This window comes from Lissotriton helveticus, assembly GCF_964261635.1.
Source record: "Lissotriton helveticus chromosome 1_1 unlocalized genomic scaffold, aLisHel1.1 SUPER_1_unloc_3, whole genome shotgun sequence".
Classification (NCBI taxonomy): Eukaryota; Metazoa; Chordata; class Amphibia; order Caudata; family Salamandridae; genus Lissotriton; species Lissotriton helveticus.
The window spans coordinates 4427045-4715402 of record NW_027611670.1 but is presented as its reverse complement, the minus strand read 5'-3'; the positions used below and the strand labels follow the sequence as shown (position 1 = coordinate 4715402).

General features: G+C 44.8%; 2 protein-coding genes across 3 annotated transcripts; one reads left to right on the top strand and one right to left on the bottom strand.

Moving 5' to 3' along the window:
- Positions 1 to 105557: 105557 nt before the first annotated feature.
- Positions 105558 to 158159, bottom strand: LOC144805849 (lymphocyte antigen 6E-like). Its single transcript, XM_078672328.1, has 4 exons — positions 158006 to 158159; positions 127725 to 127841; positions 112290 to 112481; positions 105558 to 106240 (listed from the first exon to the last, which is right to left on the bottom strand). Exons 1-3 carry the CDS (start codon positions 158055 to 158057, stop codon positions 112291 to 112293), a joined length of 360 nt encoding a protein of 119 aa, XP_078528454.1. The 5' UTR covers positions 158058 to 158159; the 3' UTR covers positions 105558 to 106240; position 112290.
- A 1049-nt stretch (positions 158160 to 159208) lies between these two features.
- On the top strand, positions 159209 to 257745 carry LOC144805851 (uncharacterized). Of its 2 annotated transcripts, none has more exons than XR_013605613.1 (5): positions 159209 to 159335; positions 178238 to 178354; positions 239143 to 239241; positions 255448 to 255813; positions 257317 to 257745. XR_013605613.1 is itself a non-coding variant. In XM_078672330.1 (5 exons), exons 1-4 carry the CDS (start codon positions 159284 to 159286, stop codon positions 255633 to 255635), a joined length of 456 nt encoding a protein of 151 aa, XP_078528456.1. In that variant the 5' UTR covers positions 159209 to 159283; the 3' UTR covers position 255636; positions 257317 to 257742. The 2 variants fall into 2 exon arrangements, 1 of the variants encoding a protein (XP_078528456.1); XM_078672330.1 differs by having other exon boundaries at positions 255448 to 255636; positions 257317 to 257742.
- Positions 257746 to 288358: the final 30613 nt, after the last annotated feature.

Here is a 288358-nt window from a genome sequence, read left to right as displayed (position 1 = left end):
CCAATTCCTTATAGTGCAGCAAGGTGCAGTGCAGTGTGCACAGATTTAAAACAGTGCAGTTAGATACAATGCAGTGCACTGACATAGACTTGTCATAGTGCAATAAGATACATTGCACTGCACAGACTCCTCATAATGCAGTCAGATGTAGTGCAGTGTGCACAGATTTCTCATAGTGCAGTAAATAGCATTGCAGTACTCTGAATTCCTCATAGTGCTGTAAGGTGCACTGTGGTGTGCACAGATTCCTCATAGTGCAGTAAGAGGCGGTGAAGCGTTCACACATTTCTCAGAGTGTACTACGTTACAGTGCAGTGTGAACAGATTTCTCAGAGTGGAATAAGACGCAGCACAGTGTGCACAGATTTCTCATAGAACACTAAACTGCAGTGCAGTGTGCATAGATTACTCATTGCAGTACAATGCAGTGCAGTGTGCACAGATTTCTCATAGAACACTAAACTGCAGTGTAGTGTGCATAGATTACTCATTGCAGTACAATGCAGTGCAGTGTGCACAGATTTCTCACAGTGCAGTGGCACAGACTTCGCATAGTGCTGTAAGATGCAGTACAGTGTGCACAGTTTCCTCATAGTGCTGTAAGATGCAGTGACGTGTGCACAGATTTCTTATAGTAGTAAGATGTAGTGTGCACATATTTCTCACAGTACAGTAAGATGAAGTGCAGTGTGCATATAATCCTCACAGTACAGTAAGAAACAATGCAGTGTGCATAGATAATTCATAGTGCAGTAAGATGCAGTGCAGGATGCATAGGCTGCTCATAGTGCAGTATATACAGTGCAGCGTGCACATATTTCACACAGTGCAGTGCACAGACATAGACTTGTCATAGAGCAGTAAGATGCAGTGCAGCATATACAGACTGCTCATACTGCAGTATATACAGTGCAGCATGCAGAGATTTCTTACAGTGTTGTATGATGCAGGGCTACGTGGACAGATTTCTCACATTGCAGTAAGATGCAGTGTAGAGTGCAAAGATTCTTCACAGTGTTGTAAAGATGCAGTGCAGCAGCACATATTCCTCATGCAGTAAAATGCAGTGCAGCATGCAGTGATTTCCATTGTGCAGAGGGATGTTGTGCAGAGATTACTCATAGTGCAGTCAGTTGCAGTGCAGTGCGTACAGATTCCTCACAGTGCAGTAAGATGCAGTGCACAGACCTCTCATAGTGCAGTAGTATGCAGTGCAGCATGCACAGATTATTCATAGTATAGTAAGATGCAGCGCAGTTCACAGACCCCTCACAGTGCAGTAAGATTAAACGCCCAGACCTCTAATAGTGCCGTCAGATGCAGTGCAGCATGCACAGATTATTCATAGTGCAGTAGGATGCAGTGCAGTGCACAGATCCCCTCTTCAACACAAATGATGCCCACAAACACCCCCAGGTCAGGAAGGAAAGCCCCCCAGGGGCCCCAGATAGAAGAGCCTAGCTCAGCCCCAGGTGCCCCGGATAGAAGGGCCTGGCTCAGCCCCAGGGGCCCTGGATAGAAGAGCAGGTTCAGCCCCAGGGGCCCCCGATAGAACAGCCCAGCTCAGCCCCAGAGGCCCCAGATAGAAGAGCCCAGCTCAGCCCCCAGGGGCCCCCGGATAGAAGAGCCCAGCTCAGCCCCAGGGGCCCCATATAGAAGAGCCCGGCTCTGCCCCATGGGCCCCCAGATAGAAGACCCCAGCTCAGCCACAGGACCCCCTGATAGAAGAGCCCAGCTTACCCCAGGGGCCCCCAGATAAAAGAGCCACGCTCAGCCCCAGGGGCCCCAGATTGAAAAACCCAGCTCAGCCCCTGAGGCCCCCGGATAGAAGAGCCCAGCTCACCCAAGGGGCCCCCGGATAGAAGAGCCCAGCTCAGCACCAGGGCCCCGAGATAGAAGAGCCCAGCTCAGCCCCAGGGGTCCCCGGATAGAAGAGCTCAGCTCAGCCCCAGAGGCCGCCGGATAAAAGAGCCCAGCTCAGTACCAGGGCCCCCAGATAGAAGAGCCCAGCTCAACCCCAAGGGCCCGCGGATAGAAGAGCCCAGCTCAGCCCCAGACCCCAGTTCAGCCCGGCTCCTGCAGAGATTCCCTCCAGGATTATTCAGTCTATTTCTACAAACACAGCAGAAGGTGCTGACAATCTCCTACCTGAGCAGAGACTTGTGTAGACATGTCCAGGCTCTCTCCTCCCCCTGGGGTCTGGGGGTGGGAGGTGCAGATCTGGGGTCTGAGGGGGGTCTGCAGATGGAGGTAACTGCACAGAGAGACAATGGTTCCTTCCCCACGGATAGAAGAGCCCAGCTCAGCCCCCCCTGGAGCCCGTGGATAGAAGAGCCCAGGGGTCCTGGATAGAAGAGCCCAGCTCAGCACCGGATTGAAGAGTCCAGCCCTCCCCAGGGGCCCCCGGAGAAAATAGACCAGCTCAGCCCCAGGGGCCCTGGATAGAAGAGCCCAGCTCAGCCCCTGAGGGGCCCCCGGATAGAAGAGCCCAGCTTAGCCCCCCTGGAGCCCGTGGATAGAAGAGCCCAGCTCAGCCCCAGGGGCCCCTGGATAGGAGAGCCCAGCTCAGCCCCAGGATAGAAGAGCCCAGCTCAGCCCCAGGATAGAAGAGCCCAGCTCAGCCCCCAAGGGGCCCCCGGATAGAAGAGCCCAGTTGAGCCACAGGGCCCCTGAATAGAAGTGCCCAGCTCAGCCTCAGGGCCCCCGGATAGAAGAGCCCAGCACAGTCCCCAGAGCCCCCGTATGGAAGAGCCCAGCTCAGCCCCAGGGCCCCCGGATAGAAGAGCCCAGCTCAGCCCAAGGGGCCCCGGATAGAAGCGCCCAGCTCAGCCTCAGGGCCCCCGGATAGAAGCGCCCAGCTCAGCCTCAGGGCCCCCGGATAGAAGAGCCCAGCACAGCCCCCAGGGCCCCCGGATAGAAGAGCCCAGCTCAGCCCAAGAGGCCCCGGATAGAAGAGCCCAGCTCAGCCCCAGGGCCCCCCGGATAGAAGAGTCCAGCTCAGCCCCAGGGCCCCTGGATAGAAGAGCCCAGCTCAGCCCCAGGAGCCCCGGATGGAAGAGCCCTGCTCAGCCACAGGGGCCCCAGATAGAAGAGCCGAGCTCAGCCCCAGGGGCCCCTGGATAGGAGAGCCCAGCTCAGCCCCCGGATAGAAGAGCCCAGCTCAGCCCCAGGATAGAAGAGCCCAGCTCAGCCCCCAAGGGGCCCCCGGATAGAAGAGCCCAGTTCAGCCACAGGGCCCCTGGATAGAAGTGCCCAGCTCAGCCTCAGGGCCCCCGGATAGAAGAGCCCAGCACAGCCCCCAGAGCCCCTGTATGGAAGAGCCCAGCTCAGCCCCGGGCCCCCGGATAGAAGAGCCCAGCTCAGCCCAAGGGGCCCCGGATAGAAGCGCCCAGCTCAGCCTCAGGGCCCCCGGATAGAAGCGCCCAGCTCAGCCTCAGGGCCCCCGGATAGAAGAGCCCAGCACAGCCCCAGGGCCCCCGGATAGAAGAGCCCAGCTCAGCCCAAGAGGCCCCGGATAGAAGAGCCCAGCTCAGCCCCAGGGCCCCCCGGATAGAAGAGTCCAGCTCAGCCCCAGGGCCCCTGGATAGAAGAGCCCAGCTCAGCCCCAGGAGCCCCGGATAGAAGAGCCCTGCTCAGCCACAGGGGCCCCAGATAGAAGAGCCCAGCTCAGCCCCAGGGGCCCCAGATAGAAGGGCCCAGCTCAGCCCGGCTCCTGCAGAGATTCCATCCAGGATTATTCAGTCTATTTCTACAAACACAGCAGAAAGTGCTGACAATCTCCTACCTGAGCAGAGACCTGTGCAGACATGTCCAGGCTCTCTCCTCCTCCTAGGGCTGGGGCGAGGGGGGGCAGGTGTGGGGTCTGAGGGGGTCTGCAGATGAAGGTAACTGCACAGACAGACAGGGCTCCTTCCTCCTTTGCTGCAGGCTGCAAACACCAGGAGAGGCCGGAAGTGATGTCACCCCCGCTGCTGGTGCTGTCTCTGCCACCGCTGACCCGGAAGAGAAAACCCTTCTCCCTTTCAGCCAAAGTGCAGCTCAGTGGGTTTCATCAGCAGGCGAGGAGTGCCCTCAGGTGGCCGCTGACGGAACCGCCGCCTCCAGTCTTTAAGAGTGAATTGGAAATAGCCTGAATTACATTCATTATCTGCAAATGTAAGAAACTGCTAGAATTAAACTGGACAATGTTTTCTATTTTTCCTGTTTCGGTGGGTAATTTTTTATATTTGGTAGGACTGTCTATATTCAAACAACTTTCTGACTCTGCACTGAAATTAAGTTTTAAGCTCAGCCCCTAGGGCCCCCGGACAGAAGAGCCCAGCTTAGCCCCAGGATCCCATGGATAGAGGAGCCCATCTCCACCCCAGGGCCCCTAGATAGAAGAGCCCAGCTCAGCCACAGAGGCCACCGGATAGAAGAGCCCAGCTCAGCTCCTAGGGCCCCCGGATAGAAGAGCCCAGCTCAGCCCCAAAGGGCCCCCAGATAGAAGAGCCCAGTTCATCCCCAGGGGCTCCTGGATAGAGGAGCCCAGCTCAGCCCCCCGGAGGCCCCGGATAGAAGAGCACAGCTCAGCCCCAGGACCACCGGATAGAAGAGCCCAGCTCAGCCCCAGGGGCCCCCGGATCGATAAGCCCACCTCAGCCCCAGGGGCTCCAGATAGAAGAGCCCAGCTCAGCCCCAGGGGCCCCCGGATAGAAGAGCCCAGCTCAGCCCCAGAGGCCCCCGGATAGAAGAGCCCAGCTCATCCCCAGGGGCCCCAGATAGAAGAGCCCAGCTCACCCCCAGGGCCCCCGGATAGAAGAGCCCAGCTCAGCCCCCAGGGACCCCGGATAGAAGAGCCCAGCTCACCCCCAGGGGCCCCCGGATCGATAACCCCACCTCAGCCCCAGGGGCTCCAGATAGAAGAGCCCAGCTCAGCCCCAGGGGCCCCCGGATAGAAGAGCCCAGCTCAGCCCCAGAGGCCCCCGGATAGAAGAGCCCAGCTCATCCCCAGGGGCCCCAGATAGAAGAGCCCAGCTCACCCCCAGGGCCCCCGGATAGAAGAGCCCAGCTCAGCCCCCAGGGACCCCGGATAGAAGAGCCCAGCTCAGTCCCAGGACCCCCGGATAGAAGAGCCCAGCTCAGCCCCAGGGGCCCCAGATAGAAGGGCCCAGCTCAGCCCGGCTCCTGCAGAGATTCCATCCAGGATTATTCAGTCTATTTCTACAAACACAGCAGAAGGTCCTACCTGAGCAGAGACCTGTGCAGACAAGTCCAGGCTCTCTCCTCCTCCTGGGGCTGTGGGGAGGGGGGCGGCAGGTCTGGGGTCTGGGTGTGGTAAATCTGGGGTTTGAGGGGGGTCTGCAGATGAAGGTAACTGCATAAACAGACAGTGTTCCTTCCTCCTCTGCTGCAGGTTGCAAACACCAGGAGAGGCCGGAATTGATGTCACCGCAGCTGCTGGTGCTGTCTCTGCCGCCGCTGACCCGGAAGAGGAACCCTTCTCCCTTTCACCCAATGTGCAGCTCAGTGGGTTTCATCAGCAGGCGATGAGCGCCCTCTGGTGGCCGCAGACGGAACCGCCGCCTCCAGTCTTCAAAAGTGAATTGGAAATGACAGCCTGACTTTCATTAAATACATAAAAATGTAAGAAACTGCTAGAATTAAACTAGTCAACGTTTTTCTGTTTTTCTATTTTTCCTGTTTCTGTGGGTAATTCTTTATATTTGATAGGGCTGTGTGTATTCAAACAACTTTCCAACGATTTGCCCCAAATTAAGTTTTGCATTTCTCTGCATTTTTTACCCACTCACTCCCCCCAAAGTTTCACTTATAAAACAAAATAAAGTAAATTGCAGTCTCAATACATTCATGAGACAGAACAATTGGGTTTGACTCTCACAGATTTCTCCCTCAGTGGATGGTCCCATGGCAGTGAGTGACCGGTGCCGGGTCTGAGGATAAGAGGGTATTCCATCACTAACTAATGTCAGACTCCTTCATACAGGCTCTTATTAGAGGTACCGCCTGCCTTTTGGTCATGTTTTAAGAATTTGCAAAGGCCCGGATATTATTCTTCAATAAGACTTTGAATAAAAGTGTTTGTATTCATTTTTAACATGGCTTTGCTGTCTTTATTTACTTTAACTCTCAGTCAGGATTCTTTAAGGCTGCTCTAGAACACATTTTAAAGTGATTTCTGCTTTTATTTGATATTATAAGTTTGCACTGATTAGAGGAAAAATGCCAGCTTTAAGTAATCTTCCTACTTTTGTACTGGCCGGGACAAGAAAATACTGACCATGCCATTCCTATAAAAGACCGGTCATGTGGTAACTCTCTCTCATAGCTTGAGTCACTCGTCGTCCACACACCATCAATGTGCGGTTGAATGAGGACTTCGTAGCACCGTCAGGCAAGTTGCATTTGTTGCCTGGGCAGTGACATCAGATGCGACATGCACACATCAGAGCCTTCAAGTCTCACTCATCATGAGTGACACTCACACATTTAGAGGTTGTGCTGAAGTCTCCCTCACACCTTGCTGAATCTTATCACTGGGAGACGGGAGAGGGTCCTAGTACTCCATATGTGACTTTGCTCGCACTTCTACTGTGTGCAGAGTAGCCGCTTACAACTAAAGAGGGAGACACTATTCACTTCATAGAGTTCAGCAAACCCACTTACAGACATTTTGATATCACAACATTTTCAATATTTCACCTTGAGGGCTGCACAGATTATACTTTTGGTGTAATGTTAATTTAGATGTCTGCATTAATGATTTGGATGTTACCTGTGTACTCATCATTCCTATAATGTCACTAATGTCTCTTCCTCTGACATTATCATAGTCAAATGTTATGTGACATCACTTCCTGTGAGGCCATCAATAGGATAGTTTGTTTTGGCTCCTATAGAATCTCAAAACCTTGAGCTATGTGAAGCCCATACATGTGCGCTCATCTGGAGTAAGGGAGAGGAGCATGCTCTTAGCTCAGAGATGAAAGCGTCTGGAAGCGGTGCAGGCGCTACCCTGACACGTTCCTGCCAAGGTATACTATCAGCATTCAGGCCAGAAGAGTGCTGATCTCTGCAAAAAGAAATGAAATGCTTGTTTCAGTTTAATTGCACTTCATGTCAGTGTTGTTCAACTTTACAATGGTCACAAAGTGGTTCCTCGCTTGAGTTCCTATGAGTACCTTCAGTGTCCTGATTTTCACACTGTGATGTTTCTCCAACTAAATTGCCCTCGAAAGAGCATACAGTCTTTTCTGAGAGAGAAGTCAAACTTATGTTTCCTGGAGAAAGTGGTTAAAGCCTTTGTCTGTTTCTGCTGATTCTTGGATTTGACTAAAGCGAGTCAAATTCTGTGCCGAGGTGGGTTCACTACGAGAAGCCCTTCAAAATGTACATTGACGCTGTATGAATCTGGCTTTGTATATGGTTTGCCCACTAGGTGGTCATTCCATGCACAGAGACCAGAGGTTCCCCAAAAGTGTACAGGGCTCAATGTAAAACCCAAAGTCCTCTATTAGTGGGAGTGCGGGCGAGCAGCCTTAGGCCTCACACAGAGGAGTGGAAGACATTTATTGCACAACATTGATCAATAATGGACACACGGCTCAATAAGGAGATCCACACCACTTTTGGAAAAATATACTTTGTTTGTATTTTATTTTAAGACCAAGATCTTCGCAAAAAGGTAAGTACGTTTTTAAATAAAAATACTTTTCACTTTTAAAAGTTGGCATTTAGAATATGTTTGAAGCAGTTCAATGTTCCTTATGGTGAAAACAATAATGCAGTTTAACAGGTAAGTTCCACACTTACAAATCCAGTATTCGGGCCCAGAGGTCAGCAAGGAGCACGGGTTAGGTGAGTACCAAAACTGCACCACTAGCAGCACAGGGGCGGCTGAGTGCAGAGGTCAGAGTCAGAGTTCGGCCTAATGCTTTTCAATAGAGACTGGGGGTGCCTGGAGCCACGCTGCTTGCAGGTAAGTGGATCAGCTGCAGAGGCTAAGCTTTGGGGGTTAGCACAAGCACAGGGGGGGGCAAGCAGCACCAAGCATACACCACCAGGGGCAGAGGGGCAGCTGGATGCTACATCAGCGTTGGGTGCCCAATGCTTTTGAATGGAGTTTGGAGCTTTTGACAAACAGGCTGCAGGCATCCCACCGTAGGTTGCAAGAGGGAGACCAACTACAGAGAGGTAAGTAGAGAGGCAGGGTGTGGTAGGGCCACAATTGTTTCAGCTCACCAAGGCCTAGGGGCTCCGGGTGCAGGGGTGCCTTTCAACTTCCTGGTCTTCTTACCTGAGCCAGTCACGGTCAGGCCTCTGGATTCAGTCTAGAGGCATCGTCATGGAGGTCAGGAGGGAGCGGTCAGCGAACACTGGATTCGAGGTCTGAATCTCTGGGGAGACTTCACTGGGCAGGTGGGCCACTCAGACTCGGGCCGTGGACGTCGGGTGCAGGGATCGTGGTTCCAGCTGGATCCGGAGCCCTTGGAGTTGTTTTCTTCTGGACAGGTCCACTCTTCATGGGAGATTGGAGTCTTTTTCAAAGGCCCCCCAGGGTATTCAGAGGTCACTGGCTGCAAGACAGGTTCACAGAAGCTTTGATACAGGCTAGTAGGAATAGGCCCAAGACAGTCATCATATTCAGTCTTCTCTGCAGGGATGTCTTCTTTCTTCTTCAGTCATCGCAGATCCAATTTTCAGGACTGGGGAGCCACCTAAATACTAAATTTAGGGGCATTTTAGGGGAATAGCAGGTAGGGCCAATTGGCACCTTGTCTGGGGTGACTACACCCTCAATTATGCCCGATTGGTGGGTCTACCCATCTTCAAGATGGTGAGGACTGAAAGATTTGCCAAACCTCAACTTCCCCACCTGAGGGGTGGATTGGCAGAGGTGGGCACATCTCTTATTCTCCTAAGTTTTCCCACCGGTTTTCCCACATGAAGTGAAGGTGTAAACCGGAGGCTGCCATCTTCTGTTAGCAGCAGAGGCACAGGATTGCATATTACAAAGGCGGCAGGCCTTTGAATGGTCCCCTTTGAGCATTGGCCCATCCTGGGGGAGGAGGTGTGACGCCTTCACCCAGGATGTGCATTGTTTCTGGTCCAAGAGAGAAGGGGCTCTCCACCCAGGGGTCCAGAAACATGTCTGGTGGTGGCTAAATGCCTACAGCCGGTCAGAAACCACACCAGGATTGGTAGGTTTTCAGCGGGCACCTCTGAGGTGCCCTCTGAGTACATGGTTTAATACATCTCACAGTGGCATTAGTGTGGATATATTGAAAGGAGTAATTTGGCACCAAACACCCCTGTGTTCAGGGAAGCAATCATGGTGCTGTGGAAATCGAGCTTTCAGGTTTCCAGCCCATGTAGTCTGTTTGGCTTCACTGGCACTTACAATATTAAAGAATGGACCCTAATATTGTAGGGGCGTATCTGCTCATGCAGATATGCCCTCACCTGTGGTATAGCATACCCAGCATTAGGGCTGTGAGATCGGCTAGAGCGGTGACTGACCTATACCTTCAGGCAGTGTTGTCTGGCACAGCACCCCATGCCCTGGTTACCTCAAATTTGGACTATGTGAATATTCTATATCTGAGCTCACCAACCTACTTACTGCAAACGCTGCAGATCACCCAAAATGCAACAGCGCCTTATTCTTTTTTTTGTTTAAATCATTTTTATTGTATTTCAAACAGATAGGGCATATCACCGGTATTACAATGTGCATTTTGGGGGCATGCCCCCTTTCAATCTCATCTCCCCCCTCCCCCATAGGGAGCCATGATAGCCGGGTAAGGCAATGTGTCCATGTGGGAGGGTGTGAATGAAACGTGGACCGTATCCCAAACAACCCCAACCGCTGAACCCCCCCCTCCCTCCTGAACCTGACCCTCCCCCCCACTTTCCCCATCCCCAGCCCCCCTAGCCCTCCCCCTCCAGTGTGCAGAAGAACTGTGGACAAGCATATCAGGCTGAGGTTTCTGAGGTGGGGTCCCCAGATGTGTTCCGGAACTCGTTAGCCAGTCGTAGGACTCTAAGGTATTTCGGACAGGTAAGCTCATTGAATTCCTCGGCTAGTAAATCTACTAGGGGTTGCCAGGTTTCGAGAAAGGTGTCTTACGTCTGAGTCTGGGAGGCCTATATCCTTTCCATCCCCATCGTGTACCATAATTTGTGAAGCCAACCCGTGTGTGTGGGTTTCCGTGTGGTGCCCCATAGAGACAATATGTGCTGTGTTGCTGCCCCCATCGCTAAGCCCATTTGTTTGCCTCTGGGCGATTTAAGCGGGAAGGTGAGTTTGTTGGGTAGGCCAAGCAATGTGTATACCGGGAATCGAGGGATTTCAGTGTCGAAGTTCTGGTTGTTGTCCTTGAGCACTTGGTCCCAGTAGTCTCGTACCTCTGCGCAGTCCCACAGTATGTGGGTCAGAGTGCCTGGTTGGCCACAACCTCTCCAACACAGGGGGTCACGGTGGGGGTTACCCCGATGTAATCTTGTTGGCGTCAGGTGCCAATAGTAAGCGATCTTGACTGCCGCTTCCTTGCTAGCGACATTCCTGGCAGTGTGGTGTACCCTGTAATATATGTCCTGCCACTCTTTGTCAGTGAGGGATCGACCGAGCTCCCTTTCCCACCTCTTCGGACCCGCTGATCGCGCGGAAGGAGATCGCGTGGGGCTGAGCATTGCATATATTGCCGTAATTGCTCGTTTATCCGATTTCTTGGTGTGGATCCATTTCTCAAATGGAGTGAGGAGCCTGCTGACCTGTGGTAACATATCTCTGCCCGTGAGCCAGTGACAAATTTGAAAGTACTCTAGGCGCGGGATCCGGGGGAGCACGTATGTGTCCTGTAGAGTTTGCATCGTCATGAAGCCGGAAAGGTCAAAGAAGTGGCCAGCAGATCTGCAGTCGGACTGCCGCAATTTGGGGAAGGATCCCCGAGCCATACCCGGTGCAAAGGCGGGGTTATCGAACAGGGGCATCAGAGGTGAGGGGTAAGTGGTGAGTCCCCGAGACACCGCTACCTTATCCCACACCTGCAAAACAGTGCGGGTGATGGGTGATTTTTTCATGTATGGGGGCCGGTCTCGCCGCTTAAGGAAGGGAATCCTCCATAATGGCATCTGGGCCAATGCGCGATCTTGAAAGAGCCATCTCTTTTCAGATTTGGGGCGGTTCCATTCCAGGAGGTACCCGAGTTGTGTCAGCGCCTTATTCTTAAGGTGCCCATGCATCAGTCCGTTTCTGGTCATCTTTGTTGCTGCACTGGTTACCGGTCATTAGCCATATCAAATTCAATTATATCACAAGTAAATAACACCTTGCACTACGAACGTCTGAACAGCAACCCAGTGAAAAAGATCACTGAAGACATTCTCCGGATCACCCAAGAGGGTCTGAAAAATGGATTCATTGGTAAAACTGAATTCCTGTTCCTCAATAACAAGCAGCCACGCACCCCGGTGTTGTATACTCTACCCAAAGTGCATAAAGATGCAGAGGAACCCCCAGGCTCCTGTCAGGCTGTGGCTCCATTCTGGAACCCCTATGGAAATATGTTGATTTTTTCGTAAATGACCTTTTTGGTGACACTATGACCTACGTCAAAGACACCACCCACCTTATCAATCTGATTGAATCACAAGCATTCAATCCAAACACAGAACTCCTTGTCACTCTTGACATAGAGTTCCGGTGTCCAAACAGTCTCCAACAAAAGGGTATAGACGTAATCAAGAAACATCTAAATAACCGTCCAGTGCCCCATCAAGTACCCACTGAATTTATAACTAGTCTGCTTGAGATTGCACTCAGTAGGAACTACTTCCTGTTTAAAGACACATACTTCCGACAGTGCAAAGGCACTTCAATGGGGGCAATTTTTGCTCCGAACTTTGCTATTCTGTTCGTGGATGACTTGGAATCCAGCATCATTCTCAATGACACGAATCCACACTTTGACAAGATCCGTCTTTGGCGCAGGTACATAGACGATGTCCTCGTGATTTGGGGCGGTGACCAGAATGCATTAAAAGAGTTGTGTGCTTGGCTCAACATAGGCCAGCCGGACCTAAAATTCACATTTAGCTATGATGGATGCGCACCAGGTAGACTACCTGGATGTAACTATCAAGTGCTTGGATGGCCAGTTATACACTTCTGTATTCAGAAAGCCCACCGAACGGAACACCCTGCTTGAATACCACAGTGTGCATCCCAGAGAAGCCAGAGATGGCCTTCCATGTGGACAATTTCTGAGGATCAGGCACAACTGCAAATTCAAGGAAGACTTTTTTCATGAGGCAGAGATCCTATTTAAGAAATTAACATCCGGGGGCTACCCCAGGAAACTGTTGAAGCGTTATATGAAAAGAGTGTGGTATGCCCACCGGGAACACCTACTCCAACCACGTGATAAGAAATCACTAACTAGGATCACCTGTGTCATCACTTTCAGCACAGTGAGCAATAAACTGACGAAACTAGTGAGAAAACATTAGTCTGTACTGGACCCACTCGAACTAAGTATAGCAACCTCCTTTTTCTCTTTTAAAAGAGGGCACAACCTTAAAGATCACTTGGTTAGGGCGTCCACCCCAGTCAGAAAAAATAACACTATTGAGGCTTGTTTCAATCTGCCACCATTGTTGGACACTACAAATGTAATCTCTGCATGGCTTGCGACTCCACAAACAACACAAACGTTTTTGAATATGATAACTGTAAGCATGCTCTTAAGTCATTTACCAATTACAATTCCAAAAATGTAATCTACTGCATCAAGTGTCCGAGCCAACTATACTACATCGGTCGGACAAAGCAGCGGATCAAGACCCGGATCACACAACACAGAAGCCGGACCCGTTGTAAAGTACTCACGGCGCCAATGGTGGAACATTTTTTGTCCCTGGGACATTCAGAAACAGATTTCACCTGGCAGGTGATAGACAGCTGATACCCGGCACAAGGGGCGGTAACAAAGAATCCATACTCAATCGTCTAGAATGCAAATGGATCTATAACTGCAAGACAATTGAAAAAGGACTGAACACTCTTGATGAGTGGAATACTTGTGTTTGATACCATGCCACCAAGGTCCCTTGAACCAGTTGTCCTCCTCATAGGTCTAACCTGATGAGCCTTTTGCCACCCACTATGCTAACCTTGTACAGAAATGACAAATGTTACTTTTTGTGTTAACCATGTCTACATATCAAGATATCTCATAACCTACAAAGCGGTGCTGGAATTCGCGACGCATCCCTTATGTGTTTGTACTTTTCCTAGAATGAATGTGCACTGTAACCAATGAATCCTTACAGCTAGGGGGCTAATTCTGTATATCTACACTTGCATTACCTATGGAACCCTTAGGCTCATCATGCGCACTGTAAATATCAGCACATACATTGGATACCTGACTAAGCACAACTGAGCGTTAAAGGGCTACTCTCAAGCTGTCGTTGAAAATATGCACATTATAATTAATAGCACGAATACCCTGTTGTAACTTGTAATTTTTAATAACCAACAAGGGGTTGCAGGTAAAACTAGCTAGCTATTACCTACTGATCCCAGAAGATGTATTGCCAGATTAAATACCTTATTGAATAGGGGCTCATTTTAAGTCCGCAATTGAATTTAAACTAAAGTAGAATTACGGCACGTAATAAGGGCTATTCCCAAGCCCGAAATGTAAGTAAGTATACTGAACTCATAGCATTAATGATTAGACATGTCATCCTGGAAACGAGGGAACCATTAGCCATGAGCAAATGGGTAGTGTCTCTCCTGCATCTTACGCATGCACCTCCAACACGCAGGCGCGTTTTAGCAGTCGCTACAGCGACGTGATCATAACTTCTTGTGCAGGCGCGTAGGATCAAACGCGCCCGGAAGCCATTATTACCTTGGCCCCCTTTCCCCCTGATGCAGCAACAGCATTCAGCGCGACCGCCGCGTGGAGCAGGAAAGCTATCCTGGCCCAGAACACGGTGATTTAGTAAGTCTCCCTGCCTGCCCCGCAGACCCTGCTGCTTGTACATGACCTCCCGTTTCAACCTTGTAATTCCCGCCACTTTAATTACAGATCCAGATCTCAGGCGTGAATCAGAGACTGTATTGGTAATTACGCGTATGCCCTATTTGAGCCCACGCTTTCACTAATGGTCAGCCCCCCAAAGCGGATAGTGTATTATGTAACCCCAAAAATTTTAGTGGACCAAAATAAGGGTGTACCAATGAGGATATCTTAATTGAAAATATCTATAACTTGTTTTTTGGACTCGACTTGAACAATTCTCCAAAACCTCTTTAACTATGTATATCCTCGGCAAAGTATACTCAAGTAAGCATGGCTCAAGATTTTAACTATAATTTACATCCTTTCATAAAGTAGTACCGTGTTCCATATTGTGTGATTAATCTCTTGTAGACTATGACCTCTAAATACTCACCTGGAAACATTAATTGATGTAGAGGACCCTCTACTCTAACTGAGTTGTAAGTAAGAAGCCACTATGTACTGCTAAGACCCAGACTAGAATCCCTATTTATGGACAATTGGGTTTGATTTTTGATGTTTTGCCTTACTCGCCCCAGATCCGTCTATACTCGAGTGCTACATTAACCAGGCTTCGAAGAGACTGAACCTACATAGAGTGCCCCAGACACTCCTCCTCTTCATTTACCTGCTCCCTTAATTAGTAAGTGTAGGTATGCGACACAGCGCGTAATGTAAAAGTCACCCTGGTATCATTACCCCAATTACTTAAGCACGCATTAGCTCTAATCCCTTCCCGCACTTGGGATGTTTTATGCAAAAAACTGTGAACTAAACTAAAAGCATGCCAAATGTGGAAAAGTAAATTTTGCCATGTTCTGTGTCCCTACGTGTTCCCCATCTTATGTTATATGTGCATGATTAATATGCATATGTATTCCCTTATGGTCGATTAAAGACGCAATTACAGTTGTGTCCATCTCTAACATGCCAGTTTCCAGTTCTCGTGAAAACTACGAGTATTAGGCCTATGTAAAGTTATGTTGCCACGTTTCACAGTGTGCACGTTAATTCAGTAAAAGTCCCCGTTTCTAGGCCTCAAAAGGGCCCGGACACCAGATTCAGCTTCTGTCTCCTGAACCCTCGCTGAGGAGCGATACAGCCCCCACCTGTATCCCTGACCCTTCACTTACTTCCTGCCTCACAGTGCCGGCACGGCCTGGCTCTGCCTGCCAGTCTGCCAAGAGTATGTTATGATTCTAGTTATCAGTCCAGCTCTCCTTCTCTGCATTCCTAAGCTACTGAATCGGATCAATAGGTTCAGTCATCGTCTAGCCTTTACGTCTCCATGTAAGAGAAATACTGTATTAATGGTCATTTAATATTCCTTAACACGCACTACATGTAGAATAATGCATGCACCAGTCTTAGTGTCTGTTAGCCTTTGCCCTGATAACTTTTGGATTCTATCAACATGTTCTCTAAACATCAGATACTAGATAGTGGTTAGGTACATGTCGCCCTGACTCTCCAGACTTTCGTCTCCTCCTCTAGCGCAGAAGTCATAGCCCCCAGTTTCTCCTAGTAATACGTCATTGCCAGCTTGCGCGCACCACTAGGTCAGAGGTCCCGGCTCCTTAGGTAGCCCCCTCCATGTTTCCGCCCCATTCATGACATATTCTGTTACGTTTGCATCACATGTCTATGTATACGCCCTGTTACACCTACTTTTAGCCTTATCTTTCGCGACTACTACAACGACACACCTTCTGCTCCGCCCACTGCTACGCCTACTGTATTCACAGTAATGCTATTGTTTTACTATATATATGTTGTACATTGTTATTAAAGTCAGCCGCCCTGCTCATTCCAGATCCTGCCCCCGGCAGCGCTGCCATCCTGTTCCCGTGCAGGTTGTCCTGTTCCTGTCCTTTATGCTGTATTAAACCTGCAAAACTCCTACTACCTCGAATCTTGACTCTTATTTATTGAGCTATCTGTTATTATTATATCCATTCAAAAATAGAGGTATTATTTATTTATTTACCACATAATGGCGCCCGAACAGGGACTTGCCCTTTCCCCACGCGCCGGTGAAGCCACGTATGCCCCCTGACCCTCTGCAGCCGTGACGGAACCATACCGTGCACGTGTATATATTTCTGCTTCAAGTATCCCTCAGGCCCACGGAGGAGACGGAGGTTGCGGTCCAGCATCCAGACGAGGCGGTGGAGGAACGCGGCGAGTCCCGACCAGAGCCCAAGCCGAGAGTCCAAGGTCCGAGGTATCCGGAGGCCCACCCGTAACTGAAGTCCGAAGTTCGCCAGTCCGTCGTCGTAGCAGTCCAGTCCAGTCCGAGGCCTTCCGTTCTTGCTGCCCGGTGAGTACCGTTGCTGGGGTAGTATCTAGACAGGGTCAATCTAATTGTCTCTGGTCCGTGGGTTTGGGGTACACAGATCCAACACGAAGTGTCCACTTAGGTGGGTGCGGGTCCTGACGTGTCTCTTTATGAGACCGGTAAGTTTCGTACTGTTTCAGCAGTGCATCTAGTAATTCTAGTCAGTTCTGTTCTCGAGAAAATTCATGTGTTCTGTTCTCAGTATTTCAGGTAGTATCTTGTCCGAACTGTTATTTTAAATGTCATTCATGTATTTCAGTGTCGTGGTACGAATGTGTTGTAATTATTGTGTTCATTGTGTATTGTATTGTGTCTAGACCCCAGTCCAGTCATGCCATTGTTTTCCAAGTTACGTCAGTTAAAAACTAGGAAAGGTCTGTTAGAAGAAGCAGTTCCTGTCCCGCCTAGGGACAGTCCAGGTCATTTTATGTATCAAAAGCATGGCATAAGTGGCATAATATATCTAGATTTATGGGTCGAGTACACCAAGGAATTAGAGGAAAAGTATAGATGGCCTGTATCAGGCACATGGGATGCCGAGTGCATCATGCGAGTAGAAGAAGTATTATGGAAAAAGAAAGCCAGACAGTCACAGAAAGATGCCATCGAGTTATGGCGTAAAGAATCTCATAAAAGAACCGAAAAAGAAATCAGAAAGTCAGAATTAAGTAGAGAATCCGCAGAAAGAGCCCAAGAAAAGGAATTAATCGAAATAGGTGAACGAGTCAAGACTGAACAGTCAGACAGACAGAGGAATGCCCTTATTAAGGGTATGTACCCTCTTCATGCCGAGGGCTTGCCAAAAGCAACCCCGGAGGCATCCAGCAATTTTCCGCCACCACTAGTTCCGAGCAAGCTACGTCACAAACCGACCGCAGCTGATATTTTTCTCTCGTCCTATTTGGACGACACAGTCCCAGAATATGCAAATCCTGTTCTGCCAGCTCCAGTAAATAATGCAATCCCTGCTCCTCCAGTCACCGGGCCACCTGTTACAGCACCTGTTACGGTACCCCCGGTTCAGCCTACATTACCAGCACCCGCTACATCAGCCACTATGCCAGCACGAAGAGTATCAGTCGACGATTCCAGTTTAGGGGCCGCGGGAGGAGGTCCTCCTCATACCCCGCCGCCAAATAGACGTCTAGGAGCAGTCGAGTTACATGAACGTGCGTTACAGCGTACGCCCAAGTATAAGTCCATTGCAGAAATCAGGCGAGCTCTTACTGAATGCTGTTATGATCCAGTTCCAGGCGAGGATAGTATGGTTATATTTTCCGTACGTATAAGGCAGGTGTCCGAGTATTTGGTCACCTTACCGAATATGAAAGAAGATCTAGACAGAATGTATCGTTTTATTCGTACAGGAGACGATCCAGAAAGTATTGGCGAAGCCATATCTCAAAGAAAAGCCGAGATTCAGCTCATGCTATTAAAGTTTCTGATTAAATGTTTAATAAGAGAACAAGATTCCCCGACTAAAGATCCGGCCGAAATGAAAGTCCTGACAAAGTGGAGTGATAATATAGCCGAGGGTAAGCACAGAACCATCAGTAGTATAGAGAGTATGTACAAGAAAATTCGTAAGGAAATAATAAGGTTACACGAACAACGCAAAGAAGCACTAGTCAGTGAGAAAGAAAATGACTCTTCTACTGAAGAGGTAGACGACGAGAATCCCACCAGAATAGCGTATGTAGGTAGAACTAGACTTTCCGACCGACATTCACGTCTAGACTACAAGAAAACTGTTCCTCATCCAGCACCAGAGCAAGGTTCTCTGGAACAAGTATTTCAAGCTACCGATCACATTCTGAAATCACGAATCGGTTATAGTGAACTTAGTACTATGCATGAACAAGAACTAGCCCGATCAGCAGTCCGATGGATTACTGATTCTACCACTTTTCCAGACGAAATAGTGGCACGAATGTTTCTGAAACTGCCCCCAGCCGAGCAGCGACTGGTGGGTATGTATATGATCCAACACCTCATTACTCTGTATGAGGGTCAGCATTCTGATCCAGGTCCGTTACACGATGTCTTGAACGAGCTACTCCAGTATAGATGGAAAGGTCTAGGTACTGATTTAATTAGTGTTATTCTAGAACAGCGCCACAAATACCGAACGTTTCTGAACCCGCATTTTGTTCACGTCCCACCTCCAGAAAGTAAACCCTTTTACATAGACAGACAGAATCCGTTACGAGAAGTGCACCCAGTTAGAGGAACGGGTGGCGAACTAGAACGAGTGTTTGTTTACACCCCGATTACAAAAATGGAACTCTTAGAGATGAAGAAATTAATACCCTGTCATGATAAAGATCCAGCGGGGTTCCATAGAGAATTAAAAGACATGCTCCGTATGGGAGAAAACACGTATCCAGATATAATTAAAATGTTAAAGGTCCTGTTGCCCGCAGGGGTATATGAAAAACTCAAGGAAAAAGAATGGGAGGTGGGAGAGAAAAAGATAGATTGGGCAGCTCTAGAAACTGAAGAAAATTCACGTGTACCAGGTACCGGTCTAGGAGAGAAATGTAAGGATTTACCTGAGCTGTTAATCCAAGTTTTGCCAAGATTACTAGCCACGAAAAAGGAAGACTGGGATGCAATCTCAGCCTGTAAACAGAAACCAGACGAAGATACCAGTGATTTCTATTCGAGATTTGAGAAATGCTTTAGTATTAACAGTGGCCTCAAGACAAGTAGTGAGTCGTACCCTCATCTTTTTGTTACTAAACTAGTCGAGAATTCAAGTCCACAAGTTAAAAACCGAGTTTTGAAAGTCGAAAGTACCTGGCAAGCTAATACTCCGTCCCAAATGCTTCAGATGCTCCAGTATCAACAAAGAAAATGGAGCAACCCTGTGTGTTACTTGGTCAATTTCACTAGACCAATGAGTTGTGTGGGCAGTGTGTTGTGGGATTAGGTGCTATATGGCTACTGAGGTTACTATGCAGTATCTGTTTGGTAAACTAGTACAGGAAGAAACTAAAAAACTTAATATATAAAAAGAGTGCAATTTATTAGGTACCTCCCTTACCAGGGTTACATTCTAAATTATAAAAACATTTAAAAACCATAAAACCATTATTTATGTAATTTTCAAAATAACATCAAAGGCAAAAGAGTCACACAATGTACAAAATCATTAAAAAGTCAAAAAACAAAGGTCGACGCGGCGTTTCGGTGGTTACAGGGATAATTCCACCTTCTTCAGGACGTGTTTTGACTGAATTAATAACAAAGATCTGTAAACAGAATGACATGTTTTAGATACCTTTTCTTGTGTAACAACGTACAAATTCTCTTTTACTTTCTGTATCCTTTCTCTACACTGCATAGCCCTATCCCCACCCTTATTATACAAAAACAAGGTTCATGTAGATTTCATTAACCCTTTAACACTAACATTTAACAATAGTTGACTTCAATTCTTAGTGCAGTCATGTACCTTAAAATTGGAGACTTTGTAGTTGGCAAGATCACTCTTATACAGTAGTGAGTCAGATCAAATGGAGCGAAACCTTCTGTTTAAATTGAAGGAAAGAAATAGCAATTGTTTACAATCTATTTATTGCTAAAAAGGTGCACTGATGCTGATAAAAACTCAATATTTACTTCTGCCGTTACCTTGTTATGGTTGTATTGCTCATTATAACGGTACAGAGGAGCCACCGATATTTGCTAAGTGGTTTATTCACTTTTGAAGCTTTCTTTGATTCCTTTTTTAAAATTAGGATCACTGAAAAAAATAATAATAATGCAGATAGTCTGGTACTTTTTGTATTAAATTTTACTTCGTTTACTGTTTGTTTGGGAGTTAATTTATACTCACCAGGAAAGAAACGACTTGTTCTTTTTTGCTTCCACTTCGGTACAGAACTCGAAGGGTGGCTGGATGGGCGATGTTTATTCTGTTGAGCCAATGTGTTACAAAGGAAGCATTAGTCCTATGTCTCGATCATATTTAACTAATTTTTCATAACTGGCTCTTTGTTGTTATTCAGTGAGTTTGGGCACGTGGGCGACAGTAGTTTTCTATAGAAATCCTCTGCGTCCCGTTTTTCTTAATTTATGCTGGCTACTCGCTGGTTTAGGCAAATTTGTGTCTCCAGCTGCTTGCATATATACTTAGCAGCAGGGGCTATAGAAAACCCCCCGGGTTCTTCTTTTATTATGTTCCTGTCTAGGTATTTAAACATAAAGCTTTCTACATGGGACTTTTGGCTATTTCCGATGTTTACTCCTTGTCAGAAACCGGGTTCTAATATATCACTCGATATCACTTTTTGCGTGCTGCTTCCTATGGGGCTTTCAGGGCTACCGCGTGTTAAGCGGTTTGTTAGAGCCTTGGTTTGTGAAAAAAGCGGGAGCGGAATCTCTGTCGGAGTCGCTTACCTTATCTGACTTATTCGGCCTCCCTGCTCCTCTGCATCCGGGTTTCCATCGATAATGATGGAAGGACATTCCTCTTCCGGTTTTTATGCTAGCTCTGCTTGGTTTTACCCGGAAGTGCTTTTCGCGCAAAATGTCCTTTTTTATATTATTATAAAACGATCCCGATTTTAGCATACAGGACCTGTTAATTATTGGCGCAATTTATACTAAAGTTAGATATCAGTATAAAATGATGGTAACTCCCTAAGAGGTAGAAAAAAAGAAAAAAAATTTTGTTCGAAAATTATTTTTTCATCATTGTAGTCGATGTTTTTATCAGTCATTTAGATCGAGTACTTCTGCTGAGCAAATTACTTTATCTAATGGGTGGATTTAGAACTCGGATGATAGGAGTTTGTGCCGGTTATTGTAAATACTCGTCCGCCATATTGGATTGGGATGCGAACGTTATGTACTAGGGCTCTATTTACCATAGGTGTTACACAGGCAATGTGCTAATCATTCGGGATTGATTTTTTTCGGGATTCATAGATGGGATATTGTTCATTAATAAAAGGGGATAGTCGTTATGTTATGTATCAGTGCAGGTTATCGGTCCATTCGTCTGACAATGGATAACTCAGAACGAAATCTTTGTGATTATGCATTGGGTATGTTAGGGCTATATGTATAGAATCATTACCAACCGGATATTAATTGGGTTGTATTCAAATGGAGCTTGTTGCATAACATATCTTTCTTACACATGCTACTTATATGATCACATTATATTACAAACCAGTGGGACGCTAAACATTTTGTGTAATTGAGGACACAATTGGCAACTTTTGATTCACAGATTTGTATATCACATTTCACTGATTGTGCTCCTTGAAACCTTATACTAAGTATACAATGCAGTCCCTGCAATTCATACATTACACATTATTTTAAGTGCCAAATTCATTATCAGACAGGGCTGACCATTAGTGGGATTACTTAATGTAACTCAAAAACTCTATATAATCATTCACTTATATGTAATACATTACAAACATATTATTCTACGGCTCAATCATAATAAATGTGAGACAACATCCGGTTTCTACATTTAAGACAATACAAGTCATTTCTATTGTGTGTAGTCCTGTGTATGTTCCCTTATAATAATCTTTCCCAGTCCTCCTTATTATTTAGGCCTGTTCTAAAGCTGTTAAACAGGGACATAAAAAACTGTTCTCTTTTCTTTCTCTTTGTTTGCATGTTGCCACCTCTTAGGCTTTGTTGTACTACTTCAATCCCACACCACTTTAGATCTTCTAAACTGTGGTTGTGGGTAAGCCAGTGTTCGACAAGAGGGGCCGTTTTTTTCTTTGTCCTAATTGCAGATCTATGTTCTGTGATCCGAGTTTTTAATTCTCTGGATGTTTCACCTATATATACCTTTTGACAGGGGCACAGAATAAGATAAATTAGGTTTTTGGTTTTACAGTTGATAAATCTCTTTATATTATGGGTTACGTTGTTATTGGTTATTTTGTTGACTTTCATGAGTGTATCACAATTTATGCACATATTACAAGGGAAATTTCCGGTAGGTAATGGTTTTCTATCGATGGTGGTCTGGGTTTTGCTCTTATCTTCCTTGTATGTGTGCACTAAACAGTTCCTTACTGTTTTGTTTCTTCTGAAACTAAACATTGGTTTCTCTAGTTTTGTGCCGTCTTTCTCATCTAAAAGTGACCAATTTCTGTTGATTATGTTCTTCACTTTATTGCTTACAACTGTATGGTTGGTAACAAATATCAATTTCTCATTTGTTTTTATAGGGACCTCATTGTTTTTGTTGAAGAGAGAGTCTCTGTTGTAATACCTAGCTCTCTTATATGCTTTTTTTATAAGACGATTTGGATATCCTCTGTCTCTCAGTTTATTTGATAATTCATCAGCATGCTTATTGAAATCATGCAAGTTAGTACAGTTTCGCCTGATCCGTAAATATTGCCCGAAGGGAATATTATCTTTTTGACTTTTAGGGTGGTTGCTACTGTAATGCAAGAGAGTATTGCGATCTGTGGGCTTCGTAAATAGAGTGACTTCCAACGTGCCATTATTATTTGTAATGTTAATGTCTAAAAACTCAATTTTTTCTTTACTGTACTTACTGGTAAACCGTAGGTTTGAGTCGCCCAGATTCAACCATGAGATAAAATCAATAAGGGTTTCTTCCGTTCCGGTCCAAATGAAAAAAATATCGTCAATGAACCGTGACCAAGAAATTAAATTTTCGAAAAAGGGCGCTGCACTATTGTAGATATGTTTATTTTCAAAATTGGCCACATATAAGCATGCCAAACTGGGAGCACAGGTGGCTCCCATGCTGGTGCCTTTGGTCTGCTTATAAAAGTCTTTTTTAAACAAAAAAATATTGTTTTTGAGGATGATATTGGTACATTCTATTATAAAGCTTGCATGGGGGTCAAGATCACCGTCTCCTGTATTTAAGAGGCCCTCTAACATTTTGATGGTGTCATCTTGAGGGATGTTAGTGTAGAGGGCCTCTATGTCTAATGTCACTAACCATTGGCAATGTGGATTGAAAGGGTGACCTTCAACCTTTTATATCATACTTGTTGTGTCTTTTATATATGATTTCTGTGAGGTGACTAGGGGCTGTAAGAATCTATCCACATATTTGCTCAATGGTTCTGTTGTGGAATTAATGCAAGATACGATGGGTCGCATTGGGGGATCATTTAGGTCTTTATGGACCTTGGGGAGTCCATACAATGCGGGGATGATTGGATTTTCATTTTTTTTAAAATTATATTCTTCTTGACAAATAATTTCGTCCTCTTTGGCTTGATCCAATAGTGTTCCCACCTTTAAGATCAAAGAGTTCCATTCTTCCTTGCTAGATTTACAGTAGTGTGCTTGATTGTCTAATAAAAGCATCATTCTGTCTTCATAATCCTTTGTGTCCATTAGGACTATACTGCCCCCTTTGTCTCCTGGCTTTACTGTCAATTCATGGTTGTTTTCTAAGCTTTTCAGTGCCACACTTTCTGCTCTACTGAGGTTATGAGTAACCCTATGGGGATGTTTAAGCAGGTCTGCTATGTTTTTTTCAACGACCTGTTCAAACAGGTCTACTTTCTTATGGACCATGTTGATGGATGGTGTCCAGTCGGATTTAGGTCTAAGGCCAGATTTGTTAGAGGACCTGTCTTTAGGTTCTTTATCCTTAAAGAAGTCATTCAATCTGACTTTACGAAAGAAACTTTGGAGATCTCTCTCCAAGTTAAATTTATCAATTTTGGTCGTAACAGCATATCCTAGTCCCTTTTCTAATACTGATGTTTCATCTTTGGTTAGAGTGATGCTAGAAAGGTTGATAATGGCTGCCTTCCGGACTAGTCCCATTTGGACTGACTCCATGTCCTCATGTACGGTCTTTTCTGTTGTGGAGGTTGAGGGTAATGATTCCCCCTCCCTCTCCCCCTTCCTCTGTGTTGATTGCCTCTCTGAGGCCGGTGGTCTAAAAAAGGCAATGAACTGGCGTTTGAAGTTGTCTCACCTCCATTGTTTTCTGCATTTGTTTCATTTTCCGACTCGGTGCTGGTGTAGGATGAGTCTAAAAAAGTGACTCTTTTTTTGGGGTATGTTCTTTTTGGATGTTGCCAATGATTACGATTATGGTACTCCTCCCTGGGTCTATCGAAGAAGTCCTTTTGTATGTATGGATATACTGCCTCGAGATTATAGTTGGCTACATCCTTTCTGAATTTGTTGGATTTTTTGTTTAATAAATAATCCCTGTAGCCTGAGACATCTTTTTGAATATCCTCTAATTTTTTCTTGGCATCTTCTAATGCGTTACTGTCTTGCAGTGTCTTTTCTAAATCCTCTATTTCTTTTTTTTCAATTATGAGAATTGCACTGGCGGTCTCTATGATTAACAACATCCAGTCTCTACTGCATCGATTTGCAATTAGAGTCCAGCTGTCAATAAATTTTGCATCGCGTATGAATATGCCTGGCTCGTTTTTGACCTGTAAGCCTTTAGGGATTAAACCCTTCTTGCAATATTCAATTAAAAATTCCGCATGCAATTCGGTTCTTATTGCCTTTTTCTTACTATTCCAGAGCTCACGCCATTTCTCTTCATCGCTATTAGAAGAAGCTATGGTTGTAAAATTTTTGGAGGTTCCATTGACAATTTTATTAAAGTCTTCCTCCGTGAATCCTTTAGTTTTAAAAGTATCCATTTTTAATTTGGAGTTCCTTCAATTGTTGCCCCTGATAATGGGGTGCATTAGAATTCCTTCCCAGCTAACAAGCTGTACAATGAATACAGAAAAGTAGGTTGGAAGGTTCCCCTGATTCAGTCACAGGGAGGGGAGCAGATACAAAGAAAATGGAGCAACCCTGTGTGTTACTTGGTCAATTTCACTAGACCAATGAGTTGTGTGGGCAGTGTGTTGTGGGATTAGGTGCTATATGGCTACTGAGGTTACTATGCAGTATCTGTTTGGTAAACTAGTACAGGAAGAAACTAAAAAACTTAATATATAAAAAGAGTGCAATTTATTAGGTACCTCCCTTACCAGGGTTACATTCTAAATTATAAAAACATTTAAAAACCATAAAACCATTATTTATGTAATTTTCAAAATAACATCAAAGGCAAAAGAGTCACACAATGTACAAAATCATTAAAAAGTCAAAAAACAAAGGTCGACGCGGCGTTTCGGTGGTTACAGGGATAATTCCACCTTCTTCAGGACGTGTTTTGACTGAATTAATAACAAAGATCTGTAAACAGAATGACATGTTTTAGATACCTTTTCTTGTGTAACAACGTACAAATTCTCTTTTACTTTCTGTATCCTTTCTCTACACTGCATAGCCCTATCCCCACCCTTATTATACAAAAACAAGGTTCATGTAGATTTCATTAACCCTTTAACACTAACATTTAACAATAGTTGACTTCAATTCTTAGTGCAGTCATGTACCTTAAAATTGGAGACTTTGTAGTTGGCAAGATCACTCTTATACAGTAGTGAGTCAGATCAAATGGAGCGAAACCTTCTGTTTAAATTGAAGGAAAGAAATAGCAATTGTTTACAATCTATTTATTGCTAAAAAGGTGCACTGATGCTGATAAAAACTCAATATTTACTTCTGCCGTTACCTTGTTATGGTTGTATTGCTCATTATAACGGTACAGAGGAGCCACCGATATTTGCTAAGTGGTTTATTCACTTTTGAAGCTTTCTTTGATTCCTTTTTTAAAATTAGGATCACTGAAAAAAATAATAATAATGCAGATAGTCTGGTACTTTTTGTATTAAATTTTACTTCGTTTACTGTTTGTTTGGGAGTTAATTTATACTCACCAGGAAAGAAACAACTTGTTCTTTTTTGCTTCCACTTCGGTACAGAACTCGAAGGGTGGCTGGATGGGCGATGTTTATTCTGTTGAGCCAATGTGTTACAAAGGAAGCATTAGTCCTATGTCTCGATCATATTTAACTAATTTTTCATAACTGGCTCTTTGTTGTTATTCAGTGAGTTTGGGCACGTGGGCGACAGTAGTTTTCTATAGAAATCCTCTGCGTCCCGTTTTTCTTAATTTATGCTGGCTACTCGCTGGTTTAGGCAAATTTGTGTCTCCAGCTGCTTGCATATATACTTAGCAGCAGGGGCTATAGAAAACCCCCCGGGTTCTTCTTTTATTATGTTCCTGTCTAGGTATTTAAACATAAAGCTTTCTACATGGGACTTTTGGCTATTTCCGATGTTTACTCCTTGTCAGAAACCGGGTTCTAATATATCACTCGATATCACTTTTTGCGTGCTGCTTCCTATGGGGCTTTCAGGGCTACCGCGTGTTAAGCGGTTTGTTAGAGCCTTGGTTTGTGAAAAAAGCGGGAGCGGAATCTCTGTCGGAGTCGCTTACCTTATCTGACTTATTCGGCCTCCCTGCTCCTCTGCATCCGGGTTTCCATCGATAATGATGGAAGGACATTCCTCTTCCGGTTTTTATGCTAGCTCTGCTTGGTTTTACCCGGAAGTGCTTTTCGCGCAAAATGTCCTTTTTTATATTATTATAAAACGATCCCGATTTTAGCATACAGGACCTGTTAATTATTGGCGCAATTTATACTAAAGTTAGATATCAGTATAAAATGATGGTAACTTCCTAAGAGGTAGAAAAAAAGAAAAAAATTTTTGTTCGAAAATTATTTTTTCATCATTGTAGTCGATGTTTTTATCAGTCATTTAGATCGAGTACTTCTGCTGAGCAAATTACTTTATCTAATGGGTGGATTTAGAACTCGGATGATAGGAGTTTGTGCCGGTTATTGTAAATACTCGTCCGCCATATTGGATTGGGATGCGAACGTTATGTACTAGGGCTCTATTTACCATAGGTGTTACACAGGCAATGTGCTAATCATTCGGGATTGATTTTTTTCGGGATTCATAGATGGGATATTGTTCATTAATAAAAGGGGATAGTCGTTATGTTATGTATCAGTGCAGGTTATCGGTCCATTCGTCTGACAATGGATAACTCAGAACGAAATCTTTGTGATTATGCATTGGGTATGTTAGGGCTATATGTATAGAATCATTACCAACCGGATATTAATTGGGTTGTATTCAAATGGAGCTTGTTGCATAACATATCTTTCTTACACATGCTACTTATATGATCACATTATATTACAAACCAGTGGGACGCTAAACATTTTGTGTAATTGAGGACACAATTGGCAACTTTTGATTCACAGATTTGTATATCCCATTTCACTGATTGTGCTCCTTGAAACCTTATACTAAGTATACAATGCAGTCCCTGCAATTCATACATTACACATTATTTTAAGTGCCAAATTCATTATCAGACAGGGCTGACCATTAGTGGGATTACTTAATGTAACTCAAAAACTCTATATAATCATTCACTTATATGTAATACATTACAAACATATTATTCTACGGCTCAATCATAATAAATGTGAGACAACATCCGGTTTCTACATTTAAGACAATACAAGTCATTTCTATTGTGTGTAGTCCTGTGTATGTTCCCTTATAATAATCTTTCCCAGTCCTCCTTATTATTTAGGCCTGTTCTAAAGCTGTTAAACAGGGACATAAAAAACTGTTCTCTTTTCTTTCTCTTTGTTTGCATGTTGCCACCTCTTAGGCTTTGTTGTACTACTTCAATCCCACACCACTTTAGATCTTCTAAACTGTGGTTGTGGGTAAGCCAGTGTTCGACAAGAGGGGCCGTTTTTTTCTTTGTCCTAATTGCAGATCTATGTTCTGTGATCCGAGTTTTTAATTCTCTGGATGTTTCACCTATATATACCTTTTGACAGGGGCACAGAATAAGATAAATTAGGTTTTTGGTTTTACAGTTGATAAAGCTCTTTATATTATGGGTTACGTTGTTATTGGTTATTTTGTTGACTTTCATGAGTGTATCACAATTTATGCACATATTACAAGGGAAATTTCCGGTAGGTAATGGTTTTCTATCGATGGTGGTCTGGGTTTTGCTCTTATCTTCCTTGTATGTGTGCACTAAACAGTTCCTTACTGTTTTGTTTCTTCTGAAACTAAACATTGGTTTCTCTAGTTTTGTGCCGTCTTTCTCATCTAAAAGTGACCAATTTCTGTTGATTATGTTCTTCACTTTATTGCTTACAACTGTATGGTTGGTAACAAATATCAATTTCTCATTTGTTTTTATAGGGACCTCATTGTTTTTGTTGAAGAGAGAGTCTCTGTTGTAATACCTAGCTCTCTTATATGCTTTTTTTATAAGACGATTTGGATATCCTCTGTCTCTCAGTTTATTTGATAATTCATCAGCATGCTTATTGAAATCATGCAAGTTAGTACAGTTTCGCCTGATCCGTAAATATTGCCCGAAGGGAATATTATCTTTTTGACTTTTAGGGTGGTTGCTACTGTAATGCAAGAGAGTATTGCGATCTGTGGGCTTCGTAAATAGAGTGACTTCCAACGTGCCATTATTATTTGTAATGTTAATGTCTAAAAACTCAATTTTTTCTTTACTGTACTTACTGGTAAACCGTAGGTTTGAGTCGCCCAGATTCAACCATGAGATAAAATCAATAAGGGTTTCTTCCGTTCCGGTCCAAATGAAAAAAATATCGTCAATGAACCGTGACCAAGAAATTAAATTTTCGAAAAAGGGCGCTGCACTATTGTAGATATGTTTATTTTCAAAATTGGCCACATATAAGCATGCCAAACTGGGAGCACAGGTGGCTCCCATGCTGGTGCCTTTGGTCTGCTTATAAAAGTCTTTTTTAAACAAAAAAATATTGTTTTTGAGGATGATATTGGTACATTCTATTATAAAGCTTGCATGGGGGTCAAGATCACCGTCTCCTGTATTTAAGAGGCCCTCTAACATTTTGATGGTGTCATCTTGAGGGATGTTAGTGTAGAGGGCCTCTATGTCTAATGTCACTAACCATTGGCAATGTGGATTGAAAGGGTGACCTTCAACCTTTTCTATCATACTTGTTGTGTCTTTTATATATGATTTCTGTGAGGTGACTAGGGGCTGTAAGAATCTATCCACATATTTGCTCAATGGTTCTGTTGTGGAATTAATGCAAGATACGATGGGTCGCATTGGGGGATCATTTAGGTCTTTATGGACCTTGGGGAGTCCATACAATGCGGGGATGATTGGATTTTCATTTTTTAAAAAATTATATTCTTCTTGACAAATAATTTCGTCCTCTTTGGCTTGATCCAATAGTGTTCCCACCTTTAAGATCAAAGAGTTCCATTCTTCCTTGCTAGATTTACAGTAGTGTGCTTGATTGTCTAATAAAAGCATCATTCTGTCTTCATAATCCTTTGTGTCCATTAGGACTATACTGCCCCCTTTGTCTCCTGGCTTTACTGTCAATTCATGGTTGTTTTCTAAGCTTTTCAGTGCCACACTTTCTGCTCTACTGAGGTTATGAGTAACCCTATGGGGATGTTTAAGCAGGTCTGCTATGTTTTTTTCAACGACCTGTTCAAACAGGTCTACTTTCTTATGGACCATGTTGATGGATGGTGTCCAGTCGGATTTAGGTCTAAGGCCAGATTTGTTAGAGGACCTGTCTTTAGGTTCTTTATCCTTAAAGAAGTCATTCAATCTGACTTTACGAAAGAAACTTTGGAGATCTCTCTCCAAGTTAAATTTATCAATTTTGGTCGTAACAGCATATCCTAGTCCCTTTTCTAATACTGATGTTTCATCTTTGGTTAGAGTGATGCTAGAAAGGTTGATAATGGCTGCCTTCCGGACTAGTCCCATTTGGACTGACTCCGTGTCCTCATGTACGGTCTTTTCTGTTGTGGAGGTTGAGGGTAATGATTCCCCCTCCCTCTCCCCCTTCCTCTGTGTTGATTGCCTCTCTGAGGCCGGTGGTCTAAAAAAGGCAATGAACTGGCGTTTGAAGTTGTCTCACCTCCATTGTTTTCTGCATTTGTTTCATTTTCCGACTCGGTGCTGGTGTAGGATGAGTCTAAAAAAGTGACTCTTTTTTTGGGGTATGTTCTTTTTGGATGTTGCCAATGATTACGATTATGGTACTCCTCCCTGGGTCTATCGAAGAAGTCCTTTTGTATGTATGGATATACTGCCTCGAGATTATAGTTGGCTACATCCTTTCTGAATTTGTTGGATTTTTTGTTTAATAAATAATCCCTGTAGCCTGAGACATCTTTTTGAATATCCTCTAATTTTTTCTTGGCATCTTCTAATGCGTTACTGTCTTGCAGTGTCTTTTCTAAATCCTCTATTTCTTTTTTTTCAATTATGAGAATTGCACTGGCGGTCTCTATGATTAACAACATCCAGTCTCTACTGCATCGATTTGCAATTAGAGTCCAGCTGTCAATAAATTTTGCATCGTGTATGAATATGCCTGGCTCGTTTTTGACCTGTAAGCCTTTAGGGATTAAACCCTTCTTGCAATATTCAATTAAAAATTCCGCATGCAATTCGGTTCTTATTGCCTTTTTCTTACTATTCCAGAGCTCACGCCATTTCTCTTCATCGCTATTAGAAGAAGCTATGGTTGTAAAATTTTTGGAGGTTCCATTGACAATTTTATTAAAGTCTTCCTCCGTGAATCCTTTAGTTTTAAAAGTATCCATTTTTAATTTGGAGTTCCTTCAATTGTTGCCCCTGATAATGGGGTGCATTAGAATTCCTTCCCAGCTAACAAGCTGTACAATGAATACAGAAAAGTAGGTTGGAAGGTTCCCCTGATTCAGTCACAGGGAGGGGAGCAGATACAAAGAAAATGGAGCAACCCTGTGTGTTACTTGGTCAATTTCACTAGACCAATGAGTTGTGTGGGCAGTGTGTTGTGGGATTAGGTGCTATATGGCTACTGAGGTTACTATGCAGTATCTGTTTGGTAAACTAGTACAGGAAGAAACTAAAAAACTTAATATATAAAAAGAGTGCAATTTATTAGGTACCTCCCTTACCAGGGTTACATTCTAAATTATAAAAACATTTAAAAACCATAAAACCATTATTTATGTAATTTTCAAAATAACATCAAAGGCAAAAGAGTCACACAATGTACAAAATCATTAAAAAGTCAAAAAACAAAGGTCGACGCGGCGTTTCGGTGGTTACAGGGATAATTCCACCTTCTTCAGGACGTGTTTTGACTGAATTAATAACAAAGATCTGTAAACAGAATGACATGTTTTAGATACCTTTTCTTGTGTAACAACGTACAAATTCTCTTTTACTTTCTGTATCCTTTCTCTACACTGCATAGCCCTATCCCCACCCTTATTATACAAAAACAAGGTTCATGTAGATTTCATTAACCCTTTAACACTAACATTTAACAATAGTTGACTTCAATTCTTAGTGCAGTCATGTACCTTAAAATTGGAGACTTTGTAGTTGGCAAGATCACTCTTATACAGTAGTGAGTCAGATCAAATGGAGCGAAACCTTCTGTTTAAATTGAAGGAAAGAAATAGCAATTGTTTACAATCTATTTATTGCTAAAAAGGTGCACTGATGCTGATAAAAACTCAATATTTACTTCTGCCGTTACCTTGTTATGGTTGTATTGCTCATTATAACGGTACAGAGGAGCCACCGATATTTGCTAAGTGGTTTATTCACTTTTGAAGCTTTCTTTGATTCCTTTTTTAAAATTAGGATCACTGAAAAAAATAATAATAATGCAGATAGTCTGGTACTTTTTGTATTAAATTTTACTTCGTTTACTGTTTGTTTGGGAGTTAATTTATACTCACCAGGAAAGAAACGACTTGTTCTTTTTTGCTTCCACTTCGGTACAGAACTCGAAGGGTGGCTGGATGGGCGATGTTTATTCTGTTGAGCCAATGTGTTACAAAGGAAGCATTAGTCCTATGTCTCGATCATATTTAACTAATTTTTCATAACTGGCTCTTTGTTGTTATTCAGTGAGTTTGGGCACGTGGGCGACAGTAGTTTTCTATAGAAATCCTCTGCGTCCCGTTTTTCTTAATTTATGCTGGCTACTCGCTGGTTTAGGCAAATTTGTGTCTCCAGCTGCTTGCATATATACTTAGCAGCAGGGGCTATAGAAAACCCCCCGGGTTCTTCTTTTATTATGTTCCTGTCTAGGTATTTAAACATAAAGCTTTCTACATGGGACTTTTGGCTATTTCCGATGTTTACTCCTTGTCAGAAACCGGGTTCTAATATATCACTCGATATCACTTTTTGCGTGCTGCTTCCTATGGGGCTTTCAGGGCTACCGCGTGTTAAGCGGTTTGTTAGAGCCTTGGTTTGTGAAAAAAGCGGGAGCGGAATCTCTGTCGGAGTCGCTTACCTTATCTGACTTATTCGGCCTCCCTGCTCCTCTGCATCCGGGTTTCCATCGATAATGATGGAAGGACATTCCTCTTCCGGTTTTTATGCTAGCTCTGCTTGGTTTTACCCGGAAGTGCTTTTCGCGCAAAATGTCCTTTTTTATATTATTATAAAACGATCCCGATTTTAGCATACAGGACCTGTTAATTATTGGCGCAATTTATACTAAAGTTAGATATCAGTATAAAATGATGGTAACTCCCTAAGAGGTAGAAAAAAAGAAAAAAAATTTTGTTCGAAAATTATTTTTTCATCATTGTAGTCGATGTTTTTATCAGTCATTTAGATCGAGTACTTCTGCTGAGCAAATTACTTTATCTAATGGGTGGATTTAGAACTCGGATGATAGGAGTTTGTGCCGGTTATTGTAAATACTCGTCCGCCATATTGGATTGGGATGCGAACGTTATGTACTAGGGCTCTATTTACCATAGGTGTTACACAGGCAATGTGCTAATCATTCGGGATTGATTTTTTTCGGGATTCATAGATGGGATATTGTTCATTAATAAAAGGGGATAGTCGTTATGTTATGTATCAGTGCAGGTTATCGGTCCATTCGTCTGACAATGGATAACTCAGAACGAAATCTTTGTGATTATGCATTGGGTATGTTAGGGCTATATGTATAGAATCATTACCAACCGGATATTAATTGGGTTGTATTCAAATGGAGCTTGTTGCATAACATATCTTTCTTACACATGCTACTTATATGATCACATTATATTACAAACCAGTGGGACGCTAAACATTTTGTGTAATTGAGGACACAATTGGCAACTTTTGATTCACAGATTTGTATATCACATTTCACTGATTGTGCTCCTTGAAACCTTATACTAAGTATACAATGCAGTCCCTGCAATTCATACATTACACATTATTTTAAGTGCCAAATTCATTATCAGACAGGGCTGACCATTAGTGGGATTACTTAATGTAACTCAAAAACTCTATATAATCATTCACTTATATGTAATACATTACAAACATATTATTCTACGGCTCAATCATAATAAATGTGAGACAACATCCGGTTTCTACATTTAAGACAATACAAGTCATTTCTATTGTGTGTAGTCCTGTGTATGTTCCCTTATAATAATCTTTCCCAGTCCTCCTTATTATGTAGGCCTGTTCTAAAGCTGTTAAACAGGGACATAAAAAACTGTTCTCTTTTCTTTCTCTTTGTTTGCATGTTGCCACCTCTTAGGCTTTGTTGTACTACTTCAATCCCACACCACTTTAGATCTTCTAAACTGTGGTTGTGGGTAAGCCAGTGTTCGACAAGAGGGGCCGTTTTTTTCTTTGTCCTAATTGCAGATCTATGTTCTGTGATCCGAGTTTTTAATTCTCTGGATGTTTCACCTATATATACCTTTTGACAGGGGCACAGAATAAGATAAATTAGGTTTTTGGTTTTACAGTTGATAAAGCTCTTTATATTATGGGTTACGTTGTTATTGGTTATTTTGTTGACTTTCATGAGTGTATCACAATTTATGCACATATTACAAGGGAAATTTCCGGTAGGTAATGGTTTTCTATCGATGGTGGTCTGGGTTTTGCTCTTATCTTCCTTGTATGTGTGCACTAAACAGTTCCTTACTGTTTTGTTTCTTCTGAAACTAAACATTGGTTTCTCTAGTTTTGTGCCGTCTTTCTCATCTAAAAGTGACCAATTTCTGTTGATTATGTTCTTCACTTTATTGCTTACAACTGTATGGTTGGTAACAAATATCAATTTCTCATTTGTTTTTATAGGGACCTCATTGTTTTTGTTGAAGAGAGAGTCTCTGTTGTAATACCTAGCTCTCTTATATGCTTTTTTTATAAGACGATTTGGATATCCTCTGTCTCTCAGTTTATTTGATAATTCATCAGCATGCTTATTGAAATCATGCAAGTTAGTACAGTTTCGCCTGATCCGTAAATATTGCCCGAAGGGAATATTATCTTTTTGACTTTTAGGGTGGTTGCTACTGTAATGCAAGAGAGTATTGCGATCTGTGGGCTTCGTAAATAGAGTGACTTCCAACGTGCCATTATTATTTGTAATGTTAATGTCTAAAAACTCAATTTTTTCTTTACTGTACTTACTGGTAAACCGTAGGTTTGAGTCGCCCAGATTCAACCATGAGATAAAATCAATAAGGGTTTCTTCCGTTCCGGTCCAAATGAAAAAAATATCGTCAATGAACCGTGACCAAGAAATTAAATTTTCGAAAAAGGGCGCTGCACTATTGTAGATATGTTTATTTTCAAAATTGGCCACATATAAGCATGCCAAACTGGGAGCACAGGTGGCTCCCATGCTGGTGCCTTTGGTCTGCTTATAAAAGTCTTTTTTAAACAAAAAAATATTGTTTTTGAGGATGATATTGGTACATTCTATTATAAAGCTTGCATGGGGGTCAAGATCACCGTCTCCTGTATTTAAGAGGCCCTCTAACATTTTGATGGTGTCATCTTGAGGGATGTTAGTGTAGAGGGCCTCTATGTCTAATGTCACTAACCATTGGCAATGTGGATTGAAAGGGTGACCTTCAACCTTTTCTATCATACTTGTTGTGTCTTTTATATATGATTTCTGTGAGGTGACTAGGGGCTGTAAGAATCTATCCACATATTTGCTCAATGGTTCTGTTGTGGAATTAATGCAAGATACGATGGGTCGCATTGGGGGATCATTTAGGTCTTTATGGACCTTGGGGAGTCCATACAATGCGGGGATGATTGGATTTTCATTTTTAAAAAAATTATATTCTTCTTGACAAATAATTTCGTCCTCTTTGGCTTGATCCAATAGTGTTCCCACCTTTAAGATCAAAGAGTTCCATTCTTCCTTGCTAGATTTACAGTAGTGTGCTTGATTGTCTAATAAAAGCATCATTCTGTCTTCATAATCCTTTGTGTCCATTAGGACTATACTGCCCCCTTTGTCTCCTGGCTTTACTGTCAATTCATGGTTGTTTTCTAAGCTTTTCAGTGCCACACTTTCTGCTCTACTGAGGTTATGAGTAACCCTATGGGGATGTTTAAGCAGGTCTGCTATGTTTTTTTCAACGACCTGTTCAAACAGGTCTACTTTCTTATGGACCATGTTGATGGATGGTGTCCAGTCGGATTTAGGTCTAAGGCCAGATTTGTTAGAGGACCTGTCTTTAGGTTCTTTATCCTTAAAGAAGTCATTCAATCTGACTTTACGAAAGAAACTTTGGAGATCTCTCTCCAAGTTAAATTTATCAATTTTGGTCGTAACAGCATATCCTAGTCCCTTTTCTAATACTGATGTTTCATCTTTGGTTAGAGTGATGCTAGAAAGGTTGATAATGGCTGCCTTCCGGACTAGTCCCATTTGGACTGACTCCGTGTCCTCATGTACGGTCTTTTCTGTTGTGGAGGTTGAGGGTAATGATTCCCCCTCCCTCTCCCCCTTCCTCTGTGTTGATTGCCTCTCTGAGGCCGGTGGTCTAAAAAAGGCAATGAACTGGCGTTTGAAGTTGTCTCACCTCCATTGTTTTCTGCATTTGTTTCATTTTCCGACTCGGTGCTGGTGTAGGATGAGTCTAAAAAAGTGACTCTTTTTTTGGGGTATGTTCTTTTTGGATGTTGCCAATGATTACGATTATGGTACTCCTCCCTGGGTCTATCGAAGAAGTCCTTTTGTATGTATGGATATACTGCCTCGAGATTATAGTTGGCTACATCCTTTCTGAATTTGTTGGATTTTTTGTTTAATAAATAATCCCTGTAGCCTGAGACATCTTTTTGAATATCCTCTAATTTTTTCTTGGCATCTTCTAATGCGTTACTGTCTTGCAGTGTCTTTTCTAAATCCTCTATTTCTTTTTTTTCAATTATGAGAATTGCACTGGCGGTCTCTATGATTAACAACATCCAGTCTCTACTGCATCGATTTGCAATTAGAGTCCAGCTGTCAATAAATTTTGCATCGCGTATGAATATGCCTGGCTCGTTTTTGACCTGTAAGCCTTTAGGGATTAAACCCTTCTTGCAATATTCAATTAAAAATTCCGCATGCAATTCGGTTCTTATTGCCTTTTTCTTACTATTCCAGAGCTCACGCCATTTCTCTTCATCGCTATTAGAAGAAGCTATGGTTGTAAAATTTTTGGAGGTTCCATTGACAATTTTATTAAAGTCTTCCTCCGTGAATCCTTTAGTTTTAAAAGTATCCATTTTTAATTTGGAGTTCCTTCAATTGTTGCCCCTGATAATGGGGTGCATTAGAATTCCTTCCCAGCTAACAAGCTGTACAATGAATACAGAAAAGTAGGTTGGAAGGTTCCCCTGATTCAGTCACAGGGAGGGGAGCAGATACAAAGAAAATGGAGCAACCCTGTGTGTTACTTGGTCAATTTCACTAGACCAATGAGTTGTGTGGGCAGTGTGTTGTGGGATTAGGTGCTATATGGCTACTGAGGTTACTATGCAGTATCTGTTTGGTAAACTAGTACAGGAAGAAACTAAAAAACTTAATATATAAAAAGAGTGCAATTTATTAGGTACCTCCCTTACCAGGGTTACATTCTAAATTATAAAAACATTTAAAAACCATAAAACCATTATTTATGTAATTTTCAAAATAACATCAAAGGCAAAAGAGTCACACAATGTACAAAATCATTAAAAAGTCAAAAAACAAAGGTCGACGCGGCGTTTCGGTGGTTACAGGGATAATTCCACCTTCTTCAGGACGTGTTTTGACTGAATTAATAACAAAGATCTGTAAACAGAATGACATGTTTTAGATACCTTTTCTTGTGTAACAACGTACAAATTCTCTTTTACTTTCTGTATCCTTTCTCTACACTGCATAGCCCTATCCCCACCCTTATTATACAAAAACAAGGTTCATGTAGATTTCATTAACCCTTTAACACTAACATTTAACAATAGTTGACTTCAATTCTTAGTGCAGTCATGTACCTTAAAATTGGAGACTTTGTAGTTGGCAAGATCACTCTTATACAGTAGTGAGTCAGATCAAATGGAGCGAAACCTTCTGTTTAAATTGAAGGAAAGAAATAGCAATTGTTTACAATCTATTTATTGCTAAAAAGGTGCACTGATGCTGATAAAAACTCAATATTTACTTCTGCCGTTACCTTGTTATGGTTGTATTGCTCATTATAACGGTACAGAGGAGCCACCGATATTTGCTAAGTGGTTTATTCACTTTTGAAGCTTTCTTTGATTCCTTTTTTAAAATTAGGATCACTGAAAAAAATAATAATAATGCAGATAGTCTGGTACTTTTTGTATTAAATTTTACTTCGTTTACTGTTTGTTTGGGAGTTAATTTATACTCACCAGGAAAGAAACGACTTGTTCTTTTTTGCTTCCACTTCGGTACAGAACTCGAAGGGTGGCTGGATGGGCGATGTTTATTCTGTTGAGCCAATGTGTTACAAAGGAAGCATTAGTCCTATGTCTCGATCATATTTAACTAATTTTTCATAACTGGCTCTTTGTTGTTATTCAGTGAGTTTGGGCACGTGGGCGACAGTAGTTTTCTATAGAAATCCTCTGCGTCCCGTTTTTCTTAATTTATGCTGGCTACTCGCTGGTTTAGGCAAATTTGTGTCTCCAGCTGCTTGCATATATACTTAGCAGCAGGGGCTATAGAAAACCCCCCGGGTTCTTCTTTTATTATGTTCCTGTCTAGGTATTTAAACATAAAGCTTTCTACATGGGACTTTTGGCTATTTCCGATGTTTACTCCTTGTCAGAAACCGGGTTCTAATATATCACTCGATATCACTTTTTGCGTGCTGCTTCCTATGGGGCTTTCAGGGCTACCGCGTGTTAAGCGGTTTGTTAGAGCCTTGGTTTGTGAAAAAAGCGGGAGCGGAATCTCTGTCGGAGTCGCTTACCTTATCTGACTTATTCGGCCTCCCTGCTCCTCTGCATCCGGGTTTCCATCGATAATGATGGAAGGACATTCCTCTTCCGGTTTTTATGCTAGCTCTGCTTGGTTTTACCCGGAAGTGCTTTTCGCGCAAAATGTCCTTTTTTATATTATTATAAAACGATCCCGATTTTAGCATACAGGACCTGTTAATTATTGGCGCAATTTATACTAAAGTTAGATATCAGTATAAAATGATGGTAACTCCCTAAGAGGTAGAAAAAAAGAAAAAAAATTTTGTTCGAAAATTATTTTTTCATCATTGTAGTCGATGTTTTTATCAGTCATTTAGATCGAGTACTTCTGCTGAGCAAATTACTTTATCTAATGGGTGGATTTAGAACTCGGATGATAGGAGTTTGTGCCGGTTATTGTAAATACTCGTCCGCCATATTGGATTGGGATGCGAACGTTATGTACTAGGGCTCTATTTACCATAGGTGTTACACAGGCAATGTGCTAATCATTCGGGATTGATTTTTTTCGGGATTCATAGATGGGATATTGTTCATTAATAAAAGGGGATAGTCGTTATGTTATGTATCAGTGCAGGTTATCGGTCCATTCGTCTGACAATGGATAACTCAGAACGAAATCTTTGTGATTATGCATTGGGTATGTTAGGGCTATATGTATAGAATCATTACCAACCGGATATTAATTGGGTTGTATTCAAATGGAGCTTGTTGCATAACATATCTTTCTTACACATGCTACTTATATGATCACATTATATTACAAACCAGTGGGACGCTAAACATTTTGTGTAATTGAGGACACAATTGGCAACTTTTGATTCACAGATTTGTATATCACATTTCACTGATTGTGCTCCTTGAAACCTTATACTAAGTATACAATGCAGTCCCTGCAATTCATACATTACACATTATTTTAAGTGCCAAATTCATTATCAGACAGGGCTGACCATTAGTGGGATTACTTAATGTAACTCAAAAACTCTATATAATCATTCACTTATATGTAATACATTACAAACATATTATTCTACGGCTCAATCATAATAAATGTGAGACAACATCCGGTTTCTACATTTAAGACAATACAAGTCATTTCTATTGTGTGTAGTCCTGTGTATGTTCCCTTATAATAATCTTTCCCAGTCCTCCTTATTATTTAGGCCTGTTCTAAAGCTGTTAAACAGGGACATAAAAAACTGTTCTCTTTTCTTTCTCTTTGTTTGCATGTTGCCACCTCTTAGGCTTTGTTGTACTACTTCAATCCCACACCACTTTAGATCTTCTAAACTGTGGTTGTGGGTAAGCCAGTGTTCGACAAGAGGGGCCGTTTTTTTCTTTGTCCTAATTGCAGATCTATGTTCTGTGATCCGAGTTTTTAATTCTCTGGATGTTTCACCTATATATACCTTTTGACAGGGGCACAGAATAAGATAAATTAGGTTTTTGGTTTTACAGTTGATAAAGCTCTTTATATTATGGGTTACGTTGTTATTGGTTATTTTGTTGACTTTCATGAGTGTATCACAATTTATGCACATATTACAAGGGAAATTTCCGGTAGGTAATGGTTTTCTATCGATGGTGGTCTGGGTTTTGCTCTTATCTTCCTTGTATGTGTGCACTAAACAGTTCCTTACTGTTTTGTTTCTTCTGAAACTAAACATTGGTTTCTCTAGTTTTGTGCCGTCTTTCTCATCTAAAAGTGACCAATTTCTGTTGATTATGTTCTTCACTTTATTGCTTACAACTGTATGGTTGGTAACAAATATCAATTTCTCATTTGTTTTTATAGGGACCTCATTGTTTTTGTTGAAGAGAGAGTCTCTGTTGTAATACATAGCTCTCTTATATGCTTTTTTTATAAGACGATTTGGATATCCTCTGTCTCTCAGTTTATTTGATAATTCATCAGCATGCTTATTGAAATCATGCAAGTTAGTACAGTTTCGCCTGATCCGTAAATATTGCCCGAAGGGAATATTATCTTTTTGACTTTTAGGGTGGTTGCTACTGTAATGCAAGAGAGTATTGCGATCTGTGGGCTTCGTAAATAGAGTGACTTCCAACGTGCCATTATTATTTGTAATGTTAATGTCTAAAAACTCAATTTTTTCTTTACTGTACTTACTGGTAAACCGTAGGTTTGAGTCGCCCAGATTCAACCATGAGATAAAATCAATAAGGGTTTCTTCCGTTCCGGTCCAAATGAAAAAAATATCGTCAATGAACCGTGACCAAGAAATTAAATTTTCGAAAAAGGGCGCTGCACTATTGTAGATATGTTTATTTTCAAAATTGGCCACATATTAGCATGCCAAACTGGGAGCACAGGTGGCTCCCATGCTGGTGCCTTTGGTCTGCTTATAAAAGTCTTTTTTAAACAAAAAAATATTGTTTTTGAGGATGATATTGGTACATTCTATTATAAAGCTTGCATGGGGGTCAAGATCACCGTCTTCTGTATTTAAGAGGCCCTCTAACATTTTGATGGTGTCATCTTGAGGGATGTTAGCGTAGAGGGCCTCTATGTCTAATGTCACTAACCATTGGCAATGTGGATTGAAAGGGTGACCTTCAACCTTTTCTATCATACTTGTTGTGTCTTTTATATATGATTTCTGTGAGGTGACTAGGGGCTGTAAGAATCTATCCACATATTTGCTCAATGGTTCTGTTGTGGAATTAATGCAAGATACGATGGGTCGCATTGGGGGATCATTTAGGTCTTTATGGACCTTGGGGAGTCCATACAATGCGGGGATGATTGGATTTTCATTTTTTTAAAAATTATATTCTTCTTGACAAATAATTTCGTCCTCTTTGGCTTGATCCAATAGTGTTCCCACCTTTAAGATCAAAGAGTTCCATTCTTCCTTGCTAGATTTACAGTAGTGTGCTTGATTGTCTAATAAAAGCATCATTCTGTCTTCATAATCCTTTGTGTCCATTAGGACTATACTGCCCCCTTTGTCTCCTGGCTTTACTGTCAATTCATGGTTGTTTTCTAAGCTTTTCAGTGCCACACTTTCTGCTCTACTGAGGTTATGAGTAACCCTATGGGGATGTTTAAGCAGGTCTGCTATGTTTTTTTCAACGACCTGTTCAAACAGGTCTACTTTCTTATGGACCATGTTGATGGATGGTGTCCAGTCGGATTTAGGTCTAAGGCCAGATTTGTTAGAGGACCTGTCTTTAGGTTCTTTATCCTTAAAGAAGTCATTCAATCTGACTTTACGAAAGAAACTTTGGAGATCTCTCTCCAAGTTAAATTTATCAATTTTGGTCGTAACAGCATATCCTAGTCCCTTTTCTAATACTGATGTTTCATCTTTGGTTAGAGTGATGCTAGAAAGGTTGATAATGGCTGCCTTCCGGACTAGTCCCATTTGGACTGACTCCATGTCCTCATGTACGGTCTTTTCTGTTGTGGAGGTTGAGGGTAATGATTCCCCCTCCCTCTCCCCCTTCCTCTGTGTTGATTGCCTCTCTGAGGCCGGTGGTCTAAAAAAGGCAATGAACTGGCGTTTGAAGTTGTCTCACCTCCATTGTTTTCTGCATTTGTTTCATTTTCCGACTCGGTGCTGGTGTAGGATGAGTCTAAAAAAGTGACTCTTTTTTTGGGGTATGTTCTTTTTGGATGTTGCCAATGATTACGATTATGGTACTCCTCCCTGGGTCTATCGAAGAAGTCCTTTTGTATGTATGGATATACTGCCTCGAGATTATAGTTGGCTACATCCTTTCTGAATTTGTTGGATTTTTTGTTTAATAAATAATCCCTGTAGCCTGAGACATCTTTTTGAATATCCTCTAATTTTTTCTTGGCATCTTCTAATGCGTTACTGTCTTGCAGTGTCTTTTCTAAATCCTCTATTTCTTTTTTTTCAATTATGAGAATTGCACTGGCGGTCTCTATGATTAACAACATCCAGTCTCTACTGCATCGATTTGCAATTAGAGTCCAGCTGTCAATAAATTTTGCATCGCGTATGAATATGCCTGGCTCGTTTTTGACCTGTAAGCCTTTAGGGATTAAACCCTTCTTGCAATATTCAATTAAAAATTCCGCATGCAATTCGGTTCTTATTGCCTTTTTCTTACTATTCCAGAGCTCACGCCATTTCTCTTCATCGCTATTAGAAGAAGCTATGGTTGTAAAATTTTTGGAGGTTCCATTGACAATTTTATTAAAGTCTTCCTCCGTGAATCCTTTAGTTTTAAAAGTATCCATTTTTAATTTGGAGTTCCTTCAATTGTTGCCCCTGATAATGGGGTGCATTAGAATTCCTTCCCAGCTAACAAGCTGTACAATGAATACAGAAAAGTAGGTTGGAAGGTTCCCCTGATTCAGTCACAGGGAGGGGAGCAGATACAAAGAAAATGGAGCAACCCTGTGTGTTACTTGGTCAATTTCACTAGACCAATGAGTTGTGTGGGCAGTGTGTTGTGGGATTAGGTGCTATATGGCTACTGAGGTTACTATGCAGTATCTGTTTGGTAAACTAGTACAGGAAGAAACTAAAAAACTTAATATATAAAAAGAGTGCAATTTATTAGGTACCTCCCTTACCAGGGTTACATTCTAAATTATAAAAACATTTAAAAACCATAAAACCATTTTTTATGTAATTTTCAAAATAACATCAAAGGCAAAAGAGTCACACAATGTACAAAATCATTAAAAAGTCAAAAAACAAAGGTCGACGCGGCGTTTCGGTGGTTACAGGGATAATTCCACCTTCTTCAGGACGTGTTTTGACTGAATTAATAACAAAGATCTGTAAACAGAATGACATGTTTTAGATACATTTTCTTGTGTAACAACGTACAAATTCTCTTTTACTTTCTGTATCCTTTCTCTACACTGCATAGCCCTATCCCCACCCTTATTATACAAAAACAAGGTTCATGTAGATTTCATTAACCCTTTAACACTAACATTTAACAATAGTTGACTTCAATTCTTAGTGCAGTCATGTACCTTAAAATTGGAGACTTTGTAGTTGGCAAGATCACTCTTATACAGTAGTGAGTCAGATCAAATGGAGCGAAACCTTCTGTTTAAATTGAAGGAAAGAAATAGCAATTGTTTACAATCTATTTATTGCTAAAAAGGTGCACTGATGCTGATAAAAACTCAATATTTACTTCTGCCGTTACCTTGTTATGGTTGTATTGCTCATTATAACGGTACAGAGGAGCCACCGATATTTGCTAAGTGGTTTATTCACTTTTGAAGCTTTCTTTGATTCCTTTTTTAAAATTAGGATCACTGAAAAAAATAATAATAATGCAGATAGTCTGGTACTTTTTGTATTAAATTTTACTTCGTTTACTGTTTGTTTGGGAGTTAATTTATACTCACCAGGAAAGAAACGACTTGTTCTTTTTTGCTTCCACTTCGGTACAGAACTCGAAGGGTGGCTGGATGGGCGATGTTTATTCTGTTGAGCCAATGTGTTACAAAGGAAGCATTAGTCCTATGTCTCGATCATATTTAACTAATTTTTCATAACTGGCTCTTTGTTGTTATTCAGTGAGTTTGGGCACGTGGGCGACAGTAGTTTTCTATAGAAATCCTCTGCGTCCCGTTTTTCTTAATTTATGCTGGCTACTCGCTGGTTTAGGCAAATTTGTGTCTCCAGCTGCTTGCATATATACTTAGCAGCAGGGGCTATAGAAAACCCCCCGGGTTCTTCTTTTATTATGTTCCTGTCTAGGTATTTAAACATAAAGCTTTCTACATGGGACTTTTGGCTATTTCCGATGTTTACTCCTTGTCAGAAACCGGGTTCTAATATATCACTCGATATCACTTTTTGCGTGCTGCTTCCTATGGGGCTTTCAGGGCTACCGCGTGTTAAGCGGTTTGTTAGAGCCTTGGTTTGTGAAAAAAGCGGGAGCGGAATCTCTGTCGGAGTCGCTTACCTTATCTGACTTATTCGGCCTCCCTGCTCCTCTGCATCCGGGTTTCCATCGATAATGATGGAAGGACATTCCTCTTCCGGTTTTTATGCTAGCTCTGCTTGGTTTTACCCGGAAGTGCTTTTCGCGCAAAATGTCCTTTTTTATATTATTATAAAACGATCCCGATTTTAGCATACAGGACCTGTTAATTATTGGCGCAATTTATACTAAAGTTAGATATCAGTATAAAATGATGGTAACTCCCTAAGAGGTAGAAAAAAAGAAAAAAAATTTTGTTCGAAAATTATTTTTTCATCATTGTAGTCGATGTTTTTATCAGTCATTTAGATCGAGTACTTCTGCTGAGCAAATTACTTTATCTAATGGGTGGATTTAGAACTCGGATGATAGGAGTTTGTGCCGGTTATTGTAAATACTCGTCCGCCATATTGGATTGGGATGCGAACGTTATGTACTAGGGCTCTATTTACCATAGGTGTTACACAGGCAATGTGCTAATCATTCGGGATTGATTTTTTTCGGGATTCATAGATGGGATATTGTTCATTAATAAAAGGGGATAGTCGTTATGTTATGTATCAGTGCAGGTTATCGGTCCATTCGTCTGACAATGGATAACTCAGAACGAAATCTTTGTGATTATGCATTGGGTATGTTAGGGCTATATGTATAGAATCATTACCAACCGGATATTAATTGGGTTGTATTCAAATGGAGCTTGTTGCATAACATATCTTTCTTACACATGCTACTTATATGATCACATTATATTACAAACCAGTGGGACGCTAAACATTTTGTGTAATTGAGGACACAATTGGCAACTTTTGATTCACAGATTTGTATATCACATTTCACTGATTGTGCTCCTTGAAACCTTATACTAAGTATACAATGCAGTCCCTGCAATTCATACATTACACATTATTTTAAGTGCCAAATTCATTATCAGACAGGGCTGACCATTAGTGGGATTACTTAATGTAACTCAAAAACTCTATATAATCATTCACTTATATGTAATACATTACAAACATATCATTCTACGGCTCAATCATAATAAATGTGAGACAACATCCGGTTTCTACATTTAAGACAATACAAGTCATTTCTATTGTGTGTAGTCCTGTGTATGTTCCCTTATAATAATCTTTCCCAGTCCTCCTTATTATTTAGGCCTGTTCTAAAGCTGTTAAACAGGGACATAAAAAACTGTTCTCTTTTCTTTCTCTTTGTTTGCATGTTGCCACCTCTTAGGCTTTGTTGTACTACTTCAATCCCACACCACTTTAGATCTTCTAAACTGTGGTTGTGGGTAAGCCAGTGTTCGACAAGAGGGGCCGTTTTTTTCTTCGTCCTAATTGCAGATCTATGTTCTGTGATCCGAGTTTTTAATTCTCTGGATGTTTCACCTATATATACCTTTTGACAGGGGCACAGAATAAGATAAATTAGGTTTTTGGTTTTACAGTTGATAAAGCTCTTTATATTATGGGTTACGTTGTTATTGGTTATTTTGTTGACTTTCATGAGTGTATCACAATTTATGCACATATTACAAGGGAAATTTCCGGTAGGTAATGGTTTTCTATCGATGGTGGTCTGGGTTTTGCTCTTATCTTCCTTGTATGTGTGCACTAAACAGTTCCTTACTGTTTTGTTTCTTCTGAAACTAAACATTGGTTTCTCTAGTTTTGTGCCGTAATGTATGAATTGCAGGGACTGCATTGTATACTTAGTATAAGGTTTCAAGGAGCACAATCAGTGAAATGTGATATACAAATCTGTGAATCAAAAGTTGCCAATTGTGTCCTCAATTAAACAAAATGTTTAGCGTCCCACTGGTTTGTAATATAATGTGATCATATAAGTAGCATGTGTAAGAAAGATATGTTATGCAACAAGCTCCATTTGAATACAACCCAATTAATATCCGGTTGGTAATGATTCTATACATATAGCCCTAACATACCCAATGCATAATCACAAAGATTTCGTTCTGAGTTATCCATTGTCAGACGAATGGACCGATAACCTGCACTGATACATAACATAACGACTATCCCCTTTTATTAATGAACAATATCCCATCTATGAATCCCGAAAAAAATCAATCCCGAATGATTAGCACATTGCCTGTGTAACACCTATGGTAAATAGAGCCCTAGTACATAACGTTCGCATCCCAATCCAATATGGCGGACGAGTATTTACAATAACCGGCACAAACTCCTATCATCCGAGTTCTAAATCCACCCATTAGATAAAGTAATTTGCTCAGCAGAAGTACTCGATCTAAATGACTGATAAAAACATCGACTACAATGATGAAAAAATAATTTTCGAACAAAAATTTTTTTCTTTTTTTCTACCTCTTAGGGAGTTACCATCATTTTATACTGATATCTAACTTTAGTATAAATTGCGCCAATAATTAACAGGTCCTGTATGCTAAAATCGGGATCGTTTTATAATAATATAAAAAAGGACATTTTGCGCGAAAAGCACTTCCGGGTAAAACCAAGCAGAGCTAGCATAAAAACCGGAAGAGGAATGTCCTTCCATCATTATCGATGGAAACCCGGATGCAGAGGAGCAGGGAGGCCGAATAAGTCAGATAAGGTAAGCGACTCCGACAGAGATTCCGCTCCCGCTTTTTTCACAAACCAAGGCTCTAACAAACCGCTTAACACGCGGTAGCCCTGAAAGCCCCATAGGAAGCAGCACGCAAAAAGTGATATCAAGTGATATATTAGAACCCGGTTTCTGACAAGGAGTAAACATCGGAAATAGCCAAAAGTCCCATGTAGAAAGCTTTATGTTTAAATACCTAGACAGGAACATAATAAAAGAAGAACCCGGGGGGTTTTCTATAGCCCCTGCTGCTAAGTATATATGCAAGCAGCTGGAGACACAAATTTGCCTAAACCAGCGAGTAGCAAGCATAAATTAAGAAAAACGAGACGCAGAGGATTTCTATAGAAAACTACTGTCGCCCACGTGCCCAAACTCACTGAATAACAACAAAGAGCGAGTTATGAAAAATTAGTTAAATATGATCGAGACATAGGACTAATGCTTCCTTTGTAACACATTGGCTCAACAGAATAAACATCGCCCATCCAGCCACCCTTCGAGTTCTGTACCGAAGTGGAAGCAAAAAAGAACAAGTCGTTTCTTTCCTGGTGAGTATAAATTAACTCCCAAACAAACAGTAAACGAAGTAAAATTTAATACAAAAAGTACCAGACTATCTGCATTATTATTATTTTTTTCAGTGATCCTAATTTTAAAAAAGGAATCAAAGAAAGCTTCAAAAGTGAATAAACCACTTAGCAAATATCGGTGGCTCCTCTGTACCGTTATAATGAGCAATACAACCATAACAAGGTAACGGCAGAAGTAAATATTGAGTTTTTATCAGCATCAGTGCACCTTTTTAGCAATAAATAGATTGTAAACAATTGCTATTTCTTTCCTTCAATTTAAACAGAAGGTTTCGCTCCATTTGATCTGACTCACTACTGTATAAGAGTGATCTTGCCAACTACAAAGTCTCCAATTTTAAGGTACATGACTGCACTAAGAATTGAAGTCAACTATTGTTAAATGTTAGTGTTAAAGGGTTAATGAAATCTACATGAACCTTGTTTTTGTATAATAAGGGTGGGGATAGGGCTATGCAGTGTAGAGAAAGGATACAGAAAGTAAAAGAGAATTTGTACGTTGTTACACAAGAAAAGGTATCTAAAACATGTCATTCTGTTTACAGATCTTTGTTATTAATTCAGTCAAAACACGTCCTGAAGAAGGTGGAATTATCCCTGTAACCACCGAAACGCCGCGTCGACCTTTGTTTTTTGACTTTTTAATGATTTTGTACATTGTGTGACTCTTTTGCCTTTGATGTTATTTTGAAAATTACATAAATAATGGTTTTATGGGTTTTAAATGTTTTTATAATTTAGAATGTAACCCTGGTAAGGGAGGTACCTAATAAATTGCACTCTTTTTATATATTAAGTTTTTTAGTTTCTTCCTGTACTAGTTTACCAAACAGATACTGCATAGTAACCTCAGTAGCCATATAGCACCTAATCCCACAACACACTGCCCACACAACTCATTGGTCTAGTGAAATTGACCAAGTAACACACAGGGTTGCTCCATTTTCTTTGTATCTGCTCCCCTCCCTGTGACTGAATCAGGGGAACCTTCCAACCTACTTTTCTGTATTCATTGTACAGCTTGTTAGCTGGGAAGGAATTCTAATGCACCCCATTATCAGGGGCAACAATTGAAGGAACTCCAAATTAAAAATGGATACTTTTAAAACTAAAGGATTCACGGAGGAAGACTTTAATAAAATTGTCAATGGAACCTCCAAAAATTTTACAACCATAGCTTCTTCTAATAGCGATGAAGAGAAATGGCGTGAGCTCTGGAATAGTAAGAAAAAGGCAATAAGAACCGAATTGCATGCGGAATTTTTAATTGAATATTGCAAGAAGGGTTTAATCCCTAAAGGCTTACAGGTCAAAAACGAGCCAGGCATATTCATACGCGATGCAAAATTTATTGACAGCTGGACTCTAATTGCAAATCGATGCAGTAGAGACTGGATGTTGTTAATCATAGAGACCGCCAGTGCAATTCTCATAATTGAAAAAAAAGAAATTGAGGATTTAGAAAAGACACTGCAAGACAGTAACGCATTAGAAGATGCCAAGAAAAAATTAGAGGATATTCAAAAAGATGTCTCAGGCTACAGGGATTATTTATTAAACAAAAAATCCAACAAATTCAGAAAGGATGTAGCCAACTATAATCTCGAGGCAGTATATCCATACATACAAAAGGACTTCTTCGATAGACCCAGGGAGGAGTACCATAATCGTAATCATTGGCAACATCCAAAAAGAACATACCCCAAAAAAAGAGTCACTTTTTTAGACTCATCCTACACCAGCACCGAGTCGGAAAATGAAACAAATGCAGAAAACAATGGAGGTGAGACAACTTCAAACGCCAGTTCATTGCCTTTTTTAGACCACCGGCCTCAGAGAGGCAATCAACACAGAGGAAGGGGGAGAGGGAGGGGGAATCATTACCCTCAACCTCCACAACAGAAAAGACCGTACATGAGGACACGGAGTCAGTCCAAATGGGACTAGTCCGGAAGGCAGCCATTATCAACCTTTCTAGCATCACTCTAACCAAAGATGAAACATCAGTATTAGAAAAGGGACTAGGATATGCTGTTACGACCAAAATTGATAAATTTAACTTGGAGAGAGATCTCCAAAGTTTCTTTCGTAAAGTCAGATTGAATGACTTCTTTAAGGATAAAGAACCTAAAGACAGGTCCTCTAACAAATCTGGCCTTAGACCTAAATCCGACTGGACACCATCCATCAACATAGTCCATAAGAAAGTAGACCTGTTTGAACAGGTCGTTGAAAAAAACATAGCAGACCTGCTTAAACATCCCCATAGGGTTACTCATAACCTCAGTAGAGCAGAAAGTGTGGCACTGAAAAGCTTAGAAAACAACCATGAATTGACAGTAAAGCCAGGAGACAAAGGGGGCAGTATAGTCCTAATGGACACAAAGGATTATGAAGACAGAATGATGCTTTTATTAGACAATCAAGCACACTACTGTAAATCTAGCAAGGAAGAATGGAACTCTTTGATCTTAAAGGTGGGAACACTATTGGATCAAGCCAAAGAGGACGAAATTATTTGTCAAGAAGAATATAATTTTTTTTAAAATGAAAATCCAATCATCCCCGCATTGTATGGACTCCCCAAGGTCCATAAAGACCTAAATGATCCCCCAATGCGACCCATCGTATCTTGCATTAATTCCACAACAGAACCATTGAGCAAATATGTGGATAGATTCTTACAGCCCCTAGTCACCTCACAGAAATCATATATAAAAGACACAACAAGTATGATAGAAAAGGTTGAAGGTCACCCTTTCAATCCACATTGCCAATGGTTAGTGACATTAGACATAGAGGCCCTCTACACTAACATCCCTCAAGATGACACCATCAAAATGTTAGAGGGCCTCTTAAATACAGGAGACGGTGATCTTGACCCCCATGCAAGCTTTATAATAGAATGTACCAATATCATCCTCAAAAACAATATTTTTTTGTTTAAAAAAGACTTTTATAAGCAGACCAAAGGCACCAGCATGGGAGCCACCTGTGCTCCCAGTTTGGCATGCTTATATGTGGCCAATTTTGAAAATAAACATATCTACAATAGTGCAGCGCCCTTTTTCGAAAATTTAATTTCTTGGTCACGGTTCATTGACGATATTTTTTTCATTTGGACCGGAACGGAAGAAACCCTTATTGATTTTATCTCATGGTTGAATCTGGGCGACTCAAACCTACGGTTTACCAGTAAGTACAGTAAAGAAAAAATTGAGTTTTTAGACATTAACATTACAAATAATAATGGCACGTTGGAAGTCACTCTATTTACGAAGCCCACAGATCGCAATACTCTCTTGCATTACAGTAGCAACCACCCTAAAAGTCAAAAAGATAATATTCCCTTCGGGCAATATTTACGGATCAGGCGAAACTGTACTAACTTGCATGATTTCAATAAGCATGCTGATGAATTATCAAATAAACTGAGAGACAGAGGATATCCAAATCGTCTTATAAAAAAAGCATATAAGAGAGCTAGGTATTACAACAGAGACTCTCTCTTCAACAAAAACAATGAGGTCCCTATAAAAACAAATGAGAAATTGATATTTGTTACCAACCATACAGTTGTAAGCAATAAAGTGAAGAACATAATCAACAGAAATTGGTCACTTTTAGATGAGAAAGACGGCACAAAACTAGAGAAACCAATGTTTAGTTTCAGAAGAAACAAAACAGTAAGGAACTGTTTAGTGCACACATACAAGGAAGATAAGAGCAAAACCCAGACCACCATCGATAGAAAACCATTACCTACCGGAAATTTCCCTTGTAATATGTGCATAAATTGTGATACACTCATGAAAGTCAACAAAATAACCAATAACAACGTAACCCATAATATAAAGAGCTTTATCAACTGTAAAACCAAAAACCTAATTTATCTTATTCTGTGCCCCTGTCAAAAGGTATATATAGGTGAAACATCCAGAGAATTAAAAACTCGGATCACAGAACATAGATCTGCAATTAGGACAAAGAAAAAAACGGCCCCTCTTGTCGAACACTGGCTTACCCACAACCACAGTTTAGAAGATCTAAAGTGGTGTGGGATTGAAGTAGTACAACAAAGCCTAAGAGGTGGCAACATGCAAACAAAGAGAAAGAAAAGAGAACAGTTTTTTATGTCCCTGTTTAACAGCTTTAGAACAGGCCTAAATAATAAGGAGGACTGGGAAAGATTATTATAAGGGAACATACACAGGACTACACACAATAGAAATGACTTGTATTGTCTTAAATGTAGAAACCGGATGTTGTCTCACATTTATTATGATTGAGCCGTAGAATAATATGTTTGTAATGTATTACATATAAGTGAATGATTATATAGAGTTTTTGAGTTACATTAAGTAATCCCACTAATGGTCAGCCCTGTCTGATAATGAATTTGGCACTTAAAATAATGTGTAATGTATGAATTGCAGGGACTGCATTGTATACTTAGTATAAGGTTTCAAGGAGCACAATCAGTGAAATGTGATATACAAATCTGTGAATCAAAAGTTGCCAATTGTGTCCTCAATTACACAAAATGTTTAGCGTCCCACTGGTTTGTAATATAATGTGATCATATAAGTAGCATGTGTAAGAAAGATATGTTATGCAACAAGCTCCATTTGAATACAACCCAATTAATATCCGGTTGGTAATGATTCTATACATATAGCCCTAACATACCCAATGCATAATCACAAAGATTTCGTTCTGAGTTATCCATTGTCAGACGAATGGACCGATAACCTGCACTGATACATAACATAACGACTATCCCCTTTTATTAATGAACAATATCCCATCTATGAATCCCGAAAAAAATCAATCCCGAATGATTAGCACATTGCCTGTGTAACACCTATGGTAAATAGAGCCCTAGTACATAACGTTCGCATCCCAATCCAATATGGCGGACGAGTATTTACAATAACCGGCACAAACTCCTATCATCCGAGTTCTAAATCCACCCATTAGATAAAGTAATTTGCTCAGCAGAAGTACTCGATCTAAATGACTGATAAAAACATCGACTACAATGATGAAAAAATAATTTTCGAACAAAATTTTTTTTCTTTTTTTCTACCTCTTAGGGAGTTACCATCATTTTATACTGATATCTAACTTTAGTATAAATTGCGCCAATAATTAACAGGTCCTGTATGCTAAAATCGGGATCGTTTTATAATAATATAAAAAAGGACATTTTGCGCGAAAAGCACTTCCGGGTAAAACCAAGCAGAGCTAGCATAAAAACCGGAAGAGGAATGTCCTTCCATCATTATCGATGGAAACCCGGATGCAGAGGAGCAGGGAGGCCGAATAAGTCAGATAAGGTAAGCGACTCCGACAGAGATTCCGCTCCCGCTTTTTTCACAAACCAAGGCTCTAACAAACCGCTTAACACGCGGTAGCCCTGAAAGCCCCATAGGAAGCAGCACGCAAAAAGTGATATCGAGTGATATATTAGAACCCGGTTTCTGACAAGGAGTAAACATCGGAAATAGCCAAAAGTCCCATGTAGAAAGCTTTATGTTTAAATACCTAGACAGGAACATAATAAAAGAAGAACCCGGGGGGTTTTCTATAGCCCCTGCTGCTAAGTATATATGCAAGCAGCTGGAGACACAAATTTGCCTAAACCAGCGAGTAGCCAGCATAAATTAAGAAAAACGGGACGCAGAGGATTTCTATAGAAAACTACTGTCGCCCACGTGCCCAAACTCACTGAATAACAACAAAGAGCCAGTTATGAAAAATTAGTTAAATATGATCGAGACATAGGACTAATGCTTCCTTTGTAACACATTAGCTCAACAGAATAAACATCGCCCATCCAGCCACCCTTCGAGTTCTGTACCGAAGTGGAAGCAAAAAAGAACAAGTCGTTTCTTTCCTGGTGAGTATAAATTAACTCCCAAACAAACAGTAAACGAAGTAAAATTTAATACAAAAAGTACCAGACTATCTGCATTATTATTATTTTTTTCAGTGATCCTAATTTTAAAAAAGGAATCAAAGAAAGCTTCAAAAGTGAATAAACCACTTAGCAAATATCGGTGGCTCCTCTGTACCGTTATAATGAGCAATACAACCATAACAAGGTAACGGCAGAAGTAAATATTGAGTTTTTATCAGCATCAGTGCACCTTTTTAGCAATAAATAGATTGTAAACAATTGCTATTTCTTTCCTTCAATTTAAACAGAAGGTTTCGCTCCATTTGATCTGACTCACTACTGTATAAGAGGGATCTTGCCAACTACAAAGTCTCCAATTTTAAGGTACATGACTGCACTAAGAATTGAAGTCAACTATTGTTAAATGTTAGTGTTAAAGGGTTAATGAAATCTACATGAACCTTGTTTTTGTATAATAAGGGTGGGGATAGGGCTATGCAGTGTAGAGAAAGGATACAGAAAGTAAAAGAGAATTTGTACGTTGTTACACAAGAAAAGGTATCTAAAACATGTCATTCTGTTTACAGATCTTTGTTATTAATTCAGTCAAAACACGTCCTGAAGAAGGTGGAATTATCCCTGTAACCACCGAAACGCCGCGTCGACCTTTGTTTTTTGACTTTTTAATGATTTTGTACATTGTGTGACTCTTTTGCCTTTGATGTTATTTTGAAAATTACATAAATAATGGTTTTATGGTTTTTAAATGTTTTTATAATTTAGAATGTAACCCTGGTAAGGGAGGTACCTAATAAATTGCACTCTTTTTATATATTAAGTTTTTTAGTTTCTTCCTGTACTAGTTTACCAAACAGATACTGCATAGTAACCTCAGTAGCCATATAGCACCTAATCCCACAACACACTGCCCACACAACTCATTGGTCTAGTGAAATTGACCAAGTAACACACAGGGTTGCTCCATTTTCTTTGTATCTGCTCCCCTCCCTGTGACTGAATCAGGGGAACCTTCCAACCTACTTTTCTGTATTCATTGTACAGCTTGTTAGCTGGGAAGGAATTCTAATGCACCCCATTATCAGGGGCAACAATTGAAGGAACTCCAAATTAAAAATGGATACTTTTAAAACTAAAGGATTCACGGAGGAAGACTTTAATAAAATTGTCAATGGAACCTCCAAAAATTTTACAACCATAGCTTCTTCTAATAGCGATGAAGAGAAATGGCGTGAGCTCTGGAATAGTAAGAAAAAGGCAATAAGAACCGAATTGCATGCGGAATTTTTAATTGAATATTGCAAGAAGGGTTTAATCCCTAAAGGCTTACAGGTCAAAAACGAGCCAGGCATATTCATACGCGATGCAAAATTTATTGACAGCTGGACTCTAATTGCAAATCGATGCAGTAGAGACTGGATGTTGTTAATCATAGAGACCGCCAGTGCAATTCTCATAATTGAAAAAAAGAAATAGAGGATTTAGAAAAGACACTGCAAGACAGTAACGCATTAGAAGATGCCAAGAAAAAATTAGAGGATATTCAAAAAGATGTCTCAGGCTACAGGGATTATTTATTAAACAAAAAATCCAACAAATTCAGAAAGGATGTAGCTAACTATATTCTCGAGGCAGTATATCCATACATACAAAAGGACTTCTTCGATAGACCCAGGGAGGAGTACCATAATCGTAATCATTGGCAACATCCAAAAAGAACATACCCCAAAAAAAGAGTCACTTTTTTAGACTCATCCTACACCAGCACCGAGTCGGAAAATGAAACAAATGCAGAAAACAATGGAGGTGAGACAACTTCAAACGCCAGTTCATTGCCTTTTTTAGACCACCGGCCTCAGAGAGGCAATCAACACAGAGGAAGGGGGAGAGGGAGGGGGAATCATTACCCTCAACCTCCACAACAGAAAAGACCGTACATGAGGACACGGAGTCAGTCCAAATGGGACTAGTCCGGAAGGCAGCCATTATCAACCTTTCTAGCATCACTCTAACCAAAGATGAAACATCAGTATTAGAAAAGGGACTAGGATATGCTGTTACGACCAAAATTGATAAATTTAACTTGGAGAGAGATCTCCAAAGTTTCTTTCGTAAAGTCAGATTGAATGACTTCTTTAAGGATAAAGAACCTAAAGACAGGTCCTCTAACAAATCTGGCCTTAGACCTAAATCCGACTGGACACCATCCATCAACATGGTACATAAGAAAGTAGACCTGTTTGAACAGGTCGTTGAAAAAAACATAGCAGACCTGCTTAAACATCCCCATAGGGTTACTCATAACCTCAGTAGAGCAGAAAGTGTGGCACTGAAAAGCTTAGAAAACAACCATGAATTGACAGTAAAGCCAGGAGACAAAGGGGGCAGTATAGTCCTAATGGACACAAAGGATTATGAAGACAGAATGATGCTTTTATTAGACAATCAAGCACACTACTGTAAATCTAGCAAGGAAGAATGGAACTCTTTGATCTTAAAGGTGGGAACACTATTGGATCAAGCCAAAGAGGACGAAATTATTTGTCAAGAAGAATATAATTTTTTTAAAAATGAAAATCCAATCATCCCCGCATTGTATGGACTCCCCAAGGTCCATAAAGACCTAAATGATCCCCCAATGCGACCCATCGTATCTTGCATTAATTCCACAACAGAACCATTGAGCAAATATGTGGATAGATTCTTACAGCCCCTAGTCACCTCACAGAAATCATATATAAAAGACACAACAAGTATGATAGAAAAGGTTGAAGGTCACCCTTTCAATCCACATTGCCAATGGTTAGTGACATTAGACATAGAGGCCCTCTACACTAACATCCCTCAAGATGACACCATCAAAATGTTAGAGGGCCTCTTAAATACAGGAGACGGTGATCTTGACCCCCATGCAAGCTTTATAATAGAATGTACCAATATCATCCTCAAAAACAATATTTTTTTGTTTAAAAAAGACTTTTATAAGCAGACCAAAGGCACCAGCATGGGAGCCACCTGTGCTCCCAGTTTGGCATGCTTATATGTGGCCAATTTTGAAAATAAACATATCTACAATAGTGCAGCGCCCTTTTTCGAAAATTTAATTTCTTGGTCACGGTTCATTGACGATATTTTTTTCATTTGGACCGGAACGGAAGAAACCCTTATTGATTTTATCTCATGGTTGAATCTGGGCGACTCAAACCTACGGTTTACCAGTAAGTACAGTAAAGAAAAAATTGAGTTTTTAGACATTAACATTACAAATAATAATGGCACGTTGGAAGTCACTCTATTTACGAAGCCCACAGATCGCAATACTCTCTTGCATTACAGTAGCAACCACCCTAAAAGTCAAAAAGATAATATTCCCTTCGGGCAATATTTACGGATCAGGCGAAACTGTACTAACTTGCATGATTTCAATAAGCATGCTGATGAATTATCAAATAAACTGAGAGACAGAGGATATCCAAATCGTCTTATAAAAAAAGCATATAAGAGAGCTAGGTATTACAACAGAGACTCTCTCTTCAACAAAAACAATGAGGTCCCTATAAAAACAAATGAGAAATTGATATTTGTTACCAACCATACAGTTGTAAGCAATAAAGTGAAGAACATAATCAACAGAAATTGGTCACTTTTAGATGAGAAAGACGGCACAAAACTAGAGAAACCAATGTTTAGTTTCAGAAGAAACAAAACAGTAAGGAACTGTTTAGTGCACACATACAAGGAAGATAAGAGCAAAACCCAGACCACCATCGATAGAAAACCATTACCTACCGGAAATTTCCCTTGTAATATGTGCATAAATTGTGATACACTCATGAAAGTCAACAAAATAACCAATAACAACGTAACCCATAATATAAAGAGCTTTATCAACTGTAAAACCAAAAACCTAATTTATCTTATTCTGTGCCCCTGTCAAAAGGTATATATAGGTGAAACATCCAGAGAATTAAAAACTCGGATCACAGAACATAGATCTGCAATTAGGACAAAGAAAAAAACGGCCCCTCTTGTCGAACACTGGCTTACCCACAACCACAGTTTAGAAGATCTAAAGTGGTGTGGGATTGAAGTAGTACAACAAAGCCTAAGAGGTGGCAACATGCAAACAAAGAGAAAGAAAAGAGAACAGTTTTTTATGTCCCTGTTTAACAGCTTTAGAACAGGCCTAAATAATAAGGAGGACTGGGAAAGATTATTATAAGGGAACATACACAGGACTACACACAATAGAAATGACTTGTATTGTCTTAAATGTAGAAACCGGATGTTGTCTCACATTTATTATGATTGAGCCGTAGAATAATATGTTTGTAATGTATTACATATAAGTGAATGATTATATAGAGTTTTTGAGTTACATTAAGTAATCCCACTAATGGTCAGCCCTGTCTGATAATGAATTTGGCACTTAAAATAATGTGTAATGTATGAATTGCAGGGACTGCATTGTATACTTAGTATAAGGTTTCAAGGAGCACAATCAGTGAAATGTGATATACAAATCTGTGAATCAAAAGTTGCCAATTGTGTCCTCAATTACACAAAATGTTTAGCGTCCCACTGGTTTGTAATATAATGTGATCATATAAGTAGCATGTGTAAGAAAGATATGTTATGCAACAAGCTCCATTTGAATACAACCCAATTAATATCCGGTTGGTAATGATTCTATACATATAGCCCTAACATACCCAATGCATAATCACAAAGATTTCGTTCTGAGTTATCCATTGTCAGACGAATGGACCGATAACCTGCACTGATACATAACATAACGACTATCCCCTTTTATTAATGAACAATATCCCATCTATGAATCCCGAAAAAAATCAATCCCGAATGATTAGCACATTGCCTGTGTAACACCTATGGTAAATAGAGCCCTAGTACATAACGTTCGCATCCCAATCCAATATGGCGGACGAGTATTTACAATAACCGGCACAAACTCCTATCATCCGAGTTCTAAATCCACCCATTAGATAAAGTAATTTGCTCAGCAGAAGTACTCGATCTAAATGACTGATAAAAACATCGACTACAATGATGAAAAAATAATTTTCGAACAAAAATGTTTTTCTTTTTTTCTACCTCTTAGGGAGTTACCATCATTTTATACTGATATCTAACTTTAGTATAAATTGCGCCAATAATTAACAGGTCCTGTATGCTAAAATCGGGATCGTTTTATAATAATATAAAAAAGGACATTTTGCGCGAAAAGCACTTCCGGGTAAAACCAAGCAGAGCTAGCATAAAAACCGGAAGAGGAATGTCCTTCCATCATTATCGATGGAAACCCGGATGCAGAGGAGCAGGGAGGCCGAATAAGTCAGATAAGGTAAGCGACTCCGACAGAGATTCCGCTCCCGCTTTTTTCACAAACCAAGGCTCTAACAAACCGCTTAACACGCGGTAGCCCTGAAAGCCCCATAGGAAGCAGCACGCAAAAAGTGATATCGAGTGATATATTAGAACCCGGTTTCTGACAAGGAGTAAACATCGGAAATAGCCAAAAGTCCCATGTAGAAAGCTTTATGTTTAAATACCTAGACAGGAACATAATAAAAGAAGAACCCGGGGGTTTTCTATAGCCCCTGCTGCTAAGTATATATGCAAGCAGCTGGAGACACAAATTTGCCTAAACCAGCGAGTAGCCAGCATAAATTAAGAAAAACGGGACGCAGAGGATTTCTATAGAAAACTACTGTCGCCCACGTGCCCAAACTCACTGAATAACAACAAAGAGCCAGTTATGAAAAATTAGTTAAATATGATCGAGACATAGGACTAATGCTTCCTTTATAACACATTGGCTCAACAGAATAAACATCGCCCATCCAGCCACCCTTCGAGTTCTGTACCGAAGTGGAAGCAAAAAAGAACAAGTCGTTTCTTTCCTGGTGAGTATAAATTAACTCCCAAACAAACAGTAAACGAAGTAAAATTTAATACAAAAAGTACCAGACTATCTGCATTATTATTATTTTTTTCAGTGATCCTAATTTTAAAAAAGGAATCAAAGAAAGCTTCAAAAGTGAATAAACCACTTAGCAAATATCGGTGGCTCCTCTGTACCGTTATAATGAGCAATACAACCATAACAAGGTAACGGCAGAAGTAAATATTGAGTTCTTATCAGCATCAGTGCACCTTTTTAGCAATAAATAGATTGTAAACAATTGCTATTTCTTTCCTTCAATTTAAACAGAAGGTTTCGCTCCATTTGATCTGACTCACTACTGTATAAGAGTGATCTTGCCAACTACAAAGTCTCCAATTTTAAGGTACATGACTGCACTAAGAATTGAAGTCAACTATTGTTAAATGTTAGTGTTAAAGGGTTAATGAAATCTACATGAACCTTGTTTTTGTATAATAAGGGTGGGGATAGGGCTATGCAGTGTAGAGAAAGGATACAGAAAGTAAAAGAGAATTTGTACGTTGTTACACAAGAAAAGGTATCTAAAACATGTCATTCTGTTTACAGATCTTTGTTATTAATTCAGTCAAAACACGTCCTGAAGAAGGTGGAATTATCCCTGTAACCACCGAAACGCCGCGTCGACCTTTGTTTTTTGACTTTTTAATGATTTTGTACATTGTGTGACTCTTTTGCCTTTGATGTTATTTTGAAAATTACATAAATAATGGTTTTATGGTTTTTAAATGTTTTTATAATTTAGAATGTAACCCTGGTAAGGGAGGTACCTAATAAATTGCACTCTTTTTATATATTAAGTTTTTTAGTTTCTTCCTGTACTAGTTTACCAAACAGATACTGCATAGTAACCTCAGTAGCCATATAGCACCTAATCCCACAACACACTGCCCACACAACTCATTGGTCTAGTGAAATTGACCAAGTAACACACAGGGTTGCTCCATTTTCTTTGTATCTGCTCCCCTCCCTGTGACTGAATCAGGGGAACCTTCCAACCTACTTTTCTGTATTCATTGTACAGCTTGTTAGCTGGGAAGGAATTCTAATGCACCCCATTATCAGGGGCAACAATTGAAGGAACTCCAAATTAAAAATGGATACTTTTAAAACTAAAGGATTCACGGAGGAAGACTTTAATAAAATTGTCAATGGAACCTCCAAAAATTTTACAACCATAGCTTCTTCTAATAGCGATGAAGAGAAATGGCGTGAGCTCTGGAATAGTAAGAAAAAGGCAATAAGAACCGAATTGCATGCGGAATTTTTAATTGAATATTGCAAGAAGGGTTTAATCCCTAAAGGCTTACAGGTCAAAAACGAGCCAGGCATATTCATACGCGATGCAAAATTTATTGACAGCTGGACTCTAATTGCAAATCGATGCAGTAGAGACTGGATGTTGTTAATCATAGAGACCGCCAGTGCAATTCTCATAATTGAAAAAAAAGAAATAGAGGATTTAGAAAAGACACTGCAAGACAGTAACGCATTAGAAGATGCCAAGAAAAAATTAGAGGATATTCAAAAAGATGTCTCAGGCTACAGGGATTATTTATTAAACAAAAAATCCAACAAATTCAGAAAGGATGTAGCCAACTATAATCTCGAGGCAGTATATCCATACATACAAAAGGACTTCTTCGATAGACCCAGGGAGGAGTACCATAATCGTAATCATTGGCAACATCCAAAAAGAACATACCCCAAAAAAAGAGTCACTTTTTTAGACTCATCCTACACCAGCACCGAGTCGGAAAATGAAACAAATGCAGAAAACAATGGAGGTGAGACAACTTCAAACGCCAGTTCATTGCCTTTTTTAGACCACCGGCCTCAGAGAGGCAATCAACACAGAGGAAGGGGGAGAGGGAGGGGGAATCATTACCCTCAACCTCCACAACAGAAAAGACCGTACATGAGGACACGGAGTCAGTCCAAATGGGACTAGTCCGGAAGGCAGCCATTATCAACCTTTCTAGCATCACTCTAACCAAAGATGAAACATCAGTATTAGAAAAGGGACTAGGATATGCTGTTACGACCAAAATTGATAAATTTAACTTGGAGAGAGATCTCCAAAGTTTCTTTCGTAAAGTCAGATTGAATGACTTCTTTAAGGATAAAGAACCTAAAGACAGGTCCTCTAACAAATCTGGCCTTAGACCTAAATCCGACTGGACACCATCCATCAACATGGTACATAAGAAAGTAGACCTGTTTGAACAGGTCGTTGAAAAAAACATAGCAGACCTGCTTAAACATCCCCATAGGGTTACTCATAACCTCAGTAGAGCAGAAAGTGTGGCACTGAAAAGCTTAGAAAACAACCATGAATTGACAGTAAAGCCAGGAGACAAAGGGGGCAGTATAGTCCTAATGGACACAAAGGATTATGAAGACAGAATGATGCTTTTATTAGACAATCAAGCACACTACTGTAAATCTAGCAAGGAAGAATGGAACTCTTTGATCTTAAAGGTGGGAACACTATTGGATCAAGCCAAAGAGGACGAAATTATTTGTCAAGAAGAATATAATTTTTTAAAAAATGAAAATCCAATCATCCCCGCATTGTATGGACTCCCCAAGGTCCATAAAGACCTAAATGATCCCCCAATGCGACCCATCGTATCTTGCATTAATTCCACAACAGAACCATTGAGCAAATATGTGGATAGATTCTTACAGCCCCTAGTCACCTCACAGAAATCATATATAAAAGACACAACAAGTATGATAGAAAAGGTTGAAGGTCACCCTTTCAATCCACATTGCCAATGGTTAGTGACATTAGACATAGAGGCCCTCTACACTAACATCCCTCAAGATGACACCATCAAAATGTTAGAGGGCCTCTTAAATACAGGAGACGGTGATCTTGACCCCCATGCAAGCTTTATAATAGAATGTACCAATATCATCCTCAAAAACAATATTTTTTTGTTTAAAAAAGACTTTTATAAGCAGACCAAAGGCACCAGCATGGGAGCCACCTGTGCTCCCAGTTTGGCATGCTTATGAGAATATCGCTCTAAACGAATTGAAGAACAATCATGACATAGTCATTAAGCCTGCGGACAAAGGCGGTGGCATAGTCCTACTATCAGCTGAAGGGTATGACGATCAATGCCTGACCCTACTGGCAGACCAGAAATTCTATCAAATCATCACGACTGACCCAACACCACGTCTTCAAAGGACAATAGCCCTAATGGTTGAAGAAGCAGAATGCAACAACTGGATATCCAAAAAAGAAGCGGACTATCTGATAACAAAAGAGCCAGTAACGCCATATTTTTACTCTCTACCCAAGACACACAAGAACAAAGTGCCTCCCCCGGGAAGACCTATTGTCTCGGGGATCAAGTCCATCTTAGAACCACTGTCTCAATTTGCAGACCAGTATCTAAGACCACTGGTCCAAACCACACCTACCTACTTGAAAGATACACGAGACCTCATTAACAAGTTAGAGAACTTTGAGTACTCAACGACCAACATGCTCCTAGTAGGTTTAGACGTGGAGAGCCTCTACACCAGCTTACCACAACAGAAGACCTTGGAGACTCTAGAAACAATTTTGTTCAACAGTGATTGGCACCATCGTACTCCAAGACATTTTGTACTGGAGTGCTGCAGAATGGCCCTGATGGAAAACTTTTTTCAATACAAGGACACCCTCTATCTCCAGCAACATGGGACATCTATGGGGAGTGTCTTTGCCCCGAGTGTGGCAGGGCTCTACGTGAGTACTTTCGAACAGACTTACGTCCATAATGCACATAACCCTTACTTTCGTCATATACTCTTTTGGAAAAGGTATATCGACGACATTCTGCTAATTTGGGAAGGAGACAATGAATCCCTTTTGGACTTTCACAGGTGGTTGAACGCCCAAGATGAATGTCTCAACTTCACCTATACATCCCATGGTCATAGTCTTGATTTCCTAGACATAACCATATTTGCTGAAGATAATACCCTCAAAACAAGAACCTACTTCAAACCTACCGCTAAAAACAGCCTACTTTCTTTCAAAAGCTTCCACCCTCGCCCCTTGAGAGAAAATCTCCCATACAGTCAATTTTTACGACTGAGGAGAAATTGCAGTTCAATAAAAGACTACAAAGTACAAGCAGATGACCTCTGTGCCAAGCTAACAGTGAGAGATTATCCAAAAAGAATCATCAACTCCTGTGCCAAAAGAGCTAGAAACCAACCCAGAGAATCTCTCCTCGAAAGTCACCCAAAACAGGCTGACGATAGGACCACTTGTGTCACTACATACAGTCCGATCACTAACCAGGTGAAAAAGATTATCAATCGAAATTGGAGAATAATAACATCCAACACTCTGACCTGGTCAAAACCCAGATTCGCAAATAAGAGGAGCAGCAACATAAAAGACCTCCTGGTCCACACACGACCACCTCCTAAAAAGAAGAAACAACAACCTGGGCTCTGGAATAATCCCCCAATCATTGGACACTACCCGTGTGGGACCTGTGTCATGTGTGCAACTACAGAACCTACAAAAGAACTACAACTACTTCCAAATTTTTTGTGGAAATTAAGAAAACACACAAATTGCAATACCAGTCACATCATATACATGATCACATGTCCCTGTGACATGCGATACATTGGGATGACCTGTCGAAAAGCGAAACAGAGACTCTGCGAGCACAGGAGCAACGTGAACTGTAAAAGAACTACGACAAAGATGTCGTCCCATTACAAAGAGAAACAACACACAGCCAGTGACCTGCACTGGGTGATCCTAGAAAGCTTGGACACAGTGGACAGAAATGCTACACGAACACTATTTGAAAAGGAGCAGCGCTGGGTCCACATGCTCAAAACAGATACCCAGGGCCTTAACGATTCTGTCCCGTGGTTATCCCTAAACAGATGAACCTAAGCCCCATTGCATTACAGTACTCATAGTGAAGACATCAGTGGCTCTACCAAACGCAGCCGTCCACTGACTCATGTCACATTGTCATAAGAGTAACCATCTGAATGCCTCCCAATACACTGGCCTACCCTTGCCCTGTATGAGATCTGCACATTAGCAGTGCCTTACATGGGCACTTTTCCCATGGGTAAAAACATAATACGTCACTGAATAGGACCCCTGGGCCGTCCAAAAGGTTCATAATTCCTCGAAGAACCAGTCGGGCATAATAGGTCAACATTCGACCTGTTCCACCATTGAGCGTGCAATATCACACTTCTTCAGTATCTGATCAGAACTAATTCTTCATTTATTTTTATTTTTATTTTTATTTTTAAATTAGATTTAATTTAGTTTTATTTTTATATTAGCTTCATTTGCCTGTTATCTGATCAGAACAACAATTTACTGAAAAAGCGGGAAGTATCTCTTCCATCTCCATTATTGGTGTGTTAAATCCCACCCGGAACCGCACCTCCTGGTAGTTCCGGGTGAATGAGAGGCAGCGCCAGCACATGCGGCAGAGTCCGAGTTAGAAGGAATACAGGTAACGCGATGCGCATTCCGTCAACAAAACGGGAACCAAACCGCAAGTATACACCGCGGCTTGTAACTATTTGTCTTTTGATACTTTCCTAGTAATCCTCTCTCGCTAAGCCTTCATCCCCGATGAAGTATTTCTTCACCCTAAACAAGGTATGCATTAGTGCGCGCTACGCATTGGGCACAATGATAGCCTTTCACCACGCACTTTGCAACAACGACTGCTAGACGTATTCTGACAATGAAACGAGCATGCATATATTCATTCATTTATAACCACACGTGTGATATGCGATAGTGAGCATGGTATGTATGAGGTATGCAAGCCACCATAGACCGGCCACACCTTCTAGTTTTCACCATAAACCACGCACTGAGAAAGTACTATTTTAATATTATGGGCACTACAATACAGTATTAGCCCTACCTGTCGGAGTATGAAAAAGGAAGAGTTGACGCCTGAAATGAGTATGAGGTTCAATATTGCCATTTATGAGTTCCTAAAAAACTGCGAGGAACTAATGTATATAATACGTGTTTTTCCCGCACCCTGTCTCCCTATTTGTTGTTGTTTGTGTGTGTTTTTTCATTATTCAGGTACAATGAAACCTTGAATTCCGAAGGATCAGGTCAATTTACCTTTTCTTTCTCACTAAGTTTGTTTTTCACTATTTATTCACCCCCATTGGTCCTGACGAAAGCCTAAGATCCTCTGACTACCAAAGGCTGAAACATGTTGACCTCTTTTTAGACATGATATGCACTTGAACCCCTTACCAATTCAAAAAGTGCACCATTAAATTTTTAACCAAATCCGAATCCAGACCTATTAAAATTGTCTAAGTCTGGCTGTCCGGATTTTTTAAGTCTTATCATCACCACAACCCCTCCCCTACTATTCACGATCACTACTGCCTTAAACCAAAGGCAAAACCTCCTGGTGGAGGGTGCACAATACTATGAAATAACTCGATGATTACGCACGCACGTGTAAAATAGCGGGTACCCACTATATACCGCTGAGAGAGAACCATCCAAACTACACGTGTATGAGAGTTATATTTGGGAGATATCATTTCCTTGACTTGTGATACCCAAGGTTTAAGCAGGACAAGTGATCCTTTCCCCTTTGTGATTAGAAGAGTTAACTACGGAGACTGAAAGGATCTTCTCTCTACCTCCCTATCTCCTTGATGATACATGCTTATATGTGGCCAATTTTGAAAATAAACATATCTACAATAGTGCAGCGCCCTTTTTCGAAAATTTAATTTCTTGGTCACGGTTCATTGACGATATTTTTATTATTATTATTATTATTATTATGAAACTTATAATGCGCTCGGCTTACCCAGGGGCATCCCGGCGCAACAGACCACAGAAACGGAGAAGACTCAGCTAACACTACCGAGGAAACAGATGAGTCTTAAGCAGCTTCCTAAATGATAGGATCTGGGGTTCTGAGCGGATCTTAAGGGGCAGAGAGTTCCAAAGGGAGGCTACCTGCACAGAAAAACGCCTGCCCCCCGACCGGGCTCTTCTTACTCTCGCTGACTGCAGAAGATGTTTTTGCTCAGAGCGCAACAGACGCGAGGGTTTGTAGGGACGGGCCATATTTGCAAGAATGGAAGGGCCTTTGCCGTGTAAAATTTTATGAGCTGTACAAAGCGCTTTAAATTTCACCCGCTCCTTCACGGGGAGCCAGTGGAGCGCTTTAAGGGCCGGAGCAGCAGACTGCCTTCTAGGGACATCCATAAGGACTCTGGCAGCTGCATTTTGCACCTGTTGGAGGATTTTAAGGGTAGCTTCCGGAGCACCGATAAACAACGCATTCCCATAATCGAGCCTGGATAGAATTAGGCCACGAATCAACAACTTCCTTGATGGAGCAGGAAGCAGAGGTAACACCTTACGGGCTGATCTCAACAAGCCAAAACAGACCCCTGCGGTCTTCTTGGCATGAGTCCGAAAGGACAGATCGTCATCCAACCATATTCCCAAGGATTTGATCTCCTTCTTGGGGGATGGTGGCTCGCCAAGAGACCGGGGCCAGCAACTCGCAATGATGGAAGGATTGGAGTTGCCCAGGAGCATCAGCTCGGTCTTACCTCCATTGAGCTTTAAATCAGAGATGGACATCCATCGATAAACATTGGCGAGGCAGTCATGTAATACCTCCGGGTGTGACGCCAATTGCGTGAGGCCCACCACCAGCTGAGTATCATCAGCATAGCTGATGATCTTCACCCCCGAAGGGGCGACCACTCTTTCAAGTGGAGTCATATAAATATTAAATAAGGTAGGGCTCAGCGATGAGCCCTGCGGGACTCCACATTGAAGAGGGATTGGGGCAGATTGCTCTGACCCTTCCCAGACCTGGTAGAAACGATCCGCAAGAAAGGAACCCAGCCATTTCAAAGCTGTCCCCGAGACACCTGCCTCTGACAGCCGTTGGAGGAGCACCTGATGGTTCACGGTGTCAAAAGCAGCACTCAAGTCCAGGAGGATCACTGCCACTGACCCCCCTGTGTCGAGAGTGCTTCTTGCCTCCTCCACTACTGCCAACAAGGCAGTGTCTGTTCCATGGCCGGGGCGGAAACCAGTCTGGGAGTCTCCTAGCAGGTGGTTAGCTTCAAGATGGTGCGAGAGCTGATGATTGACGAGCTTCTCAGCAATTTTTGAAAAACCAGGAAGGAGAGAAATTGGCCTAAAGTTGGCCAAATCAGATGGATCCAATCCTGGTTTTTTCAGTATGGCTTTCACCACAGCCTTTTTCCATCTCTGTGGCACTATGCCCTGAGCAAGTGAGAGGTTTATGAGATCAGTCAAAGGAGTTGACAGGATGTTAACCACGGGCTTAAGGTGTTTCATCGGGACTGGATCGCTCGGAGAGCCACTCTTCAACTCCAGCAGGACCTTTGTAACCTCCTCTTCCGAGAAGGGGCCAAAGGATATAAACTCAGTCGGGCAGTTTGTAGAACCAATGACTGATTCCTGAATGAGAGGGATAGAGGGTAAGGAGGATAATATTTTCTCTATTTTAGAGTAAAAGAATTTCGCCAAATCCTCACATTGTCCTTTAGGGTCATCGTGTAGCACTGGGGGGGTGGGTGCTTTCAGAAGTTCTTTAAAGATTTTAAACGACTCGCCGGAGGAGTTACTTGCCCTCGCGATCCTCTCGCTAAAGAAAGCCCTTTTAGCGTCCTTCAGTGCCCTTTTATATTTCCTCAGCTCCTTCTTATAAAAGGCCCGACTTTCCTCGGTCTGCTCTCTCCTCCAAGCACGTTCAAACCTTTTACAGGAAGTTCTGATACACCTGAGTTCGAGGGTGTACCAGGGAGCAGAACCAATTCTTCTCTCCCTGACAAGCCTCCTTTTATTCGGGATCAGCAAATCCAAGGAGTTGGTTAGCCAGTTGACTACAAGCTGATCTGCGATGCTGGGGGCTTCTACATGATGGGGACAAGTTCTGGCTAGCTCTTCCGCCCACCTGTCTACCGGAAGCTTCGACCAGAGACGGTCCACAGTATGTTGCCTAAGTGGAGGATCTCTCCGGTTCCCAGGCAACCAGCTAAACGGAATGAAATGGTGGTCAGTCCAAGGGAGAGCCAACGTCTGGAGGGCCTGTAAGTTCGCCGAATTAGCGAAGACCGCATCCAGCTGATGACCTCTATTATGAGTCACTCCCACATTGGCAAGATGTAGGTCAAGTGCACCAAGCGAACTTATAAGATCCCTTGACACCACATCATAGGGGTCGTCAAAATGAAAATTGAAGTCCCCAAGAGTGAGAAAGTTGGACGAAGCCGCAGCAAGTGGAATAACAGTTTCCATAAAGGAATCCACGAAGTTCCCTAGCGTAGCGGGAGGCCGGTACACCAAAATACCAGAGATAGAGACAGTCGAAGAGATGCCAAGAGTGAAATGACAGCTCTCAGCGTTATTAATGCCGCAATCAGCGGCTTTGCATACCAATGTGTCTCTGTAGATAATGGCCACTCCGCCCCCTCTTCCATCCGGCCTATCAAGGTGGAACATGAGGTATCCCGGGGGAAGAGCATTAACAATGTCGGGGTCGGAACCAGTGGACAGCCACGTCTCCGTAAGAAATAAAACATCCAAACTATAATCCAAAAGGAGGCAATGGATTTCCGTGGAGTGACAGGGAAGTGATCTGCAATTAAGCAGAGCCATCGTAAAAGAGTCGGGATCCTTAACCGTGTTATGTGGGCGACAGCCAGAACAGGGTTTGAATACAACACCCTCCGCCCAATAATAGTAGCAACTAGGATGTCTTGGCACGCGTAATGCGAGAAGCGAGTCCCGTGAGTACCTGTAAGAAGGGATCCGTGTGTTCGGAGAGTTGAGCAGAGTGGTATGCCCAAGGCATCCTCATTTTCATTTGGACCGGAACGGAAGAAACCCTTATTGATTTTATCTCATGGTTGAATCTGGGCGACTCAAACCTACGGTTTACCAGTAAGTACAGTAAAGAAAAAATTGAGTTTTTAGACATTAACATTACAAATAATAATGGCACGTTGGAAGTCACTCTATTTACGAAGCCCACAGATCGCAATACTCTCTTGCATTACAGTAGCAACCACCCTAAAAGTCAAAAAGATAATATTCCCTTCGGGCAATATTTACGGATCAGGCGAAACTGTACTAACTTGCATGATTTCAATAAGCATGCTGATGAATTATCAAATAAACTGAGAGACAGAGGATATCCAAATCGTCTTATAAAAAAAGCATATAAGAGAGCTAGGTATTACAACAGAGACTCTCTCTTCAACAAAAACAATGAGGTCCCTATAAAAACAAATGAGAAATTGATATTTGTTACCAACCATACAGTTGTAAGCAATAAAGTGAAGAACATAATCAACAGAAATTGGTCACTTTTAGATGAGAAAGACGGCACAAAACTAGAGAAACCAATGTTTAGTTTCAGAAGAAACAAAACAGTAAGGAACTGTTTAGTGCACACATACAAGGAAGATAAGAGCAAAACCCAGACCACCATCGATAGAAAACCATTACCTACCGGAAATTTCCCTTGTAATATGTGCATAAATTGTGATACACTCATGAAAGTCAACAAAATAACCAATAACAACGTAACCCATAATATAAAGAGCTTTATCAACTGTAAAACCAAAAACCTAATTTATCTTATTCTGTGCCCCTGTCAAAAGGTATATATAGGTGAAACATCCAGAGAATTAAAAACTCGGATCACAGAACATAGATCTGCAATTAGGACAAAGAAAAAAACGGCCCCTCTTGTCGAACACTGGCTTACCCACAACCACAGTTTAGAAGATCTAAAGTGGTGTGGGATTGAAGTAGTACAACAAAGCCTAAGAGGTGGCAACATGCAAACAAAGAGAAAGAAAAGAGAACAGTTTTTTATGTCCCTGTTTAACAGCTTTAGAACAGGCCTAAATAATAAGGAGGACTGGGAAAGATTATTATAAGGGAACATACACAGGACTACACACAATAGAAATGACTTGTATTGTCTTAAATGTAGAAACCGGATGTTGTCTCACATTTATTATGATTGAGCCGTAGAATAATATGTTTGTAATGTATTACATATAAGTGAATGATTATATAGAGTTTTTGAGTTACATTAAGTAATCCCACTAATGGTCAGCCCTGTCTGATAATGAATTTGGCACTTAAAATAATGTGTAATGTATGAATTGCAGGGACTGCATTGTATACTTAGTATAAGGTTTCAAGGAGCACAATCAGTGAAATGTGATATACAAATCTGTGAATCAAAAGTTGCCAATTGTGTCCTCAATTACACAAAATGTTTAGCGTCCCACTGGTTTGTAATATAATGTGATCATATAAGTAGCATGTGTAAGAAAGATATGTTATGCAACAAGCTCCATTTGAATACAACCCAATTAATATCCGGTTGGTAATGATTCTATACATATAGCCCTAACATACCCAATGCATAATCACAAAGATTTCGTTCTGAGTTATCCATTGTCAGACGAATGGACCGATAACCTGCACTGATACATAACATAACGACTATCCCCTTTTATTAATGAACAATATCCCATCTATGAATCCCGAAAAAAATCAATCCCGAATGATTAGCACATTGCCTGTGTAACACCTATGGTAAATAGAGCCCTAGTACATAACGTTCGCATCCCAATCCAATATGGCGGACGAGTATTTACAATAACCGGCACAAACTCCTATCATCCGAGTTCTAAATCCACCCATTAGATAAAGTAATTTGCTCAGCAGAAGTACTCGATCTAAATGACTGATAAAAACATCGACTACAATGATGAAAAAATAATTTTCGAACAAAATTTTTTTTCTTTTTTTCTACCTCTTAGGGAGTTACCATCATTTTATACTGATATCTAACTTTAGTATAAATTGCGCCAATAATTAACAGGTCCTGTATGCTAAAATCGGGATCGTTTTATAATAATATAAAAAAGGACATTTTGCGCGAAAAGCACTTCCGGGTAAAACCAAGCAGAGCTAGCATAAAAACCGGAAGAGGAATGTCCTTCCATCATTATCGATGGAAACCCGGATGCAGAGGAGCAGGGAGGCCGAATAAGTCAGATAAGGTAAGCGACTCCGACAGAGATTCCGCTCCCGCTTTTTTCACAAACCAAGGCTCTAACAAACCGCTTAACACGCGGTAGCCCTGAAAGCCCCATAGGAAGCAGCACGCAAAAAGTGATATCGAGTGATATATTAGAACCCGGTTTCTGACAAGGAGTAAACATCGGAAATAGCCAAAAGTCCCATGTAGAAAGCTTTATGTTTAAATACCTAGACAGGAACATAATAAAAGAAGAACCCGGGGGTTTTCTATAGCCCCTGCTGCTAAGTATATATGCAAGCAGCTGGAGACACAAATTTGCCTAAACCAGCGAGTAGCCAGCATAAATTAAGAAAAACGGGACGCAGAGGATTTCTATAGAAAACTACTGTCGCCCACGTGCCCAAACTCACTGAATAACAACAAAGAGCCAGTTATGAAAAATTAGTTAAATATGATCGAGACATAGGACTAATGCTTCCTTTGTAACACATTGGCTCAACAGAATAAACATCGCCCATCCAGCCACCCTTCGAGTTCTGTACCGAAGTGGAAGCAAAAAAGAACAAGTCGTTTCTTTCCTGGTGAGTATAAATTAACTCCCAAACAAACAGTAAACGAAGTAAAATTTAATACAAAAAGTACCAGACTATCTGCATTATTATTATTTTTTTCAGTGATCCTAATTTTAAAAAAGGAATCAAAGAAAGCTTCAAAAGTGAATAAACCACTTAGCAAATATCGGTGGCTCCTCTGTACCGTTATAATGAGCAATACAACCATAACAAGGTAACGGCAGAAGTAAATATTGAGTTTTTATCAGCATCAGTGCACCTTTTTAGCAATAAATAGATTGTAAACAATTGCTATTTCTTTCCTTCAATTTAAACAGAAGGTTTCGCTCCATTTGATCTGACTCACTACTGTATAAGAGTGATCTTGCCAACTACAAAGTCTCCAATTTTAAGGTACATGACTGCACTAAGAATTGAAGTCAACTATTGTTAAATGTTAGTGTTAAAGGGTTAATGAAATCTACATGAACCTTGTTTTTGTATAATAAGGGTGGGGATAGGGCTATGCAGTGTAGAGAAAGGATACAGAAAGTAAAAGAGAATTTGTACGTTGTTAGACAAGAAAAGGTATCTAAAACATGTCATTCTGTTTACAGATCTTTGTTATTAATTCAGTCAAAACACGTCCTGAAGAAGGTGGAATTATCCCTGTAACCACCGAAACGCCGCGTCGACCTTTGTTTTTTGACTTTTTAATGATTTTGTACATTGTGTGACTCTTTTGCCTTTGATGTTATTTTGAAAATTACATAAATAATGGTTTTATGGTTTTTAAATGTTTTTATAATTTAGAATGTAACCCTGGTAAGGGAGGTACCTAATAAATTGCACTCTTTTTATATATTAAGTTTTTTAGTTTCTTCCTGTACTAGTTTACCAAACAGATACTGCATAGTAACCTCAGTAGCCATATAGCACCTAATCCCACAACACACTGCCCACACAACTCATTGGTCTAGTGAAATTGACCAAGTAACACACAGGGTTGCTCCATTTTCTTTGTATCTGCTCCCCTCCCTGTGACTGAATCAGGGGAACCTTCCAACCTACTTTTCTGGATGCTCCAGTATCACCAGAATAGAATCAGAGAAGAACAAGATCATGAAAGGAAACGTATGAAAGACACGAAAATGAAAGTATTAGTTGCACAATCTGTTCCTCAAGACAGTCAAAAGAGGGGTAAGAATCAAGCCAGTCATCCTGCAGTTCCTGTTAAAGGGACCTGCAATTATTGTAAACAGCCAGGTCATTTTATAAACGAGTGTGCAGTTCTGAAACACAACATAGCTACCGGTAAGACTAAAGAAAGACCACGTCCGCCTAGACAAGAACAAGTTTCACAGACTTCTCAGCCACCACGGAATGCACCACAGACAGTTACAGTACCGCAGCCTATAGCTGCAACACAGCATGTTACACAGCAGATGTACCAGTATGCACAGTCCGAGTATCCAGAGTACCAGCAATACTCATGAAACAGCCTAGAGAGGGAGGTAGGCTTGCCTCTCATCGAGATACCTGTAGATCAAGAGGGTCCCTATGTTCACAGTCAAGTATTAGGGAAAGACAGAAAGTTTTTGATTGATACAGGGGCAAGTAGGACGACCATTAGTCACGACGAGGTTCCAGGGGCTCCGCTCTCAGGCTCAAGAAATGTTTCCCTTGGATTTTCAGGAAAGCCAATAGTAAACGAGATATCAAAGCCAGTTGCTCTAGAAGTAGGTCCATTGTCCCGTACTACTGATCTGTTACTTACAAAGTCATGTCCAGAAAATCTGTTAGGCATCAAGACACTGAAAGAATTAGGTGCAGTTATTTGCTGCTCCCCAGAAGGAATACGTCTGTTCTTACGTGACTTCAAAGGTCACTATGTATTACGTGATTTTGATCCAAGATTGTTAAATGTCCCCCAGCATCTATGGGCACAAGGTCCAACTGATGTTGGTTATATGCAAATCACACCCCATCGTGTGACTCTCAAGTCAGGTGTAGTGTTACCACGAATCAGACAGTACAGATTGCCACCTGAGGCTGTAGCAGCCTTATCCAAAATTATTGACGAGCTCATTGCTCAAGGAGTGGTTGTAGAAACTGACTCCAATGTATGTAATTCTCCTATCCTAGGCAGTTGACACCTGACCGTATCCAGTTAATAGCGAGTCTTCCTCAGCCCAAGACCCAGAAGGAGGTTCGTGCCTTTATCGGCCTCACTTCTTATTGCAGACAATGGATTCCCCAGTATGCATTTCTAGCCAAGCCACTGATACAGTTAACGACACAGGAGGCAGCCGTATCGACTGTCCTCCCTTGGACATCTGAACATACACTAGTTTTAATGAATTAAAGAAAGCCTTATGTCAAGCTCCAGTTCTAGCAACACTGAACTACAGTAAGCCTTTTACACTTTTCGTCACTGAACGCGAAGGTACAGCATTATCTGTTCTCACACAAGATCAAGCAGGACAATACAAGCCTTGTGCTTATTTTTCGAGCACATTAGATCCAGTAGCCCAGGCTCTGCCTGCGTGCCTCAAGTCAGTTGCAGCCACAGCACTAGCTATCAGACAAAGTGATTCCATAGTGTTAGGACATTCCCTGACAGTACAAGTTCCACACTCCGTGGAAGTTCTTTTAAACCGAACACAGACTCAGCACTTGACAATTGCACGTTTAACAGGTTATGAATTGACACTGTTCCAGCCACACATAGAAATCAGACGCTGCAACGTTCTAAATCCTGCTACACTGTTACCGTCAGTTACTTCAAATCCCGCTACACATGATTGTGTGGAAGTAGTTAACACCATGACAAAGCCAAGACAAGACTTGACAGATATTCCATTACCAGATCCCGACCTGACACTTTATGTGGATGGTTCATGTATGAGAACAAGTACAGGAGATCTAGTAGCCGCGTATGCAGTGACTACTGACACTGAAGTTATAGAGACACACCGTATTGACACTCTGTCCGCCCAAGCAGCAGAGCTAGTCGCTCTGACCCAAGCCTGCATACGTGCCAAGAACCTGAAAGTTAACATTTACACAGATTCACGTTACGCATTTGGAGTCGTACACGACTTTGGAGTGCTCTGGCAGGAGAGAGGTTTCATGACTTCTCATGGAACCAAGATTCAGCATGGTTTCCTTATTCAAGCTCTGTTAGAAGCAATACATTTACCGACAGCTATCGCTATTATGAAGTGCAAAGCACATACGAAAGTTACAGACGTTATTTCCCAGGGTAATGATCTAGCAGATCGAACAGCCAAGCTTACAGCTCAGACTCCAGACATTCCAGTTAACAAGACACATACATCCACTCCAGATCAGACTACATGTATGACAGTTAAGGACCCCACTCAAGATGTCATAGATATCCAGTCACATGCTAATCCCGATGAAATCAAGAAATGGTCCGAACAAGGAGGGGTCCAGACAGATCAAGGATGGTTGACGAAGGGAAAAGCCACATGGTTTCTCCCCGACTCAATGGTTCAAGTCATTATTAATACCGCACATAGTCCTGCACATTTAGGAGAAAAAGCCATGTTAGACAGTATCCAGAACCTTTGGTTCAACAAACACTTACGAGCTGCAGCCAAGCAGAAAGTCCGCACCTGTATGATATGTTGTCAGTTCAATCCAGGTAAAAGTGTCCCGGTGGAACAAGGGGGATTCCAGCCTCCTGACCACCCTTTTGAAGTCCTCCAGATGGATTATATTCAGATGGAGCGATGTCGAGGTTTCAAGTATGTCCTTGTAGTTGTATGCGCTTTGTCCAGGTGGACAGAGGCATATCCAGTTCCAGACTACACAGCCGCGACCACTGCCAAGCAGCTGGTTCGTGAATTCTTCCCCCGTTACGGACTCCCTAGGGTCGTGTATTCAGACAACGGCCAGCCATTCTCATCTGAACTTATGAAGAACGTTTCCCTTCTGTTAGGGTACCAGTGGAAGTTTCATTGTGTACGCCATCCTGAAGCAGCAGGTCTCGTAGAGAGACATAATCAGACCCTGAAAATCCGAATTGCAAAAGTCTGTAAAGAGAAAGGTGTAGATTGGCTAGTAGCTCTGCCAGTCGCCCTATTCTATATGCGCATGGTCGCACATTCCAGATCAGGTCTGTCCCCGTATGAGGTCGTATTCGGCCGCCCCCCTAACATGTGGGGTACACCTAGACCCCGAAGTATTACAGATGTTTCCAGTAATATGCTGACAGATTACCTAGCTTCCTTGATGTCTGCCCTACACTCTTGTCGTTCACAGGTTGCCGCTGCATTTCCCGACAATACTGAAGTCAAGCCACACGAGGTCCTTCCTGGCTCCTTGGTCCTCGTCAGGAATTTTGATCGTTCAAGTCCGCTGGAACCTAGATGGAAGGAGCCGAAGTTAGTCCTTCTTACCACCCGTACTGCCGTCAAGCTGGAAGGGAGAAAAGGCTGGGTGCATCTGTCGCACGTCAAGAAATTTCACGGACTCAGATCTAAAGTTCTTCCTAAAAACATTTCCGAGGATTCCCAGGATTTTAAGGACTGCCAAAACACTGTTCTCAAGGACTGTCCCGCAAATGACTCTGATCTGAAACCCTCCCTGTTAGAGAAAACTCCGCAGCAGGAGTATAAACAGAAACTCCGGTCTAGTAAAATAAGTCAGCCAGTTTTATTGTCTAAGTCCTCCCCTAGGTGAAACGGTTAGACAGGTTTCTGACATGTATAAGATAGACCCCCATAGTGAGAGAGTTAGTCAAAACTCTATCAGATGTATCATTATTTTATGTTTTCTGCTATTTTTGAGTTTGATGGTTACCTGCACGAGCTATGCATTACATCTATGCTTTCCAATTTCTCATGTAAACAAGTCTTCTAATGTTACAGTAGAGCACACATTTAGTGATCTGCCCCCTCACGAACTATCCTATCGTCTTGCTATGCGCAATAACACCTTCATCAGAATGTTACACTATTCACACCAGACCAGCAATGCCACTAATTGTTGGGTGTGTGGTCGACTCCCCCCTTTCCAGACACCGAAGGGAGTTCTGCCACTCTTTCCTTATCCATTTTCACATGATGGTTCATGTGGAGCATGGTCCACGTTAACGTCATCCTCAACTGATATGTCCCTTCTAAACAGTACATGTTTCCCAGACAAGCAAGGTCTTCCCCATAAAACCGGGTTAGATCTAGAAAATGAAGTTATTATTTAGGTAATTATTCGTCGAATTTTATGGTCCTAAATGTTCAGTCTGATACTACTCCAGACTTACCTGCAATTTCAGTACTACCAGTCAAAGGCGAATTATGTGTCAGAAAGAATGGTTCTACACATGTAGGACATAGTGATTGTACTACTATTGTCAAGTATAGTGACAGTAGGGAATCTATTTTCAAAGCCTCACGTCATTCATATTTTGTTTGTGGTCAGACCGCATATGTTCGTCTGCCCCTCAATTGGGATGGAACATGTTACATTGCCTTCCTACTGCCACCAGTTTTCCTAGCCCCATCCGATTATCATAGAAACACACATCTAGTACACATTAGACATAGAAGAGAGATCGAGTCCCCGATTGTCGATCAAACTGAAACCACTCTAGAACAGTATCAAGATTTTAATAAAGGATTCTTCTTCTTTATAGGTCCTGTCCAGAATAGTAAGCTAATCCGTAGGTTAACCAGAACCCTTGAAGCAGTAGTGAACGAGACTACTTCTGCTCTAGGTAACTTAACCGAAGAGCAATCTGCTATGAGATTTGTAGTTTTGCAAAATCGTCTCGTCCTTGACGTCATACTGGCCGATAGGGGCGGGGCATGTAGAGTCATCGGATCTAGTTGCTGCATTTTCATTCCTAATAACGCGCCGTCTGTTTATTCAGCTATAACCAGACTTCATAAAATTGCCCATCAGTTACACCAGAATCCAGGCACCTGGACATGGTCCGGTTGGCTCTGGAGTATAATTTCTGCCTGGGGATGGAAAGTTCTATCATTCCTAGGTATAGCAGTAATGATTATTTTCAGTTGCTGCCTCTGTTTACAATGTGGCCCTGCGATTTGCGGCATTTGTGCTACATCCTGTATTCCTAGTCCTAAACCCCGCTCTAGATCCCGTTCCAAGACAATTCGAGACGAGCAAATGATACTGTATGAAATGATAGATGGTATCATGAATATTGATGTTTCCTGATGGAAACGTAGTGACAAGGAGGGAATGTGGAAAAGTAAATTTTGCCATGTTCTGTGTCCCTACGTGTTCCCCATCTTATGTTATATGTGCATGATTAATATGCATATGTATTCCCTTATGGTCGATTAAAGATGCAATTACAGTTGTGTCCATCTCTAACATGCCAGTTTCCAGTTCTCGTGAAAACTGCGAGTATTAGGCCTATGTAAAGTTATGTTGCCACGTTTCACAGTGTGCACGTTAATTCAGTAAAAGTCCCCGTTTCTAGGCCTCAAAAGGGCCCGGACACCAGATTCAGCTTCTGTCTCCTGAACCCTCGCTGAAGAGCGATACAGCCCCCACCTGTATCCCTGACCCTTCACTTACTTCCTGCCTCACAGTGCCGGCACGGCCTGGCTCTGCCTGCCAGTCTGCCAAGAGTATGTTATGATTCTAGTTATCAGTCCAGCTCTCCTTCTCTGCATTCCTAAGCTACTGAATCGCATCAATAGGTTCAGTCATCGTCTAGCCTTTACGTCTCCATGTAAGAGAAATACTGTATTAATGGTCATTTAATATTCCTTAACACGCACTACATGTAGAATAATGCATGCACCAGTCTTAGTGTCTGTTAGCCTTTGCCCTGATAACTTTTGGATTCTATCAACATGTTCTCTAAACATCAGATACTAGATAGTGGTTAGGTACATGTCGCCCTGACTCTCCAGACTTTCGTCTCCTCCTCTAGCGCAGAAGTCATAGCCCCCAGTTTCTCCTAGTAATACGTCATTGCCAGCTTGCGCGCACCACTAGGTCAGAGGTCCCGGCTCCTTAGGTAGCCCCCTCCATGTTTCCGCCCCATTCATGACATATTCTGTTACGTTTGCATCACATGTCTATGTATACGCCCTGTTACACCTACTTTTAGCCTTATCTTTCGCGACTACTACAACGACACACCTTCTGCTCCGCCCACTGCTACGCCTACTGTATTCACAGTAATGCTATTGTTTTACTATATATATGTTGTACATTGTTATTAAAGTCAGCCGCCCTGCTCATTCCAGATCCTGCCCCCGGCAGCGCTGCCATCCTGTTCCCGTGCAGGTTGTCCTGTTCCTGTCCTTTATGCTGTATTAAACCTGCAAAACTCCTACTACCTCGAATCTTGACTCTTATTTATTGAGCTATCTGTTATTATTATATCCATTCAAAAATAGAGGTATTATTTATTTATTTACCACACAACTGTTATTACTCTGGCACTGGGAGCACAAAGGTACTGTATTAATTAAGTGTCCAGTAGGGCACAGTGCTAACATAAACAATTTTTTTCTCCAGTTTCGGACTGCTCAACCTGTCCTGATGATGATCTTGACTAAGTAAAGATTGAAACGCCGTCAAGCCCCCAATGAAAATCCCCCCCTTGTATATATCGTTGTGGATTTCTTGTTGTTGTCTTTGTGATATTTCGTGTATCTTCACTCTCACTTAGTCACGTTACGCATTTCGGGCTGCTAACACTAGGACGCTTCCTTGTCAGCCGCCACACACTTTATAAATGCCTATGTATTGTATTGTATCTACTGTCTACAAGGAGTTTCGATTCTAATATTGCTCTATAAAAGTCTCACCCGAGATATTTCTTCGAACAAAGTTTTATAAATGGGAAATGGTCCTTCGGCAGCAAGTCCGTCGAGGGACTCCAGCATCAGAGCGAGTGGCTGCCTTTTACCACCAGCCAAGAGTGAGTGGCTACCTCTCCACACAGCCCACAGTGAGTGACTGCCTCTCTACACAACCCACAGTGAGTGGCGACCTCTCCATACAGCCCACAGTGAGTGGCTGCCTCTCCACACAGCCTACAGTGAGTGACTGCCTCTCCACACAGCCCACAGTGAGTGGTGGCTTCTACACAAAGCCCTAAGTGAGTGATTGCCTCTCCACACAGCTCACAGTGAGTGACTGCTTCTCCACACAGCTCACAGTGAGTGACTGCTTCTACATACAACCCACAGTGAATGGCTGCCTCTCCAAAAAGCTCACAGTGAGTGACTGCCTCTCCACACAGCCCACAGTGAGTGACTGCCTCTCCACACAGCTAACAGTGAGTGTCTGACTCTCCACACAACCCACAGTGAGTGGCTACCTCTCCATATAACCCACAGTGAGTGGCTACCTCTCCACACTACCCACAGTGAGTGGCTGCCTCTCTACACAGCCCACAGTGAGTGACTGCCTCTCCACGCAGTCCACAGTGAGTGGCTGCCTCTCCATATAACCCACAGTGAGTGGCTACCTCTCCACACTACCCACAGTGAGTGGCTGCCTCTCCATACAGCCCACAGTGAGTGGCTGCCTCTCCACACAACCCACAGAGAGTGGCTGCCTCTCCACACAACCCACAGTGAGTGGCGGCCTCTTCATACAACCCAGAGTGAGTGACTAACTCTCCACACAGCCCACAGTGAGTGGTTGCCTCTCCACAAAGCCCACAGTGAGTGGCTACCTCTCCACACAGCCCACAGTGAGTGGCTGCCTCTCCACACAGCCCACAGTGAGTGGCTACCTCTCCATACAGCCCACAGTGAGTAGCTGCCTCTCCATACAGCCCACAGCAAGTGGCTGCCTCTCCACACAACCCACAGTGAGTGGCTGCCTCTCCGTACAGCCCACAGTGAGTGGCTGCCTCTCCACACAGCCCACAGTGAGTGGCTACCTCTCCACACAGCCCACGGTGAGTGGCAGCCTCCATACAACCCACAGTGAATGGCTGCCTCTCCGTACAGCCCACAGTGAGTGGCTACCTCTCCACACAGCCCACAGTGAGTGGCTGCCTCCATACAACCCACAGTGAGTGGCGGCCTCTCCACACAGCCCACAGTGAGTGGCTGCCTCTCCGTACAGCCGACAGTGAGTGGCTGCCTCTCCACACAACCCACAGTGAGTGGCTGTCTCTCCATACTATGCTTTGGGGTAGCTGAGGTCCAGAAAGCAGTCATGGACACATCAGGACGAAAAGCCCCTGGGCCTGATGGGGTCCCTGCAGATCTTTATAAAGCTGACCCAGGGATGTGGGCATAGATCCTAGCTAGGGTCTTTAATGGCGCAACGGTAGGCGGTTCACCCCACTCTTGGTCTACAGCGGTTATTTTACCCAATTTTAAAAAGGGCGCTCGGGATGACCCTGCTTGTTATCGCCCGATCTCAATATTAGTCTGTGCTGCAAAAATTATGGGGAAAGTGATTTTACAACGCTTAACAATATGGTTAGATGCAAGTAATATAATATCTGACCTGCAATACGGTTTCAGGAAGGAAATGGAGACAGTGGATCAATGCATAAATCTACTTATGATTATCGGCAAAAACTCACTCACTATAAAGGGACATATGCACATGGCTTTCATGGACTTAATGTCTGCTTTCGACCGAGTGAATAGGTCAAAATGATGGCCTTTATTAAAGAGTGAGGCGAGTGACAATCTAGTGGCTTTTCTGCATTGGTCCCACTAAAATTTAACAGCCTATTTCAAATACAATGAAAATGGTTCCCTTACAGAATCCTGGGACGTTAAGCGAGGGGTGAGACAGGGATGTATTTTGGTCCCTGTTTTGTTTACCCTATATATTAACAATCTGGGTGCTGCCCTATCATAGCCTAGCAAAGACACTCCTAGAGCAGGTGCTAAACCCATCCCTGCTCTTTTATATGCAGATATTGCAGTTCTACTTGCAAGGACACCAATGGCGCTGCAAAAACTTGTAAATACTTTTACAGATGTTATGGTCTCAATCAACCTCTCTATCAATTTCTCGAAGTACCACATAATGTCATCTGGTAAAATAAAGCGCGACAAGCGTACGCGTTTATGCACAGGTGGAGAACTGACAAATGTTGCTACCTTTCCCTATTTGGGTATCCTGGGGCAGATTTGCAAGCCCCCTGCGTCATTTTTGTGCAGCTGTTGTGTCACTTTTTGTGACGCAGCAGCAGTGTAACAATGCGGCCATTTACAATGTGACGCATCTAGGGAGATGCGTCTCATTGTAAAGCCCTGCATCACATTATACCTGCATCAGGTCTTGAGGAGTTCTCTGAAGGCAAGTGGGTCTTGGGTCTGCCGTATGTGGGTAGGGAGGGTGTTCCAGGTCTTGGCGGCGAGGTAGGAGAAGTATCTGCCACCGGAGGTCGTTCGTTGGATGCGGGAGACAGAGGCGAGGGCTCCTCTCCCTTCCTTGTTGCCAGGGGGGCGTAGACAGGGGTGTCGCTAAACTCGCAAACTCACTTTTATTAACGGTACTAAATAGTGGAGGCATTTAATTTACAACACGGGGTGGTGATGGACAGAGTCTCTGAATTAAGCAGAGTACTCTCACCCAGTCAAGAGATCAGGGCTAGATCCAACACCGTTTTTTAGCTCATTGCACCATCCCAGTTTCAGAACCTGGCTGTATGCAAATTAGTCTGTCCCTGGCCCAGTGCATCATGGGAACAGGGCAGACCAGACTACAAAAGCCAATTCTTACACTGGGAAGGAAACAAGCTTCCGGGGACCGGTTTCTGCCATTTCAGGCGTCTTCGGCCCGGCTTGCTTGAATCCTGATGGTGCAATGAGCAAGGGACTCACATCTGAGTATACCCTTCCACGCTTAGGGTGGACAAAATAATTTACAACACGGGGTGGTGATGGACAGAGTCTCTGAATTAAGCAGAGTACTCTCACCCAGTCAAGAGATCAGGGCTAGATCCAACACCGTTTTTTAGCTCATTGCACCATCCCAGTTTCAGAACCTGGCTGTATGCAAATTAGTCTGTCCCTGGCCCAGTGCATCATGGGAACAGGGCAGACCAGACTACAAAAGCCAATTCTTACACTGGGAAGGAAACAAGCTTCCGGGGACCGGTTTCTGCCATTTCAGGCGTCTTCGGCCCGGCTTGCTTGAATCCTGATGGTGCAATGAGCAAGGGACTCACATCTGAGTATACCCTTCCACGCTTAGGGTGGACAAAATAATTTACAACACGGGGTGGTGATGGACAGAGTCTCTGAATTAAGCAGAGTACTCTCACCCAGTCAAGAGATCAGGGCTAGATCCAACACCGTTTTTTAGCTCATTGCACCATCCCAGTTTCAGAACCTGGCTGTATGCAAATTAGTCTGTCCCTGGCCCAGTGCATCATGGGAACAGGGCAGACCAGACTACAAAAGCCAATTCTTACACTGGGAAGGAAACAAGCTTCCGGGGACCGGTTTCTGCCATTTCAGGCGTCTTCGGCCCGGCTTGCTTGAATCCTGATGGTGCAATGAGCAAGGGACTCACATCTGAGTATACCCTTCCACGCTTAGGGTGGACAAAATAATTTACAACACGGGGTGGTGATGGACAGAGTCTCTGAATTAAGCAGAGTACTCTCACCCAGTCAAGAGATCAGGGCTAGATCCAACACCGTTTTTTAGCTCATTGCACCATCCCAGTTTCAGAACCTGGCTGTATGCAAATTAGTCTGTCCCTGGCCCAGTGCATCATGGGAACAGGGCAGACCAGACTACAAAAGCCAATTCTTACACTGGGAAGGAAACAAGCTTCCGGGGACCGGTTTCTGCCATTTCAGGCGTCTTCGGCCCGGCTTGCTTGAATCCTGATGGTGCAATGAGCAAGGGACTCACATCTGAGTATACCCTTCCACGCTTAGGGTGGACAAAATAATTTACAACACGGGGTGGTGATGGACAGAGTCTCTGAATTAAGCAGAGTACTCTCACCCAGTCAAGAGATCAGGGCTAGATCCAACACCGTTTTTTAGCTCATTGCACCATCCCAGTTTCAGAACCTGGCTGTATGCAAATTAGTCTGTCCCTGGCCCAGTGCATCATGGGAACAGGGCAGACCAGACTACAAAAGCCAATTCTTACACTGGGAAGGAAACAAGCTTCCGGGGACCGGTTTCTGCCATTTCAGGCGTCTTCGGCCCGGCTTGCTTGAATCCTGATGGTGCAATGAGCAAGGGACTCACATCTGAGTATACCCTTCCACGCTTAGGGTGGACAAAATAATTTACAACACGGGGTGGTGATGGACAGAGTCTCTGAATTAAGCAGAGTACTCTCACCCAGTCAAGAGATCAGGGCTAGATCCAACACCGTTTTTTAGCTCATTGCACCATCCCAGTTTCAGAACCTGGCTGTATGCAAATTAGTCTGTCCCTGGCCCAGTGCATCATGGGAACAGGGCAGACCAGACTACAAAAGCCAATTCTTACACTGGGAAGGAAACAAGCTTCCGGCAGACAGCTTATTGGATACCCTTGTATTCGTGCAGAGACGTTTTTTTACATCGCTGAGTCTCCCAGCTAGTAGTTGCATAGACTTGAAGAGCACAGTGAGTCAGCTTGCATTTCCAAACTTAATTTAGGAATAAGGAGGGAGAGATGGGTTGAACACGCTTCATGGTGATAATTATTGAAAAGATTGGGTATGCACCATAAGTCGATTTCTGATATTAGTGGATTTACGTTAACACTAACACACTTGGTGACAGCTTTTCTTTTGCACACAAGTTCGTTTTGACCTCTAGTAGACCCATGAGGCACCTTACATTCTGGTTAAAATGTACACTTGGCCATTGTTGAAAGAAGCATCTTAATCAAATTGAGTATAGAGTCAACAGTATATGATGGATTAGTATTAAAACTTTGAATATGTTTTTCTTTTTCTTACCAGCGCCCCTGAAGAAGGGAGAACTTCCCGAAATGCATTGGGCTTTATTATTATGTGTTGTTTATCAAGTTTTCAAAATAATCAATTGTACTGTCAATATACAGTATTGAATCTTTCGTTTGTAATACACTGAAATTGATTGAATGTTGTTTATGATACCCAAATTCAGTATTTTGTTCATGAAAATTACAATGAATACATCGCACAACTTTTTGGTTTCAAGAATGTTTCTTTGATGATAAATGTGATTAGCATTTTTGAATTCTAGTGATTTCGTGTGTAATACGTTTAAATATTGCTGTGCGTTTGGTATACCAGTGGTTCTCCACTAGCTGTTGCTCATATTGCCGGGCTGGCTGCCCATTCACCAAACCGCACGCTGCTCAAGTAAAAACTGTGTCAAGAGAGTCGTGGAACAAATTAAATAGGGTGTGTATAGGCTTAACTAATCATATCAGTACAGCCATGTGTGTCATGCAGGCGATTTTCAGACGGATTCTGGCTTCAAAAGGCAGCCAGTTCAGGGATTTTAAGTCAGGGGAAATATGTGAGCGTTTTTTTTGATCCAGTGATAAGTCTCACAGCAGCGTTCAAAGAGGCTCTTAGGGGTGCCGTTATTGATAGGGGGAGTCCGCAGAGGGCGACGCTTCCGTAGTCTAACCGAGGAATGACTAGGGCTTGTACTGCAGTTTGGAAGTCTTTAGCTGGGAGGAAGGGTTTAAGTTTCCTCAAAGTATTGATTTGGAAATTAGCTCCCTTAGTTGCCTTGCTGATATGATGTTGCATATTGAGATTGGCGTCAAGGGTTATGCCTAAGGATATCGCGGAGTCCACGATGGTAGGTTGGACATTGAGTGCAGTTAGGTGCTTAAGCCATGTTTGAGTGGTGGAGATTTTCGCGGGAGGTGAGATCAGATGCAACTCAGTTTTCAGAGCATTGAGTTTGAGGTGATTTTCAGCTAGCCATGATTGGGTGTTTCTGAGCGTTGAGTTCAGAAGTTTGATGTCTTCGGGGATTGTAATTTGAGATAGAGTTGGGTGCCGTCAGCGTACATGTGAAAGTGTACATTAGATGCTTGTAACAAAGTGGTGAGTGGCTCCAAGACTAGGTTGAACAATGTTGGGGATAGGGAAGATCCTTTTGGGTCGCCTAATGTTACAGGCACAGGTGGGGACATCAAGTTGTTGCTCTTGAATTTCTGAGACCGGTTATGCAGAAAGGAAGTAAACCACTTGAGTACAGTCCCTGATAGACCCATTCTGATATTTAACAGCTCGAGTAAGTTCTCGTGTTTGACAGTGTCAAATGCTGAAGAGAGATCAAGTAGGATGAGGAGGCAGGTATCGTTCTGATCTAGGATTTGGAGGGCGTCATCAATTATGTGTGTCATAGCTGTTTCCGTACTGTGTCCTGCTCGGAAGCCTGATTGATGAGGGTTGAGGAGGTCAAACTGATCAATGTGTTTTGTCAATTGGAGTTCTACGCATTTTTCCAACAGTTTGGCCAGGGTGGGGATATAGTAGGGTCAGCTGTTGGTTTCTTGAGTATAGGCGTGACTTGTCCCACTTTGAGGGAGTCGGGAATGACTCCTTGTTGAAGGGAACTGTTAATAATTTTGGTCCAAAGTGGGAGGAGCAATTTATTTATTTATTTATTTATTTTTGAGGCTTGTAAAGCGCACGGCTACCCCCAATGGGGGTGTCCCGGCGCTGTAGACTGCATGCTAGAAAGGAAAGGAATACTTATGCAGAGGAGAATTACCAGGTCTTCAGTCGACTGCGAAAAAGTGATTCAGACGGAGTGAACCTCAGGTCTAGAGGAAGGTTGTTCCAAAGTTTGGCCGTCATAACTGTAAAACCTCTTCCGCCCATTCTGGAGCGACGGAACCGAGGCACTGTGATACGACGTAGGTTGTTAGACCGTAGGGATCTAACAGATTGGGAGAGAACCAGTCTCTTTCGTAAGTAACTCGGTCCTGACCCATTAAGGGCCCGGAAGGCCAGAGTCAGCATCTTAAACTGGATGCGACTGGAGATAGGGAGCCAGTGTAGCTCTTTGCGGTAGGATGCAACCGACTGACGGTGGGGGATATTGCCAATCAGCCTCGCCGCCGCATTCTGAACGATCTGTAGTCGTTCAAGTTGATACAGGGGGGCCCCAGCGTAGAGACTGTTGCCATAATCAAGGTGAGATGTTATTAGGGCGTGAGTAACCGTTCTGCGGGCATCCACGGGCAGAAATGGAAAGATCTTTCTCATCATGCGTAGTTTCCAAAAACAGGCTGCCGTAACCTTGTTTATTTGGGTTTTACACGAGAGGGCATCGTTAAACTGAAAGCCCAAATTGCGAACAATTTGAACAGGAATAGGAGGGAGATTGAGCACAGTCGGCCACCACAACATAGGAGGTATTGAGATTTTTTGATTAAAAAACAAGACCTCTGTCTTATCGGTGTTGAGCCTCAGATAGTTAGCAGTCATCCAGGAGCATATTTCGCCAAGACAGTGTCGAAAGCAGGCGAAGCTGGAGTCAGAGTGATCTCTGAAAGAAAACATTAGCTGTGTATCATCAGCATACGAGATCACTCTGACCCCCCACGACTCAACCACCTTAGCCAAAGGGGCCAAATAGACATTGAAAAACAATGGGCTCAACGCAGAGCCCTGCGGAACTCCACAGACAAGGGGCTTACTCTCAGATTGAAATGGTCTAAGGAGTACCCTCTGCGTTCGTCCTTTAAGAAAGGAGCTGATCCATGACAAAGCGGGACCACCCAATCCAATCTGCTGTAAGCGATCCAATAATATCTTATGGGACACCGTATCAAAAGCGGCGGATAGGTCGAGGAGGACCAACATGGCCTCCTCGCCCCTATCCACACACTCTCGAATGGTCTCAGAGACCTCCAGGAGCGCCGTCTCAGTACTGAAACCAGTTCTGAAACCCGACTGGGAATCGTGTAGTAAAGAATTAGTCTGCAAGTTGTAATTGTACGGCCTTTTCCAGGACCTTCGCTGGTTTTGGAAGGAGGGAGATAGGGCGGTAGTTACAAAATTGTGCCGGGTCCGCATCCATCTTCTTCAAGATGGGGACTAGCATGGCCTCCTTCCAAGCCGTTGGAAATTGGCCCAAATGTAGTGAGGACTTCCAGATAGAAATCAGAGGCTCGATCAGAAGGGGAGCTAGGCTACCCATAACCTTGGGCGGGACCATATCTAAAGGGGAACCAGATTTGCACTGAGTGAGTAATTTAAGTGCAGCCTCAGTGGTGAGATCCTTAAAAGCTACCAGTGATGGTGAGGTATAATCCTTGTTCTCAACAGTAAGAGGGGATAATACAGATGATAGAGCAGGTGGGAAGGAGGAAGTAATTTTCTCAATTTTTTCTTGAAAGTAGTCAGACAAACCATTACATAAAGTCTGGCTACAAAGATTCTGGGGTGTCATAGCGGGAGGTTTGACAAAGTCTTTTACAATGTTAAAAAGAGTTTTAGCAGAATTCTCTGCATTTTTAATTTGTAAGGCAAAAAATTCTCTCATTGTAGACTTTTTTAGTTGAATAAAATTCTTTAAAGCAGCTTTGTAAATACTTTTTGCTTCTGGATCATAGCAGAGTCGCCAGCTGCGTTCTAATTTTTTACAGCGGCTTTTTTCCTCACGCAAAACTGGAGAAAACCATGGGGCAGAAGGGTGAGATCTAGCAGAGGAGATTGGCAGTAAAGGGGCAGTGGCCTCAATGGCAGATAATAAGGCTGAGTTGAACTGAGTAACACTTGCATCAATGTCATCGGTAAGTGGATCCAAGGGGCACGAAAAAACAGGCTTTAGAGCCATGCAATTAACTTTATGCCATTTTCTCCTATAATCCCTACCATGTTCCACCGGACTCGGTGCAGGCGGGAACGTGAGATCAAACGGGAGAAGGTAATGGTCGGACCAGGTAAGGGGGAGAGAAGTATAAACTATGGTGCCAGGGAGGTTTGAAAAAATTAAATCTAGAGTGTGGCCCGCAATATGCGTCGGGCCGTGGGTCAATTGAGACAGCCCCAGGCTCTGCATGGTGTCTAATAGTTGAGTAGCCTGGGAGCACGAGGGATCCTCAGCGTGCAGGTTGAAATCGCCTAGTACTATGAAGTGCGGGTCCGCTATAAGATGTACAAGCTGCGTTAATGAGGGGGCTGAAGCACTGGGGGGGTTATACACTAGGATGCCAGTCAAAAAGACAGCAGCTGAGTCTGAAATGGTGAAATACATGGCTTCAATCAGCCCAATATTCGAAAGTTTTTCTATAGTCAATCGCAAATGAGATTTCAAGATGATACCAAGGCCACCCCCCGTTTTTCCTTCCCGGTTAATACCCATGAAAAGATAGTCAGGGGGGGTGGCTAAATGGATATCCGGATTGGAGGTGTCTTTTATCCAGGATTCTGTAAGGAACAGTATATCCCATCCATGAGAGACCAGTAAAGTCCAGATTTCGCTCGCATGGTGGGGGAGCGAGCGGCAGTTGGCCAATCCTGCCCTCAGTATTAATGGAGAGCGTATGCGATTGATTGAGGTGGCAGATGAAAGAACACGTTCACCCCAAGGAGGGATAGTCAGACCACAGTGAGGACAATTAAAAATGTGACCCTCCAGAAAACTCGGAGGGCAACGAGCAAGCGGTGAGCAGGTGCCAGAACTAAGTTGTACAAGCTGCTCTCTGGTCCAGCGAATCGAGCCCGTGTTGGAAAAATGGGCAGGGAGACTGGCCCTGGGCCCGGGACAGGCGCGGACGGGCGCAGACGGGATGAAGTCCTTTACAGCGTTAGCAGGAAGGGGGTCTGTGAGGTGATTAGAAGGTTTCAATGTACTGAGCAGTTTGCCAATTGTTTCTTCTGACTGGTGTCAAAAGATGACCATGTGGCATTGTTTTTTGGTTCAGTGGGTGTTATGCTATGGGGGCTAGAGTAAAGGCTTACGTCATTGAGGAGATCGCTCCTGATGTTATCAGTCTTTAGATTAAAGAAAGCAGAGAAGTCTTCACAGGATGGTATATCGCCCATTGTGCAATGTGATTGTTGGGGTTGTTCCTTGGATTGTGTTTTGATTAGCTCAAACAGTTTTCTTGGCCATTTTTTTGCTTGGTCGAGCTGGAGGCTAAAGAAATCTGATTTTGAGCGTTTGATTTTCCTAAAGTAGGCGTTTCTCTTTTTCTTAAGGGCTTTAAGGTGCAATGCCGAAGGGGCTGATCTCCAGGTGCACTCTGCCAGTCGCATGGCACGTCTATCTTCGTTGAGTCTACCATCGTACCATGGGTTAGGGTTCTTAGTGGAGACTCTCTTCAGTTGCAAGGGGGCGGCCTCATTGATTATTGAGGTCATAGAGTTGAGGTAGTGGTCGGTCAGAGCTTGAACGTCTGAGGCGCCGGGAGGGGGAAGGAGGAGATTGCAGCTGGGGGAAGGTAAAGAGTTGGGGTTGAGTTTCTTCAGGTCCCTTTTCCAGACCTTGGATTTGGTGGATTGAACCGGGTTAAATTTAACTTTTTCATTGATGAAGAATGTGATAATGTGGTGGTCTGACCAGTCACAGGGTTGGATTGATCCAAGTTGGGTAGAGTCCTCTTTGGAGATGATAAGGTCGAGGATAGAGCCTTTGTCATGGGTGGGGCTATTGCAGATTTGGGTGATGTCAAGAGCTTGAGGACGTTTTTGAGACTATTTACCAGCGCGTCATTGTGATCGTTCCAATGGAAATTGAAATCACCAAGGAAAATTTTAGTGTTTTGCCATCCAGAATTGGTTGCGATCGTGTCCATGAATTGTTGGGTGAAGATGAGGTTGTCCCCAGGTGGATGGTAAATGATGTGTAGAGAGCATACAGGTTTGCCCTCGCTGATGACATTGAGGCAGATGTATTCACAGGAGTAAGAGAAGAGGAAGTGACTCTAGTAACTGAGAGGTTGCTCCTATAAATGCATGCGATTCCACCGCCTGTCTTGCCGGTCCTGTCAAGTCTAATGATGTGATAGTTGGGGGGAACTAGAATGTCAATGATTGATGTGGAAGATTCTGTTAACGAGGTTTCAGTGAGAATGGTCAGATCAAGGTCCAGTGTTTTGATGAGATCAGCGATGTCGGAGTAGTGTCTAGGGTCCGATCTGCAGTTGAGTAGTGTGCACTTGAGCCAAGGGGTGATAAGGGAGGTAGAGGGTTCTAGAGTGAGGGGAACTTTTTTAAGGTTATTAGGGAGGGTACCTCTGTTGTTGTGTGTGGAGGGCCTAAGGGGGTTTGAGTGAATCGTGGGAATGGAAAGGTGTGTGGTGGCTGTGGTTTTGGGGAACTGGGTCATATGAGCGGAGGAGGGTGCATATGTTGTATTCCGAAAGTGTATTGATGGTACGTCGAGAGCGGTTGGTGGGATTGCGAGCGGGGATTGAGGTCCAGTGTGGGGAGTTTTGTGTGAGAGGGTGAGTAGGATGGGTGGGGGACTTGTTAGGAGAGGAAGTAGTGGTGGGTAGGGGGTGTCTGGGGTGTATAAAGAGTAACTCTTTGAAGGTGTGAAGATCCTCTTTGACATAATCTTGTCTAGCGTGGGATTAGGAAAGGTGTTGGGGATGGGCACTGAGGGTGAGTAAGTGTCAAGGGTACTTGTGGGAGGGGAGTTCTGGATGGGAATGAGTGGGGGAGGGACAGTTGCAGAACGACAGGTGGAAATAGTACACTGTCTTGCTTGCTCCAATATGGGAACTCATACTTACCTTAATACTCATCTGCGGTGCATCATTCTACACATCCAAACAAACCCCTTGAAGCAACATTAGGATAATGAAAGACTGGGTGGGGGAAACACCTTGGAAGCTATACCACACAGTTGGAATGCAGCTCCTTGAGGACGGTATACAACCTTTACAACGCAACTTTTACCACGACATACCATTACCACGCATGTATTTACAACGCAGGTACTTTTACAACGCATACCATTACAACGTAAGTATTGGTAAGTATATTATTTTATTAAAAATATTATTTGTTTTTTTTTGTAAAGGGGTATTTTTTGGGTTCAGGGTCAGTTTTGGGTTTTTGGGTAAAGGGGTATTTTTAGGGTTCAGGGTCAGTTTTCAGTTTTTGGGTAAAGGGGTATTTTTAGGGTTTAGGGTCAGTTTTCAGTTTTTGGGTAAAGGGGTATTTTTAGGGTTCAGGGTCAGTTTTCAGTTTTTGGGTAAAAGGGTATTTTTAGGGTTCAGGGTCAGTTTTCAGTTTTTGGGTAAAAGGGTATTTTTAGGGTTCAGGGTCAGTTTTCAGTTTTTGGGTAAAGGGGTATTTGTAGGGTTCAGGGTCAGTTTTTAGTTTTTGGGTAAAGGGGTATTTGTAGGGTTCAGGGTCAGTTTTGGGTTTTTGGGTAAATGGGTATTTTTAGGGTTCAGGGTCAGTTTTGGGTTTTTGGGTAAAGGGGTATTTTTAGGGTTCAGGGTCAGTTTTGGGTTTTTGGGTAAAAGGGTATTTTTAGGGTTCAGGGTCAGTTTTGGGTTTTTGGGTAAAAGGGGTATTTTTTGGGTTCAGGGTCAGTTTTGGGTTTTTGGGTAAAGGGGTATTTTTAGGGTTCAGGGTCAGTTTTGAGTTTTTGGGTAAAAGGGGTATTTTTTTGGGTTCAAGGTCAGTTTTGGGTTTAAATTTAAATTACATTAAATTAAATTGATTAAATTAAATTAATTAAATTAAATTAAATTAAATTAAATTAAATTATATTAATTTTAATTAAATTAAATATTAAAAAATATTATATACTTACCAATACTTACGTTGTAATTGTATGCGTTGTAAAGGTATATGCGTTGTAAATACATGCGTGGTAATGGTATGCGTTGTCATGGATCCTGCGTTGTAAAAAATGCGTGGTAATGGTAGGCGTGGTAAAAGTATGCGTTGTAACGTCATACATCCCTTGAGGACAGGTCTTAGCTCAATGTGCTATATTAGGATTGTAACTAATGAACTACAAGTAACAAAAGGATCAAAACAGTCACCCACTGAGCTAGCCACATAAAAGGGAGTTCAGTGGTCTGCATGCTACCCATTCTTTGCAGCTGGCACAGGACCCTCCACCCACCTGGCTCAGCTCTCAGTGTTGTGATCTGAGCCAGGCAGTGGGTAAGACACTCCTTCGCCATTGCAGAGAAGCGGCCACTAGTTATGATGTGCCACAAGTTCCACAAGAAACAAAAGGAAGCCTATGACAAAAGCAGCGCCTCACTGCCCTCATCCTCATAAAATGCAGCCAGCATGTGATGAAAGCTCGGTAGGCCTTCTTTGCAGCAGGACGTGAGTTTCAGAACTCGTGGCTGCCACTGAAGTGTCCCCCTCACAGCAGTGAGGGGTGCATGGCGAGCTGCCACCAATGTCTTGACTTTAGAGCCATGCCGTGTGCATGCTACAGACACTCAGGGGCCCTGCTCCGCTGTGACCGGGCACAGAGTTACCCCTGCACCCCCAAACACACATGACAGGGTGGCAGCACGTGTGTCCAGGTCAGAGGGCTGCAGCACGCATGTCGAGGTCAGGGAGGACAACTTAATATATATGAACTGAAATTAAACTCCTGCGGGGGCAGCAACTCCACCCTAAAAATTGAAGTACTGGGTTCTTCGGAACCCAGCGGTGCCAGGGGTACACCCTAAGCCTTCGAGTCCTTCCTGTTTCAGACTACAGAAACACAGGGTCTTCTAGGTGAAGTCAAAGATCGAATTTAATGGCTGCAGCCAGTAACAGGTATCCTAGAAGTACAACACGGTGTATATTCTCTGGAGACTGCTCAATCTTACAAAGCCAGCCTTCTCTTTTTATACAAAATATTATGCTTTAGGCAAACATTCCTTATTTTACAGTTGACCATTCACATATTTTCGCTACAAAGAAAAAGCAGAATCATGATGACAAGCTTATTTTCAGTTTGTCCTGCCCACAACAAATTACCCGGCAAGGCCCCACATTTTCCATCAGATATCGGCGGACCCCTAATAAAAACGGGCACCTCCTCCTCGTAAACCAGGTCATAAAGTAGGAAACAGGGACAGGTGTGTGTAAGATTAGGTGTGGTTTGTGTGCGATGAAAGGTTTATGGCATGCTGTCCCTTGATACTATCTCGTTCGGCCACTGGGAAAGGAACTGGCCGGACAGGTTTGGCTTCAGGCAGTAGACTCAGCTTGCCCAGGTCACACAGAAGTCAGCAAAGGTGTACGTGTCCTTCAGACTCGTTTTTGGCCTTAGTCATCGGCCTATGTGAGGGCAATAACAAAATGGCTGCCGTTCACAAAATGGAACCCGAGGGTTCAGGACGAAAACTCTGATTTCAGGGTGATTTCGTCACTCGAATATGACGAAAATGCTTGTGCATAGTATACTAGTCATTCTCGGTCTGCTGATATCAAAATCGTCATGATACGACGATGTTTATGACACGGGTCCAGAATTTTCAGTACCACAAAATGCTAACACTTCTCCATACAGACACCTGTGTACAGGTGAAACTAGGAACAGGGACCCACATTTGGAGAAAAGTAACAATAACCAAAGGCCTGAAACAGGGCTGTGTCCTGGCACCTACCTTATTCAATGGCAGATCTACCACATACACTGAACTGCTGCAATTTCCATGCGCCCTGTCCGGGGGGGGGGGGGGGGGAACAACACAGCACTAGGCAAGCAACACCTTAACGAAATTCAGGACTACCCCAGAGAATACAAATGGACAATCAATCTGAAAAAAAGGACAATGACCATTAATAATAAGAGGAAAGGAGCAAGGTGCGGGCACTTGGGTGGCACACAAATAGAACCAGAGGCGACTTACAAGTATCTGGGTGTCTACATAGATGAAAAAGGATCCTTCGTACGACATCAAGAAGAGACTAAAAGAAAAGGGCTATTGCTAGCATTAACTTTGAAAAATCTAACATCAATACTAACGGGTTGAACACTAAGCCACCTATTGAAAGTAGCACAGGCAACAAATCTAAGTACTATAACCTATGGTAGCGAATTAATGAGAGGCAGAGAAGTCAAGGTATTGGACAAAACTCTACTCAAAGCATAGAGAACTATGTTCAATCTCCGAAACTACACCTCTCCGGCACACTTAATATTAGAGTTTGGCCTATTGAAGCCATCATAGGCCAGGTACGGTGCATACATCAAGTGCTGGGATATGATCAGCTTATCGGCCCCAAACACTAAAGCAGCTCTTCTGGCAAGACCTCCAACAGAGGGAGAATTCCCTGCAAGAAGTTAACGTCAGGAGGATCTGGAAAGCACTGGGCTCTCTGTCCTTTGGAATACACAGATCCATCACCTAGCCGTTAAGAAGCTGGTCTGGAAATCTCTTAAACAACTGTCATTGGTGGAGGATAAAGCTGCCTTTTCATCCAGATCTAAAGCATGGATGACTTTGAAAAACGACATCATCTACAAGGGGTGGGGCATACAGACATAAGAAAGGAGGCAGGGGGAGGGTGAAAGTGTATGGGGGAAGGGAACAGTAACATAATTGTAATTTGTAGCAGAAGTATGAATCATGCATGTGAAGTAGGACTGCCTGGCATACCGTGACTATCTACAGCCTCCTCAGTGGCTTCTAATCTATACTGTTCTAACAGTTGAGCCCAGTCTAAGGAGATCGGCTTGTTCCTCAGTCCTCTATACCCCTCACCCTATAGCATCTCTCGTTCAGCTGCGGCCCATTTAAGTACTTCATCCCTCCATCTACCCACGAGTGGGGCTGTGCGGAATTTCCAACTCTGCGTGACTAGTCATTTAGCGCGCATCAAGGACAGCCCCGCAAATCGACTTGGCAGGGTTGCCTTCTTCGGAAGGGAAAGGATGCCCAAAATACAGGCTAATGTAGTGGCCCATGGAGAACTAGCGGTTAGCCGGGTGGGACCCCGGGTGACCGTAGACCAAAACACCCTCAAGGAGAGGCAAGCCCACATCATATGAATAAAATCAGCATCCAACAGAGAACATCTCGGACCACCCGCGGAGGTGTTAGGGTACCTTTTGTGTAGTGTTAGCGCTGTGAAATAGGCCCTATGTAATATCATTAACTGTATCGTTTTTAATCAAAAATTACGGGAAACCCATCCAGGGTGCTCTAACGCCATTGCCCATTCTCTATCAGTCAACTCCCGGGCGAGCATTGCTTCCAACTTGAGACGAAGGCCCTGGAGGGAGTAGACAGATGATCCCTCAAATCGCAGTATAACCACCTAACCAAACAGCTTCCATGACCCATGAGATCAATAGCTCGTAATAATTGAAAGGTAGGGGGTTCTTTTTGGGTTTCTTTTTGGTCCACCAACAAATGTCTCCGGACAAAGTGTATAATAGCCACATGTGTTAAGAATAAGGTATCCAGGACCGCATTATTACATACAAAGTCGACATGGGGCATCAAGTTGCCCTCCAAGAATAATGCTCCCACAGTCATAGTACCTGCCAGTGTCTAGCTCCGCAGTCTGGCATTTTACAACACTCTGCGCCTAGTAGCAGGCCACAGAGTGGAATATTTGGGGCTAAGTAGTAGGTATTTGGCATAGTTTATCGCCAAGGTCCAATAGCGTAATGCTTTTTGTAGCGGGAAAGGTGAATCCCTCTCTCCGGTGTCTCCATGGCATAACGCGGCCTAGCTGTAATCGCTGAGGACAGTAACCTATTTCAAATAGATTAAGGCCAGCCAACTAATATGCCAATCATGGTAGCTGCCGACAACGCAATATGCCTTAGAATCAGGGGCCCCCTATACCTCCTGCAGAACTCGGCAGCTGCATTTTGGCCAGAGCAAATCTGTTCCCACCCGTCCCCCAAAGTAAAGACGCCAAAAAAGTGTCTAGTGTTTTAAAGATCCAAGTCAGGAGGGCAACTGCAAGATTTACAAAATATAGGAGTCTGGGCAGCATAACCATTTTTGACACTGCTAGCCGGCTTGCCGTCGTCAACGGCAATGCAGTCCAGAAAACCACCTAAGAGTGGAGATAGTTTATGGTCCTAATCAGATTCCCCTCTACATTGTCAGTGTAAATGTATATACCCAGGTACTTTAAGGTAGTGGGTTCCAATCTGAACTGCAATGTAGCAAAGTGAAGACTAGGACTGTTGAAACTATCATAAAAGGAATATGCTACAGACTTGGAGGCTTTTAGCTGCAAGCCAGATATTCCAACAAACTATGTGAATAAGGTGGCTATGGGTTGCATGTCCACTCTTAGATCTCTAAAGTATAATAACATGTCATCTCCATAAAGTCTTACAGAGTTAATTGCCTCGCCTATCTGGATGCCATATGGGGCCATATTATGAACTAATTGTTGTGCTAGAGGTTCTAACACTAGTACATATATAAAATAATTGATATGCCTGAGAGATGGTGGCGCCTATTTTATCCTGAGCCATAGAATGTGAATAAAGCAATTGTCACCCATTAGAAATTATCCAGGGGCAGTCCAAACCTGCCCAATACTACCAGCGTGTATGACCAACTCAGGGTATCGAACGCTTGGGACACATCCAACGATAAACAACCTGCCTGCGCTGCTAGTGTGGATGCTGTGTGCATCAGTGCATGGAGACAGCGTATATTGAGGGAGGTACTGCCTTTGGGTATGAACCCACATTAGTCTAGATGTATCAGTTTGGGGAGGAGGGGAAGCAATCTAGACGCTAAGACGTTGCTGAGTATTTTATATTCAGTATTAAGAATTGAGAAGGGTCTATAAGACGTAAGGTCAGTCGGGCCTTATCGGGCTTCAATAAGGAGGTCATTATTGCTTCCCTAGTCATGGGTGGTAGAGTGCCCTCTGTAAGTGAGGTGGCATAAAATGGCAGTCATTTCAGGACTAGTTCTGCTGTGTAAGTGGAATAGAATTAAATGGGGAGCCCATCGGATCCCAGGGTCCTATAACGGGCCAAAGCATTTATAGCACTACAGATCTGTTAAAGTGAGTGGGCATCAGTAACTCCTCAGCCTGTGAATCAGTAATAGTTGGGAGGTCTATGGCTCTAAGAAAGAGAGCGGTCACACCTGCAGTATAAAGCCAGGGAGCCATATATAGATTAGTGTAAAATTCCTGAAACGTCCTATTTATATCAACTTGGGTAGTGACCAGGGTGCGGTGGATATCATAAATCGCCAGGATTGGCATGGGAGACGTTTGTGGTTTAATCAGTAGCGCCAACGTGCTGGCCCTATCGGCCTCTGTGTACGTAATACATAAGATGTCTGGGCTTTGTCAGCATACCCCATACATTAGTGCCTAGATGGTATTTTTACATCATGGGAAAAGCATAGCTCTTCTCCCTGGAAAGGTCCCTGTCCAATTGTGTTGTAACCAAACATGCATCCCCATAATATCAAAGCACAGGTTTTCAGCAGCCGCAGCTATGCTAGCATGTTATGTCTAGGTTCTAGGGACTGAATAGAACAGAATAACAAGGGGCAGTGTTTATCATCCTTGCTCACAGTGTTCAGACTAAACTCCAGGAACAAGCAGAGAACGCAGACAGTTCTCACATGAAAGGCACAAACAGTCTTGCAAACTAAAGTAATGCAGTAACGTGCGCAAAAGCAGCATCATGGCAGCAGAGCTCATGCTAACTTAGCAATGTCGACAATGACCCCAAAGGCTATATGACACCTTCCCCTTGGTATCAGCTCCCCAAAATACAGTGGGAGGTTAGTGTTCAGCAGTGACTGAATCTCACTAGATGTTCTAGCCATCTGAAATTGGAAGGTTTCTCTAGCCGCAGTGAGAGCCAATTATTGCTGAAATAATATCACTTTGAGCCTGCTTAGTTTTTTTAATTCTGATTTCAAAATTAGAATGGAAGGCCAAATGGAACTATCTACAATGCATTGCAGGGGTGGAAAAAGCACATTGCTACAACAAGTAACACATTGTGAAACTGTTGCTATCAACGGGATCCCTGCCCATAAGCCACAGCAGACTTGTTTGTTCAAAATTAGATAACTGCCATTAGAAAGCAACGTGAGAGCGGGAATAATTGCTGGGACAGGCGTACCTTTTAAGAAACAAGCTATATTAGGTGCGGACACATTACAAGCACCTTGTAACTTAACGTGTTTACAAACTAAAGAATGTCCTACAGTGGAAACGCACTCCTGCCCTCTAAGGAAAACTTCAGTATCCTCCTGGGTACATCTATAGGTGAAAGGCAAGGACCACACTTCGTGAATAAACGCACTACCATGAGGTTCAAAGCAGCCTATCTGCAAATGTTTTATGCAAGATTTAAACTAAATTAGGGAGAAAGGTACATAAATAACGTCATGAATTAACCAATCAGTTTCTGCCACTGAAAATTGCAAGTGATCCAATTGTTAATTGTGTAATAGCGTGTAGGTTGCATCTTTCATGGACATGAATTTCTGCTCATCAGTTAAATTAAATGGTAAAAACTAAGCAGTAGCGTTAAAATAATCCCACATTACTTTTCCCATTTTGAGAGTCTGTCATGTCCATGCACATTTCATCACAGATTGTAATAGATTTTGACCATATTATAACACAGATACATAACTTTGAAATATCAATAACAGATGAAATAATGTTATCTAATGAATAGATTCAGGAAGACAATTCATGCTATTTTCGACAACTGCAAGAACCTTCTCCAAACTTTTTCGGTCAATTTGGTGCAGTAGTAACACTGCCTCCATCTGCAAATGTTTCCATAATTAATTATAAGCCGTACAGATAAATATTTTTGATCGTGGAGATTCAGGACCCGAGATAAAAATCAGCCAATTTGATTTTATTCAACAAGAGGGACAGGTGTTTCACCGACGACAGAGTAGAGTGTTCTAACCATTGTTGGCACAATTTCACCACTGTATATGTGGTGACAGAGTGTGAATGTGGGTAATGAGAATCAGGTCTAGTTTATGTGAAATCAGTCGTTGCATTATAAAAAATGCAGTTGACATGCATTTGAACTGGTTTGCCACAATAACCATCCTGAGGGGTCAATATAGCGGACAATGAAACTGGTATTTCGTAAAAGAGCTTGTAGTACATCAATGGTATCATTTGTGTGTTTGCACCAATTATCATACTCAACCAATGACGGAATGGACGGAAAATTCAGATTCTTGGCAGTGGTCAAGCCAAAACAAGTGGTTTGGTGGACTGTAATTTCAAAATAATATTGGAGTTGGAATTAGGCATGCACGATGTAAAGCTTTGGTTCCCTGGACATGCCAAGCCTTAGTACCCGTAAGTGATTTCAAATCAACGTTATCTTTCCAGTGATCATAACCCAGTAACGCTAATTCATTTCTAAAAGAATTGGAATATATACATTTCGTGTGTCAGAATACATTTTGATTGAGATGGCAATTTTAATTGCAAGAAATAGGATTCTGGATTGGAAGTGTTGTAACTAGTGAAATAGGTGAACTTATTTTTAAGCGTCTTCAAACTTCCCTGTAAGGGAGTTGGACAATGTTCCCACTGAGTGTACTTAAATGCAGGGCTCAGCATGGTAGTTTTGTACAAAAAATGGTGGCCATAATGTTGATAACAGAATACATTAGCATAACTGGCAGAATTTAAATACAAATCTTCAGCATCAAAAACAGCATATCAGCAAACAATGAATGTACTGCTTGTACATCCCAATCATCAGAATGTATGTCCTGTGTCAGCACATCTACTAATGAAATGCGAAACACGTATGTTATCTTGAGGACTTCCGTAAGACCATGGATTTCGAATGATACTTTATCCCAAACTATGCGATCTACAGCAGGGAAAGGCAACATATTCACAAGGGCTTTATAATGTTTCATGATGTGGGATGATGTATGTGGAGCCAGAATTCCAGCGACCAAATTTACAGCACAGCGTTCTGGCATAAAATGACCATTGATGAGCAAGAAAAATACGGTCACAAATCTAATTGACATGAAAAGGAAAACATGGATAAGTACAAAACAGAAGTAGGTCCAGGGTGGGACCAGGTAAGTTTTTTGAACCGAGATGAAAACCCTCATCGTTGATGGTAGAGATGTCACAGAAGAAGACGAGGAGGAAGAGTCATACGAGAAGCTTGTATGGTCCCCATACTAACTGCTTGCCTTCACGTTCATTAAAGGTGGTAATGCAGTATCAGCGTTTTGATGTAAAGGACTGTTCGGCAATTCAATATGGCAGTTATCTGCAGGATATGTGCTTGACATCAGCGTTCGAGGCGGATGATGGCACAACAGGCAGAAAGGCAATAGAAGTTTCACCATCTACAACACAGGAATTATTTAAAGAGGGTGAAGCCAATGGATTCAGGGAAATAGCTTTACTTGAAACTCTAGGAGTCACACTATATAGAATCCGCTTTATGGTGTAGCTTGACATTGTCAATTGAAAAATATCTGTTTTCCTTTCGACCAGAAAAAGGCGGCAGTATCACCGTACGAGTACCCTTCAATCCAAGAACTGGGACCAGTGCACAATATGAGGGACCAAATTCTATTTTATTCTCCAGCTTTCCTAATACCAGATCTCCAATCGTAGGAAGCCAGCGGCGACCGGCGACAGAATTGCCGTTACATGGGATGAGGGTAAATGTTCTGTAGAGTTGCTGTCACTGGTCATTTGAAGGTCCTGTAACATAGCAGAATGGTCATCTATGTCAAATGTTGCAGTTGCCAGAACGACTTGACCATCGAGGTCTGGCACAAACATTATAATGCCAATGAGAATTTCGTATGGGGTTCACCCACCCAGATATCTTCTTGGGAGAGTATTAAGGGCACGTTGAACTCCATACAAATGGACAAGCCAGTTCCTGCCATTACCCCAGATTCTAGCGGTCAGATTGCTTAAGTCATGGTTCATTCGCTCCACTATTGAAGTGCCCTCAGGCCTGTATGGAGACGAAAACTGCACCAGCACCCCCAAAGACTTCATTGCGTCCTTGTACACCCAAGAGCTGAATGCTGGACCTTGGTCAGAGTGAACAGTGCCACAGGAAAAAGTCTAATGACATTTCGAGTGTCAGCACTGCGTTGTGGCCAATCTAGTGCACAAATCTCCTTCAACAAAAATATATTTATACACTGTATCAGAATTCAATGGACCGTGGTGATCAAGATACATACAGCCAAATTGCTAATTTGATATATATGTAGCTGTGTTTGTGGTGGGCACGAAACTGTAGATGGTTTGATCTGCTGACAAATGTCACAAGAAAACACATGATTTCGGGTTTGTTTATATAAACCACGCCCCCAATAACGTTGCTGTAATATAGAGACTGTCACAGACACCCCTGCATGTGCTGAAGCCATGCCTTTGTGTGCGGCAATGATCAAAGGAAGCCTTTGGCTCAGACCTCCAACTGATTGAATGGTTGCATAAGGAACTAGTTAGGGAGATAAATGATAAGAATACTTTGAAGGGAAGCCCTATGGGAAAGCAGTTCTATCCTTCTTAGCAGCTATAGCTGCCAAAATGTCATAAGCTATTTTAGTCATGGACCTTGTAACTGGTTCAATGGAATACATGGCTACTTCAGATCTGGCTGCTTTGTCAGCCAAAGAATTACCAACCGCATGTGTTCCCACACACTCATGGCCAAGAGTATGTATAACCTGTGTGAGTGGCAGACGTTCTTAAAGCTCAGCCACTCAAACCCTAAGCGTTTTATGCTTTATCTCGCTGCCTTAAGAGTCCCGGTAATCATTCTGAGACCAAAAGAATAAGTGGTCATTATAAGACTGGACACAGTATTAAGAATCACATACAATGAGATTATTCACAATATGAGCAGCAAACTAGAGCATGGAGCTCCATTAATTGTGCTGTACAGTCTCCCAGTACCTGCGTATGTACAATGGAAGACTTGAATTCACCATTCACGAATGAACCAGCCACAACAGCGCAAGCCGCCGAATAAGCATGTTTAGACCTGATGGCCGGATGAGCCAAGCTGTTGGTGTAAATGATACATTTTTAGTCATACAAAGGAAGCAACGACAACAGAGAAGGATGAACATGTTCATACTGCAAAAACTCTTGCATCTGAAGAGCAGGACCAAAGATAAATGTAACATCAACTGATGTCAAAGATGTAGCCCATTGTATCCAACAGAGATGTAGAGATTAGAGATTGGTACACTTGCCTTAGTCACTGCTGCTAAAGCAGGGATAGGTCAAACCAGAGGAATGCATTTCTCCTGATCCAGCGAGCATTCTTTCAGAATCATAATTTTGACAGCAGTCAAATTCTTTTAAACATTCCAAAAATGCATTTCCGCTGCTTTGTACAAATGTGTCTTGTTTGCATTAGGTACAGTGTCGCTTTCATTGAACGTCAAGTATGTGAAACCCACTGTGCCCACTACAATATGTATGACCAGGTTTGGGGAATTATTTGCAAAGATTGTAGAATAGAGGTATGTTCTGGAAGCCAGCAGGGAGGTGAAGATGTAGGTTGTATCAACACTTAGAGCGTTTTGATATGCTGGGCATAATCAGGGATGAATGTCCTGCCGAAATTTAAAAAAAACGGGGGTTGCAATTGTGCACATTTCTCCAGAAAGTTGGGGGGTAACTCCCTACATTCATTGAGCTTGTAGCCCAAAAAGAGCACCGCCAAACAAACGATGTGTGATTTAACAAAGTTACATTTGTATCCGTATTTGGCAAACTATAGAATAATTCTATTGATTCGGACAAGTTGCGGTATCAGTTCATCGTCTATCAGATAAATATCATCTACGTACGAGTACGCATATGGATCTATGCTGTGCAATAAAGACGCAACACGTGCAGCAAAGTCCCTGGGCTGTTCTTATACCCCATAGTCAAGCGCGTACATCTTTTCTGATTTCTGACGGCGCTAAATGCTGTCAAATCATGGCTCTCAGGAGCAAGGTTATGACTGTAGAAACCATTGGCAATATCCAACGTCGTTTTGTATTTTTTACAAACAATGCTGTTCATAAGCACAGAGCTGTCTGTTCTGTACCGTAAACATACGACAATGACGATTCAAATTTTGATAATCTAATACAATGAGATATGAACCGTCCGGCTTCAATACTGTAAAAAGAGGATTATTCATCAGTGATAAACGGGAGCCTTAGCTTCTCGTTTGATTGGATATTGTGGTTGTGGCATAGACCGTAATGTTATCTCATCTTCTGATGAATCTCTATCCCAGCCCACCTCATTATGGATCACCGCTGGGGCAAGGGCCAGTGCGTACTCAGATGTGTAAGCCTGTTAAACTTCCTCAGGGACATAATTTGAAAAACTCAGAAGTATCACGAACTCAGCTCGGGAAGTGGCCAGCACAAATAGTGAAGGCCAATCTGCCTCTGCCAACAAAATGTCGTAAGGAAGTGAGATTTTCCCAGAAAACCACTGTAATTGTATGCTGTATATCACCCTCAATTTGGAAGACAATTTCATAGAGTCTATCCAGGGCGCAACTTGTGTACCTGCCATTTCTACTGTAATAAAGGTATCAGTTGCTCTTGCCTCCAGACAGGGACACAGTGCCTTCTGCACTATGATAACCTCTGCTACCGATCGTACCAACTGCATGCAAACAGTTCAGATCGGGAGCGGTGTAAAAGCTTTTGTGCTCCACGATTTCACCCATCTCTATTTCTGATTATCTCAAATCAATTATTGCAGTGGTGTCACTCAGTAAGGATGACTGACACGGGTCAACATTTAAAAGAGTTTATATAAAGAGTTAAGCTAAATACATGAATGATATAACCACAGGTTAGCAATGAATATTACAGGTCATAGATAAAAAGAACTCAGTAAAGTTGAATGCAAAATCTGCCATAGATCTGACTTACAAAGTGGAGAATGGTGTTCCTGGTTACAGAGGAAAAGTACACCCTTTTATAGGACTTTTTTTTATAGGTATAAATGATGAAGCAACACAGTGCAAGGGAGTGTGTGTGATGTCTAGCATTGTTCTGCAGTGTGAAGCTTCCCTTCCAGTACTAAATACTATGCTAGTGTAATATATGTTGCACTGTGTGTGTGCTGTACATTAAATTACATAGTTTGAGTGAAGAAAATGGTTCTGAAACATTTCATCTGCCTCAAAGAAGCATACGTGTATCAAGTGAAATCCTGTCTACCTTATTTAAAAGATAGATTTGTGTGTAAACATCCATAGGTGGTTGAATGGGAACACCCATTTGTAACCCATTGGATGCCCAAAAAAAGCGTGGACATTGGTTCAAGGTCACTTTCCAATGCAAGATATTTCCAACAGCCACAGGCCTTGATAGATCTGGTCCAGGGTTTGCTTTCCCAGGTAATCATTCTAGAAAAGGAAAAAAAAGACTGCCTGCGAAGAGAGAATTCCATCTTTAAAATATTTATTAAACCAAGTAGTCTTAATAGAAACATTATTCACATGTATTTATCAATTTCATCTTTAGGGAGGTCTATCTTATTTGGAAACTGGAGGGTTAGAGCCGTCTATATATTACACAGTGTGGTGTCAAATATAATATTGCTATTATATCTCTTACAGAGGTTGAGGAAATCTGGACTTTTCTTTCAAAGGTCATCTGTGCTGTTACATTCCTCAGCGAGGTCTGGGGTGGTGTGCAAGACCCATGCAGGAGTCCTGCAGAGCCAACTTAGCATTTCATCATTCTGTAGTCGATGGACTACCTTCTCTTGAAGTGAGATATTAGTGACAGGTGTGATTTACAATGTATATAGAAAGTTTAGGATTGGAGCAGCAAGAGCCTTAGCTACATAGACAGGTTTATGCTACATTGCCAAAAGGGAGAAGACAGGCCATAGTAGTGCTTTTTTATAAACAGTTTGTGTGTTACAAGTGGTGTTGATTCATCCTGGGACTGAGTGGGAGTTGCATTCTCTGGAACCGTTCTTGCAAAATATATCCAGGATAGAGAACATTTCAGGGTGAAGTCCACCTAGAGGGAAAAAAGGCAGGAAATATTGACTTTCGAGAGAACCAAAAGACATCAACTTCTAAAGTTACTTTTTTTTAATAATTAGAAGAAAATAGTCCTTTCCACAAGTCCTACCAACAGCCTCTTCTGGGCCCTTGTCCCACTCTGATTCTTTTTCATTGCTGCTTTCTCCAAAGCTTTTCTTTGTACTTGCTCCCTTGGTCACAGTTTTCCTCTTTCCCTCCACCCTCCTGTCTCTCTCTTCTGTCTTTATCTCTTAATCCAGAAAAAGTACAAAAGTAAGCCAGAGTAAGCTATTTGTGAAGTGGGCTCACAATATTTGTTGAATATTGGTGACAAAATAACTCCAAGGCCACTATAACTATGTCCCTGATCTATATCTTTACCTGGTTCCATTCATACAGTCCCTACAGGAGGAAGGGGAAAAAGTGAAATAGACAAAAAGAAATGACGTGAGTACGTATGAAAGAGGTAGAAAGAAGAGTGGGAAGGAAGAAAAGGTGATGCAAAGAGAGTGCGAAAGAAATGAGAGGAAGAACAGAGAAGGAAAACTAAGAAAGGAAAGAACACAATATATAGCATTACAAGTACTAACAAGAGAAAGCTAATGTAAGAAATTGAGGTATTAGTTGAGGGATGGAAGACCCACTCAAATAACAGTCCTTATCACGGTGAACCATCAAAATGCACTAAATAACCTGAGCTCCACCCAGGCCCGGACTGGCCGTTGCGGGCACCGGGCAATCCCCAGATGCGTGGAAAGGGTGGGGCTGGTTTTGGGCCTCTGGGGGCCGTTTTTTAGAGGGCCATCGGCCCTGTAACAAAATCAGCCGTAAACCGGCCCTGGCAAAGAGCGCGGTCGCACTCCCCCTTCCCCCCCTGGGGTGGTGGGGCCAGCCAAGCACTTTGCCAGGGCCGGTTTTGGTTCCCAGACCGGCCCTGGCTCCACCCTCTGGAAGCTTGGCACAAAAGCAGACAGGCTTAACTTTGAGTCACAGTGCTCAACCTGTGATAAACACTGCAAGTACATTTTAATAAATGTCAGAAAAATAAATCAGTCCAATCTGTAAAACCGGAGTTGTCCCTGCAGCTCACACCAGAGGCTAACCGAAGGAAGCTGTCTCAGTGTATATTATACCAAAGTAACGTACAGAGTGCACAGATTCCAGTGGATCCCAGAGGCTTTACAGAGGCTCAAGTAGCTATTACTTATGCTTTCTTTTGTGGTAGTGTGGGCGGGCAGTTCGGCTTACCAGAGGGCAGGTCTAAACATTTGTTATACACACACAGGCAAGACTTCACTACACACCCTGAATGACTAAATCCCAGACCAAATGTTAGTAACAATATCACTCTTGGTATGTTTATTACTTAGAATACAAGATACTTGCTTTGTTCCAGTAAAAAACTTTGTAATATCACATATTTTCAATATAAAACGTGGAGACTGCATTTTTCAAACGGTTCAATGTTAACCTATGGGAGGAAACAAACTACACAATTCAACAGATAAATACACGACTTCCAAAACCCATCTTTGGGGTCTTCGACCAACACTGGGTAAGGGTCAGGTAAATGCAGAGACTATTGGGGCGGCCAGGTGCAGAGGTGGAGTTCGGTCACTGGGCCGAATGTTAGTCAATGGAGACTGGGGCACAGAAGGAGGTGCAGGTTGCAGGTACCCAAGGTTGCAGGGAACAGACCATGGGGGAGTTTAAGAAAGCACAGGGTGGGCCACATAGCAGCACCAGTCATACACAAACAGCAGCACAGGGGCAGGGACAGTGTTGGTTGCCCAATGCAAGCAGATTGAGGTACTCAGTTTCACAAAGAGGCTGCAGGTTCGGATCAGGAGTCTGGACAAATGTGAGCAACAACTGTGCAGATAAGTTTGTAGTTCAGTGGATGCCCAGATACCATCGCCAGGGATCCCCAAGGTCGGGGGCTGAGGATGCAGGGGTACCTTAAGATGTTGGAAAATCTTCACCGGAGCCGGTCTCAGTCATGAAGACGCTTTGTGTTGAGGCTGCAGGCCACTCAGACACCGGCAATGGGTGTCAGGTGCAGTGTGGGCAGGACTCACAGATAAAGAAGGCAAGGGAGTCCTTAGTGTTGGTTTCTTTGTGGACAGCGCCACTGTCCCTGGGAGTGCCTGGTCTTTAGAGAAGGCAGGAAGGAAGTCCGCCAAGGGTTAGTGATGTCGCTAGGCCTGCAATGAGTCACTTCAAGCAGGTTTCTTTGAGGGCTGCAGACAGGCCGGTAGGGAATGGCCAAGTCAGTTGTCTGCAGTCTTTAGTGCTGCACAGCTCTTCAGTCCTTCTTTAGGTTGCCAAGCATCAAGTTTCAGGGGTGTCCCTAAACACTCAATTTAGGAGCGATACAGGCACTGGCAGGTAGTAGCCAATGGGCTACTTTCCTTTAGGGTGAGTGCATCCTTTGTATATCCCCTCCCTTTGAGGAGAGGACATTCCCTAATCCTTTTGCCTAAATCCTTCCATCCAACATGGAGGATTTTATAAGGAGGGGGGGTCACTTCACCTCGGGACACCTTAGGGGTGGTCTTGGCTGAAAGAGGACACCTCTCCTGCTTACTAATTTTCCTGCTGACCTGGCTATTAAAAGTGGGGCTTGGTCAGGGAGACTGGCATCTCGACTAGCTGGAGATGCCCTGGGTAGTATAACAAAGGGAAGGAAGCCTTGGAGGCCCACTGCCCTTGAATGCTGTTGGTGCTTGGGGAAAGGTTTGAAGCACCTCAACCTAGTGCAGGCTTGTTTCTGTCCCACAAGAGCACAAGGCTCCTTCCTCAGGGGTCTGAGCCATGACTGGAAGTGGCAGGCTGGTGCAGACCAGTCAGGTACACAGAGAGGTGGTCATTTTCAGGAGGCATCTCAAAGGTACCCTCCGAATGCATTGTACAATAAATCCAACACCAGCATCAGTGTGGGTTTATTATGCTGAGAATATTGATACCAAACTTTCCAGCATTCAGTAAAGCCGTCATGGAGCTGTGGAGTTGGAGCATATTCTCAGATATTGCAATTGCAGTGAAGCCATATTGATAACATGGGCTGGGAGTTTATCATTACAGACACTGTAGAGGCATATTGCTCATGCATCTATACCTTCTCCTGTGGTATAGTGCACCCTGCCTTAAGGCTGTCAGGCCTGCTAGGTTGGTGACTTACTTAAGCCTCAGGCAGGGCTTTGGGATGTGTTCCATGGCGACTCTTCAGTTTTAGATGCACCAAAATACACAGTCTGCAATGGCATTATGTAAATGTTTGGGGGGGGGATCTCGGAGGGTGGCACAATACATGCTGCAGCCCTTAGAGACCCTTCCTAGTCACAAGGCCCCTGCTACCATTAGAGACCCTTTTTAGTCACAAGGCCCTTACTACCATTGGTATATTTTACAAGTGGCTGAAGTACCAGAGGTGTGCCAATTGTGGAAACAAAGGTACAGTTTTAGGAACGAAGAATGGGAACCGGATTAGCAAGGACCCAGGGCACATTCAGTCAGAGTGCATCAGAAATCAGGCAAAAAGCCTGTAGTAACCATGCAAAATTGGAACTTTCCGGCACTAACCAGCTAGCCCTTGGAGTTACTTTGGTGGTCCTGTGTTCAAGGTAGCAAGTTCAATATTACTTCTTATGGCAGCAGACTAGCCCCTCTAGCAGCAGGGCAGAAGAGCAGCAGATCAGTCTTCCACCCATATGGTGAAGCAGGTGAGTGCAGTCCTGTACGTGACTGAGCCACTGAAACAGTGAGAGCCCAGTAAAAAACAAACTGCTTTGAGATGAAATTGTAATCTGACCGGCTGAATTTAGAAAGGACCATAGCTTTGAACAGTCAAAGGGCGAGCTGTAACACGATCCCTGGGAGAACTCCCTTATGAGTACCAAGAGAAGGAGAAAATGACCCAATCAATTTTTCAAGATTAGTTCACACTATCCCCATCTGGAAATCTGGGGTATCCCAATAGGGAATGTTCAGACCTTATTGTGAGCAGTATCTTGAGATCTTACTTTAAACTGTTCCCAAGACCTTTCACTGAACTGCCCCCAATACCCTATACTGTGCTGTCTCCAGAATCTACAATGCACAGTCCCCCAGACCTTAGTCTGATCTGTCTGAGGTCTTACTCAGAGCTTCTCCCAAGAACTTACACTCATCTGCCCCAAAGAACATGCACTCCACTGTTCCTAGGACCTTACACCGTGTGGTCCCAAGACCTTACGCTGCATTGTTAACAATACCTTAATATGAGTCGTCTCTGAAACCTTACTGTGAACTGCCCCCAAGGCCTTACTATGAGCTACTCCTAAAACCATACTCTGAGCTATCCATAAAACCTTACACTTGCCAGTCCCCAAGACGTTACACTGGGTTGTACACAGTGCTGAACTCAATACCTTACATTGTGCTCCCCCTCAAACTTACACTCAGCTGTCCCTTCCTGCACAAATAATGTTCAGGGGAACCTTACACCGTATAAGGCTGATCGAGCATTCCTTGAGGCGACTCGGTCGCTGTATTTCAATAAGGTGAAGAAACAAATACATTTTTTCTCCAAGTTGATGGCAACTTTAATTCGGTCGGTAACTAAATCATATTACGTCATATGATAAAACATCCATTAGTAAAGCAATCGATTATAGGACATCAATGGAAATAGTGGTCAATTATCCATCATTTTTACACATAAAAAAAGGCACCCCCCAATGCATTTCGAGTTGCAGCTCTTCTTCGGGGGGAATATTCTACAAGAAACAAAAGAAAATACATGTATCGCTTCCTGCACAAACACATTCCTGCCTACAACAAAGGCAATCTTGACCCATGGTGCAAGCGAGCCTGCATTGGTGCAAGGCTGCCCATTGTCAGCCAGCACAAGGAAAGAACAGGAAAAAGCCATATAATGTTAAAGGAGCGCAAGGCGAGGACAGGGATGTGCCATATAATGTTAAATATGGCGCATTCCTGCCCTCTCCCTTTCATGTAGTGGTGAATTGCGTAAACGTTTGATCAACCTGGGCCACTGCGTTCAGTAATCCAAAACTACCAGGCAGCAACAGCAAAGGATTGAGGGCTTTAATTCGACTTTAGTGCACTAGTCGCTACATCCCAAATGTGGTGGATACCTTTTCTTTTGAATTACATCTGCACTACAGCCTACTGCGTGATGGGAATCCTAGCGTTTGTTAAATAAGTATAAATATGACCCATAGACTCTGTAGAGAGGAGCTTGAGATTTTCAGTACTTGATAGCGATGAGATGTAGCGGGGCAGATAGGTTGCAGTGGGGTTGTTTACAGTGGTCGTGGCTGCTATAGATAGGTCTTTATCTGACCTTCCATTTCACATTCAAGATGGCGTCCAGCAGGATCACAGTGCCCTGTTCTCTGCTGCCCTCAAACCTCTGTCAGGCCAGTACACTGGGAGCTTGCCAGGGAGGAGGTGTGGCTGGTTAGTGGCTTCGGATACAGTAGAGGTGAGAGGAGCACACACTAAGGGCCAGATTTACTAAAAAGTCATGCAGCAAGACAACCGGATGTGGCTCATTCCTGCTCTCCCTCTGCGATGATGCACTCAATGCAGCGGAGTGCCAATGCAGGCACCCTTGTACCATCGTGCAAAGATACCCGTCTTACAGGCAGGATTCTTTCGGGCACCTTCCTGTGCAAAAACAATCACCTGATACATTTTTCTAATTCTGTGTATGCTGTAGAATGTAGCACGCATAGAAAGAGGAAGTAAGAAGGAGAAATAGCTACTACCTTCAATCAGTCTTTGCCCCACTCTGTTCTCTATGGAGATCTTGACTGAGTACCCTTTTTAATGAAAAACAGAGCTGTTCTACAAATGTGTGCAGTTTGTTAGAGCAAAGCAAGTACAAGTGGAATCCATAGGTGAGCACAGAGCCCATGAAGACCAGCTTTCCTACTGCTCATACACCGACACTCTTCAGTGTCTTGAGGGTCTAAACCCCACTCCATAAGGAGCAGAACACAAAGCGAAGGTGGCATGTCTTACTGATGCTTTCTTACCTTATAGCCGGACTCTGAGCAGTAGCCATCCGACACCTGCTGCTAGGGAGACCACTGTGCTGGTGAACCCCACACTGCTTTCTCCATTGCACAGGTCAGAAGTGCAGCAGTAAGAAGAACTGTCAACCCCTCCAGTAGTTCCAGAGACATCCCTGCACAGTGCTTCACAGCTCTTGCTTACAGTTGTGGTGTCTGTACAGAAACAAAGAAAGGTTATTCAGAAAGGACAATCAAGTCAAAGAGCTCTGGTGCAATTCATATACTTTCTGAACACCACTCCTCGTCCTTCCAATAAACACTAGGGCCCACATTTACTAAGATTTTACATGGGTGTTGTATCACTTTTGTGGCTTTCCTTTGACAAATTATGTTTCTGGGCATATGCCAAGCCATGCAATGTTGCTTTGCATGGTTCAGTAAATACAAAGTGACGCAACCCACAGCATAGCGCTGCCTTGCATTACTCCGCGTCGGGTAGGTATTGCATGGGTGGTGCATGGGTGTTCCATTCATGTAATTCACACAAACCAAGCTTTTCAAAAACATTATGTGCCCTTGTTACTTCCATATTCCTTTGTGCTGCATTCAGCACCAAAATATCCTTCAGGTAACGCATGTACCGTTGCACCATGGTGCAAGGGTGACTACATTGGCACTAGAGAGCACACAATCCACCAGCGCTGTTGGAGAGCAAAAGTTGGCAATAACATAGTAGATATGACACATTTATGTTCTCTCGCTTTCAAGCAATGTAGCAAGGTAAGTTGCCACATACACCCAATTACACATTGATTGCCATTCACATATACACGTATGCACATATAGAAACTAAAATACTCACACGTCATCACACCTACACATACGTTCACATGGATGGTCATCACATTTAGATGTATGCACAGACATTATAATAATCGCACACAATTTCCATCACACACACCCATGTTCACGATTGCCATTCAAACTTACACATAGACAAATTGACACTAAAATACTAGCACACATATGACATCCCAAACATATGCACACACCATACACTAGCCTACATTGACTATGGATTTCCTCCCTATTATACGTTCCCACATATTCCAAACAGCCACCAAATTTGTCAAAACAAAATGAAAACCTCTCAGCTTTGAAAATGCTCTAGTCTACTGTCGGCCATCCATTCATAAATGCAGACTCTCCAAAGTCACACTGTACAATAAATATGTTTGGTTGTACATCTAGTATAGATGAGATGGGGCTTTGAGAAGCAGATTGCTGCTGTCCATCTAGCATAGAGAAGAGATGGGGGCTTCGAGGAGCCCATTGCTGCTGTACATCTAGCACAGAGAAGAGATGGAGGCTTTGAGGAGCCCATTGCTGCTGTCCGTCTAGCATAGAGAAGAGATGGAGGCTTCGAGGAGCCCATTGCTGCTGTACATCTAGCACAGAGAAGAGATGGAGGCTTTGAGGAGCCCATTGCTGCTGTCCGTCTAGCATAGAGAAGAGATGGAGGCTTCGAGGAGCCCATTGCTGCTGTCCGTCTAGCACAGAGAAGAGATGGAGGCTTCGAGGAGCCCATCGCTGCTGTACATCTTGCACAGAGAAGAGATGGAGGCTTCGAGGAGACCATCGCTGCTGTACATCAAGCCGAGAGAAGAGATGGAGGCTTCGCGGAGCCCATTGCTGATGTCCATCTAGCACAGAGAAGAGATGGAGGCTTCGAGGAGCCCATTGCTGCTGTACATCTAGCTGAGAGAAGAGATGGAGGCTTCGAGGAGCCCATTGCTGCTGTACATCTAGCAGAGAGAAGAGATGGAAGCTTCGCGGAGCCCATTGCTGCTGTTCATCTAGCACAGAGAAGAGATGGAGGCTTCAGAGAAGCACGGTGCTGCTGTACATCTAGCACAGAGAAGAGATGGAGGCTTCGAGGAGCCCATTGCTGCTGTCCGTCTAGCACAGAGAAGAGATGGAGGCTTCGAGGAGCCCATTGCTGCTGTCCGTCTAGCACAGAGAAGAGATGGAGGCTTCGAGGAGCCCATTGCTGCTGTACATCTAGCACAGAGAAGAGATGGAGGCTTCGAGGAGCCCATTGCTGCTGTACATCTAGCAGACAGAAGAGATGGAATCTTCGAGGAGCCCACACATCGAGCACAGAGAAGAGATGGAGGCTTCAAGAAGCCCATTGCTGCTGTACATCTAGCAGAGAGAGGAGATGGAGGCTTCAAGGAGCCCATTGCTGCTGTCCATCTAGCACAGAGAAGAGATGGAGGCTTCGAGGAGCCCACACAGAGCACAGAGAAGAGATGGAGGCTTCGAGAAGCCCATTCTGCTGTACATCTAGCACAGAGAAGAGATGGAGGCTTCGAGGAGCCCACACAGAGCACAGAGAAGAGATGGAGGCTTCGAGAAGCCCATTGCTGCTGTCCATCTAGCGAAGAGATGGAGGCTTCGAGGAGCCCATTGCTGCTGTACATCTAGCAGAGAGAGGAGATGGAGGCTTCAAGGAGCCCATTGCTGCTGTCCATCTAGCACAGAGAAGAGATGGAGGCTTCGAGGAGCCCACACAGAGCACAGAGAAGAGATGGAGGCTTCGAGAAGCCCATTCTGCTGTACATCTAGCACAGAGAAGAGATGGAGGCTTCGAGGAGCCCACACAGAGCACAGAGAAGAGATGGAGGCTTCGAGAAGCCCATTGCTGCTGTCCATCTAGCGAAGAGATGGAGGCTTCGAGGAGCCCATTGCTGCTGTACATCTAGCACAGAGAAGAGATGGGGGCTTCGAGGATCCCATTGCTGCTTTACATCGAGCACAGAGAAAAGATGGAGGCTTCGAGGAGCCCCTTGCTGCTGTACATCTATCACAGAGAAGAGATGGAGGCTTCAAGGAGCCCATTGCTGCTGTACATCGAGCACAGAGAAGAGATGGAGGCTTTGTGGAGTCCATTGCTATTGTACATCTAGCACAGAGAAGAGATGGAGGCTACGAGGAGCCCATTGCTGCTGTACATCGAGCACAGAGAATAGACGGAGGCATCGAGGGGCCCATTGCTGCTGTACATCTAGCACAGAGAAGAGATGGAGGCTTCAAGGAGCCAATTGCTGCTGTACATCTAGCACAGAGAAGAAATGGAGGCTTCAAGGAGCCAATTGCTGCTGTACATCTAGCAGAGAGAAGAGATGGAGGCTTCGAGTAGCCCATTGCTGCTGTACATCTAGCACAGTGAAGAGATGGAGGCTTTGAGGAGCCCATTGCTGCTGTACATCTAGCACAGTGAAGAGATGGAGGCTTTGAGGAGCCCATTGCTGCTGTACATCTAGCACAGTGAAGAGATGGAGGCTTTGAGGAGCCCATTGCTGCTGTCAGTCTAGTACACAGAAGAGATGGAGGCTTCAAGGAGCCCATTGCTGCTGTACATCTAGCACAGAGAAGAGATGGAGGCTTCAAGGAGCCCATTGCTGCTGTACATCTAGCACAGTGAAGAGATGGAGGCTTTGAGGAGCCCATTGCTGCTGTCAGTCTAGTACACAGAAGAGATGGAGGCTTCAAGGAGCCCATTGCTGCTGTACATCTAGCACAGAGAAGAGATGGAGGCTTCAAGGAGCCCATTGCTGCTGTACATCTAGCACAGTGAAGAGATGGAGGCTTCGAGGAGCCCAATGCTGCTGTTCATCTAGCACAGAGAAGAGATGGAGGCTTCGAGGAGCCCATTGCTGCTGTACATCTAGCAAAGAGAAGAGATGGAGGCTTCAGGGGAGACCATTGCTGCTGTACATCTAGCACAGAGAAGAGATGGAGGCTTTGGAGGAGCCCATTGCTGCTGTACATCTAGCACAGAGAAGAGATGGAGGCTTCGAGGAGCCCATTGCTGCTGTCCGTCTAGCACAGAGAAGAGATGGAGGCTTCGAGGAGCCCATTCCTGCTGTCCATCTAGCACAGAGAAGAGATGGAAGCTTCGAGGATCCCACACATCAAGCACAGAGAAGAGATAGAGGCTTCAAGGAGCCCATTGCTGCTGTACATCGAGCACAGAGAAGAGATGGAGGCTTTGAGGAGCCCATTGCTGCTGTCCGTCTAGCACAGAGAAGAGATGGAGGCTTTGAGGAGCCCATTGCTGCTGTTCATCTAGCACAGAGAAGAGATGGAGGGTTCGAGGAGCCCATTGCTGCTGTACATCTAGCACAGAGAAGAGATGGAGGCTTCGAGGAGCCCATTGCTGCTGTACATCTAGCACAGAGAAGAGATGGAGGCTTCGAGGAGTCCATTGCTGCTGTACATCTAGCACAGAGAAGAGATGGAGGCTTCGAGAAGTCCATTGCTGCTGTACATCTAGCACAGAGAAGAGATGGAGGCTTCGAGAAGACCATCGCTGCTGTACATCAAGCCGAGAGAAGAGATGGAAGCTTCCAGGAGCCCATTGCTGCTGTACATCTAGCACAGAGAAGAGATGGAGGCTTCGAGGAGCCCATTGCTGCTGTACATCTAGCACAGAGAAGAGATGGAGGCTTCGAGGAGCCCATGGCTACTGTACATCTAGCAGAGAGAGGAGATGGAGGCTTCAAGGAGCCCATTGCTGCTGTACATCCAGCACAGAGAAGAGATGGAGGCTTCAAGGAGCCCATTACTGCTGTACATCTAGCACAGTGAAGAGATGGAGGCTTCAAGGAGCCCATTGCTGCTGTACATCTAGCACAGTGAAGAGATGGAGGCTTTGAGGAGCCCATTGCTGCTGTACATCTAGGACAGAATAGATGGAGGCTTCGAGGAGCCCATTGCTGCTGTACGTCTAGCAGAGAGAAGAGATGGAGGCTTCGTGGAGCCCATTGCTGCTGTACATCTAGCACAGAGAAGACATGGAGGCTTCAAGGAGCCCATTGCTGCTGTACATCTAGCACACAGACGAGATGGAGGCTTTGAGGAGCCCATTGCTGCTGTCCATCTGGCACAGAGTAGAGATGGAGGCTTCGAGGAGACCATTGCTGCTGTACATCTAGCACAGAGAAGAGATGGAGACTTCGAGGAGACCATTGCTGCTGTACATCTAGCACAGAGAAGAGATGGAGACTTCGAGGAGACCATTGCTCCTGTCCATCTAGCACAGAGAAGAGATGCAGGCTTCGAAGAGCCCATTGCTGCTGTACATCTAGCACAGAGAAGAGATGGAGGCTTCGAGGAGCCCATTGCTGCTGTACATCTAGCACAGAGAAGAGATGGAGGCTTTGAGGAGTCCATTGCTGCTGTACATCTAGCGGAGAGAAGAGATGGAGGCATCGAAGAGCCCATTGCTGCTGTACATCTAGCACAGAGAAGAGATGGAGGCTTCGAGGAGCCCATTGCTGCTGTACATCTAGCACAGAGAAGAGATGGAGGCTTCGAGGAGCCCATTGCTGCTGTACATCTAGCACAGAGAATAGATGGAGGCTTCGAGGAGCCCATTGCTGCTTTACATCTAGCACAGAGAAGAGATGGAGGCTTCGAGGAGCCCATTGCTGCTGTACATCTAGCACAGAGAAGAGATGGAGGCATCGAGGGGCCCATTGCTGCTGTACATCTAGCACAGAGAAGAGATAGAGGCTTCGAGGAGCCCATTGCTGCTGTACATCTAGCACAGAGAAGAGATGGAAGCTTCAAGGAGCCCATTGCTGCTGTACATCCAGCACAGAGAAGAGATGGAGGCTTCGTGGAGCCCATTGCTACTGTACATCTAGCAGAGAGAGGAGATGGAGGCTTCAAGGAGCCCATTGCTGCTGTACATCCAGCACAGAGAAGAGATGGAGGCTTCAAGGAGCCCATTGCTGCTGTACATCCAGCACAGAGAAGAGATGGAGGCTTTGAGGAGCCCATTGCTGCTGTACATCTAGCACAGAGAAGAGATGGAGGCTTCGAGGAGCCCATTGCTGCTGTACATCTAGCACAGAGAAGAGATGGAGGCATCGAGGAGACCATCGCTGCTGTACATCAAGCCGAGAGAAGAGATTAAGGCTTCGAGGTGCCCATTGCTGCTGTACATCTAGCACAGAGAAGAGATGGAGGCTTCGAGGAGCCCACACAGAGCACAGAGAAGAGATGGAGGCTTCGAGAAGCCCATTGCTGCTGTCCATCTAGCGAAGAGATGGAGGCTTCGAGGAGCCCATTGCTGCTGTACATCTAGCAGAGAGAGGAGATGGAGGCTTCAAGGAGCCCATTGCTGCTGTCCATCTAGCACAGAGAAGAGATGGAGGCTTCGAGGAGCCCACACAGAGCACAGAGAAGAGATGGAGGCTTCGAGAAGCCCATTCTGCTGTACATCTAGCACAGAGAAGAGATGGAGGCTTCGAGGAGCCCACACAGAGCACAGAGAAGAGATGGAGGCTTCGAGAAGCCCATTGCTGCTGTCCATCTAGCGAAGAGATGGAGGCTTCGAGGAGCCCATTGCTGCTGTACATCTAGCACAGAGAAGAGATGGGGGCTTCGAGGATCCCATTGCTGCTTTACATCGAGCACAGAGAAAAGATGGAGGCTTCGAGGAGCCCCTTGCTGCTGTACATCTATCACAGAGAAGAGATGGAGGCTTCAAGGAGCCCATTGCTGCTGTACATCGAGCACAGAGAAGAGATGGAGGCTTTGTGGAGTCCATTGCTATTGTACATCTAGCACAGAGAAGAGATGGAGGCTACGAGGAGCCCATTGCTGCTGTACATCGAGCACAGAGAATAGACGGAGGCATCGAGGGGCCCATTGCTGCTGTACATCTAGCACAGAGAAGAGATGGAGGCTTCAAGGAGCCAATTGCTGCTGTACATCTAGCACAGAGAAGAAATGGAGGCTTCAAGGAGCCAATTGCTGCTGTACATCTAGCAGAGAGAAGAGATGGAGGCTTCGAGTAGCCCATTGCTGCTGTACATCTAGCACAGTGAAGAGATGGAGGCTTTGAGGAGCCCATTGCTGCTGTACATCTAGCACAGTGAAGAGATGGAGGCTTTGAGGAGCCCATTGCTGCTGTACATCTAGCACAGTGAAGAGATGGAGGCTTTGAGGAGCCCATTGCTGCTGTCAGTCTAGTACACAGAAGAGATGGAGGCTTCAAGGAGCCCATTGCTGCTGTACATCTAGCACAGAGAAGAGATGGAGGCTTCAAGGAGCCCATTGCTGCTGTACATCTAGCACAGTGAAGAGATGGAGGCTTTGAGGAGCCCATTGCTGCTGTCAGTCTAGTACACAGAAGAGATGGAGGCTTCAAGGAGCCCATTGCTGCTGTACATCTAGCACAGAGAAGAGATGGAGGCTTCAAGGAGCCCATTGCTGCTGTACATCTAGCACAGTGAAGAGATGGAGGCTTCGAGGAGCCCAATGCTGCTGTTCATCTAGCACAGAGAAGAGATGGAGGCTTCGAGGAGCCCATTGCTGCTGTACATCTAGCAAAGAGAAGAGATGGAGGCTTCAGGGGAGACCATTGCTGCTGTACATCTAGCACAGAGAAGAGATGGAGGCTTTGGAGGAGCCCATTGCTGCTGTACATCTAGCACAGAGAAGAGATGGAGGCTTCGAGGAGCCCATTGCTGCTGTCCGTCTAGCACAGAGAAGAGATGGAGGCTTCGAGGAGCCCATTCCTGCTGTCCATCTAGCACAGAGAAGAGATGGAAGCTTCGAGGATCCCACACATCAAGCACAGAGAAGAGATAGAGGCTTCAAGGAGCCCATTGCTGCTGTACATCGAGCACAGAGAAGAGATGGAGGCTTCGAGGAGCCCATTGCTGCTGTCCGTCTAGCACAGAGAAGAGATGGAGGCTTTGAGGAGCCCATTGCTGCTGTTCATCTAGCACAGAGAAGAGATGGAGGGTTCGAGGAGCCCATTGCTGCTGTACATCTAGCACAGAGAAGAGATGGAGGCTTCGAGGAGCCCATTGCTGCTGTACATCTAGCACAGAGAAGAGATGGAGGCTTCGAGGAGTCCATTGCTGCTGTACATCTAGCACAGAGAAGAGATGGAGGCTTCGAGAAGTCCATTGCTGCTGTACATCTAGCACAGAGAAGAGATGGAGGCTTCGAGAAGACCATCGCTGCTGTACATCAAGCCGAGAGAAGAGATGGAAGCTTCCAGGAGCCCATTGCTGCTGTACATCTAGCACAGAGAAGAGATGGAGGCTTCGAGGAGCCCATTGCTGCTGTACATCTAGCACAGAGAAGAGATGGAGGCTTCGAGGAGCCCATGGCTACTGTACATCTAGCAGAGAGAGGAGATGGAGGCTTCAAGGAGCCCATTGCTGCTGTACATCCAGCACAGAGAAGAGATGGAGGCTTCAAGGAGCCCATTACTGCTGTACATCTAGCACAGTGAAGAGATGGAGGCTTCAAGGAGCCCATTGCTGCTGTACATCTAGCACAGTGAAGAGATGGAGGCTTTGAGGAGCCCATTGCTGCTGTACATCTAGGACAGAATAGATGGAGGCTTCGAGGAGCCCATTGCTGCTGTACGTCTAGCAGAGAGAAGAGATGGAGGCTTCGTGGAGCCCATTGCTGCTGTACATCTAGCACAGAGAAGACATGGAGGCTTCAAGGAGCCCATTGCTGCTGTACATCTAGCACACAGACGAGATGGAGGCTTTGAGGAGCCCATTGCTGCTGTCCATCTGGCACAGAGTAGAGATGGAGGCTTCGAGGAGACCATTGCTGCTGTACATCTAGCACAGAGAAGAGATGGAGACTTCGAGGAGACCATTGCTGCTGTACATCTAGCACAGAGAAGAGATGGAGACTTCGAGGAGACCATTGCTCCTGTCCATCTAGCACAGAGAAGAGATGCAGGCTTCGAAGAGCCCATTGCTGCTGTACATCTAGCACAGAGAAGAGATGGAGGCTTCGAGGAGCCCATTGCTGCTGTACATCTAGCACAGAGAAGAGATGGAGGCTTTGAGGAGTCCATTGCTGCTGTACATCTAGCGGAGAGAAGAGATGGAGGCATCGAAGAGCCCATTGCTGCTGTACATCTAGCACAGAGAAGAGATGGAGGCTTCGAGGAGCCCATTGCTGCTGTACATCTAGCACAGAGAAGAGATGGAGGCTTCGAGGAGCCCATTGCTGCTGTACATCTAGCACAGAGAATAGATGGAGGCTTCGAGGAGCCCATTGCTGCTGTACATCTAGCACAGAGAAGAGATGGAGGCTTCGAGGAGCCCATTGCTGCTGTACATCTAGCACAGAGAAGAGATGGAGGCATCGAGGGGCCCATTGCTGCTGTACATCTAGCACAGAGAAGAGATAGAGGCTTCGAGGAGCCCATTGCTGCTGTACATCTAGCACAGAGAAGAGATGGAAGCTTCAAGGAGCCCATTGCTGCTGTACATCCAGCACAGAGAAGAGATGGAGGCTTCGTGGAGCCCATTGCTACTGTACATCTAGCAGAGAGAGGAGATGGAGGCTTCAAGGAGCCCATTGCTGCTGTACATCCAGCACAGAGAAGAGATGGAGGCTTCAAGGAGCCCATTGCTGCTGTACATCCAGCACAGAGAAGAGATGGAGGCTTTGAGGAGCCCATTGCTGCTGTACATCTAGCACAGAGAAGAGATGGAGGCTTCGAGGAGCCCATTGCTGCTGTACATCTAGCACAGAGAAGAGATGGAGGCATCGAGGAGACCATCGCTGCTGTACATCAAGCCGAGAGAAGAGATTAAGGCTTCGAGGTGCCCATTGCTGCTGTACATCTAGCACAGAGAAGAGATGGAGGCTTCGAGGAGCCCATTGCTGCTGTACATCTAGCACAGAGAAGAGATGGAGGCTTCGAGGAGTCCATTGCTGCTGTATATCGGGCACTGAGAAGAGATGGAGGCTTCGAGGAGCCCATTGCTGCTGTACATCTAGGACAGAGAAGAGATGGAGGCTTCGAGGAGCCTATTGCTGCTGTACCTCTAGCACAGAGACAAGATGGAGGCTTCGAGGAGCCCATTGCTGCTGTACATCTAGCAGAGAGAAGAGATGGAGGCTTCGAGGAGCCCATTGCTGCTGTACCTCTAGCACAGAGACAAGATGGAGTCTTCGAGGAGCCCATTGCTGCTGTACATCTAGCACAGAGAAGAGATGGAGGCTTCAAGGAGCCCATTGCTGCTGTACATCCAGCACAGAGAAGAGATGGAGGCTTCGAGGAGCCCATGGCTACTGTACATCTAGCAGAGAGAGGAGATGGAGGCTTCAAGGAGCCCATTGCTGCTGTACATCCAGCACAGAGAAGAGATGGAGGCTTCAAGGAGCCCATTACTGCTGTACATCTAGCACAGTGAAGAGATGGAGGCTTCAAGGAGCCCATTGCTGCTGTACATCTAGCACAGTGAAGAGATGGAGGCTTTGAGGAGCCCATTGCTGCTGTACATCTAGGACAGAATAGATGGAGGCTTCGAGGAGCCCATTGCTGCTGTACGTCTAGCAGAGAGAAGAGATGGAGGCTTCGTGGAGCCCATTGCTGCTGTCAGTCTAGTACACAGAAGAGATGGTGGCTTCAAGGAGCCCATTGCTGCTGTACATCGAGCACAGAGAAGAGATGGAGGCTTCGAGGAGCCCATTGTTGCTGCACATCTAGCACAGTGAAGAGATGGAGGCTTCGAGGAGCCCAATGCTGCTGTACATCTAGCACAGAGAAGAGATGGAGGCTTCGAGAAGCCCATTGTTGCTGCACATCTAGCACAGTGAAGAGATGGAGGCTTCGAGGAGCCCAATGCTGCTGTACATCTAGCACAGTGAAGAGATGGAGGCTTCGAGGAGCCCATTGCTGCTGTTCATCTAGCACAGAGAAGCGATGGAGGCTTCGAGGAGCCCATTGCTGCTGTACATCTAGCATAGAGAAGAGATGGAGGCTTCAGGGGAGACCATTGCTGCTGTCCATCTAGCACAGAGAAGAGATGGTGGCTTCAAGGAGCCCATTGCTGCTGTACATCTAGCACAGAGAAGAAATGGAGGCTTCAAGGAGCCCATTGCTGCTGTACATCTAGCAGAGAGAAGAGATGGAGGCTTCGAGGAGCCCATTGCTGCTGTACATCTAGCACAGAGAAGAGATGGAGGCTTCGCGGAGCCTATTGCTGCTGTCCATCTAGCACAGAGAAGAGATGGTGGCTTTGAGGAGCCCATTGCTGCTGCACATCCAGCACAGAGAAGAGATGGAGGCTTCGAGGAGCCCATTGCTGCTTTACATCTAGCACAGAGAAGAGATGGAGGCTTCAATGAGCCCGGTGCTGCTGTCCATCTAGCACAGAGAAGAGATGGAGGCTTCAATGAGCCCGGTGCTGCTGTACATCTAGCACAGAGAAGAGATGGAGGCATCAAGGCACCCACTGTGCTGTGCATCTAGCACAGAGAAGAGATGGAGGCTTTGAGGAGCCCATTGCTGCTGTACATCTAGCACAGAGACGAGATGGAGGCTTTGAGGAGCCCATTGCTGCTGTACATCGAGCACAGAGAAGAGATGGAGGCTTCAAGGAGCCCATTGCTGCTGTACATCGAGCACAGAGAAGAGATGGAGGCTTCGAGTAGCCCATTGCTACTCAACCTCTAGGAAAGTGACATGCAAGCATAATGTTTTCACGTATGCTAGTACATACAAATATATCAATTTGCAGCACACACAAACAAACATGCAAATACATACAGAAATTCTGGCACATAGAAACAGATGTGCATTGATATTTTCAGGAACACACAGGCACTCATATGCACACATATGTACTTATGCAAAAACAGGCTGTTAGACCTGGCACCTTGGCGTGAGTTTCCCTTCCACTTTTTGCTGATGTGCCTCAGATGTTTTTGCTGGTGTCCACTGCTCAGGGCACTGCGCCACGGCCAATCTGTGCCGCAGTGCAAGTGCTCCCAATGTAAAGTATAAATGTGATTGATGTTCATGCTTAGTACTTTGAATTCACTGTCAGTCCCCAGTAGAATGCACCAGGAGTTCCAGTGCTGGTGAATGCCAATACTGCTAGTGGGCCTGCAGCGCTGGTTGCGCCACCCACAGAAGCAGCCTTTTAAAATGTGTCTAGGGTCTGCCATTGCAGAACCTGCGTGCAGTCTGGTACTGTCATGCTGACTGGGCAAGTACACACACTTGCCAGCCTCTAAGCCTTCCCTTTGCTTCATATTAGTCACCCCTATGGTAGGCCCAAGGGCAGGGTGCATTGTAAGTGTAAGGTAGGACATACTCTGATGTATGTGGCATGTACTAATAGTGAATCCAGGAGAAGACACTGGAGTGGATCACCTCCTTCCTCGCCGGAAGGACACAGAGAGTCCGCCTCCCCCCGTTCAGATCGGAGGCCACCGAAGTAATCTGCGGCGTTCCTCAAGGCTCCTCGCTCAGCCCAACCCTCTTCAACGTCTACATGAGCCCCCTCGCAGCCATCGCACGCCAGCACAACCTGAACATCATCTCCTACGCCGACGACACCCAGCTGATCCTCTCCCTCACTAACGACCCCGCCACCGCCAGAGCCAACCTGCGTGAAGGGATGACAGACGTAGCCAAATATATGTCGAACAGCCGCCTGAAACTGAACTCGGACAAGACGGAAGTCCTCATCCTGGGATCCTCACCCTCCAGCTGGGACGACTCCTGGTGGCCCCCCGCCCTGGGCAGCGCACACAAACCAACAGACCACGCACGCAACCTGGGCTTCATCCTGGACTCCTCCCTCTCCATGACCAGACAAGTCAACGCCGTCTCCTCGTCGTGCTTCAACATCCTGCGCATGCTACGTAAGATCTTCCGATGGATCCCCACCGAGACCAGGAAGACGGTCACCCAGGCCCTCGTCACCAGCCGTCTGGACTACGGCAACTCCCTCTACGCCGGAACCACCGCCAAACTCCAGAAGAGACTCCAGCGGATCCAGAACACCTCAGCACGACTCATCCTGGACATCCCCCGCCGCAGCCACATCTCCGGACACCTGAGAGACCTGCACTGGCTCCCGGTCAACAAGAGAATCACCTTCCGGCTCCTCACCCACGCACACAAAGCCCTACACAACCAAGGACCAGGATACCTCAACAGCCGCCTCAACTTCTACGCTCCCAAACGCCAGCTTCGATCGACCAGCCACGCCCTCGCCGCCGTCCCCCGCATCCGAAGAGCCAACACAGGAGGAAGGTCCTTCTCCTACCTGGCCGCCAAGACTTGGAACTCCCTTCCGACCCACCTCCGCCTGACCCAGGACCACCTCGCCTTCAGGAAGCAGCTCAAGACCTGGCTGTTTGAGCAGTAGCGGACCCCCTCCCCCCAGCGCCTTGAGACCCTCCGGGTGAGTAGTGCGCTATATAAATGCTCTGATTGATTGATTGAATTACAGCCAAATTCGTTTTTCACTATTGTAAGGCTACCTGTTCTCTTAGGCCAAGATGGGCTGCTGGTATTATTACACTCTATAATCCCAGCAGGCTCAGGGAACATGGTAGAAAGTCAAGGTTAGTATGCCTGAACTCAAAATAAACTTTACTAAAATAAGTATTTTATTATTCTAATATCCTGTGTTTGCAAATGCTACTTTTAGAAAGCTAGCATTTGCTTGCCTAACCATTTCAGCCCGCCTCTGCTAGCATGTGTATCTGCTGTCTGGCTTGATTGAGCTTGCCCCCTGATATGAACCCCAGGACCAGTGGGTTCTCCTGTGCTTTGGCTCGTCTGACATCTGAGGCCGAGTATTTCCTCCCGCCAGAGGTGAAGTCTGTGCCCTCTCGCCCCCTCCTAGGGCCGTGGTACCCGGGAGCCTGCCTGCCCTCTTGCCCGTGAGAGCCTCGCTCTGTTTAGACTCGCTCTCTGCCCCCGGACTAAGGCCGGCCGCTCCTCTGCCCCCGCCTGCTACTGGAGTGCCAGAGTGCCTCTTTGCCCCTCCCGCCGGAATCCAGGACTCGAGAGCAGCCTACAGCCTGGATGGCCGCCCGTGCGTGACAGTGCACCCGGCCGCCCCGCTTTGCCCTTTCGTCCCAGGAGAGGCCGCGCCGCATCTTGAAGGGACCCCCCTCGGTACAGTCTGTGCTGAGGGCTCCTGTGCTGCGCCCCGCCTGACGGAGATCGTCCGCCTTTGACCAGACCCCCGAGCACCCTCCGTGACTGCCGCACACTCGTGGAGTGCGCCACGGGACCGGAACACACTGCAAGTCATACTGACCAATTCCACGCACAGGGCTTGTCTCGGGGCCCGCAACGTTCTTCTTTCCCCATAGCCCTGTGCGTCGCTTCGGTGGTTTAGGTACGTCCTCCCCTCGTCACGGCTGGGCGCTTCATTGATCACCACCCGAAGCCCTGTTCAGTCTTGACGTGCCTCGTAGCGCCTCTCCCAAGCGCACTCGAGCCTCGGAGCCTCTGGGCAGCAGCGTGCATAACCTTGGTGACAGCCCCGTACGCTTCATTGTCGGGAGCGGTACGTCGCGTACCCCCGGCTCACGCGAGAAGCGTGAGTATTGGAAGGGGTGCTGGGATTTCACCCGTCCGAAACGCTACCAAGTGCAGGACCGAGTCCCTGAGGTCCCAGAGGGGTAGAAATTTACCTAATCCGTTTAAAAACCAACAAAGAACTAAGAGAACCGTTTTTGAAGCAAAATAGACTAAAAAGGAAACATTAGAACTGTATCCAAGAACACTGCCTATTTACAATCTGGTGGCCTAAATTAAAATCGTTATATTGGTCTTGTGATAAGCCTTACCTGCACAGATATATTTTTATATAAAGAAACCGTATTTTGATAACCACAGCCTGGTGTCCATTTGTGGGGGGATTGGTACATTTACTGTGTGTGTGATTACAAATGCTTAACTCAGAAACGCCTGAAGAATAGCCTTGGCTGCTCACGCCACGCACCTAGAGGGTGAGCAAGGGTAATTCTAAGAGGTCATCCTTCGCCCTGACTTGGAGGAGAGGGTCCCTGCTTGTCACAAGTGAATACTTGTGCCAACCAGAGACCCCCAATTCTAACACATGCCTACACCAAGGTAGGTAAAAATCACATCAGATTTCTTCCTGGTGAAGTTTAATGTAAAGTTTATCAAATTACACTTTTGTAGTGAAATGTGATTTGCTAGTATCCTGCAGCACATTTTTTTCTCACACAAGCGGTCATGTTAAACATTTTTGTGAAATACCCACTATGAACTGGTTTCAGTAAACCAGTTGGTGGGCCTCTTGCAAGATGCACACTCAGGTAAAAAAAATATGCAAAGTGGTCTAATGCAGAATTTTTAGCAATTTGATTAATATTGTGTTCTGCAAATTTCAGAAATTGTGACTTTTGCCTCCTTATTTAAAATGTGTGCAGGCATTGTCTAACAGCTCCTAAAAAGAACATATTTCAAGTGCAATGAAACTTATGAGATCTTTCAGATACATCTCACATCTGACTGTGTCACTTATAATGTGTCTTGCACCATTTTGATTTTGCAAACTTTGAGGTTGAACATTTTACAGTATTTGCATTTCTGCATCTTGCTGTGCTTACTTCCTCTGTCCACCACTTCCATGCAGAACCCGCTTGCAGGTGTAGAGCAGTTTGTGACGGTGTTGCAGGCTGTACTGTGCGGTGCATTCCTACACGTGTAGCACTGCAGAGAATGGGCTGAAAAAAGAAAAGAAAAAACTATTAACAAATGTAAAGTCATGCTCATGACCCCCAGTGTCAGGTTCCATGCAATGTGCCCTCTGGGAGCCTTTACAATATTAACCTATAATTCACCTGTGTAGATGGGGTCAGCGTTTGCTCTATCCTAGGGCAGGCTGCAGCTTGTCCCTGTGTCCAAGGCCAAGGCCAGAGCCTGCCACCCACTCCCTCTACACATCAGAGAAAGAGCACCAGAGCTGCCAAGGTTTCAGGCTGCTATGTGTGACCTTCCATAATGTCAGTGAAATTATGAGTGACATTTCAATGACAATGAGTGACACCTTCATGAGAGTAACATGAAGCAACGAAGACGAGGGAAACATGCTGGGGTTGAATAAAAACATGCAACATAAATGTCCATGGCACGGATAACATCATGACCCCCACATGCTGTCAGAGCTACACTAGACCTGATTGACTTAAGTGACGCAGTGAGGCTCAGAAGCCTCGAGCGGTCTAACAAGATTTTAGTGCAGCTTTAGCTGGAGTGGCGAATCTCGTGAAAACGAGTGATTCAACCGACCAGTGGCAGCTCCCCCATTGGGGTGTGGCGGCGTCGCCCGACTGCTTTCTCGCAGTGCGAGAAGGCAGAATAAATATGGTAAAAAAAAAAACAGCCATTTTATGGTGCTTCTTCTCACAGGGCAAGAAAGCAGAAGTGCCTGGTTGGGGGTGGGCGGTCCTGCTCGAGGGCAAGGAGGAGGGGAGGGGAGTGGCTTGCCGACTGTTAGTGCTGACTATTTGGTCAGCCCGAGAACTGACCCATTAGTCAGTATGCACAACAGTGGGCAAGCCCCTCCCCCCCAGCCCTCGCGCAGGACCGCCCACTCTCCCTATTTCTCTCTGTATGCTTCTGCCTGCAGCATACATAGAGAAAATGGCCCGGGTGGGGCTCACTCCAATGCACACCACCCGTTGTGATTGGAGGAGGGGAGGGAGGCTGCCTGTCCTGATGACGAGAGCAGAGCTGCTGGATTTCGAAAATGCAGGACGGTTTGATCGGAGGTGGCGCCGGACGGAAAGTTTTTTTGTTTTTTTAAGTAAACCCCTCCTGCTCCCCCCAAACTCCCCCCTTCCCCCACCGATCCGTCATATGCCGGCCGAGACTGCCCTGATGTCTCTTTTCTGTGTTAGTTTGTTTTCCGCTTCAAATAGCTAAATGGTGTGTGACCGGCTATTAATTATCTTTAAGGACAGAGGTCTCTCACTAGAGCAAATATTCCACTAGACCGACTGAATTTTGCATATGCAAAAGTGTACTGCTGGTGCAGTAACCTCTTGAGTGTTTTTGGAATGCTTTACTGATCTGATTCTGGCTGGAAGGGCCTTCTATGTCTCTATGGGATAATACTGATGCCTTTAAATCGAATCCTTCAGCTCATTAACTGGGCTGGCAAAAATGTAAGAGCATTAATCAAAAGCGGATAGTTTATCTTCTTGGCGACGGACTGAAAACGGTGTGGTCTTAAACAAACAAATTTTAAAAAGGTCTAAAATGTGCAATTATTAATTAATATTCAAGATGCACGCGGAGTCAGCAAGGCAAAGGGATTGAAATTATGCTGCACTAAAAAAAAATGTGCCTTTGCTAAATAAATGTATTAGCCATCCCCAAAGTCAAATCATTGGCATTGTCAAAACTAATAAAACTTTCATGCAGTACCCCCCCTCCGACTGAAGGGAGACTGTGTTTATCAAAGATTTACCCACAGTACTATAGTCAGACCAATTTGGTACACATTGTATTAACACCTTGAACTTTACAGGTTGATCCGACCCTCTTGGCTTCAAACTTGTGACCTAGAGTTTAAAAAAAACGCGGCAGTAGGTACATTAACCCACTTGGGTACGTTAATCAGTGCTTCTTTAAGTCACCATTAGGTGATTTGAACTTCAAATCATCTGGGTTTTGAAGAGACTACTATAGAATGCATAAACACATCACTGTGCCCAGCAAGGGCGGCTGGCTTGCCAGCTCACAGTGCCCAGCAAGGGCAGCTGGCTCGCCAGCGCCAGTTCACTGTGCCCAGCAAGAGTGGCTGGCCCGCCATCGCCAACTCACTGGTGTTAAAACATAATCGACAAACGTGAACATCACCGGCGCCATCTTGCTTAACAAGAGCCATCGACCGCATGTAAACGGCATCCATTTTAGGTGCCGCGGCCATCTCACGCTTTGCGAGTCACCCACGACTCACCCTGACCTCGCAACCATCCCCGGCGCTCTGCTCCAGCATGACCAAATGCTTGGAGGTCATAAACCCTTGACCACGTGACAAAACCCGGAGCCACTTTCCGCCCTAAACACATTTGTCCTTTCATCCTCCCCGCTTGAGCAGGCCCTTCTGATAACCCCCAACTGCACCTGGCCACTCGATCTGGTCCCAGGCTGTAAACCAAGCCTTGCGGATGTACTTTATTGCCCCCAGACAGCAGGACTTGTTGCACACACAGAGATGCATAATCTTATCATCTACATAACTCTTAGATCTGACCGATCCCATGCATTTACAGTCCCCATTGGAATATCCGGCTGTGTGATATCAATCACCAATCAAGATCCGGGTGGGGGACAACCAACTGTTGGGACTCTGTGAGAACCTGCTGGGGGGCGGGAATTCCTAGGATGTTTGGCCACCAATAAACTTACTGTAAAACTGTATATAATTTGGGGCAGCGGAGAAGTTGTTAGAACACCTCCTGAAGACATTGAGTGTGTCAGGCCTGTTGTGTTCTCTACTAAAGCAATAAACTCGTTCTTGCTTTCCAATTTCCAGCGCCAGTCTCTTTATTTGGTAAATATCGATATTGGGATTAAAGGCGCAATGCGCCGAACAGCCTTGTTATTCGTTAAAGATTGGCTGTTTTCCCACAAATTGGCGTCCCAACTCGGGGCCCATCAGCGACACGTGGGTCCAGGTAGAGAGGTCCTAACGACGGAGTGAACAACTGCAACGATAGGGAAGTGCACCTGCCCAAGAGAGACCCTCGTCTGGCGGCCGATCATCCGAACTTCACCGGTTCCGAACGGACCTCTCGAGTGACCTACGGTCCTGACTGGGATCCCACAGGAGTGCCGCAGCTAATACGGAGAAAAGAGGACGGTCGGGCACTGGAAGTGGAAGACGAAGAACTGTCCATACGGTCCGGGTAAGGTTGTGAAAACGACTAGAAATGGAAATGATTGATTGTTATTGAAATACTAGTATTGTGCTTTATTGGTTTGTTTAGCTCATTAGCTAATTGATACATTGGTTCTCTTTGAGATATTCTCTGTTTGCAAACAACTAAGAGTAGGAATATTCTCTCTTTGCTTGCAGTGAAGGATATGTAGTGTGGACCTTTGTCCACAATGGTTTGAGATCTTCATTTGTCCGATTATACGTCATGCCTATCTTCTCCCCACTGATTGGTAATTAGTTCAATGTTGGAAAAGGGGGGTGGTGGCACAGAGTTTCAGAATGATGCAGAATACTCTTACCAAGTCAAGAGATCATGGTTTTAATCCATCACCGTTTTTTAGCTCACTGCACCATCCCAGCTCAGAACCTGGCTATATGCAAATTAGTCTGTTCCTGTCCCAGTGCATGATGGGAACAGGGCAAACCAAACTACCAAGTCAATTCTTGTACTGGGAAGGAAACAAGCTTCCGGGGACCGGTTTCTGGCATCACAGCCTTCTTTGGCCCGGCTTGCTTGAATCCTGATGGTGCAATGAGCAAGGGACTCACGTCTGAGTATACCCTCCTGGTTCAACCCAGACCATTTATTAGAGGTCGATCATCCGGCTCCACCGGAAGGCACCCCTAATAAGGACATGTTTATAAAATACAGACTAGTCGCTGTAGCTTACAGTAAGCTACGGCATAATAATACAAAGAAAGATAGGGAAAATCAGTGGCCACTGACGGGATCTTTTGATCCTGCTAAAATAGATATGCTAGAGATAGCTTTACGTATAAAGAAAACTACGCCAACTATGCTTGACAGCTTCGGCTTATGGCGAAAAGAAACACCGCAACGAAAGACAAGGGAAGCAAGAGTAGAAAAGGAACTGCGAAAATCAGCTCACCTAGCTGGCAAAAAGTTAGAAGAGGAAATTCTGGAAAGAGAAAGAGTTAGGAAAGAACGAGAGGCAGAGATCTCGGGTCAATTCCCGGTTAGAGTTCCCTGAACCCTTTACCCTGAGTTCCCATCAAAACAAAGGATCGATGACGATCTACTTCTAGGTCCACCAATTATCTGTATACCCCCTCCTTATGCCCCTACCCATGCCCTAGGGCAACAGCAAGGACCTCCGAATACCACTGAAGGTAACGCCAGGGCCTCGGTACCTACGGCCTCTGCGCCGACCGAGCCTCTCAAGACAAATGCCTTATCAGATAACATGCTAGACAGTACGGAAATAAAGGAGTCGGTAAGAATCCCCCAATTCAGTAACAATGAGCAAGCTGGCATCGATAGAATAGTTAAGACTAATCGATAGAAAGGAAACTGAGGAACACTTAACGGACATATGTAACTCGTACACGGACAATCGCAAACGACACTTTGTCGTGCGCTTTTGCTACCATATGCTCACAGCGTATGAAGAAAAATATAGCACCAAACGGCCCGACCGGCTCATAACTCTGTACAGGAAGGTAGATATAGGAGACTAGAGTGAATGCGATGTAGCTGAACTATTCTCTCAAACATTGGAAATCTTTTGTCACCTTATGGAGCAAGGGCAGACAGGCAAAGAAGCAACATCAACAATAATGGAACCCCGATAGACAGTAGATAATATGATGTCCATCAAGGAAGCTGCCCCCTATTGGGTCCCCCCTAGAGGACAAGGACCGCATGACGATATAAATCACCAAGACGCTAAGGGAAGGGTGATCTATAATTGGGTATATCAGCCCTGGGATAGACAGAACATTCTGACGTTTCGAAAATCCCTGCCAGACTTACGAAAGAATCCTAAAGGTCTATTACCAGAAGTTACAGACCAGTTAGAGCAGTTGGGAAGCTTCTAAGCCAGCGGCCATCCTCCATATGGCCCAGTATTACGAGCAACAGAAGAACGAGAACGAAAGGGCCAACGAAAAGAAAAAGAAGGACTTAAAAGAAAGAGTTATGATAGCGCAGCTACAAGGTGTAAATTCAGGAAGGGAACAGTACAAGGGAGGATATCAACAAAATACCCCGAGAGCGCCACCACCTAGGAATAACGAGACTACTCCATACAATGGACAACGAGACTTAGGGGAAGATCAGTGTGCATTTTGTAAAGGGTTTGGACACTGGAAGTCCCAATGCCCGATTCTAGCAGAAATAAATAAAGACAAAGGCACGAAGTAGCAGATGGGCCCAGAGGTAGAGGACGGGGAAGAGGGCACGCAAATGACATTAGCAAAGAGAGGCCAGGTAGGACAAATGCTTTTGACTGCCCCCGACAGAACCAGTATCAGCAATCGGACTACAAATTCTGCCAACCCCAAGTGACGTATTTAGGACACCTTTTGTCAAAATAAGGAAGAACGCTCTCACCAGACAGAATCCAGACCATTCTCGACACTCCTGTTCCCAAGACCCAGAAACTAGTCCGCTTACTGATTGGCCTCACCTCTTTCTGCCGACAATTGTTGCTGAATTTTAGTCTCATTGTCAAACCCCTTCTCTCCCTCCTAGCCAAAGACAGACCCTTTCCACTCCCTTGGACACCCGAATGCCAGTTTGCGTTCAAAGAATTGCAAGATGCCCTTTGTTCAGCACCCGTTGTAGGAACACCGGACTATTCCAAACCTTTTTCCCTCTACACGCACGAAAGGAAGGGATGAGCATTATCTGTCCTGACACAAGCAATTGGCCACAAGCAACACCCCTGTGCGTATTTCTCTGCCACCCTCGACCCAGTAGCTAGAGCGCTGCCCTTGCTTGCGTGCTGTAGCCGCTGCAGCAGTTTCCATTCAACAGAGCGAGATAATAGTGCTCTCCAACCCCATCACAGTGCTAGTACCACATGTCAAGTCAAGTCAAGTCGAAATTTATATAGCGCACTACATACCCAGAGGGTCTTAAGGCGCTTGAGGAAGGGGGCGGGAGGTTTACTTATCGAATATCCAGGTTTTAAGCTGTTTTCTGAAGGCTAGGTGGTTTTGAGTAAGGCGGAGGTGGATGGGAAGGGTATTCCAGGTGTTAGCAGCTAAGTAGGAGAAGGATCTCCCCCCCCCATGGTGGCTTTGTGGATGCGCGGAACAGCGGCGAGGGCTTGGTTGGACGAACGTAGCTGGCGGGTGGGGGTGTAAAAGGAAAGGCGCGTGTTGAGACAATCAGGTCCAAGTTCGTATAGGGCTTTGTGTGCGTGGGTGAGGAGACGGAACGTTATCCTCTTGTTGACTGGGAGCCAGTGAAGGTCTTTCAGGTGAACGGAAATGTGGTCTGTGCGGGGGATGTCTAGTATGAGTCTGGCTGAAGCATTTTGGATGCGTTGGAGTTTATTCTGCAGTTTTGCGGTGGTACCGGCATAAAGGGTGTTTCCGTAGTCCAGACGGCTTGTAACCAGTGCGTGGGTGACCGTTTTTCTAGTTTCGGTGGGGATCCAGCGAAATGTTTTTTTGAGCATGCGAAGGATGTTGAAGCATGATGATGAGACGGCGTTGACTTGCCTAGTCATCGAGAGTGAGGAATCCAGGATGATGCCCAGGTTCCGTGCGTGGTCCGTCGGTATGGGGGCTTTTCCTAGGGCCGTTGGCCACCAAGAGTCGTCCCAGGCGGAAGGGGATGCACCTAAGATGAGGACTTCCGTTTTGTCCGAGTTCAGTTTCAGACGGCTGTGCTTCATCCACTCGGCTACTTCTTTCATCCCTTCATGTAGGTTGGTTTTGGCGGTGATTGGGTCTTTGGTGAGTGAGAGGATCAGATGAGTGTCATCAGCGTAGGAGATGATGTTGAGGTTGTGTTGACGTGCGATGGTTGTGAGGGGGCTCATGTAGACGTTGAAGAGGGTGGGGCTGAGTGATGATCCTTGCGGGACGCCGCAGATGACTTCGGTGGCCTCTGACTTAAAAGGGGAGAGGCGAACTCTCTGAGTTCTTCCGGTGAGGAACGAGACGATCCAGTCCAATGCTTTTCCTTGAATTCCGATGTTTCTGAGGCGTTGTAACAGGGTGCTATGGCAGACTGTGTCGAAGGCTGCAGAGAGGTCAAGGAGGATGAGGGCGACTGTGTCTCCGTTGTCCAGTAGTGTTCGAATGTCGTCTGTTGCTGCGATGAGGGCGGTCTCGGTGCTGTGTTTGGCTCGGAAGCCAGACTGTGAGGAGTCCAGAGATTTGTTGGTTTCGAGGAAGGCGGCGAGCTGATTGTTGATGGCTTTCTCAATGACTTTGGCAGGGAATGGGAGGAGCGAGATGGGGCGGTAGTTATTGAGTTCGGTGGGGTCAGCTGTGGGTTTCTTCAGAAGGGCGCTGAGTTCGGCGTGTTTCCAGCTTTCTGGGAATGTGGCGGAGTTGAGGGAGCACAACAACAAACAAAATGGAAGCGATGTAAAGCCGAGTGACGCTGGGGACACAGGGAGAGACATCTAAAGCGCTTTTCTGTTATGCGGCGCTAGTGGGCAAATAGAGCGCTATGAGCGCTGAGGGCTATTTGCACTGCACAGATTGAGTTAATTAAAAATTAAATCTCGATATCACCAGGAGTGCTATGAGCGCTGAGAGCTATTTGCAAAGCACAGAGTTTAAAGGGGGTGCAGAGAAAGAATGCAGATAACGATACCACCAGGAGGCCAGGGAGCGTGGGAGCGACCGCTTCTGAAGTAGTCAGGAATCAGACTAAGACAAAACATTTGACGAGTGCCCGACTGACTGGATACAAAATGACTCTGTTAGCACCACACATTACGCTGAAACGATGTTCCACCCTCAATCCGGCCACATTGCTGCCTCTTCCTGAAAACGACCCCAATACGATCTCACTACACGACTGCGTAACCCTCACTGATGAACAGATTAAGAGTAGAGTTGATCTTGGAGACACTGCATTTCCAGAATCAGATGGGGAACTATGGGTAGACGGCTCATGCCTCAAACTTCCTGACGGTACTACCTCAGCAGCATATGCCGTAACCACAGCTCAAACTGTCATAGAAACTGCTCGAATTACCCAACGATCTGCCCAAGTGGCTAAGCTCATTGCCCTTACACGAGCTTGCATCCTAGCGGCTGTCATGACAGTCAACATATATACCGATAGCCAGTACGCTTTTGGGGTGGGTCATCACTTCGGGCTCCTTTGGAGGGAAAGAGGGTTCCTGATGTCACATGGCACCCCCATCCTACATGGAGATCTAGTCTCCGCATTGACAGAAGCAGTCCTCCTCCCAAAGCAGCTAGCAGTAATCAAGTGTCAGGCTTATAAGAAGGTGACCGATCTTGTTGGACAGGGAAACGCACTAGCAGACATTACTGCCCGAACCACAGCACAAGACAGAACAACGACACGCATGTATGTGACCAGGTCGCAAGCTGAACACTGGACTGACACTAGGGCGACCATAAGGGACATACAAACGACAGGCACACAGAGTGAACTGACAGAATGGGCACGAGTGGGACTGAAAGATGAGGAAGGCTGCTGGAGGACAAAAGACGGTGACAAATGGCTGTTACCGAACGCATATCTGATTCCCATACGGACCATGGCACACCTACCAGCACACATAGGATCTGCACCCATGACCGAGCTAATCACGAGAGTATTGCATAACAGCAAGATTGCAGACTCAGCAAAACGTTTGGTACAGCAATGCATGGTGTGCCCACATCACAACCCAGGGAAGGGGACAGCAGTACCACGGGAGGGTTTGGAGTCCCCGATCACCCCTTAGAAGTCCTCCAAATGGACTACATACAGTTAGAAATGTGCCATGGTCTCAAGTACGTCCTAGTCATTGTGTGTGCATTTAGCAAATGGGTGGAAGCATTCCCCACTCGAGACAATACCGCCACAGCTAAGGTGTTGAAAGAATTCTTCCTTAGGTCTGGCCTTTGTCGAATTTTGTGGAGCGACAATGGCCCCCCATTTTGTAGCGGAAGTAATCCAAAACATCCTGAAGGGCTTAGGGGTGAAGCAAAAATTCCACGCTGTCTTTCACCCCAAATCAGCAGGCCTAGTAGAACGGCACAATGCCACACTGAAACTGAAACTTGCAAAAATAGTCACCACCACTGGGTTGAAATGGCCCAACGCACTCCCACTGGCATTGCCATTGATGCGTTCCACCCTAACCAAGCATAGACTGACACCCTACGAAGTAATTTTTGGTAGGCCGATGAATGTCTTGGAGGCACTGAAACCATCCACCATTAATGAGGTCCCGGACATATTAAGGTCTGATTACCTGCATAAGCTCACAACCGAATTAACAATTATCCACCAACAGGTGCTGCATGCCATTCCGGATGTGTCCAGGGGTCCAGGACATGATATCAAACCTGGCGACTTTGTCCTTGTGAAGAATTTCCAGAGGTCGGAGAGTCTGCAACCCAGGTGGATGGGCCCCTGGCAGGTCCTCATCGCCACCCTAACTTCCCTTCGAGTGGAAGGAAAGAAGAACTGGCTGCACGCTCACCACTGTCGACGGATCTCACCAACCCTGATGACCAGCAAGGAAGTGGACGTCCAAGAAGAGCTCCTGACCAAAGACCGACCAGCCTTAAGCTACTACCCACAAACTGAGACACTTGAACTGGCAGAGTATCCCGACCCTACTGTACCAGGGTACAACCTGAGGTCGACAAAAGGAGGGCGTCTCGACATGCAGACCACTAACTAAGTCAAAAGTCTCAGATTGGTAGCCAAAACTACAAAGGCTACCAGGAGATACGCTAGATGAAGTATGTGGTTCTGTGAGTCATCTAGCCCCTTGAAGGTGATGGAAGTTGCCGGACGACGGAAGAACCGCCGCGACGATGCCAAGACAGCAAAAGTTCACAGTATAACGACAATTGCACTCATAGCAGTATCACTCACAAGCCTCTTGCGAATGGTAGCAGTCTGGATCATCGAAGAGAGTGCTCCAGCTTATCAAACATTTATGCCCACTGTGCAACCCACCACTGAAAAAGAACACTGTCTGGTGTCACTGTCACCACACCTCCGAGAACGACGCAGAGAGTTCTGGAATAACTTTCGTCCAACTGCTGCACCAGCACAATCTTGTTGCAAATGCTACGAACTGTTGGGTCTGTGGGCTGCTACCACATGCCACTGAACATTCTATTCCTTTCATCCCTTCACCTTTCTCTGTACATGGGTCCTGCCTTGCCTGGTTAATGCTTCTACAGGAAAGCTACAACGACAATGCCACATCTGATGGAACAATAAAACAATTCTACAACGAGTTCTGGCTGAACAAAACTGGAAGAACAGCTGTTCCCTTTTGTCCTCCCACTTCAAATGCGACCTTCCCAATGGACATTCCTGCAAATGAACAAGTGGAAATGCAAGTGTTCAATAATTCAGCCAGACCCACCTTCTCCTTTCTAAAGAAAAGAACAGCTGCAACCACAACTGTAGCCCTATCTGTCGTAAGCGTCTCAGGTCTTGTTTGCATTGAAGGCCATGGGACGAAAAACTGGGCCACAGTACTTGTCGCATCACCAGGACTCTACATACCACCGACCCCCCTTCATTTGTTGCATCGCCAAACATGTACTTCATCTGTGGAACTAAAGCCTACACCTGGCTCACAAAAGGCTGGGGGGGGGCCACTTGCTACATAGCCTTTGTTCTGTCTCCGACCTACACTGCACCTGTTGGGCATCATAGAGAAAAACGGTCCGGAGACACTGACCAAGCAGACTCGGCGGCATCCCAGTTTCTTGATGCAGTTGAAGGCCTTGTTCTACTTTGGGGTCTGATGGCAAACAGCCGGACCATTTGACACCTGTCTCAGGCAGTTGAGATAGCTTTGAACGTGACAGCTGGCATCCTCACCAACAACACTGCCGAGCTTCAGGCGGTCCGCCTCATGACTTTGCGGAATCGTCTTGTACTAGACGTGGTACTGGCAGACCGCGGAGGAGCATGCCGCATCATCGGTGCCAGCTGTTGCACATTTGTCCCCGATAATTCACCTTCTGTTTATAAGGCCATTGAACATTTGCACAGACTTTCATCAGAGACCCATCAAGGACAAGAGACTTGGACAGTTGGAAGCTGGTTTTGGGGGATATTAATAGAGTGGGGATGGAAAGTATTGATGATCCGCTTGATTCCAATATTTATAATATGTGGCTGCGGTCTGGGGATACACTGCATACCTCCTCTGTGTTCTCTATGTATGAACTCCTTGTGCCCCAAAAATCTAGACTCCTACACAGCTCGAATAAACGTAATACATGATACAGGACATTATGGGGATTGAAATAGAGTAGCAAGATGTCTTGAGAATGTTCAAAGGGAGGACTGTTAAAACATAAATCGACAAACGTGAACATCACCGGCGCCATCAACCAGCGCGTAAACGGCAGACAGCGCTTAACAAGAGCCATCGACCACACGTAAACAGCATCCATTTTAGGTGCCGCAGCCACCTCGCGCTTTGCGAGTCACCCACGACTCACCCTGACCTCGCAACCATCCCAGGCGCTCTGCTCCAGCATGACCAAATGCTTGGAGGTCATAAACCCTTGACCACGTGACAAAACCCGGAGCCACTTTCCACCCTAAACACGTTTGTCCTTTCATCCTCCCCGCTTGAGCAGGCCCTTCTGATAACCCCCAACTGCACCTGGCCACTCGATCTGGTCCCAGGCTGTAAACCAAGCCTTGCGGACGTACTTTATTGCCCCCAGACAGCAGGACTTGTTGCACACACAGAGATGCATAATCTTATCATCTACATAACTCTTAGATCTGACCGATCCCATGCATTTACAGTCCCCATTGGAATTTCTGGCTGTGTGATATCAATCACCAATCAAGAGCCGGGTGGGGGACAACCAACTGTTGGGACTCTGTGAGAACCTGCTGGGGGGTGGTAATTCCTAGGATGTTTGGCCACCAATAAACTTACTTTAAAACTGTATATAATGTGGGGCAGCGGAGAAGTTGTTAGAACACCTCCTGAAGACATTGATTGTGTCAGGCCTGTTGTATTCTCTACTAAAGCAATAAACTCGTTCTTGCTTTCCAGTTTCCAGCGCCAGTCTCTTTATTTGGTAAATATCGATATTGGGATTAAAGGCGCCCTGCGCCGAACAGCCTTGTTATTCGTTAAAGATTGGCTGTTTTCCCACAAATTGGCGTCCCAACTCGGGGCCCATCGGCGACACGTGGGTCCAGGTAGAGAGGTCCTAACGACGGAGTGAACAACTGCAACGATCGGGAAGTGCACCTGCCCAAGAGAGACCCTCGTCTGGCGGCCGATCATCCGAACTTCACCGGTTCCGAACGGACCTCTCGAGTGACCTACGGTCCTGACTGGGATGCCACAGGAGTGCCGCAGCTAATACGGAGAAAAGAGGACGGTCGGGCACTGGAAGTGGAAGACGAAGAACTGTCCATACGGTCCGGGTAAGGTTGTGAAAACGACTAGAAATGGAAATGATTGATTGTTATTGAAATACTAGTATTGTGCTTTATTGGTTTGTTTAGCTCGTTAGCTAATTGATACATTGGTTCTCTTTGAGATATTCTCTGTTTGCAAACAACTAAGAGTAGGAATATTCTCTCTTTGCTTGCAGTGAAGGATATGTAGTGTGGACCTTTGTCCACAATGGTTTGAGATCTTCATTTGTCCGATTATACGTCATGCCTATCTTCTCCCCACTGATTGGTAATTGGTTCAATGTTGGAAAAGGGGGGTGGTGATGGACAGAGTTTCTGAATGATGCAGAATACTCTTACCAAGTCAAGAGATCATGGTTTTAATCCATCACCGTTTTTTAGCTCACTGCACCATCCCAGCTCAGAACCTGGCTATATGCAAATTAGTCTGTTCCTGTCCCAGTGCATGATGGGAACAGGGCAAACCAAACTACCAAGTCAATTCTTGTACTGGGAAGGAAACAAGCTTCCGGGGACCGGTTTCTGGCATCACAGCCTTCTTCGGCCCGGCTTGCTTGAATCCTGAAGGTGCAATGAGCAAGGGACTCACGTCTGAGTATACCCTCCCACACATAGTGTGGATAAAACCGATTTTGGAAAAGGGGGTTGGTGATGGACAGAGTTTCTGAATGATGCAGAATACTCTTACCAAGTCAAGAGATCATGGTTTTAATCCATCACCGTTTTTTAGCTCACTGCACCATCCCAGCTCAGAACCTGGCTATATGCAAATTAGTCTGTTCCTGTCCCAGTGCATGATGGGAACAGGGCAAACCAAACTACCAAGCCAATTCTTGTACTGGGAAGGAAACAAGCTTCCGGGGACTGGTTTCTGGCATCACAGCCTTCTTCGGCCCGGCTTGCTTGAATCCTGATGGTGCAATGAGCAAGGGACTCAAGTCTGAGTATACCCTCCTGGTTCAACCCAGATCATTTATTAGAGGTCGATCATCCGGCTCCACCGGAAGGCACCCCTAATAAGGACATGTTTATAAAATACAGACTAGTCGCTGTAGCTTACAGTAAGCTACGGCATAATAATACAAAGAAAGATAGGGAAAATCAGTGGCCACTGACGGGATCTTTTGATCCTGCTAAAATAGATATGCTAGAGATAGCTTTACGTATAAAGAAAACTACGCCAACTATGCTTGACAGCTTCGGCTTATGGCGAAAAGAAACACCGCAACGAAAGACAAGGGAAGCAAGAGTAGAAAAGGAACTGCGAAAATCAGCTCACCTAGCTGGAAAAAAGTTAGAAGAGGAAATTCTGGAAAGAGAAAGAGTTAGGAAAGAACGAGAGGCAGAGATCTCGGGTCAATTCCCGGTTAGAGTTCCCTCAACCCTTTACCCTGAGTTCCCATCAAAACAAAGGATTGATGACGATCTACTTCTAGGTCCACCAATTATCTGTATACCCCCTCCTTATGCCCCTACCCATGCCCTAGGGCAACAGCAAGAACCTCCGAATACCACTGAAGGTAACGCCAGGTCCTCGGTACCTACGGCCTCTGCGCCGACCGAGCCTCTCGCGACAAATGCCTTATCAGATAACATGCTAGACAGAACGGAAATAAAGGAGTCGGTAAGAATCCCCCGATTCAGTAAAAATGAGCAAGCTGGCATCGATAGAATAGTTAAGACTAATCGATAGAAAGGAAACTGAGGAACACTTAACGGACATATGTAACTCGTACACGGACAATCGCAAACGACACTTTGTCGTGCGCTTTTGCTACCATATGCTCACAGCGTATGAAGAAAAATATAGCACCAAACGGCACGACCGGCTCATAACTCTGTACAGGAAGGTAGATATAGGAGACTAGAGTGAATGCGATGTAGCTGAACTATTCTCTCAAACATTGGAAATCTTTTGTCACCTTATGGAGCAAGGGCAGACAGGCAAAGAAGCAACATCAACAATAATGGAACCCCGATAGACAGAGTAGATAATATGATGTCCATCAAGGAAGCTGCCCCCTATTGGGTCCCCCCTAGAGGACAAGGAATGCATGACGATATAAATCACCAAGACGCTAAGGGAAGGGTGATCTATAATTGGGTATATCAGCCCTGGGATAGACAGAACATTCTGACGTTTCGAAAATCCCTGCCAGACTTACGAAAGAATCCTAAAGGTCTATTACCAGAAGTTTCACAGAAGTTACAGACCAGTTAGAGCAGTTGGGAAGCTTCTAAGCCAGCGGCCATCCTCCATATGGCCCAGTATTACGAGCAACAGAAGAACGAGAACGAAAGGGCCAACGAAAAGAAAAAGAAGGACTTAAAAGAAAGAGTTATGATAGCGCAGCTACAAGGTGTAAATTCAGGAAGGGAACAGTACAAGGGAGGATATCAACAAAATACCCCGAGAGCGCCACCACCTAGGAATAACGAGACTACTCCGTACAATGGACAACGAGACTTAGGGGAAGATCAGTGTGCATTTTGTAAAGGGTTTGGACACTGGAAATCCCAATGCCCGATTCTAGCAGAAATAAATAAAGACAAAGGCACGAAGTAGCAAATGGGCCCAGAGGTAGAGGACGGGGAAGAGGGCACGCAAATGACATTAGCAAAGAGAGGCCAGGTAGGACAAATGCTTTTGACTGCCCCCGACAGAACCAGTATCAGCAATCGGACTACAAATTCTGCCAACCCCAAGTGACGTATTTAGGACACCTTTTGTCAAAATAAGGAAGAACGCTCTCACCAGACAGAATCCAGACCATTCTCGACACTCCTGTCCCCAAGACCCAGAAACAAGTCCGCTTACTGATTGGCCTCACCTCTTTCTGCCGACAATTGTTGCTGGATTTTAGTCTCATTGTCAAACTCCTTCTCTCCCTCCTAGCCAAAGACAGACCCTTTCCACTCCCTTGGACACCCGAATGCCAGTTTGCGTTCAAAGAATTGCAAGATGCCCTTTGTTCAGCACCCGTTGTAGGAACACCGGACTATTCCAAACCTTTTTCCCTCTACACGCACGAAAGGAAGGGATGAGCATTATCTGTCCTGACACAAGCAATTGGCCACAAGCAACACCCCTGTGCGTATTTCTCTGCCACCCTCGACCCAGTAGCTAGAGCGCTGCCCTTGCTTGCGCGCTGTAGCCGCTGCAGCAGTTTCCATTCAACAGAGCGAGATAATAGTGCTCTCCAACCCCATCACAGTGCTAGTACCACATGTCAAGTCAAGTCAAGTCGAAATTTATATAGCGCACTACATACCCAGAGGGTCTCAAGGCGCTTGAGGAAGGGATGGGAGGTTTACTTATCGAATATCCAGGTTTTAAGCTGTTTTCTGAAGGCTAGGTGGTTTTGAGTAAGGCGGAGGTGGATGGGAAGGGTATTCCAGGTGTTAGCAGCTAAGTAGGAGAAGGATCTTCCCCCCCCATGGTGGCTTTGTGGATGCGCGGAACAGCGGCGAGGGCTTGGTTGGACGAACGTAGCTGGCGGGTGGGGGTGTAAAAGGAAAGGCGCGTGTTGAGACAATCAGGTCCAAGTTCGTATAGGGTTTTGTGTGCGTGGGTGAGGAGACGGAACGTTATCCTCTTGTTGACTGGGAGCCAGTGAAGGTATTTCAGGTGAACAGAAATGTGGTCTGTGCGGGGGATGTCTAGTATGAGTCTGGCTGAAGCATTTTGGATGCGTTGGAGTTTATTCTGCAGTTTTGCGGTGGTACCGGCGTAAAGGGTGTTTCCGTAGTCCAGACGGCTTGTAACCAGTGCGTGGGTGACCGTTTTTCTAGTTTCGGTGGGGATCCAGCGAAATGTTTTTTTGAGCATGCGAAGGATGTTGAAGCATGATGATGGGACGGCGTTGACTTGCCTAGTCATCGAGAGTGAGGAATCCAGGATGATGCCCAGGTTCCGTGCGTGGTCCGTCGGTATGGGGGCTTTTCCTAGGGCCGTTGGCCACCAAGAGTCGTCCCAGGCGGAAGGGGATGCACCTAAGATGAGGACTTCCGTTTTGTCCGAGTTCAGTTTCAGACGGCTGTGCTTCATCCACTCGGCTACTTCTTTCATCCCTTCATGTAGGTTGGTTTTGGCGGTGATTGGGTCTTTGGTGAGTGAGAGGATCAGCTGAGTGTCATCAGCGTAGGAGATGATGTTGAGGTTGTGTTGACGTGCGATGGTTGCGAGGGGGCTCATGTAGACGTTGAAGAGGGTGGGGCTGAGTGATGATCCTTGCGGGACGCCGCAGATGACTTCGGTGGCCTCTGACTTAAAAGGGGGGAGGCGAACTCTCTGAGTTCTTCCGGTGAGGAACGAGACGATCCAGTCCAATGCTTTTCCTTGAATTCCGATGTTTCTGAGGCGTTGTAACAGGGTGCTATGGCAGACTGTGTCGAAGGCTGCAGAGGGGTCAAGGAGGATGAGGGCGACTGTGTCTCCGTTGTCCAGTAGTGTTCGAATGTCGTCTGTTGCTGCGATGAGGGCGGTCTCGGTGCTGTGTTTGGCTCGGAAGCCAGACTGTGAGGAGTCCAGAGATTTGTTGGTTTCGAGGAAGGCGGCGAGCTGATTGTTGATGGCTTTCTCAATGACTTTGGCAGGGAATGGGAGGAGCGAGATGGGGCGGTAGTTTTTGAGTTCGGTGGGGTCAGCTGTGGGTTTCTTCAGAAGGGCGCTGAGTTCGGCGTGTTTCCAGCTTTCTGGGAATGTGGCGGAGTTGAGGGAGCAGTTGATGACGTCTCGGAGATGGGGTGCGATGATGGAGTTTGCTTTGTTGAAGATGTGATGGGGGCATGGGTCTGTAGGGGATCCTTAGTGGATGGAGTTCATCAGGCGAATGGTGTCTTCTGTGGTGATTGGGTTCCAGTTGAAAAGGTTATTCGGAGGAGGTACAGGTTCGGAGGTGAGTGGGGTGGACTGGTTTGCGGGTTGGTTGTCAAAGCTGTTATGAATGTCGGCGATTTTGTCACGGAAAAATGAGGCGAGGGAGTCGCAGAGGGCTTGAGAGGGGGTGATGTCGTTTGAGCTGGCGGTGGGGTTGGTGAATTCTTTGATGATGTTGAAAAGTTCCTTGCTGTTGTGGGCGTTGTTGTCTAGTCTTTGAGTGCTGATTTCTTGGCTGTTCGGATTAGTTGGTGGTGTTTGCGGGTGGCGTTTTTTAAGGCGGCTTGGGTGATAGTGTTTGGGTCTTTTTTCCAAGTTTTCTCAAGGGAACGACGGAGCTTCTTGGATTTCTTAAGGTCCTCATTGAACCAGGGGGCGTTCTTGCTTCCTTGCTTGATTTGATGTGTTTTCAAGGGTGCTAGTTTGTCGGCGGTTTGGGTTAACCATTGTGCGAGGTTGATGGCTGCTTGGTTAGGGTTCGTTGAATAGGCAGGGGGTTTTTGAAGAAGCGATGTGGAGATCTGGTCGATGGTGATCTTGTTCCAATTTCTTCGCAGAGTTGGTTGAGGGTGGTTGTGGATCGTGGTCTTATTGTAAATGAAGTGGATGCAACTGTGGTCCGTCCAGTGGAGGGGTGTGGTGTGAGTGAAGGAGATATGCTTGCTGGAAGTGAAGATAGGGTTGAGTGTGTGTCCTGCATAGTGTGTGGGGGTGTTGACAAGTTGTTTGAGTCCGATATTGGCGAGATTGTCCAGAAGGGTGGTTGTGTTACTGTCGTTGCTCTTTTCCAGGTGGAAATTGAGGTCTCGCAGTAGAATGTATTCTTCCAAGGGGAGGGCGTGTGGGGTGATTAAGTCAGTGATGTCTTCGCTGAATTTTGTACGGGGTCCTGGTGGCCTGTAGAGGAGGGTGCCTCGGAGTGTGGTCTTGGGGTCGGTGTGGATCTGGAAGTGAAGGTGTTCGGCGGTGGCGAAGTTGTCTTCTGAGCTGGTTGAGACGCGGATGGTGTTCTTGTGGACGATGGCGATGCCTCCACCTGTTTGGATGGTGCGGTCCTTACGGATGATCTTGTAACCGTCCGGGATGGCTATGGTGATGTCTGGAGCTGAAGAGGCATTCATCCAGGTTTCTGTTAGGAAGGCGATGTCCGGGGAAATGGTGTCGAGTAGATTCCAGAGGTCGATGGCGTGTTTGTGAACCGAGCGGGTGTTGAGAAGGATGCATTTAAGGTGGTTGGTGTTGGATCTCTGTTTGGTGTTTATGGGTTTGCTGTGGGTCTTGATGCAGTTGAATTTGCAGGAGTGGCAGGTGAAGGGTCCATGGATGTGTCCTGGTGCTGCTTGGGCGCAGTTAGGGAGTCGGCCGGGGTTAAGTGCTAAGAGGGTGGAGGCGTCGTATATAATGCGGGAGGGGTGGGTGATGCGGGGACCAGGGGGTCTGGTGCTGGGCGCGGTCCAGGCGCGGACGGGCGTAGACGGGCGTACCTTTGGCACACCTTCGGCGGCATGGGGCGCTTCTGTTGCGCGTGAACGCTGCGCGTAAAGGCATCTGACATATGTGGATGGTGGGAGGGGAGGGGCATCGGAGGGGCAGCTGGGAGGCGGTAGCGGGGCGGAGAGGAAGGGCTCTAAGGCACAACAACAAACAAAATGGAAGCGATGTAAAGCCGAGTGAGGCTGGGGACACAGGGAGAGATATCTAAAGCGCTTTTCTGTTATGCGGCGCTAGTGGGCAAATAGAGCGCTATGAGCGCTGAGGGCTATTTGCACTGCACAGATTGAGTTAATTAAAAATTAAATCTCGATATCACCAGGAGTGCTATGAGCGCTGAGAGCTATTTGCAAAGCACAGAGTTTAAAGGGGGTGCAGAGAAAGAATGCAGATAACGATACCACCAGGAGGCCAGGGAGCGTGGGAGCGACCGCTTCTGAAGTAGTCAGGAATCAGACTAAGACAAAACATTTGACGAGTGCCCGACTGACTGGATACAAACTGACTCTGTTAGCACCACACATTACGCTGAAACGATGTTCCACCCTCAATCCGGCCACATTGCTGCCTCTTCCTGAAAACGACCCCAATACGATCTCACTACACGACTGCGTAACCCTCACTGATGAACAGATTAAGAGTAGAGTTGATCTTGGAGACACTGCATTTCCAGAATCAGATGGGGAACTATGGGTAGACGGCTCATGCCTCAAACTTCCTGACGGTACTACCTCAGCAGCATATGCCGTAACCACAGCTCAAACTGTCATAGAAACTGCTCGCATTACCCAACGATCTGCCCAAGTGGCTAAGCTCATTGCCCTTACACGAGCTTGCATCCTAGCGGCTGACATGACAGTCAACATATATACCGATAGCCAGTACGCTTTTGGGGCGGGTCATCACTTCGGGCTCCTTTGGAGGGAAAGAGGGTTCCTGATGTCACATGGCACCCCCATCCTACATGGAGATCTAGTCTCCGCATTGACAGAAGCAGTCCTCCTCCCAAAGCAGCTAGCAGTAATCAAGTGTCAGGCTTATAAGAAGGTGACCGATCTTGTTGGACAGGGACCACAGCACAAGACAGAACAACGACACGCATGTATGTGACCAGGTCGCAAGCTGAACACTGGACTGACACTAGGGCGACCATAAGGGACATACAAACGACAGGCACACAGAGTGAACTGACAGAATGGGCACGAGTGGGACTGAAAGATGAGGAAGGCTGCTGGAGGACAAAAGACGGTGACAAATGGCTGTTACCGAACGCATATCTGATTCCCATACGGACCATGGCACACCTACCAGCACACATAGGATCTGCACCCATGACCGAGCTAATCACGAGAGTATTGCATAACAGCAAGATTGCAGACTCAGCAAAACGTTTGGTACAGCAATGCATGGTGTGCCCACATCACAACCCAGGGAAGGGGACAGCAGTACCACGGGAGGGTTTGGAGTCCCCGATCACCCCTTAGAAGTCCTCCAAATGGACTACATAGTTAGAAATGTGCCATGGTCTCAAGTACGTCCTAGTCATTGTGTGTGCATTTAGCAAATGGGTGGAAGCATACCCCACTCGTTACAATACCGCCACAGCTAAGGTGTTGAAAGAATTCTTCCCTAGGTACGGCCTTTGTCGAATTTTATGGAGCGACAATGGCCCCCCATTTTGTAGCGGAAGTAATCCAAAACATCCTGAAGGGCTTAGGGGTGAAGCAAAAATTCCACGCTGTCTTTCACCCCGAATCAGCAGGCCTAGTAGAACGGCACAATGCCACACTGAAACTGAAACTTGCAAAAATAGCCACCACCACTGGGTTGAAATGGCCCAACGCACTCCCACTGGCATTGCTATCGATGCGTTCCACCCTAACCAAGCATAGACTGACACCCTACGAAGTAATTTTTGGTAGGCCGATGAATGTCTTGGAGGCACTGAAACCATCCACCATTAATGAGGTCCCGGACATATTAAGGTCTGATTACCTGCATAAGCTCACAACCGAATTAACAATTATCCACCAACAGGTGCTGCATGCCATTCCGGATGTGTCCAGGGGTCCAGGACATGATATCAAACCTGGCGACTTTGTCCTTGTGAAGAATTTCCAGAGGTCGGAGAGTCTGCAACCCAGGTGGATGGGCCCCTGGCAGGTCCTCATCGCCACCCTAACTTCCCTTCGAGTGGAAGGAAAGAAGAACTGGCTGCACGCTCACCACTGTCGACGGATCTCACCAACCCTGATGACCAGCAAGGAAGTGGACGTCCAAGAAGAGCTCCTGACCAAAGACCGACCAGCCTTAAGCTGCTACCCACAAACTGAGACACTTGAACTGGCAGAGTATCCGACCCTACTGTACCAGGGTACAACCTGAGGTCGACAAAAGGAGGGCGTCTCGACATGCAGACCACTAACTAAGTCAAAAGTCTCAGATTGGTAGCCAAAACTACAAAGGCTACCAGGAGATACGCTAGATGAAGTATGTGGTTCTGTGAGTCATCTAGCCCCTTGAAGGTGATGGAAGATGCCAGATGACGGAAGAACAGCCGCGACGATGCCAAGACAGCAAAAGTTCACAGTATAACGACAATTGCACTCATAGCAGTATCACTCACAAGCCTCTTGCGAATGGTAGCAGTCTGGATCATCGAAGAGAGTGCTCCTGCTTATCAAACATTTATGCCCACTGTGCAACCCACCACTGAAAAAGAACACTGTCTGGTGTCACTGTCACCACACCTCCGAGAACGACGCAGAGAGTTCTGGAATAACTTTCGTCCAACTGCTGCACCAGCACAATCTTGTTGCAAATGCTACGAACTTTTGGGTCTGTGGGCTGCTACCACATGCCACTGAACATTCTATTCCTTTCATCCCTTCACCTTTCTCTGTACATGGGTCCTGCCTTGCCTGGTTAATGCTTCTACAGGAAAGCTACAACGACAATGCCACATCTGATGGAACAATAAAACAATTCTACAACGAGTTCTGGCTGAACAAAACTGGAAGAACAGCTGTTCCCTTTTGTCCTCCCACTTCAAATGCGACCTTCCCAATGGACATTCCTGCAAATGAACAAGTGGAAATGCAAGTGTTCAATAATCCAGCCAGACCCACCTTCTCCTTTCTAAAGAAAAGAACAGCTGCAACCACAACTGTAGCCCTATCTGTCGTAAGCGTCTCAGGTCTTGTTTGCATTGAAGGCCATGGGACGAAAAACGTGGGCCACAGTACTTGTCGCATCACCAGGACTCTACATACCACCGACCCCCCTTCATTTGTTGCATCGCCAAACATGTACTTCATCTGTGGAACTAAAGCCTACACCTGGCTCACAAAAGGCTGGGGGGGGGGGGGCACTTGCTACATAGTCTTTGTTCTGTCTCCGACCTACACTGCAACTGTTGGGCATCATAGAGAAAAACGGTCCGGAGACACTGACTGAGCAGACTCGGCGGCATCCCAGTTTCTTGATGCAGTTGAAGGCCTTGTTCTACTTTGGGGTCTGATGGCAAACAGCCGGACCATTTGACACCTGTCTCAGGCAGTTGAGATAGCTTTGAACGTGACAGCTGGCATCCTCACCAACAACACTGCCGAGCTTCAGGCGGTCCGCCTCATGACTTTGCGGAATCGTCTTGTACTAGACGTGGTACTGGCAGACCGCGGAGGAGCATGCCGCATCATCGGTGCCAGCTGTTGCACATTTGTTCCCGATAATTCACCTTCTGTTTATAAGGCCATTGAACATTTGCACAGACTTTCATCAGAGACCCATCAAGGACAAGAGACTTGGACAGTTGGAAGCTGGTTTTGGGGGATATTAATAGAGTGGGGATGGAAAGTATTGATGATCCGCTTGATTCCAATATTTATAATATGTGGCTGCTGTCTGGGGATACACTGCATACCTCCTCTGTGTTCTCTATGTATGAACTCCTTGTGCCCCAAAAATCTAGACTCCTACACAGCTCGAATAAACGTAATACATGATACCGAGATACAGGACATTATGGGGATTGAAATAGAGTAGCAAGATGTCTTGGGAATGTTCAAAGGGAGGACTGTTAAAACATAAATCGACAAACGTGAACATCACCGGCGCCATCAACCAGCGCGTAAACGGCAGACAGCGCTTAACAAGAGCCATCGACCACACGTAAACAGCATCCATTTTAGGTGCCGCAGCCACCTCGCGCTTTGCGAGTCACCCACGACTCACCCTGCCCTCGCAACCATCCCCGGCGCTCTGCTCCAGCATGACCAAATGCTTGGAGGTCACAAACCCTTGTCCTCGTGACAAAACCCCAGAGCCACTTTCCGCCCTAAACAAGTTTGTCCTTTCATCCTCCCCGCTCGAGCAGGCCCTTCTGATAACCCCCAACTGCACCTGGCAACTCGATCCGGTCCCAGGCTGTAAACCAAGCCTTGCGGACGTACTTTATTGCCCCCACACAGCAGGACTTGTCAAGTCAAGTCAAGTCAATAAATTTATATAGCGCGCTACATACCCAGAGGGTCTCAAGGCGCTTGAAGAAGGGTGGGGATTTACTTGTCAAATATCCACGTTTTAAGTTGCTTTCTGAATGCTAGGTGGTTTTGAGTAAGGCGAAGGTGAGTGGGAAGTGAGTTCCAGGTTTTAGCTGCCAGGTAGGAGAAGGATCTACCTCCCATGGTGGTTTTGTTGATGCGAGGTACAGTGGCAAGGGCTTGGTTGGAGGATCGTAGCTGGCGGGAGGGGGTGTAGAAGGACAGTCGTGTGTTGAGGCATTCGGGTCCGATTTCGTAGAGTGCTTTGTGTGCGTGGGTCAGGAGCCGGAAAGTAATCCTCTTATTGACGGGGAGCCAGTGGAGGTTTTTCAGGTGACCAGAGATGTGTTCTTTACGCGGGATGTCTAATATGAGCCTGGCTGAGGCGTTCTGGATGCGTTGGAGTTTTTTCTGGAGTTTTGCGGTGGTACCGGCGTAGAGGGTGTTTCCGTAGTCCAGTCGGCTCGTGACCAGAGCGTGGGTGACCGTTTTTCTAGTTTCGGTGGGGATCCATCGAAATGTTTTTTTGAGCATGCGAAGAATGTTGAAGCAAGATGAAGAAACGGCGTTGACTTGTCTGTTCATCGAGAGTGAGGAATCCAGGATGATGCCCAGGTTCCGTGCGTGGTCCGTCGGGATTGGTGCTTTTCCAAGGGCCTCTGGCCACCAAGAGTCATCCCAGGCGGAGGGGGAGGTGCCTAGGATGAGGACTTCTGTTTTGTCTGAGTTCAGTTTCAGACGGCTGTGCTTCATCCAGTCGGCTACTTCTTTCATTCCTTCATGCAGGTTGGTTTTGGCAGTGTTAGGGTCTCTGGTGAGAGATAGGATCAGTTGAGTGTCATCGGCGTAGGAGATGATGTTGAGGTTGTGTTGGCGTGCGATGACCGCGAGGGGGCTCATGTATACGTTGAAGAGGGTGGGGCTGAGTGAAGATCCTTGTGGTACGCCGCAGATGACTTCAGTGGCCTCTGACTTGAATGGTGGAAGGCGGACTCTCTGGGTTCTTCCGGTGAGGAACGAGGTGATCCATTCCAGTGCTTTTCCTTGGATTCCGACGTTTTTGAGGCGTTGTAAAAGGGTGCTATGACAGACCGTGTCGAAGGCTGCGGAGAGGTCGAGGAGGATGAGGGCGACTGTTTCTCCATTGTCCAGTAGAGTTCGAATGTCGTCTGTTGCTGCGATGAGGGCGGTTTCAGTGCTGTGCTTGGCTCGGAAGCCGGATTGTGAGGAGTCGAGGGATTTGTTGGTTTCGAGGAATGTTGCGAGCTGGTTGTTGACCGCTTTCTCGATGACTTTGGCCGGGAATGGAAGGAGCGATATGGGGCGGTAATTTTTGAGTTCGGTGGGGTCTGCTGTGGGTTTCTTCAGGAGGGCGCTGAGTTCGGCATGTTTCCAGCTTTCCGGGAAGGTTGCGGAGTTGAGGGAGCAGTTGATGACGTCTCGGAGGTGTGGTGCTATAATGGAGTCTGCTTTGTTGAAGATGTGGTGAGGGCATGGGTCTGTGGGGGATCCTGAGTGGATAGAGTTCATCAGACGGATGGTGTCCTCAGTGGAGATTGGCTTCCAGTCATTGAGGATGTTCAAGGGGGCTGGGGGTCCTGCAGGGGGTTGGGTGGGTTGGTCTTCGGGTCGGTTGTCGAAGCTGTTGTGGATGTCTGCAATTTTGTTGTGGAAGAATGAGGCTAGGGAGTCGCAGAGGGCTTGAGAGGGGGTGATGTCGTTGGAGTTGGCTGAGGGGTTGGTAAATTCCTTGACGATGTTGAATAATTCCTTGCTGTTGTGGGCGTTGTTATCTAGTCGGTCCTTGAAAGCGGCTTTCTTGGCATTCCGGATCAGTTGATGGTGTATGCGGGTGGCGTTTTTGAAGGCGTCCTTGGTGCTGGTGGTTGGGTCTTTTTTCCAGGCCTTCTCAAGGGAGCGACAGAGTTTCTTGGATTTCTTGAGATCGTTGAACCAGGAGGCCTTCTTACTGCCTAGTTTGATTTGTCGTTTTTTGAGTGGTGCAAGGATGTTGGCGCTGTTGGATAACCATTGGGTGAGGTTGGTGGCTGCTAGGTCGGGGTTTGAGGAGTGGGCTGGGGGATTTAGAAGAAGCGATGAGGAGATCTGGTTGATGGTGATTTTGTTCCAGTTTCTTTGCAGAGTGGGTTGGGGGTGGTTGTTGGATGTGGGCTTGTTGTAGGTAAAGTGAACGCAGCTGTGGTCAGTCCAAAGGAGATCTGTGGTGTGGTTGAAGGAGACATGTTTGCTGGAGGTGAAGATAGGGTAGAGTGTGTGACCTGCGATGTGGGTGGGGGTGGTAACAAGTTGTTTGAGTCCGAGGTTGGCGAGGTTGTCCAGAAGGGTGGTGGTGTTGCGGTCGTTGTTCTTTTCAAGGTGAAAGTTGAGGTCTCCCAGAAGGATGTAATCCTCGGAGGGGAGCGCGTGTGGAGTGATGAAGTCCGTGATGTCTTCACTAAATTGTGCGCGGGGTCCTGGTGGCCTGTAAAGGAGGGTGCCTCTGAGTGTGGTCTTGGGGTCAATGTGGATCTGGAAGTGAAGGTGTTCAGAGTTGGCGAGATTTACGTCTGAGCTGGTTGAGATGCGGATGGATTTCTTATGGACGATAGCGATGCCTCCTCCTGTGTGGCCGGTACGGTCCTTACGAATGATCTTATAGTCTTCCGGGATGGCAGTGGTGATGTCTGGGGCAGAAGAGGCGTTCATCCATGTTTCTGTTAGGAAGGCGACGTCCGGAGAGATGGTGTCTAGTAGATTCCAGAGGTCGATGGCGTGCCTGTGGACTGAGCGGGTGTTGAGCAGGATGCATTGTAGGTGGTTGGGGTCGGATATCTGTTGTGTATTCGTAGATGATGAGTTGTTCTTGGTGCCGTCGAACTTGCAGGAGTTGCAGGAGAAGGGACCATGGGTGTGTCCAGGAGCGGCTTGGGCGCAGTTGGGGGAACGGCCGGGGTTAAGGGCTAGGAGGGTGGTGGCATCGTAAGTAATGCGGGAGGGCTGGGCATTACGAGGACCAGGGGGTCTGGCGCTGGGCGCGGTCCAGGCGCGGACGGGCGTAGACGGGCTTACCTTTGGCGCACCTTCGACGAGGCCGTAGCGCGTGGACGCTGCGCGTTGGGACATCTGCCATAAATGGAGAGTGAAGGGGGCGGAGCGTGGGAGGGGCAGCAGCTGGGAGGCGGTAGCGGGGAGGAGGGGCGTGCCAGGGAACAGCAACACAAACAAAATGGAGGGTCAAAGGGAAAGTGAGGTAGGGCAGCAAATGGACCGAGCGCCTAGAAAACAGTCAAAGTGCTAGCAAGCAGGGAGCCGCAGCAAATGTCGCGTTACAAAGCAGAGCGGAGCGAGCGGCGCTAGAGGTAAATGCAGGTCAGCTGAGAGCTCTTTACAATCGAGCTGCGAGGCCAGGCAGTTAATGTGCAAACACACAAGATACACAGCGCTGAAAACGATGATCAAAGCGAACTGCAGCACTAACAGGGTGTGGGGTCAATGCAGAGCGGAGCGAGCGGCGCTAGAGGTAAATGCAGGTCAGCTGAGAGCTCTTTACAATCGAGCTGCGAAGCCAGTTAAATAATGTACAGACACACACAGATTAACAGCGCTGATAACGATACCCAAAGCGAACTGCAGCATCAACAGGATGTGGGATCAGGGAGTGAGGGAGGGAGCGACCGTTCTGGAGCAAGTCCGGGCGGTCACCTTGTTGCACACAGAGATGCATGACCTTATCTTATACATAACTGTCAGATCTGACCGATCCCACGCATTTACAGTCCCCATTGGAATGTCCGGCTGTGTGATATCAATCACCAATCAAGATCCGGGTGGGGGACTACCAACTGTTGGGACTCTGTGAGAATCTGCTGGGGGCAGGAATTCCTAGGATGTTTGACCACCAATAAACTTACTGTAAAACTGTATATAATGTGGAGCAGCGGAGAAGTTGTTAGAACACCTCCTGAAGACATTGATTGTGTCAGGCCTGTTGTCTTCTCTACTAAAGCAATAAATCCGTTCTTGCTTTCTAGTTTCCAGCGCCTGTCTCTTTATTTGGTAAATATCAATATTGAGATTAAAGGTGCCCTGCACCGAACAGCCTTGTTATTGGTTAAAGATTGGCTGTTTTCCCACACTGGGCCCAGCAAGGGCGGCTGGCTCGCTCGCCAGCACCAGCTCACTGGGCCCAGCAAGGGCAGCTGGCCTGCCAGCTCCTAGAAGTGGCAGAGGAATGTGCAGCAGGCCTCGCCTACAGCTGTAAGCTTGCCAATGCCTGTTTACGAGCACCCTTGCGAATGGGAATGCAGCCTTTATTTATTACTTAGGTCATAACAAACATGTTATCATAATAGCTGAATGATTGCTAGCTAGTCTTGTTAAACAAATATGGTTCATGGCTGGATGCAAATATATGGTTTCCGAGATGTTCCACTAAGCGCGTGCACGCTTATCAATAGTTAAATAATATAATACTCTCCCAGTGGCGGCTCCTTCTTGGGAGCGTCAGAAATGTCTGGGGGACAACCCCCCCTCCCCAAGCCCCTTGTAGGTGGTTGAGGCTCGCTCGCCGCAGTATAGTCCAACAGTTGCTTTAGGCCCCACCAACAGACACAGGCTGTGAGTGACTGCACCACCACATCTTGGAACAGAGCAGGCGGCTGCAGATAATCGTGACTGCGCACGAGGCGCTGCTGGTTTAAAAGGCAAGCACATCTCTCATGGGAAGAGAAGCTAGCAGAGTGAGAGATAGCACTGCCGCACTCTGTGCATTGACTGCAGACGGGCGGCAAGGTGAAGGGCTCTCAAGGGACCCGGCCTGAAAAGGTGCAGCACTTGCTGCCCCAGGTCTGACGCGGGTCACAGCACTTCATGGCTGGAAGAACTCAGACAGGCAGCACTGGAGGAAGTGAGACTATATGTCCCACAAGCCTCTGGATGCGAGGTTCACTCCGGACAGATCCACCCTGGACACTCTGTTGAATGAAACAGCGATGTCCGTGGACACTTACCTCACAAGACTACAAGCCCATGCGAAAGAGAACGGAATAAATGCATTGCATTGAATATGGAGCAGGCAGGACTTCATATCCCAGAATGCACCATGCGTATGACACTTACCTCACAAGACTACAAGCCCATGCCAAAGAGAACGGAATAGAATGCATTGCATTGCATATGGAGCAGGCAGGACTTCACATCCCAGAATGCACCCTCCCTTGGACACTTACCTCACAAGACTACAAGCCCATGTCAAAGAGGACGGAAAAGAATGCATTGCATATGGAGCAGGCAGGACTTCATATCCCAGAATGCACCATGCGTATGACACTTACCTCACAAGACTACAAGCCTATGCCAAAGAGAACGGAATAGAATGCATTGCATTGAATATGGAGCAGGCAGGACTTCATATCCCAGAATGCACCATGCCTATGACACTTACCTCACAAGACTACAAGCCCATGCCCAGAATCTGGAACTCCCTTCCACCTCAGCGCCGGACCCCCTCCTCCTCCCAGGCCTTCAAAACTGACCTCAAAGCTCTCCTCCTACAAATACACTTCTGAAGTTAATTCACGCCCTCTCTATTATTTGAAGGAAGACCTCCCATTATAGAAAACCCTGCTCTCCATGACCTTGGAAGTGCCTTCCCAGTGTGTTCTGCCATTTATTGCAGTATTCTCCTTCTACCTGTGTCTGGTTCTCTTTTGTAACATGCACACGTCACTTGTCTCTTGTAACACACTGTTTGCTACCTCTTACATTTTGTTTGTTTTCGATACTTGCACAAGTGCCACCATTGCCTACGTAACGTTTGTTCTTGTGTTTGAGTGTCCTTCGTTTATTGCAGTATTATATCTCTATTTGTACTTTGTTTTCTCTTGTAACCTGCACACGTCACTTTTCCCTCCAGTAATGCACCGTTTGCTCCTCTTGTTTGCTCACAATTGTCACTTTTGATTCATGTAACTTAATGTTTGCTGTTGTAATTTATTCACTTGTAATGTTTCTCCTCATGTATCAGTTCTGTTCCTATTGTGAAGCGCTCTGACGCCTACGGGTAAAGTCGGCGCTATATATAAAAACGCATAAAATAAAAATATAAAATAAATAAATGAATGTCAAAGAGAACGTAATAGAATGCATTGCATTGAATATGGAGCAGGCAGGACTTCATATCCCAGAATGCCTATGCCTCAGAGCGTAAATATGTTCAGAAGCCTGGGTTAGGATCAGACACAAGACGGGAAGTGACACCAACTATTACATGAGGCCTGAACGCTCCTTTTCTTCGAGACACATTTATTAATTATTACAGCTCCTCTGGCTGTTGGGGACCGCCCTCTATGCACCCCAAACACAGCACCACCTCAGGCAGGGACCGCCCTCTATGCACCCCAAACAGAGCAGGATTTTACGCTCACGGCAGAGAGGCCACAGATAGAAGGGTTGTAATCTTTCCGCCTGGAAATGGTGCAGAAAGGCTGAGCCGGAGGTGCTGTCCAGAGCCCTGCACACCCCGTTCATTCATGTATTTATCCGTCCACCCCCCTCGGAGCGCCTGGAGGGGATGGTGGCAGCACCGGGCGCTGCAGACCCCATGGAGCGCCTCGAGGGGATGCGGCAGCAGTGGGCGCTGGACCCTTCCTTACCTTCCTGGCAGAGACACAGCGCGAGCAGGGCCAGCAGACGGCGAGGCTCCATCACAGGAGCGCCTAAGGACCCCCCACACACCGGCACCGTTTAAGGAGGAGCCTCCGTGAGGGGCAGACGGCGGAGCCAATGGGAGAAGAGGCGGGGATTTCAATCTGAGGCTCGGAGGCCTTTCCAATGTATTCGGGGCCCCTGTGCCAGCGATGGGCCCCTGATCTATGGTGACATGTTTGATGGTCTCATCTGTTAGGGGCCCCTGATGCATGATGACGTGTTTGACGGTCTCATCTGTTAGGGGCCCCTGATGCATGATGACGTGTTTGATGGTCTCATGTGTTAGGGGCCCTTGATGTGCCTCATGGGTTCTTATCTCGGCGGCCCTCGGCCTCATCATGATGGCAGGAAGGGCGCATTAACCCCTTCAGCAGACCCCCCCCATTAACCAGGGGTCTTTGGCAGCAGCTCGTGCGAGGAGCGCTGCCCTGAGGTGCCAGGGGGCAGGAGAGGCCTCCACCCCTTCCAAGAGGCACCTTGTGAATGGACCCCTCCCCCCCCCCCCCCCCCGCAGTGCCCCATTCCCCCATCGGTGCAGTCCTGCAAGGGTTCACGCCTCCTGCAATCCCACTCCAGTTTTGATGATTATTATTCACATCCAGGCCTTGCTTGGGGAAGTTTCAGCTACTTTAGCAAACCCTGGCCTGCCACTGACCTCAACTTTTCCAACCGAAGCACCGTGACTTCTTGAGCCCTCTTGCATTGCCAAAGCTTGTTGTTCATGTGTCCTTCCAGACCGATACAAACCCGGCAGCTTCAAAGGATGGCGACTCCTTGTCCAGAGCGGTAATGGAAGGAAGAAACATCGAACCACAGAAAACAAACCATTCTTCCGACAGGAACCTGCAGGAGAGGGGAGTGAACTCAACAAGCATTGATAATGCAAAGGGTCTCGCATTTACAAGAGTTTGAGCTCTTGGCATTGAAAATGACCAAGCCTTTTATTTACGTTTTGGTTTGTGGAACATAAATAAAAGTCCTTGTCGTATACAATGTGAAGAGCTCAAACTCACATAAATGAGAGAGCTCTTGCATTGCCAATGCTTGTTTAACCCAGTGGGGCGCGGCCGCAGAGCCTGGCGTGGCCCTCCCCTACCCCCTCGCTCAGCTGAGCCTCATATTGAAATCCCCCCCTCTTCTCCCATTGGCTCCGCCGTCTGCCCGCCACGGAGGCTCCTCCTTAAAAGGTGCCGGTGTGTGGGGGGTCCCTGAGCGCTCCTGTGATGGAGCCCCGCTGTCTGCTGGCCTTGCTCGCGCTGTGGCTCTGCCAGGGAGGTAAGTGTGCGGGGGCGTCGTGCAGCGCCCACTGCTGCTTATACCATTCCCTCGAGGCGCTAGACGGGGAATGAATGGGGTGTGCAGCGCCCACTGCTGCTTATACCATCTCCTCTAGGCGCTGGGCGGGGAATGAAGGGTGTGCAGGGCTCTGGAGAGCGCCGGAGGCTGAGCCTTTCTGCAACATTGCAAAGCGGGAGGACAACCCTTCTATCTATGGCCTCTCTGCTGGGAGAGCAAAATCCTGCTCTGTTTGGGGTGCATAGAGGGCGGTCCCTGCCTGAGGTGGTGCTGTGTTTGGGGTGCATAGAGGGCGGTCCCCAACAGCCAGAGGAGCTGTAATAATTAATAAATGTGGCTCGAAGGAAAGGAATGTTCAGGCCTCATGTAATTGGTGTCATTTCTCGTCTTGAGTCTGATTCTAACCCAGGCTTCTGAACATATTTACGCTCTATGAGGGATGGTGCATTCTGGGATATGAAGTCCTGCCTGCTCCATATGCAATGTATTATATTCCGTTCTCTTAAACATTTTAATATTTTATGCGTTTTTATACAGACTTTACTGGAAGGAATAGAAACTGAGACATGAGGAGACACATTACAAGTCAACATATTACAACAGCAAACGTTGAGTTACATGAATCAAAAGTGACAATTGTGAGCAAACAAGATACAAGAGGAGCAAACGGTGCAACACAGGAGGAAAACGGGACGTGTGCAGGTTACAAAAGCATACAAAGTACAAGTAGAGGTATAATACTGCAATAAATGGCAGACGCTCGAGCACAAGAACAAACGTTACGTAGGCAATGCTGGCACTTGTGCAAGTATCGAAAACAAACAAAATGTAAGAGGAGCAAACAGTGTGTTACAAGAGACAAGTGACGTGTGCATGTTACAAAAGAGAACCAGACACAGGTAGAAGGAGAATACTGCAATAAATGGCAGAACACACTGGGAAGGCACTTCCAAGGTCATGGAGAGCATAATGGGAGGTCTTCCTTCAGATAATAGAGAGGGCGTGAATTAACTTCAGAGGTGTCTTTGAAGGAGGAGAGCTTTGAGGTCAGTTTTGAAGGCCTGGGAGGAGGAGGGGGTCCGGCGCTGAGGTGGAAGGGAGTTCCAGATTCTGGGCATGGGCTTGTGGTCTTATGAGGTAAGTGTTTAAGGGATGGTGCATTCTGGGATATGAAGTCCTGCCTGTTCCATATTCAATGCAATGCATTATTTCAATTTCAAATCTTTATTTCGATCATGAGATCATAAAAGATATACACAAGATAAAATGGTCGTTAAAATACATATAAAACACAATAAGAATAGTATACAAGATATGCTATATAAAATACAGTTCTAAAAGTGGGTATGCCGAGAGGTGGACTACGAGCAGGCAAGATGGCCGCTTGAGCATCGGCTCCGCCGGCCGCCACATCCTGACTGCCCTTTTTGGCATAATATCCTGTACCCCGTCTCCGCAGTCTGGTGGGGGACCGTCACCTGAGTCACTAGGTGAAATTTGGGATCCATTGCCGGCTTCGGCGCCCGATTATCGTCGTCGAAAGTATTGGGGCCTTTGAAGTTGGAAACCGGGACCCTGAGTGTGCCACTGCCCGGGGCACAGTGTGACAACATCGGACGCCGAGACCGGAAGTGGCCGGTAGGACCATCTTTTGTTGTACCCGGGCGAGGATTGAGGTGCCCCCGTCCTCTCTGAGACACTCTGCACCATTCTATCGCAAAACCCTTTTCCGCACGATTGAGGAGTGGTGGATTTCGCCTTCTTTCGCGATGGCATCTCGCGACCCTGACAAGCCGAAGACTCAGCGACCGAATCGTTTGGTCCAGTCGAACCGGATTGATAAATATGCCGTCTCCAAGGACACCTCGTTGGAGGTGAAGAGTTCCCCGATCCGGGGCCCTGAGAGGGGACCGACTGGTGAGGAACCGACGATGAAGGAGATGATGGCAGCCATTAAGGGGATTCAATCCTCCTTGGGGACAATAGATTCAAAACTGGACGCTGTTACTGTTGAGGTGGGACTTGTCAGGGCTGACCTCAACAAAACTTCTGAGAAGGTGAAGGATTTGGAGATAAAAACGGGGATCCTTATTGAAGATGTGTCTGAACTGCAGAGAGTGGTGTCGGACCTTAAGATCGCCCGTAATCAGTTCGATCGCAAGCTCGATGAGTACGAAGGTCGGGCACGACGGAATAACGTCTGCATCCTTGGGGTCCCGGAGCGAGCGGAGGGGGCTTCCCCGGACCTCTTTGTAGAGACACTCATCCTTCAACACCTGAAACCCAAGGGGTTGAGTAACTTTTTTACGGTGGAGAGGGCCCACCGAGTGCCCGGTGGTCGCCCGAAAACTGGGACACTTCCCCGACCCATCATCGCCCGTGTCCTGAATTTTCGGGACAGGGATGCCATTTTGCAATCGGCGAGATCATCGGGCCCGCTGGCCTACGAAAATGCTTCCCTGCTGTTCTTTCCAGACTTTACCCGGATGGTGCAGAGGCAACGGCAGGGTTTCGGGCCAATCAAACGGAGGCTTCGGGATCGGGACATGAAGTACTCGATGATGTACCCAGCCCGCCTACGGATCGAACATGCTGGCGAGTCTTGGTTTTTTGACTCTCCAGAGATGGCGGCGGACTGGCTTGACCACCTTGGGGACCCGGGTCCCGAGGACAATTTCCAAGTTGGTGACGAGGAATGATACCCCGCTTGACAATGACTTCACACTTGTGCCTTATTCGATTTGCAGGACTAAACGGGGATTTATCAAACCTTAACTCCTTCCCTCTGCAATTATTAATGGTATCATCATTGTTACTTTAGGGTATTAAGGGGGGGATCTGGGCGGTCTGGGGTGGTGGGGGCTGGTGACCTGTTGTAAGGTCCTCCTCCATTCTACGTTTAGATCTTAGTTTTTGGGGGCGACAGGCACACTGCGAGTTGGGGATGTGTACACGTTACATGCAGGGGTGCAGGGTGGGGGGAGTTCGTATTATGGGTTGGGGGGATGGGGGGTTGTTGTGTTTGCAGTTCGTGACCGATGTATGCTGGGGAATCCTTTGAAATGTGCTCGATTATTTTGTACCAATGACCACATCTAGACAGGTCCTGGGATTCTCGGTCCTCAGTTGGAACGTCAATGGCTTGGGTGATAAGATTAAGCGTACTGCTGTTAGTCAATTCATTAGACAGCGGTCTCCGGACGTTGTCCTGTTACAGGAGACCCATTTGTTGGGGAAGCATTGTATGGCTCTGCACAGGGGTGGTTACAAGCTAGTGGCGCATGCTGGTTTCACTTCGGGATCCAGGGGTGTGGGTATTCTCGTCAAGAACTCGTTTCCGTTCACCATTCATTCCACCTGGTCCGACAATCGTGGACGGTATGTTGCCATCTCTGGTGCCTGGGAGGGTAGAACTGTGTCGTTTGTCTGTGTATGTGCCCCCCTCGCTGCAGAATGATACCTTTTGTGACCTGGGTCGGGTGTTTCTAGCTTTGCCTATGGGACTCATGGTGATTGGGGGTGATTTTAACACAGTGGCAGATGGTGGACTTGATAGGCTCCCTGCTCGTGCATTGTTGCCCTCTCAGAAGTGGTTGCCCGACTTCCTCTCGGTTTCGGGCTTGATAGATGGCTGGCGTACGCGCCACCCGGGGGCGACGGAATATACGCATGCATCCGCGGCGCACCATTCCCTCTCTAGAATAGACTATATCCTGTTGCCCGCGGCCCATGCGGCCGCGGTTGGTGAAGTGGAGCACTTGGTGAGGAGAGTTTCCGATCACTCGCCAGTGTGGTTGCGTGTGTGTGTGTGTGGGTCGGGGTGATGTGGGTAGGATTGCTCCCATCCCCGCCTGGCGCTTGCGCGACCCGGTGGTGAGGAGGGAAGTGGGACGAGTGACTGAGAGTTATTTAGGTGAGAACGTGGGTTCGGTCGCCTCGAGCTGCTCTCTTTGGGAGGCCTACAAGGCGGTTGTCCGGGGGGAGGTCTTATCACTTGTTGCTGACCAGAAACGGAAGAGAAGGGCTGAGCTGGATAGGGTGGAGGCGGAGCTATTGACTCCTGAGACTGCTGTTTCCTCTGGGGGCGACCCGTGGGCGGATCATCGCCTGGGGCTGCTCAGGGACGAATACAAGTCTCTGACGCGTGACACAGCTGGGGGGCAACTTGACACCACTCAGGACAGAATCTACGAACATGGAGACAAGGCCGGCAAACTGATCGCATGGTTGGAAAAAGGTGACTGGGGGTCTAGACTGGTCCCGGAGCTGCTAACTGCGGACTCTGGGGTAACGTCGGACCCCCAATTAATTGCAGAGGAGTTTGCTCGCTATTTTCCGAGATTTATACCTCCGCTGGCGTGTTCACGGGGGCGGATAACTCGGACATGATACGAGACATCGCATTGCCAGTTTTATCAGACGACGATAGGAAATACATGGACTCTGCTCTCACCAATGACTAAGTGGCAATGGCGATTAGGGGGGTACGCTCTGGTAAGGCCTCCGGTCCCAACGGCCTTCCAATTGAATTGTTCAAGCCTAACGCTGATCGGTTGGCCCCCTATATGAGGGGCATGTTTCTTGAGAGCCTGGAGTATGGTCAACTGCCATATGACCAGCGTGTGGCCAACATCGTTGTCATTCACAAGGAAAGCAAACCGCGTCTGGAATGCTCGTCGTATCGCCCTATTTCGCTCTTAAACGTGGAACCTAAGGTCTTGGCGAAACTACTCACCACGCGTCTTGTTAAAGTTATATCTACCCTGGTACACCCCGATCAGTCTGGCTTTATGCCTCGGAGGAACACTGCTCTAAACCTCAGGCGCCTCCACGGTGGTCTGGCTAATGCTGCCTATATCTATGAGCCCGCCATTTTACTGTCTCTGGATGCCACCATGGCGTTCGACCGGGTGGAATGGCCCTATCTTTTTGCTGTGCTCACCAAACTCGGCTTCGGCCCCGGCTTCATCGGCTGGGTCCGTCTCCTATACTCTGCTCCTTTGTCCCGAGTCGTTGTAAATAACCAAAGGTCGAGCGACTTTTCCCTCGGCCGTGGCACTCGTCATGGCTGCCCCCTTTCACCGTTGCTGTTCGCTCTTGCTCTGGAGCCCCTGGCGGCCTGGGTGCGCTGGGACCGCTCCATCAAGGGGTTGCGCTGGACCCCGGAATGGGAAGATAAGATTTCGCTTTATGCGGATGACATTCTTTTGTGCGGATGACATTCTTTTGTATCTGTCCTCCCCCCGGTCCTCCTTGATTGTTTTTATGGACGTCCTCGCCATTTTCAGTAGGTATTCGGGATTCTTGATAAACTGGACTAAGTCGGTGTTGTTTGTATTGAGTGGGGATCCTCCCAGAATTCCTGCAAATTGTCCCGTGAGGGTGGAGCCGATTAGTTTCCGTTATCTAGGGATCCATGTCTCCCTGGACCCCGCGGTGCGCCACAGATTGAACTTGTTGCCCCCTTTGGTTAGATTACGTGCGGACACGGTGCGGTGGAAGGCACTGCCTCTCTCCTTGCTGGGTCGCGCCACCCTATTCAAGATGATGGCGCTCCCGCGCTTTTCATATGCTCTCCAGAACTCCTTTGATCCGATTCCCCCTTCGTATTTCCGCGAGATAGAGTCCCTTCAGCGCGGCCTGCTGTGGGAGGGACGTCCGCGCATCGCTCTTTCCAAGCTGATGTTACCCTGGTATGATGGTGGGATTGGATTGCCGAATGTCCGTAAATACTACTGGGCTTCGCAGTTGGCCCCTGTCAATCAGGCGATCTATGGCACTCCGAATGATCCTGGTTACGAGATGGATCGTAGCCAGTTGCCGGGGGGTGATTTCACCCGTGTCCTGTATGCTCGCCGTGGGCGGTTTCCGTTGACGGGGCCTACCCTGTGCTCCACGAGGGTTTGGCACGAGGCCAATAGCGCCCTTCACTGGGCAGGACGGCTGACTTTGTCTACTCCACTCTGGAGCTCTGAGAGATTGGGGATGCTCTGGAGATCGAAGGGGTTTGATCGGTGGGACCTAATTGGCATTTCGCGGATTCTGGATATTTGGGGCAAGGGTAGAATCTTGACATTTGAGGAGTTGCAGGCCCAGTACCAGCTGAACGACACCGAGCGGTTTCGTTATCTACAGATTAGTCATGCACTGCACGCGGCGGTGTCTGGCGATGAGGAGTTACCGGAGTCCTCCCCCTTGGAGGATCGCCTGCTCGATGGCCTTTTACCTACAAAAGCGATTTCCCTCACATATCGTAAACTGGTCAACCACTCGGAGGACCCGCTGGCGCGCATTCGCGATCAGTGGGTCGCTGATGGTCTAGTTTTAGATGACAAAGATTGGAGGGAGGCGGTGGCGTCGCCTAGGGAGGTGGCGGTCCCAATGAGACTGCGCTTGATTCAACTCCGGATCCTTCACCGCTCCTATGTGACAGGCCTGGGCTTGCAGAGAATGGGATTGGCTGATTCGCCTGACTGTCGCAGGGGATGTGGGTTGCCGGGATCGTTTATGCATATTCTTTGGGAGTGCCCTGAGGTTCGCAAGTTCTGGGACAGAATACATACGAAGATGAGTGACGTGTGGGAGATGCGAGTTGATCCTGAGGCACGGCGATGTTTGTTAAATGTGTGGGATCCCACGGACCTGCCGGTTCATGGCAGGGTGTGGGTGACCCTGGCGTGTGCGATTGCCAAGCGTAACATCGCGCAGCTTTGGGGGGCGGCCCGGGCTCCCAGGGTTGGAAAATGGATGGAAGATCTTGACTGGTGTATGTTTCGCAAGAAGTTTGTCTATGTGTCCAGAGGGCGACCCCGTAAATGGGTCAAGATATGGAGTGCCTGGAATGCCTATCGTGGAGACATCTGTGAACCACCTACCTTGGAGCCGATACCTGCGGATCTTGAGAGTTCTTCGGCCCTTTTTTCTACAATCTGCAATGTATTGCTGCACGTCTAAAGTCATTGTTGTACTTGCTAATCTATTTCTGCATTTTGGTCACTGTTTGATTTTGTTTGTTTTCAATAAAAAGATTTAAAAAAAAAAAAAGTGGGTATGCCAAATACAAGAGAAGTGGAGTAGGTGTTCAGGATGTTGTAGTGTCCTTGATTATTCGTGCACGTGCCCGCCACATTGCAGTCAAGAATTTTGCCATAGCGAACACTGTTGGCGGAGATAGATCCGACTTTAGGACTCTATAGGCCGAAGCATATGTTCTAAAGCCCAAATTCTTTAAATGAGGAACCAGCCAATGTCTCCTAATTCTAGTATAGGCTCCGCAGAACAGAACCACATGCAAGTCGCTCTCCGATTTGTATGCACAGGCCGGGCATGCCCCTGTCTCTGATCCACCTGTCCAAGCCTTTGTAAAGGACCTTAAGGGGAGAGACCCATACCTCCACTGCAGGAAGATCTTCCTTGTAAACACTGGTGACATGCCATCCAAAACACATTCATGACTATATAAGTATTTAATTTTATTAAAGAGATCAGTTAAGGACCCTTCCCGGGTGGTATCCAGTGTTTTTTAGAGCATGTATTTGTAGAACAGAGTGGACAATGCTTTTCTGGAAATCCTTGTGCACGCACTTTCCGGATCCGCCCATAAGTCAGGCACTCCGAGAGTCACACACAATTTCCTTATGTACTTTAGCCAAGGAATTTTGGTGGCATTAGGTAACATGAGAAATTCCTGGAGCTCCGCTCTGTAGTTGGCAAGGTACTGACTACTCCACAGACGACGCCAGTAAGTCAGAGGTTTGAGGCCCAGTTCTTCCGTGATAGGTCTCAGGGCCAGGTCTAGTCTTAATGGGAGAAGTGGAGTACTTGGGGGGAGGGCAACCAGCTGTCTGATAAATTTGTTTTCTATGCTTTGAATAGTGTGTGTCAAGGTGTGACCCCACAGCTCGCTTCCATAGATGATTCCCCCCCGGGCCTGAGCTTTGTAAATATGGATGGCAGGTGCCAACGGGCGGAGTGGGGATTTCCTAGCGATTCTCGTGATGCCCTCTGCGCTAGTTTCATGCTAGCTTTTGTTATATGGGCCGACCATGTTAAGTTCTGATTTAGGGTTATCCCAAGATATTCTATTGTGTGCACCCTTTCTAGATACGTTGTGCCCAGGCGGGGATTTGGGCGATTGTTGGCCTTGGGGTTGAGAATCATATATTTTGTCTTTGTAGGGTTGATTTCAGGGCCCCTTTCATTACAAAAGCCCAGGAAGCCGTCTAGGACCCTCTGTAGCCCCATAGGTGACTTGGACAGCAGCAGGGTGTCATCCGCAAACATAATTGCGGGCACCCTGCTGCCGTTCAATTTTGGTGCGTCAATGTTGGTAATCCTCCTCAGATGTTCTATCACCCCGTTCACAAAGAGGCAAAACAGGGTCAGGGCTAGCACACAGCCCTGCCTCACCCCTCTGCGAACGGGGAACCTATCGGTCAACTTGCCACCTTTCCCGCATCTAACTCATGCGTAATTGTCTTTGTGGAGTCTAATTAGGATTTCAAGGATATCTCCTGGGACGCCCAGCTCGGCCATTACCTCCCACAGTTTTGCCCTGGGTACCAAATCGAATGCGGCACATAGGTCCACGAAGACCACGTACAGAGTGCCACCTTCGATCAGTGCTGTCTTCCAATAGATGATGTTCAGTCGAAATATTTGATCTACTGTGGAGACTCCTCTTCTGAATCCTGCTTGAAGTGGACTAAGGGTGTCTGTCTCATCCAGCCAGGTCTGTAGCCTGTTGAGTACTAGCCTGCCAAATAACTTCTGCGACACATCGATGAGACTTATTGGGCGATAGTTGGCTGGAAGCAGAGGAGATCCCTTTTTAAATATCGGGACCACCTCCGCCCCCAGCCAAGTATCCGGTAGTTCCATCCCCCCATTCTGGGTTTGACAATCTTGACTCTAGCCCTGCCACATTCCAGCTAAGAATGGATAGATCACAATGATTACTGTGTCTAGTTGGTTTACTTTTGACACTCTTAACTGTACTCTGCACAGGGTTAATTGATGTAGGAGGTACAACCTCTTGTGTAATGGCACGTGTAATAACATTACTTTGTACCGATGTTTCCCGAGTTGAAATAGTTGACACCGAGAGTAGATGTTCCTCAATATCATCGCTTTCATCTCTGCATTCACCACTATATCCCTTTGTCCCCAGTCAGTCCTGCTCTTCTAAATTCGAGAAGGCATATTCGAACCGATTATAGGTTGGAATGTTGTATATAAGCCTCAGCTCATTATAACCAAAATTTGAGTTTACATTGGGGCTGAAGTGTGGCCTCTCACTGTAATTGTGCAGGGGCATGGTGGGGAAGTGTGGGTATGACGTGGAATGTCCCATGAATTTAGCCTGATAACGCTGGGCTGGGCCCTTCATGAGACTGAAATCTTGGTTCAGTTGGTGAGATGGGTATAAATCCCTGATTCCAAGGTTTCGCTCCTGAAGTCGCACAGCCGGATTAGACATGGGATTAGGAGTTGGGGCTAGATGTCTGTAAAAGTAACCCAAGGGAAGTAAGGTTGTGTTAAATTCCCAGGGTGAGGGTAGTGGCGCATTAACCAGAGTTTTTTGAGCCAATTGAGGGGACCTGAAGTTTATGACTACACAGTCTCCCTCAAACTTTTTTCTCAATGGGCCAACCCACCCGACTCTTTGAGTTTGAATGATCTCCCTTGCACCTTCCATTGGGAAATTACAATTAGTCGATAGCCAATGGAGGATCCTGTTATTAAGAGTTGTGTGATTTTCCTCTTGGTTGTTCTTTAATTTAGGCACATTGACCAAAATCAACACATATGCCCCGCATTCAGGTGGGAGATTGATGCGGGTAGGGATTTTCTTCATATTGGTTACCGTACTAAAATCAGATTGTACTACAGAGCGATTTTCGAGGGACATTCTTGGATTGATGGGTTGGGGCCCTTTTACTTTTATCCTCGTTGGGATCCATCCTTGCCCCACTAGCTGCCTTACTAGTGTTTAAAATGGCAACATGTTGAGCTGGGGGTTGGGTTTTGCTTGTGCTAGGTGCGGACATAGTTGGGATTGGTTTATTATGGCCAACTATTTTTGCTTTTGTGTTAGGATCACTATTTTTAGCGTTAATACAGCCTAATGTCCCAACATTAGGTTTATTAATTAAAATCTGCCCTATGCCCATTTTTAAAACATGATCATCCAACGCTCTCAGCCTCTTATCTAGGTTTACAATTTGTTGATTAATTGGTCCTAAGAGGGTGGACAATAATGTCTCCATCCTCCCCCAGAATACATCATTCCCTAATACTGCACTAGCTTCTATGGAGGGGGTTTTAGTTATTATTACTTCGTCTTCTCCCTTGTCCCTTTCCCGCTCTACGGGGGCAGGAGCCCTCCGATTTCGCTTGCGCCCTCCCTTAGTTCTATGTGTTTTTGCTGGTGAATCAATATCTAGGTGCTTCAGTTTTCTTTTAGCTTTTTGGCCCCGTGTTCTCACAGGAATGCTATAACTTTTGTCCCTCTCTGTATTTGATATGTTGGAATCCACATATGAATCATTACCATCTAAATGTAGATGGTTATTTTCCAATAATGCACAGGAATCTTGGCTGATATTCGTGTCCGGCCTAAGCAGGGTGGGTGTTGATGATAACCTGCTGCCTGGAGTGAATTGTGCCGATGGGGCCGTATCCACAATTATACAGTTCTCAGTAGAGTCTATGCCTGGAAGTCCTGCGTAGGAAGCAGCAAGTAAAGAGTCCACTGAATTGTCTTGGTTCAAAAGAAGAGGGGGCAGGCTGGATGGGAGTGAAAAGCGCCTCTCAGTATTCTGAATGGCAGTGGCAACAACATCAATTGTCTCCTGCAGCATTTTATCAATAGCGGTCAGTGTTGGCCGTGGGGTGATAATAGTAGTAGGGTGAGCCAGTTTATGCGCATCTTTTGGCCTGGGTACTGCTGGTGTCCTTTCCCCCATAATTCTGAGCTGTTATTTAGTTGTTATAATGTACTTTGTCACTGACCTGATGTGGGTCACAGGGATGATGCGAAGGGGCAGCCAGGGGGGATGGCCCCGCCCAGCCTCTTCAGACCTCAGAGGGCCACAGAGTGCCCGCCCTTTACCCGGGCTTAGCCCGGCTTCGCCCGCGCGCGTCCCGCGATGCGAGGACCCCTGCTGCTTAAGAGTGCCTCTGGGCGCGGGCAGGGCGTCGGCGGCTTCCTGCTGCAAGCACTGCTGGGACCTGTAGTCCCCCCCCACTTGGCGGCCGTGCCAGATGTCAGGAGGCTAGCGGCGGCGGAGAGGGACAGGTCGCAATGCAGGGAGCCGGGTGTGGAATGGAGCAGCCCCCGTAGTCAGTCTGCAGGGCAAGGCAAAGTTCTGGTGAGCGGCGTTCCACCGCAGGTGAGTTGCGGCGTCTGTAAGTTACCCCCGCTTTGTCGGGTAGAACCAGACTACGCAGTGGACACTCCTTGGATTTGCGGCTCTCAGCCGGCATACATACGCTCTACTTTCCCGGCCGTCTTCAACCGGACGCCGAGAACGAAACTAGAGACTCTTCATTGGGTGAGGAAGAGGCCGCGGATCCATCCATGCACCCTTTGGCAGCTGAGATCCTCGCGATGGAACAGGAAGCAACGGAGGAGGCTGCAGTGTCGCAGGGAGAACCGACGGATTCCCACTCATGAAGGGCAGTCTGCAGAGTTAGCCGTCGACAAGATTGAGATTTCGGAGACGATAAGCTGGATATTCAGCTCCCCTTTTTTTCTCTTTCTCTTTCTCTTTCTTTTCCTTTTCTCTTTCTTTCTTTGTTATTTCAGTCAACGCTTTCAGAGACATATAGGACACCGGCAGAGCCATAGGTGACAGCCCTGGTGTGGCTGCAGACTTGGACCCATGGTGGCTAGCCTGTTCTGGCAGGAGTGTTCTTTCCTGGTTCTATCTCTGTTCCTGTTTTCTCTCCTCTCTTCTGCTCCTCTGGCATGATTTTGGGTTTGTTGAGGGAGTTAGCCCTTGTGGCGTAAGTGGGGATTGGGAGGGCGATAGACCTCTACCAACCTAGTGGTCACTCCCCGGTGACTGACAGGGGATGCGACCTCGGGAGGGGGGTGGTGGGGAGGGGCTGGGGGGGATACAACAGTTCTACAGTTGGGGGGTTTTGTTTTTGCATTTGTTGTGTACAGACAGTCACATGGTGTGAGAAGTTGGCCTGATAGGGGATGTTTCCAATTCTGGAACCACCTGCTATCTGACCAAACAATCCCTTATGGTGTCTGGTTGTAAGTCAACCTTATTAGACAAGCTATCCTAGGGGTAGCATGGACTAAGCAGCCTAAAGGCTTAACTTAAGAGGTCGTGTTAAGCGAGCTGTTTTACCACATACAATCCTGTAATATCAAATGAAAGGACACCACACAAGTATATATTATAAAAATATATGTGTTTATTACTAAAAACAATCCCCAGTATTCTTTATGAATAAAGGGGCACAAGCGTTAAATCAAAAGCACTGTTTAAACATACAAAGTTGCACAATTATGGATGAGGGCGGGGGCCACTCAAACCATATACTAAACAAGTGGTATAAGAGAGGCCACTCGAGTAGTGGTTAGGCCTAGGGCCTAGGGAATCGCTGGGAGCAGTCAGGACAAGCAATGCTGAAGTCGGGAATGGCCCTCGGGATTCGGGAGATGTGCGGAAAGCGCACGCATGCACCAATGTTAACCAATGGTGCGTAAAAGTTGTGAAGTTAGAGTTTAAGGACACTTCCGCTGAACCTAGAGGAACAAAACTTAACACACAGACCTTAGAGATGTGTACCAGTGTGGGAACACCGGCGGAGCAGAGTTACCTCACCCACAGGAAGTGGGTGCACAGGGTCGAAGTGGCGTCGGGTTTTGACACGCATGCTCTTGGTGCTTGAAGCTGAAAGGGCTGCAGGCGGGTTAAAGATGAAGTGTCCGGTGGAGTCCAAGGGTGGACTCAAGTCGAAGGGTACCTGAAAGCAGAGGGGACAGAGTCTGGGTCACTCAGCAGTGACCAGGGTGGAACCAGGACGGAACCAGGCAATGTCGGGCGCAATCAGGTGGTCGTCGAGGAGCTTCTCTCCGCTGTCACGTGGGCTCTGGGGCATCTGCGACGTCCAGGAGCAGGTCACGATCTGTCCCACGCAGGCTCTCACCGTCGGCGCAGTCGGCTTCAAGTTTGGAGCAAACAACACTTGGCAAGAGCAATCCACGCGGGATCGGAAGATTGCTTCTCACTCGGACCAGGAAGGTCAGAGTCGGGGCTCCTTTTCAGGGGAGCTGGTGTGGATCTGGAGCAACCAGATTCACAAGTCTTCTTTGTAGTTTCGTCGGCACAGGGACCACTAGCCGGCTGGCAAGTGACCGGGCCAACGCGTTGAGCCAAATGGAGCAGAAGGGCCCCACGCAGCACTCGTCGAGTGTGGAGGGCTGAACTTCGTTTCAGGAGTGGCTCAGGGTGGGGGCTTCTCAAACCCCGGTGCACAGCTTCGAGGGTCACTCGTGGGCTGCACGGTCAGCGTCTCGTGGTCAATTCAAGATGGCGTGCCCCACGCTTCCGGTCGCCTCCACGGGTCTCAGCTTTGCAGGGACTGTGGATCGGGCTGTTGGAAGGCAGGCAAGCTTGATCTCGTTGATCTCAGTCGCTCGAGTTCCGGCGGGAACTGCAACTAAGTAGACGTTGAGGGCTGGATGGTGCCTGCTGCTGCAGGGTGGTCACTCCTTGACCACAAGGGAGATTCTTCGGGCTTCCACGTTGAGATGGGAGTCCAAGGGTCCAGAGTTTCGTTTCTAATGTTTCTTCCAGGAAATCTGATGTGCATTGGCACTGCTCCCACTCTTATTCGAATCTGGGGGGCGTGATTACCTGCTAGGTCCCCTCCTATGGGTGGGACCCAGGAAGTGGGTGGGTACACCCCCTTCCTTTGATCCAGGCCGCCCTGGCACGAGGGCTGGAGTGCCCCAGAACCGGTTTGGCCGGATTATGCAAGGGGCAGCCTTGTGCGCCCCAGGCAGTGTCTGGTTTCTTTCAGACCTCCCTGCTACAATCCACTATCTCCTGTCTGGAGGGCGGTGACACCCTCCTGTGACAGGAAACCCTTTGTCCAGGCCCCATTTGGTCGAGTTTCGGTCAACTGCAGGGGTCCAGACATTTGTCTGTGGCAGAGGCATCCATTTTGTGGATCTTAAGGTCTTTGGAGAAATTAACCGCATTTAGGTAAAGTAACATGTCTTACCCCTCTAGAGGGGTGGAATGCTATCCCCGTCGCCAGAACTGGCGAGGGGATAGTATTCCAAATCGTATGACCCCTTACACGACATGTTTTGATAAAGCCAAACCAAAGTTGCTATTTAACCGCGAGGATTATAAGGCACTTAATAGTATATGGTATGGCATTATCCTGAAACAGCTTAGGGAGTTGTTCCCGACAGCTGCAGACAGGCTCAGCTCATGCTAGAGCTCCATCTCACATAAAACCACGCACTCTGCCTCCAGGATTGATGAGGCCTTCTATAGGAGTGGCTCACAGATTTACATGTGTCCAGATATAGGTTTAGATATAGGTATACTATATCTAAGCAAGGGGTGATTACCCCACCTTACCCCAGCTGAGTGATCAGCCAGTTGTGTCAATTTAAGAACCAGCCAGGGGTGGCAAAAGATATGCTGCAGCCCCTGGTAGGCCTTGGTGGCCCCTATGCCCTGGGCACCTATAGTGCATTATACAGGGGCTGACAAGGAGTCCATTTCCAATTGGTATGTGCCTATAGCACATGTCATTAATTTAGTGAGAGAACAGCAGGCTGGGGGTCTGATCAGCAGGCCCACAGCCTCAGTAGTCGAAAACCAGTGAAGCAAAAAGCAAAAATTTGGGGTGACCATAGGATAGCAGACCCTACTCTCCTACACATGGTCACTCAGACGGGCGCTCACCTGCTTTTCTCACCCGGATTGTACTTTGACCACCCACTACTATGGCCCCCGTCACTGACTGCAGCCCCCCTGCTGATGGAATGGAGTCTGATAGCTACAGGATACACACATGGAATGTGAATGACCTAGGGGATAAAATCATGAGAGGGCTGGTATGCACATATATAAAGCGGGCTCACCCGGATGTGGTCCTATTGCAGGAGACCCACCTTAAGGGCACGAAGTGTGGGCTCCTGGCGAGGGGAGCACATGCGGATTTCATGGCTGGTTCCCGGGCGGTGTCAATCCTACTTAGAAAATCCCCTCCTTTCAAGATAGTACGGACATGGGTGGACCCCAGGTCACATACGTGGGAGTGACAGGGACATGGGGTAGACGGAAAGTTACCATAGTCTCGGTTTATGCCCCTTCGAAGTTACAGGACAGGACCCTACGTGGGTTTACTGGCATACTGCTGGATACCCCGGATACATTTAATATAATAGGGGGTGACTTTAAAGACGTCATGTCCATCCCTATGGACGGCTCCGGGAACCGCAACGACCACCCCCGACAACGCATCTGGCCGAGGTGATAAACACGCTGGGGTTGACAGACACATGGCGGTACCTCCACCCGGACAATCAAAGTTACTCATACTACTCTGGCGCACACAAGACACACTCCCAGCTGGACTATGTTTTTGTCCCATGGTGGGCAAAGGGCAATGACTATGAGGCGGAATATATGGCGCGCTGTATCTCTGACCACTCCCCATTGACAGTTAGGACGGGAGGGAGGACCTGGGCAAACAGTGTTAACCGGAGACTGACGGCTTGGGACCTTCAGAATGCCAAGATATTAAAGGGCCTGGGGGCTGACACGAAAGTGAATTTTGCCTAAAATGTGGGCTCTGTGTAATCGGGCGTGATAGTGTGAGAGGCATATAAGACGGTGCTCCGCCATAGGGCACAACATCGAATAGCCTGGGCGAAGTGGACAGCGCGGGAGGAACTAGCTTCCATGGAAGCCCAAATACTGACGTTGGAACGACGGTATTTGACTGGGCGAGACTCGCAAGTACTTATGCTCCTGACTGATACCCAACAACGCTTTAGAGCTCATGTAACAGAAGAGGCTAAAACACAGTCCCAGGCGAGCCTCCATAGGCTGTATGATGGAGGGGATACATCTGGCAAACTACTTGTGTGGCTTAGCCGCAAGGAACATGAAGCCTGTTGGATTGAACGTATAGTAGATTCCCAGGGACTGATGCATGGGGGAGATGCACAAATAGTACACAACTTTGCCTCTTACTTTCGGGATGTCTACGTGGCCAGAGAACTAGCTACCTCAGAGGAGATACAGGCATATCTGGACACTGTTCAGACTCCGACCCTGGAGGCGGATGATATAGCAACTTTAGAAGCTGACATTTCGGTGACCGAACTTAAAGAGGCGATTTCTAAACTGCGCCCTGGGAAGTCCCCAGGCCCGAATGGACTCGTAACGGAATTTTTTAAGAAAGGGGCAGACCTCCTGGTGGTCCACCTCTTAGCTCTGTTTAGCTCTGTTCAGGGACGCGGCCCAAGAGGGCGCCTTTCCATTGGACCTCAAACTAGCCACAATTGTCCCCATCCATAAACCAGGGAAGCCCCCCAAAGAGTGTGCGTTCTATCGCCCAATCTCCCTCCTCAACATAGAGGTTAAATTCCTGGCGACGATACTGGCCCTCCGATTACGCCAAGTAATATCGGGCCTGGTGCACCAAGATCAAACAGTTTTTTTGCCGGAGCGGGTGACCCGACAGAATTTACGGCGGACCAACAACTGTCTTATGGTGGTACGAGACTGGAAGGACCCACATATGTTCCTTAATTTGGACGCCGAAAAAGCATTTGATGCTGTCCATTTGCCCTTTTTTAGAGGCGGTCCTGGTCAAATTCGGCATCGGCCCCAAATTCAGACATTGGGTGGGACTCCTATATGCGGACCCACGCGCTCGAGTGAAAGTGAATGGGCTATTGTCTAAGGACTTCCCCATCAGAAGGGAAACCAGACAGGGGTGCCCTCTGTCCCCTCTACTGTTCGCCCTCACCATTGAAATTGTGGCCTGTGAGATCAGACAGACAATAGAGATAAGGGGGTTCCAAGTCGCACGGACCCAGAGAAAGAAAAGATTTCACTATATATGGACCATATCCTATTGTGTGTTACCCAACCAGAAAGCACGATCCCTACACTATTCAGGCTCCTGGGCAAATATGGCACCTTCTTGGGGTATATGATTAATTGGCATAAGTCGGTTCTGTATTGCCCACGATCTGAGGTAATGTGGCACCCTCTCCCAGGAGCACTTCGGAATACGCAGACAGGGTTCACCTACCGGGGGATTTATATCACCACAGACCGAAATCTCTCCTACCAAAAAAACATCCAGCGAGTCATAACGAATTTTACAATGGATGCTCTATGCTGGAAGACGCTCCCTCTTACGATAGTTGGCCGAGCCGCCATGTTTAAAATGATAACGCTGCCTCGCTTCTTGTACGCCCTCCCAAATGAATACTTCTCTCTCCCTCGACAGACGTTTCAGACGATAGCAGCAGAACTGTGTTCGCTGCTGTGGCTCGGGAAACAATCGAGGATTGCCCCGATGGAATGTCGCTTACTAGAAGAACGGATAACCAACAAGACCGTATCTCTAACAGATAGAACTCTGAACAATAATATGCCAGACAAACTGGGGAAGTTAAGAGACACATGGGAGCAAAACATGGGCGGTATGGACACAGTAGATTGGGAGGCTGCCTTGATGCATCATAGGAAGGTTGCGATCAAATCACGCCTCCATCTCATCCAATACGAAATATTGCACAGGGTATACTTCGACAGGGCTCGACTTCACCGAATAGGCCGGGCAAGTGACTTCTACCATACCATCTGGGACTGCCCCGTCATCCACACATACTGGTCACAAATATTGGGTGAGTTGAGTAAGGTGCTTGAGGCCACACTTCCCCTAGACCCTAAATTCATATTTTTGGGAATATCCCACGACGTTGATTTGAGCCACCCACAACTTATTTTTGCATTATTGGCAGTAGTGGTGGCGAAAAGAGATGTGGCTTGCGCATGGGAGGCTGCGCTCCCCCCACAGCTAGATGAATGGCGACGGGGAATTGGACCTTTACATGGCGGCAGAAAGGGCCACGTACACAGCAAGAGGGTATCCCCTGAAGTTCTGTAAGGTATGGGGGAAATGGAGAAAGTATCATGGTCTGGATGGGGGTTTGGACCCTGAATAGCGAAATGTGAGCCTCTCCGATCCATACAACACTTAGAGATGAAGTGCTACGGGACATGCGTTTTAAATTCCGGGGGAGGATAAAAGGAGAGGGGAGTGGACACCCAAATGTGTCACCGGCTGCAGAGCAGATACGTCAATGGGTATATGTCATGGATCGGGTACTGTGGGAGGTGTGTGGAGGAGGGTATTGGGGTGCAAGAGCGACCATCTGTAATACACTGGTTGTTTGGTTGAAAATGCAAATAAAAATATTTATATAAAATAAAAAAATGTCAAGGGACTCGAATACCCCACATCACCATGGCTTCCCCTGCATGCTCACCAAAGCCTGAAGGTGATGGTGTGTGGGACACTTATAAGCCACGTTATGTAAGGATGGTCTTGATTGTTAAAAAAGAACCGCATTTACCTGTATGCACCTGGGGGTATCTGGAATTTGTTAATGCTGCTTAGAACACACTGTGTAGCCACAAGCCGTACGAGAGGGTGGGAGTCGTATGTACTTTGGAGGAAATATCACTTCTGTGTTAAATGTACACAATACCTTTAAGGTCCTCAAATGCTCCTCAGCATCATGGTCTGTAGGCGAGAGGTCCTGTCGCCCCTTGGAGCATCTCTAACAAACTGTTTGTTTCCCTTCCTAGCCCATGCTTTGAGTTGCTACTCATGTTCAGATCGGAAAGATCATCCCACATGCCAGATCTACACCAACTGCTCCTCGGACCTGGGATCCTACTGCATGAAAGTGAAGGACTACTTATGTAAGCAAGCGCAGACCTTGATGTAAAGCCTGTGTTTCATTGTTAGAACTATAGACAATAACAATAGCAAACTATTCGGCCTGGTATCAATGATGAAGAAAGCTCTTCATGTTCACCAGGGTACAAATTGCATTCATTTTTTCTAGGTGATGGCATTGCTGCCAAGGACCATGAGTGCATTAACACATGTGCTGCTTCTAACTTGGTTTCTATTTACATCTGGACTTGCCCCACTACCACTGTTGTGCCCTCCTTGCAGCACACACCCCTCTCTGAAAGCCAATACCTAACTGAGGTTCAGAACACACCCCTTCTTGTAAGCCAGTCCTTAACTGAGGATCAGAACACACCCCTTCCTGTAAACCAATACCTAATTGCGACTCAGAATACGCCCATCTTTATAAGACAATCCCTAATTGAGGCTCAGAACACACCCTTTTTTATTAGCCAATCCCTAATTGATCCTGGGAACATGCCCATCTTTATTAGCCAATCTCTAATCAAAGCTAAGAACACACCCCTTCCTGTAAGCCAATACATAATTGCGACTCAGAACACGCCCTTCTTTATTAGCCAATCCCTAGTTGAGGCTCAGAACACTCCCTAATTGATCCTGGGAACATGCCCATCTTTATTAGCCAATCTCTAATCAAGGCTAAGAACACACCCCTTCCTGTAAGCCAATACATAATTGCGACTCAGAACACGCCCTTCTTTATTAGCCAATCCCTAGTTGAGGCTCAGAACACTCCCTAATTGATCCTGGGAACATGCCCATCTTTATTAGCCAATCTCTAATCATGGCTAAGAACACATCCTTCTCTGTAAGACAATGCCTAATTGACGTTTAGAACACACCCTTCTTTATAAGACGATCCCTAATCGAGGCTCGGAACACATCCTGCTTTATGAGCCAATTCCTCACTGTTCAACATGCATCACTTACTTTCACTTTTATAAAGAAAACTGGACACCTGCATGTGTAATTGCAGTTAACTCCCAAATTTACTTTGAAATAATAATGAACATTTTTCACAAAATGTACCAATTGCCAAAGTCTTCAGCTAACCATCTGAATTTCTAGTAATATACCAGATCTAACCAATACTTTTATCAATGTATCTCTGTTTGTATAATGTTTTTTTTTTTTTTTTTTTTACTTGTTCTCTCTTTTCTCCGCAATTTCATTTCTCTATTGGGTGATATCAAAACAGCTATTGCTGATCCAGGGGCCGGATGGAGGGAACATTTTCCCCAAAAAAACTCTTTCTCAGCTGCTTTTAAAGACCTTTGTATTGGATGAGTGGGTATTCTATTGCGTAACGTGTCTATAATTGCGGCATTGGTTGGCATTTCTGTTTGAGGCGGTGGGTTTGTCATTTGGACTCAAGCAATCAGTTCAAAACTTTATTCAGCAGCATTGTGGCAGCCATAAAAGTTATTCTCAAACAGAAAATGGTAAAAACATTTTACATCATAACATTTTAAATTAAGATTTTACCAATATATAAAATGCCTAATACAGTGCCACATTGCAACAGCATATCTCATCAGTGCTTTGAAGTTTGTGCCTGCGTGGCAGCCTTTAAAAATGCGCCCACATTAAAAGACAGTTCGTCATTAAGTAATAAGATTCTAAGAGCGGGTCTGCATTGACTTAGGCCACAACAGTACTTCTTTAAAATGGAGGTTAAAAACAACTTGGAATATTAGGAGTAACATTTGTAGCAAAAGATCAAATAGAGCATAGTCTGTTTAGAAATATCGTCACCCGGGCAAGATATAGAGTGAAGATGCTGGGTATAGCCCAGGGGAAAGCATAACAGGTACTTAACAGTGCCTGATCTAAAATTAAGTAAGAGTGAATGTTCCCAACTGCTGCCAGCAGTCCATGGATAATTAGTGTTATCATTGTCGTATAAGTCCAAATATCTTCCGACAGTTGGACATGTCTGGAGACTCCTGAGCCGCAGGGACTCCTCCAGCTGCAAAAAAGCCTCTGTAACACTCCTTTTGCTTAATGAAACACAGGTTGAGGGAGCCTGGAAAAAAGATTCCATCCCTATACGATTATAGACGGTCTTAACCCCTTGCATGCTGATGACGGCCGGGAGCCGTCATGGCACACAGTGCTCGTGTGCTGATGACGGCTCCCGGCCGTCATGACCGCACCCACAATCAGAATGTGCCACACAGGCGCAGAATCGCGGCAGCATGCAAGGGGTTAACATAACGGATCCAGGGGATTTGCAAACCTTCATCCAGGGAGAGGCAGTCCAGTATTGTCTCTTGTAAGAGTGGACTCAGGGTTTTTCCATATTGATCACCAGAGCAGGGCAGGCCGGTCAAGGATCAAGTCTTCCAGGTATCGCAGCCCCAGTTCTTTAGTTTTGATGTAATTAGCAGCAGAGTTGAAAAGTGCAAGCAGTCTCCTTAGAAATCTGTTTTCTTCTTGCTGGATTGCCTTACAGATGGAAATGTCCCATAACTCTGCACCGTACATAGCAAGTGGATGACACTGGGGTTTATACATTTTAAACAATATGTCTAGAAATCCACCACCCTGGGGATTGGGGAAGAGAGCATAGGGACCTGTAGGCCGAAGAGCAGTGTGTTGTATGATGAAAGATGTTAAAAGGCCATGACCCTTGGGAGGAGAAAAAAATACCCAAATAAGGGAAGGTGCTTGTAATGGTCAGAGCATTGGGGCCAGTTGTCAGGGTTGATAGGGGCCTGCAGTTGGGCCACAAGACATGACGTGGGATTTGGCAAATTTAGTTTGGTGGTCGAGGGAGGCCATGAAACTGGTAAAGGCGTGTACTATTTGACACAGTGCCCTAGGTGTTCGTTCTATGAGCACTGCGTCATCCATGTTCGAGGGGGCTGGGAATGGGTTGTCCCGGTTACTGGAAGGTCTAAAAGTGAGGAATTGACATTGTTCACATACAAAATAAATAAAGGGCCAACAAACATTCATGCCTGACGCCACACAATTTTGAGTATTCCTGTGACTTCACCTTGTTGACTAATGCAGACTCTAGCCTTCATTACCTCATGTAAATGGGCCAAAAAATGGACCAAGACAGTGTCAAGCCCATTAAAAAATAAGAATTCCCCCCCCCCTGTTTACACAGTCGAATGTTGAAGTCATAAATGCTAGATAAAGCGGAGATCTTTTAGCCACTGTATATTTACCTAGCACCAGGTCAAGAATAAGGCATTGCTTGATGGTCCCTAGTTTGCTTCCGAAGCCATACTGACAGCTATAGAGTATAGATTTGGTGTCCATTCACTCAGTAATTCTATTATATATAACGCAGCCCAGTATTTTGGCTGTACTGTCCAGGAAGGAAATTGGCCTGTAGCATGCAGGAGATGAGCAGTCCCCCTTTTTAGGTCTCGCACCTGGTGACGCAGCGCGAAGCGCTGTCGCCAGCGAGACCTGTAGTCATCGGTTATGCTTTCAAGGGCTGTATGGGAGACAGGAGATGGGCACGCGCAGGCTGCAAGCCGGACTGGGGCATGCAGGAATGTGGACGCGTGCCCCCCTTCTGCCCCCCTTCTGCCCCCTTTCTTTCCCCCTTCTGTCCTCACCAGGCTCACATAATTTCTTTGTTTTATTAAGCCCACGCACGCTCTAAATGTATAACACGAACTACTTACTAGCTCATTTGGGGACTATGCGTTGGTCTCGTGTCTTCAGCGGCTTACTGCACCACCGAGCGAGGCTCCGTCTTGATCATAGGAACCTTGAAAGAAATCCTACTTTGGCCGTAGCATTCACGAAGGCGGGGTAGGCTCCTGCTGGACTTCTGCTTTGTTTTTCCTTGGGCGCTTTGGTGGCCCCCTCCCTCGGCCGCATGGTCCGCGCAGCACTCACTGAAGTTCAGTGGTTTTTCATGTCCGCACGCGCAGCCACTGGGCCCGAGCCGCCCGCAGAACACGTGAAAGATCCATGTACAGTGCATACGCGGACAGCCCTCGCCCTTCCAGCTCTCCTCCCGGCCCGGATGCTTTGTTTCGCATTTTTTTTTTAAAGTGTGCGATGTTGCGCTTTAGTAGACCCCCTTTCTGCCTTTGGAAGCAGGCGTGTGGGGTGTGGTGTGTTGTGGCACAGCTGTGAACAGGATGCGCCCCTCACTGCACACAGCCTATATACACATACACGTAGCAACTCTCTACACAACAGCCTAGCCCTGCGGGTGAAAAACGTCCTCCATGCTGCTCTTCAGGAGTGACACTGATAGAGATCGCAGGTCACCCGGCCAAATAATTTCACCATACACGTACCAGGCCCATATTTTTCCAATTTATCATATACATCAATCGGGTGACCTTGCACTCCACTACCAGTAACCCTGGTTCCTTTCCTATTTATTCCTCGTGTACCCGACTTACCAATCCACCGTTACGGGTACCTATGACCACAATGGGTCAGAGAGCTAGCTGTAAAAGAAAGGCAGGCAACAAATATCCACTTTTATATTTCCTTGTTATTCATAAAAATGACCACCAACTACTGCGAAGTTTTAAAGATTTTATCTAGAATTCAGATTCGGAGAGCATACAATTCACAACTAAGAGGCAATCAATAATCAAGATAACGAACAGCACATAACCATAAAGAAAGAAAATTAGGGCAACCATTTATGAGTCTATAGGAAGGTAAGAATAGGGAACATGCTAAGCAGAATAATCAGGAATGGAATCTCAGTTTGAAATGATTATAACTGGGCAAATTCTTAGGCACAATACTAGAATTTCACTACTGGGAAATACTTCAGAAAGGATGAGTGAGAAATTAGAAATCCTATACATCTATAGGAAGGGGAAAAATGGAACACGCTATAGTTCTAACAACGTTACTTCAATCAGCTTATAAGAGGAAAATTATAAATCACATCTACAGTTCATAAACCGTATGGAGAGAATGTACTCTAAAAGGAGGGAAAATATAGGAACATACTATGGAAAATATATGTACGACTTTTCATATAGTAGGTTGCGAAAAGCATGGAAAATTAACGTATGCAAAGGTATGTCTTTATTGAAGCAAAGATAGAAAAATAGAAGGTGCAGTATAGAGTTTTCATCACTATATATTTACCTAGAATGGTGTGAAGACCAACCCTGGCCACGGATCAGTCAAGGACAGGAAATACCCCAAGGAAGGACAGTCATCAATGGGACAGCAGATGCAGAATGGACACCCCAGGACAGGACAGGAAAACCAGATTAGGATCAGGACAGGACCACCAAGGAACGACCAGCACCCGCAGTTCGGAAGCAACGCCTGCGCTCCACCCTCTCTGCAGCTATCAGTCAGAACCCCGATTGCGTTAGCGAACTCCCCAGCAAAGTGCTCCGCCAGCACTTGGTTTAGTAAAACCTCTTGAGTCTATGGTTAATTTCGGACAGAGTACTCCGCAGCGCTCTGTATTCATTCACCTATTGAGTGCGTTGGGTCAGTGACAGGTCAGCTATTCAGACAAGTCGGACAATTTCTCTAGCTAAGCCTAGGCTAGTTATACTGTTTTTGGGTCAGTGTACCACCCCCCAAATGTTGCAAGTGTCATAATCCCCAATTTCGATTGGTCCCCAAGTAGGATAGGTCCACACATCAATCACAATTTACGTCTACAAGCCTAAATTTGCATGCTCTGGGACCGCCTAGTGATTTTGGGGTTCTCACAAGATATTCAATAGAATACAATAGAAAAATAACAACTGTAGCAACTGAGGAACAGTTCAGCTCCATCCTGCTGGGTCGCAGGTCATGTTCTCAGGAGCATCTTGACTGTGGCTGCCAGCTGGCTGAGTTCCATTGCTCAAGGTTGCCTTCTCTCTCTCTCAGAGCGACATGCGCAGAAGAGACTTTCAAGATGGTTCGCGTCTCCCTCAGACCCCAATATCGCGGTACATGAAAAGTAAGCGAAAACAAATTAAAAACATAGAAATAAATGAATTCATCGTATACCATGAATAGCTACTCTATTCCTTTTACTTAAAAAATATACTATGCCATTACGAATTAGTGCAACATACAATTACACGTAAGCATCAGCGCAAGCTTCACCATGTGAGTATACAGACAGCCATTTTCGAAGCCAGTGCGCAGGCGCAAGAATTCCCACCAAAACTGCAAGTACGTCACGTCACGTGAGTGTGACTAACGCATGCGCAGAAGAAACCCATCAAGCGGCGGCCATTTTAGGAACAAGGGTTATTGAATTAGTAAATACATAGGCAAGCATCACTAGGATACACGAACATCAAAAATAAAGGGAAATTAGTAAGACGTACAGGTTGAGTTATAGGATTACAAGTTATTCGAGGTTCTTGATTTCAAGCAAGTCGCGTAATATGCGAAATCTTGCTCTATCAATCCCCTCTTTGATGATATTTACTATCATCACAAACTAATGGAATCAGATGCCAACTTTTCAAACTTTGTGCATTTCCATTTCTTCCAACATTCGATTCAATTTCTCTTTCACATCTTTATTAGGTTGAGAATTTTTCATCTTTTTGTAAATCTGATTATTTAAGTCTTCCAATTCAAGTTCATCCACACTCCGTTTCACACCTCTCTTATTCACAGTGTACTTCTTTGCGTGTTTGCGACATTTGCAACAGACAAATATGAGGAATATGACGAAACCTATCACTCCAATTGGCATCAGTACCTTAAACAATAAGCCTTTACCTAAATTAGAAAACCAATGACCTACAGCGGAGAGACCATCAGTAAGTCTCTTCCAGGCACTATCAACCTCCAGTGGTTTGAGTTCTTTTTCCAAATTAGTAATGTTCTTTACGTACTTTTTGATTTGTACACTTTTGTCCGGAATGTAAGTGCAACAATGTTGCGCTTTCAACATCCGGCAGACTACGCCCTCTTTTGCTAATAAGGTATCAAGAGCAAGTCTGTTCTGTAAAACCATAGATCTGATCGCAACCATTTCGGTATTGACCAACAGAAATCCATGAGCTGTGTCAGTAGACAGCACATCCAATTTGCAAATTCTGTGTGTTCAGAACCACTCCCACTCCAGGTATCAGTGCACTAAAAATACTACCCATTATTTCACCTACGCTTTCTCTTTTACTACGCACTAAGCCATTAGTGTTTTCACTGCTTCCAGCAATTTCATTCACATGGTATATTTTCGAGAAGACAATTCCGAAATAGCAGCTTCCATACCAGTGATCCGGCAATTTGAAATAAGCCTTGTTTCCACATATATAATAAATTCCGGGAAACACAGGTTCTGACCCATTTTTGAAACCCCAACCTCCAATTACCTTGTAATTGTGTTCACATTGACTGGAACCAATGAAAATGTTATTATAATAACTAGTCTTCTCGCGGTGAAGACAGAGTTTCCCTTTTCTCTCGAAATCCAGCAACAAAGCAGGACCCGCCCCACCATTTCAGGTGCTTTCCATGTTTTCAGCCCATTTATGTTATGTTATGTTATTTATTCTTTTGTATAGCGCAACGGTGACTCAAAAAGAGTATCCCGGCGCTTTAGGTAAGGAGAACTACTTCACCATAACATAACACAGTAAAAGGAGAAAAAAAAACAAGACAGACACAGTAAAAAGGCAACTGAGAGGCCTACTGGGTGAACAACCAGGTTTTAAGACCTCTCCTAAAAGCAAGGAGACTGGAAGCCCCCCGAAGTGAGAGCGGAAGCGAGTTCCACATCTGTGGAGCCAGCAAGCCGAAGGAACGGCCGCCCAGGCGCGCTCTCTTCACACGTGGAACAACCGCCAGGAATAAAGATTCAGACCTCAAAGAGCGAGCCGGATGGTAAAAGGCAAGTCTCTTTTGGAGGTACTTTGCTCCCACCGCGTGGAGAGCCTTATAGGCCAAAGTCATTGCCTTAAAGGCGATCCGTTTGCGGATGGGTAGCCAGTGCAGCGTCAGCAATAGACCCGAAGCGCTAGCTCGTCTATTAAGACCAAAAATGGCTCTGGCCGCCGCATTCTGCACGACTTGGAGCCGCTGCAACAAGTACTCTGGTAGGCCCAGGTACAGAATGTTGGCATAATCTAACCTGGAGCCTATCAGAGCCTGCACGGTCAGCTTCCTGTGTTCCTCCGACAACAGAGGTAAAAACCTCCGCAGCATCTTTAGTAGGCCGAAACAGGCACCAGTCACCCCGAGGATCTGGGCCTTCATCGTCAGCCCCTTGTCCATCTTAACCCCCAAGTTCTTAGCCATGAGGGAAGAACAAGACTGGGGGAACATATCGGTGGGCCACCAGGCCTGCCAGCTAGGCTCCGTGTCGCACCCAAAGAAGAGTACCTCGGACTTATCGGAATTGCACTTGAGGTAGGAGTTCTCTGTCTTTTATCATTTGCCTTTCTTTGGAAACTCTCCCTTTTCTCTGCCATGTTTAGAAACATTTTCTCTTGCTCATGTAATGAACAGGTCAAGTTATCTCTGTGTGCTTCATTTAAATCTATTGTACCTATAGTCAGAAAGTATTCTCCCATATAACGTGTAACGTCACTTTTAGTATGTACAGGATTCAGATTTCCACGTATTGGAAGTTCAGAAAATATCACGTCTGAGTTAGAGTAGTAGTACTGCAACGGTCCTCTTTTGTAAAATAAGCTAGCTAAAATACTACAGGAAATTCCATAGGTCAAGGGTAGGTGATGATAAGTCACGCCTTCAGCTACAGAAGTGGGTAGCTTCATGCAGACATAGCAGTCTTCTATTTCCATAGTTTCTACATAATGCACTAACAGGTTTGCAAATACATTTAAATGGGTCTGGTTCTTAACTCCGTGATAATGTAGTCCGTCCTCATCTGGTGCTTCTAAGTCTGTTTTTGTTTGTCTAAGTGCTTTTTCACGTCTTTCTACACTTTGTGTTGTCAGTTCTTCAGTGTCAGTGTTCACAGTCTGTGTAGGGTCAATATTAGTATTTTTGCTCACCATATAAGGAATGAAAACAGTTAGTCCTATCCAAATTATTAACACTATAGCTATTCTGTTTCTGCTTCTTTCCTTCCTGTCTGACTAGTCCAAGGTCTTGTATCTATTTCTTCTGCCTGGTCACTAAGCTGGCCTGGTTCAGGTGTATACTCTATCAGTCTTTTGGATGTTTCAGTTTCTTTATCCTGAACACGTTCTTCTAGTTCGATCTGATCCTTTTCAAGCACTTCAAACCCTTTATTTTTCTCTGCTCGAACTTTTACACTAGTTCCTGTCTGTCCCTTTTCAATTTCAGGAGTTTGTGGAGGTGTGTCGATCACTTGCTCTGTCCCTGTCTGACCTTCACCTTCAGATTTTACATGGATTTCAATAATCTGATTTTCTTCGCCTGTGCCTGTCTCTTCCTCTCTATCCCACTCTGTCTGCATAGGTTTGACTTCTTGTTCTGATGGGGTCGTCAGTCAGGTCGATTATGGGTATCCACTCATCTTGACTGGTGCTCAGTTGTTCGTCATCAGCTATTTCAGGACCATCGTCTGGAGACCCCTCAGCTGGACAACCTTCAGCGTCCATTTTCTCGTCTCATCACCTTCTGTGTATGGCTGGCATGGATCCACTTTGGAACGCTGGCACACTTCACCGCTGTCGTGGTCGCCAGTATCACTTGGCGTTGTTTTCCCCACTTCGGTGCAAGGCAACTCGAACGAGTATGCTTCTTGAGTACAACCCAGTCGCCGGGAACCAATTTATGGACTGGAGTTGTTGGATTGGCGACGGCATCTACCCCAATCTGGTGAGAGATAGAACGCACTTGGTCACCCAGTTGCTTGCAGTACTCAAGTACCAAATCATCAGAAATGTTTATCAGTTTATGTCCTGGTACCCATGCTTGTCTCATCACTCTTCCCATCAGGATTTCATGGGGGCTCAGGCCTGTGTTTCGGTCTGGAATACTTCTGAGTCCCATCAGAACAAGAGGTAAAGCATTTATCCAGTTCTGCCAGTAGATTCACACATCTGTCCTAATCTCGATTTTAGAGTGCCATTTATCTGTTTCACCACTCCAGAAGCCTCTGGACGATATGCACAGTGCAGCTTTTGTGTGATCTTGAATGCTTTACAGAGCTGATCGATCACCTCATTCTGAAAATGTCTGCCTCTATCTGATTCAATTGTGACTGGCACCCCGAACCTAGGTATTAATTCTCGCCGTAACAATTTGGCTACAGTTATGGCGTCATTCTTTTTGGCAGGGTAAGCTTCCACCCATTTTGAAAATAGGCAGACAAGGACATATCTCATTCCCTCACAACGAGGCAGTGTGATGAAATCAATCTGAACTCTTACAAAGGGACCCCCTGATTTCCCAATTTTACCTAATTCAACTGCTGTTCTTTTCCCAGCGTTGAATTGCTGACATGCTAAGCACCTCTGGCAGAGTGACTCTGCTACTTTCCTGAACTTCGGATTGTACCATGTTTGTTGGAAAATCAGAACCATGGCGTCCCTGCCAATGTGTGAATCTACATGTATCAACCTGACCATTGAAGCAAGCAGATGTCTAGGCAACACAGGCATACCATTTGGGCCCACAATGACACCATCCTCACTTCTCTGTCGACAACCAAGTTTCCTCCATTTTTCCTTTTCTGTTGATGGCACAGCATGCTGCCAATCTCTCAACTCTTCCCAGGTAGGCACATCCTCAAACATCATAAGTTGGCAGCTGTTTCCATGTCCCCCCAATTTAATATTTACAGACATGCGAGGTTTGGCACAATGTTGGGCCACTTCATCAGCAAATCGATTTCCTAATGTCACATGATCAGTGCCAGATTTATGAGCAGCACATTTGACCACTGCCAATTCTTTTGGTAATTGGATTGCCTCCAGTAAATCTTGTACAACTTTTCCATTTCTGATGGGAGTACCTGAAGAAGTCAGAAACTCCCTCTGTAGCCACAATTGGCCGAAGTCGTGCACAACCCCATAACAGTATTGGCTGTCAGTATATACTGTTTTATTTTTCCAAATTTTACAGGCTCTTGTTAATGCAATCAATTCAGCTACTTGTGCAGACTTCACTCCAAATAAACAGGATGCTTCTTCAATTTGTTTTACTGTGACTACAGCATAAGCAGCACTTAGGCCTACAAGTGCGTGTCTCATACATGAGCCATCCACGAACAGTTCTTCATCTTCCACAGGCAAGGGCACTTCCTTGATATCTGGGCGTGATTTAGTACTGAACTCTATCAGGTCAATGCAATCATGCTCGACCTCTCCCTGTGCTTCTGTAATCATTGAGTCGGATAGCAGGGTAGCTGGATTCAGGATATTGCACCGAGTAATGACTACATTTGCAGCACCTACGAGAATCCTCTCGTACTTAGTCAGCCGACTAGGGGTGAGATACTGAGTTTTAGTTCTGGTCAGTAAAATTACAACTGCATGTGGAACATACACAGTTACAGGATGTCCCATAACAATAGATTCACTCTGTTCTAGACTTGTGCACGTTGCAGCTACTGCTTTCAGACATCCGGGTAATCCAGCAGCCACTGGATCCAAAGTGGCAGAAAAATATGCCACTGGACGTCTAGTCAAACCATGCTCCTGAGTTAAGACTGACCGTGCACAGTTATCTTGTGTGTCGCAGAACAGTGCAAATTCCTTGGAATAATCGGGCATCCCTAGAGCAGGGGCTGTACACAGACATTCTTGTAATTTAGTAAATGCTGTCAAGCTTTCATCATCCCATTCCACCGGGTCCTTTACTCCTTTCTTGGTCATTTTTAATAAAGGCTTTGCTAGGACTGCAAATCCCACAATCCATTGCCTGCAGTAACCTACAACTCCAAGGAACATTCTGACTTCTTTCTGAGTACGGGGTAACTGCATGTTCCGAATTATTCTGACTCTTTCTGAAGTAACTTTTCTGATGCCTTTTTCTATCTGGTGACCCAGATATTTTACTGACTTTGTACAGAACTGCAATTTATCAGGGGATACTTTATGTCCTTTTTCACCTAGGTGATTCAGTAAGGCAATGGTGTCAACAACACAGTCTCTCTGACTTTTAGACGCCACCAAGAGGTCGTCTATATATTGCACCAAAACTGATTTTCCAGGTAAAATTAAAGATTCAAGGCACTTTTTCAGAATCTGATTAAAGATAGAGGGACTTTCTGTGTACCCTTGAGGGACGCGATTCCAAACGAACACGTGACTGTCGAATGCAAATGAGAAAAGAAATTTGCTGTCTGGATGCAATGGGATCGAAAAGAATGCGTGACATAGGTCTATCACGGTGAACCACTCAGCATCCCAGGGAATCTGATACAGGATTACTGCTGGGTTTGGAACAATAGGACAGCAAGGAACAACAATTTTGTTTACCTTTCTTAGGTCCTGCACTACCCTGTACTTGCCACTAGGTTTCTTGATTCCAATTATGGGTGAGTTACATGGACTACTCATCACTTCCTGTATGATGTTCGCTTCTAGCAATCTTTTTATTTCAATGGCAACTCCTGCTCTCACTTCTGCACTCATTTTGTATGGCTTGGTATTGGGGTAAACTGCATTTTCTTTTTATAGCTATTTTTATTGGGTCTACATTTGCCATTAAACCTACATCCTTTCCAGTAAAGTCCCATACTTCTGGTTTCACTGTCTTTTGGAGTTCTTCGGGTAAGTCTTGTATAGTCATCTGTTTAATTTCTGAGTCTGGTCTGATTAACATTAATTTGCCATCCTCGTCTGGGGTTTGAATTTCGACGCCTTTTGGTGTGCAAAAGATGGTACAGTTAATTTTGCACAACAAATCACGTCCCAGTAAGTTTACTGGACTGGTATCACACACCACAAATCTATGCATTTCTTTGAAATTCCCTATTGTGATCTCCATGGGCTCAGTAACTGGGGTGCTAATCAATTGATTAGACACACCCACTACTTGCATTGCTTCTCCCGAGAGGGGTAGGTTTGGCACGTCCGCTGTTCTCACAATAGAACGGGTAGCACCAGTGTCCAATAGAAAGGTGACATCATTTCCATCAACCCTTCCTTCAATGTATGGCCCTGACTGGTCTACCGGCAAGGAGGCGCCAAGTACACACTCCTCGTCCTCCCCTCTCAGGCCCCGTCAGTATTGATCGTCACAGAGAAAAGTATCATTCAACAGAAATTGCGAAGTTGCTGCATTTCTATCCTCATTGCCTCCCCAGATTTCTATATCATCACCCTGTGGGGTTTTTCCTTTATAATTCGGTTTAGGTGCTCGGGGCAATTGACTCGCCTTTACCTGATGCTGGGTTTTTCTTGGTTTCTCATTCTGCGTCTGTGGAGTTAAATCAGTAGTTTGGGTGTTACCATGCTGTAAATATGGACATTCCTCTCTCCAGTGCCCGATTTCTCTGCACTGGTGACAGGGAAATTTCTTTTTAGCTTCTTCTCTGCTCATTTTTACTTTGGGCTTATCTCCACCCCCAGAGCCTTGATTTTGGGAATTTTTATTCATTTTATTCAGTTGCTTTTCCTGTTGTTCTGCCAACTTTACCTGTGCCCAATAACTTTCTCTGTCAGAGCCTTTCACTTATCAGCCATCTCGTCTTCGCAATACTTTGCGTATCGCAAGACCTCATACATTTTCTTAGACCTCCAACAAATGTTATTGTCTTTGATCCACTGGCAAATTTCGGGTCTTAAACCGTTTACAAACCTGTAAATGAAGTGGGTCATATCCTTCATCTCGATGTTATTTTTTATTTTATTTATTTTTTATTTTATTTTATTTATAGAGTTTTGTATAGCGCGGACAAGACCCGTGGGTATCAGAGCGCTTAACAGGGAAAAGATTAACATGTAGGCATTATAGTAACAGTAAATAACAAAAAACATAGTTATGAGGTAGAAGGTAATGTACTATATAGACATATTAGATATATATTTCCTAATATCTGTGCAATTAGCATTCGGTGACGAACTAGACTTAGCTTGTGTCATGGTAGTAGTCCGAGCATGGAGAGGTAGAGTTATAAGGAATTTCAGTGCATATCAAGGATAATATGGATAAATAAATATGGTGAGGTAATGATTATATAGATTATGACTGTGAGATAGAGTTATAAGATCTCCGGTATATGAGGTAGCAGAAACGGGACAAGCCTCGGCTTGACCATGAAACACAGTCAGTTGTCAGCAATCGATTTTCCAGTTTTATGAAGAGGACCGCCCTCTAGTAGCGTAAATGATCATCCCTGTAATCTGTCGGATTCTCTATGTAGGGTATTTACTCATCAAATGCGACTTCAGTTCCCGTTTGAATGATACTGTGTTTTGAATTTTCCTGATGTTTGGAGGTAGTGAGTTCCAGATTCTGGGGGCAGCTCCGGAGAAAGCTCTGTTGTAGGTCTTTATCTTGTGGAAAAAGGCAGGTCGTAATAGGAAGTCTTTTGCACTTCTAGTTGGCCTGTTACCTCCTGATAGCTTAAGTTTCTTAGCTAGGTATCTAGGCATGTTGTAATGAACCGCTTTATGTGTAATACAGGCTATCTTCATTTGAATTCTGGTCTCATAAGGTAGCCAGTTTAGTGCTTTCAGGTGAGGAGTAATGTGGTCGAATTTCTTCGTTCCGGAGATGAGTCTAGCCGCAGCGTTGAGGCAGGCTTTTAGTGGGGCTGTGGAAGTTTTCGGAAGGCCAGCTAATGTGGTGCATCCGTATTCGATCCTCGAGATAACTAGAGATTGGATAGCCAGTTTTAGATCCGTTGCTGAGATAAAGGGTTTCATTTTTCTTAGGTAATTTAAGTGGAAGCGGGCGCTCTTAGCCATTGAGTTAATGTGTTCTTTCATGTTGAGGTTTTCATCTAGCGTGATTCCTAGTGATTTGGCTGAATTAACTAGGGTCGGGGTGCAATTTAGCGCCGTCACCAGTTTAGTCCATTCCTTAACTTCAGATTGGCTCCTTGTCGGTGAGATTAGCAGGAATTCTGTTTTCTGGGCGTTTAGTTTCAGATGGTTAATTGTTAACCATCGCAAGGATTCCTTTAGTGACTGGTTTATTCGGTCAATGTCCTCAAGGGAGGCAATCTTCATGTAAATTTGCGTGTCATCTGCATACATATGATAGGATATCTGTGATTTTTGGAGGATCTCTGTGAGAGGTTCTACATACAAGTTGAATAGATCGGGGGATAACGTTGAGCCTTGAGGAACCCCGATTGTATTGGGGCTTGGGGAAGAGATTGCTTGGTTAACCTGGAATCGCTGGGTCCTGTTCTTTAGAAAAGAACAGAACCATTTCAGTACATTTCCGGATACGCCCATCCTGTCTTGTAGCCTGGTCATTAGTACTTCGTGCTTTACCGTGTCAAATGCTGCTGACAGGTCGAGAAGAATCAGTAGGCATGTTTGATTTCGGTCTAGGGCCTGTAGGGCGTCATCGACAATATGTAGAATCGCCGTTTCAGTACTGTGCCCTGTTCTGAAGCCAGATTGGCAATCATAAAGAAGCGAGAACTTAGCGATGTGTTGGCTTAATTGGCCCTGCACACATTTCTCAATGAGTTTGGCCAGTAGAGGGATGTTAGTCACTGGTCGATAATTATTTGGATCTGTTGCATCGGCTGTCGGTTTTTTGATGATGGGCACTACCTGACCTGTTTTTAGGCAGTCAGGGAGGCTCCCTTGTGCCAGAGAGGCATTTATTATCTCAGTCCAGATTGGAATTAGAGTGTGGCTGATTTCTTTTACACATTTTCCCGGTAGAGGGTCTTGATAGTGGTTGTTTGGTCTAACTTCCATCAGCGTTTTGGCGATCATTTCTTGGTCATATAATTCAAATGTGTCCCATTTAGCATTGTTTTTTGTTTGGAGACCCTCCGTTGCCATGTTGTCCTCATTTTTCAGTGGGGGAAGGGTCGTAAGGTTAGCTGCAGCATTTGTGAGTTCGATGTCTAGCATTTTTGATTTTTCGGCGAAAAATGAGGAGAATTCTTCGCAGCTTATGGGAGTATTTGTGTTCTCTTGGACAGTTTTGGCTAGTTTGTTTGACTGTTGTTTTAAGATCTGGAAGAGTTTACGAGGTCTGTTTCTGGCATTGTCCAGTTCAGCTCTGAAAAATTCTATTTTGGAGTCGATAATCTTTTTGTTGTATTCTTTTCTTGTTTTTCTGAGGGCTTTCAGCTCAGGGGAAGAAGGATGTTGTCTCCATTTTCTTTCGGCCATTCTCAGTTTGCGCCTGTCCTCGTTCAGAGACTCATTAAACCAAGGATTTTTTGGCTTCTCTGAGACTTTTTTCAGTTTTTGGGGCATTGTGTCGTTGACGATATTTCCGATTGAGGTTATGTAGTGATCCGTCAGCTCATTGACATTTTGCTTATTGTTGGGTGGCTTCAGGTCTTTCTCACACCTTTCAACCAGTAGTTCCATATTGGCTTCTTTTGTGTCTCTAACCAATTTCTTGAGCTTGCGAGGTTGCATGGTCTTTCCCTTTTTCATTGTCGGTATCGCGAATGTTATGATGTGATGTGATGGTCCGACCAATCACAAGGGTCTATAGCGAGGACTGATGTCTCTGTATTTCTTGAAATAATCCAGTCTAAGGTCGCTCCTTGTGTGTGCGTGGGTTGGTTGCATGCTTGTGTAAGTTTTAGCTCATTGAGGAAGTCTTTAAGCGAGTTAACCAGTTTGTCATTGCCGTCATCCCAGTGGAGGTTAAAGTCGCCTAAAAATATGTTAATAGCATCGGAGTTAGAGTTGGTTGTTATGATCTCTATCAGTTGCTCTGTGAATTTTGCGTTCTCTCCTGGTGGGTGGTAGAATGCATGCAAGTTGCATCTTTGATTGTTTGGCGTTCTCACATTGACACCAAGGTATTCACAGGATTCTAAGGGGTCAGATTGGAATTGGCAGATCTCAATCTCTGAGCGGTGAATGCAAGCTATACCTCCTCCTACATTCCTTGGTCTGTCTAACCTGATGATGTTATATTGTGGTGGTATTAATAGATCCATGGTAGGCGACGATGATTCATTGAGCCATGTTTCGGTGAGGATGGCCAGGTCAATTTCCTTGTTAATGATGAGGGCGGCTATGTCTGATGCATGTTTGGTTGCAGACCGACAGTTAAGTAGTAGGCACTTCAGGGGATTCTGTGATTTAACAAGTTCTCCATTATTAGATTCGGCTGACGATAGCTGAATGTGTTGTAGGTTGTGGTGAATTGCTTTCCTGTCATTCTTTCTAGACGTTCCATTAGGGTCAATAGGTACTGTTTTGATATTCTCCTCTCTGCCGGGGGCAGTTTGTTCATAAGATCGGAGTAAGGCCAGAGCTTCTTCGTTAGACAAGGGCTTGGTCCTGTTAGGTCTGTTGGGTCTGTACCAGATTCTGGATGTGTGAAACCTTGGTGTGCGTACTTATCGCCATCTCCCAGATTTTTCCAATTGTCTGATATTTTCATCGAGTTTTTTGCCAGGTTTCCTACAAGTTTCTGGAGCTCCTTGACTTCTTTCTGTGTTCGGGTTGGTTTCTTGTGTAAGAAAGATCTGGCTGGAAGTGTATTGCAATTTACTCTACTCCGTGAAAGACCTGATCTCGTTGTCATAAATCTTTTCTTGGTATCATTAGTTTGGTTGAGCTTTCTGGCCCTATTAGAGGTATCCCCATTACTTCTTATGTTATGGTATGTAAGGGGCCTTTTTGAGAGTCGGGCTCCATGGACCTCAAGTCTCGCATTCGAGGGAGGGTGAGGAAGGTCGATATGATTCACCTTGTTTATTCCGTTAACTTCGTGGAGGGACTCTATTAGAGCTGGGGTGCGCTCTTCAGCCACGGTGGAGTTGAGCGTTGGCGGCAACTGCACTTTCCTTGGTGCCTGGTTGTTCTCTTTGATTCCAATGATATTAGATATCTCTTTCCTATCTATCTCATATTCTGGTGTTACCATCCCGTTTTCAGTTAAATCTCCAATATTAGATGTTTGGTTGCTCTGGCTGTCGGTTTGATTGGTGTCTCTAGTGTTGGCGTCGTTGTTTTCAAGAGTGACATCTAGTGGTGTCATGTTTTGTTGGGAGCTTGTTCCTTCAATGTATTTCTTTAAGTTTTGGAAAGTTGTCTCAAATTTCTCAAGTTCGCTGTTGGTCGCTTGTATCAGTACTATTCCCGTTCTATACATGGTAATGCATAATTCTGCCTTACTTCTTTTAGTTAATGACGTCGTTATTTTTGTCCCATAAGGTATGTTTTTTATAGTTTTAGTGAACAGCATTTTAGACAGGGCGTTGCGCCATTTAGCTGTTTTGACTGTGTAGAATATAAGGTCATTTATCATGATGCCTTTAAATCTATCAAAGTATGGGTCAGAGAACAGTATGTCCGGGTTTTTTCTCAGAGTATTGTGTTTAAATTTCTTGGCAGCATTCTTGGATAAGATTGAAGGATATTCTATGCTTTTTGCATTGAGCCCTGTCGATCTTAGATTTCTTCCGTCCATTTCCGCTTCACGTTGAGGGTCAGTATTATGGTTTCGAGGTGGTAGGTATAGATTCCTTTGTGATTATTTGGATTGCTCTTATTAATAATAGCAATGTAGACGTAGAGTATATAGCTGTTGACAGTGACTTCCCGACTACTGTTTCAAGTAGGATCCTCTAATTAAATGTTCCACAATAGTTAAATTATCTTATTTTCATCAGTCCTTAGTAATTATGGTGGCCTCAATAGTATTTAGAATAAATACATTGATTAACCCTAAATGTAAGCGCGAGTTGTCTGTAGATAAGTAACCAGTGTAATGTCAGTGAAGAATTAAACAGTTCAAAATGTCAGCCAGTTTTGACCAAGGCGATCTCCTAAACAGCCTTTCTCTAATTCCCTTACAAAATTAGCTGTTTGGTCCCTTTTCGCTGTTCATCAAATTAATCTTACTTTCCAAACCTGGGTTTGGTAGTCCCTTTTCACTTATGCTCATCAGTTAGGAGGGGCGGGGGAGGGTGTCTGGTGTGTCTTCCTTCCTCTTCCGGGTCGCGAGTCCTCCTTCGCTGTCTATGCCCCCGTGTTAGAGAGTGGCAGCATCTAGTGTTCGAGTAAGTCTGACGCGGCCGCCATTTTAAGGTCAGGCGCGCCGCATTTCCATTGCCTCCGTCTCTGCTGTTGCTCGTTTTTCTCCTATTTTAAGCTGGTAGGGCTGCGATGGGGGAGAGGATGGGCATACCTCTCTCGTCGGTCGCCGAAGGTCCCTCAGCTCCGCCTTTCCAAGACGTCCCGTCTGTGTCAGCTTTTACCGAGTTTCCCGCCACTAAGCTTTCCGAGTCTCCAGGTCCGTTGGCTCGTCTATGGCAGAACGCGTCGGCTGTGGGTCCTTCACTGATGCTCCACTTCAAGTTGTCAGCATCACTGGGGTCCGCCGTCCAAGGGGTCCGCGGAGCATAATCAGCCTTGTCTACCGATCATGAACAGGTACAGATTCTCCTTCAGCGTCATGCGTCTCTTGCATTCTTTAGGCTTTTGTATGTGCCTAACAGCTAGAGTTTGTTCCGCTTAGTCTTGGGTTGCCTTTGGGGGTTGATCAGGGATTTAATCCACTTTGGAGATCCCTAGCCCCGGAGCTCCTCGCTAGGGCTCCCTATTAGCGGCCATCTTGGACCAACCATGTTATAGATGTTATCTATACCGCTGTATATTTTAAACACCTGTAACAATCTTTCATAAAAGGAGTGCACAGTCTCGTCCCTTTCCTGCGTGGTTCTATCTATCTTTGTCCAATCAGTTTCCTTTGAAGGCACCTTTTTCTTTAAGTGTAACATTACCTGATCGTATTTTCTCATTACTTCTTCAGAAGGGGCTCCTGTAGCAGGGTCCCTTGTGTATTCTTTGTTAGGCCAATCAACTGCCACCTTGCATTCGGTCCATAAATCCACAGGAACCACTATGTCGAAAAACCCATCCAGGTCTTTCCATAGGCATTTTTGCACCTTTACAGACCTTTCCACCTGCCTGTACCAGTCCACAGGCTTTTCTCGTAATTTGGGAAAGTCATTGGTAAAGGACACAATATCCTGTCTGGACCATGGAACGTGCACATATTTTCCACCTGGCACTTCACGCATAGGGTATAATTGCTCTGGCTTGTCTGCTTCTTTTAGAACGAACTCAGAAGACGTCTGTTTAGATCTAGCCTCATCCTTCTTCTTTGCCCACCTCGCTTTCCACTTTTCTATGTCTCCCCATTTTTGCAGCACAGTCAATTCTTTGATCTGTGCCTTTTTCCCTGACACATTCATGTTTTCCAGATTTTTGTCTGAGAACTCAGCTCTATAGGGTTTTTGTAATGGCTTCGATTTTGAAATATCTATTCCCATACTAGCTGCAGTGTCTGTTAGTTTCTCATGGAACACTCTGGTATTGCCGGTAAAACTCTTACAGATAAACAGTAGCTCTTCCTCGGAATAGGTATTTAATCTGTCTAACCCCACATTGCCTGACATCAGTTCTTCCATTTCTACTCTCAGCTTGTAGATATCTAAGGGTTTCGACTGAGGAGTTTGTTTTTCTAACTCTCGACTCCATCTTTCAATCTCTTCAGGAGTCACCAACGTGACACTCTTGGTACCCGAAGTCGATTCCATTTGAATCTCTCTCGTATTGAAAGGATTATGTCTTTTCTGTAACCTTTTTCCTGCATCCCTAATGGGCAAATCCATTAGCGAGACCTCAGACTCACATTCACTTGTCTGGTCATCCACGATTAAGGGCTCTGGTCTCGGCTGTGCTATAACTGGGGTAATAACTGGAGTCTTTGGACTCCCCTGTCTATCCCCATATAACGGAACCACTGGTCCAATAGTTACTGGGATTGTCCAGGCTTCAGGACTTGTATTTAACTGGGAGATTTTCTGAATTATCTCGGCCCTCTGCTTGGCTAGAGCCTTTCACTCCTTTTCCTCCAGTAACCTGTCTAATGATTTTTCATGTAATACCTGCGGGGTCAAAGTTGGAGCATAACTCGGGGCAGTTGGATGCGTCTCACTCGGTCCTTCTCAAAAATTAGGTTTTGGGAAATAGCTTCCTGGGTTTAAATCTCTCGGTCCTTCCTCATAAGGAGGTCTTGAACCAAAATCTTTCACCTGAATATCTTGATTCTCCGCTAAATGAGGGGTTTAGACAGGTGTCTCTTGCACCTATGGGTCCTAGGCTTTCAATATGAGGAGGTATTTGACAACTGTCTCTTGTGCTTGCAGATCTATTCCCTCCCTGACACAGAGATCGTTGGGAGTTTTCCCCTACACTAGAGGGTCTGGGTCCTTCATTATAAGGAGGCGGACTTCTCATAAACATGTCATCTAATAATTCATCATCCGACTCCCCAATGGGCACCCAATGTTTGCATTTTTCTGTCTTCTTCTCCCCCCGTAGGACCACCCATTGGCATCATTGGAAACAGGCCTTCTACAATCATATTCTGTCTCCATTGTTTCATCTTTTTATCTCTGGTTTCTTGTTTCAGTTTTGGATAAAATGTTGTTAACCCCTTGTCTAATCGGGGCTTGTCTCTCTCAAAAGCCTCGCTCTCCCAAAAGCCTCGCTCTCCCATTCCTCTAGGGCTTCGTACTGCGTTAATCTAGGTCTGGGATGTAAATCATTCATCCTGGTTCTCAAATTAAATGGAAATCTGCCATTAAAGGTACCTTCTAATGGGAAAGCCAAAATCCCATCATCTTTCGTGTATTCCACCCAATTTTCCAACCATACACAAGAGTGGTACCCTTTATCGAACATCATGAACGATGCGGGAGTATTAGGTGGCGGAATGACAACACCTTCTCTGGTTCTAATCGGTTTGTCTTTTTTGAAATAATTTTTCACCTTGTTCACAAGTGACAACTTTCTCTTATTTCCGTACATAATGCTAGTGTTATGACCTTTCCACTGATCGTTCTCAAACCCTAAATGTCTCGGATCTGGTCTAGTATGTGGTCTGTACGTATGCCACATATAATTTCCTTCAAGCGACTTTTGTTTACCAAATCGCGTCCAATCCAAGTGCGTCTCTTATTTTTCGTGCGACCAATGAAATGCACGAATTCAAATAATCTCGACCAATGGGTGCGCGGCCTTTTCGCGAGACAGGTTCTCACGCTTCGGCACTCACCCCTCCTTTACAATTCCAGCTCCGCTACACACCCGTTGCATCTACCAATCCCAGCGCGGCACAGAGTGACGTCAGAGCAGCTCCGCAACTGACTCCCTCACAAGGTAACGGAAACTTAATTTCTCTCTAAAAGTGCAAATGCTTTTGTTATTTAACAACGAATACACATTCGCCACTGTACTCGAGTGTCTAGAAAGAAAAGATACTTTTCACTGCAAGTAAACTTCTTTTGTCTACTTTTCACACACTACAGATAGATCTCTTCCGCCTACCCTTCACTCAAGCATTAGAGAACCTGCTACTCCTTTGACTCATCCACTTCTTTTCGGGATATATACGAAGTCTGAAGTTTCACTAGCGAACCCCTATGCTATCACCCAAGCTCCGATGAACCTGCTACTCCTTCCGGTGTGACCCTTACTAGGTTATATCACGATAGAAGTTTCACCAGCGAACTCGTTGCTATCATTTATTCAAACATACATTCAGAAAACCCTAATTAGTGCTTCCAGTTCTGCCTAACCTGCACCAATTTTCCTTAAGCCAGTGACCTCAAAGCGAAGTGGATTCTCTTCACCACTCGCTATTCAATTCCCCGGGGATTCCCAACAAACATAAAACACTTTACTAACGAGTAGGTTAATACATATATCAGTATAATAACAAGAAAAACAATTTAAAACATTTCATAATTTTTCCAAGCAAACATTTCACGTGATTGATCAAGTCACAAAAATTGTTTACCCTGTTAGCAGCAATAAGATTTTAGCAGCATCCAACCTATCTAACTTAACTAGTCCTACCTAACTTTAACTAGTCCCTAACCATAGCTCTGCTACCAGAAAATTACTGAGAGACCGCAGGTCACCCGGCCAAATAATTTCACCATACACGTACCAGGCCCATATTTTTCCAATTTATCATATACATCAATCGGGTGACCTTGCACTCCACTACCAGTAACCCTGGTTCCTTTCCTATTGATTCCTCGTGTACCCGACTTACCAATCCACCGTTACGGGTACCTATGACCACAATGGATCAGAGAGCTAGCTGTAAAAGAAAGGCAGGCAACAAATATCCACTTTTATATTTCCTTGTTATTCATAAAAATGACCACCAACTACTGGGAAGTTTTAAAGATTTTATCTAGAATTCAGATTCGGAGAGCATACAATTCACAACTAAGAGGCAATCAATAATCAAGATAACGAACAGCACATAACCATAAAGAAAGAAAATTAGGGCAACCATTTATGAGTCTATAGGAAGGTAAGAATAGGGAACATGCTAAGCAGAATAATCAGGAATGGAATCTCAGTTTGAAATGATTATAACTGGGCAAATTCTTAGGCACAATACTAGAATTTCACTACTGGGAAATACTTCAGAAAGGATGAGTGAGAAATTAGAAATCCTATACATCTATAGGAAGGGGGAAAAATGGAACACGCTATAGTTCTAACAACGTTACTTCAATCAGCTTATAAGAGGAAAATTATAAATCACATCTACAGTTCATAAACCGTATGGAGATAATGTACTCTAAAAGGAGGGAAAACATAGGAACATACTATGGAAAATATATGTACGACTTTTCATATAGTAGGTTGCGAAAAGCATGGAAAATTAACGTATGCAAAGGTATGTCTTTATTGAAGCAAAGACAGAAAACTAGAAGGTGCAGTATAGAGTTTTCATCACTATATATTTACATAGAATGGTGTGAAGACCAACCCTGGCCACGGATCAGTCAAGGACAGGAAATACCCCAAGGAAGGACAGTCATCAATGGGACAGCAGATGCAGAATGGACACCCCAGGACAGGACAGGAAAACCAGATTAGGATCAGGACAGGACCACCAAGGAACGACCAGCACCCGCAGTTCGGAAGCAACGCCTGCGCGCCACCCTCTCTGCAGCTATCAGTCAGAACCCCGATTGGGTTAGCGAACTCCCCAGCAAAGTGCTCCGCCAGCACTTAAGGTTTAGTAAAACCTCTTGAGTCTATGGTTAATTTCAGACAGAGTACTCCGCAGCGCTCTGTATTCAGTCACCTTTTGAGTGCGTTGGGTCAGTGACAGGTCAGCTATTCAGACAAGTCGGACAATTTCTCTAGCTAAGCCTAGGCTAGTTATACTGTTTTTGGGTCAGTGTACCACCCCCAAAATGTTGCAAGTGTCAGAATCCCCAATTTTGATTGGTCCCCAAGTAGGATAGGTCCACACACCAATCACAATATACGTCTACAAGCCTAAATTTGAATGCTCTGGGACCGCCTAGTGATTTTGGGGTTCTCACGAGATATTCGATAGAATACAATAGAAAAATAACAATTGTAGCAACTGAGGAACAGTTCAGCTCCATCCTGCTGGGTCGCAGGTCATGTTCTCAGGAGCATCTTGACTGTGGCTGCCAGCTGGCTGAGTTCCATTGCTCAAGGTTGCCTTCTCTCTCTCTCAGAGCGACATGCGCAGAAGAGACTTTTAAGATGGTTCGCGTCTCCTTCAGACCCCCAATATCGCGGTACATGAAAAGTAAGTGAAAACAAATTAAAAACATAGAAATAAATGAATTCATCGTATACCATGAATAGCTACTCTATTCCTTTTACTTAAAAATATACTATGCCATTACGAATTAGTGCAAGAGACAATTACACGTAAGCATCAGCGCAAGCTTCACCATGTGAGTATACAGACAGCCATTTTCGAAGCCAGTGCGCAGGCGCAAGAATTCCCACCAAAACTGCAAGTACGTCACGTCACGTGAGTGTGACTAACGCATGCGCAGAAGAAACCCATCAAGCGGCGGCCATTTTAGGAACAAGGGTTATTGAATTAGTAAATACATAGGCAAGCGTCACTAGGATACACGAACATCAAAAATAAAGGGAAATTAGTAAGACGTAAAGGTTGAGTTATAGGATTACAAGTTATTCGAGGTTCTTGATTTCAAGCAAGTCGCGTAATATGCGAAATCTTGCTCTATCAACGCGATCCCGGTTCTGAGGACACGGTGCAGTGTCGGCGTGCAGTAAGTGCGTAGTTGTCATTTATTTATTTGTTGTATGCGTTTTTTATATAGTGCGGACTTTACCAGAAGGTGTCGGAGCGCTTCACAATAGCAACAGTAATGATACATGAGGAGAAAAATTACAAGTGAAAAAATTACAAAAGCAAACGTTAAGTTACATGAGGCAAAAAGTGACAATAGTGAGCAAACAAATATAAGAGGTAGCAAATGGTACATTACAGGAGGAGAAAGTGACATGTGTGCAGGCATGATATTGTACCTTGTATCCGTGAAAGATTCTGCACCCAGAACACATTCGTCACAAACTTGACCAGATTCGTCGCATCTTGTATCAGTATATGTGGTGGTCTCTGACGGCTCCTGTGGGAGCTGGAGAGGTCTGTGGCGACCTCAGAGGATGAAGCGGTCCTAAGCAGCCTCCCTTTAAAAGAGACCTTTGGCAGCTTTAAAACCAGCTTCGGGGAATGCGTTTCTGTTCGAGGAGGGGGGTTGGTGTGAAAATGTGATTGACCTCACGAGTTGGTTCGATTCCTTTGTTTGGATCGAAGGTGTGTGGACAGGAAGTCTGACAGATGTCAAATTCAGGGGTCTTTGACAGACTTTTGATAGGGTTTTGCTGATGTGTGATCATAGATGAAGTAGATTTATGTGACAACCTCCGTGGACATGGAAGTGCGACAGCCTCTATGTGGGGGTCTCTGTCAGACTTTGTATGTGCTTAATATAGACATGTGGCAGCCTCTGTGGTTGTCTGAGTGACTCATTCAACACGTGAGACACTCTTTAACAAGTTGTGGGGGGGTCCACTATTCAATGTAATGCCAAATTAACCCAGTAATATTACTTAAAATCCGAATAAAACCTAGAACTAAAAGAGGTTACTGTCACTGGATGTTTGTAAACCTATTTGAGCACTGCGTCGTCTGTACTTTAGTTCACTGTCATACTGACCACTGCATATGATCTGTGAATACATACTAGTGGCAGTAACCTCTAACAGTCCTGTGTTTCCTTCAAATTTAAAGTAATAAGTTATTACTAGGTTAATATGACACGACATTGATTGGTGGACTCCCCAAAACTTGTTAAAGGGTGTCCCAAATGTTGAATGAGTCCCACAGGACCGTGTATGCGTTTTTATATAGTGTGGACATTACCCGAACGTGTCGGAGCGCTTCACAATAGGAACAGTAATGATACATGAGAAAATTACAAAAACAAACGTTACGTTAAATGAGGCAAAGGTGACCATTGTGAGCAAACAAAATTGGGAACACTCCGTGCCTTCTTTACCCCAATTCCACCCCGCCCCACCGACAGATGTAAGTGGCCAAGGGAAACCTCCAATGCCCTCAAACGGGTGTAAAATTTGAACTGCAAAAAGCCAAGCCGGTGCTACTTCAAAATGTACTACCGGTCAAAGACAGACTTCAGTCCCCTGAAGACACTCTACTAACTGCTCACCCTAGAATGGGGCCCACAACTGCTTGTTTATATTGGTGTGAGGTGTATTTATTCTTGACCTAGTTGTCTGCCTTTTGGCCAATGAATATAAGCTGTGCTTCATGAATAGCCCAAAACAATATTGCCTTCTACCACTCAGAGTTTTCACACATTGAACAAGACTTCGAACAAGGATTCCAAATTCGGGATGAAGTCTGGACAATTCTAGCCACACTTCAACTTGGGTTGTGTGTTTATAACAAATGACCTGGCAATCTTGGTCTCATCCTTGGTCTTGTTTGGGTGGGAAGCCGTCCTGTAAACTGACTATGCAGCAAACTCCTCATTCGGCCATCCCTAAAAGTGGAGTGCTGGTGTCCTGCTCAAGTACATCACAGCTCACTCACACTAGCCCTTGGTTACATGCTAACCAAATTCAGGTTCGATTTCAAGTTTTACAATGCAATAGGTCTCGCATTATTAAAGTTTGAGCTATTGGCATTGTAAATGACAATGTCTTTTATTCTTTTGCATTGGTGCGTAAACAAGCACTTTGTACTTGTAGTCCATGCTTATGAGAAGCAAGGCTGGCAGTCTCTTTAACTGCCAGCCTTGCTCATCGTAAACAAGGACTATATGTTCAAAGTGCGTGTTTATGCACCGATTGCAGGTTTTAAAAACAAATGAATAAAAGGCATTGTCATTTACAATGCCAATAAGTCAAACTTTAACAATGCGGGACCTATTGCATTGTAAATGCTTGTTGAATATTGGGATGATGGCAGAGGATCTGCATGAGGCGGGTAGGGTTTTATGTGCACCACCATTGAAGATAATTGTGAGGAGTTGGATCCAAAATGAAACATTATGTTTGATTAAAGTGATGTGGACACACTCAGGACCCGGTGCTTTGTCACGCAAGCCCTGAAGGATCGAAGCCTCGACCTCCATCAAAGTAAAAGCGTGCCGTTAACAGTTGGTCAACTTGAAAAGTGTCTCCTAAATGAGGGGCAGTGTAGATTCCCTTAATGTTCCTGTGGAAAAGTAAATTTTGCCATGTTCTGTGTCCCTACGCCTCATCCATCATATGTTATGTGTGCATGATCAATATGCATATGTTATTCCCCATTTCTGATTAAAGACGCAATTACAGTTGTGTCCACCTCTAGTATGTTAGTTTCCAGTCCTCGTGAATACTACGAATATCAGGCCTATGTAAGTAATGTTGCCACGTTTCTCAGTGTGCACGTTATTCAATTATAAAGTCTCCGTTTCCAGGCCTCAAAAGGGCCCGGACCACAGATTCAGCTCCTGTCTCCTGAAAGCCTCGCTGAGGAGCGATACAGCCCCCACCTGTATCCTCGACCCTTCACTCACTTCCTGCCTTGCAGTGCCCGGTGCACCCCGGCTCTGCCTCTGAGTCTGCCAAAAGTATGTTATAGTTCCTGCTATCAGTTCAGTCCTCCTCCTCTGCATTCCTAAGCTACTGAACTGCATCAATAGTTTCCGTCATTGTCTAGCTTCCTCGTCTCCACGTTAGAGAAATACTGTATTTAATGGTCATTTAATATTCTTCACGCACTACATGTAGAATAATGCATGGTCCAGTCTTAGAGTCAGGTTAGCCTCTCCCCTCATGACTTCTAGTTTATATCAACATGTTCCCTAAACATTAGATACCAGATAGGGTTTAGGTACATGTCGCTCCGACCCTCCAGACTCTAGTCTCTGCTCCTAGCACAGAGTTCGTAGCCCCCAGCTTCTCCTAGTAACACGTCATTGCTAGTTTTCGCGCACCATTAGGTTAGAGGTCCCGGCTCCTTAGGTAGCCCCCTCCAATGTTTCCGCCCATTCATGACATATTCTGTTACGTTTTGCATCACATGTCTAAGTAAACTCCCAGTTACACCTCCTATTTCTGTTATCTCTCGCGACTGCTACACGTCACGCCTTCTACTCCACCTACTGTTACGCCTACTGCAATGTAATGCTATGTGTTTGCGCTATGTATATAAGTCAATGTTTTGTTATTAAATGTTAGCGCGCTCATCCCAGACCCAGCCCCGGCAGCTGCCGGGCCTTATTGTCCTATTCCCATGCAGGTTGTCCTGATCCTGTCCTTATGCTGTAATAAACCTGCAGAAACTCCTACTACCTCGAATCTTGACTCTTATTTATTGAGCTATCTGTTATGCTATAAGTCTAGTCAAAAATAGGGTATTATTTATTTATTTACCACATAATGGCGCCCGAACAGGGACTTGCCCTTTCCCCACGCGTCGGTGAAGCCACGCCGACCCCCTGACCCTCTGCAGTCGTGACGGAACCATACCGTGCACTGGCAGATATTTCTGCTCCAAGTATCCCTCAGGCCCACGGAGGAGACGGAGGAGGCGGTCCAGCATCCGAACGAGACGGTGGAGGAACGCGGCGAGTCCCGACCAGACCCCAAGCCGAGAGTCCAAGGTCCGAGGTATCCGGAGGCCCACCCGTAACTGAAGTCCGAAGTCCGAAGTTCGTCGTCATAGTCCAGTCCCGTCCGAGGCCTTCCGTTCCGTGCTGCCCGGTGAGTACCATTGCTGGGGTAGTGTCTAGACAGGGTCAGTCTAAATTGACTCCTGGTCCGTGGGTTGGTGGTACCCAAGCCCACAAACGAAGTGTTCACCTAGGTGGATACGGGTCTTGATGCGTTCCTTTATGGGACCGGTATGTTCCGTACTGTTACAGCAGTGCATCCAGTAACTCTAGTCTGTTCCGTTCTCGAGAATTCTGTTCTGTTTCTGTTTTCAGTATTTTCAGGTAGTATTCTGTTCGAACTGTTATTTATAATGTTGTTTAATGTATTTTCAACGTCGTGGTATGCCTGAATTGTTTTCCCAATTGTTATTGTTTTTCGTGTATTGTATTGTGTTCCGATTCAAGTTTAGAATGCCGCTCTTTTCCAAGTTACGTCAGTTAAAAACTAGAAAGGGTCTGCTGGAAGCAGCAGTTCCTGTTCCGCCTAGGGACAGTCCAGGTCACTTTATGTATCAGAAACATGGCATAAGCGCCATATTGTATCTAGATTTATGGGTAGAGTATACCAAACAGTTAGAAGAAAAGTATAGATGGCCCGTATCGGGTACATGGGATGCCGAATGTATCATGCGAGTAGAAGAAGCATTATGGAAAAAGAAAGCCAGACAGTCACAGAAAGATGCCATCGAGTTATGGCGTAAGGAAGCGCATAGAAGAACGGAAAAGGAAGTCAGAAAGTCAGAGTTAAGTAGAGAATCCCAAGAACGAGCCCAAGAAAGAGAATTAATCGAGATAGGTGAACAAGTCAAAGCCGAACAGTCAGACAGACAGAGGCATGCCCTTATTAAGGGTATGTATCCTCTCCTTGCCGAAGGCTTGCCAAAAGCGACCCCAGAGGCACCCAGTAATTTCCCGCCACCATTAGTTCCGACCAAGCTACGTCACAAACCGACCGCAGCTGATATTTTTATTTCGTCCTATTTGGACGACACAGTTCCAGAATATGCAAATCCAGTTCGCGCTCCACCTGTCCCTGTAAATCAGGCACTTCCCGTTCCTCCAGACACCGGAGTACCTGTTACGGTACCCCCGGGTCAGCCTGCCATACAAGTTCAGCCCACGTTACAATTACCGACCCTGCAAGCACGAAGAATGTCAGTCGACGATTCTAGTATAGGGGCCGCAGGAGGAGGTCCTCCTCAAACCCCGCCGCCACACAAGCGTTTATCAGCACTCGAATTACATGCTCAAGCATCACAGCGTACTCCTAAAAGTAATAAGTCTGTTACAGAAATCAGACAAGCCCTTGCCGAATGTGTCTATGACACAGTCCCAGGCGAGTATAATATGGTTTTATATTCCGTACGCGTAAGAAGGGTGACCGAGTATCTAGTCACCTTACCAAATATGAAAGAAGATCTAGACAGAATATATCGTTTCATCCGTACAGGGGATGATCCAGAAAGTATTGGCGAGATTATGTCTCAAAGGAAAGCCGAGATTCAGCTCATGATATTAAAGTTCCTGATCAATTGTCTAATAAGAGAACAAGATTACCCGTCTAAAGATCCCGCCGAAATGAGAATCCTAACAAGGTGGAGTGATAATATAGCCGAGGGTAAGCACAAGACCATTAGTGCCATGGAAAGTATGTACAAGAAAATTCGTAAAGAAATAATAAGGTTACACGAACAGCGTAAAGCAGCACAAGTAAGCGAGAAAGAAAGTATCTCTGATCCTGAAGAGGAAGACGAGAATCCCGCCAGAATAGCGTATGTAGGAAAATCCAGATTTCCAGATCGCCATTTACGTCCAGAACCTAAGTCTATTTTTCATCATCCAGCACCAGAACGAGGCTCTTTAGAACAAGTATTTCAAGCTACCGATCACATTCTGAAATCACGAGTCGGTTATAGCGAATTAAGTACCATGCACGAACAAGAACTAGCCCGATCAGCAGTCCGATGGATTACTGATTCTACCACTTTTCCAGACGAAATAGTGGCACAAATGTTTCTGAAACTGCCCCCAGCCGAGCAACGACTGGTGGGTATGTATATGATCCAGCACCTCATTACCCTGTATGAGGGTCAACATTCTGATCCAGGCCCGTTACATGATATCCTGAACGAGTTACTCCAGTACAGATGGAGAGGTCTAGGTACCGATTTAATTAGTGTCATTCTAGAACAGCGCCACAAGTATAGAACGTTCCTGAACCCGCATTTTGTTCATGTCTCACCCCCAGAAAGTAAACCATTCTACATAGACAGACAGAATCCGCTACGAGAAGTCCACCCAGTCCAAGGGGCGGGTGGCGCAATGCAACGAGTGTTTGTATACACTCCGATATCAAAGATGGAACTTCTTGAAATGAAGAAATTAATCCCCTGTCATGACAAAGATCCAGCGGGGTTCCATAGAGAATTAAAAGACATGCTCCGTATGGGAGAATACACTTACCCAGATATCATTAAAATGTTAAAGGTCCTGCTACCCGCAGGGGTGTATGAAAAGTTAAAGGAAAAAGAATGGGAGGTGGGAGAGAAAAAGATCGATTGGACAGCTCTAGAAGCTGAAGACAAGGCACGAGTACCAGGTACCGGTCTTGGAGATAAATGTAAAGAATTACCAGAATTATTGATTCAAGTTTTACCCAGATTATTGACAACTAGGAAAGAAGACTGGGATGCAATCTCAGCCTGTAAACAGAAACAAGATGAGGATATTAGTGATTTTTATTCTAGATTTGAGAAATGTTTCAGTATTAACAGTGGTCTCAAGACAAGTAGTGAGTCATCCCCTCATCTTTTCGTTACCAAATTAGTCGAGAATTCAAGTCCACAAATTAAAAACCGAGTTTTGAAAGTCGAAAGCACCTGGCAAGCAAATACTCCGTCCCAGATGCTCCAGATGCTCCAGTATCACCAGAATAGAATCAGAGAAGAGCAAGAACACGAAAGAAAACGTATGAAAGACACGAAAATGAAAGTGCTAGTTGCACAATCTATTCCTCAAGACAGTCAGAAGAGGGGTCCGAATCAAGCCAGTCATCCTGCGGCTCCCGTTAAAGGGAACTGCAATTATTGTAAACAGCCAGGTCATTTTATAAACGAGTGTGCAGTTCTGAAACACAACATAGCTACTGGTAAGACTAAAGAAAGACCACGTCCGCCGAGACAAGAACAAGTTTCACAGACTCCTCAGTCACAGAATGCACCACAGACAGTTACAGTACCGCAGCCTATTGCTGCAACACAGCACGTTACATCGCAGATGTACCAGTATGCACAGTCCGAGTATCCAGAGTACCAGTCATATTCATGAAACAGCCTAGAGAGGGAGGTAGGCTTGCCTCTCATCGAGATACCTGTAGACCAAGAAGGTCCCTATGTTCATAGTCAAGTATTAGGGAAAGACAGAAAGTTTTTGATCGATACAGGGGCAAGTAGGACCACAATTAGTCACGCCGAAGTTCCAGGGGCTCCGCTCTCAGGCTCAAGAAATGTTTCCCTTGGATTTTCAGGAAAACCCATAGTTAATGAGATATCAAAGCCAGTTACTCTAGAAGTAGGTCCATTGTCCCGTACTACTGATCTGTTACTTACTAAGTCATGTCCAGAAAATCTATTAGGCATTAAGACATTGAAAGAATTAGGTGCAGTTATTTGCTGTTCCCCAGAGGGAATACGTCTGTTCCTACGTGACTTTAAGGGTCACTATGTATTACGAGATTTTGATTCAAGATTGTCTAATGTTCCGCAGCATTTATGGGCGCAAGGTCCAACTGATGTAGGTTACATGCAAATCACACCCTATCGTGTGACTCTCAAACCAGGTGTAGTGTTACCACGAATCAGGCAGTACAGATTGCCACCTGAGGCTGTAGCAGCCTTATCCAAAATTATTGACGAGCTCATGGCTCAAGGAGTAGTTGTAGAAACTGACTCCAATGTGTGTAATTCTCCGATCATTCCAATCATGAAACGTACTGATCCAAATGCACCCCCAGTATATCGATTAGTGATTGATTTACGAGAGCTTAATAAATGTATTATTCCTCAGTACCCAGTTGTCCCAGACATTTCTTCCCTGTTAACAGCCATTGATTCCGAAGCCATGTTTTTCACGGTTATTGACCTCAAGAATGCATTTTTTAGTGTTCCAATTCATCCAGACAGCCAGTTTCTTTTCGGATTTTGTTTAAATGGAAGGAGCTATATGTTTACACGCGCTCCTCAAGGTTTCACAGAAAGCCCTAGTATTTACAGTCAAGCACTCAAGAGACAACTAGACAACATTCACATGCCAACTGACACTGCCCTGCTCCAGTATGTCGATGATCTATTGATCACAGCCCGTTCTGAACGTGACTGCGAGCGTGCATCACTTACAGTTCTGTATTTTCTAGCCGAGATGGGGCACAAGGTGTCACCTTCGAAGCTTCAATTCTGTGTCCAGCAAGTGGTATACTTAGGACACTTGCTGTCCAAGAGGGGTAGGCAGTTGACACCCGACCGTATCCAGTTAATAGCGAGTCTTCCCCAGCCCAGAACCCAGAAGGAGGTACGTGCCTTTATCGGCCTTACTTCTTATTGTAGACAATGGATTCCCCAGTATGCATTCCTAGCCAAGCCACTGATACAGTTAACGACACAGGAGGCAGCCGTATCGACTGTCCTCCCTTGGACATCTGACCATACACTTAGTTTCAACGAGTTAAAGAAAGCCCTATGTCAGGCTCCAGTTCTAGCTACACCGAACTACAGTAAGCCTTTTACACTTTTCGTTACAGAACGCAAAGGTACAGCATTATCTGTTCTCACACAAGATCAAGCCCTGTGCTTATTTTTCGAGCACATTAGATCCAGTCGCCCAGGCGTTGCCTGCGTGCCTCAAGTCAGTTGCAGCCACAGCACTAGCTATCAGACAAAGTGATTCCATAGTTTTAGGACATTCCCTGACAGTACAGGTCCCACATTCAGTAGAAGTTCTTTTAAACCGAACACAAACTCAGCACTTGACAATAGCACGTTTAACAGGTTATGAATTGACACTGTTCCAGCCACACATAGAAATTAGACGCTGCAACGTCCTGAATCCTGCTACACTGTTACCATCAGTTAGTTCAAATCCAGACACACATGATTGTGTGGAAGTAGTTAACATTACGACAAAGCCAAGACAAGACCTGACAGATATTCCGTTACCAGATCCTGACCTGACACTTTATGTGGATGGTTCATGTATGAGAACTAGTACAGGAGAACTAGTCGCCGCGTATGCAGTGACTACTGACACTGAAGTTATTGAAACTCACCGTATTGATACTCTGTCCGCTCAAGCAGCAGAGCTAGTCGCTCTGACACAAGCCTGTATACATGCCAAGAACCTGAAGGTTAATGTTTACACAGATTCACGTTACGCATTCGGAGTTGTACACGACTTCGGAGTGCTCTGGCAGGAGAGAGGTTTTATGACTTCTCATGGAACCAAGATTCAGCATGGTCTCCTTATTCAAGCCCTGTTAGATGCCATACATTTACCGACATCTATTGCTATCATGAAGTGCAAAGCACATACGAAAGTCACTGACATTATTTCCCAAGGTAATGATTTAGCAGACCGCACAGCCAAGCTTACAGCACAGACTCCAGACATTCCAGTTAATCAGACACATATTCCAGATCTGACTACATGCATGACAGTTAAGGACCCTACTCAAGATGTCATAGATATCCAGTCACATGCTACTCCCGATGAAATCAGGAAATGGTCTGTACAAGGAGGGGTCCAGACAGATCAAGGATGGTTAACGAAGGGTAGAGCCACATGGTTTCTCCCCGATTCTATGGTTCAAGTCATTATCAATACCGCACATAGTCCAGCACATTTAGGAGAAAAAGCTATGTTAGACAGTATCCAGAACATTTGGTTCAACAAGCATTTACGAGCTGCAGCCAAGCAGAAAGTCCGTACCTGTATGATATGTTGTCAGTTTAATCCAGGTAAAAGTGTCCCGGTGGAACAAGGTGGTTTCCAGCCCCCTGACCACCCTTTTGAGGTCCTCCAGATGGATTATATTCAAATGGAGCGATGTCGAGGTTTCAAGTATGTCCTTGTAGTTGTATGCGCCTTGTCCAGATGGACAGAAGCATATCCAGTCCCAGATTACACAGCCGCGACCACTGCCAAGCAGTTGGTTCGTGAATTCTTCCCTAGATATGGACTCCCTAGAGTCGTATATTCTGATAACGGCCAGCCATTCTCATCTGAACTCATGAAACATGTTTCCCTTTTGTTAGGGTACCAGTGGAAGTTCCATTGTGTACGCCATCCAGAAGCAGCTGGACTAGTCGAAAGGCATAATCAGACTCTGAAAATCCGTATAGCAAAAGTCTGTAAAGACAAGGGTGTGGACTGGTTAGTAGCTTTGCCAGTCGCTCTGTTTTACATGCGTATGGTCGCACATTCCAGATCAGGTCTGTCCCCGTATGAGGTCGTTTTCGGCCGCCCCCCTAATATGTGGGGTACTCCTAGACCCCGAAGTATTACCGATGTTTCATGTAATATGCTGACAGATTACCTAGCTTCCTTGATGTCTGCCCTCAACTCATGTCGTTCACAGGTTGCCGCCGCATTTCCAGACAATACCGAGGTGGCACCGCACGAGATCGTTCCAGGCTCCCTTGTGATGATCAGAAATTTCGACAGATCAAGTCCGCTGGAACCACGTTGGAAGGAGCCACGTCAGGTCCTCTTGACCACCCGAACTGCCGTCAAGTTGGAAGGCAGGAAGGGGTGGGTCCACCTTTCTCATGTAAAACTTTTCAAAGGATCGAAACCAGTCTTCAAAAACATTTCCAAGAACATTTCCCAGGATTCGAAGGATTGCCAGAACATTGTTTTAAAGGACTGTCCCGCACAAGACATTATTACAACCCCTCCCTTGTTAGAGAAAACTCCGCAACAGGAGTATAAGTTAAAGCTCAGGTCTAATAAGTCAGCCAGTTTGATTGTATAAGTCCTCCCCTAGGTGAAACGGTTAGACTGTTTCTGACATGTATAAAATAGACCCCCATAGTGAGAGAGTCAGTCAAAGCTCAATCAAATGTATCGTTTTTCTGAGTTTCGTATTATTCATCAGCATAATGGCTTCCTGCACCAGCTATGCTTTCTATCTGTGTTTTTCAGTTCCTCATGTAAATATGTCTGCTCATGCTACAGTAGAGCACACGTTTAGTGATCTGCCTCCTCACGAATATTCATACCGCCTCGCTATGCGTAATAACACATTTATCCGTATGTTACATTATTCACACCAGACCAGCAATGCCACTAATTGTTGGGTGTGTGGTCGACTCCCCCCTTTCCAGACACCGAAGGGAGTTCTGCCACTCTTTCCTTATCCATTCTCACACAATGGTTCGTGTGGAGCATGGTCCACGTTAACGTCATCCTCAACAGATATGTCTTTTCTTAACAGTACATGTTTCCCAGACAAGCAAGGTCTCCCCCACAGAACAGGTTTAGATTTAGAAAATGAAGTATATAATTTAGGAAATTATTCGTCGAATTTCATGGTTATGAATGTTCAGTCTGATACTACTCCAGACTCACCCGCTATTTCAGTACTACCAGTCAAAGGCGAATTATGTGTCCGTAGTTATGGTTCTGTACATATAGGTCATAGTGAATGTACTACTGTTATCCAGTATAGTGACGGTAGGAAATCTATTTTCAAAGCTTCACGTCATTCTTATTTTATTTGTGGTCAAACTGCATATGTCCGTCTGCCCCTCGATTGGGAGGGAACCTGTTACATTGCTTTCCTACTGCCACCTGTTTTTCTAGCCCCACCTGACTATCATAGGAATTCTTTCTTAGTACACACTAGACACAAGAGAAATCTCCCGATTGTCGATTATACTGAAACCGCCGCAGAGCAATTCATTGATATAGATAAAGGTGTTTTCCCTTATTTAGGTACAGTTGTAAATAGTAAGCTCATTCGTAGGTTAACAAGAACCCTTGAAGCAGTAGTAGATGAGACTGCCTCCGCTCTAGGTAACTTAACTGAAGAGCAATCCTTTATGAGAATTGTCGTTTTACAGAATCGTCTCGTCCTTGACGTCATACTGGCCGATAGGGGCGGGGCCTGTAGAGTTCTCGGATCCAGTTGTTGTATTTTCATTCCAAATAACGCGCCGTCTGTTTATTCAGCTATAACCAGACTCCATAAAATTGCCCATCTGTTACACCAAGATCCAGGCACCTGGACATGGTCCGGTTGGTTCTGGAATATAATTTCCGCATGGGGTTGGAAAGTCCTGTCCTTTTTAGGTATTGCAGTAGCGATCATATTTAGCTGCTGCCTCTGTATACAATGTGGCCCTGCGATTTGCAGCATGTGTGCTACCTCTTGTATTCCCAGTCCCAAGCCCTGTTCTAAATCCCGTTCCAAGACAATTCGAGACGAGCAAATGGTACTGTATGAAATGATAGACGGTATCATGAATATTGATGTTTCCTGATGGAAACGTAGTGACAAGGAGGGAATGTGGAAAAGTAAATTTTGCCATGTTCTGTGTCCCTACGCCTCATCCATCATATGTTATGTGTGCATGATCAATATGCATATGTTATTCCCCATTTCTGATTAAAGACGCAATTACAGTTGTGTCCACCTCTAGTATGTTAGTTTCCAGTCCTCGTGAATACTACGAATATCAGGCCTATGTAAGTAATGTTGCCACGTTTCTCAGTGTGCACGTTATTCAATTATAAAGTCTCCGTTTCCAGGCCTCAAAAGGGCCCGGACCACAGATTCAGCTCCTGTCTCCTGAAAGCCTCGCTGAGGAGCGATACAGCCCCCACCTGTATCCTCGACCCTTCACTCACTTCCTGCCTTGCAGTGCCCGGTGCACCCCGGCTCTGCCTCTGAGTCTGCCAAAAGTATGTTATAGTTCCTGCTATCAGTTCAGTCCTCCTCCTCTGCATTCCTAAGCTACTGAACTGCATCAATAGTTTCCGTCATTGTCTAGCTTCCTCGTCTCCACGTTAGAGAAATACTGTATTTAATGGTCATTTAATATTCTTCACGCACTACATGTAGAATAATGCATGGTCCAGTCTTAGAGTCAGGTTAGCCTCTCCCCTCATGACTTCTAGTTTATATCAACATGTTCCCTAAACATTAGATACCAGATAGGGTTTAGGTACATGTCGCTCCGACCCTCCAGACTCTAGTCTCTGCTCCTAGCACAGAGTTTGTAGCCCCCAGCTTCTCCTAGTAACACGTCATTGCTAGTTTTCGCGCACCATTAGGTTAGAGGTCCCGGCTCCTTAGGTAGCCCCCTCCAATGTTTCCGCCCATTCATGACATACTCTGTTACGTTTTGCATCACATGTCTAAGTAAACTCCCAGTTACACCTCCTATTTCTGTTATCTCTCGCGACTGCTACACGTCACGCCTTCTACTCCACCTACTGTTACGCCTACTGCAATGTAATGCTATGTGTTTGCGCTATGTATATAAGTCAATGTTTTGTTATTAAATGTTAGCGCGCTCATCCCAGACCCAGCCCCGGCAGCTGCCGGGCCTTATTGTCCTATTCCCATGCAGGTTGTCCTGATCCTGTCCTTATGCTGTAATAAACCTGCAGAAACTCCTACTACCTCGAATCTTGACTCTTATTTATTGAGCTATCTGTTATGCTATAAGTCTAGTCAAAAATAGGGTATTATTTATTTATTTACCACATTCCTCACAATTTCTACTGGTAGACGGCTCATGGTAGAGGGCTGAAACTGGATTTGAGTTCAGTAGCAGAGACCCAACATGTCTTACTGCAGCCTTGTTTGGATATTTGTAAGAGTGTATCCCAACAAGAGCTTGGCTTTTTAGTATTGCTTGCACAGACTGCTCACCAAATAATGATCCCTGGGTTTGGTAGTTAGCACAAGCTCAAGATCCCTGTTTGCTTTTGAGCAGGCTGTGTTAAACCACCTCGAAATATTAGGGAAGGGTTTAACTGGAATTAATAATTGTCGCTGTTCCACTTGTGGAGGCAGTTGGATTTAGGTGTACGGAAAGATGCTTAACGTGGACTCGGTGGTGTTCAGGCGCTGGGTAGAGGTTGCTCGTGCCTGCCTGTTACCACCATAAATCAGACTTTGACTCCAAGGGGCAGCTTGGTGAATGGTCTCTTACCACTGTAGCTGGGGGGGGGGGTGCAGCCCTTAACAGTGAACCAGGGACAGCCTTGGATGCTTGGATGCCGTAAAGCTAGAGATTCAAGCTTCAGCTTCAGTTTAGGACCTATCACTCCAGTTGCTGCCTATCTGCTGATAGTACAAGCTTTAGGCTTACAGACTGCAGCTGTGGCTCTTCCTTCAAGTGCGGACGTGGCAGCAAGCCCAGGCGGAGGAGTGGATTTCTGCTGTTCACTTACCATTCTGCTTTGTATCATTTTGAATTGCATAGTGTCTCATGGCACTGTTATTCTGGGTGCGCTGCGTAGACATATAGCTGTGTCTGGAGGATACCTGGTGGATACCTGCTGGGGACTAACAAGGACTCATGAAAATTCTGTTAGGTGCCAGAGGGGCTGCTAGGCGATCTGGAGCAAGACGAGCAGGTGTAGAACGCACCAACAATCATCATTAAACATTAAAGGGCGTTATGCTTCTGAGGTTTGCAGGTCTAGCTGTCAGGCTGCCCCTCTTGTGATTGAGTTTTGGGGTGGCAAGCTATACTTGGTCTTGAAATTGATAAGGCAGTGAGTCCCTGCCAAAGGCAAGACGATTGGAGATCGGGAAACACAGAATAGGCGGGATACTGTGATGGTGCAATCTCAAATTACCATTGAAATTGGAAATTTCAAACAGCAGCGATCGCCCCTAACGCCAATCAATGATTGATTGATTTATTGAAAGCATGCTTGAGTAAGCAATCAGGCTTGTGGAGGGTGAAATCAATCTAACGGAACGTCCACTCTCCCTAGACCATGAGGTTGTGCTTTCCCAGCCGTCTGGTGCCATTTCTAGTTCTATCGATAGACCCCAATGAAGCGCACCTTTAAATAGGTTCTGCCACCACCCGGAGAGGGAATTGAGATTGCCAGCCAGGCGTCCTTTGTTGCAGTAGATCTACCTCTAGATCTGCCAAGCCAAGGTGATTCATGCTGGTCTTGCTCACCACAGCCAGCTGCCATAGGTAGAAGACCACTAGTCAAAGCTACAGCTCCCAAGAGAAAGTTACCCTTTAGGAGTACCCGGGGTTCCAAAGATATACTTTCCTGGGTTCAACCGTCGGCACCTTCCAGTCTGCACCTTCCTGTCTGCCTGCTCAATATCATTGCCTCCCCTTGCTACTGCGGCCCCTGCTCGCACCTTAACAGACTCCAAGCTGTTGAGCATATTTTCTGCCAAGGTTGAGGCCTTCCTAGAGGCCCAGACAAAACCTTTGGCTGACCGACTTGGTTTCATAGAGACCCTGGCTACAATATTTGTAAAGTAAGGGCTTCCAACTTACCGACTATGGTTCCTTCCTTAAAACCTAGTCCTGTTCATTTTACAGCCTCATCCCGTATACTGCGGGAGCCTGACATCAGTCTCCAGGGCACTTGCACCATATATCATATCATATTGTATCATTATAGGGTCTTGGTTGTGCTTTCCTCCACCCGGAGGAGGACCAACTGGTATTTACAGTAGTGATTAGAGAACGTAAATGTAAATGTACAGGAATTTATATAGCGCAAATCACGGAGCGGTTTCTAAGCGCTTGCTTAGGGAACCCGTCCTGGTATTCCCCTGTGAGATAACCCCGGCAGGGTATCCGCAAGGTGAAAGCCAGGCATCCCGCCGCGAGGGGCCGTTGTGGAGATTAAGCAAGCTATTGCCCAGAGTCGCAGAGTGTGAACCCGTGAATCGAGTAGGCACCGGAGCGAGAATTGTCGAGTCCATGGACATTTTAGGACTTAAGATCCCACCGAGCCGGGAATTGAACCCTGGTCCCGGGCTGACCTCTGCTTCCAGGTCTGCCTCCTCTAACCAGTGAGCCACACTTCTGAGGGTGAGAGTGCAGTATCCTAAAATTACCTCCATCTATCGATCTTTGTTTTATTATGTTGAAGATGGGGGTAATGGTTAAAACAAAGTGGTGGTGCAGTGATAGAAGGGCAACTGTTCTATCACACCTGTTTGAAAAAGTGACTGGTCGACATGTTTCAGACCAGGTATACCAAGAAGTGTCTGGGGGCTTTCTTCAGGACCAATGGAGAGCTTGTTATTTAGTTGTAACGTGCATATGTAAGTAGTGCAATTACCCCTCTTCTTGGGTGTGCCTGTTTGCACACTTATGTGTTGTAGATGCATTTGTGTCTACAACTTACTGGAGGGTAGCTGTCTCGGGGAATGGGCGGGCGGACTCTCTTTGGGTCCTGTATAGCAACTTGTGCTGGCGCCGTCTACCGTGCCCCGGTGAATACTACTTACCTACGCACCTTACAATTAAATAACATGCTTTCAGTTGGTTCGGGTGGAGGAAAGCACAACCAAGACCCTATTCTAGAAAGGGGGAAAGGACATAACTCAATGAAAACGGTGGAAGAATATAACTTAATAGAAAAAATAATAGAATGAAGTTCACCCTCCAATGTATAGTGCTCGTCATCGCGGTCAACGCAAAACAGAAGGAAAAAAAGAAAGTGTCAAAAGTGGAGGGAGTGTTACATCAAAGCAATGGGGTACCGCCCACAAGCATACATTTCTATGTAACGCTCCCTTCACTTCATTTTTTTTACGATCCTTTGTGGTGGCACCGTCTTGTATTCATGGATAATTGAAGACCAATGATGGAAGTATAATATGATCTCCTGACATTATCACATTGATGAAGCTTACTCCAATGACATGAATAAAAGGAAGATTGTTTAAACAAATTATCTACGTTTGTATCTACATGAATTTTGAAGAAAAGCTGTTCTATTACATTGACGAAAGGTGAAGAAACTTAAACATTCAACATTTTTGCGAGTGACGGAGGGGACGTTTATTTCTCTGGAGGAAAACGCATCAAGTTGAACATTTCACGCCTCTTGATCAAAAGGCGATACCCGCTGGCCTTTATATTCATTCAAATTAGTTCACAAAAAATGACAGGAAGCTAACTGGCACTCTGATACTCACCTTTTCCATCTTATCCATAGTCAGCTACATTCCCATATCAATATGATTTGTAATTTGTTGCAACAGCTGCCAAAAAGGAGGGCATTAAAATGATTAAAGCACTGGAATAAGGTATCAGATTTAAATTTTGGGAAACGCTGCATATAAAAATCTGCACATTATCTATTCCCAACCATATAGCTTAATAATTCTTCTGAGTACTTGCAAAGAGTGTGTGACAGGTTGCATATATAATTCTCCACATGGATCTAAAAAAACTACATATTCCTCAGTAAAACTTGTAAATACGTGGGTGTGTGGTTGAATACATCAATACTCCCTGGATGATTGAATGAGTGACTAGTATCTGGGTGTTTAGATAAGTGCATGATTAATGCTTCAATAATTAAATACATGCATAGATACTGGTGGGATGCTTCAATGAGTGCAACTCTAGTGTCTGGATGATTGCAAGAGTGCATACATAGTATATAGGTGATTTACAGAGTGCATGGATTGTGCATACATGATTGTTTAAGTGCATGCATAGCATCGAGCCTATAGGATGAATGCATGAATTATGTTTCAGCGATTGGATGCTGCTGATTTGTTTTTGGTTGAGTGAACAGGCAGTGCCTGGATGTTTAGATAACTACATGGGCAGTGCCTGGATAACAGAATAAGTGCATCAGTAGTGCGTTGTTAATTAGATGAGTGCATGACTAGTGTCTGAGTGAATGCCTGAGTCCATTGTTAAAGCTTGAGAGATTGGATGAAAGTAAGTGTACTGCTGCGATGATTGTATTAGTGCAAGTGTACTGCCTCAGACATTAAATGACTGCATCGGTACTGGATGGATAGGTTTACTACAATGGTACTCTCTATGTGATTAGATGAGTTCTGAGTAGCGCCTGAGTGTTTCATGAGTGCATGCGTGAGCCTCAGTATTTCGGTGAATGAATGGGTTGTAAGTGGGAGTTTAGATGACTGCATAGGTTCTGTGAAGTGTTATAATGACTGCATAGTTACAGCCTTGTTAATTGCATAAGTAAATTGTTAGTACCTAGGTGATTAAATGAATGTATGGGTATTGCCTGCATACTTCAATGTCTACATAATTTCTGTCTGCCTGATTGCAAGAGTACATATGTAGTGTCTGGGTAATTGTATTACTCCATGGATAGTGAATCACTGATTTGATGAATGCCTGACTAGTGGCTCGGTGATTGCACGAGTGCCTGAATACTGCCTGACTGAAAACGTGCCTTCATTGCTGTTAGATGCATAACAGTTGTCCCTATATCTCTGACTCATTGGTTATCTCCTTCTGTCAGTATCAAACTGCCTGTGTTACTGTATATATGCTATTCTTCTGAGCTATGTGTGAGTAACGTCTAGATATCACACTCACACTTGATATATAATTGCATACATGGCTCTCTAGAAGCATATATTGCATTGTTAGTGAGTCTGCACATACATCAGTAAGTTACTAAAACGAAAAATGACATTTTGAAATTTTTCAAAGCGCAAAACCTTTTGTGAATGGCATACCTACATCAATTCACAAATATGTCTTCTGCTTCTAAAATATATAGTCAGCATATCACAAACAAAAGTTACACTTCAAATGAAGCTAGCACAGGAACTCTCAAGGCATTCTGCACTAAAAATCCTGTTACATTTCAACCATGTTTGAAGAAAAACCACTACCCTTACCATGTACATGAACTTTTCATCAGCCTTACTGAACATAGATCACCATGTGAACATATATGAGATTTCTTAACAGATGTACACCTTCAAGCCATCTTCCCAAAAATATATACCTCTCAGCATTTTAAGTAAACTTAAAAGTCCCACCATATATATAGCTATGTGCAATCACAAACAGCATATCACACCATCTAACCAAATGCAAATTGTTGCTAAGTCATCCTGTGCCCTGGACACCCCCCAACTTTTTGCTGACTGATTCTGGTGGTAACTGATTTTGACTGACCCTGGGATCTGCCTAACCAGGCCCAGGACCAGTGCTGAGCTGAAAGGAACACATTAGAATACAGTTAAAAAAAAACACAACATCCACTAGGGTACACTATGGTATGGTGGGGTACCCCTGTAATTGGCACAATCTACCCCGTAGTCCCCTAGTATATAATAGGGCAGGGGATTGAAACTACCTAGAAGCCCCCACTACCCTGGGGCACGGCAGTTTAGAGGCCATCAGCTTTTTTTGCACTAGCATGTGTGCAGTGCTGAAGCCTGAGATCAGTTTAAAAGAAGCACTGGGTGCCAAGACAGCTTTTAAACAGTAAATTGTGGCCAAACTCGACTTTGGTGGTAGGGGCACTTACAAATGGATAACCTACAATGTTTTTTCATATTACGGATTCCCAGGGTCTCCCCTAGGTATCCCAAGGTTTGAGAGTCAGTTATCTATAAGGTACACCCTTATAAAATGAGTTTTTATATGCCTAGGTAAAGTGAAATTTCACACTTTACTCCTCACATTGTGGTAAAGTGCTGCTCAAATTCGACTTTAATGCTAGGAGCACTGGGTAAGGAGGATCTGCAATATTTCTGCAGATTCAGAACCCCTAAAGTCTCCCCTAGTTGCACAGAGGGTGGGGGTCCTGTAGAAATTAGGGAAATACTCATAAAATATGTTTTTATAAGCCCTGGTGCTAGAAAACTGGCCCAAGTAATTTTCCCTATTGCAACCCCATGGCCCATAGGTTAACATGGTAAGAAGTTATTGATTAATATATATTGATAGGAGAGGGCTAGCCAGACCATTCAAAGACTTCCCAAAATGGTAGTAGTAAATCCAACAATATTTTATTGTTGAATTTATCCTAAAGTGTACACACAAGAAGATATAAGACTGTCTTGTTTGTAGGTCCAAATTCAGCCTTCCAGTGGTCTGCGCTGATGGGTCAGAGTTAAGTGGATTAGCCAGGCTGCTTTGAACAGGTGATAAAGAACCCCTGGGGTTAATAACTCTGCTGGGAGGGCAGTGTGCTGGTCTATAGGAATGCCTGGGGGTGGGGTCGTAAACCGTGCTCTTCAAGGTAGAGGGGAGGCCTGGGTTTCAGTTTCAATCTGACACTCTTGACCCATAGTCAGGGCTAGGCTTAAGGAAGGTATGTGCAGATGGTAGGGGGAGAGGCCATGGAAATATGCCATCCAAGGGGCTGTGTTTAGCCAGCTCTTACCTCCTTGCTGTAAAATCAGCCATTATGGATTTGAAACATTTGTTGCACTCTGGGACAAAATAATGCCACTCTACAGGATGTGGTCATAACTATGAGGAGTTACCCTGGTTTCATTGGTCAGAAGTGACCTGTTTCTTGACCCAGAGAATTTTGAATAAGTATCTGAGAGGGGCAGAGCCCTCCAGATCTGCTGCTTGAAACTTACTGCAGCAAGAAGTGCCCTGTTGTGAAGTTTTGCTGTGCAAAGATTTTTCTAAGGCCTGAAGACGACACCAACTGAAGCTGCAGCCCTGTGGATTACCTTGCTGCAAAATGACTAAAGAGTGGACTCCCGGCAAGCTACAGGTTAACAGAGCTTACCTGGACATCCCCCAAAATTCCCAGCCTGGAGTACCAGTGGATTTGTAAGTGTTGTGTTCAGGTGGATTGCAGAATTGAAGTTTCACACTTTCAAGGACCCTCTTGGAGATTCCGAGACCTTGTATTGTGTGTTGGATACTTTGGACCCGCAAGCAAAACTTCAGGAAGGAGTTCTAACTGGACCCCGCCTGCTGGAGAAGGTGGCACAACACATTTGGTGAGATTCTCCAGAACAATTTCTAAAGGTGTCCCTGTCAGAGAAAACTAAATGACTAAAAGGGACACTGTTGGTTTCTGAGCACTAGAAAGTGACTAATCTTTACAAATTCATATTTCTGGTTCCCTACAGTGGATTGTTTTCATTTTGGTGGCATTTAAAAGATAAAAATATTACCTATTTCTTATGAATTGGTGTTGGATTTTTATTTTGTGTTGTGTTTTAATTATTTACTGAAATTGCGTTTTTAAATGCTTTACATACGTGTCTTTGAAGTTAAGCCTGTCTGCTCACAGCCACGTTACCAAGGGTTGATAGTAGGAATAATGTTCTAAGACCTATGCTGGGTCCTATCATGTGTTAGTAGCCTTATTGCCAGTGGCAGACCTACATTTACCCCTACCAATAACACACTTTCCAACACAAAGTGGTCACATAAGTTAATAAACACATTGACAAACACTTCCCTATACATACTAACAAGTATTACTACTTTCTAATTCATATACAAGAGGACAAAATGTTCTCATCTTTTATTTGTGAACCACTCTATTCCTGTTTAATAATGTTACGAAAGTACTACAACTCCCAGAATGCAAATAACAAATAAATCTATTCTGCACATGAAGTTTAGACATTTAAAAAATTCTTAGTTCTTCATTGCAACTTTCCACAATATTATGCAGTTATTTTCCAATAAAATACACAATTTAATAAAGAGGCACAAAATAATGTTTCTCTTACTTCCCAAAATATTCACCACTAACCTCTTAAACACAAACCTTGTATTAGATACAGTTCATCTAATATATTTTTTCACATCATTGTGATACTCTTTTCTTGTTATCTCCCATATACATCTTTATTTCTAATGCATATTTTTTAAAGGATTAAAAAGTTATGCACATACCAGGGAAATGAGTTTGTAGATCTTATTGTTGTTTGAGCTCTCTGTGGATACTTTGAAACTCTTAGGATTTGTAAATACTAAGCACAAGAATAGTACACCACTCTCATGCAAAGCAACCATAAAATGGCAACCTCTTCAACTTTGCACTCTGTGATCATAAGAAAGATAGCAAATTAAATCATGTCTCATTTTAGACTACACTATCTCCACGTGAATGGTTAGAATCTGTTAACCCTTTCCCTCTCTTTTAAACAGAGATTCAGGTCTCTGTGTTTTTGTTATGTATTTGCGATCATAGATAAATCACAATACAAACAGAAGTTCAAACCTATATCTAGCTTCATTTAAAAGAAATGTAAATACTACACAATAGTTTATTACATAGTCCTGAGTTGGAAAGTAAAACTTGCCATTACTTAAATTGTCATCACTCCTCACCTTTTTAAAAGATGTTCTGTCTCTTTAACACCCTTCCCTCCAAATACACTCTTAGCTCAGTGTACCTAGCAACCCAGTGGACCCAGTAGGTCACAAGTTCATAGCACATGCTTCTTCCAAATGAGGTGAAGCAGGCGTGGTTTATTCCTTTATAACAATTACATTATAAATAAAGATGTATATTGAAGCTTGACGGACTGCTTCATCATTGTTGGACATTTTGTACCAGATATAAAAATATCAACAACAGTGTTAACATATAGTTGTTTCATTACGGAGTCACAAAAGGCCAAAAGTGGTCCACCTGTTCAACAACTCGAACATGAAAGCAAAAGTAAGCCATTAAAAGAATATGTGCAATAACACACCACATTACAGGCTCCCAAACAATTCCAAAAGTCTACCCACAATGAACAGTAAGAGAAATAGGGTAAGCATTTTTTGAAAAACGGAAGATCATATTCTGTGCAAAGAGGTTTCATTAAAAGGTTTTTGAAAATACCTGTCAGCTAGCACCAAATCATTTGCTGACTGACCGCTGTGTTGTAAGGAAAAAAGCCATACAACCTCCTACAGGCGGATGAGCAGAATCTAAAGAGATTTACCTGTATTTTTTAAGCTCCTCTTTGTAAGGTCCTTGTTTGCTATATATAGAACTGTTGCCTGTAGCCCAATTGGTAAGTGTAGAAGCCTCTGAAATTTCTCTTTTCTCTTAAGGATAATCCGCTGCAAAGAGGTTCCTGTCTTTGCTAGACCTGCCTAAAGCGTTTGATCACCAAAATCTTTCTTAGCAGAAATTGTGGTTTGGCAATTGAAGCAAATAAAGAGACACCTTTGGGTATTTCCTTAATGAAGGAATCACCAAAGAACAGTCTGTTTACTTGCACACTCTCCCCTTTTGACCCTAATCTTCCTCTTTTGGTATTTATTTTTAACAATAAACTTATACATCTCTCCATAAGTGAATCATCATTACTATGTACGGAAACTGCCCTTTGCTCCTAATTTGATAAGATAGAGGGATCAGTAGTGTAGGCTCTTCTGCTAAATCTAGAATCCTCATACAAGGTCTCGCCACATCCCACAGTCACTCTTGTCAAAGAGTCCAGATCTGGAACTTTGAAACATGAGTAACAAATGGGGATCTGTCACAAGAGTTACTGTATTCATTTTGGCTTAAAAGGGGTGTGTACACTCAGAGCACAGTCTGCTCCTTGATAACTTATCTAAATAATGTATTAATCTTGCAGAGACATATTGACCCACATGATTAGGTTGAACATATTCCATTAAATTTGGATGATGTTTTAGGAAAGCTCAGCACATACTCACTTCTAGAAACTAAAACAATATTATTTGTTTTAATTGTAATTATTTAGAGAGGCCCATTTCTTCAGGAGACCTTTTTCACTGCTTCCTCTGGAGCACAAGCCAGATATGGGTATCAAGATCTACCTTGCCTTCATTATCATATAAATCTAAATCCTACTGGTCCATCATGAGTATACTGAATGCGCACACTGGAAATGGAACGTGAAGTCCTTGCACCGTGGAGAAAAGCTCTGACTAACAAGGGCCGGCATCAAGAAATTCCAAAATGTTATTACCTAAATTGGGATTTTGTTAAAAAAAAATGGAAAATAATTCTTACCAATCTTTGACACTTGCAGATCTAAGGGTTATTTGCAATGGTTTTTCTGCACTTCAGTCTCTATATTTTTTAAATGCCCCACATGATGTCCACAACTGCCTCATGGGCTGAGTCCTTAAGTTGCCCTTTAACAATTGCTCCCTCATCTTGTTTCTGAATGTTACTCATACAACCCAAGAGATATGGCATTCCTTTTATGGAAATCTATAAATATATCTAAAAAACATTTATTTCATTTATTATATAAATATATATGTAAAGGATAAGCTATGAGATGCTAAATAATAATCCTCCATTAAGTAAGGTACAATATTGTCAATAGTCAAATGCATTTTTTATTAATTAGGCACAGGAGAATCAACCATTTTGCACGCAGGCTTAAGAAACTGTTTCTCGGTAAAGAGGAACTGAGACTTCCATTCCAGTTGGAAAGATGGGTAAGGAATCCCAGTAGGAGGGTGGCATGTCCCAGGTCATTGCTGTAATGAAGATGGTGACATACAGCACTGTCACCAAAGAAAGCCAAAGTGCCACAAGAAAGGGTTATAGAAGCAGACGCTGTGAGGCAGGAAGAGCATGCAAAAATGATACCGCTCTTGCTGAACCAGCAGCAGATATGCACTACATGTGAATTAAGGGCATAGAACACTCCCTACAAGTACATCATATTAATGGAAACAAATAGTGTTTATACAAAATACAACCGTATTAATAATTACATACTGAAATATAATGTAAATACTTAACTTGAGTTGGAGCACACGGATTGCCGGTCCCTTTGTGAAGCACTGCTGTTGGGGCTTACGGATTAGGGTGAGCCACGCGCCCTTTCATCGGACTCACTGTCACCTCTCGCGTTTCCCGCTTCACGGGAAACGCTCGCACCAGGGTGAATATCGGCGCTGGAAAGGACACTACCTTGCCCAGAAGGCATTGGGGCTAAGGTACACCATACTGCAACGCCCCGAGGAGGCGTATTTAAACACACCTGACCCGCGCATCGCGGGACGCGCGCAGGACGAGCCGGGCGAAGCCCGGGCAAAGGGCGGGCCGTCTGAGGCCGTCCGAGGTTGGCCAAGGTTGGGTTGGGCTTGGTCTCTTGGCTCGCTGCTCTGGAGCTGACGCCTCTGCATATCGACACCTTCTTTGCAGATTGCTACGTAAGTTACATTGACTTTGGTTGTTTATAAAGTGTATGATGCCTCCTAAAAAGTTAACTACTCCTAGCAACTCTATTGAGAACTATCTGGTACAAGTTGTTGAAAAAATTAACATCGACAGAAGAGCCTCTTTGGGAATAGACTCATCTACCCAATCTCCCTTTATTGACATCGAGGCTGACGATCCCTTTGGCCTTCTAATCAACAATAGCACTAATAGTGCTACACCTGACTTGTTTCCGGATACTATCACTATACAGCCCAGTGGTACCGTTGGTGTAATTGAAGATCTTAGCGTCAATGAGGTACTGTCTGATATAATTATTAGTCAGGATCATTCTACTTCCCCTCCAGCACCCGTCCCGGGTAAACGGGAATGTCTCAGGTCAGCCAAGAATAGAGTAGCAAACCCCCCGAGGAAACACTCTGAGGAAGAGGAGCATGACCTGACTAATGAGGCGTATGTTACACTTTCAAATGCCCAATTTAATAAACTACTGGCTCTGATGGACACAAAAATTAAAGGTGTGGTCAAACCCCTGGTTAGCAAAATAGACAAGTTAACTTCTGAGGTTAACCGACTGGAAGGTCTATTACAAAAAACCATGGGTGAGATAGGGAAACTTCCGGAAAATGTCTCTGCAAAGATAGAGGAATCTGTAAACAAATCAGTAACTACAGCTGTTAGTGGTCTCATCCCTGCCCCTGTATCAAACCCCCTAATGGCAAGTAATAACACTCTACCTGGTGATTCCCATATTACCTCGATCCCTGCTCCTGCTGTTGAAGACCCATTTATTGAAAAAGGGACTTTCGAGCTTGTGGTTGAAGCATCCCCATTGGTACTTGTCCTTGCCAATGTTTCTCCCTTGGCTCAAGGTGAGCGGGAAACAACATCTTCTCTAAGAAACAAATCCTTATCATGGTTAACCACCAACATGGTAATTACTCCCTGGGGAAAGCAGCAACTCTCTGAAGAGCTCGTCAAAGCGAGAAGGGTACAGTGGATCGGGGACAGGGTGAAAAAATTCAAAGGGGAGTGTGTCGTCCTCCATTTCTCTGACCCTGGGGTCTTGCCTAATATCTTACCAAACATCTTACCACCACAAAGGCGAACAACTTCAATCGTTCCATTGACTTTGGACTTCTTCTATCCTAGAAAGGGAAGCGGACCAAACTCAAGTATTTTAAGAACCAAATGGAACATTGTGTCTAAGAGGGGGAGAAAGGATGTTGCTTCAGTGGACTGGGGTCTGGGGTTGGAAAATCGTTTTTCTGCATTGTCCAACTTAAGCGATTGCGATTGACAACCATCTACCTGTAATTCTGTTACCGTGCCTCTTTGTGCCAAAAGTATACCTGATTTAGCCTGTAATTTAACAACAACTAGCCCTCTGGGGCTGATGTCTGTCGATTTACCTGGGTTATCTAATGTTACAACCATAAACCAGGCTATAGGGGGTAGGATGTCAGACAAGCATATTACAAACCCCGGTACTCTTATGACACCTATTTCAGGGAATCTTTTGTCATGGAATGTGGCTGGAATATCTTCCAAAATGGACAGTGCTGATTGGTTTGAATTTATTAACAGGTATGACCTCTGTATCTTTCAGGAGACTTGGGCGTGTGAGCCTACTTTTGCATTGGGGTATGTACATTTTTATGTTCCTGCTATTAAGGGCCCTAAAGGGCGGCCGATGGGGGGCCGTACCATATGGGTTAGGCAGTCTTTAAAAATCGCTGTAAAATGTGTGGAACTTGACCAAAATGATATACAGCTTATCAGATTGACCAGTGATTTACCCATCTCCATAGATATTTATAATATCTATGCTAGAGGTGGCAGCAAAGGTAGATCTGAGGTTCTTATGTGCCTTTTTACACTTCTTGAGACCCAATCTGCAGGAAAAAACATTCTAATTGCAGGTGATCTGAATCGGACATTCGAACCTCTCATCACTGGTGATTCTCCTCTGGGATCGGAGGAAGATAAGCTCTGGGACATTCCCACACTAGAGTCCCCCCCGATAACTCGGTGGACGGCTGACATCCTAGGTCTAAACGCTATGTGCTTGGAGCATGGGCTACGAGCCCTGAACGGCCGAACCCAATCAGACCGTGTTCCCGCCATGACGTTTAATAACGGGCGAAGCAAAAGTCGCATTGACTACGTCATCTGTAGTTTATCGATATGGTCATCTCTCAGTGACATGGTAGTTACAGCCAGGATAGAAAGCGACCACGACCCGCTATGCGTCTCACATAATTGGTGGACACCTAACGTAATTACTCCAAATCCTGGTGACCTACTTGTGCCCCCAATGATTACGCCATCCAATAACATGCGCAGGTTAAGATGGTCTGGTGTTAAGACTGACCAGCAGGCCCTGGAAAAGATAAGAGCAGCGACAGATAAGGCCATTCTGGCACTGGAAAATATTACTGCTTATGTACAAGGACAAGAAGATGTCAACACAGTTCATACGACTCTCTTTAATGAAGTCAAAAACTTTTTCTTAAAACCCGCACGAAATAATAGGGCTTGTCCATTTAAATCAGCAAAGTGGTACAATCATAATTGCAGGGCAGCAAGATTTAAACTAGGAGCTGCAATCAAAAGCAATAAATTGAGTGATATTCGGTCTGCCAGGAAGCACTATAAAAACTGTATTGCCAGGGCAAAAAGAGACTGGGATGAAGACCACTGGCAGAAACTGAGAGGTGCTAGTGAAATTAGAAATTCTAGACAATTTTGGCATATTGTCAAATGGGGCCATGATAGATCTCCAGAGCCTCCCAACAATAATGTCCCTCATGATGCCTGGGTTAAGTTCTTCAGCGAGCAGTACTCTTCCAGAGATCAGCCTGTTAGCAACTCTAACCTAATATATCTGTTCGCAGATGAAGATATTTTTATGCTAAGCGAAATCCTGATTGCCCTGAAATCTGTTCATAGGGGCAGAGCCCCGGGTAACGACGGAGTCCCGGCGGATGTCTTCTTAGATGACACCGATAGGTGGAGCAAGTACATCTGCCTTTTACTAAACCATATAGCCAGGGGTGCTGAAATCCCGGTATCCTGGCGGGGTGCTGTCATTATCCCAGTATATAAAAAGGGGGATCGTGCCCAACCCTGTAATTACCGCCCAATCAGCTTAATAGACACGGTCCAAAAAGTGGTAGGACGTGTAATCATTAATAATCTGCTTGATTGGGCTGAGGAGCAGAACGTCCTATCCCCTTTTCAGGCTGGGTTTCGCAGAGCTACTAGCACTGTAGACCAGGTCTTCGCTTCCAACTGATACAATGGCGGACAGTGGTCCTGGGCGGATGCAGTCTCTACGCAGCTTTTGTTGACCTACGAGCTGCATTCGACCTGGTGCCGAGGGCAAAATTGTGGGAAGTGTTGGCAGCTCTGGGGGTCCCGATGATTATTTTAACCCTGATCATGAGACTTCACGAGGGCACTTATGCTAAGATCCAATGGGGTGGCTACGGCAACGATACTATTGACTTCCCTGTCGAGCGTGGGGTTCGACAGGGTTGTTCAATGGCACCGACATTGTTTACTCTTTTTATAAACGGAATTGTTCCCCGTATGCAAGCTGAGCCCGTAGATGCTCCCTCACTCGCTGGTGCAAAAGTTCCTATTTTAATGTTCGCAGACGACACCTTAATTTTATCAAAATCCCCTAGCGGTCTGCAAAAGGCATTGGTAATTTTTGACAAATTTTGTAGTGATCATGGCTTGGAGGTAAACGCAGCTAAAACAAAACTCATGGTTTTTAATCCTTGTAGGAATTTTAAATCCAAAATAACCATGAGTGGGCGTTGCCTTGAAGTAGTGAATTCTTTTACCTATCTGGGGATACATATCTCAAATGACAACAGATGGAACCACCACTTAAATCTGGCAGTATTAAGACACAAACAACTGGCTGGTACCATCATTAAGGAGCACATGAAATCTTTAACTAAACCAATCAAACCGCCATTAATCATATATGAGGCTAAAGCAATAGGGTCCGCACTGTATGGGGCAGAGCTGTGGGGGCAAGAAAACCTCCAGGAGCTACAGAGGTCAGAGAATAGCTTCCTCCGAAAACTAACTGGCACCCCACAGAGTAGTCCCCTCTTGCCACTCAGATATGATCTTGGGAGGAAGGAAATCTCGGCTATGTGTAAACTTCGACCGATATTATATTGGCGTAGAATTTGGACCACCCCCGAGTTGTCACAATATGCAGAAGGATTTGCTGATGTGATCAAAGCAGATCAATTTCATAAAATTAAATGGTTTAGATCATTGAGAATAGCATTAAGTGAACTAGGGTTAAGCGAACTGTGGTCTGATCCAACCGGGTCATCCTTTCCATCTAAGATGTTTATAAAAAACCTTTATTGGGAACAGGTTGAAAATAAGAGTCTCCTTAACAATAACAATGGGTCTATGACGACTGCCTTCCTTGAAGCTAAACTGTTTCCAATGTTTGAAATCTACTGGGATATTATAACTAAACCCATGGACAGGAAACTGTTTTTCCAAATGAGGGCTGGCTCTCTACCTCTTGGTAATTTAACATCTAAATGGAGTAATGGAGGTCCAGCTACTTGCCCAGTTTGTGGGGAAGGTAAAGAGACGCTGGGTCACTTCTTGTTTGTTTGTCATGCATATTCTGTTCCTAGACGTGTTTGGTTGGCCCCCATGTGTAGAAATCTGGGTACTAAAAGCAGCATGGTCGCTCTACGCATTGTTAAAACTACCTCCTTAAATTGGATTATTATAGCGATTGCTAAGTTTTTGGGGTGGGCGTGGGTAACTAGGCAGAGATTGCTAGTAGTGTGACTACTCTCTGCCTAGCTGATCAGAGACTGCTAGTTTATCTATTCTCTGTTCCCATGCCAGGTGTCTATCTGACGAATTTTTTTTTTTTTTTTTATTAATTTTTAACTATGTAATAGGATTGTTTTTAATATGACCTTATTATATGAACTTTGCACCTTGATGACAAATAACTGAATGCAATGTTATTTTAAACCCCTTTTTTTAATGTGTATTGTGCTTAAAGTCATCTCTGACTTTGTAATTTAATTGTATTTTATTATGTGTTTGTTTGTCTGCTTTTATGAGTAAATACTCGAATAAAGAACTTTTGAATTGAATTGAGTTGGAGCAGCAAGGAAGGAGGACCTGATGCTCTCAGTCAGGGTAGGCTATGGGTTAAGTGAGCATTTATTGTTTAATAAGTACAGTGACTTCATGTTGTACTTACTTTCCAAGCGTTCATGGGAAGTGTGATTTATTTTGCTTTATGTTTGCTGCTGTCTTAGGTGAAGCAATGAAAGAATGCATAATTTGATGATGTCATGAAAATGAGAATAATTACCTAGTAGTGTCATAGGTAGATGCATGTTTTTTAAAATGAATCTTTTCGGTCAGCATGTTTACCTGTTCTCAACAATACTTGTACTTGTCCTACTCCATTTTTTTTAAGTTGCCAATAGGAGCTTTATTTGGCGGTATAAAAAGGCAGATGGACTATCTAGTTTTTAAAAATACCAATAGTTTGTTACTGGACACTATTAGATTGTAGGTTTTTCCTCTAGGACTGGAATGGCCATTATATTGAGCCAAACTACAGAGGCTGTATGTCTGACATGAATATTTGGGAACAAAGCTATCAGATGTTTTTGCCATTTACTAGCCCAAATTACTACAATTGTTTTGAATTTTAAACACTCTTAACAGAGTTTAAAAGAAAGTAGATGTGGGAGAACCCCTTTTTAAGAACACCAACTATATGATGGTACCAGGAATGTAATCGTTGCTTGGAATTGACCGCTAATAGGGCTATTGTGGGTGTGAGCATACATTTGATCAAATATACTGCAATGGTGTTAGGTGCACAGTTAGGGAAATCCAGATTAATTCCACATTTCCAAAACTTCATAAATATTTGTAAATACTGTATTTCTTTATGTAAGATTGGGTGTGAACATGTAACGTGAATTAAACTCAATTTATATAATTGGTTTAGGGGAAGTAGATCTCAAAACAATCAAAGCATTATTCATTTTTTCAGGATGATCTTGCCCATTGGTGGCCCTTAATAATCTCATCCCATCCGTAGGTCTATGATATTAGGAAGTATTAATCTAGGGCATGAGTTCCTGAGATCTGTGAACTTCAAGATGCAACATTTCCATAATGTGTTACATTGTCCTCTAGTTGCCCTAGAAGTGGTGTTTCTCCGGTATTAAACAGTTTTTCCATGCTCCCCATTCTGCAGTGGCTTTACTTCATTCACTCGGGCCTCTGGATAAGGCATTCCATAAGCTTCCATGGAGAACAAAGGTTGTTGGCCCAACAGTAGGTGTCCAGTGTGAAGGCAGGAGGATGTTAATTAAAGTCCACACACCATAGTCATCTTGCAATGTGGACAGATGGACTTAGTCAACCGATGGACAGCAGGCAGGGCATGTTGGAACTGTCACAGTAACAGATTTCCAGTGAGTAGGGTCCTATTGGGAAATGTGCCTTTGATTGAGCTCAAGTTGCCTGCTGTTCTTCCTTTTCATAAATATGTTTGAATATTGTATTGATCAGCTTTCTGACTTTGTGACAAACTTGACAACTTAACACTCAAATCTCTGTGTTGTGGGAGTTTGTGTTGATCCAGCGCGGCTACCATAAATTTTGCTTATGATACAAACCCAGAAAAATACCTACTCAACTGTATTCATACAAACCTTTGTCGGTGGGGCCCATAACACCATGCACTCACATTTACTCCGTTTTCCTGATCTATGTTTAAGTAATGAGCTGCTGGACAACGGGGTACCTTATTAAAATGTCAGAACTACAACCTATACCTTATGTAAACATTATATACAGAAACTTAGGATCCTGACTGCTTTAAGCATCAAGGTACTCCGCTTTCGGTCACGGATGGAACTTACTTACTACTTTTGGTATTCACAGAAGTTAGGATTTTGTCTTAAGACCGACTTAAGACCGACTTAAGACCGACTTAAGACCGACTTAAGTGAGGATTTTGTCTTAAATCTGTCTTAAGTCTGTCTTAAGTTTGTCTTAAGACATACTTAAGACAAAATCCTAACTTCTGTGAATACCAAAAGTAGTAAGTACATTCTGTGAATACCAAAATAGTAGTAAGTTTAGGATTGAGTCTTAAGTTCATTCTGTGAATCGGGCCCTTAGTTTCTAAGAAAAATTCTCCAAAGATTTTAGCAGGTTTTACTTTGTTTAGTTTGTGGACTACAGGCCCAATTCACAGAACTAACGTAAGACAAAATCCTAAACTTACTACGTTTGATATTCACAGAAGGCATTCAGAAGTAGTAAAGTTAGGATTTTGTCTTAAGCCTGTCCTACATTTGTCTTTAGTTTGTCGTAAGTGTGCCTTAAGTCTGTCTTAATTCTGTCCTTAGTTTGGCTTAAGTTTGTCTTAAGTTTGTCATAAGACTGTCTTAAGTCTGTCTTAAGTCTGTCCTACTACTTTTGGTATTCACAGAAGGCCTTTAGTAGTAGTAAAGGTAGTATTTTGTCTTAAGTTTGACAAACTTAGGACATACTTAAGAAAGACTTAAGACAAAATCCTAACTTTACTACTTCTAAATGCCTTCTGTGAATACCAAGAGTAGTACGTTTATGATTTTGTCTTAAGTTAGTTCTGTGAATCGGGCTCAGCATCTGTCAGTATAATAATATTCTGGCTAGAACACTACAGGTTATCCCATACGCCAAAGGTAGGTGAATTTAGGTCACACCTTCTATTACAGATGCAAGTAATTGCATGCATACATTACGATCACTAACATCCATAGTCTTCACTTATTCATACAAATGTTTTGGAAAGACATTAAGGGAAAAATCTGTTATAGACTTATCTCTATGGAGTTTGGTACTATCTATCAGTGTTGCAGTGTGCTTTGTTAGATTTCTTGTCAATATTCGTGTTATTGGTGATACCAGATATATCTTATCCAGATAATCTAAGTGGAATGATTATTGCTAAAATGAAGACAAGCATTTGCAAGCCTGTACAATGAAAACACATTTTACACCACCTGCCCTTGGCAGATTGGTGAATTGAGACCTGGGAGCCCTGAGAGCTTGTATGTCTAGTGTGCTAGGGAAGCCAACTCTTGCCCCCTGTGGTGCAGCACTTGTTGTGTGGATAGAGTGAGGAGGCATTTCCATAGCCTAAACTGGAGGGTGCAGTGAGTACTTCATGGGGCCCATGTCCGTTGCCTTGGGCCAATCCCAATGGAGCCCTCCTTTCAGCTTCGCTAGGCTGGCAGCTCCCCAGAAGTCTGGAGAAGACTTGTACTCACTCTATGGGAAAGACTATGTAAAACCTGTTTGACTAGGGAAGCAAAAACTGGGAGGAAAAAATTAGCTGGGACTCCAATTAGGTTGTTAAAATTGCCCTTAGCCACTAAATAGTGACAAGCTTCATTATGGCTGCAGACCAACGCTCAGTGTGGAGTGCATGTTTTAGCAATTTTTTTTAGAGGGATCCCTATTGCAGAAAGAAATCTAAGAGTGTTTCTCCATACTTTGATGATAGGCCCTCATTGGCAGGATTAAAAATGTATTGGGTATATAAGAGAAACAACATCACCATTCCCTATCTACGTGTACCAACACATTTCAGCCTTTAACAAGTTCCCAACCCGGTCAATGGCCTTCCTAAGGTACAGATCCCTTTTGTTTAGATCCCTCCTAGTTACTGACTATATGGCAGGGTTAGGTTTTTGGTAATCCTTGCCCTCTGTAGGCACAATCCCTAAGAATACCAGTGTCTCATTGTTTGTTTTCCAAATCCACGGAAATTAGTGGAGACCTCACCCTGTAGTCACTTACGTCAAGGTGCAACGTCTCTTGCCCTACTCACTCTGAATCCTCCGACAGAGAATACTTTTGTCATGTGCTGGGGAGAGAACCATCCTTTGCCCTCCCGGTGCAGCACAGCAAATGCCGGTAGGTGGAAGGCCATCGCTGCAAGGAGTGATTTTTGTGGCCCGCACCATTAGCTATTGACAGCCCTAGAAGGAACATTCTCTGGCGTGTGGTCCCATGGCAGGGAGGTGACTCCACAAGTGATCTGTTGTCTGAATTCCAGCTGCGGGCAGTGCTCATCCTACACCCCTCCCATTCCATATAGGGATTACTTCAGCCTCTAGTTCAAGGGAAAACACTAGATTTGGCTTCCCTTTGAGCTGACTCCTTTCTGGCTGGTCCTTGTATGAGCAGTTCAAGGACAGGAAAGATGTTGGGCAGCTGAGTTGGTGAGGCTACAGCAAGTCATGTGAAATGCTACTGCACTGGTGTCAGTGAAAATATGGGATCCATAACCTAGTCTTCTCCTGCTGACCTTTGTGTGGGTTCTCTGCTGGCACTTCGCTGTGGTTGAGCTTTGGTGGGATAGATGATTTGATGCCACACTGGTATCAGTAGCACAGATGTGGCATGGCCCTTGCCATATAGATGATTTATGAAACCTCTTAGTTTGGAAATGATAGCCTCGCTTCAGATTGTTCACTTTACTTCACCTGCAGAGCTGGACCAGCCATGCTTTTTTGTTGTCATTTCCCTGGGGCTGATGCCACTTGAGGCCATTCCTGACAGTTGACCACTGCTGCCTTTAGGAAGCAAAAAAGGGAAAAATAGAGCTAGAGTGAAGGAGACTGGAGAGATTGTGAGAGAGGGAACAAACAGTAAGAAATACAGGGCAAGAAGGAAGGCTGGTTTGAACATTGTTGCCAGGGCTTTTTTTTGCCCCACATCAGCCCCTGTGGGTCTCCAGTGCCTTACTCATAGAGCTCTCTTCATGTGCTGCTTGGAGGTTGGATGAGCTTCTATCTTCATCCAAGGATATCCTTGCGTAGATATTAGAGAACCTTCTGTGTACCAGCCTTGGCATTCAGATTCTTGGTTTACTGAAACATGACATTTCCACACATTCCATGCATGGAATGCTGCCAGTCCGAAATTTGTAAAAGAATTAATGCCGGGCCTAAAGTTTTGTTCAAAAGCCCAGGGCTGGTGCTATTGGAGGTTGAGGAGCTGAATATCAATGCTTGTCATCTTCATTCCACCCCATGTCTCTTTAATTCACCACCAGACACTCCCTACGTTTTATTTCACTCTTGAAAGTTCTTTGTAAATCCTGATTTTTCTCTTTGCCACTGCTTTTCCATGTTTTTCTCCCTCATTCTTTCTTTCCTCCATTTGTGTTTTCCTCACTTTCACTCTGTCAAAGCCTATGTGGAAAATAAATGCCTGTTCCCAGAAATGTGTGCAGGTGGTTCCCATGTGCAACCACCGGCTCAAATTATATACTGTTTGTTGGTACATGAACACCACATGTATTGAGGTGCAGTGCTCTCTTCCACACAAATGTCACTCGGAGACATGCTTTGCAGTCACATGGATGTCCACCAATTCAGATACTATGTATGGTGCCAAATGAAGATACACATATACTCTTCTAACCAATAACCTTTACTCCATTAAACTTTGCAGATACGTATAACCATTATTATTCTGGGGCAAGATCACTTCAAGAAACAGCCTCACTGTCCTCATCACCCGCTCCTGAAGAACCAGCTAAGCTAGCGAGAGGTATGTCTTTAGCATGAATCAGTGAAAAGTACATTTATTAAGGTTTACACAACAATACATGTTAAGACAGATAGCGCGATAGCTCAGTTGGCCATAGTATACATTTGGTCCCCATAAGGACTGCAGGAGAGCAGTCCCTGTGAATTGACATTTCACAACCAGCCTCTGTACAAGTTTTGGGTACCTATCCATGGTGACGAAAGCACAAGAGGAACACATGGGACTCAGCATTTTACAAATGTTTGTGATATTTGCTATGAAATGTTCACTCTGGTGAGGCACATGTCTGAATGGGCATCACACAACCATCCACAGTATAAGCTTGATGGGTCACCAATGATGTCACAGGGTAAGCATTATATGAGCGTCCATAGTCCATGCTCCATTTCTGAGCGCAGCACCTACATGCCCCCTAACCAATGCAACCACTGCAACCCCACTCACCCGTGAAATTAGACCACCCCATGTCACTTGCACACAGAAAGGACCCTGCAACTCACTCATCAAAGTAACAGAGGCTGGAATTGCTTTCTGGCCAATGTCAGATCTCTACCCAAACATGCAATAAACATTTGGGACCTGTTATCCTCACTCATATCGGGTTTCTGACTGAAACCTGGACCAAGCCTTTCTCCAACCCTGATATCGCTGTTGCACTTCCTGAGGGTTACCATATTCAAAAACTGGATAGACCCCATAAGGTGGGAGGAAAATTAGCTATCATATACAAAGTCACTGTCAATATCTCCATTATTGTCCAACAATGCAGCAACATCATGGAGATCTTAGTTTTCACAGCTGACCTACATCCTCAACTTAGTTGGAAAGGCGCTCTTGTATACTGACCTCCGGGACCACGTTCCAATTTTTCCTCACAACTAATGGAGCTAATCTCACCCCATGTTATCTCATCTAGCAATTTCCTACTACTGGGAGATTTCAATGTGCACGGTGAAAACCTTGCAAACAGAGAAGCTTCATCACTATTGACAGACCTATCAACGCTTGAATGAACTAAAATAAATAATGAACCCACCCACCTGGCAGGACGAACATTAGATTTAATTCTAACAAACTCCCTCAATATCACTTATGAAGCTACTAGTTCCCTGACATGGTCATATCACTCTTTGATCGACTTGCAAATCAGCGGTCCAAAAGAAAACACAGCCGCCTAAACATATCCCACTAGGCGACACAGACAATGGCATAAAATCACACCCTCAAAGTTCCACAAAACTTTTGTAGTGTAGTTCCTATTATCCCAATAGGCTCTGCGCATTGGAATAATACCTTCAATAGTATAGACCTAGGACAGAGGTTAACTAGGTCTTCTACTGACGATATTAGACTTAAAGTTTAGTGTTTGCCAGCTAGCTCAGAGTTCACTAGAAACTTTCTCGAATAGGCAAGGAGGATTTTAACCTCCCTGGATAGACAAGAAGGGATTTAGTTTCTGACAACCATAGAACATGACAACTTTGCTCTCCCCTAATCAAGAGTGTATCTCTAGAGTCGTGTGAAAACAAAAGACAACTTATTTTACTCAGTCAGTTCAGTGCATTCTTAGTTTCACCAGATTGTAGAGAAAAGGAAGAGACGGGCGTGTTCAATAAAAGATGTTATTTATTGATCAGTCTCTTTTCTCGTACAAGAGAAATGGATCGCTATTATTGCAATACTTATAGTTAAGTAAAGTGCATACAGTAAAAACAGAATTATAAAATAATACTGTAAAAGCATTGATATGGTTTCTGAGCCATATGATACTTTAAAACAGATAAAATAGATACATACATATATACATTGACTAATCGTACTCAACTGGTGCTTCTAACCACGCCTACCCCAGTGTACCTGACCTAAGCCTAATACGTGGGCGGGAGTAGATAAGTAGTAGTTTAAGTTAAGTTTGTTTTGCCAAGGGTCTGACTCAAGAATTCTCTGCAAGGGGTTATTCAGTTCTGTACCTGGGATCTAGAAGGCTGGAGGGATGGTATCTCTTATCCCAGGTCTTGATATTCCAGCTGCCTGCGAGGGCGGCTTGGAAGCGCCGGTGCTGGATTTCTCGGCAAGAGAAAAGGCAGCGTCTCTCTCTCAGCGCGTCAGGAAGAAGGGGCAGCGTCTGTGGGCTTCGCTCTCAGCTGGGCTTCTCGGCAAGTCTCGCTGCTCCAATCTCGTCACCACCGCGTGTGTTTGCTTAAGGCAATGTCGGTAATATTTATACCTGAAAGGTGCCGAGATTGACGCAAGGATGGACATAAGTACGTCAATAAGGATGTCATACGAACTGGTCGTTCGCACATTCTTTACTGAAGTTCTCGGTGAAATCAAAACAATGGCTATGGGGATTTCCCAGGTCGCTGTAGGTTTGATTTGTTTTGAGAACTCCGTATGCCTATCAGGGGGCTGGAGAAATAGTGCTTGCCTAATGAGATGGCATGCGCTATGACCTAATCAGATTACGCGCTTCTGTGCCGTGGTGTGGCTAATCAGATAACGGGTTTTTGCGCCGTTGGATGGCTGCTAGTTCATTATTAACCAGACAAGGGTCAGAAATAGGGGGATCGATACAGTACCCATAGGAAATACATCACACTTTCATACCCCCCCAGAACTCGGAATTAAACAGCACAGAGGAACGCTTATCTTCATTCACAGCTAGTATACTATCCACCATTGACCGCCTAGCCCCACTGAAACTGCAACCGGTTTCCACCAAACGTCACCAGACTCCATGGTATTCTCCCAATGTCAGAACCAAAAAAAGCCATTGCAAAAAACTAGAACGGCTGTCGCCTCTCCCAAACCCACTTGATAAAGAAAAATTTAAGAGCGCACCAGCAATATACCACAAAAACGTGAAATTCGCTCTGAAATCACACATCGCACTCGAACTCGAAAAAGTGGAGAATTCCTAGCGAACTTTATTCCAGGTCCTGAAATCATTTAATAACTCTAGGGCATGTAATATCGAAGAAGCCCCTTCTCAAACTCTATGTGACAACATTGCAAACCTTCTCTCTCAGAAAATAAAAAACATATATCAAAAGATTACTTTAGCCACCTATCCCCAGTCAGGTCCTTGTATAGAATGTCCCCTGGTCACACCCGACGCCTTAACTCGAGAAATGTTTCCCGCTCTTACGACCATCGAAGTGGATGCACTACTAAGAACAGTGAAATCAGGGCCTCCACTTGACCCAATACCTGCCAAGACCTCCGTCCTGCTATATAAGACACTTGCTGCTCCCATTTGCTCAATCCTTAATAGATTAAAAATGTTTTTGGGCAAATGCACAGCTACGTTACACTTGATTTGTCAGGCTGTTTGTGGTTTTTTGGGTGCTCCAAAGGTGGCGTCGAGTGTCCCACAACGTCGGACGTACATAAACTAGATGTGATGCCAGTGAATCACTAGCTTCATCCCAACACAAAAACATAATGGATCCACCGATGAGACCTATTGTCTCCACCTGCGGTAGTCTCCATGAGCCGATCGGACAACTTTTAGACAAATATATTCAACCCACTGTGCAAGCCATGACAACATATGTTAAGGATACCACACAATTTTTGCTCAAACTACAAGAGGTGAGAGTTGAACCTCATGAGAAACTTATACTCTGTACAGCTGATGTCCGCTCACTATACACCAGCATACCCCACACGCTGGGCATAGAAGCGATGGAAGAAGCACTACTCAATACAGAATTGGATTCTTGTTTTCAGACATTCTTGATGGAACTCATGCTCTTCACGCTCTATCAGAGCTGTTTCAAATACCAGGATAAATGGTATCAACAACTTACCGGAATGGCCATGGGCAACTCGGCGGCACCAGTATATGCTAATATATTTATGCAATGGTATGAGAACAAACACATTTTCGCCAAAAAAGAATGGACAGACAATTTGAAATTGATCATCGGATATATTGACAACATATTTATCATCTGGACAAACTCCAAAGTGGAGTTACAAAAGGTGCTCACTAAATTCAACCAAATAGATGAACGTATACAACTGACTTGGGAAATATCCGAAACCTCAGTGAATTTCCTGGACGTCAAAGTTTCCGTAACCACAGAAGGATTCTCCACAGATCTGTTCGTAAAAACCACGGATAGAAACAACATGTTACACTTTAGTAGCTTTCATGAACCCAACCTCAAAAGAAACTTACCATTCTCACAGATTGCACGTGTGAAAAGAATCACTTCTGAGTTAAACATGGTGGATCAAAGAACTAACGAGACAGCTCAAAAATTTCTTACAGAGGGTACCCTCATTCTATGATTGAAGAATCCAAAGAAAGGATTAGAAACATAACAAGAACAAAACTTTTATCAACAAAAGTCAAAACAGAACAAACCCGACCAGTGGTGGTTTCTAAATTTTCAACATCCAGCAAGAAATTCAAGAAAATAATTCTGAATCATTGGCCACTTCTAAATATCGAACCCGACTTCAAACAGATTTTCAACCTTCCACCCATATTTGCAAACACGAGAGCACGCAACTTGGGGGAAATCCTCCAAAACAAACCCAGACCACCTGTTGAATACTCAGGAACCAAACCGTGTCTCAATTGCGGCAACTGTAACAGTGTAATCAAGGGGAACAAGATCAACCATCCCATGAAGGGATACGAAATTAAACTCCATGTCAATGCTACTTGTGACTCAAGCAACTTGATATACGCAATAAAATGCCCATGCGGCTAATTGTACGTGGGCAAAACGGAACGACGTATCAAAGTGAGATTAACTGAACATAAATCAAACATCCGCTTAAAAAATATGAAGTCCTCGCTATCAGCCCACTTCGTGGAAGAACAACACAATATTTCTCAACTCAAATTCACAATTTTAGAAACTGTGAACAAAATAGAAGGAAGAGACAATACGAAACATCTATTAAGAAGAGAATACTGTTGGATACAAAGACTTTCCACCCAGAAGCCTTTTGGCTTAAATGATAGGATAGAAATGTCATGCTATCTATAGGAATGTTCTATGGACCATATTGTAATTACTGTGATTGTTCAAACAGACCCACCATAATATGTCACCTTTTGTTTATTTTCATTTAATGTGACCAAGAAATCAAACGGACTTTGTTTGAAACACTAGTTTACATACACACACATCCCCTTGATCCCTAGGCAGCCCCATAGCTCAGATACTACGAGCGGGTGCGTGAACACATCGGACTCACGAGTTCGTATCTTTATTATACACGTTGCCGCCAAATCCCCCTTTTTTATTTTTTTATTTTTCACCCTACTATTAATCTTTTTCTTCACAACTATCGCTAGTAGTACACTTCCGCATCTACAATACATACTTGCTACCGCCTCATAGTCACGCGATAAATGGCTCAGTTACCGATTCTACCATACAACGCAGTCTGTTGTTTAACTTTATGATCACGTGATAGCAACTCCGCTTATATCTTTTTAAGATTCGGCTAGACCAGCTCTATGCCGGCGTTTCTCAAGGGAGCCAGCGTACTCGAACACGCTCGATTCTACAACAAGGTCAGTTAATGATACCCTCCCGGAAACTCTGCGCGATTAACGCGTAGACTTAACTTATCGCAAATCTCATATTGATTTTCTCCGTTCATTTTTCAGATCCATCCGTAGACTCACCATACGATAACAGGCTTGTAAGTGACACGCCATTTTAATCCCTAGCATGTTTTCTAGTAACCTCACGGGCTTAGGGGTCACACAAGGTGATATCACAACGCTACTTCTAAACCTCAGTGATTCATGCAATTATTTTGTAATGCACTTTATTTAAATGATTGTAACGGAAAACGCATCCTAATGTTTTGTTTACACATATTCCTGTAGTGTCTGTTCCCTGACGAAGGGCACCAATTAGTGCCCGAAATGCATTGGATTTGTTTACAAGACATCGCCTGCAGTGAAATATATGTATAAAATCAACATATGATGATAATATGAAACTACAAGAGGAATGAAAATGCAAACTAATAAAGATATATCAATGAACTAAATTGATAAAACAAGACTGGAAGTCTCTTTCTTGGAAAAAGACAATAGTGTGTGCCTAAAGGGATGAAGCTAGTGATTCACTGGCATCACATCCAATCCTTAATAGACCCATGAGGAAGGCAGCCTCCCCCTTGAGTGGAAAGCGGCTTAGGTCATCCCCATCAGAAAGAACCCTAAAGCCACCCCGGAAGATGTTTCTAATTATCGTCCCATCTATCTGCTCCCTTTACACAGCAAACTCTTGTAGAAGCACATAAACAAGCATTTGTCTGAGTTTGTTGAATCCTCAAATCGTCTAGACCACTCATAATCCGGATTTTGACCTAGGCACAGCACTGAGTTGGCGCTGGTGGAAGTCACTGCTAACATCCGAATACTAGCAGACAATGTTATGTTATGTTATGTTATCTTGGCTTGTATAGTGCACAGCTGCCCCAGCGAAGGGGCATCCCTGCGCTTTCAGCAGCAGTGAGGCAGAACAAACACAACACCTGAAACAGCGTCGACAGACAGACAACCAAAGCTAAACTGAAGGATAGAGAACAGTTTTATTGGCTTTCCTGAAGACAAGCAGACACTCTATACTGCGAATCTGCAGAGACGGGGAGTTCCATTGCCTAGCCACCAGGCAGCTAAAAGAGTGCCCCTCAGCGTGGCAGCACTTTACCCGTGGAACTATAACGAGGTGCAGCCCCGCAGAACGTAGCTGGCGAGGGGGGACATAGGGAGTAAGCAAGTTACTCAGCAAGCTAGGCATAGCAAGTTTCAAAATCTTAAAGGAAAGACACAATGCCTTAAATTGAATACGCTTCTCCATAGGGAGCCAATGAAGTCTCCGAGTGATACCAGCAATGGGGCAGAATCATGGGAGTCCCACCAAGGCTCTGGCAGCAGCATTCTAGACACATTGCCTCCGAAGTATTTCAGCCTTCTTTGCCCCCAACAAAAGGGAGCTGGCATATCCCAGGTGAGATAAGATAGTCGACTGGACAATCAGCTGATGTCAAAATGGTTCAAAGAACTTCAGAAGGGGCTTAAATTAAGACCCTGCAGAAGGCCAAAACACGTGCCAGACACTTTTCTGGTGTGACCTGAAGACTAAGAGATGAGTCCATCCATACCCCCAGATTTTTTTACCACATCCTTTAAAATGCGGATGTCACCCAGAACAGTCGGCCACCAATGCTCGCTCCACAAGCTTGTGTTCTTCCCAACCAACAAAACCTCGGTTTTGTTGGCATTTAATTGCAAGCAATTGGCAGCCATTCATTCAGCTACAGCCGCCATCCCATCTCTAAACTTGGAGGCATTCGGAGAAGAGCCTTCAGCCAAGGTCACAACAAGCTGCTTGTCGTCAGCATATGAAACCATGGTAAAGTCCCACTGCCTGGTGACCGCAGCTAGAGGCTGAACGTGCAGATTGAAAAACAAAGGGCCCAATGCCGAGCCCTGGGGTACCCCCTGGTCGATAGAATGGACCTGAGAAAGAAACGGTAGGCGGACACTCGGAAAGATCTTTCGGTCAGAAAGGATCTGAACCATTCCAGAGCCAGACCAGTCACACCGCCTCCTCTAGCCGCTGTAACAAAATACCATGAGAAACCGTGTCAAAGGCGGCACTGAGATCCAACAGGATCAGTGCTGCACTTTGACCAGAATCAAGAATGGTCCGCAGATGTTCAATTGTGGCCAGGAGAGCCGTCTCTGTACTGTGGCCCGGATGGACAACGGTTAGGCATTACTCCTGGTGCTGCTAAACCTGTCTGCAGCATTCAATACCATCTCCCACCTGATCCTGTTCAAGCGCCTTGAGGACAGAGGCATACAGGGAAAGGCCTTAAAATGGTTGACCAAATTCCTAACCGACAGAACCCACACCATCAATCTGGGCACTTTTCGCTCACAGACCACCAAAGTCACCAAGGGGTAACGCAGGGCTCATGTTTGAACCCCACATTATTCAACATCTATGTTACCCCCTTGGCTGGCCTTTTGAGGAAATTAGGTTTCATTTCAATCTCATATGCCGAAGACATGCAACTTCTTCTCTCCTTTGATCAATCTAACCTCAACATTCAATTCACCTTTTCGGAGGGTATGAAAGGCACCGCGCATTGGATGGGAGAAAACCTCCATTAGCTTAGTACTGAAAAATCCGAAAATATGTTGTTCGGAGAAGCATCCGTGAGATGGTCCCCCATTTGGTGGCCTTGGGAATTAGGATCAGCTCCTCCCCCCCTAACCAGGTGGTGAAAAATCTAGGAATGCGATTAGATCAGAAACTTACATTAGAGTCACTTGAACATTACTGCCGGGCATGCTATTAAACGCTCTGCCTCCTCTGAAGTGTTTTCCCTCTCCTGCCACTATCCACAAGTAAAACCCCAATCCAGGCTTTGATCATTAGCTGCCTGGACTATTGCAATGCCCTGCTGATATCTGCAAAGGAAACCTCCCTCAATAAACGACAAGTAGTTCAAAATACCGCAGCCCGTTTGATGACCAATCCCCCTCCCAGGACCGCATCTATTGAGTTACTTCAATAACTACACTGCTCCCAGTGAAAAAGAGAATCAAATTTAAAGTCTGCTGGATGGTGTAAAAATGCCTAAACAACATGGGTCCAAGTTATCTGACAGAAAAGTTGGTCAGATACATACTATCCAGGCCCTTGCGGTCGAGTCACCAAGCGCTCCCCCATATCCCGTGCTTCAAACTAGCCTGCATGGGCGGTAAAGCTTTCTCCCACCTTGCCCCGTGCTACTGGAAACAACTCCCCATCCAATTGTGCCAATGTACCAACTTTCTGACCTTCAGAAAGCAGCTGAAAACTTCTCAATTCTGAATCATCTTCCTGGGTTGGTCACGAGTAGTCACAGTGCGGAGATACCCCGATGGGGGTGATTCGGCCACTCTAAAAATCATATAAATAAATAAATTCCAGTCGTGCATACACAGTTGTACACCAAAACACACAAGATTATGGACAGAATGTTGCACAATGGCAAAACATTCACCCGAGTCACAGATCTGGGTTTAATCCATCGTTATTTTGCTCACCAAGCCACCCCAGTTCAGACATGGCCATATGCAAATCAGTCTTGACCCTGTGCCTCATGGGAACAGTCCAGCCCGAACTGCCAAGTCCTGTCTTCCCTGGACCGGAATCAAGCATCCTAGGACCGGTTTCTGGCTATCCGCCTTCATCAGTCAGGATAGCTTGACTCCAGTGGCCTAGTGAGCAAGGGACCCAAGTCTGGACATACCCTTCCCACATAGAGTGAACAGCAAAACACACAAGATGATGGACAGAATGTTGCACAATGGCAAAACTTCACCCCCAGTGACAGATCTGGGTTTAATCCATCGTTATTTTGCTCACCAAGCCACCCCAGTTCAGACATGGCCATATGCAAATCAGTCTTGACCCTGTGCCTCATGGGAACAGTCCATCATCTTGTGTGTTTTGCTGTACACAGTTGTAGCAGCGGCTGTAGGTTTAGATGCAGAGGGAGTGATAGCATGTGCTCTACCAGGAAGTGGTAGAAACATTACCATAAGCAATAGTATTACAGGTCCCCCAGTAGAATCCCCACTATCCACGTGAACGTCTGATGTGGCTAAAAGCACCCAACCCTACCACGGCACATGTGACCGTAAGGACACCAAGACTGAATCTGATGACACTGGAGTGCACCCTTTCAATAAAGGTCAGGAACAGGCTGTATCTCAACAGCGTTTCCTTCCTACCAGCATATTTCAGCCAGGATTTCACAGGTTCCTAAATGAGCGCATGCCTTCTACAAACATGAATTTCAGGAAGCCACTTTAGCCTCAGTCATATCATCAAACTTGGGTCCTGTTGAGGCTGCCCGAGGTGAGAGCCATAGCCATGCCCATCTTGTGTATTTCAAATCTCTTCTGCTCTGAGGATTCCCAGGTGGGCATTCATGAGTTCATGGGATTACCAAACTGAATGATACACTGGTATCTCTGCCAACCTTATCCGCATCTGGATAGCTGCACCCTGAATGTATTCAAAGGTGTGAGCAGTAAGATTCCCGGCACAAAACAGGGGCCACACATGAGCATCACAATAGCCAGAACCCCATATTTATTCATTCAATCACCCGCATGATCCTAGGTCGGTAACTCACATTGGTATTTCCATGTATGGGTCCAATTTATCTGATCGTCCAAGTGTTCCTCTGAGAACATCTGTATCCCCAGGTATCAGCTGAGTTCTGATCTGGACATGCCAGTGGCCTTAAATGTTGTCTGTTTCTTTAATGTCTAAACTGCTCAATGAACACAGCCTTATTTACAAAATGTTTTATAGTTTGCACACACTCAGATTTAGTAAATGTGAGGGTTTGCAACCTCTAATAAACTATTTTGGGCAAGATGCACAAACCATATTTGAGGTTGTAAACAGTCTGAATCTCAGAATCGGGGCAGTTGGGACTGCAACACCAAACTGAGATTCTACAGAATTGCAAACCCAGTTTGCAGTTCAGTATTTGTAGGGTTGTGTTTAGGATGTTTCTTCCAAATACCCGAACGCAGTGCTATGTATTAATATTTTGCAACCTAATTACAGTTGCAAAACATTAATATTATATGACCAATTCAAAATGTCATGAATGGGAAGGGGCCCCATAGGACCCCTGACCATTTGAGAATGTTTAAAAATATATTTTTAAGAGCACACAATGGACCCATGGACCCCTGCCTACTCCTAAAATATAACAGTGAAACGTTCCATGTCTTTTAAGGAACATGCCTCATTTTTTCTTTAAGAAAAATAGGCTGCATAAAAATTGCTTTATTTGAAAGCAATCATAGCCATGAAGCTCTGCTGACCCCATCAGTCCTCTATCCCTGTGATGCTGTGATGGGTATTGTATTGCACTGCATGTGCTCTGTCTTGTGAGAGATGTTGAATACAATAAAGGGCTTGCAGTCCACTCAGTGCTTAACATTAATTGGCTTCATTGTCACTCTTATTTGCTGCCTTCTAATTGGCCAGTGGGCGCTGGCTTCACTTCCTCTTCTTTCTGCTGGAGCATCGACCAAGTACTGATTGCTTCAGTTTGACTGCTGTCCTTCCACTCATTGTGCTGTGATTGAGGCACTACTTTAATTTTGTAGTCTTCTGTGTTGCCCCTCTTAAAACTCTTGCCATTTGTAGTAATGTTTTACTGTACCACACACACTTCAAGAAATATATTTTCTCCTTTGAGAAGAATGGATAGTGGGACAACAGATGTTATCTATTTTTCTTGGGACAACAGATGTTATCTGCTTCCAAATTTATTTTCAGTAAGATATGGACATGGGCGCAACTGATTTCTTTATGTGTTTCTTTTCTTTTTATCCATAGAGAGATTAACTAATTTGCTCAGGGGTGGCCTGAACTGGAGGGGGTGGTGGATTGGAGTGGGGTAGAGTGGGCTGGATTAAGAAGAGTGGGATGGGCTAGGGTGGGATGGACTAGATGGGGTGAATTAGATTGGAGTGGGGTGGATTGTAGTGGGGCAGATTGGTTTGGATTTGAGTGTGGTGGATTAGTATGGGTAGATCGTTTTGGATTAGAGTGGGCAGATTGAAGTGGAGTGGATTAGAGTGGGGTCTGTTGGAGTGTCAAGGATTGGGGTGGGGTAGGTTGGAGAGGGGCAGATTGGAAAGGGGCAAATTGAAACAGGGCAAATTGGAATGGGGCAGAGTGAGTCAGATTGGAGTGGAGCAAATTGGATTGGAGTAGAGTAGATTGATTGCAGTGGGTGCATTTGGATTGGGCAGATTGGATTGGGGTGGATTAGATTGAGGTGGTTTGGACTGAGGTGGGGTAGATTCAAGTGGGGTGGGGTCGATTGGAGTAGGATAGATCAGATTTTGCTGGATTATGGTGGATTGGATTGGTGTGGGTGTATTGGATTGGAGTGAGGTAAGGTTGATTGGGGTGAGGAGGACTGGATTGGAATGTGTTGGATTTGAATGGGGCAGAATGGAGTGGGGCAGATTGTTTTGTATTGGAGTGGGGCACCTTGTTTTGGATTGGAGTGGAGCAGTGGCTCCACCCCAATCTGAACCACTCCAATTCAAAACACTCTGCCCTGCTCCAATCTCCCCTATCCAATCCAATCCAAAACAACCTGCCCCACTCAATCCCAAAAAAGCTTCCCCACTCCAATCCAAAACAATCTGCCCCTTTGCAATCTGCCTTAATCCAATCTGCCCCATTCAAATCTGCTCCACTCCAATCTGCCCACAACAAACCTCCAATCTGCCCCACTCTAATCTGCCCCACTCTAATCTGCCCCACTCAAATCCAAACAACCTGCCCCAAAACACTCTGCCCCTCGCGAATCTGCCCACTCTAATCCAAAATAGTCTTCCCCACTCTATTTTTTATTTTTTTTATTTTAGAGGTTTTATGTAGCGCTGGCTGGACCCGGGGGCATCGTAGCGCTTTACATATTGTGAGCCAGAAGGTAGAAACACAGGGACCCAAAAACATAGCAGTATCGTATATACACAACATATAAGTCAACATATGGGGGACTTCAGGAGGATAAATATGGGAAGACAAACACCATACTGTCGAGTAAGTGGTAATTATAATTGCATAGGCACAAAAAATTAAGAAGAGCGCTGGGAAGATAGGGCAGTAAGGAAAGGGAGGATTTGATAAGGAAAGGGAGGGTAGGTCAATACATTGGAGGGCGTTGGAGAGGGATGATGAGGGCTGAGGGTAGACGACGGACGGGGGTGTGAGGGAATGCGAGGGTGGTGGACAGGGAGGGGGGAGGTGATGAGGAAGGGGGGTAGGGCAGGTGGCGGGGAGCCAGTGTAGGGGAGCAGATAGGGATTAGGGTCCCCAGTATTTATTGAGGAGATGTAGTTTGAGTTCTATTTTGAAGATGGAATAGGAAGGATTGCATCGAAGTTTAGTAGGCAGCGCATTCCAAATGCAGGGAGCATTGCCGGAAAAGGATCGAGACTGAGTGGATTTCTTTTTCATAAGGGGGGGGGATAAGAAGGAAGGAGTTTGTGCTTCTCAGAGATCGGGAGCAGCCGGCTTTACGAAGGTTGTTAGTGAGGTAGGATGGTGTGTTATGATGGAGAGTTTTGTGTGTAATGCAGGCCGTTTTGTAAGTGGACCTACGTTCAATGGGGAGCCATTTAAGGGTTTTGAGGGCAGGGGAAATGTGGTCGAATCGTTTGCAGTCTGTGATAAGCCTCGCTGCAAGGTAGAGAACAGATTTTAGAGGTGCTAGGTGGATCTTGGGAATTCCAGTAAGAATGGCATTGCCGTAGTCAATTCGAGAGAGTACAAGGGATTGGACAGCGAGTTTGAAGTCATCTCTTGGGATGAAGGGCTTGATTTTTTTTCTTTAGGTGGCGGAGAGTGAAGAGAGCCCCTTTGGCAGAATTGATGTGGACCTTGAGGGTGAGGAGGTTGTCAAGGGAGATCCCTAGTGATTTGACTGAGTCGGACAGGGATAAGGAGCAGTTGAGAGCATTAAGGTCTGTGATCCAGTTCTGAATGGGGAGCTGATTGTTTTTTGGGGAAAAAAGTATTATTTAGGTTTTTTGGGGGCTAAGTTTGAGGTGGTTCATGTGGAACCAGATTTGAATCTTGATGAGGGGGGGTGTTGTTGAGGTGAATGATGTCAGCATGAGTTTTAATCTTATAGTAGAGTTGGGTGTCGTCGGCATAGAGATGGTGGTTGATCCTGGCTTGTTTGGGAATGAGTGTTAGGGGTTCCATGAAGAGGTTAAAGAGAGAGGGAGAGAGGATAGAACCTTGGGGAACTCCTAAGGAGATGGGGGTAGGCTTAGATAGGCTGTTCTGGACTTTGATATGTTGTGTGCGGTATTGAAGGTAAGAGACAAACCATTTGTGTGTCATACCATTTAGGCCAAATCTATCTCTAAGAATATTAAGGTTTGCAGAGTGATTAACAGTATCAAACGCTGAGGATAGATCTAGGAGGCTCAGAAGGCTAGTTTTGTTATTGTCGAGTGAGTGGTGGATGTCGTCTACAATGTGGAGCATGGCGGTTTCCGTACTGCATCCTCCCCTGAAGCCAGATTGGAAGGGGTCAAGGGACTCTAGTCCCCCCACGACAATCTGACCCACCCCAGTCTAAAATAATCTGCCCACTCTAATCCACCCCACTACAATTCAAATCAAGTAGCCCCACTCCAATCCATCCCATTCCAATCTTCATTCCAATCCAAAACAATCTGCTGCACTCCAATCCATCCCACACCAATCCAAAACAATCTGCCACACTCTAATCTGTCCCACACCAATCGAAAGCAAACTGTCCCACTCCAATCCACCTCACTGAAATCCACTCCACTCTAATCTCTCCCACTCCAAAGCACCCCACTGCAATCCAATCCACCTCACCCCAACACCATCGAATCCACCCTAATCCAGCCCAATCCAATTCACCCCACTTTAATTCAATCGACCAAACACCAATGCAATCCACCCCAACCCAGCCCAAAACAATCTACCCCACTGTAGTCCAGTCCACCTCAACACACTACAATCCACACCTTTACTATCCAAAACAATCTGCCCCACACCAATCCAAAGCAATCTCCCCTGTTCCGATCTGCCCTACTCTACTCTGCCCAACACCATTGGTTGGATTGCGGTGGAGCAGATTGTTTGATTTGGAGCTAGATGGATTGGAGTGTGGCCCACTGTTTTGGATTGGATTGGGCGGATTGGAGTGGGGCAGTTTGGGATGGAGCAGTTTGGGATGGGGCAGTTTGGGATGGGGCAGATTGGAAAGGAGCACATTGGAATGGGGCATATTATTTTGGATTGGAGTGGGGCAGATTAGAATGGAGCAGATTGTTTCGTATTGGACTGGGGCAGGTTTGTATTGATTGGATTGAAGTGGGGTGTAGCAGGTTGGAATGGGTTGCACTAGAGTATGGCAGATTGTAGTGGGGCAGACTGGAGTTGGGTGGCTGGAAGGATTGGAGTGCGGTGAATTGGAGTGGATTAGATTTGGGTGAGTGGTTTGGATTGGATTGTGACTGGGGTAGATTAGATTGACGTGGATTGGAGTGGGCGGATTGGAGTGGGGTGGATTGCGGTGTACTTCACAATTATGTGTTAAAGCATCCTTTCACAAATTACACATGAAAAAGAAACAATGTCGCTTTGAAATAAGACAATCCTCATTTTTTGAGAATAGCGCCGACAAGCAAAACAAAAGGAAAACATGAGTGAAAAGTGACAAAAGACGACTTGGCAAAATAAAATAAAGTTAACTATCGAAAATAAATCTTTACAATTTTGTTTGTCCTGCTGGGCACATTTTTGCTAGTCACAAACCTCCTGTTAGCATGGCACTGGAAGTTAAAAATAACACAATTGTACCTCAATCACATTCGGAGTAGCGGACGGCCACTGATTAAGTTGAATCAACAAGTGCTTGATCCCTGCTCCAAGGAGAGGAAAATAAATGATGTTAGGACTGCCTTGATGAATTGCGTGGCTGTAAAGAAGAGTGCCACGCAAGCCAACAAATGGTAAGCAACGGGTGGGATCCAAGTCCTTGTTGGATACAAGAGTGTCTCGCAAGTGAGACCTGTGTGCTAGCGCATGCTCTATCCTAAAAAGGCTATGATGCATCTAGGACTAATCCTTTAAAAAGAGCATTAGCCCTGCCTTGGTGATAGTGGTTTCCTAAATTAATTTTAGCAGCACTGCTAAGCATCCACACTGCTGTACAGCAGGGCTACAAAACATTGCTAATAGCACTGATAGGCATGACCTATTAGCTTTGCCAATGCTTTTGTAACTGCATACATGTGTGAGTGCATGTGGAAGGCTGTTGGCACAGGGATGATTTGTGTGTGTCTGTTGCAAGTCTGCAAGTTTGCGAGTGTCTGTGCTATATTACGCTAAATATGTGCTAAGCATGTATGTGTATGCACACAGGTGACTAGTTGGCACGTGCTATGCGAGTAGCTATGTGCTGCTTCTTGTGGTTCTGAAGATGCCCTGGCCAGTCTGTAAACTGGACACTGGCCAGTCTGTAAACTGGACACTGGCCAGGAATTTGATCTCAACCTGAATCTCAGTTTACCAAGACTACTTTGAGGTTGATAGCTTTGGACAATTCTTTCCTGTTTTTCCTTAGGATTACAAGATGACACCTCATACAGAAGCTGCTCAGCCCTGTGTAGAGAAGGCAGCGGATGGAGTGGTGATTACTACAGTTATGTTTACTGCTGCAGCACCGACTTGTGCAACACCGCCAACTATGTGAGGATCCGTGCCAGCCTGCTCCCGCTGGCAGCGGTACTGCTACTCAATGCAGGACTCTAAGGTAAGGCGAGGAGGTGAGACCGGCTCACCGTGTGCTGCTGAACATACTTCAGCGTGGGCCATGTGGGACATGGGTAGCACTGGACCCAGCTCAGGAAGAGGAGAGGCTGGGAGTAGAGCTCCACAGCCACCCGCGATCCGCTGGCAGCGGTACTGCTACTCAATGCAGGACTCTAAGGTAAGACGAGGAGGTGTGCTGCTGAACATACTTCAGTGTGGGGAGTGTGGGTCATGTGGGGCAAGGGTAGAACTGGTCCCAGCTCAGGAAGAGGAGAAGGCTGGGAGTAGAGCTCCAAAGACACCCGCGATCCGCTGGAGGTTTGGAGTTTGGCTATTGCACAGCTTCTGTGTTTGTAGTAGGGCTGCCAGGACAGCCCCAGGTGGCAGTAGGGTATTCACAGATGTCCATACCAATGTATGCATGAACATCAATGCAGGCGTACAATATTATTTCACGAACCGTGCTGGTACTTATGGGTACTTATGGGTAATTTACCCCCTGCAGTCACGGAGCAACCCCAAAGCACCCATGATGCACCAAGTAAAAAATATGAAGATTGCAATGTACATGCAAAAAAAGCTACCATGCACCTCCATCTACCTGTCTTGGTGGCACCTGCCAGAGGTTAAGGAGTGAGCCAGCCTCCAGCTGCAATCCTCACACGGAAATGTAAACAAGGACTTAAGGTGAGCGAATGTTGGATGTAACACTGGAAAGCCCAAATCATTCACAAGCAGTGGGAGTGGGAAATAATGGATTTCTTAAGTGAGTTATTTGCAGAAAGTTGCCTAATGCCCAGCCTGGGACTGTGAGGTGGATAGTTTCAATGTGGTTAATGGAAAAGCAGTGGAAAGCTGTACAGGGTCCATAGGTGGAAATTTGCTTAACTTTCCCAGAGCTGACCGCTGCTTAAGGCTGCTGGCGCTTCCAATGCACGCCGCTTTTTCCCACACGGGTTATTGGGACTGCACACCTACCCTAGACCTATCCTGGAGCTATCGTCTGCTGCTCCCTGGCTGCCTTTGGTTTTCTGGTGTTGTCCCTGCCTTGTTGCTGCAGGGTCTGTTGGTGGCTCAGGTTGAGGGCCGAGGAGATGCGAAGCACCATCTACCGGCACCTTGAGACCCTCTGGGTGAGTAGGTGCACTTTACCAACCTTGATTGATTGACTATCAGTGCCACACACCACACAAGGTGGCATCTTCCTCTTTCTAGTGTCGATTATCTGGCATTCTCTGGCATTGGTGTGTGGCCTCGCCCATCCCCACCTAATTTATGCTCCGCCTTTGTTCGTCTCTGCCCTGCAGTTTCAGCGGCTTGAACTTTGTCGTTTAACCCTGTGTTGTACCAGGTGTACTGAAGCTGCCCTCAAGGCATGTTGAGAATCTTAAAGATGCTGATGTGGAAAAGTAGAAATGTCACTATTACACGTCACTCCATATGTAGCCCTTATTTACATTTTTGCAGACAGGGACCCTAGTGGATGTAAAGTATGACAACTGCATTATAATCATTAGCACTCTACTACGCCAACATTTACTACCTCTCCGTCAAACTTTAAGTCAGAGCCTTAATCTTTTCTAACCTGGCCTAGTTCTGTTTTTAAACCCAAATTTAAGATGATCGTTCAAGTTTCTTTCTAAGCAAAGTGATCTAACATACTTCTCTTGTGTATTTTCAGATTTCAAAGCTGCAGGTTCCAAGATGCTCCTCTCCCTGTGTCAATTACTGGTTTTGATGTCGTGTTCAGGAGGGGACTGTAAGCAAGACATGGATGCTGACACTTGGACACTGAAAGACTGAGAGGTTTACTTTGTTACTGATGGTCAACGGAGAATTAAGACCACCACTTGCTCTGAAATGGATGAATACAGTAAATGTCTTTGCTAATGGAGTAGAGTTGTATATAGATTTGCTCTCATTGATCTCATGATTGCTGAATTAAAATGACCATTAGACTCCTTTAATTATCTAATCATCTGAAGAAGGAGATAAATAACCTCCACTTTTTGTTATTAATGATTATAGATACATGCAGAAAAACATTAAATCTGTACATGGTGACAAGTCAATATTGTGGTGTTCTTACTCTACTTAAATTACTCTTTTAAAATAAAAGAATGTTTTGTGATTGAATAAAGCTGAAAATTTAATTAATTTCTTGTAATTAACGAATATGGACCTACATTTTCCAGCACTCCCACTTGCCTGGAGGTGGACACTTCTGGGTAATGCCTACTCCCACAGTGCCTACAGGAAAGTGCATTGTTATGTTATGTTAATTGATTTATAGAGCACTCAACTCACCCCGGGGCATCTCGGCGCTGTCTAGAAGAATAGGATTCTGCGAAGGGAGCACAGAGAAGATGGAGAGTGGGTTAAAACAAAAAGGCTTTCAATTGTTTTCTATAGACACCGTAACTAGGGATTTCCCATAGTGTTTGGGGGAGCTGGTTCCAATATCTTGGAGCAAGAAATGAGAAGGCTTTGCCGCCAGTCTGAGTAAGGCGAATTTGGGGCACCTGAAGAAGGCCCCGCGAACTGGATCGAAGTCTCCTAGAGGGGCAGTATTTGAGGAGGTTTCTTTGTAAGTAAAGAGGACCTCTGTCATTCAAGGCATTGAAGGTTAGGCAGCAGATTTTGAAGACAGTTCTTTTTTTCACCGATAACAAGTGTAATTCTCTGAGCAACGGAATCAAAGGGGTGCCAGCAGGGCGGTTTAGGATCATTCTAGCTGCTTTGTTTTGAACCACTTGCAGTTTGGCCAGGTGTGTTTCCCCTACTTCTGCCAGCAGAGCATTACCGTAGTCCAGGCGGCTGGTTAGCATCGCCTGCACTAATGTCCTTCGATGAAGGATAGTCATGAATGGAAGAATTTTTCGCAAAAGCCGTATGCTATAATAGCATGCGCTGGTCGTGGCCGCAATGTGGTCCTTCATGGATAGCTGTCGATCTACTTTTATACCCAAGTTTTTCACTGACAGTTTGGGGGTAGGAGCTGAGCCAAGTTGGATGGGCCACCATTCATCTGACCAGATGTCCAGGGCTTTCCCCATCAGCATGATCTCTGTTTTTCCTGGAATCAATTGAAGGCTGTTTTCAGTCATCCAGTCAGATCGCTTTCATACCAATGGCAAAACTGATTTTTTTCTTGCTCAGGATTTTTTCCGATGGTGAACATAAGCTGCGTGTCATCTGCGTATGAGATGATCTCGAAGCCCAACTGCTCCACTATCCTCGCCTGGGGGGCCATGTATATATTAAAAAGGGTGGGGCTCAGACAGGAGCCCTGCGGGACACCTTTCTCCAGAGACATTTTAGCTGAGATATAGGGGACTAGACTGACAGTTTGAGTTCTCTCAGACAGAAAATGCTGTAACCACTTCAGGGCTGTCCCCCCGACACCAGTCAGATAATCTCTCCGCTAGCTTTATATGAGAGATGGTATCAAAAGCGGCGGAGAGATCTAGGTGAATCAGTATCGACGAGCCCCCCCCGAATCTATTGTCTGTCTGAGCGAATCGGTCACTGCCAATATGGCGGTTTCCGTGCTGAAACCCAGTCGAAAACCCGATTGGGATGGGTAAAGGATTTCATTTAGTTCCAAATAGGAACTGGGGGCTCGATGTAGGTAATTCTTATTTACCACTTCTTAAATACCGAATTTTACCGATTCGGTATTTAAGAAGTGGTAAATATGAAGGGGGGAGATGTAGGTATTTCAGAATCTGTAAATACCGAATCGTTAAGATTCGGTATTTACCGATTCTGTAAATACCGAATCGGTATTGCCCATTGATTCCTATGGGCTTTGAAGCCCATAGTAATCAATGGGAAATACCGATTCTGTAATTACAGAATCGGTAAATTCCGATTTTAGCAAGGGTGCTGGGGGTGTCATTTTGACACCCTCTAGTACCCCAAAGACGGGCACGTGAGCCATGTGGCACACAGACATGCCCTTAGGGCATGTCTGTCTGTCACATGGCTAGGTGTGCATGCACACATGTGCATGCACACCTGGATTCGGTATTTTACCACCCAATTGGATTGGGTGGTAAAATACCGAATCTGAAAGGCCTGCGGCACTCAAAGATGTGCTACCTACATGTGCTTTTACAGAATCGGTATTTTTACTGAGTCTGTATTTATCGATTCGGTAATTTTACCGAATCTGTAAATACAGATTCTGTAAAATACCGATTCTGTAAAGCATGCTCCCACATTAGAAAACCCTAATACCGGTCGGAAACGGCCGAAATCGGCCGTTTCCGACCAGTATTAGGGCTCCTACATCTGGCCCTTAGCTGTCTGTTAATGATGCCTTCCAGCAGTTTTCCCAAGAGTGGAAACCGGGAAATAGGCCAGTAATTGCTAAGGATTGAAGGGTCAGCTGTGGGCTTCTTTAATATAGGGCGAACATGCGCCTCTTTCCATGCATGGAGAATGATACCAGTTGTTATAGAGCTGTTAAAGATATCACAGATTGCAGGAGCACAGCTCGTCGCTAGGAGAGCCATGATTCTTGGAGGACACAAGTCATTCGGTGACCCAGATTTTGCATTGGAAGTGATGTGTGGTTCACAGCCCTAGGTCAGCAGTCTAGCTGCCTTCTGTATAAAGCACAAGGGTAGACCGGCACACAGCGGACGTGCCTCTAGCACGCCAAAGGCAAGCCCGTCTTTGCCCGTTGGTGCCTGGACGTCGCCAGGAGCCAGAATCCCTGCCAGTCCTGCAAGAGACCAGGTAACCAGCCCGGTCAAACACCTTACCTATACTAGCCGAGACCTACTAAAAATCAGGGACAATCGACACTGGCACAATTTGCAAGTAATTCGCCACTGCTCCCCCTCAATTGTAGATGAACGCCTTTTCTCTTGCGTAAAATGTGGCTACCAGAGTAGGCTACCATCACAACGTAAAAGCAACACCACAAATATTCATACTGTAAATGGCACTTTGCATAAGCCCAACATTAAACAACAATGTCTAGCCCATGCTACCAAGAAAACTGGCAGCTGGGATTGCTTCCTAACAAATGTCAGATCACTTCCAGAGCACACCATTAATATATGGGACAAGCTTTCCTCTTTCCTCCCCGACATCAGGTTTCTGACGGAAACCTGGATTAAGCCCACTTCAAATCCAGCAATAACTTAAGCCCTACCCGATGGCTATCACATCCAGTAACTCGATAGACCACTAAAAACAGGGGGTGGGGTAGCGATCATCTATAAAGATCCAATAAAAGTCACTATCGTACATCAACTAAGCAGTGACAATATAGAAATTCTTGGTTTTAAAATCGATATACGTGGGCAACTTAGTTGGAAAGGTGCCCTTGTATACCGTCCTCCGGGACCATTCCTCGATTCAGTCACCAAGCTCATGGACCTAATCTCCCCATATGTCATCACAGCTAAAAACTTCTTGCTCCTCGGAGACCTAAATATACATAGCGAAAACCCCAACGATCCTGACTCTTCCTCTCTCCTGACAGAGCTTGAGACTCTTGAACTGATCAAAATTAACAATGAACTAACTCACACAGCAGGGCACACACTAGATCTAGTCCTCACAAACTCGCCTAACATCCTCTGTGGAACAACTTACCCTCTTACATGGTCAGACCACTTTAAAATTGAATTCTGCATTACTGGACTTAAAGAGCAGAATATTCGGAGGTGTCATATCCTAAAGAAAAATACAGTGGCATAAACTGACCCCCACTCTATCCCAAGACACTTTGGTTCCACCACAGTACACCGACTTAGACAATGTTGAATCTGGCCTCAGAAACTTCCAGGAAAATATAGTATCCACAATAAATATGCTGATACCCTTGAAATCACAGTGGGTGACCCCTAAATGACCACAGACACCTTGGTACACTACCAACCTTAGGACCGAAAAAGAAATTAGAACAACATTGGCGGCACACAGACTATCACCACGACAGGGAAAGGTTTAAATATGCCCTTTCTAAATACCACAGCAACTTAAAAAAAGCAAGAAAAATGCATATAGATAACCTACTTGATCAGGCAGATACCTCCTCCAAAGCACTATTCCAGGTCCTCAACCTGAAAGCATGTAATACCGAAGAGGAACCCTCCCAGACTCTTTGCAACAACATTGCAAGCCACTTCAACTCCAAAATTGACAATATCTACAATAAGATCACAGGAGTCAAAGGCACTCAATTAAGCGATATTCACAAGCTTCCCTCTACCTTGCACAGCCTGCATAGATTAGAGGAATTTCCGCTGCTTTCGAACGAAGAAACTAAAATCCTACTAAAAACATCTAAATCTAGCTCTCCTGCAGACCTGATCCCAGCCAAAACCTCCGCCCTACTAGCAAACCAACTCGCAGGCCCTATCTGTTCCATCTTAAATAGCTCTTTAAAGAAAGGCAAGCTCCCTGAGGAATGGAAAGCAGCTCAGATCCTACCTATCAGGAAACATGTCAAACTCCCCCCTAATGACGTTACTAACTATCGACCCCTTTCTCTACTCCTGTTACAAAGTAAATTGCTAGAGAAACATATAAATAGACACCTGACAAGTTTCCTAGAGTCTTCCATAAGCCTTGATCCATCATAGTAAAAGAATTCTGTCCCAGACACAGTACGGAATCGGCACTTGTGACAGTTACAGACAACATCAGAATGCTAGCAGATAGAGGTCATGCCGTACTTCTCATACTGCTTGACCTGTCTGCTGCGTTCAATACCATCTCTCACCAGATCTTGCTAGAAAGGCTTAGAGACATAGGCATCTAGGGGATGGCATTAAAATGGATGACAAACTTCCTAACTGTAAGAACGCAAACTGTTAACCTTGGCCCTTTCAGATCACAAACTAGTAATGTCACCAAGGGGGTACCCCAGGGCTCTTGTTTGAGCCCAACCAAATTCAATATTTGTTACACCACTTGCAAACCTAATAGGAAACTTAGGGTTTGTCCCAATCTCATATGCCGATGACACACAACTGCTTCTCTCATTCGATAAGAACAACACCAGCATTAAGGCCACCTTTTCGAAGGGCATGAGAACCATCACTGACTGGATGAGCAACAACTTCCTCCAGCTGAATGGTGATAAAAACAGAAATCATGCTTTTCAGAGAAGCAGTAACAAGATGGTCTCTCAAGTGGTGGCCAGGAGAATTGGGCCCTGCACCCTCCCCCAAACTTGTGGTAAAGAACTTAGGTGTAAAATCGATCAGAAACTAAACTTATAGCAGCATACCACCTCGACCGCCAAGGACTGCTTCCATCCACTAGGTATGCTTCGCAGAGTCTTTCCCTTACTCCCGCTATCTACAAGAAAAACTTTGATCCAAGCAATGGTCACGAGCCGTCTGGACTACTGTAATGCTATGCTGATCTCTGCAAAGGAATCTTCCCTAAACAGACTGCAAGTAGTCCAGAACACAGCAGCCCGATTGGTGACCAATGTTCTCCCCAGAACACCCTCACTCCCCCTACTCCGCAAATTGCACTGGCTGCCAATTCAGAAAATGATTAAATTCAAGATCTGCTGTATGGTATATAAAGCCTTGAACAACCTTGGATCTAAATACATCGCAGATAAAGTGACCCGATACATCCCCTCCAGGACCCTGCGCTCTGGGTTCAAAGAGCTTTTTCTTGTGCCTTGCATAAAACAAACCCGGCTGGGTGGCACATCCTTCTCTTATGTTGCTCCATCCCTCTGGAACCAGCTCCCCATCCATATTTGGCTCTCCTCCAACTACTTATCCATCAGAAATCAAATAAAAACCTCACTGTTTTAACACCAGGCTTGGTTGTCCAGGGACGTCATAGTGCGGAGATACCCCGGTTGGGGGGATTCAGGCACTTTACAAATGACATATATAAATAAATACGTGATTTTACATGGGGAATGGGAAGGGAGAGAGTTATGCATCATTAATTTTTATGCTCCTAATTCGGATTGTCCAGCCTTTTTTCCAGCATTCATGAAAGCAGCAATCCATACTTCGGGGCAGTCATTAACTCATCAGGAGAAATTAACTGTGGCTTTGATGCAATGTTTGACCGACAACCCCCTCGAGAAAATACTAAACCCCCAATGACTGCGACACTATTAGACGTAATGCAGAGCATGTAACTAACTCCGAGACGAATGGAGGGCTCGTAAATCATTGAAATGGGTATTCTCCTGTCATGTCCCTGTGACTGATACCCTTAGTTGATTGGACTACTCTTGCCTCTCACCTGAGCTGTCCCCTAATATAACAGTGTTGTCCTATTTACCACACTATTTGTCTGACCATTCTCCTGCCCTGCTCAGCCTCAAAGGTGGTGATGGCCGCCCGGCGATACCCTTATGGCGACTTAGAGCAGAGGCAATGAAAGATTCTCCATATGCAGCTACAATCTTAGATGCTCTATTCCAGTACTTTGAAAGTAATTGGGGGACAGTGTCCAATAGGTCAATGGAGGGGGATGCCATGAAGGTGGTTATAAGGCGGGTTTGTATAAAGTCATAAGGGGAACTGCTCCACTAGAGCAAGATATTCAAACACAAGAACCGCAGCTAGGCAAACTGAAGGCGGCCCTACACACAACTCTCCAAGTGATGGGAGAATTGTGTGCTGCCTGAGAGGCTCTATTAGATTCCTGGTGCAGATTGAAAAAATATACGTACTTAGCATATCGGCGACGCCTACATATGGAGGGGGATAAGTCTGGAGCTCTCCTAACAAGACTTAGAAAATAGAGACTTCAGTAATGCTGATATACCAACTACAAAATAGCACCGGACACATAGTATGCACACAAGGAGCGGTAAATAGCACATTAGCCAAACACCTAAACTGCCGTTTTCCAAAACAAAATCTTCCTGCCCCAAGAAGTAATTAAAATGTTCTAGATACGATAGATCCACTGCAATTAGAGCATGATGCCGTGTAAACGCTGGGGGCCCAGTCACCAAGGAAGAAATATTAGCAGCCATCAGATGTCTTAAACCGGCAAAATGCCCAAGAAGTGATGGGCTTCCAATGGAGTTCTGCCAACGGTTTGCTCCATTACAAGCAGATTGACTATTATTTATTTAGAAGGTTTTATATAGTGCGAACAAGACCCCTTTAGCTATCAGAGCACTTTACAGGGTAAATATAAGAAACAGATCGGCATAGAGTAAATAGCATTATGTCCCATACAAATCCAGAATCGTATAACAAATTTTATCATGGATCACGTGAATTTAGACATGAGAAGAGATTTCACTTCTTTTTTGAAAAATACAGTAGAGGAATTCAGTCTAGTTTCTGGGGGCAATGTATTCCAAATCCAGGGCGCCATCCCAGAGAAGGCCCGGTTGAATGTTTTCTTTATGATTAATCTTTGTGGCTTCAGTAGAAGGTTACCGGAACTCTTGGAGGATCTGTTGCCACTTGAAGGCACCAATTTCTATGCCAGGTAGCTTGGATTGTTGTGATGAATGGCTTCATGTGTCATACATGCGATTTTTAGTTAATCTCTGCCTTTGAAACATAGCCAGTTAAGGGATCTGAGGTCAGGGAAGATGTGAGAGTTTCTTTCGGAGCCAGTAATGAGTGTAGCTGCTGCGTTGATTGATGCTCTTAGAGGGGCCGTCGAAGACCTGGGAAGACCGCAAAGATAGACACTCCCATTTTCCACTCTTGAGATAACTAGTGCTTGAGCGCCTAGACGCCTTCTAGCAGTTGTGCGCTAAATAAATGTTTAAATCAAATTAAATCAACTGCCAGTTTGAAGCCCTTTGTGGGCAAGAAGGGTTTTAGCTTTCTCAAGTTGTTCATCTGAAAGTGTGCTCCTTTTGTTGTGGTGCTTTATGTGTTTCTGCATATTTAGATTCCTGTCCAGAGTTACTCCCAGCAATTTCACTGAGTCGATAATAAGAGGTTGGCAGTTGAGTGCTGTTAGATGTTTCAGCCACTCTTGAATTATGGTTACATGGGAGGAATTCGGTTTTGAGGGTATTTAGTTTCAGATGTTTTTCAGCTAGCCAGGTCTTACTTTTTTGTAGCGTTAAGTTGAGAGATTTGATGTCTTCTAGTGAGTGGATCTTTAAATATAGTTGTGTATCATCTAGGTACATATGATAATAAACGTTAGAGGAGCTGAGAAAATCGGTGAGTGGTTCCATGAATGAATTGAAACGTGTAGGAGAGAGGGATGATCTCTGCCAGACTCCTAAAGTGAGTGGGACGTGTTTGGACAAGGATTGATTAATCTTGAATCTTTGCGATCTGTTTTGAAGGAGCAAGGTGAACCAATTTAGAACAGATCCAGATAATCCCATTATGTGGTTCAGTAGGTCTAGCAGTTGTCGTGTTTGATGGTGTCAAAGACCAAAGAACGGTCAAGCAAGATTATCAAACAGGCTGAGGTTTGGTCAAGGATTTTTAGTGCATCATCTATTATGTGGGTCATAGCTGATTCAGTACTGTGCCCTTCCCGGAAACCGGATTGGTATTGGTTGAGAAGGTTGAAATGGTATATGTGGTTGCCAAGCTGAATGTTGGATATTAGGCGGTAATTATTTAAGTCCGAGGGGTCAACCGTTGGCTTCTTTAGGATAGGGAACACATGCCCAGATTTAAGGATTTCGGGGATGATTCCTTGAAGGAGAAAGGTATTTATAATCTGTTTTTAATCTTGGTCTATAGAGGCAGTAACAATGGAGTGAAGTCTTCAATACAGTTTGTGGGAAGAAGGTCTGTGAAGTGGTTGGAGGGATTCAAATCCATGGTCAATTTGAATATAGCATCTTCACTGTAATTATTGAAGGAGGACCAGGAGGCATTATTTTTTAGGTCGAACTTTGGTGAACATAGGGGTGGGATTCCTGGAGGTGGTGACAAAGTGTCCATGTGTGTGTCAGTATGAGTTATTAAATCATTGAGTATGTTTTTGGTTTTCATAGTGAAGAAGGAGGCAAACAATTTGCAATTGGGTAGTGAGCCTGTGTTAGCGTGGGGTGTGAGGTGCACCCTTAGATTGTTTTGATTAGATTGAATCGTTTTTGCGGACGTTCTTGGCTTGGTCTAATTGATTACTGAAAAAGTCTGCTTTAGATCGTCTGATCTTTCTGTGGTAGGAATTTCTCTTAGTTCTTAGCAGCTTGAGGTGGTTAGCGGATGGTGCTGATCTCCATCTTTGTTCAATTAATCTTAGGGATCGTCTGTCTTCATTGAGTCTTCCATCGTACCAGGGTTTGAAGTCTTTTATGGATACTCTCTTCAATTGTAGCGGAGTGAATTTTTCTAATAGCATGTTCATGGAGTAGAAATAGTGGTTGGTAAGATCTTGAACATTGGATAGGCCTACTGAAGGAAGGAAGATGTTGGTGCTGGAGGTTGTGATTAGGTCAGCACCGATAATTTATAGATACCTCTTCCATAATTTAGTTCTCGTGGGTTGAGCAGAGTTATGTTTTACTGATTCATTGATGAAGAAGGTGTTTAATGTGATGGTCCAACCAATCACATGGTAGGATTGTATCGAGCTGAATGGATTCGGCCGGGGAACGTCCATTACGACGCGGTGTTTACACCGCACTAACATTACAATGCTGGTTTTACAACGCAAGACGTTACCACGAATTGTGCTGGAGGGCGCTCTAGGCTAAGGAATAGTTGATTTACTATTCCAACACCTTCCCTACTGAACGTAGGATGGTGTTGGAATAGTAAATCTTACTATTCCTTAGCCTAGAGCGCCCTCCAGCGCAAGTCGTGGTAACGACTTGGGTTGTAAAATCAGCGTTGTAATGGTAGTGCGGTGTAAACACCGCGTTGTATTGACATACACGATTCGGCCTTTTAGAAATAACTAAGTCAAGGATTGAACCTTTATCATGTGTGGAGCTGTTACAGATTTGGGTGTGGTCAAGGTCCGAGTGGAAGGCTTTAAGCCTAGTGACCGCTGAATCATTAGGGTCATTCCAGTGGAGATTGAGAACTCTGAGTAATATTTGAGTGATATGTTGTCCGTAATTAGTAGAAACAATATCCATGAGATGTTCTATGAAGGTGAGGTTATCACCTGGTGGGTGATACAGAGTGTGCAGAGAACAAACTAGTTTGTTATTGCTTGTGATGTCTGAGTATAGGAATTCACAATAGGGGAATACTGGAGATTGGGAGTGGTTCACTGAGAGATTGTTCTGATGAATGCAGGCAATACCACCACTTGGCTTATCAGTTCTGTCTAGTCTGGTGATATCATGGTTGGGGGTACCAGTATGTCGAGTATGAGAGTAGAAGAATCATTTAACCATGTTTTGGTCAGAATTAATAGGTCAGGTTCATGAGTGAGTATGAGGTAAGCCTTATCAGCTGCATGTCTTGAGGTAGATCTACAGTTTAGAAGTATGCATTTAAGACGAGGCTTGTTGAGGGTTGTATTGGGTTCTTGTGTTAGGGGGACTAATCTAAGGTTGTTTTCAAATATACCTCTATGATTGTGTTTTGTAAATCTGTGAGTATTGGAAGGGATAGTTTGGAATAGGGAATGTTTGTGCAGGTTGTCTGAAACTCTTCTATTAAGGGAGGGGTGCAGGAGATAATAGGAACGTAGTAGGGAGAGAATGTCTTTATCTGATATAGGGTTTGTCCTTCGGATAGGGTCGGGTTGAGGTATTGAGGTAAGGAACTGATCGCTACCTTGGGGACTGCTGTTTCAGAGGATGGGCGTGCAGATGTTGGGTGAGTTTGGAGTGGGTAGTGTGGAAATTAGTCCAGGGTTCCTGTTCAGATCTTTCGTTCAAGGGTTGGTGAAGAATGACGTCACGTAGAAGTTGGAGGTCCTTTTTGACTTGTCATAATGAAAGTAAAATCTCATCAAGTCTAGGGTCTGGTGTGGGTGATAACGTGCTTAATGATTGGTTTGTGGGTAAGGGAGGTGTGCTTGTGTCAAGTAAGTAGTAGGAGGATAAAAGGATTTTGCCTATAGACAGCTGGCTCACAAGTTAGACTATAAATTACTCATGTTTTGGTATTGGCTGTGGTCCGTTGAATGGTCCCAGGTTCCCCAAATCAATTTCGCATCTAGAGTGTCCCACCAAAAGTCGAAACTTTATGTGGACAAATGGGAAAGAAAAAAATCAGACTATATCAGCTTGGCATTTTAAAAAAAAATGTTCTTCACAAGTGATAATAAGACTCTGGGTCAGCTTTATTGTAACTAGAAAAATAAGCAAACTACTTTGCGATCGTCTTTGAACTACCCCGTGGTGGTGTAGGGCAGTGTTCCCATTGTGTTTAATTAAATACTGCAAGTGCATGTGGAGTACTTGATTTATGAAAGAAATGGTGACCGTAATGTTAAAAACAGAACATTTCATCATATTTAGCCATACCATTATGCAAATAATCTGAGCTAAAAACAATAGACTGCTCTTAATCTTTTAGCATGGCATGCACTGTATCAATGTCCCAATCACCAGAGATACAAATGGGGGTGGTAAAGTAATTCAGAGAAATGTAAAATGCATATGGTATTTGCAGAGGTTCAGTAGGACCAAATGTATCATATGATTCCCTATTCCAAACAATTACAACAGGAAGCGGAACAGCAGAAATGGTCACCAGGGAAAGGTCTCTTTACATTTGCGGGAGGAAGAATGTGATGTTAACCAAAGTTCAGTAGCAGCAGAGCATTCTGGGTGACAGTGTCCATTCAGAAGCAAGAAAAAGATTGTCCAAAACCAATACAAAGGATGAGGAAAAGTAACAAAATTGTAATCCATAGGTATATCTATGCAGAAACAAATTACGTCTTTAGCCAAAGACTAAAAAACGCAGTCTCATTCTGAAAGGTAGAGACAGAGGTGCAGGCGGATCAAATGAATGCAAAGTCATCAAATCCGTTGAAGTATCCAGAGGGACTCCAATTTTTTTGGGGCAGCTGTAAAAGTTGTGTAGAACTATGGTACATTCATGTAGACGCAATCCGTGTTGGGCTTTAGAATTGAACTCTCTGTTTCTTTACAAGTTCACTGTATGATAGCTGTTTCTGTAACAGGTAGAAGTGATACTTTGTTGTTAGTTACAGTCCCCAGTCAGAGAGAAGAAGCTTCATCGCTGATCAAAGCTTTCATAGAAGATTCCTGTATGGTAGTGAGAGGAGGCAGGTAACTACCTAGGAGCTCAAGCAGCCTACTGTGTAGAATCAGCCACATAAAGCATATTGATGAGATAAATGAAGCGTAATCTCTTGTTTTTGCATTGAGTGAGGTGCAGGATGTAGGAGAGTAGGGTCTGCTTCCTATGGCCAACCCCACTTTTTCCTGTGATTCTCTAGATTTTCGACTTTAGACTGGCTGTGGCCCTGCTAATCAGGACCACAGCCTAGCTGTTCTCTCTCTAAATTGATCCCATGTACTTTAGGTACATACCAGATTGGTTACTGGGTCACCCTTGTGAGCCCCTGTATAGTGTACCCTAGGTACCCAGGGCATAGGTGCATCCAAAGCCTACCGGGGCTGAAGCATGTATTATGCCACCCCTGGCTGGACCTCCAAACTGACACCACAGGCTGTTCACCCAGCCTGGGAAAGGTGGTGTAATCACCCCTACTTAGATATAGTATATCTATATTTACCTTATATATAGACACATATGCACCTATAAGTCACTCCTATGGCAGGCCTTGACAATCCTGAAGGCAGAACGATTGGTTTTATGTGAGAGGGTGCACTAGCATGAGCTGAGCCCCTCTGCAGCTTTCGGAACCATCTCCTTATAGCTGTTCTATGATATAGCCATACCATATACTCTTAAGTGCATTATAATCCTCGCGGTTAAATGCTAACTTTGGTTTGGCTTTATCAAAACATGTCGTCTAAGGTGTCAAACACTTTGGAATACTACCCCCCCCCGCCAGTTATGGCGGCGGGGGTAGCATTCCACCCTTCTAGAGGGAGAAGACATGTAGTTACTGCTAACCCTGGTTAAAGTAAAACAGAGCCTCAACATCACAAAATGGGTGCTGCTGCCACAGTCTGACCTCCTGCTGCTGGAAGAAACTCTGGCAGGGGAGGCCTGGACAATAGGATTCCTGTCAGGGGAGGTGCTAGCACCACCCCAGACAGACTTTAGTGTATTGGGGCAGGATAGGCTGCATTCAGAATGCATATTCCAGACACTGCCTGGGGCACACAAGGTGCTCCATGCATAGCCCGGTTCAAACCAGTTGCTGGGGCACTCCAGCCTTGCTCTGGTGCAAAACTGATCAAAGGGAAAGGGGAGTAAGAACCCCCTTCCCAGGTCCACCCATAGGAGGGACCTAGCAGGTAATCCAGCCCCTTAACTGAGTACAAGTATAGGAGCTGTGTCCCCAGGACTTTAGATTATCCTGGAACGAAACTTTGGTACAGAACTCTTGGTCCTTCGACATTCCATTTCGACTGGAAGATGGAAGACATCTCCCTTGTGGTCAAGGAGTGACCACCCTGTGCAAACAGGCACCACCAGTAACTTTCCGGTCTGCATTGTTGAGGCTCCCACTGGAACTTGAAGACTCTGCGACACAGGACATGGACTTCCAGACATCTCTGATCCTGCTCGACGATCACAGCAAAGCTGAGACCCGTAGGGAACACGAGAGACGTGGGACCGGAACTCCTGGACATCCTGCATTTTGCTAACTGCATCGACTCCTGAGGTAACCATTTGCACCGAAACTCAGCCCTCCACACTCCACGAGTGCCACGTGGAGCCTGCTCTTGAATTTCAACTTGATGTGTCTTCCTGGTTCCTTTCCTATTGGCTAGTGAGCCCCCAGAGGTCTTCTTTTTGAAACTATCTCACTTTTCTGTTTGCTCCACGTTTGCTCCAGCTTCCCTGCAAAGGAGAAGTGCCACAGACCTTGATGGTCTGTCCCGAAGCCAACCGTTATCTCCAGCGTGGATTGCATTTGCCAAGTCATGTTGGGTCCTATCTTGATACTGACACCGCAGTCAACTAGATCCTTTCAGGGACAGCTCGAATCTAGCTCCTGGTCATCGTCGACTACTCCTGGACCTCGTGGCTGCAGAGACAAGCTTCACCTTCTTCACCTAAAATCACCGACATCACCTGGTTCCTTCCTGGTCACTGGCTAGTGGCCGAGACTCTGTCCCTTCTGCTTTCAGGTTCTTCAGATCTTCGATCCACCCTTGGATCCACCTGGACACTTTTCATCTGGTAGCCTGCAGCACTTCTTTGCAGATCGATGATGAAACCCGACATCAAAAGGCACTTATGCACCCGGCTTCCGTGGGTGAGGTAACACTGGTCCACTGGTAGTGTTGAGGTGCTTGGCCCTCTAAGAGTCCTAGACTAAAAGGGTTTCATCGTAGTTAACCTAGAAGTGTTCTTAATCTTTAAAATTATAACTTGAACTTTTCCCATAGAAAGTCAAAGGTAACTCGCGACTGTGTTTAGACACGGCACGCGTCTCCCGTGGCCTCCTCCTTCCTAACCTTTGGTTGTTTAAAGTAGCCCCAGCGATTCCCCAGGCCCCAGGCCTGTTTTCTAACTCTGACGTGGTTCTTATACCACTATTTTAGTATATGGTTTGTGAGGCCCCTAGGGCGGAACATATATTTGTGCAACTTATCGTAGGCTAATGAAGTAACTTGTATTGTACTTTTGCCTCTGACCTCATAAAGAGTCCAGAGGGGGGGGCGGAGCCAGACCGGCGGCCAAGATGGTCGCCCGGGCTCTCGGCTCCGTGGACCTTCATCCCCCACCGCCTGTTCCCGTTGCCTATCCTCCGCTGCGACGGTGTTCCCGGAGGTCGGACGGCAGGCTGAGCTGCCGCGTCCGACTCCGGGGGTTTTTTGAGCTCTGAGCACGAAGATGTGACCCCTCGTATTTTGCGCCCTTCCCGGGGCTGGAAGCCGGGACCTCGCATGATTCTGCTGCCGCCCGCGAGTGCAATAACAACGGCCTCGATGACCCAGGAAGTACCGGTCTACCGTCACGGAGGTCGGCCCGTCTTTGTGAGTGTGCCTCCAGCGCTGGCCTCATGGAACCAGGTAAACACGCTCCCCGCTGCCCCCCTCTGCCGATTGTGCCTCCCCCCACCCTCATCGGGCGGCTGATTGACGCTATGGCTGCCTGGACGTTGCTCTTTCTTCCCGGATGGGACCCAGATTTGCCTACGTGAAGCGTCTTTATTCTATATTTCCAGCCTTCGTAGCCGCTTGATGCACAAAGCAGCTGTGATATTTTCTGATGTTGGGGAGGAGCTCAACTGTGGCCGTCTGCGGGGAAGTGGACGTGGCGGCCATACTTTGTGAGACGCGGGGGGCGCGCTGTTCTTATGCACCTCACTGAGTCATGGACTGGCGGTACTGGTGTTGGTTTGGACGGCGTTCGTGCTGTGTGTCCCTCTTGGAGGTGGTGCATCGATGGGACACGCCTGACAATGGCGGTGGCAGACTTTATCGCTGATCGAGGGGTTGGGACGGTCTGCCCCCTGTGTGTTCGATAGACGACATTTGATCTGGACCGATCCGGAACACCCCGGATACTGTGGACTGCACCCGAATGCCCGATGCTGATATTATCCTGGTGCTACTTTGTGTGTATGGGCCCTTCTACAACTTCCCGCGTTGCCTTTGCTGTGTGGTACGAAATCGGCTTTCTCGGTGGTGGATGAGCTGGACTGGTGCCCGGAGGATTCCCAGTTACTTCCAAGTGGTGCGACGCTGCACTGCCTACTCCCGTGGATGCTTTGTTTCTTTGGTGATGCCATTGGACATGTGTTCCTCGCTTTTCCTTTCCAGCTCCTCTACGGATGGCTGGCGTCAACTTGTGACCTTGAACTGGGCCTTGACTATTCTGTTTGAACTTACCTTTGCTCTTACAATGTGATCGATGGAGTGGCATGGATGATCTTCGAGTGTGACGTACACTGGTATACTGTGAGATTTTCAGCTGCCTTTGAGTTGCCGTGTTGGTTTCCTCCGGTGCTTTGATGGCGGGGCCCTACACCGCATGGACTGGGATGGGCTGCTGGCTCGGGCTGTATGGGTTTCGTGCATGATGATGATCTGTTCTTTCGGGGTGTTACACAGGGGGATTTTCGTTATGTTTCTATCTGTTAAGCGGCCGAGCAGTGATTTTATCCTGTTTTTGTGGACATCCTGAGACTTTGCAATGTTTCTGGCGTATTGAGTTGTTACGCGGCGGTGGGGGGGGAGGGGGGCCGGGAGCCTGTTCTGTCGTGTATTTCTATAGGTTCTGAATCGATCCCCCTATTCCTGACCCTATTCTGGTTAAACTACCTAGCTAGTTAACTAACAGTCAGCCCATGAGGCAAGAAATCCCCCATGATGCAGATACCGTTATCTGACGCAGTCACACTACGGCACAGGAACGTGTTATCTGATTAGGTCATAACGCTTGAGATCTAATTAGACAAGCGACATTCCTCCAGCCCCTGATAAGGCATACGACGTTCTCATAACAAATCAAACCTATGACAACCTGGATAATCCGTGCGGCCATTGTTTTGATTTCACAGAGAACTTTAGTAAAGAATGTGCTAACGAGCAAGTCGTATGACATCTTTATTGACGTACCTATGTCCATCCTTACGTCAATCCCGGCACCTTTAAGGTATAAATATTGCCGACCTTGCCCTATGCAAAACACACGCGTGGTGACAAGACGGAGCAGCCATACTTGCCGAAGCCGAGAGCAGAAGCAGACCCCGCAGGCAGCAGCCCCGCCTTCCTGACGCGCTGAGAGACGCGCTGCTATCTCAAGCCGAGAGACCCAGCACCGGCGCTTCCGGGTAGACCTCGCAGGCAGCCTGGAATATCGAGAGCAGAGAAAGAGATACCATTCCTCATTCATCCTAAATTCCAGGTACAGAACTGAATAACCCCTCCTAGAGAATTCTTTAGTTATTCACTTGGCAAAAACAAACTTAACTTAAACTGTAACTTTCTATTCCCGCCCACGCATTAGACTTAGGTCAGGTACACGGGGTAGGCGTATTTAGAAACACCAGTTGAGTATGTTTAGTCAAATGTATATGTGTATGTAAATATATTTTAATCATTTTAAAACATCATATGGCTCAGAAACCATATCAATGTTTTTACAGTATTATTTTATACTATTGCTTTTAATGTATGCACTTTACTTAACTATAAGTATTGCAATAATATCGATCCATTTCTCTTGTACGAGAAAAGAGACTGATCAATAAATAACATCTTTTATTGAACACGCCCGTCTCTTCCTTTTCTCTACATTCTGATGAGACTAAGAATGCACGTACTGACTGAGTAAAATAATTGCCTTGTGCTCACACGACTCTCGAGATTGACTCTTGATTGGGGAGAGCAAAGTTGTCATGTTCTATGGTTGTCAGAAACTAAATCCCTTCTTGTCTAATCAGGGGAGTTAATCCTTCCTTGAACATTCGAGAAAGTTTCTAGCGAACTCTGAGCTTAGCTGGCAAACCCAAAAATTAAGTCTAGTATCGACAGTAGTAGACCTAGTTAACGTCTGGCCTAGGCCTTTACTGCTGTAGGTACTATTCCAATGCGCAGAGCCTATTGGGAAAATAGGAGCTACACTACATGGCGCCCAACGCGTTTGGAAAGGGCGATAAAACTAACGTAAGACATTTAGAGTAACTCAGTCGTGCTTTCTCACTCAGACCCCTTTTCCCAAATACTCCAAAGACGTCTGGAGTGGGTGAAAGGTTATTATATCCTCCAAAACCTCGCAGGAGGGAACTCCTATGTATGGTTCTTGGTCTAGTCAACGTTGAAGGATAAAACAGTTCCAAAATATTGTGCATCTAATCTCTGTTTCCATAAAGAAACCTGATCTGCAAATAAACATAATACCATCCTGTCAGCAAAATGGACAGCGATGAAGAACGAGAGGTTACTAGATTAGCTACTGAAATAGCAGATGCTGATGCTACCATGCAAACAGCAGACCCGGATATAATACTCATCCAGGTCGCCAAAAGGAGATCTATAACCTTAAAACTTATAGAAAATGGACTGACACCTAGAGGTGGCACAGTCATATTCGTAATCGAGGCACACGAATATCGGCAGACAGAGGTATACTATACATGGATACATTTTCCAGCAGCTAATACTATAACAAAGTACTTCCACTATTACAAAGTAGAGGAACCTCCTAATGAGTACACTCCTTTTGAGGAGGTGGAAGTACCACTCAAATTCCAAGAGCATTTGCTCTTATTTGATGGCGCCCTAATACATAACAATCACATTACAAGGCTCGGTCCTTTAGGAAGACCAGGAGCAACGTGGCCGGTCCTAGCCGGATACACACCACATCCAGACATCGAAAGAATGCCTGCAGCAGAGCTGTTAATACAGCCAAAACAACTACTAAAAATTCACAGACAATTAGTTCAGTATGTAATGCGGACTTCAACAATTCAGCCAGCGATTAAACTTCCACAGCTGACCCCTCACCAGGGGAACACAAATAAAATTACACCACAGAACATCCAATCCTGCCTAGGTAAAGTCCCAGCAAAACGGGAACAAATACCATTCTGGTTGGCACAGAAAATTACCCAAATAGAGGCGGTGTTTCCTGACACCACCCCATTAGAAAAACACAGGATTCTGACTATATGTCTCCCAATGGGAATCGCACCACACATTGAGGACTGTGACACTTGGGGTACAGTCTTTGCTTCCATCTACACAAAAACGCACGGTGTTCCATCCATTTCGGTAATACCAGATGTGCTAAAACAAATTCAAGATGAATACGGTCCAGAACCTGCTTTAACTCTTGGTATGAAATTACTGAAAGACTTCAAGCAGGTCTCGGCTATATTACTAGCCAACATAAAGGGTGAAGCAGCAAACGTGGCGATCCGCCAGAGGTTAAAAGAGACAGATATAGCAGACCAACCAGCTGAAATTGCCAGAATCATAGAAAAATCCTATGAAGAACTAGGCAGAGATAGTCTAGGTGGAATACCAGTAAAACCGCAACTGACTACAAGTCCAGAAAAAATGTTTTTTAATAATAATAATAATTCACCAAAAAAGAACTGGGATGGGAACAAACAATCCAATCCTAAAGAAAAGAAATTCCAGTCCAGAGGAAGGTCTCCTAGGCGAAGAGAGAAATCTCCAAACCCGAGACAAAGGTCACCCCAGAGTGAACCCTCTGGGAATAGATATAACCTTAGAAATAGGGATAATATTAAAAAACCTGATAGATATCAAGACATTGATACACGTCCCTCTCAATCTTTTCAGAATTCCTCGCAGAAATCGGAAAGAAGAGGACGATCAGAAGAGCACGCCAAGTCCAAAGACAAGGAACCTGCTCAACTGAAAAAGAAATCACAATTTCCAAAAAAGAAGGTAGCCAGTATCAAGGTAGTTAACAATGCCGAGAATACTGAGGACACAACTGAAAAACGGAGAGTGGGCTCAGACAATGCTAGACAGCGCAGCAGAGGTGAGCATAGCTCGCAAAGTCCTTATGAATCATCTGGAGACAGTGGACACGAATGAATACCTTCAAGTGGAAACTGCAGATACCAGAGTTAGCAAGCCCCACAAAATATACGAGATAACATTACGTATAGAGGGAGATAAGACTAGGAAAATAAGAGGACTATTTTGGGATAACCTCTCAAAGGGTTATGACATCCTTTTAGCTGAAAAAGACTGGCCACCAGAGTTTGTCAGGGAGTGCCCTCATGGCGAAGAAGTAATTATGCCTGCCTTCTCGAATCAAATACCGATTCATAAAAAATACACACTTGCTAGAAAGTGGGCAGTGGCCTTAGCACCTGCTTTATACAAAAATCATGTAGGATGGGATGAGGATTCTCCTCCTCACAAAATCCAGTTAAAATCACAACCTACTGCACAAAGGCAGTACCCAGTTAAGCAAGAAGCTAAAAAACAAGTAAATGAAATACTAGATCAGCTAGAATACCAGGGGGTGATTGAAACTTGCACCTCACAAATGAACAATCCTTTGCTTCCGGTCTCCAAACCAGACAATTCATACCGTCTAGTTTTGGATTACCGACACCTTAACACATGTTGCAAAACTTTTGCAGTGCAAAATTCACACAGTGCTGCACTAATGAATAACATAGTGCGCAAAAAATACAAAACTACCTTGGACATCTCCAACGGATTCTTTTGTCAAAACATAGCACCAGAGAGCAGATATTTAACAGCTTTCTCAGTAAATGGCACTCAAAAACAATTCTGTTGGTTAGCCCAGGGGTACAAGAACAGCCCGGGGGTATTCTCAGCGAGAGTAACAGAATTAGTACAACAATATGATGATGAAGCATTATCTTATGTCGATGACATTTACTTAACAGATGATGACTTGGAGACTCACTTGAAAAGAGTGAACACCATAATACTTGGTTTCGCTGCAGAGGGTTACAAATTCAACTTCAAAAAGTCCAGAATTGCCCATCTGACGGTCCTATTCTTAGGATATGAGTTATCAAGTGAAGGCAAAAGCCTGGCAGACAATTTCCTAGAGAAATGTGCCGTAATCCAAGCTCCTAAAACACTAAAAAACCTACAGTCAATTCTAGGCTTCCTAAATTTCGGAAGAACTTACATTGCAAATTACGCAGAAAGGGTCAAACCCCTTTACGATCTAATTAAACCAGATTTTAAAAGATCCAGTTGGACTCAAACACACACAGACATTTTGAGATCCTTACAAACAGACATGCTAATTAAGACAAAATTAGAAACACGTGATAATACACGCAACCTTGTGATCCGAGTCATCCCAGGGAGATGCGGATTCACATACCTGACCTCTAATGAGGGAGAAAAGGTACCAATTGCATTCAAATCACACTTGTACACTAAGGCTGAAATGAAATTTAGCCCAACGGAAAAAATTCTTACAGCAACACAGACAGCTATAGCAAAAGAACGAGCCCTGGCACAAGGTCAACGAATAATAATCGTGACACCGATACCAGCCTTAGAGGCGGTAACAAAGGCAAGCATTCCAAATGCGAAAGCACTCCATCCGAGATGGATACAATGGGCTAACTCTCTTGCTGCAACAGACGTGGTGTACGAATTTGATCCTTACTTAAAAACACAAGAATTTCTACAATATGAATTCGAATGTCCTCTGCCAACCGAAATTCTGCCTCTAGACCAATACGGCTGTATAATATATACAGACGGATCAGCACAACCCGCAGTAGGGGGTAAACAAGCTTACAGTGCTGCGTGCGCGATTGTTAAAGGTCGTTGGCACGAAGGGAAATTTAAACCATCCCTAACTAAAACACAATCTCTAGGAGATTGTACAGCTCAGCGAGCTGAACTACTAGCATTCAAGATGGCGCTTGAAAATACGGATCGAGAATTCCCCACACTCATAGTGTGCGATTCGTATTATTGCGTTCAATCTTACAATGAATACTTGCAGATCTGGCTTCAAAATGGTTTCAAGGATGCGAAAGGTGGCACAATCAAGCACAAAATGCTCTGGTAACAAGTAGCTCTTTTACAAAAAGAACTACCAAAGACTCACGTGATACATACACTGAGTCATCAACGTGATGGCGTTCACGTTGCAGGGAATTCATTGGCTGATGAGGCCGCGAAGGCAGCTGTGCAAACGGCTTCCGTAGCTGCCGTCACCCGGTCAAAAACAAAAATAGACAGTGAAATATTACAAGCTGTCAGCGCTTCAGAAAAGGATTCGATAGAACCACTCCCTAAAGGTTTTCCAGTAAAATACTCATACATAACTGATGCAAACAATGTTCCTTTTGCTCAAATCCCTGGAGTGGGGGATAGGGCAATTCCAAACATGGAACATAGGTTAGGACTAATAATAGCGGCACACGAAGGGCTTGCTTCTACCCATGCTGGCGTCTCAGCCACAGTATCATTATTAAAACAGAGATACTGGTGGCCACAAATGAGAAGACAAACAAGGAACTATGTTCTAGCATGTGAAATATGTCAAAAAATGAAAGTATCAACTGTGAGACGTCCAGCACAGACGCCCCTTCTAATCTCGGATAAACCATTAGCCTGTGTTTATCTAGACCACTGCGGTCCCTTACAAAGGGATGGTAACTATAAATATATCTTGGTCGCAGTGGACTCATGCACGAGATTCATATGGATGTGGCCCCAGCGAACGGCTGACGCCAGAACTGTTATAAAAGATTTGCGGGTCTTTATCGGCACATACGCAATTGGCATTCTGCATTCGGACAATGGTCCTGCTTTTAGCTCTCGGGCTTATAAGGAGGCCATGGTCAGCATGGGCGTGCAATTGCGGTACTCTTGTCCATTTCACCCTGAGGGGAACGGAATTGTTGAAAGAAAAAACCGTGACATAAAGCAATCTATAACGGCAAAGGTATTAGGTTCGGGAGCTGGCTGGGTCAAACATCTAATAAGTGTCCAACGTAGTCTAAATAACTTGCCAAGAAATTCTCTGAAGGGATTCAGTCCGTACGAATTATTATTCGGAACTAGGATGTTGATCTCTGACCTTGATAGTCAGACTTCAGTGGTAATAGAAAAAAGCTTTGATGTCAAAGACCGTTTGGCTATTTTGCAGGACTTAAACAAAACAAGAAAAGACCTGAGCAACATACAGTTGAAACAACAGCCAACAACCACTGAAGAATCACCACCTGTCCCAGCAAGACCTGTCTGGATTCCAAAAGTCGGGGATCTAGTCAGGGAGAAGATCGCGGTAAAGAAGGAATTTGGGCCTTCTTACAGAAAAGCAGTTCCTGTCTTGTCTGTCAACGGGACAAGATCAGTTGTACTACCGCCACTTGCTGGAAAAAAGGAGAACCGAGTTGTATCCATCGACCTGGTAAAACCACAACATGTGGCCGATAACAAACAGTAGGCCAAGTGGACTCCCAATAAGTAGCAGAACACCAAGGTTTGCTACCAGTACAGAGGTCCTAACAAAGAGGCTCATCACATTCGAAACGCCTACAGAAGAACAACAAGGACTATGCAATAATGCAATAGAACTTAGACCTCTGAAAACCCAAATAAAGACATTTAGCAGAGACACACCAATCTATACTGAAGTACCAAGTGAAAATGCAAGAAACAAAAATCCTGAACCAATTGGAACAATTGACAGAACTGCATCCGGTTACTTCATCAACTTCGATGATTCCTCTGAAGGTTTCAGCGAACAAAAGACACAGCCATCATCAAAATCCTTTAAAGAAAAAGCGAAGGAACTTTTGAAACAACTAAAAGAAACATATCTGATTTCTCCATGGATTGAATTTTGGGTGGGTTTTGGTGCATTTATCCTCATACTTTGGCTCATCATGGTATTTACTTTGGGACGCTTCATTGAGGGAAAATATGCTAAAATGGACACAGCAAGTCAGAACATCAACTTGGTCCTCAAACCACACACATCGTCACACGTCGAGAAAAGAGAACTTTCTTCAGAACTTTCTTCAGCCAACTTCACAGCAATTCCAATACCTGGTGGGGTAGCCTGGGACAACACTGACTATGAAATTTATGGTCCGGTCGAGATCCTGAAATATCCACACCAAATTAAGATTTCTTTGAGTGACTTTGCAAAACCAAACTCATTTGCTGATGATTGGGACTTTGAAAGTATAAACAATATGATGTCTGACTTAGTAATGTCTGCTAAATTTACAAAACATGATTATTTGCAAGGTTCTACAAATTATGATAGTATGTATTGCTATAACCACTATGGTAACCATTTCTTGCATAAATCTGCACAACCTAGAAATGTTTTAAATTATAATCAATGGGAACATTGTGCTACACCTCCAAAAGGGAGCTCTAGAACCGTTTATGACAAATATTCATACTTTCAAGGTTTTAACACTAGTAATGCTGAAACATTTTATTATAAATTGTCAAACAAGACAGGGACCAAAACCATGATAACCAACACAAAATTGATTTATTCTGATTCATTCTTTGAAAAAATGAATACTTTTGGATTCGATTATTGGGACAAAAATGTTGATTTGAAAAGTGTTTGGGGTACAAAAGAATGGCAAGTACAGGGTATAGAAGCTTTGTTTAGAGCCTGCATGATCCCAGAACAAATGATATTTTTAAATGACACTGTTCAACAAACCACCTGTCTTGGCTTAGCCAAAATCAAAGATTTAAATAACCCGTCTATTCCAAAGCCAACAATGTTTAGCAATAACTCTGATACAGATGAAGAAATAGACATAAACCATATACTTAACCAAAACAGAACACATCCTGATTGGAAACAATGGTTGATCTGGCCCACAGATACAAATAACTGTCAAGATAGATTCCTGAATAAAACGCAGGGTTTCAAAATGACCAGGCCAGACCCTAGATATCCCCAAAGACATCACCCAGGGATAATAACAACCTACAGTGTGGGCAAATTATGCCTTCAATGGCTACAGTCTTCCACACTGCCTGAAATTAAGCAACACCTAACTTTACTTACTGATGGTGCTGACTTGCGTGATTTCATAATGGGACCACGCAAACAGCGGCAAAAGAGTTTCATAGCAGCCTCTGTATATGCAGCATACAATGAGGCCTGGAAGGTTACTCAAATTGAAACAGCAGAGAGAATACGTGAAATTGATCGTATTAATTTGGAAAAATCACTTTCTGTAGTGGACAATGGGTTAATGACTCTGTCCTCCAGAATTTTTTCATTGGACAGCATTGTGTCTTCCGCAATCGATATATTATCGCAAGACTTACTGTTATTACAACATGGTCAGTCACAATTGCGTTCTATTGTACAGCTTGGCTGGACGTTACAAAATCTGCGTTCTGGCTATGTGCCTTGGCGTTTAATCAACACAACGTCACTATTCCAAATCTTTAACCTTACTGATAGACAAATCGGTATGGCGCAGAAGGGTGCTGATTATACAATCTTGAGCATTGAAAAACTAGAAAGATTACCGTTGACAATGTCAGAACGACCTGTCAGTGAATGGATAATCCATGGAATCATAAATATTCCAATCTCAACCTTCAGGTTTCAATACTGCCAAAAATATATACAGGCTGGCATGTACGAGAAATTGGGAAAGGGGTACCTTAAAACAACTTGGAACCTGCCCTATTCACATGCATGTGTCAGTAACAAAGGACAGAAAGTGTTTCTTAGTGGCAACAATTGTGCTATGTCACTAAGCGGCACACTTCTGTGTAACGGTATTAGTTTGCACGGAGCCTGTGAAGGGAATTCATACAACCTTTCATGTCACCAGCAAGGCGCACCTGCAACTGAAATAGAACCATTCTTTCAAAGACTCTATAATGGGAGTTACATTCTTATTGTAGACCGCAGATGTTGTAGTCTTATGCCCGGGACTCCTTATCTCGTCACTACGACGGCGAAGGTCAAGTGCTGTGGACGTTCTTTGTTCCCCAGCTCCTTTCCAGACAGGGAGGCAAGGGCATGGCCCGGTTTGAAAATTACTTCTATTCGAATAGACACTTTAAGCAGAATGAAAACAGTGCTTCTTCAGACGCCTACAAGGCTCACGTCATCTAAAGAAACGTATGATCTACAAGTCGCAAGACGACTGCAGAGATACATACATTATTATCAACTAATTCCCCCGTACATTTCGCGGAAATCCTGAGCGAAATCTTAAATATTTCTGATACCACTGGGGTCTCAAAGGTATTTAAGACAGTATTTTCGATGGCATTAACACCATTCAAAGCCATACTGGGTATTTTTCCAGATTTCGTCCATTCGATTTTTGGCGGACTTCCCTTGATCCTGGGACTAATTGCAGGAATCCTATTCCTAGTCCTTATTTTTCGTTATGGCAACCCATGTCACAGAACAAACTCTCACGACAATGGAAGATACGATCCTAGCCATTGGATACCGGGACCGGATATCAAAAATCCTGGGACTCTCCCGGCTTAGAGACCTAAACATGACTTGGTTTCTATCATTTCGACCAATGTGGCAAAGGTGTGTTTTACCTGTACTAAGGTGTCTGCTATGCGGAGAAGAATGCGTGTTAGACACCTGTCTGACGCTACAATCGGATGCGCCGGTGGATGCAGATACACTGCTGGTTCCTACCAAGGTTCACGCTTTGTGCTGCCCTCAAAGGCTGCCAATTCTGATGACGGCATTCCTGGAATCTTCACCACTGCGATTGAAGAGTAGTGAAGTTCAAGATGAAAGCAACATCGAACAGGTACGACCTTCTGTCAGCAATGCAAATCAGAATGTCAATGCAGACAATCATGCGCATGAATGCATGGTTACCCCTATTTCCGACTTAGTGGAACTTTCCCATGAAGCTGTTGACAGTTTTTTCGAAAGCCTGAATGATATGATGTTCTCTCCGGAACAGAAATAGAGACTTTTGAGTAAACTCGCACACGGCGTTCCCTGAATTCGGCCTTCAACTTTTAAAAAATAAAGTCACATGAACAATTACAATCCAGTTCACGGACAGCAACTTTTTTCAGCAAGCCCTTAAAATATTTTTCTATATATTTTTGCCCCGGGACACTGATCTTCTGCTTAAAGTAAGAAACTATTCCTAGAGAACTAAGATTTCTATTTTTTTAGATACTTTATAGACTTTATATAGACTTTAGCTGCCCGCTGGTATGTTCACAATATATTTTATGTGATGAAATGGTTTCGACTTTTTTTCTGTATAGCCATATTAAGAGCCATTTCATGTGTATTTCTCATATACCAACAAGCAATAATGCATAACGATGCGTGTTTACTTTTGCATTTAATTCATAGCTTAAGTGCATACAATATATATGACTGCAATTTTTCAGTATATTTGAAAATTTCAAAATGCATTTATGTATTTTGGGGTGGTAAGGTATACACTATACTCTATAGTATGTTGTACTATGTTATACTATGCATAGATTAGTAGATATGACCATAGTTAGCGTGGAGTGGGTGTCGTGTATTTCTATAGGTTCTGAATCGATCCCCCTATTCCTGACCCTATTCTGGTTAAACTACCTAGCTAGTTAACTAACAGTCAGCCCATGAGGCAAGAAATCCCCCATGATGCAGATACCGTTATCTGACGCAGTCACACTACGGCACAGGAACGTGTTATCTGATTAGGTCATAACGCTTGAGATCTAATTAGACAAGCGACATTCCTCCAGCCCCTGATAAGGCATACGACGTTCTCATAACAAATCAAACCTATGACAACCTGGATAATCCGTGCGGCCATTGTTTTGATTTCACAGAGAACTTTAGTAAAGAATGTGCTAACGAGCAAGTCGTATGACATCTTTATTGACGTACCTATGTCCATCCTTACGTCAATCCCGGCACCTTTAAGGTATAAATATTGCCGACCTTGCCCTATGCAAAACACACGCGTGGTGACAAGACGGAGCAGCCATACTTGCCGAAGCCGAGAGCAGAAGCAGACCCCGCAGGCAGCAGCCCCGCCTTCCTGACGCGCTGAGAGACGCGCTGCTATCTCAAGCCGAGAGACCCAGCACCGGCGCTTCCGGGTAGCCCTCGCAGGCAGCCTGGAATATCGAGAGCAGAGAAAGAGATACCATTCCTCATTCATCCTAAATTCCAGGTACAGAACTGAATAACCCCTCCTAGAGAATTCTTTAGTTATTCACTTGGCAAAAACAAACTTAACTTAAACTGTAACTTTCTATTCCCGCCCACGCATTAGACTTAGGTCAGGTACACGGGGTAGGCGTATTTAGAAACACCAGTTGAGTATGTTTAGTCAAATGTATATGTGTATGTAAATATATTTTAATCATTTTAAAACATCATATGGCTCAGAAACCATATCAATGTTTTTACAGTATTATTTTATACTATTGCTTTTAATGTATGCACTTTACTTAACTATAAGTATTGCAATAATATTGATCCATTTCTCTTGTACGAGAAAAGAGACTGATCAATAAATAACATCTTTTATTGAACACGCCCGTCTCTTCCTTTTCTCTACATTCTGATGAGACTAAGAATGCACGTACTGACTGAGTAAAATAATTGCCTTGTGCTCACACGACTCTCGAGATTGACTCTTGATTAGGGGAGAGCAAAGTTGTCATGTTCTATGGTTGTCAGAAACTAAATCCCTTCTTGTCTAATCAGGGGAGTTAATCCTTCCTTGAACATTCGAGAAAGTTTCTAGCGAACTCTGAGCTTAGCTGGCAAACCCAAAAATTAAGTCTAGTATCGACAGTAGTAGACCTAGTTAACGTCTGGCCTAGGCCTTTACTGCTGTAGGTACTATTCCAATGCGCAGAGCCTATTGGGAAAATAGGAGCTACACTACAGTTCTGGGGACCCTCCAATGTTTTTTCTTCTTTCCCCCTTTTCTTTTGTATCTATGTGGATTATTGTCTTTCCTTTCATCTTTCTTCTTCTATATTTCGGGTTTTTTGACATTGGGCGACAGGCACGCTGCTGGGGGGTGGGCCGTAGCCATCAGCAGAGGTGCAGGGTGGGGGGAGTAGTGTTATTGTTTGTATCTCTCTCCTTTTTGTTCCTATGGCCTTTTGTTTATGTTGTTTTTGGTTTTTCTGTCTCTTTTCTTTCTCTCTCTTTTCTGGGGTCCGACTTGCTGTCTTCTCGTTGTGCTCTGCTCCTTTGGATACCGGGGGTTGCTGTTTTTCTGGTGTTTCTGGGTGCAGTGGGCATCTACTATTCTGGCGGGCGGGCTGTGTTGTTTATTGTTTATCCTGATCAGCTGTTCTCGTGCTAAACTCTGCTTTACCATAGTCCTGCCTGTGTATGTTTGGTAATATGATTATCTCCTGTTTTGTATGGGCATAATTGTGCGGCGTCAGATCCTGCTTATTTTTATTATCAAAAGAAACCTTCTCTAATCCTGTGATTCTTGTGTACCAACTGCATCCTTGAGTTGTGGGATATCTTTGGGGAGGCGGGTTTACGTATTTTTTGGGCTTCATTGACTTGATTATTGACTTGATTGACCGCCACTACTTTGCTGGCCGACCGTGATGGTCTGTAGGCCATAGCCTGTAACTGTATTGTGGAACAATAAAGGTTTTAAAAAAAAAAAAAAAAAGAGTCCAGAGGGGTTGTGTTTAGAATAAATACATATTTATTTGATATATACCTTGTGTGGTGTCCTTTCATTTGGTATCAAGGGATTATAATTGGTAAAACAACTAGCTTCACATGCTCTCTGCAGTCTTCGCCTATTGACTGCTGGTCCATGCTACCTCTAGGATAGCTTTCTATAAGGTTGACTTTACAACCACCATCAATAGGGGTCGATTAGACTGTTGCAAGGTGCCCACTAGAACTAGTGGACATCATATACCAGGCTAACTTCTCACATTGGTGTGCAGCGGATTGGATAAGAGCTTGCATTTGTTTTACCATATAATCTTGAAATATCATTTGAAAGATCACATTAAGGTGCCTGTAGGTTCATATAAATCAAGTTCTTATATATACATAAGTTCTACTGAACTTAGTAGTTGTAGGTGGTAAGGGCTTAGCACACCCTGACTACAAATCCTAGAGAGGTTCTAGTGCGAAACATTTAGTGTAGGTAGGTGCACACACCACACCTCCCTAGAAAATGTCCTTGGAAGCAGGGCCTAGTGTGCCTCTGCAAGAAGCCAACCCTAGGGTGCCTTCTAAGTATGACACATTCACTTTTCAGGAACTGAGAAGTTTGTGTGCAATCAGAAGTTTGAGACAAGGACAAAGTCCAACCTTTAACCACCTGGTAGAAATCTTATTGGCTTATGATGTAGACAATGCATCAGATCCAGGGAACCAAGGTAGTGTAGAGGGGGGCCAACCTTGTACTGAAGAGGATCCTACTGGGCCACACCCACTGGACTCTGAAACAGAAGAGTTGAACCAGGTAGAGGTAAATTAACTGAATCAGGTTAACCTAGGACTACATGGGACTGGAGGAGGAAGGATCCAATCCAGACCCCCAAGTAGGCCTAACACTGAGCACAGAAGTCCCAGGTCACTCTCCAGTGAATCTGGCGACTCTGATGCATCAGTAGGGTCCAATGCCTCAGCTCTGAGGAGGAGGACTCCCCCTCAGAGAAGAGAGCATAAGGCTAGGAAGAAGGAGTCTAAGCTTAGAATCAAGAGGCAAGAAGTTGCCCTGGCCAAAGAGACCCTGGCTCTTGAAAGAGAGAGGAAATTGTGTGGACTAGAGTCCACTGGTGGCAGCATAATACCTAGAGATAGGGAAAGATCTCATGACCATAAAAACCTGAACAAGTTTGTGCCCCCCTATCAGGTAGGGGATGACATCCACAAGTGGATCACTGCTTTGGAAAGGGCCTGCAAAGTACAGACGGTCCCCAAGGAGCAGTGGGCAGCAATTTTGTGGCTCTCCTTTGCAGACAAAGGCAGAGACAAGCTCCTGACAGTTAATGAACAGAATGCTGACAACTACACTGTCCTGAAGAGTGCTCTGATAGATGGGTTTGGCTTAACCACTGAGCAGTACAGGTTGCTGTTCAGAGACACCCAGAAGACACAGACTCAGGGCTGGACTGACTTTGTAGATTGTGCTACTAAGGCTCTGGAAGGCTGGTTACTGGGCAGTAAAGCCCCAATCACCGGCTGCACTTGGTTCTCAGCTCCTCAATCCTGCGCAGGCCACCCGGGGACACAAGTCCTCACTCA

What these genes read in the sequence shown, in the direction of transcription:
- LOC144805849 (XM_078672328.1), bottom strand. Translation starts at nt 158,057, where the DNA reads ATGGAGCCTCGCCGTCTGCTGGCCCTGCTCGCGCTGTGTCTCTGCCAG. An exon ending in GCTGTGTCTCTGCCAGGAAG is followed by an intron (nt 127,842 to 158,005) that starts GTAAGGAAGGGT and finishes TTCTTTTTTCAG; the next exon opens with CCCATTCTCTGCAGTGCTAC. An exon ending in GGAAGTGGTGGACAGAGGAA is followed by an intron (nt 112,482 to 127,724) that starts GTAAGCACAGCA and finishes GTTTCTGTACAG; the next exon opens with ACACCACAACTGTAAGCAAG.
- LOC144805851 (XM_078672330.1), top strand. Translation starts at nt 159,284, where the DNA reads ATGGAGCCCCGCTGTCTGCTGGCCTTGCTCGCGCTGTGGCTCTGCCAG. An exon ending in GAAAGTGAAGGACTACTTAT is followed by an intron (nt 178,355 to 239,142) that starts GTAAGCAAGCGC and finishes TAAACTTTGCAG; the next exon opens with ATACGTATAACCATTATTAT. An exon ending in ACCAGCTAAGCTAGCGAGAG is followed by an intron (nt 239,242 to 255,447) that starts GTATGTCTTTAG and finishes GTTTTTCCTTAG; the next exon opens with GATTACAAGATGACACCTCA.